Source organism: Schistocerca serialis, chromosome 4, assembly GCF_023864345.2.
Source record: "Schistocerca serialis cubense isolate TAMUIC-IGC-003099 chromosome 4, iqSchSeri2.2, whole genome shotgun sequence".
In the NCBI taxonomy this organism is placed as follows: Eukaryota; Metazoa; Arthropoda; class Insecta; order Orthoptera; family Acrididae; genus Schistocerca; species Schistocerca serialis.
In genome coordinates, this window is record NC_064641.1 from 372,828,411 (window position 1) to 373,116,768 (window position 288,358).

Here is a 288,358-nt window from a genome sequence, read left to right on the forward strand (position 1 = left end):
CCACAGGCACATAGACACAGGCAACAGAGCATGCACAATGTCGGCACTAGTACAGTGTATATCCACCTTTCGCAGCAATGCAGGCTGCTATTCTCCCATGGAGACGATCGTAGAGATGCTGGATGTAGTCCTGTGGAACGGCTTGCCATGCCATTTCCACCTGGCGCCTCAGTTGGACCAGCGTTCGTGCTGGATGTGCAGACCGCGTGAGACGACGCTTCATCCAGTCCCAAACATGCTCAATGGGGGACAGATCCGGAGATCTTGCTGGCCAGGGTAGTTGACTTACACCTTCTAGAGCACGTTGGGTGGCACGGGATACATGCGGACGTGCATTGTCCTGTTGGAACAGCAAGTTCCCTTGCCGGTCTAGGAATGGTAGAACGATGGGTTCGATGACGGTTTGGATGTACCGTGCACTATTCAGTGTCCCCTCGACGATCACCAGTGGTGTACGGCCAGTGTAGGAGATCGCTTCCCACACCATGATGCCGGGTGTTGGCCCTGTGTGCCTCGGTCGTATGCATTCCTGATTGTGGCGCTCACCTGCATGGCGCCAAACACGCATACGACCATCATTGGCACCAAGGCAGAAGCGAATCTCATCGCTGAAGACGACACGTCTCCATTCGTCCCTCCATTCACACCTGTCGCGACACCACTGGACGCGGGCTGCACGATGTTGGGGCGTGAGCGGAAGACGGCCTAACGGTGTGCGGGACCATAGCCCAGCTTCATGGAGATGGTTGCGAATGGTCCTCGCCGATACCCCAGGAGCAACAGTGTCCCTAATTTGCTGGGAAGTGGCGGTGCGGTCCCCTACGGCACTGCGTAGGATCCTACGGTCTTGGCGTGCATCCGTGCGTCGCTGCGGTCCGGTCCCAGGTCGACGGGCACGTGCACCTTCCGCCGACCACTGGCGACAACATCGATGTACTGTGGAGACCTCACGCCCCACGTGTTGAGCAGTTCGGCGGTACGTCCACCCGGCCTCCCGCATGCCCACTATACGCCATCGCTCCAAGTCCGTCAACTGCACATACGGTTCACGTCCACGCTGTAGCGGCATGCTACCAGTGTTGAAGACTGCGATGGAGCTCCGTATGCCATGGCAAACTGGCTGACACTGACGGCGGCGGTGCACAAATGCTGCGCAGCTAGCGCCATTCGACGGCCAACACCGCGGTTCCTGGTGTGTCCGCTGTGCCGTGCGTGTGATCATTGCTTGTACAGCCCTCTCGCAGTGTCCGGAGCAAGTATGGTGGGTCTGACACACCGGTGTCAATGTGTTCTTTTTTCCATTTCCAGGAGTGTATCATGTACACGTAAAATATTTTTGTTTCTAGACACTCATTTCAACATTGTTACACTAACAAATAAGAATTATTTCCAAGAACTGCTTTGGCAAAGAAATATACAGACACAAGTATTGAGATATTATTCTAAGAAATGGTACAAATGTTAAAAAAAAGGGATAACATCCAACAAGATAATTTTTTTATGCTTTGCTTTTATAAGGAGAAATTAAGTAAAATATGGTTGTTCTCTTAGTGTTATGAGAAGAAAATAAGTGCCATATAGTTTTAGTGTTTTTTATGCCTGACTTTTGTTCTTTATATACTGTCCATATCAGATCTAATGACTTATTTTTATCGATAGTCTATTTTTTACTGAAGTCCATAGTCAATGACTGTTAGTTTGTAGTTTATTAGCTGTCTGGTGTGCTTAACTTATTTAGTTTTTCACACATTTCTTTTGCACAATTCCTACATCAAATAATTTGATTTCACACATTCACACAATCCTATGAATGTTTAAGCATGAGGTTGTCGAAGGTTTTTGCACGAAGATGATGGACTTGAGCGATATGGATGTGGGCAAGTATTTGATGTACAGCTTTTTCCGTTGTTCCTTGTTGGCTTTGCAAGTGTGTGTTGCTGTTGTGGAGGTCCCGTAATGGAATGGAGCTGTGAGTACAGAATCTCGTGGTTTACAGGCTTTGTATGCGTGAAGTTATCATTATGTGTCGCTGAAAGCGGTCGTTTTTCGTTGTAATACTTCGCAGACGACTGGTTTACAATAGGATAGGGATTTGGGAAGGTATGTCGTCTATTCTTCACCTATATTCTTTCTTGGTCTCAATCTTGCGAATCTTCAACTTCAGTACTTCCTGCTTCTTCTCTGCTTCGTACTTTCTTCTTGGTTCTCCTCTTAGTAACAGTTTGATAAATTGCTTGGGCATGTCATTTATATTTTGTGGAAATTTTCTTCAGTTTCATGCAGCAGCGTGCTCTTTAATAGCAGTAGTGTGACTTTTACAAAAATTTTTTTGCAAGTTGTGGCTTGCCCAAGTGGTCTTCTCGTAGGGCCGTTTTTTGCTCACTCCACTGAGTTGGGGCATTCCAAGACCCTCTTGGCCTTCCGTGTTCCACCACTCTGTGGTTCCGTGTGCTGTCCCCACAGGGTTCCACTTAGCAGGCAGATTTACTGCCCACTTCGGCTACAAGGGCTCTTTGTTGGTCTCGCTGTCCTTCTCTCGACGCTTCTGCCTTGTAGGAATTGTGTCTTGCTAATTATGTCCTTTTCATTCTTGATACTTCTCGCATTGCCACTGTGGGTCGTTGCATCTGGTCTTTGCTGGAGTTTTTACAATGTTTCTTACAAAAAGTTTTTCTTATAATCATATGTCAAGTACCTACATTGTTTTACGCCTTCTTAAAAAGCTTTACAAATTTTGGCGCACTTTCCATGTTACAATTCTAAGATATTTTGAGTCTTAACTTCTACAAGAATCGTCAAATTCGTTTTTTATTTTTGTGTAGTGTCGTGGTGTATAGCATTTTAGTATTTCATGCTGTTAGACTTTCTGCACTTTATCCCTTCACCTTAATCTATGGTAATATTGGTGGTATTTTTGGTTTTGTTTTTATTGAAACTACTTTCTTTTTCCCACCTTCCTCTCTCTTCATTCTTCTTTCTCCTGACGATCTTATCTGCAACATAATCTTGATATATTGTGCGGATTATATACCAGTAATTAAATTAATCTTCAAACTTTTTGATATGGCTCACATGGTGAAGTCCTAAGGTTTTGCCTGTTTTTGGGTTCATTAGTTCCACTGCGTTATCATGAGCAATTCTGATAATTATGATAGGTCCTTTGTATGCAGTGTAAAACTTATGTATTTTGTGTCTCTGTTTGCTGGAGAGATTGTGTGTTTTTACAAATACTTTACGGCCTACTGAGAATGTTCTTTTAATTGCTGTTCTATCTCCACTTTCTTTCCTTTTAATGGTTTTCTTTCTGATGTTGGAGAGTGCTGTTGCTATGACTTATTTGTGCTGTCTACATGGTACAATAGGAAATCTAACATTTTCTCTGGTTATGTTTGGGCGTTCAATATTTTTTGGTACAGTAACTGGAGGTAGTAGTGTAGTGCTATGTGGCATTTCACTTATTGTCTCTTGAAAATCTTTAAGGTATATATCCCAGGTGTGGTGTCTTTTGCCTGCATATAATAGGCATAAAGTGCCTATGTCGTTCATAGATCGTTTGCTGGATTTGCGCTCGGTTTGTACTTAGATATGTAGATGGGTTTTATTTTGTGTTGTTTTAACGTGCTCTGCCATTGCACTGATTTGTATTGTGGGCCATTATCCGAAATTATTCGTTCCACTCTACCTACTTGTCTGAGAAAATCTTGTCTAAATGCTTTACTTATAGTAAGACTTGTTGCCCATTTTAATGGTGTCAAGGTAACATATTTAGAAGTAAGTTCCAAAACGACAAATATGAAAATATATCGATTTTTTGTGCGTGGGAGGGGCCCCATCAAACCTGTTGCAGCTATTTGTTTTAATTTTTTTGGGATTATTGGAAACATAGGTGGTTTGGATTGGAAAGTGACGTGTTTAGTCCTCATACATTTTTTGCATTTGACTAATACTGTTCTAATTCGTCTTTCCATATGAGGAAAATGGCTTGTTTGTTTTATTTTTAAAAGCATTACTTTGGTCCAAAGTGGCCATTACTTAAATGTGTATACCATATGTACTTATTAATTAGTTCATCTGGGATATAAATTAATCATTCATTCGTTGCAACATTTCGTCTAAAAAAAAAAAACATTGTTGTTTACGAGATAGTGCTGTCGAATGTCTGTAAAATCCTTACTTCTCCACTTGTGTTTGATTCCTAGTTTTTTCGGGATCCTTGTCCTGTTCTTTGCCCATGTGTTTCAATGCTGTAGTACTGTAGTTTTCAAAAGGTACTTGTTTCATATAGTACATTGTAAACTGCTCTTCTGCTGCTTCGAAACCTATGTTATTGGATGCATCCTGTGGAAATCGTGATAAAGCATCTGCTAATACATTCGCTGGTCCTGGTATGTGTGTAATAGTGAAGTCAAATTCTTGTAGTATTAACATCCATCTGGCTAACCTCCCATGAGTTAGTTTAGCGGATAACAGAAATTCTAATGTTTCGTGGTCAGTGTATACTTTTGTTTTTCTTCCGAATAGGAAGTATCGAAAACGTTGGAAGCCCCATACAATGGCCAGTGCGTCCAGCTCCGTGACTGAATAGTTTTTCTCGCTTTTTGTGAGTACACGACTGGGAAACGCAATTGTTCTATATGATCTTAGCCCTGCCTGTTCGTATTCTTGGAATAAAACAACTCCTAAACCTGTTTTCGCGCTATCAGTGGCCATACAAAAATTTTGTGTTAGATCAGGACGTTCTAAAATCGGTGCTGCTGTTAGTGCGTTTTCACTTTTAAAAATTCATTGGCTTGTTGATCCTATACCCATGGCGTGTTTTTTTCAGTCATTGCACATAGGTGTGGTGTTGCGAGAGAGTCGATCAAAATAAATTTTTTATAGAATCTGGTGAGACCTAGATATCCTCTGAGAGTTTTCCTATTATATGGAGTACAGAATTCTTTGATTGCTGTTAGTTTTTCTGGGTCGGGAATTACCCCTTTCTCTGAAATTATGTGTCCTAGAAATTTGACCACTCGCCTTCCTAATTTGGATTTTGTTGTATTTACTGTGACTGCATGCTCTTTCATGATCTGTAAAAACTGATTTAATGTGTCGTTGTGACGTTCCCAAGAGGGTTCTGCTACAATCACATCATCAACATAACAAGCAAGTTTTTGTAAAATTTCAGGACTGAGTATAGTATTAAATCCCCTAATAAACGCTGCTGATGATATGTTTAAACCAAATGGCAATCGTTTATTCTGGTAACATCTACCAAATACGATAAGTGCAGAAAATTTTCTACATTCTGGGGCCAATTCTATTTGCCAGAAATTACTCTGTAAATCAATTTATGAAAATATTGTAGCACCGTGGAGTTTTGTATCAATTCCTCAAATTTTTCTGCGCAATCTGTCTCAGTGATTATGATTGTGTTGATCTGTCTGGAATCAAGCACTAACCTGATGCTCCCATTTCGTTTTTGTACAATGTGGAGCGGGCTGTTATATGTGGAGGTAGCTGGTTCAACAATATCGTTATCTAACATTTTATATATCTCCTGGAATACTTTATTCCTGTAGCTTAATGGGATTGTATAGGGTGGCGCTCTAAATGGTTTGTGCTGTTTTACTTCAAACTTGTACTGAAAGTGTTTAATACTGCCAGTCTTAGGTAAATATACCTCTGCTTTATCTAGTAAAATACGCTCTAATTCTCTTTTACTGTGCTCCGAAATACCTTGAACTTCTTGCAATTTTTCGTCGATTTCTTTATGGACTTCTAACATGAGTTGAGGCGATTCCCCCTTTTGTGCATTCCATTCTAATTCTTCATCCTCTTTATCTCGCGTCATTCTTAATCGTTTGTTTATAACTGGTATTTCTTCTAATTTTAGCTTTTGCTCAAAGAGAAGTATGACATTCCCGAATGTTACGCTACCTTTCCCCATATCTATTATCGCTCGTCTCTCATTTAAAAAATCTGCACCTATAATCAAATCTACAGTTAGTTTAGGTATAATCACGAAGTTTGCTTCGATCATTTGACCTTGACACGAAAAAGTGAACCTTGTTTGTCTCGTAACTTCCGCTGCATTGTTTCTAATAGGACCTCTTACTTTACTCTTACGTGTTTTCAGAACTGGCAATTCCTCATTGGCATTACACTGCATGAATAAATTTTCTGAGATCGCAGTCAGTTCACTTCCGCTATCAATTACAATATTGACTGGGATATGCTTTACCATGGCCTTCACAGTTGGTTGAATTTGAAAGGGTTGGTTCTATTCCTCTTCTTCTTGCATCAACGAATCCTCCACTGAATCATACATGAGTCTTTTCAGGAATTTCCCTTGTGAATTCGAACTTTCTGTAGGATAAGCTTCGACTGCTACTTCTCTCTCTTTTATTTCCTCTTCTCTATTTCTTCCTTCATTTACGCTTTCTTTAACATCCTCTACTTTTTCCTCATCCTCGTCTATCTTATCCTTCTTCGTCGCTACTTACACATAATCGCATCTAAATGCTCTAATTATCGCTTCATAACTTCCTTCATTATATACGTTGGGTTGTGTGCGCACTAGTAACTTATTTTCAACTTCTGTCGACTGCGCATTATCCTCGTTCAATTCGCTTTCCCTGGTTTCCATCTCAAATAGCTCTGCAATACCCATTACTTCGTCCTTTCCTCCTACATTGGTTGTGTATGCCTATGGTCATTCATAGTACTTGTCAGTATTCTCCCAATTAATTTCGTCCCAACACGATATTGTTATTTTCCTGTCTTCATTTTCATCTGGTCCCTACAGATTTGTTTCTTCCTTCTTCTCTTCTCGTGATAAGGTATTTACTTCTCTGTTCAAGGTGCTGCAATTGTCCTGGGTCGGTGCGTCATTACCTTTGGCATGGGCGCTTAGCTGTCAATTCGAACGTTTTTCGGGGTTTGTTGGTCTTACCTCCACCTCTTCTATCTGTATTCTCTTTTCTTGCTCCGCTTGTTGATATTGGTTTCTTTGTTGATAATTTGTCGTTATTCCCTCTGTAATAGTTGTTGCGGTTCCTGGGTGAATTATAGTTATTGCCATATTCTCTTCTAAATCCATAACCGGTTCTTTGTTGAAATTTATTGTCGTTTCTTCGTGCGAAGTTATCACGTGGTTCGTAATTATTGTTTCTTCGTACTGTGTCTTGTGGATTCCACTGCTTTTTGCTTTCGTTTTCACGTGCGCTTCGTCTTTTTCTTGCGTCATCTTCCGAAAATGAGAACTCTAGTTCCTTTAGAATACCTTTAAATGCTTCGACGTCATTGCCTCCGCTCCCTACTAATGATTGCTGGTATTTCAATGGTAACATCATCGCGCATAATTTAATCAAGTCTCCATCACTGTATAGTACATCTAAGCATTGATTTTTCTTTGCCATTACTTCCAAATATTTCACGGGACTCTTCTCTCTTGAATTTTCAAAATATGGGTTCTGTAATAATTTGTACTTCACTCTGTTCTGTGCTTCGCTGGACCAGTATCGTGAGAGAAACTTCTCTCTGAAATCTTCGGTCGATCGGCATGTCGCTGCAACATTCTGCATGGTTTCTGCGGCTGTTCCTGACATGTGTGCACATATAAAGTCCTATTTTTATGCTAGCGTCCAGTGTTCTGGTAATCCTACACGGAATTGATCAATAAAAGTTCGTGGATGTAATGAGTTTCCTTCTCGAAAGTGTTGAAATTTTGTGACTGTGAGGAAATGATCGTTGTCGTACTTCGTCATAGTTCCATATGAAATTCGCGATTCTTCGCCACTTTTGTTTCTCATCATTTCTCCCGTCGTTCGTTCGGGTTGTGGTAGATCCATTGGATATTGTCCACTGTAACTTTCGCGTACCCTTGCATAGTATCGTTGGAGTGGTACGCAATAATTTCCTTCATCAGTTGTGAACGTGTAGCTGAATGCATTGCACTGTACTCTTCGAGACCTGGCTTTCCATTGTCATGTATTGGTTCGGTATCTTGTCTGGCTAACCTTGCCGCTTTATTGCACGATCCAAACTGTCTTGACACATACATTTGTGGTTCTGCATGTGTTTGTGGTGCCGTTTGTTCATCAAGAATTTCGAAACGTGTTTGTTGCGGTGCAGGCTGTCTGATTACACGTATGTTTTTTTCCGCCTGTGATTGGAATCGAAAATGCATGATATCTTCGTTAAATGCTTGTTTTTCCGGTGCTGTTACAGATACGGATGTTGCTGCAGACTCAGTGCTTGTTCGATCCTGTTCACTACGCTCTTCAATGGTTTGCTACAACTCAGTTCGCAATTTCTGAAATTGTCGCTTCGTTTGCGCTTCTATTTTGACTATGTGGTTATCATATCTTTTCAGCGCTGCTTTTGTAGTACGTTTGTGTAACACACTCTTTTCAACAATTTCACGCGCTGTACCTGCTGCTTCTCTAGTAATTATGTTTCTCTAGTTTCTTGACTTCTCCCTGGGTGTTGTTACGTAATTTTTTGATCTCGTCCTGAGTATCATTATGCAATAATTGTACGTCCGCTTGTACCTTGTCAGTGTCTGTTCTCAACTGATTGTGACCTGTTATTAAGTTTCCTATCACTTCTCGAGATTGTTTTGCCTCGTCTTCAATATGACTTAGGTGTAACTGAATTTTTTTATTTTGTCCTTTAATCTCACGCATTTGTCTCGTCGTGACTGTGAGGAAATGATCGTTGTTTCGTCGTTTCTGCATTCTGAATTTTAATTTGGTTCACAATTTCTTTATTTTGTCTTGTCATGGTTTCCGTCATGAATTGTAATAATTCTGCCAGATTGGTGGGTCCTATTGCGTTTTCTTTCGACGTCCTACGCTCTATGTTTTCGCCCAAGTGTTGGTTTCCAACCGATTGCATTGAACTGTGCGGTGACACGTTTCTGCTCGCATTCCTTGTACTCTGTGGTGAGGGAGCTCTGATTACTTGTACTATGGGCTCTACGTATTCAAGACGCAAGTTAGAATCCTTATCGGCTGTCTCTCTACTTTCCTGCTCCTCTGTCGTATGCTGACCTAGGTTTTCTGTGCCTTGGCATACATTGTCCTCGTAATGGTGCGTTATCTGTCCTATTTCTCGTGATACTGCATCGTCTTTTGTACTGTCCTCTATTCTCTGTCCATCTTCATGTTGGGTCCCTACGTCAATTCGGTCAAGGTCTCGATCTGCCATTGCTAATCTTTCCGAATCCCTTATTTTCTGTTTTAAAAGCAATTCACGAGCCCTACTTCGCGTCAACATGCGCTCATACGATCTCACGCGTTTCATAAACTTTTTGCACACGCGAGTTGTCAATCCATTCACTTACTTCTTGGGTCAGAACCAACTTGTCAACGACGTATCCGCCTCCTGTGCGCTTGCATTGGAGAGAAAACTTAATTATAACAATATTAAAATTCACAACTTAATTATGCTATTGTTTCTGCTAGAATGTCTCACGTTCTATTCAATACTTTCTTACTATTTATCGCTGCAGCTACTGTTTTCGACTCTTTATAACTTTTGTTACAAAAATTTTTCAACAAGATATTTTTCTGACCTAGTTAGGTATGTGGCCCACCTTCAATCATGGTATTTTACCATCCTGGCAAAGGTCGCCATTTCTAACATTCTGCGTGGTATCTGTTGTTCTATGTCTCCCTACCACTTTCGCACAACGACTCTCTGAGCGTGTTTTTTTAGGGAATTGACTAGTTTGAACCTGGGACGTGTTGCTGGTATGGAGACGCCAGGCTACACATGACATGTAGAGTTCAGAAGAGTTCAGTGAGACTAGCGATGATATAACAAAATACTTAATGATTTCAGCATCAGCTCCACTGCACTCCCTGTAAAAGAGTCTTAATACTAACTAAATTTAGTGGAAGGGGTTCAAGGCTTTCCTATTTTTAGTTAGCTGGTAAAATAACGTCGAAAAAGCAGTTAAGTTTACCATTGTAAATTTTACTCTACTCGCAAAACATTGTTTATAAATTGCACTATTGAGATGATAAAAACCAACTGTATTCAACAAAAATGTGAACGAATATTCCCTGAATGGTTTTCCAAGTTCTAAAATAGAGCGAAGGATGACCTATGCCATGTCACATCTATAATCTAGGTTTAAATTAAGTTTCTCAAAAGAATAAACTATCAAAATGGTCTACAGTGACCCTCAATTATCTTTAATTACTTATCTAACTTGTCGTAAATTACAGTGGCTGATGTGGCTTCTCAATAATTACATAACAGAAGAATCATTGCGTTTCAAATTTTAACTTACGTAGCATATGTGAATACCATGAGCTTTAATTGACGATCAACACTAGTATTACACAAAATGGGGATGTAACAGATGAGACTTCTGCAGTTCTACATGAAGCTTTATGCGCTGTTATGCGGAATTGCATGCATTCATTACCTTGTCGGTGTTCGCCAGGGGGCGGCGGCCGGCGCAGCTCCATACATCTCGCCGTCTCGCAAGAAGCTCTTCCTAACGTCTCCTTACTACAATTTACCGAAGTTAGTTTAAAAAAAAACTATCTGGCTGTATTTTCATCTGACCAATCAGGGTCTCAATGTTAACGTTAAGCTCCGCCTACAAAAATTCTGTCTATCCAATGAGAAACGTTATACTTTTCGTGGTTGGCAATGTTTTTAAAGTTTGCAACGTAACAGAGACGCGAAAAGATCTCACGCTAAAACTTGCTGCTGGTGTGGACCTTTTAGTGTTATAGTAAAATCTATACTGTTCTTCTGGAGGGCTCTATCTTTTAACATGTGCTGGGTGGGTGGTCCTGGCGGTTCCTTTCGAGGTGGGGCAATGTTTTTAACGTTTGCAACGTAACAGAGACGCGAAAAAGTCTAACGCTAAAAATTGCGTCTGGTGTGGCCCTTTTAGTGTTACTGTAAGATCTATACTGTTCTTCTGGAGGGTTCTAGCTTTTAACATGGGGTGGGGGGTTTTCCTGGTGGTTAGCTGGTGAGGTGGGTGTCCGTCCCTTATCGTAGTTCCTTCTAGCTTAACACGGTTCTGCTCTCGGCTTCTGTTCTCGTTTCTCCCCTTGCAACTGCGTCTGTCTCATGGTGGGAAGGCATGACATGCATTTAGGCATTCTTGTGTTAGTCTGTGGTATTCCATTTGCTCACTCGTTAGTCGTATTACTTTGGTTAATTTAATGTCACGATTTATTCGGAGTTATGACATACTACTGGATTTGCTTATCATGTCAGGGTTTTCATGGAACGTGTTGGATTTGCTTGACACCTCACAAGTTCATCATCTTTATCGTCTTCTTCTTCTTCTTCTTCTTCTTCTTCTTCTTCTTCTTCCACTGCTGTTCCTTCTACAACATGTTAACTTCCTCTGCCTCATCTTTTACTTTTTCAATGCGCTGAAAGTGTTATGTTCGTTCCTCTGAGTTCTCAAACTGACTGATTTCTCAAACTAAGATTACTAATTCATTTTAACGGCGCAGATTTTCTTTTGCAGAAACTTCTTCTGGTCGATGTTTCGTAGAGCTTTCATCATCTACGTTGAATTATTGATCTTCCTTGCAAAAGACTTCGAAACATTTATATCAGAACTGTGACGAATAAGAAGGCTACGCAGTACAACGGAAAACCAGCCGAAGTTGCAAATTTCACTTTTTTATTTATTTGATAACTAGTCTCAAGTGAACAGTTACAGCGCATACTTATAAAGCTTGAGACAAACTGAGTTCCCTTGTCGGAGTCTATCGTATGGGTAAAGTAGGTTCGGGCACGGCATACGAAATTGCCCGACTGGCGGGCCGCATAAAGGCTCGATCTGTCCCGAATTTCCCGGTACACTACGGCATTTTATTCAGCATATCGGTTTGTCGTTTTGCTGTCGGCTCGACTTTCTCCAGTTCGGCAGAATTGTGGTGTCAGCGCTGTTTACCGTTCGTTATTTGCTCGTGGTATGAAACAAGTTCACTGGTCCAGTGGCTGTTTGAACAAACAGAGGCAAGCTAGCGATTATCGTCAGAAGCCTTTAAAATGAATGAGAAACATGAGAATTCTCAATATCTATTGTGCTATATGCAGTCGCATAATCCACGGATATGCCGGATGTGTTGAGGAAAGACATTACAAAAGCATGCAGAAAGAATTTAAATATTCAATTGAGTATGAAAGAGCAAAAAATTGATATGATCGGCACAGGGGATTCATTATCCTGTGCGCCAAAGCCTTTGTGCTAAATTTTCAGGCATGGGGCACTTGATGATATTTATGGTTTTTTTTTTGTCATCAGTCTACTGACTGGTTTGATGCGGCCCGCCACGAATTCCTTTCCTGTGCTAACCTCTTCATCTCAGAGTAGCACTTGCAACCTACGTCCTCATTTATTTGCTTGACGTATTCCAATCTCTGTCGTCCTCTACAGTTTTTGCCCTCTACAGCTCCCTCTAGTACCATGGAAGTCATTTCCTCATGTCTTAGCAGATGTCCTATCATCCTGTGCCTTCTCCTTATCAGTGTTTTCCACATATTCCTTTCCTCTCCGATTCTGTGTAGAACCTCCTCGTTCCTTACCTTATCAGTCCACCTAATTTTCAACATTCGTCTATAGCACCACATCTCAAATGCTTCGATTCTCTTCTGTTCCGGTTTCCCCTTAGTCCATGTTTCGGTACCATACAATGCTGTACTCCAGACGTACATCCTCAGAAATTTCTTCCTCAAATTAAGGCCGAGATTTGATATTAGTAGACTTCTCTTGGCCAGAAATGCCTTTTTCGCCATAGCGAGTCTGCTTTTGATGTCCTCCTTGCTCCGTCCGTCATTGGTTATTTTACTGCCTAGGTAGCAGAATTCCATAACTTCTTTGACTTCGTGACCATCTATCCCGATGTTAAGTTTCTCGCTGTTCTCATTTCTACTACTTCTCATTACCTTCGTCTTTCTCCAATTTACTCTCAAACCATACTGTGTACTCATAAGACTGTTCATTCCATTCAGCAGATCATTTAATTCTTCTTCACTTTCACTCAGGATAGCAATGTCATCAGCGAATCGTATCGATTGATATCCTTTCACCTTGTATTTTAATTCCACTCCTGAACCTTTCTTTTATTTCCATCATTGCTTCCTCGATGTACAGATTGAAGAGTAGGGGCGAAAGGCTACAGCCTTGTCTTACACCCTTCTTAACACGAGCACTTCGTTCTTGATCGTCCACTCTCATTATTCCCTCTTGGTTGTTGTACATATTGTATATGACCCGTCTCTCCCTATAGCTTACCCCTACTATTTTCAGAATCTCGAACAGCTTGCACCATTTTATATTGTCGAACGCTTTTTCCAGGTAGACAAATCCTATGAAAGTGTCTTGATTTTTCTTTAGCCTTGCTTCCATTATTAGCCGTAACGTCAGAATTGCCTCTCTCGTCCCTTTACTTTTCCTAACGCCAAACTGATCGTCACCTAGCACATTCTCAATTTTCTTTTCCGTTCATCTGTATATTATTCTTGGAAGCAGCTTCGATGAATGAGCTGTTAAGCTGATTGTGCGATAATTCTCGCACTTGTCAGCTCTTGCCGTCTTCGGAATTGTGTGGATGATGCTTTTCCGAAAGTCAGATGGTGTATCGCCAGACTCATATATTCTACACACCAACGTGAATAGTCGTTTTGTTGCCACTTCCCCCAGTGATTTTAGAAATTGTGATGGAATGTTATGTACCCCTTCTGCCTTATTTGACCGTAAGTCCTCCAAAGCTCTTTTAAATTCCGATTCTAATACTAGATCACCTATCTCTTCTAAATCGACTCCTGTTTCTTCTTCTATCACATCAGACAAATCTTCACCCTCATAGAGGCTTTCAATGTATTCTTTCCACCTATCTGCTCTCTCCTCTGCATTTAACAGTATAATTCCCGTTGCACTCTTAATGTTACCACCGTTGCTTTTAATGTCACCAAGGGTTGTTTTGACTTTCCTGTATGCTGAGTCTGTCCTTCCGACAATCATATCTTTTTCGATGTCTTCACATATTTATCGTACGAATACAAAATTTTCTGAAGTCGCATGCATTATTCTACTGCCATTTTCAACAGTTTGGGATGGAACTGAACTACGTGTATGGAAACGTTATATTTTACTGCCAAATACGTTGGTTAGGTAAGGCGCAAGCCTGAAACGATTATTGGATTAAGAACCTACTGTTGTAGAAATTCTGAAGCAAAAAGGAGATGAGGAGAGCAAATTAGAACGTCTGGAATGGATTGGAGACCTCACATTTTAATTGGAATTCACTACACATTCCGCACAGTAAGACACTGAAAAGTAAAAAACACCTTATTTCTGTTTTGATGGGAATGCATTTCAGATGAAAATGACGTCGTGGAAGGGACTAATTCTGACAAAAATCGCTGTCCTCTATCTTAAGCTCACTAGCGTTAAAGAAAGTAAAAGGTCTGAAGAATTCATTGTGACCTTGAACGAATTACAAGGATAGTCTTCTAAACGTTTTGGGGACACTACCAGTTTCACACCTGTTTTCCAGCGCTTTTCGAAACCGTTTGCTATTTCAGCTGTAAGTGGCCCTTGGAACTTACCTGCGGAACTGATAGTTCTCCAGTATAATGCACATTTAAAAACAATTTATTTTTAATATGAAACTGTCTAGGAGGTCAACGTTGTTTCCCTTAGGAGGTGGACTCGCATTCGGGACGACGGCTGAAACCCGCGTCCGACCATTCTGATTTATGTTTCCGTGATTTCCGTTTATTGTCTCTTCAGGAAAATCCCGGGGTGGTTCCTTTGATAGGGCGTGGCCGACGTCCTTCCCCATCCTTCCCTAATCCGATGGGAGCGATGACCTCGCTGTTTGGTTCCCACCCCTGAATCAACCAACCAACCAACCAATCCTCAGGAGGAGTTTAAATGACTCCATAATGAGGCAGCAAACGTGGTAAAGCATTTGCACCAAAATATTTGTATGACACGCTTCACTGAATTATGAAACTAAATGAGTAACGAATAGGTGCCCAACTGAGTGGGAATCTGTGAAATTTTCTGCATCTGTACCAGGTATTAATTATATCATATCTTCAGTGTACCAAAAATATACTGAAATAATACCGAAAATGGGTAGAGTATGAGAGGGGATATGTTTATCCAAAATATTATTGTCCACAGAGGTTGTTCCCAGGGCACTGTTTGTATTAATCTCACGCCGCTGCTGAGTATTCACTTCGTTGTTGGCGGGGAGCCACGAAGCCGAGAGCCTATTTACAGTATATTCCCTCTATTGAACTTACATGCGACTTTTCAGAGACCACCATAGTGTAGCGGCAAACAGGTGCATCCATTTTCCATAGGAAAAAGTCATTGTTTTGACTGAAGAAACTGGTCTCCGTTTCCTGCTTATGAGGTCTGTGAACCCGGAAACAAACGGTAACTTAGCAAAGTGAGTACGCGGTGTGGCCGCGGTAAAGAACATATAGAGGAAATGGCAAATACTGCGACAGAACGTTTTAAGGAACAGAAACGCCACACGCGGCTGGAACAAAGTTTGAAATCGGCGGTAGAGGAACATCACGAGAAGTACGGCCATGACATCGATTTCAGTGACACACGTGTACTGGCTAAGGAAACCAATGTTTATAGAAGAAAAGCTCGAGAAGGGACTGAAATTTCTAACTGAAATTTCTAACAACCCATGTAACTTCAATAGAGAGGACGGCTATAGGCTTCCGGCAATGTGGCTTCCCGGCATCAAGACAGTGTATACGTGGCCGCGGAGTGCGACCAATACAAACAGCACCCTGGGAGCTACCTCTGCATACAGTATTATTTTGGATGAAAATTTCTCCTCACACTCTGTACCCGTTTCGACTGCCAATAGCAGCAGAATGAATTTCAACCAATAACTCTTCTCCAGTATAAGTAGGTGAAAAGTCCCTTTCTTATCAATGACGTTAGCTCTCCAATGGTAGTCACAACAGTTTTAGCCAATAATCTCCTCTTTGGCATTAGCGCGGGGAAACTTCTCCTATTGTCCAATGACGATGTCCCACCAACGGTAGCCCAAGCTTTTTTACCCAATAATCACACTTCCCCAATATAAGCGCAGGAAAATTGCCTTTTATAAGAGATGGCAACACACGTCCCTGATAGTGGCCAATCGACAGTAGACACCACAAGATACTGAAGAAGAGCCTAGTAGGGCGGTCGAAACGTCGATTGTTTGAAGAAATATGACGATTCTTAATAGCCCAAAACATTTTAAATTTAGTGACTGCCGACTCAGTTGACATCACCTTCTGCCGCTACTTCTACTTCGCGTCCCCCAAATTTTCTTTTACTCTTTCATTCTGTGCAGAACTGCGTCATTCTCTATTTTAGTATCCCACTTAATGTTCAGCGTTACTGAGTACCGTAAGATGTCAAATGCTTGAACTGTCTACAAAATAATCCCAATTTTTTGTGAACACGTCAGTAGCAAACACTTCATCTTAGGCTTCCATGAGAACATTTTGTCACAACACCAGCTTGATCGACGTAGCGGACTTCTCCCAAGAATTTTCTGTTACATTACATGAAGTCATTGCTGCACAAAACCGAAATGGAACTCTGAAGAAGGACAGTATAGTCTGGGTGTCCTGTCTATACTGCGGAGATGTTTGAGAGAGTGCGTTCAAATGACACATGCCTGTGAAATACATGATTTTTGGACTGAAATTTGTCACCTAACACAGTTACTGTACCACTTTGAAGTCTTGAAATATTGTAATACGGGCCTTTCTCTGAGACTCTGAGGCTGAATAAACGTATCCAAGACGAAATATACATTTCCACTTAGATTTTTTTCTATCTGATCTCTCTTTCCTACCCCAAGAAAGTAAAGACGGATGAACCGCTAGAAATAGTGTTTTATAAACCATAGCCTTCGTTGGTGAATTCCAGCTGCTTAGTATTCTTCCAACGAAAGTGTGTCTTGACTCTGTGTTCCCTGTATCTATTTTCAACATAGACATCTACATCTGCATTCCGCAAGACACCTTACATTGTGGGATGGACGGTATTTTGTGTACTACCATCATTTCCTCCGTTTCCTGTTCCAGTTGCAAATAGTTCGCGGGAAGAACTTTTTTTTTATTTTCATTTATTTATTTTTTTACTTTCCTGGTCTTTTCTCAATAAACACGTAAAGAAAGCTGAACAGAGTGAACGAAAACTTTCATAGATGGAAGTTTATGAAAAACAAGGAATGTCTAATAAACTTGGGCTCTAAAGGGCATACTTTAAGAGCTACTCGTATGAGCACTTGTTTATCTCCGCTGCTGTGTAACTTTTACTGAGCTCCTAAGAAATATATTTTTACAGTCCATGTTTATTTGCCACCTTTTTCTTGTTTCAGTCTACACTACCGCCTGTGAAAGTTCGCCGACTGAATCTGGTTCTTCTTTTATATTGGCTGACTCTTCCAGGAAAGTACCATATCGCAATTTTAGCAGTGAACCACAGCCTGCTAGAGAACACCACTTATGTTTATTCCAACTTAAATACTTCCACAGTCAAGAAGTAATTAGTTTCTTGGCCTTTTGAAATGCAACGATCTATACTTATTTCTGTGTTGGTTCATCCGACACTCTGTGACACTACAGCACGTATTTTCAGTATATGACCCAGAATGACTATCGAATTATTGAATTATGCTCCTTTCCACGAATGTAATTTGTTCAATAGTTCTTCATTAAATTTGGTTGGTTTTAATACAGAAATGATTTTTTTATCAGGGATTAACAATTTTTTGTAACTTTTATGTAATAGGCACACAGGCAGTATCAGAGATGATTTTTACAGAGTCAATGATAATGTGGTGGATAAAAGATACTCTTCCGTGTACGTACACAGAAGTGCGTGACAGGAGAGAACAGAGAGAGAGAGACGCTGTTAGCTTGGAGTGTGACAGGACGAAAGACAGCAGTTTCTTGGCGTTCCGGAAGGAAACTTCAAAGGGCAACAGTACATTGGTGATTTCTAAACAAGTGCTACGAGGATTAAAAGGAGAGTACTCCTTGTGCCACAGCATGTATAATGAAAATTTCCGTTAGAGGACGAGACATTATTTTTGCAGTTGTTACACCGAGCTACATCACGCCTGCTGAGTCTGAAAATGTAAGATCGAATCATTTCCAACTTTTAGTTTTGTAAATGACTTACCAGTGTTTTGAGGTTTTTGGACAATATCACGTTTTGTGAAATTTTGTCATAAATTCATGAGCATTTTTATCAAAGTTATTGTCGTCCAAAGAAGGTGATGTCCTATCCTATGTTCCGAGAGTCACATTGTGAATGAAAATGTCTATTCCTGTAAAAGATAATAAGTTAGCGAGACAGAGTAGATAATCATTTCCCTTCGACTGAGAATTCCCTTCCTGTTAGCTAATCAAAATCATTGCATAATTTTTTATCTCAAATAGTCATGAATAACTTTCGAAAGCTATTTCTAGGATAGATTTTAAAATCTTTGGATCTGGAAAATCTTAATGGCTTTTACCTTTTTCTGTACTCGTCCAATTACTTTTATGTTTCTTTTTTTTTCTTTTTTTTTTTTTTTGGTAAATTTGTGTACTGATGTCTTAGCTGCCTCATTTCAGCGTTGCCATGATATTCTGACGTTGTCTTAAAGTTACCCGCATTTGAATGTAATAATCTTCAGAGTGAATTATAATGGTTAGTAATGATTATAAATAAAAATTAGTAACAGTAAAGATTAGAATGAGGATAAGGTACGTAATTGTTACCGCTTCGCACAATGTAATACTTCGTTCAGTTTTGGTTTTGTCTATCATTTATTTAGTGAATTTTAAGCTTTTGAATATGTTATTCAGTTTGACAAACTATTTTTGTAATCACTCGAAAATGCATATTAACTGCCGCTTGAGTACTAACGCAAGCGAGTTACGCATTAACACGAAAAAGTAAATAATAACCATTTCTTTTCATGAGTAAATTGTCTGCTGTGGGACTGGTGACCTTGTTATTTTGTTACATAATTAAAATTTCATTAAATAGTACTTTTGATATTCATAATTAATTTGACTAGCCACTGAAAATTACTCTTTGTGAATACGTGTATCTGCTCTCTGTCGTTATTGTGGTAATGTATTCATTTGTCACTTTAAAGATTAGTAGTACACTTTTCAACATCGGTCTGTGTTTTTCGGTGTCAATGATTTTTCGACAAATTAAGATTACATAATCACGGCCGACAATGGCGTATACCGGACGACGTAGGAAGGTTACACGACGTCGGAAGGTTAAAAGTCCTTGTATGAAGCCTCGATCCTATGAAAATCTTCCTGCATTTAGCTATGACTTTCGTCCTAGCGACATTGATTTACATAACACTATCGTTACCAAAGAACCTTATAGCAGAAACATTATATTCCGCATTTAAAATGGTACTCACGCATCCTACCACTACACGAACCCCATATACATGCAAATACGTGATACTGAAGATTTTAAACCTTATATTGGAAAGAACATCTACGACGCATCCCTAGACACGGTTCCAAATAGATTTTACGTGAAAATACTGAAAAGGTAACCGTCTTACTAGCTCGACTGTTTCGCCAGCAGCGAGTAGCATTTAAGGTCACAGCTTCTCAGAAGAAACGTAAAAGAACAAATCAGAAACTAGTGTCCCTCCGCTGCAGAAAAGTAGAGTATGTTCACAGAACATTGAAATCTGAAAATAATGTTGTTCATGCACGAAAAGAGCGTCGCTTGAGGAATTAACACGAATTCAGCTAAAAAAACGGCTGTTTGAATCACTTTTTTTTTCTTTCCTTCAGTATCTTTGATGCACTAGGCTTGGATCAACTGATAGATACAGTTTCTGTGCGTCACGACAGGAAATCGACACTTGGGCCTCTTGTGCTTTTCTTATGAGCATTGTCTTGGATCTTCCCACATTTAAAAGGAGTACGCCATAATGAAATAATGCTCCTTGGCAGCCAACACATGTAATAAAGAAGGGATACAGTTAGCACAAGTACGATTTGTGACAGATAAATGAATCATTTTTTACTGACTGTACTAGTTTTCCATTTTCGCCATTACTGCTATCCTGAACACAGTAGTGTCATCGTAGGACTAGGACATGGCCTAACTATTTAGCACCTCAGTTATCCACAAACTGTATTGCAATTGCTACAACAACTGTTTAAGAACCATCATTGCCCACTTTAGGTGAACAAGAATGTATGAATAACAAATTTAGTATCAAGTAGCTTGTATAGTTTGACAAACATCAGTCCGTCTCTGACCTGACACCACTAGTATTTATTGTGGAAATTCAGTTAATCGCTATTAGTGTCATGTTTCGAGCGATCGATTTACTTTGATAGTAATTACGGAATGGTATCAGTGACTGCAAAGGGACAAGTTATCTTTTTCCATTTACGACCCATACCGGCATTCTTTGGGAATGTGTGTAATGTCAGCTTCTGTATGCGAGCTGAGGTCTGGAAACCCAGAAGTTAACCAGAGATTTTCCTGTTTATTTCTTTCGATTTGGTATTGCAGTTCCCAGGTTTCTGTTTCAGTTAACTATGCTGTGGCAAATTAGAGAAAATGGTTCAAATGGCTCTGAGCACTATGGGACTTAACATCTTAGGTCATCAGTCCCCTAGAACTTAGAACTACTTAAACCTAACTAACCTAAGGACATCACACAACACCCAGCCATCACGAGGCAGAGAAAATCCCTGACCCCGCCGGGAATCGAACCCGGGAACCCGGGCGTGGGAAGCGAGAACGCTACCGCACGACAACGAGACGCGGGCAAGGCAAATTAAAGACTTGACACGTACTGAAATATTTTTAGCAATAATTTTTTTCCAGTTTTTGCGTTTTAGAGTCATATGTTTTATATTTCATTCATCAATGAGTAATCCAAAATACTTATCCCTCATACTCATTCTCTGTGTCATAAGTACAAGCACTACAATATCTTGTTGCGATTACTCTAAAATACGCGCAATGGTTGAGAGGTATGTGTAATCCGTAAAAACGTAAAAACTGTGACTCATATATAAATCTTATATGCTGGTGGAAATTACTGCAACTGGGTACACATTCAACGGATAGGCTGGGAGCCCATTTCAACACTACTGAATTGTTTCTGTAATATACGGCCATAGACTTTCCCTATGACATTGATTGGTTATTACAGCGTCTCTAGGTATTTTTAAACACAGTACGATCACGAGAATTAAACGTTCTTGGTACTCACCTATAAGAAACTACTTATCCACCTTTTGACATATTTCGGTTAACGTCCGAAGCAGATATAGTTTTCCACCACTGCTGTTATCAATACATAAATCAGTAAAAACATGCCACGTACGTGTAATTGTAACTTTCAGTCTTAGTGAAAAATGTAAGCAAGCAATGTTAAACTGAAGTGGCTTGGCAATGGAGTTTGATGTTGGTGGCATGTTCAGTACTCCATGCTCACTCCATAGAGTGGAAATATCTCTGGAGAGAGCATTCAGATGCTCAGAACTGATTTTGTGACATTAACATACGTTGCACCGTGGTCACGTCATCTCGGATCGGCGCAAGTTTGTCCATACGGCGTCCTACAAATTTTAAATGACGCAATATCGCTAGTACAGACAGTTTCCCTTTGTAGAGGCTGTGCTAGTACAGACAGTTTTCCTTTGTAGATGCTGTGGATTTGATACAGGAGTTTCGTAGACTCTATAACTATTTGTCTTTGATGTCTGGTCAATTTGCATTTAATACCTGGAATAAAATGGGCTCTTAGCTTTGAAAAGCAAAATGGACCGACATCACGTCACAGCACCGTCACGACAGGATGTATTCAGACTGTCTGTCGGGTCCCACCACGTCGGTTTGCTTAGCTCAGTACCGAATGGCGAAAGTGAGACTGTGAGTCACCAAACGGGATACAAAAGTCAAAGTGCAGTATAGGGGTGAAGCAGCTAACAACGACAAAATTTATTAATGGCCAAAGCGAACTTTATAGCATGTCTTCTTCATCAGACCAAACAGTAGCTATGAAGTAGTGAATGAAACCTCTTTACCTTATACATTATGCTTTTTTCTTACGTAATTAATAACGTCGATTTATTTTTCTCCTACAGTAAAGATCACACTTTCATTTAAAATGTTATGTAATATAGACTGCTTCCTCAACTTATGTTCTTATTTATGTACATTATGGGCGTCGGCTCTTTTTCCGTTACCGGTATTGTAACATCTCAACAATTTGTCGCTTTCAGATACCTGACTCAATGGAAAAAGTATCCAAGTCGTCACTGAACATTGGCCGTTTGCCACGAAAACAAAACATCATATTAAAATAAAAATTACGAAGAAACCAAGGCTCGAAATTCACTACTGTAATATGACCGAGAGCGACAAAAATAGGTTAACTTACCTCGTTAGCAGACGACGATACTTTGAAAACTTTCGTTTCCAGAATTCTTGAGGTACCGGTACCGCGCCCTGACGTGACGTGACGCTCCGTTGACGAACTATGTAAATGCGACCATTTCGGATGCATTGTGTAATGTTTCGATGCGACATGACGTGAGGGCAAAAGTGAATTAGCCTTACACAGAATCGTCCCGAGATCACGTGACAGTTGCAGATTAACTTTGACACGTTCTATTACTTTCTAACGAATGTTCTGCAGCACTGGATGTTATTTCAGTCTGATCTGAGAACAAACGATGAAATAGGTGTTTAGCGATTCCAGAGTATCTGGCTAGGCAGCGACTTCAGAAGACAGCTTAAACTGCTGCAGCTGAAACGAGCAACAATTAAATTCATATTATTCCTTTTCACAAATATTCGGCTCTTTATTTCCCAATATGTGCCGCCTTTTGAGTGTGCGGCTAGGCAGGAACCTAAAAGGACAACATAAATTGCAGTGAGTGGATCGAGGAGCAATAATATTCATATTCTTTTTTGTCACAAAATCGAGAGCTGATGAAGCTGTTGTTGATATTTCTTGTGACGTCAAAATGAGCATTAACCGTTGACAATATACGCTGGACGCCATGCTCACTCCAGAGATATATTTACTGCATCGCTCACTCCATAGATATTCCCCTACCTTGTGGTCACAGCCACAGCTAAAATCATGTGCAAAGTATGAAAATATTAGTGATACAGACACAATGTTCTGACGGAGAAAATCATTACATGAAAATGAATAAAAGCATTTCTAACAAAATAGCTGCTTTTTAAATATGAACAGTAAAGTTGATTTTATTGTAATCTGTTCTGCCACGTACATATAACTGTAGCTTAATTAAACACAAGGGAAAAATAAAGTTATGTTTATTCATTCAAAAGTAAGCTTACATACTTCATCTTTTCTTAACATTATGTATAATGCCGTAAGAAAAAAATGGTTCAAATGGCTCTGAGCACTATGGGACTTAACATCTATGGTCATCAGTCCCATAGAACTTAGAACTACCTAAACCTAACTAACCTAAGGACATCACACAACACCCAGTCATCACGAGGCATAATGCCGTAAGAAAAGTAAAAACTTTACACTACTTTAAATATTTATATCAAGAAAGATATGAGACAGAATGGTAGCTTAATTTTAAATAAACATACATTAGTTTTTTCTCGTTTGTTATATTAAGTTTAAAACATGCCTGTGTGAGAGTACCAGATTGCAATAGTAAAACAAAATTCATTGTCAGTGTTAAAAATGCGATGCTGTCTTTTCTAACTTACTTGTGTAATATCTCCTTTCTCAGTCTCTGAATGCCGGCCATTGTGGCCGAGCGGTTCCAGGCGCTTTAGTCCGAAACCGCGCTGCTGTTACGGTGGCAGGTTCGAATCCTGCCCCGGGCATGGATGTGTGTGATGTCCTCATGTTAGTTAGGTTTGAGTAGTTCCAAGTCTAGGGGACTGATGACCTCAAATGTTAAGTCCCAAAGTGCTCAGATCCATTTGAACTACTTGAAATCTCTGAATACGTAACACTAATATCTCTATCAGTCATATTTCGTTCTATCTGTGCTTGCAACCAAGAAGTAGTGAAATACAATGAAATTAGTATCCGTTCAAAATAGATCGACATTGGGCCCAGCGGCTGATGTGAATGAACGTCAGGGTATGTCCCATTTACAGTCGCTTCCATCAGTAGTGATGTGACGTTAATATGAAGCTTTTGTTTACTATTTCCGTTAAACTTAAACCTTACTATTTCACGTATCTGCGCTATTTTGACACGTTCATTAATTAGTAACAGCAATAGTGTGGAAATTTTGTTCCTGCAGATGCTAATTTAAATTTGTCAAAGGAGGAAAATTTACCTACTCCACGGAAGTAGGTAATAGTATTGCCAATTATAGTTATAATAGCAACAGGCTCTTTTTGATTAATAACAGAGCGAAGTAGCGGAATGGCTAGCATACTGGACATTCGGGAGGACGACGGTGCAAACCCGTGTCCGGGCATTATTATTTAGGTTTCCCATGATTTCCTTAAGTCGCTTATGGCAAATGCCACGATGGTTCTTTCGAAAAGGTATAGCTGATTTCCTTCCATAACCTTCCGCAATCACAGCTTGTGCTACATCTCTAATGACCCCAGTTCTCTCCGACCAACCGTCTCTAACGATCTCGTTGTCCACGGGACGTTAAACACATTCTCTTCCTTTTTCATTAATATGGAAACATAGTCTAATGAAGGCGTAACATCGTAGAGCCAGTGTAGCTGTTCACTTATGTCGGAGTGCGTTGTCAGTCAACATGTTGAAAGTATACATACTGCAAACAATATTCCCCAGTAAACAAAATTAATATACAACAATCTGAGTCATTTCTTTCTGATAAGTCAATGTTCTGAAACATTTGTGCTTACTTCATGTTAGCAGTAAAGTTCCTGTCGCTAGGTGAATGATTATTTAAGACTGATATTTTAATTTCCATAATTATGAACGAAGATTTAACAGACTGTACCAGGATGGACAATCTTGTCCCTCAAATATTTCAAAATATGAAAATACCCCTGTCTCTTGCATGTTATAAAACCAATTTCGAACTTTTGAGGGAGAGTTTCACTATGGTGTACAAGGAAGTCGTGCTGCAGTGGTGTCGCATCATAATTTATCCAATGAAAGTCGCAGAAGTAAAATACAGTCCAATGCGAAAATGTAAAAAGCTGCAGTGTTTATCTAGTCTTTTCCTGCAATGGCTATCCTGTCTTTTCCTATATATTCAGTTCATAATACGAAAAAAGCTCGTGTAACTATTACACTATGTATTTTGCTGGAACCTCACTGAATTTCGTTTCATGTGCAACGGAAGCCAAGCAGTCTCGAGTACAGTTGAACAACGAAAATACAGGATGCACGGCACCTGCGACCGATATATATTTTTTTATTGTATGTAACTATTTGTAATTTAAATGCTTTCCTTTTAATAAGTAAGGACATTGCTTCACTGTATGTGTACATTTAGGTAGAGGTCTGTTGACGTTTTATTGTATTTATCTGTGTTTTAATGTGAAACTAATAAGCTCTGGGAAAAAGCCAAAGGAATTCTTATTTGCATCGACTAGCAACGATAATAGCAGTGCTTGTGCGTTGTAAAATCTTTGGGTAGGGAGTTGTTGCGCAGAGCGCGCTGAGAGAGCGGGAGACGGGTTCCAGCGCTTGTAGTGGGCGGAAGTGTGTTAACGCTCTCGCAGTAGAGATTACCATCTCGGTGGCATCATATAAGCGCGCCCGCCAGTTGACTAAACTCCATTCACCGAAACAAGAGACGTACTGTAAACAAGACAAGGCGCGTGATCAAAGCGCTGCCGTCGAGGGTAGGGGCGTCAGAGATTAAAAAATGAAAGTTGTGTTCCAGAATGAGATTTTCACTCTGCAGCGGAGTGTGCGCTGATATGAAACTTCCTGGCAGATTAAAACTGTGTGCCCGACCGAGACTCGAACTCGGGACCTTTGCCTTTCGCGGGCAAGTGCTCTACCAACTGAATTACCGAAGCACGACTCACGCCCGGTACTCACAGCTTTACTTCTGCCAGTACCTCGTCTCCTACCTTCCAAACTTTACAGAAGCTCTCCTGCGAACCTTGCAGAACTAGCACTCCTGAAAGAAAGGATATTGCGGAGACATGGCTTAGACACAGCCTGGGGGATGTTTCCAGAAAGTGCACACTCCGCTGGCGACCGTGGTTATTTCCTTTTCGTTCATTAGTGTAACTTTTGGATTCATGATCAGTGGTACCTCCTTCCTGTCCAGTGTTGTTCGTGAGTGAATGTTCGAAATCCATTTTTCCAAAGTGTAGCCCTGTTCGGTTTAATTACTTTTTTATTTTTAGTAGACTTTTCTAACAGAAAGATCGGTGTTACACATTCCCCCTACTTACCGGTATTACTTCTTCGGGAAAGATAGCCTTATCGAAGTAGAAAAATTCCATTAGGTATACACGCGATCCACGGTCATATTTTATATCGCAAGCAGGATAGGTCGATTAGTAAGGGGGAGGTTACACAGTCAAGTACGATAATGAGCATACGTGTTACGCTGTGCGTTACGCATACAGTACATCCACTCAGCGGATTATATGGCGCATTTATCTTGGACAACGCTGACCAGGCAAGTGGTTCAAATAAGGGCAACAGCGCACTAGTGCGGCCACGGCTACGGCCAGACTTCTGCTGGTCGGACGCGACCAGGTTAGCACGGGAAGGTACCGCGCAACGCGCACTGAGCCGACTGCGCACAGGCACCCGAGAGGCCAACACTTTGTCACGCGACCAGCCTCCGGCCAGCGCGCCGCTTCTGTGTGAGTTACACACGCAGCTGAATGGGGCAGCGCGCTCGTTGCACTGCCAGTATGCGGCCAGCCGTCAATGCTGAGAGAGATTTTTACATTTTATTATTTGTTTGCTGCTGCGTGTCTGCAGAAGGATCTTTCTGTCATCATGGACTTTGATACGGAGAAATTTATTATAAACATAAGTGGACTTGTCATCTGAAGACTATGGTGACAAAAATGTGAAAAAGAGAATGGGTGAGGAAGTGACTATGATGTTCTGGGGCAGAGAACATGCAACACCGCAGGAACAAAACACGCTGTGTAACTTCTATTACTTTTATTTATCTTTATTAACACAACATGTATCGTACATATAATTCAGACTTCAGTGAATATTATCCAAATGCCGCGACAGAGCGCCTTCATAACAATGTCTATGGCGAAATCGACGTCTACATTCAGGGGTCTGTGAAAGATCCTCCACTTATTTTCCATTATCCCGAACGTGCACTCTACTGAACGCCTTGCTCGAGAATGACGATAGTTGAATACTTTTTTTTGTGTCAAGTCGCAGACCTACGTACGGACACACAATTCGGTGTGACAGCGGAACTACGTCGTCAGCAACAAATACATAAGGCATTGTTGTCTGCTTATGTCTGAAATGTGTTTGTCTTCCGGAATGTCCACGTTATTAGACAATATTCCCTTATAGAACACTGATTGTTGAAATACCGTTGAGTCAACACATATACCATACCATCCCATATCTACAGCGACAAATTTACAGTTTGCATCACAAACAGCCATTAATACAATTGAAAAACATTGATGCACTGTTTGCTGGTTTCACCAGTCGCACATGCTTTCCATCAACGGCTCCGAGATTGTTTGGGAAACTGGCATTAGTTTCAAAATCTTTTCCTATTTAAAGCCAGTCGTTTTTGGTCGGTTCTGACAAGCATTCATCTTTTAAGATAATCCAGATTGGTGAATAAACTCATCTTACAATTTCTCTGATTGTTCTTACTCCAAGTCAGAAAGCATGATACAAATCAACGAACGAATTTCCAGTTGCCATATATCTGAAAGGGAGAAATTAGTAAATTATTTCCCACTTTTGAGAGATAGATTATTTTTAAGCCAACCTTTTTCTGAACAAAATGTCTTGAAATATTTTTCTAAGATAATCTAATAAACAGAATTGTTCTAATCATTTTCTTTAAATTAACATGAGTCCCATCAGTTCCTTCCACATATGGTATGCGAAAACTCATCTAACATATCGTTATTTGTCGCTTCCCTTTAGAAAGATTAGACATTATAACTAAGATAATATTTCAGTTTTACAGATATATCGTTACAGAGAAAATGGCGTAACATTAAAGATTCATTACAGCCGAGGAAAACAGAGATTAAAGTGGTTCTGCAGTTGCGAGAAAGACGCCATATCTGTATTTTAATCTCCTATAATTTCTCAATGTTACCAATCTACGGTCGCATACACATAGCCGCGTGTCACCGGAGAATGCTGAGACACACAGCAGAAAGTGAAGCTCCACGTGGACCATACCAGGCTAGGGTGCCCGGTAAGAGAAGGAAAGCAGAAGACGAAATTGAAAGACAACTAATCGATGTTCTGTAAAATCTGCAGAAGCCAGGCAACAACTGGACACACAAATGATGTCTTGTCTTTGGTCAGCGACTTGAAAAAAAAAAAAAACAAAAAAACAAGAAAGTCTAGTTCTTCTTCTTCACAAAATAATAATTCAAAATAGTCTCCACCAGAAACCACCGATTGCGGCAGTTAATTTTACTTACTACATAACGTAACATTAACAATTTCATTATTGGTACAAATGATCTTTAATAAAACTTAGCTTAATGTGATTAGCAATTTTTCTTCATTTCCTATGCATTTGTTGTACCTCTTGTGCTGTCTCCAATTTTTTAAAATATTTCATCAAAAGTTTTTATAGACATTCTAGTGAAATTGAAGAATTTCTCTTCGTGTTCACGAAGTTCACAAGAAAAGTAAAAAACATTCCGTTTCTAGAGTGGGATGTACCCAGTATCTTTTCTTCTTTCGTTTCGCGTGACGGTGCCAGAGGTATCGTTGCTATCTCCGTAATCTCCATCGTGCGATTGAGCTGTGGCCAACCAACTACCAGCCGTGCCGGTCAGTCGCAGTCCCGGTCGCAATAGCTGCGGTCACAGCCAGCCATTGGTCGTGGCCGTGGCCGCAATAGTGCGATATCGCCCTAACCTGCAGTGATGTGAACAGTTGCAGTAGAGACGTAAAAAAGGGAAGAGCAAAGAAACAATATGGCTTTGAATATCACTTAATTTTTAAACAGAAGGAAATAATACATGGCAAAACTCAGGCCATAGGCTTCTTAGGTGACCAGATTGAAAGTATAACATGCTCTCGATCTCAGCTTACGTAGTATTCAAATGAAAAACAAGAGTGGAGAAAATTTTAGACTTTAACAAGGATAATTTTTTGCCTGAGCTATTGAAAGGTGGCTACACTGAGCCACAGCGCCAGAGATGGCGCCAAAGAGTATTATTCAGCCGCCTCCACTGGCAGTTCTTGTCGAGAAGTCGTAGTGGAGTGTTCTTATTGAGAAGTAGCAGTAGGCAGTGCTTGTTGAGATGTAGCAGTGGTGAGTCGTTGTTGAGAGGTTCCCATGGAGAGTGCTTGTTCAGATGTTGTCATATTGTTTTGATGGGCTAGACACCAGATGTTGTTGGATTAGGGATGCTGTAATGTGCTTTTCGTCAATATATATGAAGGTAAGAAAAAGGAATTTTTTTACCTTCATATATATTGACGAAAAGCACATTACAGCATCCCTAATCCAACAACATCTGGTGTCTAGCCCATCAAAACAATATGACAACATCTGAACAAGCACTCTCCATGGGAACCTCTCAACAACGACTCACCACTGCTACATCTCAACAAGCTCTGCCTACTGCTACTTCTCAATAAGAACACTCTACTACGACTTCTCGACAAGAACTGCCAGTGGAGGCGGCTGAATAATACTCTTTGGCGCAATCTCTGGCGCTGTGGCTCAGTGTAGCCACCTTTCACTATGTGTAGCGTAAAAGCGCACTGTTGATTTCCCGTCTAGTTAAATATTTAAACCACTGACTGTACTACAGTCAGTCGTCCGCTAATCTCAGACTGCTTCCATATTGGACACCGAGGAATACATTTCAGCACTGCTATATTGATAATGAGGCGATCAGCAACAGAATCCCCATCCATCTATAAAATCCACGTTTCCTCTTCCTCTTATATGACGTGCTGTTCTGCATTTCGCCATCGTTCGGTAGGGTCGTGTCATAAAGCTTCGATCATTATTTCCAGTACGTTTGGCGCCGTAAGTGTCTTGTTATTTCACGCGACGAATCCCTTAACTTGGCTCCATATCAGTTGTACTGGACTCAGATTGCAGTGTTACAGCAACAACTGTAAGAATGCAGCATTCCTACACTATGCTCGACGACCCGAAAATTACTTTTCCATGTTTCTACGAGGCTTATCACTGTGGCTCGTGTTAGACCACATCTGTCCTACAAAACAGCGTACATATTCAAATAAAGTGTATTTGATTTTTGTATTTTCCTCCAAAAAATTAATTGTGTAATGTTTTCTAAATTTCAACAACCTTTAACGAGTTTTTATAAAATATCGATAATTTAGAGTGTATATTTCCTATGAAAAGTAGAATTTTGCATGCGATATGTAAATAGATATTGGAAGACATGAAGTTTTCTTGAAAAATGATGGTTAGGTATAAGTTAATTGATATACACTTCATGAATTCCACATTTAAATGATTTAGCAATACACACTGAACAAAAACAAAAAAAAACAGAAATTATAGACAACAAGTTTGCAATCACCGCCCGCCCGCATACAGGATTATACATTGGCAATTTTCAGATATTAATGAAACAACTTTTAATGCAATGAGGTGAACTAAGTGAAAAATTAAATCAAATTTTTAAAGTTTATTTATTTGAGTGTTACAGTTTTCTTGCTAGCCATTTCATACTGTCACTCTTCCTCATATCGTTTCCAACGTCAGTTGTGGGAACCATCAGTGTCTGTATTAATAACATTTAGTTGAAAAAAAAACAACTCAAAATGCAATTCTGGTTTTAAAGATGTATTGGCCAAATACACACTCGAAAGATGTACATAAATCATTTAGTGAAATCTTAACGTACATTCAAGAAAAAAAAAACAGGATTTAATAATTTCAGAAGTGACATTTCCTGCCTAAACCAATATTAAATATATACACACGCAATCTCGATTTCGGTTAGTGTGCCCATCTCAAGTGGCGGCTCACTATGTTGTGCATCCATGCATAATCGTCCGAGAGGACACCGTCCCCGTGTCAACAAAGTTTACATAATTCACATATAATGTTTTCATTACTAAAATACTGGAGGGTTATGGCAGTATGAAAGCAGGAAACAATCATATTTAACAAATTTTAATTCCCATTTGTTTAAATTTTTTACGAGACTTCTACATCTACATCTAGATCCATACTCCGCAAGCCACCTGACGGTGTGTGGCGGAGGGTACCTTGAGTACCTCTATCGGTTCTCCCTTCTCTTCCAGTCTCGTATTGTTCGTGGAAAGAAGGATTGTCGGTATACCTCTGTGTGGGCTCTAATCTCTCTGATTTTATCCTCATGGTCTCTTCGCGAGATATATGTAGGAGTGAGCAATATACTGCTTGACTCCTCGGTGAAGGTACGTTCTCGAAACTTCAACAAAATCCCGTACCGAGCTACTGAGCATCTCTCCTGCAGAGTCTGCCACTGGAGTTTATCTATCAACTCCGTAACGGTTTCGCGATTACTAAATGATCCTGTAACGAAGCCCGCTGCTCTCCGTTGGATCTTCTCTATCTCTTCTATCAACCCTATCTGGTATGGATCTCACACTCCTGAGCAGTATTCAAGCAGTGGGCGAACAAGCGTACTGTAACCTACTTCCTTTGTTTTCGGATTGCATTTCCCCAGGATTCTTCCAATGAATCTCAGTCTGGCTTCTGCTTTACCGACGATCAACTTTATATGATCATTCCATTTTAAATCACTCCTAATGCCTACTCCCAGATAATTTATGGAATTAACTGCTTCCAGTTGCTGACCTGATATATTGTAGCTAAATGGTATGGGATCTTTCTTTCTATGTATTCGCAGCACATTACACTTGTCAACATTGAGATTCAATTGCTATTCGCTGCACGATGCGTCAATTCGCTGCAGATCCTCCTGCATTTCAGTACAGTTTTCAATTGTTACAACCTCTCGATATACCACAGCATCATCCGCAAAAAGCCTCAGTGACTTTCCGATGTCTTCTACAAGGTCATTTATGTATATTGTGGATAGCAACGGTCCTACGACACTCCCCTGTGGCACACCTGAAATCACTCTTACTTCGGAAGACTTCTCTCCATTGATAATGACATGCTGCGTTCTGTTATCTAGGAACTCTTCAATCCAATCACATAATTGGACTGATAATCCATATCCTCGTACTTTCTTCATTAAACGACTGTGTGGAACTGTATCGAACGCTTTGCGGAAGTCACGAAACACGGCATCTACCTGGGAACCCGTGTCTATGGTCCTCTGAGTCTCGTGGACGAATAGCGCGAGCTGGGTGTCACACGACCGTCTTTTTCGAAACCCATGTTGATTCCTATAGAGTAGATGTCTAGTTTCCAGAAAAGTCATTATACTCGAACATAATACGTGTTCCAAAATTCTACAACTGATCGACGTTAGAGATATAGGTCTATAGTTCTGCACATCTGTTCGACGTCCCTTCTTGAAAACGGGGACGACCTGTGCCCTTTTCCAATCCTTTGGAACGCTACGCTCCTACGGTTACACCGCTGCAAGAAGGGGCGCAAGTTCCTTCGCGTACTCTGTGTAAAATCGAACTGGTATCCCATCAGGTGCAGCGGCCTTTCCCCTTCTCAGCGATTTTAATTGTTTGTCTATCCCTCTATAGTCTATTTCGATATCTACCATTTTGTCATCTGTGCGACAATTTAGGGAAGGAACTACAGTGCAGTCTTCCTCTGTGAAACAGCTTTGTAAAAAGACATATAGTATTTCGGCCTTTAGTCTGTCATCCTTTGTTTCAGTACCATTTTGGGCACACAGTGTCTGGACATTTTGTTTTGATCCACCTACCACTTTGACGTAAGACCCAAATTTCTTAGGATTTTCTGCCAAGTCAGTCCATAGAACTTTACTTTCGAATTCATTGAACGCCTCTCGCATGGCCCACCTCACATTACATTTCGCTTCGAGTAATTTTTGTTTGTCTGCAAGGCGTTGGCTATGTTTATGTTTGCTGTGAAGTTCCCTTTGCTTCCGCAGCAGTTTTCTAACTCGGTTGTTGTACCACGGTGGCTCTTTTTCATCTCTTACGATCTTGCTAGGCACATACTCATCTGACGCATATTGTACGACGGTTTTGAACTTTGACCACTGATCTTCAACTCTATCTGTACTTAAAACAAAACTTTTGTGTTGAGCCGTCAGGTACTCTAAAATCTGCTTTTTGTTACTTTTGCTAAACAGAAAAATCTTCCTACCTTTTTTAATATTTCTATTTACGGCTGAAATCATCGATGCAGTAACCACTTTATGATCGCTGATTCCCTGTTCTGCGTTAACTGTTTCAAATAGTTCGGGTCTGTTTGTCACTAGAAGTTCTAATATCTTATCGCCACGAGTCGGTTCTCTGTTTAACTGCTCAAGGTAGTTTTCAGATAAAGCACTTAAAAAAATTTCACTGGATTCTTTCTCCCTGCCACCCGTTATGAACGTTTGAGTCTACAGTCTATACCGGCAAATTAAAATCTCCACCAAGAACTACAACATGGTGGGGAAATCTACTCGAAATATTTTCCAAATTATCCTTCAGGTGCTCAGCCACAGCAGCTGCTGAGCCAGGGGGCCTTTAGAGACATCCAATTACCATGTCTGAACCTGCTTTAACCGTGACCTTCACCCAAATTATTTCACATTTCGGATCTCCGTCAATTTCCTTCGATACTATTGCACATCTTATCGCTATAAACACGCCTCCCCCTTCACTGTTCATCCTGTCTCTGTGGTATACATTCCTATCTCACTTTAGAATTTCTTTACTGTCTACATCTGGTTTCAGCAAACTTTCTGTCCCTAGTACTATGTGGGCATTGTGACCGTGTATTAATGAGAACAGTTCTGGGACCTTTCTATACACGCTACTGCAGTCTACTATTAGCAGTTTAATACTGTTATTCCCTGTTGCATTTTGCCTACTTCTACCTTGCCACGACTCAGGAGCCGTCTTGTCGGGTCTAGAGAGGGAATTCTCTAACCTAAAAATCCCACATGTGCACTCCACACGTACCCTTGTAGCCGTTTCCTGCGTGTAGTGCACGCCTGACCTATTCAGGGGGTCCCTAAACTTCTCCATCTGATAGCGGAGGTCGAGAAATTTGCACCCCAGGTCTCCGCAGAATCGTCTGAGCCTCTGGTTTAAGCCTTCCACTCGGCTCCAAACCAGAGGACCGCGATCGATTCTGGGAACGATACTACAAATAGTTAGCTCAGATTCCACCCCGTGAGCGAGGCTTTCCACCTTCACCAACTCCGCCAACCACCTGTATGCACTGAGGATGACCTCTGAACCCACGCGGCAGGAGTCATTGATGCCGTCATGAGCAACAATTTGCAGTCGCACCCAGTGCTCTCTATCGCCGCCGGCAGGGCCTCTTCCACATCTGGGATGAGACCCCCCCGGTAAGCAGACAGAGTGAACACTGGCCTTCTTCCCCGACCTTTCCGCTATTTCCCTAAGGCGCTCTATCACCCGCCTAACGTTGGAGCTCCCAATCACTAATAAACCCCTCCCCCCGTGTGCCTGCTCGGACCCTGCTGCAGGGGCGGCCACATGTCCACTCACAGGCAGAGCGGGCGATGCCACACGGCCTATCTCAACATTGACCCTCCGCCTCGTGCACCGCGAACGCCGCTGAACCCGCCACTCCTCTTGGGGAGAGCGTGACCCAACCGCGCCCGGTATCGGCGAAGATGTCTCGACATCAGGGACATTGGGTGAAGCTTGTAACACCTGGGATGTACCATGCGACGCACGAGACTCCCCACTGCCGCTACACTCCGAGGCAGCAGCCTGAAGACGGCTGACCGCGGCCATCAACACGTTCAGCTGTTCGCGAACAGTGGCCAGCTCCTCCTGCGTCCGTACACAGCAGTCACACATCCTATCCATCCTAAGAAATCAATTTACTGTAGAGAATTAATCAACTTTTAACTAGACTGCTAATTAACTAAAGACGGCTGATAGTTGACTAAACTGTGGTTAGTAGACCCTTCTTGTAGAAGACAATGAAAGTAGCACTTCCTGTCTCTGGACTGTATTAAAAAAAAAACACTAGCACTGCTGGCACTGTGGCTGACTAAAGGGGCTCTCTCTGACTGTATTAAAGACAAACACGAAATCTATGGAACACTGTTACTAGCACTCGTCAATTAAAGCTTCCTAAAAGCAAAAACACGCTGAAGAAGAAGTGAAAAGTGAGAATAATACAGTTAATACTTAAATTAACGTAGCTCGCAGCACAGCAGACGTGACACAGACGGCAGTTACGACGACACTGACACTACTGGCACTATGGCTGACTAAAGGGACTCTCTCTGACTGTATTCAAAACAAACACGAAATCTGTGGAGCACTATTACTAGCACTCGACAATTACAGCTTCCTAAAAGCAAAAACACACGGAAGAAGAAGTGACAAGTAAGAAAAATACAATTAATACGTAAATTAACGCAGCTCGCTGCACAGCAGACGTGACACACACGGATATTTGCTGATCAAGTGCCATTACTACTAAACATCTAAGTAACCATAGCAGGAGTTTAAAACTCAATGGCGCCTGAAGTAGTAGGAATTGCTTGATGAACAGCTTTTGTGTGGCTGCATCGAAGAGAGCGATCGATTGCTGATGATATTGCTTCCGATATTGGCCGAGATATAATTTTAGAGTTTGTGGGCCCTTTAGAGTGCCATCACTTAAAACAACTGAATGTTAGTAAGAATAGGTAAAGTATATCTACGGAGTAAGCATTTAGATGCGCAGAAGAGAGATTTTGTAACCAACATACTGGTATTTCAGATATCACGTAATTGTCGTGTGACGTGAGTTTCGTCCATATGTATTTATCAGATTTTGAGTCTCATAACGTAATTACTACAGACCGATCAGGTTCAAAAGTACTGTGTATGCTGTACATCTGTAAGGTGGTAGAATAAGTGAAGGTTAGATTCGCACCTTACATGAGAGCTTTATACTTCGCAACAGGAAGATGAATGTCACCTAACTTAATTTGTCGGTAATGAGCAAATTTGCCTAGCAGTATGTAATGCAAAAAGGGATTGCATTCACTCGACGGTAATTAACACACCGTTCCTATAATGCATTATTGAGCGGAATGTACAACAAGCAGCGAGAGGCATTTTAGTTTGAAATTCGGAGGCTCGACGCAGGGTACCACGGAACCAACTTAAAGGGGTGTCCCAGGTGGGAAGTCAACGACCGACCACGTTACTCAGACGAGGAGAGTGAGTGCAAGGGCCCATCTGAGGGAGTACAGGAAAGAAAGCTTTTAGAGAACTGTGTTTCGAAATTCCAAATGGATACGAAAGAAGACCTGTGACGCATTTTCGATCACATGTCCAGCGAATGGTACACACGAGAGAGTCAACGTACGCATTTAGGCATCTGGAACGGGCACAAAACGTCCGATTGGCGGAAACGCGCTTTAGGAGAGAAGAGCCAAAGTTTTGATACAGTTTAATGGTACGGACCTTACGATTGCTAGAGAGAGTTTCCACAAAATAAGAGCAACGCTCCTATTGGTCGAAAAAAGCCGTGATGTGAAGGACCAAAGAACCCCGGTGGGGAGACAATTCGGCTATGAGTAAGACAAGACGGAAATTTTCGTGGACTCTTCTCTGAACTGACGTCAAGTGCAGAACAGAGCACAAAACGCTCTGTATGACACAGAGGAGTTATTTGTGTGAACACTGCGCTCACAGCGGCTGACATCCAGCTAGAAACTAGCTGTAGCATCGTTTAGCTCCAACTGCGGAGAAACGAACCAGCCAATTAGTTAATGTTCTTGTGAGAACTGAGAGGGTATTATAATATGAACGCTGCTGCAACTATGCGCGTATATATGCCACATTCTAACACTAGGGATGAGTACACGTTCTCCTGCATAACGAGAAACATAGGGAAAGTTTCTGCTGGAAAATTCACAAAGGTGTAATTAGTTTTATGGGAATTTCAGAGGAAGAAAGCGGCCTTGCAGACGACAGGTCATCGCAGCTTAACGTAAATACACCGTGCAGAGGCATAAACTTGTTGGTTCACCAGCTTGCGTCCCCTGTAAACTCGAGCGACCTTGTGTAATCTTTTGCTCAATTTGTCACATAACTAACTATCCACTGTAGACTTGATTGACATCCTAAAAAAAGTACCGAACTTTGAACCAGAATCGGACGATTTTCGTAGTACCGACCAACATCATAACATATGTGCAGGAACAATTTTGTGGAGAAACTTGTAGTTAAACTTTAATACTGTCGTGTTTAGGAAAAGTTAACCTTCTGAGAGTTAACATTCAATATTGTTGTGTTTAGGATTGCTTCACTTTTTGATGTTGACGAGACGCGTAATCTTGACAATTTTTTTTTTTTTTTGTCACTAGAAAACAGTGTAAATTCGTGTATTTTTGTGCCAATATTGCGACATTAAACATGTTATTTCAACTTACACAGTTGTCTTCAATCCTAGAATAAGTAAACTAAAAATACTGCACCTTACACACCCGTTTAACATGTTAACAATTTTCATTCCATATTTTCGAGGAACTGGGTGAAAGGTTTGATGAAATAAACACAAAGGTATTTCACCCACCAGTCGAAATTCCGTTCGTGACAACTCAACGTTACATCCGAATCGCTAATAACTGCAGCCGGCCTTTGTGACCGAGCGGTTCTAGACGCTACAGTCTGAAACCGCGCGACCGCTGCGGTCGCAGGTTCGAATCCTGCCTCGGACATGGATGTGTGTGGTGTCCTTAGATTAGTTAGGTTTAAGTAGTTCCAAGTTCTAGGGGACTGATCATCTCAGAAGTTAAGTTTCATAGTGCTCAGAGCCATTTGAATCAATAACTGCCAACAAATAATATGTAAACAGTGGTTGGGCTCACAACGGATAGATCATGTCAGTACGCGTTTGCTGTGCAGTATATATTTTGTGTGTCGTCACCGTAGCACTGTAGGACACACGTGTGATAGTTACGAATTAGCTTTCAGCAAGTTACAAACCGGCGTAGCTAGGAAACGCTTTTAGGCAAAACAGTCAGTGCAGGTACATTTTGAAGAACTTGCAGGACCCAGAGTGATACAATAAAAATATTCGACGGATTATAAGCGAAAATTCATATTTAAATGAAAATTTCAAAATAAAGAAAGCTATCGTCGCATAAAACTTGTAAAGATGTCTCGAGTTACAGAATACGCAAGCAAGAGGAATCCTAAAGGCCTAAAGACTCCAGTGGTGAGAGAATGCGAGAGCAATGGATGTGTCGAAAAGAAAATGAAGATCATCTCAGAAAGCTGTCGTCGCATAAAACTTGTAAAGATGTCTCGAGTTACAGAATACGCAAGCAAGAGGAATCCTAAAGGTCCAAAGACTCCAGTGGTGAGAGAATGCGAGCTTCTTATGGGGCACATAGCGATGAACCTCAGTCAGAACATTTATCTATTCTGTATCCATTGTGTTACTCCACGTAACCCCTGTATTTTTCGTATTAATACGAAGTACTAAAGATTTCATGTTGAAATTTTCGTGAGAAATCTACGTTGCTGTCCTGAACAGTACTCACAGAAATTTTTTTGATACATACACGTCGAAAAAGTTCTTCATCACCTCGGTTCCGATATTCCGGAACCTGTAGAGAAAATGGGAAGAGATCGACATAAACATCATTTCCCCTCTTTTTATTGCTAATGAAAACCACACATTGCATGTTGTATCAGCATACAGCAAGACCTTCCGAGGTGGTGGTCCAGACTGCTGCACACACCGTTACCTCCAATACCCAGTATCACTTCCTCTTGCATTGATGCATGCCTGTATTCGTCGTGGCATACTATCCACAAGTTCATTAAGGCACTGTTGGTCCGGACTGTCCCACTCCTCAACGGCGATTCGACGACAATCCCTCAGAGTGGTTGGTGGGCCACGTCGTCCATAAACAGCCCTTTTCAATCCATCCCAGGGATGTTCGACAGGGTTCATGTCTGGAGAACGTTCTGGCCACTCTAGTCGAGCGATGTCGTTAGCCTGAAGGAAGTCATTCACAATATATGCACGATGGGGGCGCGAATTGTCGTCCATGAAAACTAATGCCTCCCAAATATTTTGCAAATATAGTTACATTATCGGTCGGAGGATAGCATTCACTTATCATACAGCCATTAGGGCACCTTGCATGACCACAAGCGACGTACGTCTGCCCTACATAATGCCACCACAAAACAGCAGGGACCCTCCATCTTACTGTACTCGCTGGCCAGTGTGTCTAAGGTGTTGTGCCTGACCGGGTTGCCTCCAGACATGTCTCCGACGACTGTATGTTGAAGGCATACGCGACACTCATTAGTGAGGAGAACGTGATCCCAAACCTGAAGTCTCCATTCGGTATGTTGTTGGGCCCATCTGTACCGCGCTGCGTAGTTTCGTGGTTGCGAAGATGGACCTCGCCGTGGACGTCAGGAGTGACGTTGCGCATCATACAGCCTATTGTGCACAGTTTGAGTGGTAACACGACGTCCTGTTGCTTCACGAAAAGCATTTTTCAACATGGTAGCGTTGCTGTCAGGGTTCATCAGAGCGGTAATCTGTAGGTAGCGGTCATCCACTGCAGTAGTAGCCCTAGACTGACCTGCGCGAGGCACGTATTGACAGTTCCGGCCTCTCTGTATCTCCTCCATGTCCGAACAACATCGCTTTGGTTCACTCCAAGACGCCTAGACACTTCCCTTGTTGAGGCCCTTCCTGGCACAAAGTAACAATGCGGACGCGACCGAACCGCGGTATTGACCGTCTAGGCATGGTTGAACTACAGACAACACGAGCAGTGTACCTCCTTCCTGGTGGTTTGGCTGGAACCGATCGGCTGCCGGACCTCCTCCGTCTAATAGGCGCTGCTCATGCATGGTTGTCTACATCTTTGGGAGGGTTTAATGACATACCTGAAGAGTCAATCGGACTGTGTCTGTGATACAATATCCATAGTCAACCGTCTATCTTCATGAGTTCTTGGAACCCGGTTGATGCAAAAGTTTTTTTTGATGTGTGCTTCGTTCATCATATAAATAATTCTGATGCAAACAAACGCAAAAGCGATGATTGGTCAGCAGCCGTAGTTCTCATACACTGGCGTTGTTCCGTCGTCGGAAGTAGGTCCTACTTATGTATCAGATATCTTATTACTGCATCGCTGTAAAAGAACCTTTAACATATTCTGATGTATAAACAGATATCAATAGTTTTCTTAATCATACTTCAGGTATTTTATTTCAAAAATAGTTTGCAGTCACAGTCTCTGTAAACACTACTTGTGTTCTGATTGTCTCTCTGTTCGCTGCTTCGTAGTGAAACACGCGCCCAAAAACAAGTTTTCCTTACTGTTTTTCACAAGGTTGCAAGAAAAGTCACCTCTGACTTTTTACGAGAAACGCTATGTAATAAATACATGGATAGGTATTTGAGTGATATGCGTTGCGTAACCAGTAACCAATGAAATAATAGCGAGCGCTGGTTTATTGTTCCTATTATTCTTATTCAGCACCGGCTTCCAACTGCTGATCCAAATATGAGAGTATCAGTGCTTTTATACTGGAATCCCTTCTCGGCTGCCAACTATCGCTTTGACTTTTGTTTACCGAATTTTTCCAGTGCCCTGAACACCTCTATAGCACCTAACTTAAAGTTCTTGCCCCATGAGGCATATGAAAAGAAAATAGAACCTCACAACTACGCTTAATAGCAGGCTTTAATTTTCTTTCAATCGAAGTAGCTTTTGGTGGCCAGTCTATGAAACCATTGTGGCCAAAAAATAAACATTTACAGATCGTCAAGTAAGTGTGGTCATTTTTGTTGTTACTGTTATATTCTGCCTGCAGAGACGGAGAATTCAGTTATTGATTCATTGAAAATGTTTCTGTAGAGGAAAGTACACCTTAGAAAAATCACTTTTTTAAGTCTGCCGATCGGTATTTATTTCAGGATTACGGTGTTTGGCGCTGTTACTAATCTTCAATTCACGAAACTAGTGTTTTTGAAGAAGTAAAATCGCAATCGACATGTTCGAAAAATGCATTTTTCTAGCCTTGAGGATAGTCGGTTACCTATTACTGACAAGTAGATCAGTTTCGTAAAATATGTTAAGAATTGATGCTGAACTGTTTCCGCAGTGAGCTAAATCTGTCTGATTATAGAACTGCTAAAATGAACAAAAAATGTCCTGTTCACCATGGCCGCAGGACTTCTACCATAAGTCCGATAAACCACAAGATAAAAACGTAGAGAAAATACTGTGAAACTTTATTGGCTCTTCATTTACTACACCTGATTGAAATTTTAATTCCTGTACATTGTACCTCAATCGTATTCCTATGCTCGATAAAAATAATAATTGGCAAAAGCTTGCACAGGGACACACCCCTTCCTTGTTCCGTATTTTCTCATATTAACTATTCCTGTGGCGTTTTCTCCCAGTTCAATGAAATTGCCATGTAGTGTCCTTTTGTGTAGTTCATCAAGAAGGCTGTGGAATAGCATCATTGACACTGATTTTGAATTCTTTTTCTATGGCGTTTGTTTATAAGCGGTTGTAAGGGAGTAAAGTTAACGAAAGCTGTGTGCTGATTTATTATTACTACTACAGCATGCCTCGATCTAGAAAAGGTAATTGCTGCAGTTCACAAATCTTGGCAGATAAAGAACGCTACGCATTCTAGGATTTGGTCCATGAGGTTTCACACTCTCGATATTGAAGGAAATTGATAATAGCAGAATTGCTACAGCTGACATTATTACTACTCAGTTTGAGAATCAGATTAAACAAAGAAGAAAAGGAAAAAGAGTGAAAAGAAGAATGCATGTGGCTTGCACTGGTTCACATACAGATGGTAAGGCCTTATAGAAACGCTGTCATATCTCTGACTCAGGTTTCCTGTAACTTACATTTTGGAAAACTTATGTACCTTTTCCTTACAAACCACAAACGTTAGAGTACTTAAATTTGGCATGCACCTATTCAATACTATAGTGAAACGTACTGTGGAAGTAATTTTCATTTAATACCGTAGTAAGGCATTTATGTAAAGCTGTAAAATGTAATAGTTATATTGTCTTGAGAACTTTGGAATTTATAACACTTTTTTTCCAAAGTATTGCAATTTCGTATACGTCCCTTCTTACCGTACGCTGTAGTGCAATTACTGAGAAATATGATTTATTGCCTATGTGTGGGGTTATATGCATTACAATTAAATTTGTAAGTGGGGTTGAAAGCAATACTTAAAAATATACAAATTGACTGTCGGCTTGGAACGAAATGTAAGTACTGTGTGTCCTTTGAAGCCTGTCATCTCAGTCGGCTTGTTACAGTGCTCTACGCCGCAAATGATGCTATTTTGTAGGACATTAACGATTGATAAAGACGTTACTGTATTAATACCCTCTGCTTGGGAAGCTAAATAGAATGACTAAAATTATCGTTTAGGCAGAACTCTGAAATTTAAGATGAGTGAACTGAAAAATTACAAATATTCATTTAATAGAGAGAATACATCTTCGCAAATTCTATACTGTACTGTATGAACTTGTAGCTTGATGAGTTTATGGAAAAGTTATGTTTCCTAATAACTCAGTTAACTACCTACTCAAGGGCTTAAAATTTACAGTTTTGTAATACTTTCGCAGTCGTTGCAACGTGCTCGACTAAGAGTACTTTTTGAATTACTAATTTCTTGCCGTTCCACTCAAGGATGAATACTGACAAGAACCACCAGAATTCTGCACAGGGGGTTGCTTGAAACAAGATTGTGAGATATTTTCCCGTTAAGGATAAAAGCATTAACAAATTTTCGTTTTACTGCGGGAAAGCTAACTGCTAAGAACTGTTTGTAGTAAGCTTGCTCTCACATTGTCAGCAACAGGTGTACTGAATGAAACCGTGGGGACTGAGAGCAGTCGGGCGGAAAGAAGTGCACAACGAAGTTTGTCGGCTGGACCAACTGAGGGAGGAAAGTTCGTCCCCAAGTTAGAGGCTAGGCGGATAAGATCAGAGAGCGGAGTAAGGATGCTTAACAAGTCCCACTGATTTGGAAACTCGTGAAAACCTCTAAGAGCGTTACTCCGAACCGTTTCCAGAAGGTGCGAGGAATATTCACTGGCAAGAAGGAAACCGAGCGTGATGTGTCTGATTTCAGACGAAATTCAACCGGTTAAATCCTACTCCAACACCACGATTCTTACTCTGATTCTACAGGGCCTCGCTCGTGAAAAAGTGATACATTGCACAGTCATCTATAGCGAATGTGGAAACAGAAGTAAACGAAAAAATAGATAAGGCAATACAATTCGTTTACAATGTAAAGAAAGTTCCTCATATGAAGTTTTTTATTCTCTTGACCGTACGCATGTACTCTGGATTACTAGTTGCGACAGGACTAATCTGCCATCTTCAGATCCATACAATACAGGTTATGAAATCATGTTGTGTGTTAAACCACACACTTGTTTTCGTACCATCGAGACGGATGTAGTGTCCCTTTTGCAATGTGCACCATTATCGAGGTGAAACATAAATAAAAATGACTGTATTTTACTCAAAATGAGCTGCAAACATCGATTTATCTGCGAAAGGTAATAACACTAACTGTAAAAATATACAATATAGATCGATAGATGCAGAAAAGACATTATTTTTATTGTATGAGATTATAATGTGTAAGTAATTAAAAGAAGTATTATTATCTTTGTAAGAGTATAAAACACAATGCAATGCTCATTCTTCTCTCTAGTCTGTTTTCTTCTGTTCGTTCTGGAGTTAGCTGAAATAAGGTACGCAAGCTATTGTGCTGCGCTAGCATTTGTTTCTGTCGTAACGTAATTGCAAATTTTTAATGGTGTAAACTGTGTCGTAGTAAGAATATATTAGTATAAAGTGATCTCCGTGTGTTATTTCAAGAACCTACGCCACATTTATCTTAAGAAAAAAAATATTTAATGAATGTTATTTAGCATGTTTCCAGCTGCTGCGGAGCGAGTAACAGTGATCTCTGACTGTTAACAATTAGACGCCATTACATTTAAAAATATTTTTTCACGGCACAATGTCTGATAGCCGGAGCGGAAGAAATTATGTAAACATATTCACTGAGATTAACTGAAGAAATCCAGTGAAATAATTTTATAAAAACTTGTCTATTTTCTGTGACAGTAATAATTTCAGATCAGTGAACTGGAGCTAAGTAATACTACGCTATTGTACTTACAGTAATTTGTAGAGAGCCGGGCGCTCGATAAAACCAGATATAATACGTAATTGGCAACCTACTAAATTCATTATTTTGCTTATTATATCTCTTTTGCATTTTTTTGAATCCTAAACGTAAAAACTAACTTCACTAAAAATCAGTAACAGGTCACGAAAAATCAAAGGACAAACAAATTTACTAGGAGAGTGTTTCCTCTAAATAAATAGTTACATTTTTTTAAAGAGATATAATAAATAGTGCCGTGTTACACAGGGTCCGAAGAGATAAAAAAATTTTTTTAGGGTGTGTATGTATGTAATTGTTAACATGTATTGTATGTATTCTAATCTCTATCAAATTCCATTTCATGTATAAACTTGAACGAGGAAAGCGGAGAAGAACTGTATAGACCCTGAGAGGACGAGATAGCAAAAAGAAAAGAAAAGAAAAATGAAATCAAGGTAAGGACCACTATGCATAAAAGCTTGCTACATAGGCCCGTATCATCAAAGTATAGTATCATAGATGGTACATGGTGTACAGTGGTGTAGATATTAATATTTTGTGATTTTGGAAACAATAAGCAGCATGACTTGTGAACTTAGTCCGCATTTGTAGTTTGGAACAATTATTGTAGTTAGCCCAGTGCAAGTTAACGTCATTATGGGAAAAGTTGGACGTATGTTAGATTTGCAACTAGATAATGTATCCAACGTTACAAATAATGTGCAATTATTGAGCGATATGGATAGTGACTCTGACTTACTAAATACTAGTAGTGATCGGGGGGGAGGGGGGGGGGGTGATATGCCAGGAAGTAGCCAACACACGAAAACAGTCAAACCGATAGGTGCTACTAGTAGGGCTAGTGATAATTTTCCAATGATTAGAACAACTACCACACCGGTATGCTCACCAATAACGGATCCATTTGCTGAATTTGTACGGAAATTAGAGGAAAGGAACGAACAGCTAGTCAATCAGATAAGGGAATAAAACGAAGTAAGAGAGAGATTGAGGGAAGAGAGGAATGAACAGCTAGTCAATTTGATAAAGGAACAAAACGAAGAAAGAGTAAAGGTCTTATTAGAAAGTATGGGTACAATGTTCGAAAAGATACATTCAGAAATGACAGAAATAAAAAAAGCCCATGCCGAACTGCCGAGCATTGTAAGCAACATAGCACAAGATGTGCAAACGCTTCAGACGGCACACACAGTCACCCGGGGCGAAGTAGAACAGCTTTCGAACCGAATGGACAATTTAGAAATGAGACAAAAAGAAACAATAGCAACGCATTTAAATGATCAAGCCCAGAAAGTAGAAAAAGAGTTCCATGACTGGCTCACTGAAAAAGAAAGCCAGATCACAGAATGTGTAGAAAGCAAAATACAGTCTGCTCTGCAAAAAGTAACTAACGGAGCAGCTGTATGTAAACAACCCACAGTAGACACGCTACCACTCGCAGGTGAAAAAAGCAAAGCGAGATACAAATTGCCAGTACCGCTATGGAGACTGCTCTTCTTATTACGTCCATGGCAGAAATTCAGCGCATCCTTCGACGGGAACGTGGCCGGTCGGCCCCTGGATTGGACGGAATTTTAAATGAACATCTTTGCCACTCTCCCCTCACACCACTCATCTTGCTCAGCAAGATTTTAAACTGCTGTCTCACATCTGGCCCTTTCCCCCGTCAGTGGAAACAAGCCAAGCTGATTGCGATCCCCAAGAGGCTCAAAGACCCCACAGTCCCCACCAACAACAGGCCCATCAGCCTCCCAAACACTATGGCGAAGGTCCTTGAATCTGTGATCCTTCACCGACTTCCCCAACCTCTTGCAGCAGCTGGGACGATCCGTCCTGAACAGTTTGGATTCACTTCGCACCTCTCTGCTGAACTTCAGGTCCTACAGATCACCGAACACATCAGCAAAGGCTTCAACACTGCCAAGTCGACAGCTGCCGTTTTTCTGGACTTGGAAAACGCCTACGATAAGATCTGGCAAGACAACCTCGTACACAAGATGCTGACACAGACCCCTATACCGGATATTTATGTCAAGATCGTGGATGACTTCCTCCGTGGTAGGACTCTCCTAGTGGCTCAACGGGGAATGCGTTCTGGCATTCGCCAGTTGTCGGCAGGCACTCCGCAAGGATCGGTGCTATCTCCCATCCAATTTTAATATCTATGTCAATGATATGCCGGTCATCCCCGAGTGCCACCTTGCACAATACGCTGACGACACAGCGTTATACACCACTGGCCGCATTACTGACGCCGTCGTCGCCCGCCTCCAGCGACAGGTGGACGCCACTATCACCTGGTGCCGGACAAACAAAATAGCTCTCAATGCCGCCAAAACTACGGCAGTTTACTTCACGAAACGGCGCCCAGTCCTCCGCCGCAATATCTCGATTGCAGGTGTGCAGGTGCCCTGGTCCCCGACAACCACCTATCTCGGGATCCAGATGGACCACAAGTTGCTCTTCCACTGTCATGCGGAGTATGTCACCAACAAGGGGCAAAAGCTAACCAGGGCTTTGTACCCGCTCTTTCGCAGTAGGGAACTTAACCTGCATACCAAGCTCCGCATTTACAAAACAGTTATCCTGCCTGCCCTCACGTATGGATCTGCTGCATGGGCCACGATTAGTGTCACCGGGATGCGGACATTGCAGCGCCTGCAGAACAAGGTGCTCAGGTGGAGCCTGCACGCCCCGCCACTCACGAGAATTGTCACTCTCCACGAGGAAGCGGATATCGTCACCCTAAAGACGACCATACGCAACAACGCGCGGCGGCTCTATGAGAAAGTGGATGCCTTGCGGGACACTGTCCATGGTTTACGCCACGTTGGGACCACACTTCCACGCCGCTGGCATCGACATCCGGTTCCCCTAACCATCCTAGAGGAAACGGATTCCGACCATGGCTAACGATAGGTCTGGCACGCCAACCACGGACGCATCCTTTGGCGGGACTAGCCCCCATTCTACGTCCAATACTTTCCAATCATACCTGCCCATGTTAGGCTAAATTTTTCTGCCTGACTCATGTAGTACTGTCACCGTCAGAGGGTGGTACGGGACTACAAGTCCCACCGCCACACCTCCAAAGTGAATTGCAGTGATGCAGTCACTACCCTGTGGAAATTTACTGCCTCACCAACACAGTTAGACCGCAATAGACCGGTGATGCTGTAATGTAACATATCACAAAAAAAAAGGCGGCAAGAATTGATACATAGGGAACGTGTAGGGTAATTAGAATAATGTGTACAGTTCATATCAACAACGAAGCGATTCGGAAAGAGAAACCATACAATTTACGGGAAGCATTCCTATCATAGTCCCGTGGGGGCAGCTTCTACTTCCACAAGCAATATACTGAGGAAAGCTTAATAAAACACAGACAATTCCAAGTATATAACACAGAAAAGAGGACAGTGCATCCGGTAATCTTCATAAAAGGATTCAGAAATGTATTACCGAGTGCCTGGAATGAACGCCAAAAAATTCAGTTCATAAGGGGAAAAACTACAAGTGGTAGAGAACTTCAAGTACCTGGGAAGCATGATTGAAAGTAAGGGAGGAAACGCAATGGAAATAAATGAAAGGTGCAGAAAAGCAGGGCAGTTCTACAAATGCATTAGGGGGCTTATTTGGAGCGAGGAGGTGCTACAGAAATCCAAGGGAGTTATATACCGAACCTACTTTGTCCCCATATTGGCATACGGAAGTGAGACACGGGTAATGCACAAAAGCGACAAAAGTAGAATACAGGCTAGTGAAATGAAGTTCCAGAGGAGCAGGTTGAGTGTAACAAGACGAGACAGATTGCGAAATGTGTATGTGAGGGAAAGACTAAAGGAGGAACCAGTACAGGACAGGATAGAAAAATCAAGACTGCAGTGGTATGGACACATGAAGAGAATGGATGAGGGAAGAATTCCAAAGAGGATGTTTGATCTGCAACTGGAGGGGAAGAGGCCCAGAGGAAGACCAAGAGATAGATGGGTGAAGGGAGTGAAGGAATGTGTGACGAGAAGAGGAGAGAACTGGACGAAGGTGGAAGAGGGGGAATGGTGGAAAGACAGAACACGATGGAGAGGCTTGTGTTCCCGACAGACCCAGCCAGTGGCTGGAAACTGTCCAAGATGATGATGATGAATCGCACACATACAAGGCGACGCCGCCTTATGGGCAAATGAAGTCATAGAAAATTGCCATAGCCTGGCACAATTTGAAAAATCGTTTCTAGACAGATACTGGTCTAAGGCTATTCAAGAATGTCTCAGGACTGAAGTATACAGCCCGCAAATGTACAATCACAAACAGGGTACACTGCGTAAATATTTTGAAAAATATATCAGCAAAACTAGATATTGCGATGACCCTATATCAGCCCGTTATCTGATCAGAATCTTAAAATTACGATTGACCGGTTATATACGAGACAAATTAATAAATTTACCCGAAAATGGGGCTAAGAAATGAAAGAGGAAGCCGCCTGGTAGAATTTTGCGCAGAGCATCACTTAATCATAGCTAACACTTGGTTTAAGAATCATGCAAGAAGGTTGTATACATGGAAGAACCCTGTAGATAATCTAAGGTTTCAGATAGATTATATAATGGTAAGACAGAGATTTAGGAACCAGGTTTTAAATTGTAAGACATTTCCAGGGGCAGATGTGGACTCTGATCACAATCTACTGGTTATGAACTGTAGATTAAAACTGAAGAAACTGCAAAAAGGTGGGAATTTAATGAGATGGGACCTGGATAAACCAAAGAACCAGAGGTTGTACAGAGTTTCAGGGAGAGCATAAGGGAACAATTGACAGGAATGGGGGAAAGAAATACAATAGAAGAAGAATGGGTAGCTTAGAGGAATGAATTAGTGAAGGCAGCAAAGGATCAAGTAGGTAAAAAGACAAGGGCTAGTAGAAATCCTTGGGTGACAGAAGAAATATTGAAATTAATTGATGAAAGGAGAAAATATAAAAATGCAGTAAATGAAGCAGGCAAAAAGGAATACAAACGTCTCAAAAATGAGATTGCCAGGAAGTGCAAAATGGCTAAGCAGGGCTGGATAAATGTAAGGATGTAGAGGTTTATCTCACTAGGGGTAAAATAGATACTGCCTATAGGAAAATATAAGACCTAGGATACCGTGAGAAAAATACCAGTTCGCAAGCAGAGCAGTCTCGTATACAAAATGTTTACACTCTCTTATGTGATGTAGCGAATAATAATTATGAGACTGAGTTTATTACAACAAATCGTGTCCCATAGCCGCGACATCTTCAACTTGTCATTTCCTTTTATGCCTTGGTGGTCTTATGCAAAGCCATTATTGTGGTTGTAACTGTCACGGATATTTGTACAGAGCTTTACGCGACAGTCTGTCGTCTGAAAGCCGTTTCATCTCTGCATTATTACTAACAACTACAGCCACTTTAGACTGTTAAGTGCAGTCAACCCTTCGATGACTTCTGCTGGTTTTATTCTGCACACTTCTCTCCATTGCCAAAGCAAATCCGAGGACGTGCTAAAAGGTAATACCTTCGAATTTATTACTCCGTTCTCGGTATCAGTTGAAGTATTACATGTCATGCATATTGCTCGGTCGACTTTCCCGCTTCTCTGACAAGTTGCAACCCTCAACCCTCTGCCTCTGGAGGGCTCAGAATTGTAGCATGTAACACGGTGGTGCGTAACGTGTCGGCACCACCATAAACTCTGCAAGGTGCTGCGAGATCCTCAGAAACCTGAAAGCACAAATTCCAACAGCTCGTCCACGCATGGAGCACCCTGTCGTTCAGTATGGCAGTGGCCGGACCACAAATGAGCGGTGCGACATCTGTAACATTCTGACGCCTTGGGTTCACGTGCATTGACCATGCTCCACATGGTCCCCACTTGGCATCGTCCGATTTTCATCTGTTTCCAAAACTTAACGAACAACTTGCAGGACTTCACTCTCACAGTGATGAAGCGATGCCAGCAAAGTCAAACATTCAGCAGTGTTGGTGCCAAGAAACTCATGCCGGCCGCTGTGGACGAGAGTCCGCCCGCGGTAGCTGAGTGGCCGCGCACAACTGTAATTTTGCCAGCATGGTAGCTCAGCGTGTTCGGTCAGAGAGCTACTCGTCCTCTGTAATAAAAAAAGTGAGTAACGGAATCAACGATCAACTTGAACGGATGTCTTGTGACGTCCACCCAGACCAAACGCAACGAAAAAAAAGTGGTCAGCGCAACTTAATGTCAATCCTAATGGCCCGGGTTCGATTCTCAGATGGTTCGGAGATTTTCTCCGCTCAGGGAGTGGGTGTTGTGTTGTCCTCCTCATCATTTTCTTTCAGAGTGGTCCGCATACAGTCCTCGACTTCTGGTACAAAGTTGTGACCGCGCATAGCACCCTCACCCGAAAGCCATCTTACTGGCAAACTTTTGCCGATTATCTGCGCAGCGTCTTCCTTGAACCCCCTGAAAGTTGGGGTGTGCCATGCCTACCCGTCACATGATGCAACGCCCTTATCCACGTTCTCATGCACAAAAATAAGGAAGAAGACAAAATGTGTTACATTTGTTGTATTTAATCCTTTTGTTAAACTAACCATCATTTATATTTGCTTAAATTGTACCTTAAAGAACTGTGGTCAATTGATAGTGACCCGGCCAAATATCTCATGAAATAAGCATCAAACGAAAAACCTACAAACAATGAAACTTGTCTAGCTTGAAGGGGGAAACCAGATGGCGCTATGGTTGGCCCGCCAGATGGCACTGCTATAGGTCAAACGGATATCAACTGCGTTTTTTTAAAATAGGAACCCACATTTTTTATTACATATTCGAGTAGTACGTAAGGAATTATGAATGTTTTAGTTGGACCACTTTTTCGCTTTGTGATAGATGGCGCTGTAATTGTCACAAAGGTAAGTACGTGGTATCACGCAACATTCCGCCAGTGCGCGCGGTATTTGCTTCGAGATACATTACCCGTGTTGAAATGGACCGATTACCAATTGCGGAAAAGGTCGATATCGTGTTGATGTATGGCTGTTGTGATCAAAATTCCCAACGGGTGTGTGCTATGTATGCTGCTCGGTATCCTGGATGACAACATACAAGTGTCCGGACCATTCGCCGGATGGTTACGTTATTTAAGGAAACAGGAAGTGTTCAGCCACATGCGAAACGTTAGCCACGATCTGCAACAAATAATGATGCCCAAGTAGGTGTTTTAGTTGCAGTCGCGGCTAATCCGCACATGAGTAGCAGAGAAATTGCGCGAGAATCGGGAATCTCAAAAACGTCGGTGTAGCGAATGCTACATCAACATCGATTTCACACGTACCATATTTATATGCACCAGGAATTGCATGCCGACGACTTTGAACGTCGTGTACGGTTCTGCCACTGGGTACAAGAGAAATTACGGGACGATGACAAATTTTTTGCACGCGTTCTATTTAGCGACGAAGCGTCATTCACCAACAGCGGTAACGTAAACCGGCGTAATTTGCAGTATTGGGCAACGGAAAATCCACGATGGCTGCGACAAGTGAAACATTAGCGACCTTGGCGGGTTAATGTGTGGTGCGGCATTATGGGAGGAAGGATGAATTGGCCCCCATGTTATCGATGGCAATCTAAATGGTGCAATGTATGCTGATTTCCTATGTAATGTTCTGCCGATGTTACTACTAGATGTTTCACTGCATGACAGAATGGCGATGTACTTCCAACATTATTGATGTCTGGCACACAGCTCGCGTGCGGTTGAAGCGGTATTGAACAGCATATCACCGGATCTGACGTCCCCGGGTTTCTTTCTGTGGGGAAAGTTGAAGGATATTTGCCAGCGTGATCCACCGACAACGCCTGACAACATGCTCAGCGCATTGTCAATGCATATGCGAACATTACGGAAGGCGAATTACTCGCTGTTGAGAGGAATGTCGTTACACATACTGCTAAATGGATTGAGGTTGACGGACATCATTTTGAGCATTTATTGCATTAATGTGATATTTACAGGTACCTACGTTGTAACAGCAAGCGTTCTCAGAAATGATAAGTTCACAAAGGTACATGTATCTCATTGGAACAACAGAAATAAAATGTTCAAACGTACCTACGCTCTGTATTTTAATTCAAAAAACCTACCTGTTACCAACTGTTCGTCTAAAATTGTGAGCCATGTGTTAGTGACTCTTACAGCGCAATCTACCACAAAGCGAAAAAACTGATCCAACTATAACATTCATGTTTCTTTACGTACTAGACGAATATGTAATAAAAAATGTGGGTTCCGGTTTAGAAAAACGCAGTTGATATCCGTTTGACCTATGGCAGCGCCATCTGGTTTCCCCCTTCAAGTTAGACAAGTTTCGTTCTTTGTAGTTTTTTCGTTATATATATATATATATATATATATATATATATATATATATATATATACTGTTATTTTTTCAATAAAGATTATTGCAAAAAAAAACAGAAAAAAAGAAAAGCTGTTCTAGGCGCTTCGGTGAGGATCCGCGCTGCTGCTACGGTTGCAGGTTCGAATTCTGCCCCAGGCTTGGATGTGTGTGATGTCGTTAGGTTAGTTAGGTTTAAGTAGTTCTAATTCTAGGACACTGATGACCTCAGATGTTAAGTCCCATAGTGCTTAGAGCCATTTGAACCATTTTTGAACAAACTCATCTCTCGTTGAGAAATAAATATGTGGACCTGAAGAATAAAGATGTAAAATGTTAAGAAAGTTTGTTTTATTTAAATAGCTTCAAGAGTGTCCAATAAGTAACTCAGAATTATTACTTTTCAGCATGCCGTCGTATTCCTTTTGCATTAAAATGTATTCTATGAGCCAAACAGTTCTTTTAGTCATGTTGTGTCATAAGTTTCTTTTCTCCGCTATTAGTTTTGTACTTCTTGATTGGATACCCGATGTACTCACCTAAATATTCAGCTCTCTTCTATACCCACAATTTCAGTTGCTTTTCTTCTCTTCCTATCTGTGTCAGATATTTTGCTGCTCAGTTAGCAAAACTCATTTACTGATTTTAACTTTTCATTTTCTAATGTAATTCAGACAGCAACGCCTCATTTAATACGACTACGCTCGATGACTTTTGTTTTGCCGACTGGTGTGGCCGTGCGGTTCTAGGCGCTTCAGTCTGGAACCGCGTGACCGCTACGGTCGCAGGTTCGAATTCTGCCTCGGGCATGGATGTGTGTGATGTCCATAGGTTAGTTAGGTTTAATTAGTTCTAAGTTATAGGCGATTGATGACCTCATAAGTTTTGTCGCATAGTACTCAGAGCCATTTTGAACTTTTGTTTTATTTTTGTTGATGTTCATCTTATAACGTTTCAAAACACTATCAATTTCATTGTCTCTAATGGAATTTCAATGTGAACGGCAAATCTTTCTCGTGTTCATTAAGTTTAATTCCCACAGCTGATTTTTCCCTGATTCCCGTTAGTGCTTGCCATATATACTCGTACAGATTGAATGACGTGGAGGGTAGGCTACAATCTTATTTTACTTCCTTTGTGTTACTGCATCCGTTTGACGCCTCCTACGTTTACAACAGCAAGGGGTGACTGAACGTCCTTCACATGTGGCTAATATGTTTGTCAGTTTTAACCTTTCGATTTCATTATACGACGGAATTACCCGGTTAAACAGTGTAAAGGATAACTCTGCCAATTTGAGGACTGAGATCTTCCCTAAACACCATTTGAAGCAAACAGTAACGGTCTCGTCTACACAAGCAACACCTCCTCAGGTGATAGACACGTCTCTGCCAGCGGTTTTACGCCGCTGCTAGTATTTCGCACGCAGCACACTGCTAGCAGTGTCGCCCACAGTAAATAAACCATCGGTTCAATCCCGCGAGCAGCTGGGTGCCCAACACGCCTGGTGCCGCGCTAGCGGAACAACAAACAAGTGAATGGAACGGGAACGCCTTGCTGTAAACAAGCAGCCGGCTTTGCCAGTTCCCTATCCCTGCCCTGTGATTCGCTGGGTCTGGCCTTCCGCGTACGCACGACTGTGTGGGCGATTCTCTGAAACTCCTGGAACCTATGTGGGCACTTCTCGTTTAACTTCTTCCCCATACTGATTGTGTGTTAATCGTTGTTTTCCCTTTTATTTTCCCGTCCAGGAAGAGGTCCCTGCTTTTATGATTGGCTACTATTTTTTTCAATTTTTGTGGTACTAAGCCATTGCTATGACCACAGCACAGTAATCGGATAACCATAGGAATAAAAGTCATGTGATCAATATGCTTAAGAACTGTGTAACTCTATTGTGCCTGATCGTTTTTTAACACTGTGTCGTGTTTTGTTAATCTGATATTTGGAACTGACGCTGCAGTTAACTGCGGGAACATGGGGTAACGCCTAAAGGAACAGTACGGTAACCAGTACCACATCCACTGGTCGTTGATGCGGTGCGTCGATTCTCGCACTCACCTCCCTGTGTCGCGAGCTTGCGGATTGCGCATTATGGTACACTAGAATGTCAAGTTAGATCGGCTAAGACTGTCGTCATTCTCTGATTCCCTGTGTTACATTCTGACGTCATCAGTGGTGTCTCATTATTGTGCAACGAGTGCGTACCAAATTGACATAACCAGTCTTTGTACTAAATTCGAAATGATGTGAGCACATACTGTGCAGAAACTGTAGAACTGTTTTACTTTCTGTGAAATTCCATTTATAATTTTTTTATGAATCGATGAATACAGACAAATAATAATGATGAAACCACAGTTACTAGATGAAGAGTGTTGATAGTTTCATGAACAGAACCACATATTTTATAGTGTAATATTAAAAAAATTACATATAGGTTTTGCTATGGATTAAGCCTGTCGTATTTCAAGATGGGCCGGCCGCGGTGGTCTAGCGGTTCTAGGCGCGCAGTCCGGAACCGCGCGACTGCTACGGTCGCAGGTTCGAATCCTGCCTCGGGCATGGATGTGTGTGATGTCCTTGGGTTAGTTAGGTTTAAGTAGTTCTAAGTTCTAGGGGACTGATGACCACAGATGTTAAGTCCCATAGTTCTCAGAGCCATTTTTTGAACCATTTCAAGATGAAAACGTCTTTTAATACGAGGTTCGCAGTGAATAGTATATTTCACAGTAGGAAGTACACACACAATGGAGTTATCTTCAATCGAATATATTAATTCTATATAATATTGATATGCGTATATGGTCATAGTAGCGTGTCCTCTTCTCTATATAGTACAGCAGAACTACAGCTTACAGAGTTTCCGTACACTACAAGTGCAGAAGATCAAATATTCACGTTCACTTCACAAATATAAATACACATATTTCTTTTTTATCGTAACAGTTAGTTAGAAATTCCCGTCAAATATTAGTCACTACATTATTCTTAAGAAAGAATTAAAAATAAAACACACACTTCCACTAACTAGGTTTTTGTACCGTTCCTTCATTCCAATCAACTGTCACGCATAGTGCTTCACTTAACATTTGACAGTAACTTCTCTTCAAATAAAGCACTCCCGTACAGACACCCATTAACGAAAAATGTCTTCAAGATCATTTTCAGTGAAACAGTACAACCTCTGTGTCATTTATATGTTATTGTCTTGTACAAAGGTTAGGAAAATAGAAGAGCCGCTTTCGCTTAGGAATGATAAGAACTAGGGAGATTAAGTTTTCTAGTTCTAAGTAACGGATATTCACTGAATCAAATATAATTTTAATGTTTCTGTACATTTTCCATCATGGTCGATTTACTTGAGACCCTACCATGGCGACCATATTCACATGCTAACGGGAAGAATTCAGTTTCATCTACATACAGTAAACTGCTGCCAGTCTTTCGAAACAACATATGAAACATAAGTTGTCTCTTACAACGCTGCATTCGATATACTGGTTGCTTCATTCAGTACCAGAGACATTCCATTGAGCAGTACACCGCTGCAGTCATTTTCATAAAACCGGTCAAGCTTTAACGAATTTCTTCCAAACGACAAATTCCTCACCCTGAGACAGATGATAACGGTACAAGAAAAATAATCTGTCTTGGTGTTAATCTATGAGTTCACAGAAAAACTGTGCTCGATAGGGCAATACATTGCAAATGAAGAAGACGGTACATAAAGATCTTATTCAAGGCTTTCTTAGGAATGGTGTCCAATGCTTTCATGGAATGTTAACAATCCCGTGTTGCTCAACGACCCAGTGTTACTTCTTCGATTGGACGTCACTTCGCGACTCGCGTGTCAGCAAACTAACCCGGAAACTCTACCTGGAAAGGGTACCGAAAATTTCAAATGCAGTCCGAGACACGTGTGATTCCTCAAGAATTTCCAGAACTGAGAGGTGAAGGCTATGTTAAAGGCAGACTTAAGTATTCCCAAGGCCGACCATTATTCAGCCCTACCACCTTTCCAATTACAGACACGCAGTGTCACACTTGAATATTAGGGCCGACTTTCAGGAATTATCGCCGTGTGACCATACTTGACAGTTTCTTTGTAGTCCTAATTGGATACCACAGATAGTTTCTCTTCCTCGAGAAGAGTAGCGATGTGCCGGGTCACACAGCTGATCGCTGGTGACATTCTTTTTTTTTTTTTTTGTAACTATAGATGATTAATATACTGACTGACTGAAGAAGAATGCTCAGATTTCAGTTTATTATAGATAAACAGTAAAAGACAGAAACACATAGCTCATGTCACTGCGTAGAGCAAGTTTCGAAACAGTTGCGCTGTTGTTCGTTTGTAGCGGAAAGGCGACTATACCACGAGAGAAATTACTTCGTGTGCTGAAATTTGTGTTAAGTCAAGCCACTGTTCAAATGCAACGTGCATGCTGCCGTCGGCTCAACAAGAAGCCGACTCTGCACAAGCAGAATTATGACTGACATACAAAATTCTTGGAGTCTGGCTGCACATGCAAAGGGAAGAGTACTCGTCGGTCACGCACTGCTGATGAAAATGTCGAGCGTGTGCGTTCACCCGGAGGTCTCGGAAGTCCACAAGACGGGTAGGTCAGGAACTTCAACTTCCTCAAACAACGGTGTGGCGTGTTCCGAAACGACGCCCTCACATGAAGCATTACAAGTAGCAGTTGCTGCAGAAATGGCGTCCATGACAGAAAGTATAAATTTTGCATTTCATTTCTCAAGGATATGGCAGAGGACTCTTATTCCGAACGACTCGTCTTTTCTGACGAATCGAAGTTTGATCCATCGGGTAAAGTAAACCACCATAATGTAAGAATTAGAGGTATCACGAAATCCTGGGTCGTCATTGAACATGAGACACTTAGAACCTTGACGTGTTTTGTGTAGTTTCTGTTCACAAAGCTTATGAAACTTTCTTTCTTGCGGAGGAAACTGCCAGGAATACCTGGCCATGCTGCAAAATTTGTTGTTTCCTCAGTGTCACACAGATTCCATTGTTTTCGTTTTTATGCATGGCGCTGCCCTACCTCACTTTGAGCTTGAGGTGCGGAGTTCTCTTAATAACACCATTCCACAACGTTGGACTGCAAGAAATGGACAACAAAGTGTTGTTCACTGCTTTTGGGCCCAAGGTCACCGTCCCTCACTTCTTGAAAATTTTCTGTGGGTGTAAGTAAAAGGCAGAGTATTTGTCCTACCTATGGCAGCTACTCTTCAAGAGCTGAGAAATCGAATTCTTGAAGCTGTCAATTCAATAAACAGGGTCCTGTTGGAATGTAATGGACTGACGCTTTAATGTTTCTCGAGCAAGTTACGGTACTCATGTTGCGTATAATAGCATAGTGTCTGTGCCACCGTAAAACTCTGTACCTTTCTCATCCAGTGAGGTACGCAATATGTTTCTACGTTTCAGTGTTTACTGTAATAAACAATTGAAAGCTGTCCTATCTTTTTGAATCACCCCGAACCGTACTTTCGTGATGGAAGAAGAATTTTTACCACAGAACAGTACCGTTAATCCATGCGAAAGCTGCAGATTATCTTACGCCAGACTTAAGGCGCTTCAACCTACACCACCAAAAATGCTAGGTACCCGCTCAGCACAAAAGGACTTATACCATCTGTGAAATCAGAAGCCCCCACACTTCTGGCTTAGTTCCATCGGGTTTCTGTGAGTATGGATGATATGGGGAAGGGGTTTGACATTACTATCGCTCTCGTCTTTCAAAATGTTTTCGAATGACCGCTCTCAAAAGGTCAACGAACGTGCACTCGTGACGTGGAAATAAATTTAGCAGCAATGCAGTGATTCAAAATGACCATAAGCTAATACACGTTTCGAAAGGATTAATCGGCTAGGACTTTCACACATATTTTTACTAATGCTACAGTATACTGCGCAATACTTTTTGACCTATTATTGTACATAGAGGATTGGTACTTCTACAACACTTCAGATTCCGCGATTTTCCGCAACGCCCTTATGAAATACACTGGTTTATATCTAGAGTTCCAGTCACCCTTAATCTTGTCGCCGTTAGATTTGATCTCCACTCGGTTTGCATTAAACTTCACAGATATTCCACTAGAAGTTGGAACAAGAAGTAACGTGAATTAGAACACTTGTGTTGTCCTGATTGCTGAAGACAGTGGGTAGAGAGAGTCGTTCGCCATCGGAGAGAGAGCAGGTACGATGGAAAAGGTGGGGCAGTAGTAGACTGCACTGTGGCGCCGCTGATGGTAGAGGTTCTCAGCCGTAGCGCCCGCACTGCGCGAGCAGAAGGGGCTGTCCCTCGTCCCGGTGTCAGACGGCCCACGCCACCTTGGAGGTGCCGACTGGCGCCACGGATCCAGGCCCTCCCGCGGCGGGGACCTCCAGCGCCACGACACTCACAGACACTGGCGGCGGCGGCGCCAGCGCCTCCAGGGGTCAGTCGGGGTCGTAGCGCCAGTCGACGCGCAGCAGCGCGCACTCGGCGGTCAGCGTGCCGGCCGCCAGGCACAGTAGCACCTGCCAGACACATGCGCCAGTCCACATTCGTAACGGCATCTCGAAAAGATGTCAGTTATATCTAGCTGTACGTGTACCACATGTACATAGTTATTTGTGAGACAGATACTCGTTGGACATTGTCAATGAGGAAATGTGAGTTTCACAATTTGAGTACCGTGTCCGTCTAATAAATGGGGGAGCAATTTTGACTAAAGTCACAGATGTCCTCCCAATCCAAAGGCTAGAGGAAGAGTAGGATTTAACATTCTTTATTGCTTTCCTATATTTTGCATTTTTCTGTTGTTCGAAAATAAATAACTTGATGGTATCTAGTTATATTTCTTCTACTCATTATAAGCATTCATCATTATCGATCTTCTAATGAAACTAGAGTAGAATATCACCACCACTCACCACCACTCACGCTTGCTAGTCGACTCCTGACCAAGTGAGCCAGTATGTCGCCTAGCGAGTGAATGAAGGCGTAATCTGGAGAGGAACCAAGCTGTATTAGATATTATTGGGAGAGTTAAATGAAATAAAACAAAAATAAACGCCTTCCATAAGTAAGAAGCGAAGTGATATGCGAGGAATAATACTAATTAACCCTCGTAAAATTTACGATTGCTGTTCTGAATGAAACAGAACTTTTGTACTTAATTTGATATGTGACGTACCACTGGAGATCTAATAATTATAGTTAACTATGTTATGAAAAGAGCAGAATGCTAATCAACATATAGAGGAGATTGTGAGACGCAGATAGGCACAAGAGAAAGACTGTCCATTAAGTAAGTTTTCGCCCAAAAAGGCCTTCATCCGATTAGATAACAAAACACACACACGCACACAAGGTCTGTTCACACAAGCATACCACATTGTTTTGGATACTGAGGTCAGATTTCGAGCAGCAGTGCATGATGAGTGAAGCATTCTGGGTTGAGTGGTGGAGGTAAGGGGTTGGGAGGGGGAGGGTAAGCGATGCACGGCTGGGGGACAGTAAAGTGCTGCCTGTGGTAGCATGTAGGGATAAGATGGAGAGAGGGCAGGGCAGCTAGGTGAACTCGGTTGGTTAGACAGACGACAGGGGTGGGTTTGGGGGAGGTTCAAATGGTTCAAATCGCTCTGAGCACTGTGGGCCTTAGTTCTCAGGTCATCAGTCCCCTAGAACTTGGAACTTCTTAAACCTAACTACTCTAAGGACATCACACATATACATGCCCGAGGCAGGATTCAAACCTGCGACCGTAGCGGTCGTGCGGTGCCAGACTGTAGCGCCTAGAACCACTCGGCCACTCCGGCCAGCTTTGGGGGAGGGTTGGCAGTGGCTAAAGAGAGAAGTAAAAAGAGTACAGAGATCTGTTAGCGGAATAGAGTGCGGTGCAGAGCTGGAATGGGGACAGGGAAAGGGATAGGTAGGTGTGGAACAATAACTAAAGGTTGAGATAGGAAGTTTACAGTAATTTTGGATATATTATAGGCTGGAAGCTTACCAGTTTGACAGTCTTTTTGTTGTGGTTATCTGCGACTCAGCATCTCTGCTACACGGTGAACCAGTTATTTTCATAATATTTTCATTATCACATCCTGGATTTTCCATCGTTTAATTGTAATTAACTAATGCAGGACTTATAAAGTATAACTTCCTTTGAATAAAATGTGGGATGGTAAACCTTACGATGGCTTAGCAGCATTTCAGAGGTGTAGAAATATGAAGCTGGATTCTAGTATAATATGTTCAAGGATGGAAGGTTTGAAATAACATGAGCATGACGAGTAATAGCAAAACAATATTTTTATCTAAACTACGGTAAATTTCATGGGGGGAAATGTCCAGAATTGCCTTCTCAGAGTAAAGAGTAAAAATTAAAATGGTAATCCTGTAAAGAACAACAGTCCGAACTGAACTTAATTAACTCCAAAGTGCCAGTGCGAGGTGTTTTGGACACTCCATACACAAAAACCTGCTGATATTATTGAGTAAAGTGGTGGTATTTCGCACCCATTCAAGTAATATTATACACTATTAGGTTTGCGCATTTTATTCGATCAGAGATCGAGATATACAATAAATGATCGGATAATTTATCATTTATTTGGTTGACACTGGGTAACACCACACACTAACATAATGTAGCATTGTACACTTGGGAACTGATCTGAGTTGGACACTGACACCAGGGAGCGCTGACCATTAAAGCGCCAATCGGTGGAAGGGAGGTTAGAAAAGAAGCCATGCTGTGTTCGACCAGGGGAGAGATGTTTTTACTGCTCCGAAGAGAACAGAGTGGCGACAGTTGGGTTTACAGCCCTGCTGGCAGTGTCCCAGTGGCAAGATTTGTGAGCGGATTCGAGACGCAGTCCTGCCACTAAAAGAATTAATTAAAACAGCCAGCTGTTGGCAGCCAGGGATGGAGACCGATAGCATCTTACAAGATGACATCCTTTTAGTACAGAGGATTACACGGGGGTCACGAACGGCGGGCGCGAGTGGACCTTTCGAGATCTCTCGGGAGGCCGTGAGCCAGGTTTCCCGCCAAATAAGTAGGGAAATGGTTCTGATATATATGGAATCCATAGTCGGAGGAAGAGTTGTAGGATGTTCAAGGACAGTCTTCTATGCGGAGCATGAACTGCAGTTGATCGGCTGTCAGTTTCATAGCTCGTGTAGTGGCGGCATGGCTTTTGTAACGACTGCTGGGATTCATTGGAGGGAGCGCACACGCAGACGCCACGAGCCTTGTTGGAAACCGGTGTATGGCTTGTAAAGGTGACCCTCCGGCGGGTGTCAGAAGAGGCCATACTGTGCGGGGGGCAACTTAGAAACCCTGCTGACAATAGCGTCAGTGAAGAGTCTCACTTTTACAGTTTGCAAAGTGTCGATTTCGCTACTGGGAGCGAGTTAAGTCGTTTCTCTGTAAGTAGAGTGAGATTTCTTTGCTTCTCTGTTTAGTCTGAAGCATACTGAGGTGCAGCTTTATGAATGAATACTTGTGTTGAGTTTCTGTTTCTGGCTTACGAGCAGACAGCAGTCTTCATTCGTGTTCCGTGTTGCACTGAAGTAGTTCCAGCTCTAGGAATTTGCGGACAGTATATTCCGTTCACTGTGTAGACAGAATTTATACGTACGCAACGTACGTCCATTGCGTGACGATAAAGGGCACCGAGCATCTCGATGCAGCATTACCACCTCTTCCAGTACTGTGACCGTTGATATACGCACCACGTTCAGCAGATAGGATAACCATCACAATAAATGTATGGAGTTACATTTGCCTATTCTCTGAGCTTTTTACTAACAGTGCCAATCAGGGTGCAGATTTTCCGTTTGTTGGAGCTAATCAGTGACAGACAACTTCGTGTGTCCGTCTAATAAATGGGGGAGCAGTTGTGAGTAAAGTCACAGATGTCCTCCCAATCCCTAGGCTAGAAGAAGAGTGTGATTTAACATTCTTTATTGCCTTTCTATGTTTTTGCATTTTTCTGTTGTTTGAAAATAAATAACTTGATGGTATCTAGTGGTATTTCTTCCACTCGTTCTGTCTGTGCGGCGCGGGATTAGCCGAGCGGTCTGTGGCGCTGCAGTCATGGACTGTGCGGCTGGTCCCGGCGGAGGTTCGAGTCCTCCCTCGGGCATGGGTGTGTGTGTTTGTCCTTAGGATAATTTAGGTTAAGTAGTGTGAAAGCTTAGGGACTGATGACCTTAGCAGTTAAGTCCCATAAGATTTCACACGCATTTGAACATTTGAACATTCTGTCTGTTCAACATTATCGACCTTTTAAGGAAACTAGAGTGAAATAGCACCACCACTATATACCTCTTCTTATTTATTCGGCTAGTTGTAGGTTGTCAGTGCAGGGATGTTGCTAATTCATTTATGGGCGTGACATTCCAATGGCGGACACACGTCTTATGTACACCAACACCACATCGTTTACAGTTACTTAAAATTTTCATAAAAAATTGTTTGAAAGTTCTGTTAGCTTTCTATCTAACAGCTATGCAAGTAACTAAAAGTGGAATACTGTACATTTTAGCTGTCATTGTTGTTCATTTGCCAAAAACCTACAGTGGGGAGCTCAGGTCAACCCGAACGATTCCTGATACAACAAAAAGCAATATAATACAAAACGTAATTTTTTTTAAATTTTTACATCCGTTTCATTTTTGTCGCATTTTGTGATGAATTAAGTTAACCTATAGTTGTATAGTACCGCTATTCTAAATCTAGATCTACAGGATTACTCTGCAGTACAAACTTAAGTCCATGGTAGAGGATTCATCGAACCACTTTCACAATATTTCTCGACCGTTCCATTTCCCAACAGTGCGGGGAAAACGAACACATTAATCTTTCTGAACTAGCTCTCATTTCTTATACCTTGTTACTATGATCATTTCTTTATATATTAAACATAATCGCATTTGAGGGAGACCGTTTGAGATTTAAATTTCGTGAAAAGATTTCGTCGCAACCAAACAAGCCCTTGTTCTAAAGATCGCTACCCTACTCTCATATCATCTCAGTAACACACACTCTCTCTCTCTCTCTCTCTCTCTATCTGTCTCTCTCTCTCTCCCGCTATTTTGCTATAATACAAAACGACTTGCCCCTTTCTGAAGTTTTCCACTGTTCTCCACTCAATCTCACAAAGACCACATACTGCACCGCTAAACTGTTGCAGCGAATGCACAAGCCTCTTTAGCAGTCCTGTTGCTTTTAAGTGCTCTGCAATTAAAACGCTGTCTTAGGTTTGACCCACACCCCACAACATTATCTATGCGAATCATCCAATTTCTGTTCTTTATAATTTTAATTCCTACATATATGGCTGAATTGACAGGCTTGAAATGTATCTGATTTATCAAGTAATCCAAGCGTAACCGATTTTTTTGAATACTCGTGAGGACGAGTTCACAATTTTCAACATTTAGAGACAACTCGCACTTACCACATGATACCGATATCTTGTCTAAAACATTTTTCAGTTGTTATTGATTTCCTTATGACTTTACTATGACAATATCAAGTCAAGAAGGCTGCTCATATTTTCTTCTAAATGTAAGTTACGAACAGCAGGAGGCCTACAATACTTCTTGGGGTACGTCATATATCACTTCTGTTTTACTCGATGGCTTTCCGTCAGATACAGATGACTGTGACCTTTCTGACAGGAAATCACGACTCAAGTCACACATCTGACATGGCACTTTATTGGCAATAAATTTCCATAGAAGCTACTGTGAAGGAACAGTATCAAATGCCTTTTGTAAATCTAAAAATATGGAATCAGTTCGCGATTACTATCCTTAACACTCATTACTTCATGAGAATAAAGAGCTAGCTATGTGTCAGAAGAGTAATATTTCCTGAATCCGTGCTGTCAGTTGAAACATTTCTTCAAGGTAATTCATAATATTTTTCCAAAAACATAATGCAGATCTACGTTAGTGATATGAGTCTGTAATTCATTGGATTGCTCTTAATAGCTTTCCTTAGTATCCATGTGACCTGTACAATTTTTCAATATTTAGGTATGGATCTCTCGTCGAGCTAGCGGTTGTATATACACTCATGAAAAAAAGTTCTGCATCACCTCGGTTCTGAGAGTTCCAAAACCTGATCATGAAAACCGCACATTGCATGCTGTACCATACAGAAAGACCTTTAGACGTTGTGGTCCAGACTGCTGCACACACCGGTACCTCTAATACCCAGCAGCACGTCCTCTTGCATTGATGCAAGCCTGTATTCGGCGTAGATCCCTCACAGTAGTTGGTGTGTCACGTCGTCCATAAACAGTCCTTTTCAATCTATCCTAGGCATGTTAGACAGGGTTCATGTATGGAGAACATGCTGGCCACTCTAGTCGAGCGATGTCGTTATTCTGAAGGAAGTAATTCACAAGTCGTGCACGATTTGGACACAAATTGTCGTCCATGAAGACAAATGCCTTCCAAATATGTTGCCGATATGGTTGCGTTATCGGTCGGAGGATGGCATTCACCTATGGTACAGCCATTACGGCGCCTTCCATGACCGCCAGCGGCGTACGCCGGCCCCACATAATGCCACCCTAAAACAGCATGGAACCTCCACCTTGCTGCACTCGCTGGACAGTGCTTATAAGAGGTTGAGCTTGACCGGGTTTCCTCCCAACACGTCTCCGACGATTGTCTGGTTGATGGCTTATGCGACATTCATCGGTGAAGAGAACGTGATGCCAATACTGAGCGGTCCATTCGGCATGTTGTTGGGCCCATCTGTACCGAGCTGTATGCTGTCGTGGTTGCAAAGATGGACCTCGCCATGGTCGTCGGGAGTGAAGTTGCGCATCATGAAGCCTATTCCACACTGTTTGAGTGGTAACCCGATGTCCTGTGGCTGCACGAAAAGCATTATTCAACACGTTGGCGTTGCTGTCAGGGTTCCTCCGAGCCATAATCCGTAGGTAGCGTTCATCCACTGCAGTAGTAGCCCTTGGACTGCCTGAGCGAGGCATGTAATCGTCAGTTCCTGTCTCTCTGTATCTCTTCCATGTCCGAACAACATCGCTTTGGTTCACTCGGAGACGCCTGGACACTTCCCTTGTTGTTAGCCCTTCCTGGCACAAAGTAACAATTCGGACGCGATCGAGCCGCGGTATTGACCATCTAGGCATAGTTGAACTACAGACAACACGAACCGTGTATCTCCTTCCTGGTGGAATGAGTATCACTGATCGGCTGGCGGACCTCTTCCGTCTAATAGGAACTGCTCATGCATGCTTATTTACATATTTGACCGGGCTCAGTGACATCTCTGAACAGTCAAAGGGACTGTGTCTGTGATACAATACCCACAGTCAACGTCTATCTTCAGTCGTTTTGGGAACCACGGTGATGCAAAACTTTTTTGAACGTGTTTATTTATTAAGTATTTAGATATTATAGAACTGTTAATAACGTCAGATAATAAAACGATATTATAAATTTGATAATACTAAATTACATAAACATCACTTAATTTGGAGTATCAGTTAAATCAATACGAACATAAGCCCTTTGGTCTGTCAAATGTCAAAATGCGTGTAGCACCAGAATCGTTGGTGAGCTAATAAATCAAGAGAAGCAAAATTCTTACTCAGCTTTTGTACCGCTGCGCATAGATATCCAATATTTACAAATACTGTGTGGTAAGCTCAGATAATAAGAAAATATTTTGATACGTTGTCTACACAAAACCTGGCTTTTGTCATGCTTTCTTGGGCAGGAGGCATATTTTGCGATGGTGTGGCTGGGTAATGGACCGTAGAGAGATTATGTAGGATAAACTGAGAGTTTATTATGGAAGTCAATGAAGATGATGTTTTGTTGGTGGTGGAGTGTAGTAGGAGAAGGGTAGTTGGAGGGAGAAATTTAGAGCCGTGACTATGAATGAATGGAGGAGTAACTGTCGAAACAGATTTTCGGACTTTGGGGAGGGCATCCGATCCGTGACGTGGGTAGAACATGAATTACGTATGAAACCCTACAAAAGTCGGCGATTAATGAATGCAGGTCCTGTCATAGCAACCGATGCTGTACTGTGAAGGACTGAAATGTGTTCCTCCTGCTGAATGTAAGAAGCTCGGGAAACTAGAAAAAGTAATCCTGCCTCCATATCAGAACAATAACGACTGTAGTTGTATTTAAACGGAAACCAGACTTCATGAATAAGGTTAATAGATAAGTAGTTATTTTTAAGAAGCGATGCGAAGGTTTCAAGAGTACTCCATGCTAGTTTTCTTTAGTAATCCTGTCGGGTGGAAATCCAATCAGCGGTTACAGTGACGTAAGACAATCTGATTGTCATCGTCAGCAGGTCAACGATAGGCTGGCTTCAGCCCGATGAGAAGATCATTTGATGATCCCAATGTGTTAACTATTCCGCACACGATTTTTAGGAATACGGTAAAATGGGAAGAAGATTACAATATGGTAAAGGTAGCGGATCAGACATTAATGATTCAAAAAGTCTAAGTCTGCAACTAACGGAGATTTCGCGAGACAGTATTGATAAAAGGCTACGTCAATAGCCCAAAAATATTTTATCGGGCGACTGTCAGCAGAATCAATATACTTGGAAAAGTGTATGATACACACTGTGCTGTTTTACAATACATTTATTCACTACCGGTAATGATTATGGACCATTTTCACAGGGTTAGTACAAAAATGAAAACACAGTGAAAATTATGAATATCAACAAAACTGCATTTTCATGAGAATTATTAGTAGGAAAAATTAAGTCATAACCTCTACCGGGGCTGCGATTAGGACTACTTCCTTTATAATAAATATTATGTGTATGCGAGGTAGTGGCTGTTAAGTAATATTAAGACACAGCGGTACGTTCCTAGAGTCACGCTCTCATGTCTTCACCCGTGTTTCGATCTGACACAGACGTACTTTGAAGCTGAAAGTAGCAGTCATAAAACAGGGTCTCTGGAAAAAAAAGGCTCGTCGACCTACTGGTCTGTTAAGATTCGTCTGTATCAGATCACCTCACGGTTACCAAAATTCAACATTTATGTTGGAAATCGGTAATATGTGTTGATAATGTTTCGTTGTGTGTTGTGTGGTGAATTAATAGAACCAGGATTACTAGCACTCAACAGAGGACCACCATAATTCCCAAGGACATACGAGTACATTGTGCCATAGAAGAAATAACTGTTGCAACCTGAAAATCTAATGAAACACACTTCTTTCCCCTGTGAATCGAAAGTTGCTGCAGGACAAGTAAACTGACGTCTTCCTCGGCATAATGAAGCACACGCCAGATTTTATCCAGGAAAAGCCATTCGCGTTATTCCGTCTGATTACCTCCCTAAGGACTTAACCGTTACATCTCGACTGGTCTGAGCAGTGCCAAGGCTAGTTGAAACGGACTTTAACATTGCGAGAAATAACAATTAACAGGCGCCAACACTAACGTCAACTAGTTGTCACCATAGCTGTGCCATACCTGGGAAGAAACTGAATGTACGAAAAGAGGTACACGCCACTTTAGAAGGTTACCAACAATGAGCAAAGATTTTGAACCATTCCAACAAATAACTACGTAATAAAATTAATAGAAAAAGGTTTTGTTCCTAAGCGGGAGATTTAATATTACAACAGCAACCGAGAGCTTTTTAAGAAAGCCCTGTGACTTACAGCAAAAAAAAAAAAAAACCACGATATTTTTTATATATGGTTATCGCCCTGAATGACTCTAGTATGATTCTGTCGGACGTGTCTCTGGTACTTTAGCCATAATGCAGTTCCCAGTAACTATTTACTAATTCCACGCTACGTTCGCTTTTGAAGTAGCTCACTGGCAACTTCAGAGGACATACGTTCTTCATAATGGCTGGAAATAGAAAATCATTGAAACTCAAAGAAATGGGTTTCGATCAGTCATGGGCCCTGTATTGCGCAGTGCCTGCATGACTAGCCTCATCTAGCCCAGAACGCTACATGAAATTTATATAAATTGTCAATACTGCTCTGAAGTTAGGATCAGTTGCCTAACAGATCCTATGACGATTTCAAGACTCTTCACTTGTTCTCAAGAGCTGTGCAACTTCGTTAAGTACTAACAAACGGAGACGCCTACCAGAAATCGCGTATTTTCCGTTATTCAACCGGCACACTGTGTGACTTTTAGTAACTCTCGATCGGTGCCTGATGTATAAAAAGCGAATTGAAGATTAATCGAAGAAAATCTTTAGAAATGGTGAGTGTTCTTTCTTCATGTTACAAAGAGAGATCGTTATTTAGTTTGGAATGTAGCTTTCAGATGTTCATAACCCGCATTCAGTCACTCATTGACTACGTCTTTTCCATGCGGATCATGGTGGCAAGTGTTCACTTGTGAAACTGCCACGTCCTCAGAATAAGGTGCTATGGTGCAGATTCCACGTGTCAACAATATTTCCGACAGCTACCTCCAAAAATCACGAAAATAATATTTTGAGACTGGGTGTTTCAAGCCTTATGGAATAAAATTATTCTATCACAATGATTTTATCTTGGAACTTTTCCATTTGGTTCGTGTTTGCATGGAGAAACAGTAATATCAGAAACTGAGTCAGCCTTAATGCAAAACACCTTATTATTCGTTTATTTACGATGGTGATATTTGTCGCAGAAACTAGTTTGGGATAATAAAGAAATAAACGAATAACAAGGTATTTTGCATCAAGGCGGTCTAAATTTCTGATATTACTGTTATTCTATTACGCTGGCCAAATGCAGGATTAATTGATACTTCTCCTTGATATGACGTAGAGGAGAAACAGTACATACGTGACAAACACTCTACTGAACATACAGCAGATCAACACGAAGAAGAGGATGTCTAAGTAAATTAAGGACTAATGAGGGGACCTAAATCTAGCGTAAGCTGACAGTCTTCCCAACCGGTTAAGGACTAGAAGGCAATATTCACAGAAGGCAGAGCTTCAACATAGTAGTACGCAATCCCTCTACACTCTCGATCCACATAGGTGAAACTACGTCAGGGTTAATGCCAGACTCATCTGCTTGGGCTTTCGATGTCTCTGAAATTGTCTTATATGTGACCGATAAATGCCAACAGATTTAATTCCACAAAAAAAGTCTAGGACACTGCTGGCTAGAAAAGATTCAAATACAAGTTAGTGTTTCATGCATGATGATGCGCTGCACAGGGCATTTTGCGTGAGAGCTACCACCCTACGCAGGCTGCGTCCCTTGCATGTTACTCCGGCCCGTTGCTGGGGCTGTAGTGAAAGGTGTATGAACTGCACAAGTTAGGAATGGGCGTTAAAGATGATCTGAGAAATAACGGCACCATCTTGTACTTACGAGTGGTGTGACGGTGGCGGATTCTCACAAACTGATACTTTCAAACTAACGATAGGGTACAGACTGATTAATTCAGATACCTTTGTATCGACTGATCAATCCGACCGTTGCTCGGCGTAAATGCCACAAGTGGCTACTGCAGTCTGTGCGTGACGAATAGGTTCTTCGTGAAATGCTCTTCTTTTTTGACGAAGCTATGTCCACCTGGGTATGTGAAGTCACAGAATCGGCGTTCTAACTGGGAAATCATTACAAGTTACATCAAGAGCCTGCTGAATGTCGCTCCTAACTCACCTAGTTCGATTTCGTCTGAAACCTACACGCCACTGCCACACTGTCCGAGCAACGACCCAGAAAGTCATGTAATGGTCGCCACCTGCTTGCGGTAGTACTATTTCGCGGAATGCTGGCGACAGCTTTTGTGTGTTACGTGCTATTCCCTGTACAATCATATGAAAATGTAGCGTAAATGAAGAGCCTAGTGCCAATTGTGATCATGTTATATCGGAATTTCAATTTCATGTTTGCAATGTCTCTCAGAATATCGTTTGGCCACCGGAAATTCAATTGAATTTTGTGATTTAACGTTATTTGCATTTACTGCGCGGTCTCACTGCTGTAAATCAAGCAATGGACATTTCGTGATGAGGTTTGAGTTGAGCGTAGAGGAGTCCGCCGCCTGCCCAACAGGAAGAGTGACCTGGAGTCGCTGGGTCCATGTAGCGCCGTATTGCAAAACATTTAAACGTTCGTTAGCAGAGACTTCAGATTTAGCTCGGGAGGGGCCTCGTAAATGTTTCATTCCTCTTGGCCACTGTACTGAGTGATGAAGGTGAAGCTGATCATTTCTGCTGCCCACAGGCCAGGTAGGGATTCACTTCATCTGCTACAAACTATCACACTGTGCAAGGGGCAAAGAAAAAATAGGCAGATATACAGTAATACCTGGTATCCTAATCAGATACGTCATGAATCACCTGGAAAAGATGCTTCAACTCATGGTTAAGGCAAATACATGAACTTCTTCGTCTAAGTTCCACCAACTACGGTAGTTTGCTTAGCGGTGAGTTCTTTACACCAACATGGGTGACTTTCAGTACAAAACCAGTGACGAAACGATCGAGTGAAACGTACCTCTGAACCCGCAACGTAAACTTCCTAGATAGAGATTTAAGATAATGGCTGCTGTATTTTTCCGTATATTTCTCCGAATAGCCGTTTTGTTCATTTATTCAACAGAGTTTCACGATAACGAACTTGCCTATTTTTCGTACGTGGAAGGCTAGAAACGCTTCCCACTAACTTTCTCATCGGTTGATAATGGCTACTTTCTCTGTTTCGAAAATGGATGCATTCAAAGAAAACTGTGAGCATATGAAACTTAAAACCATCAGGATAGTATAGTACTGCTTCTACACAAATGCATGAAAGCACAAAAATCAAGCACACACAAGCCTCAAAGATTTCCTAACGAGACATACCTCGCTGTTTAATATAATAAGAGAATTTACTGCAGAGAAAACTTGCAGCTATAATGGCTACATTTAATAAAGTGACTGTACAGGGATTCTTTAATGAATGCAGAGAAATAAGAATAAAATACAAATTTTAGTCCCATCAGATTTTTAAAGTAGATGAGACACGACGTTCAACTGTTCCTACAAAGATATCACCAGTACTGAGCACTACTGGCAAAATAAGGATAATAAACGTTACTTAAGCTAAGAGGGGAACAAATGTGAGCGTTGCTTGCTCTGCTAGTGCTACAACACAGTTCATATCTCCGTTTGTTGTGTATTTGGGGGTTAGAATGCAGCCAGCGTATCTCGATGGAGCACCACCCGTATCTGTTGGAATTGGCGTAAATCTGAATGGATGAATGCTGAGAGCTTTGTAAAATGACTGGAGTACTGCATTAAGCAAGTGAGATCATCGGAAAGAGATCCAATCCTTTTTTATGGACAGTCATACATTGCATCCCATTTTGGAAGATTTTACTCTCTGTAGAGATAATTTCATAACGCTTCTACGTTTCGCACGTCACACAAGCCACAGATCGCAGGAGTTGGATGTGTCATGTAATGGATCTCTGAAGACTGTCGGTAGCAAAGATTCTACTGACTATCTGGCTAATCATCCAGGCCTACTGACAATACAAGACATTGCAAGAATGTTCAACACAGCCCTTAGCTAAACTGCAGCTTTAAACAATGCGATGAAAGGAATTGAGCCATTTAATTCACAAACATTTAATGACGTATACTTCGCGTTATCATTAACAACGAACAAGGCCATTCAGAAATTCCGTTCGAAATAGTTGCTCTACCTGGGATATCAGCGAATTCAACTGTAGAATTTGATGCACTAGAGAGCCTTCATCTAACTCTACAAATGCCTGTAATTTACCTCCGTTACTCAAAGCTGAACTTCTAGTAGAGCCTTCCCCAGGCACTGCACTTATTTCTATCTGCATTATCCATGTCGAACTTGATGTATTATCAGTGCTGTCCCACCTCTGAAGCCAGATATCAACGGACGCCAAATCTCCAACGTTGGCGATCTTTTGCAGGAGCTCAAAGTATAGCGTGGACTTCAATGCGATGATAATTTCCACCACGAAACTTTATCTCGAAACCTGGCAGAAAATTCAGCGAGTTTCTGGTCGTAAGTGAAGTATGTTAGCGGCAAGACACAATCAATTCCTTCTCTGCGTGGTAGAAATCGGGATACTATCGAAGGCAGTGCTGCCAAAGCAAAGTTACTAACTCAGCCTTCCGAAATTCCTTCACTCAAGAAGACGAAGTAAATATTCCAGAATTCGAATCTCGAACAGCTGCCAACATGAGAAACGTAGAAGTAAATATCCTCGCAGTAGTGAAGCAACTTAAATCACTTAATAAAAGCAAGTCTTCTGGTACAGGGTGTATACCAATTAGGTTCCTTTCGGAGTATGCTGATGCATTAGCTCCATACTTAACAATAATATAGAACCGTTCGCCCGACGAAAGATCCGTACCCAAAGATTAGAAAGTTGCACAGGTCACACCAATATTCAAGAAAGGAAGTAGGAGTAATCCACTTAATTACAGGCCCATATCGTTAACGTCGATATGCAGCGGGATTTTGGAACATATATTCGAACATTATGAATTACCCAAAAAAAGCAGTCTATTGACACAGTCAACATGGATGTAGAATACATTGTTCTTGTGAAACACAACTATCTCTTTACTCGCACGAAGTGTTGAGTGCTATTGACAAAGGATTTCAAATTGATTCCGTATTTCTGGATTTCCGGAAGCCTTTCACACTGTACCATACAAGCGGTTTGTAATGAAATTGTGGGCTTATGGAATATCGTCTGAATTATGTGACTGGATTCGTGATAGTCTGACAGAGAGGTCACAGTTCGTAGTAACTGATGGAAAGTCATCGAGTAAAACGCAAGTGATTTCTGGCGTTCCCCAAGGTAGTGTTATAGGCTCTTCGCTGTTCCTTATCTGTATAAACCATTTGGAAGACTATCTGAGTAGCTGTCTCAGGTTGTCTGCACATGACGCTGTCGTTTATCGACTCGTAAAGTCATCAGAACATCAAAACAAATTGCAAAATGATTTAGAAAAGATATCTCAATGGATTGGCAATTGACTGTAAATAACGGAAAGTATGAGGTCATCCACATGGGTGCTAAAAGGAATCCTCTAAACTTCGATTACACGGTAAATCAGTCAAATCTAAAGGCCGTAAGTTCAACTACATACCTAGGAATTACAATCACGAACAATGTAAACTGGAAGGAACACGTAGAAAATGTTGTGGGGAATGCTATCCAATGACTGCGTTTTATTGGCAGGACACTTAGAAGAAAATGTAACACATTTGCTTAAGAGACTACCTACACTACGCTTGTCCGTCCTCTTTTAGAATACAGTTGCGCCGTGTGGGGTCCTTGCCAGATAAGATTGACGGAGTACGTCGAGAAAATTCAAAGATGGGCCACACGTTTTGTATTATCGCGAAACAGGGGAGAGAGTGTCACTGAAATGACACAGGATTTGAGGTGGGCATCATTAATAGAAAAGCGTTTTTCGTTGCGGCAGAATCTTCTCACGAAATTTCAAGCACCAACTTTCTCCTCCGAATGCGAAAACATTTTGTTGACGCTAACCGGAAATCAGAGCTCGCCCAGAAAGATATAGGTGTTCGTTATTTCCGCGCGCTATATGAGATTGCAATAATAGAGAATTGTGAAGATGGTTCGATGAACCTTCTGCCAGGCACTTAAATGTGAAATAGAGGTAACTCCATATTTGCCTGTGCTCTACTTCCGATGCCTGAAGCTGCGCCTAAAGGAAGTCTAAAAAAACTACACATAATCAGCAAATCCGTGAAAATAACTCAGGAACAAAATAGACAGAAAGATTAAGAAATAAGAAAGAATAACTACGAGAGTTAAGAATTGAAAGAGAATGCGAATACAAAGGCAAAAAGTGAAAAAGTTTTCAAACGTATATTTGCATTCTACGGAGGGTTTGGAATGAAACAAAGTTAGGATCCTACAAGAAACTACTACGACTCATCGTCACATTCATCAATCAAACTTGAGTACGCCAACAGTGATTCCGATTGAGTCGAAGAAAGAGACTACACACATAGCAGTGAGGTTGGAAAGACCGAAACGTGTATCAACGTTCTCGATGCCAAGAGTGGGCTCATGCTCGGTGTACAGGATTAAATTATAGAGAAGCAAAGGAGAAATGATATATTTGTGACATTTGCGATAAATAATAATCATCAATAAATTGTCTTTCCTTTCTAAATCAAATATTCATTTCGTCATCTTACTCTTATTCCAGAGTCATCTTATCATCCCTAAAGGATAAAATGGCGATTGATTGTATCACTAACAGCAATAGGTCCCTCTGAAATGTTTTTAGTTTTTGGAAATGTTTGAAAGCTTAACTCTAAAGGGGATACATGAAGCAATATTTTTTTATCGTAAATAAACTATGTGACTTCAAAATAAAGGCCAACATACCCGACATTCTCCTACTTTAGACACATGCTGTTGTAATGTGTGAATGTTGTTGGAGGGAAGAGAATACGCCAATGGCGAGCGGGAGTGGGAGCGGTGGAGATATGTTAATGGGCCCATCGATCCCACTGTCACTCATCAAATGTCTGAATGTGTTAGGTACTGTAGTATGAGACGAAGAAAATGTGTCATGCATCACATGTGTTTTACTACAGTAAACTGGTCAGTCAGTTATACATCATTCCTGCTCGCACACTGGTAATAAGACGTACCAGATACCTTGCTTTCATTTTCATCCCAGGAAAGGCATCTGTCCACACTTTTCTGTAAAGGTAATTATTATCCCACTCTGGGCGAATCCTGCCTCGTCTGAAACTAAAGTACAGGTTATTAACAGTGGGTCCACGACACTATGCAGCAGTATAACAGGAGAATCCACTTTGGAATGCACAAGACCTTACCACCTCTCCTCGGGACACCGCCTTGACGAAGCACTGTCCATGCGGGTGGAGAGCTTGCTTATCCACGTGAAGCTGAGGGTAATGACGAAGGTAGATTACCTACTGCCGGAAGGGCCTCGGCTGATGGATCAGACTAAGGTGTCCTACAACGTCCCATCTTCGCTATCCACTCCTAGGCCTTACCTAATTCCCTTACGTAACACATGATGTGACCCGTGCTGAGGGGTGTGGGGAACATGGGAAGATGTGTTGCAAATGGAGCCTCAGGGATACTGAGCGATCTTCCTTACACCGCACTGGGTACTTGTGGCGTGGACCACGTAGATCCCCAACTTTCATGGGACTGAGATGGACACAACCAAAGAAAATAAATTAAAATAAACTGAGGGGCAAACTGAGACCTCAGACATCCGAACATCTGGGTCAGGAAGGCATTCCCACTAATGAATCACGGTCTAGATCTGAGTCATAAGTGGGAACTGTAACCAAGGAGTTGGACGAGTTCAACATTATAACCTTGTCTAGAGCCAATAGGAGGAAACTACTCAGGGAACAGAGACAAAAGGAAGGGAAACAATGGGTTCCTAAAGACAAGTGGAGGGAATTAAAAAGACTTGAACATAAGACCCCCAGGAAAAAACTGTCACATGTTGAAGGGGATATGGAGACCCCCACACTGTCGAAGGCAGGCAACAAGAGGATAAGGGAGGAATGGGACCCTTACCAGGTTGGATTAATAGAAGAGATAGACATGATCCAGCGAAAAGCAGCGCGATTCGTCATGGGGACATTTAGTCAGCGCGAGAGCGTTACGGAGATGCTGAACAAGCTCCAGTGGCGGACACTTCAAGAAAGGCGTTACGCAATACGGAGAGGTTTATTATCGAAATTACGAGAGAGCACATTCCGGGAAGAGATGGGCAACATATTACTACCGCCCACATATATCTCGCGTAATGATCACAACGAAAAGATCCGAGAAATTAGAGCAAATACGGAGACTTACAAGCAGTCGTTCTTCCCACGCACAATTCGTGAATGGAACAGGGAAGGGGGGATCAGATAGTGGTACAATAAGTACCCTCCGCCACACACTGTAAGGTGGCTCGCGGAGTATAGATGTAGATGTAGAATCTAAGACTCCCTCCTACCTGGTTCAAAATGGTTCAAATGGCTCTGAGCACTATGGGACTCAACTGCTGAGGTCATTAGTCCCCTAGAACTTAGAACTAGTTAAACCTAACTAACCTAAGGACATCACAAACATCTATGCTCGAGGCAGGATTCGAACCTGTGACCATAGCGGTCTTGCGGTTCCAGACTGTAGCGCCTTTAACTGCACGGCCACTTCGGCCGGCCTCCTACCCAGATAAGCGATCCCAGAAAAAACAGAAGAGAGAAATAGGCAAACAGACCTATAGTACTGCAGTCTCCATTTTTAAGATGGCAGTTATCCAGGAAGGCAATCCACTGGTAGCCATCACCTTGCAGGAGGAGAAGCTTGTACAGATGGCCTTCTTTGAATATACTGGGGGTGGGGGGTGGACACTGGTCCAGGACCCAACTTCAGGAGGGTCTATCCAAATCGTGGTGTTCTCATTTGTGTCTATGAGGGGGTGCACACAGTGTAATGGCTTACGGACAAGGTGTCCATGATATCCCTGCGGGAAGATGTGAAGCTGCTGGTCAAGAGGGCTTCTTAGGACAGCAAAAGTATCAATAGAGATACCAGAGATCCTTAAGGATTTCTCACCTAAGACTCTGATCGAGAAAATGGGGATCCAGAACCCAAAAGTCTCGACAGAAGACTGGAGAGTGATCATCCGGAAGGGTGTACAGGAAGTGCGAACCCTGGTGGTGGAGGTCAGAGAGAAGTCCCTGAGGGTCATGCGAGAGCAAGACCTGATATTGTGTCTCCATATCCCCTTCAGCATGAGACAGTGTTTAGGGTTTTCGCAGGTCACCTTCAGGGTTATGAAAGACCTCAAAGGCAATGACGGCAGCAAGACGGAGACTGGAGGTGCTGCATATTAATCTGCAGCACAGTAATGGGTCCCTCTGCTGCCTTGAGCCGCTGCCCGGGGAGGCTGGAAGTGGATATGGCCCTGATACAAGAACACATATAAAGGGGGTTATTGGGCCTCGGTGGCACTTGTGGTAAGCTGATTTACTTTAGGAATCTAAGAAACTCCAGATCATGTATCTATGTAAGAAATGGAACTTCTTTCATGCGGGCAATTTTTGGATTTCTTCTCTAGGGATCTAGTGACTATTACAATGCAGCAAACTGATGAAGATATCATGAGGGACATTGTTTTGGCCCCAGCATACCTTCCTTACAAAGACAGCTCTGCTCCTCCCTTGGAGGTGAGGAGACTGTTAGGAGCTTACCATCGGCAAGGTGACCAACTGTTGGTGGGATTTGACGCCAAAGCTCACAACCTAGTGTGGACAACAAGGACGCCAATAGTAGAGGTAAGTACCTTCTTGCACTTCCTTCAGCTAACAACCTGGAGGTCCTCAATAAGGGCAATGAACCTACATTCAGGGAAAACAGTAGGGAAGAAGTAATGGACATAGCTTTTGATTCCATAATGAAAGGCAGCTATGTCAAACATTGGCATGTGGGGTTAGAACCATCCTCATCAGTCACATGTACATTAAATTCAAGGTTGAAATTGGATTCAGACAGACCAAGACCTATAGGAATCCTAGGAAAACAGACTGGGAGACATATAGGAGGGACCTTAAGCTTAACAGGAATTAAAACCTTGATAAGAAATACAGTAGTGTTTGAGGAAGTAGCAGAGGCTGTTATCACTGCCACAGTGACCTCATATCAGAACAACTGCACAAGCACCAAGACATACGCAAATAGGAATTTGCCTTGGTGGAGTAATAACTTGGAAACGCAAATAAAACAGGTACGAAGACTGTTTAACCGTGCAAGATGTAAAGGGGAATGGGAAAAATATCATGAGGCCCTTGTCAACTACAACCTGTCAATTAGATCAGGAAATGAAGCATCGTGGAAGGCATTCTGTGAGGAAGTGGAAAGCACAGCTACTCAAGCTAGAATTCACAGAATCCTCACTAGAGTACCAACCAATCCAGGAGGTACATTAAAGGAAGGAGGATGGGGAATATACAAAGACAGCACATGAGATGCTGGAACTGCTCCTCAAAACCCACTTTCCTCAATATGCTCTGTTGCACAATGACCAGAATGTGATCCCTGAGATAAAATGTTTCTCAAGCACTCGAAGAGAGGACTGGGAATTGGCCAAGAAGTGTGGGGACTTCAATGAACTCCAGTGGGCGGTGTGAACATTCCAACCGTTGAAGTCACCTGGCCTATATGTAATCTTTCCAGCTCTCTTGCAACAGGAAAGACAGAGTCTCATAAATGTCCCATGCTGGTTATTCAGGCTTAGCCTAGCAGTAGGAATCATAACCAATGCTTGGAGGGAAGTGAAGGCTGTCTTCATTCCAAAACTAGGGAGAATTGATCATACCAAGGCCAAGGATCTAGGACCAAGCAGTCTGTCCTCCTTCATTCTCAAAACATAGGAAAAACTGGTTAATGTAAACGTTGGGGAGAGGAGGCTAGTTAAGGCCCCTCTAATTTCAAACCAACAGCCATATCAACCAGGTAAATCATGTGCGGCATCTCTCCATCAGCTCGTTGGGAGTTGGAATAGCCCTCTGCATCTTCCTGGATATCGAAGTGCCCTTCAGTAACACGACCTTCGATTCAATGATAAGGGCAGCAGAGGTGCATGACCTAGGGACCACTGTATGTAGGTGGACCAGGGCCATGCTTAGCGAAGGAAGATAGAGGATACCACGATGAATGGAATGATGGTAATTAGCACCACTAGAGTCGGCCAAGAAGGAGTAATTCTGTCCCCTTTACTGTGGAATCTAGTGGTGAACAAACTCATTGAGGAACTAGATTTCAGACAATGCTTTTGCCAAGGATATGCAGATGACCTTGTCATGGTAATACTTGGCAGATTTGCTGACACAGTTAGAAATATGGCACAAGGAGAATTGGACATTGTGCAAAACTCGTGCATTATACAGGATCTAAGGCTTAATCCTAAGAAGACTGTTGTGGTGCCATTCACAAAGACGCATATCCAACACTCAAGATGGAATCTGAAGCTCTTCAATGAAACTCTGCCTGTGAAGGGGATAGTGAAATATCTGGGGGTAACTTTAAATGAGAAACTAAAATGGACCTCTCACATTACGATCATCTGCTCCAAGGCGAAAAGTACTCTAGTGAGTACCAGAAGTGCTAGTGGTAAAAACTGTGGCTTAAGCCCCAGATATATGCACTGGATATACACCACAGTGGTTAGACATAGGGATTCCTACAGGGCCATAGTGTGGAGGAAGAAGGTAGAACAGTGGGTTGCAGCTAAGGAGCTTGCTAAGGTGGAGAGAGTGGCCAGCTTAGCCATAATAGGCGGAATTAATAGCACACCAACCGCTGGGATGGAAGCCATGCTGGACATGCCTCGACTACACCTTTGGGTCAAAATGGAGGCAGCAGCTGGGGCATACAGACTAAAAACTGGTAAAAACTGGCTCTCATCGGGATATCCATAATCACATACTAAGATAGTGAGTGAGGGAAATATACGAAAGGCTGGGGAAATCCGAGCCGACTCTGTAGTAACTCCCAACTGCTTCAACAAGCCTTACAATATAATAATTGGAAGCAAGGAGCAGTGGGAAAAACAGTTAGACACAGTAAAGGGGACATTGTTTGGTTCACTGAAGGGTCGAAATCAGACCAAGGCGTTGGGGCAGAGATGTATGGGGTTCAGCCTAGACCGAAGGGCGTCTTTTCTCTAGGAAAACTGGCCTCGGTATTCCAAGCTGAAATTACTGCAGTCAGGGTCTGTGTGGAGGAGAATATGCGTAGGTGCTACAACGACTGTAAAATCTACATCTATTCAGATAGTCAGGCGGCCGTGAAACACTGGCAGCTCCTGCAAGGAGATCTAAGATTGTTGCAGAATGCCACAGGGCTCTGGTAGAGCAATAGGGTAAACCTAGTGTGGGTCCCTGGCCACTCAGGGATCTGTGGCAATGAACAAGACGACAGATTGGCCAGGATGGATGCAACGACTCCATTTATCTGGCCGGATCCTGTCCTGACGATCACCAAGGCTGTGATCAAACTAGAACTACGGAACTGGCCTAGGAAACCGCATGTAGAATTCTGGACCAAGGTCCAGAAACAAAAACACTGTAAGATAATGATACCCAAGCCACGATTTAGAAGAAGCTGTGTTCAATCCTGGGACTGAACAGGAAAGAGATCAAACTCATGACTGGACTGATGACCAGCCACGGGAATTTCAAAAAAACACCTAAACACAATGGGTGTAATAGAAGAAAGCCGTTAATGTAGGATATGTGATGAGGGTGAAGAAACTGCATCACACCTAATCTTCAAATGTGTGGCACTGGAGAGCAAAAGACACAGAATCTTCGCGAAAACTAGACGTGTGGAAGTTGTGTCTAACAAAAATTTGGTAATGGGACTACTTGCACTATTTAAGGGCATTGGTTGACTTTACTAGATATACAGTGAACTATACCGCACAACGAACTCGGTCTCAGTGCGGGCAATGGCCCATTAGACGTAAGCTGTTTTAGCTTCCCTGTCAAAACGAAATCAAATTGGATCTGACCACTAATGAGTAATATCATCATTCTTATGAAAGACATTATTACTATTATCAGTAAGTCATCGCATTCATCAGTAACATCATTACCCACATCAATGACATAACTTGACAAGAACCATTCCTCTTCTGCCCCACATCCAGCCAATCGAAATCCAAGACAGCAGGTTTTCCCCCCTGCTGCTAGCGGTAAATTTTATAAAATTCAAGATAGCGGAACTAACCAGTTTTTTGTAGCCCCTAGCCTGTATTGCAATCACAGCCTAGTATTTTAGCTGTCATTAAAATCAAACAACCAGTCACAATGTAGCCCACAGCCACCTTCTCGACCATGCTCAAAACTATTATAATTTTTCCACCACGTTCAAAAATGCCCGAGTGAGCTGAATTATTTGTCCAAAAATTTATTTTGCAGTATTTCCACATCTAAAAATACTTCAGCAAAACAGACATACATACACAACCTCACAAAATTATTTAATCCCATTTGACTTACATAAATTTATATGAAAAATTGTGGTCTACTATGTTTTCATACCTGACTCAAAATTTTTTTATGGACTGTCTACCCCAGTGGTCGGTCAAATGCGGCCTGCTGGCCGCATGCGGCTCAAATGATGCATTCGTGCGGCCCGTGGTTCTCGCAGTGGTTTATCGTAACAAGGGAGATGGAAGAACATTTACGCTCGGGGCACGTTTACGTAGAGTAGTTTTTCGGGAAACATCTTGCAACAGCGCTACCGATGACGAAACATTAGCACTGCCATCTACTGAGGGCTCTCACAGACTCCACGGCATTAATTCAGTTAAGGTACTGGATCGAAGAACGTAAACCGTCTGGTCATATTAAGGTGACACCTGTCAACGGCGTTAACAACCACATTTTGCAGAATGGACTACTGTGAGACGTGCAGGAACGTAACAGCAGGAATTTCGAGCGATGCCTGTTCTACTGCCATGCCCACCTGCGCTATGAGTATGGTGGGCAGGGGAGTACGGAAACCTATTCCTGGCGCTCTTTGAACTATGGACGTACACTGCAAGCTGTGCAACACATTGAATCGTCCTGCTGCTAGATGTCATCGTATCGAGAAAAACCAAACTGCATCTCGTGGTGGACATGGTTCTCAAGGATAGATGCGTAGTTGTATTGGTCCACTGTACATTCCAAAACGACGCTATCACCAAGTGAGTGACGCGGAAATATTCAACAGACTGTGACGCTCTCTCCTACGGGCTGGACCCTTCAGACGACTGTGTTGCAGTGTGTTCGCTTTCAGACGTTTCACACCGTACAATCCAAAGGCCATCTGTCTGATGGAGGATAAAACGTGATTCATCTGGAAAGGCTGGCTGTTGTGGCCGAGCGGTTCTAGGCGTTTCAGTCCGGAACCACGCTGCTGCTACGGTCGCAGGTTCGAATCCTACCTCGGGCATGGATGAGTGTGATGTCCTTAGGGTAGTTAGGTTTCAGTAGTTCTAAGTCTAGGGGACTGATGACCTCAGATGTTAAGTCCCATAGTGTTCAGAGCCATCTGGAAAGGTCGCCTCCAGCTACTCAGTGGACGAGATGCTGCGGTATTAGCATGCTAATTCCCAGCTTCTTTGCCGATGAGAAGCAGCCAGAATGCGTGTATCATCCAGGCATCTGCAGCGTTGGACAATTACAGCAACGTTCTTCAAACATGGTGATGGGGTATGTTAATGGTTTATGCTGTTCTGTTGGTGCATGTTTGCGCACTATTTTACGTTGCCATCGTAAATGATACCACAGTAAAGGAAACTCTAGGGCAACAGCAGTTCGAAATGCTATCTAAAAAAAATTAAGACACTGGAGAATAAAGGGTAGAAAATGCTGAAAATTCTATTGGAACCCAATGTATCACAAGCAGAAAGAATTTTACGAGAACGTGATCTGAAAAGGATAAGAAATTGCTAAAATCAAGAACTAGGGAAAATATTGGTAGACGCACTTATGATGTGATCATTAGCGATCTGCCGGAGGGAAGGTTTCTACATGGCAACTCTCCGTGGCCTCATGTCTCCTGTCAGCCTTTTGTCCACGTTATGTCCACTTTCTTTTATGTCGTCTATTATTTTGCATCTCCCCCATCCGCTCAATCTCTATCAAAAACTAATCATTCCGAGGCGTCTCTTAGCAATTACTCCAGACTCAACAAAAGTCCTATCCAGTTCGTCTCCTTTTCTTTTGCAACCTGCAGCATTCTGATGAATAGGATGGAAATTGCTTTGTGTTTACTGTTTGAAGCAATACAACCAATTACAAGGAAATTAAGAACTGGTCCAGGACTTTAGATGTAAAGAAACCTCACGGTGATTTTGCCACGGGATAATTTTTTATGTGTATAAATTCCAGTCACGCACTGATGTTGAATAGGACTTTAATTAAGATTCGGCTATAATAAGCTAACATGTGGAAATACGCCAAAGAAATTACTGACATTAAAATTGTTGCGTTTTACTAATTTACTTGGTGTAAGAGCGTAATTTTGTTTACTGCAACAAAATATATTTTGAAAAGATTTGTAGTGTGCTTTGTTTACTCATTATTGGGTCTTATGATCCATGTAAACTTGAACTTCCGAAAAGACATCCTTGTAAATGTGGTCCAGTCCCCCTTACGCATGTAGCAACGAACAGATAGATTCAAAATCTTCATCTTACGTTAAGAGCTTCTTAAGAACGTAATTTCCCTGCTCAGTGACGAAAAACAATTCTTACATAGAGAATGATATTTTAAGACGTGCTTAATTGCAATACACGTTGGTGAATTTGGTCGTGAACTAATAAAAGCTTTCCAGCTACCTCAGGGGCAGAGGGTGAGTAGCGAGGTCATTGCTAGGTTCCATGATGCGAGTAAAGAAAATGTTTTCATTTGTCTTCCAGTGCTGAGAACTCACAGACATATGTGTCTCGTACCGATCAGCTACTGTGGTGTTCAATGCAAACAGGGGTAACACGGATTTGTATTTGCGCATTATACAGACAGTCATCATCAGCAGTGGCACATATTCGTAGTAACCAATATAATGTTAAATTAAAGCTACTGTAATATAACACAATGAGCAGAAGAAATATTTATCAAATATCTGTGCCGGTGTTTCATGTTACATAATACACTGACGGAAAAAATTGCAACACCAGAAAACAATTAACGCAGAGTAATGACATTTTGGGAATACATTTGTCTAAGTAACATACGAGGGCTATCCACAAAGTACATTACGTTTTGGAATTAAAAATAAATAAAGTATTGGAAATTTTTTTATTATATACCTTTTTTTATTATATACCTTCAACCACGTAATGACTGTCTTTTGGGACAGAAAAGGTGTGATGTTTGTGGATTTCCTGGAAAGAGGCACTACAATAAACTCTCAAAGGTATTGCCAAACTCTGCACAACCTCAGAAGAGCAATACAAAACAAGCGCAGGGGAAAGTTGGGCTCAAAGATCTTGGTGATTCACAACAACGCCCGGGCCCACACGGCAAATGCCACTCGTGAAGTTCTCATATCTTTTAAGTGGGAGTTGTTTCCTCATCCGCCGCACAGTCCCGACCAGCACCGAGCGGCTTCCACTTTTTCCCAGCAATGAAGAAGTTGTTGGCTATGCAGCACTTTGATGACGACGCACAGCTTCAAGAAGAGGTAACCACGAGGTTGAAGGCGCAGGCGGCCGAATTCTACGACGAAGGAATTTCCAAGCTCGTCCATCGCTACGATAAGTGCCTTAATTTAAATGGCAACTATGTAGAAAAGTTGTATTTAAGTGTGGCTTTCATCTGTATATAATAAAAGAAAATCCAATACTTTATTTATTTTTAATTCCAAAACGTAATGTACTTTGTGGATAGCCCTCGTATTATCGAAGTGATTAACATTGAAGATCACCGGTTAATGTAAGCGTGGGTTTAGCCATTGCAAATGTGAAATTCTGGTATATTAATAACAAGTGTAACCGCCAGGCGGTCAGATGCAAACATGCAGACGTGCATACATTATGCTGTATAGTTGCCACATGTCAGTTTGTGCGATATAGTTCCATGCCTGTTCACTTGGTTGGTCAATATAGGGGCAGTTAATACTGGTTGCAGATGACGCTGAAGTTGTCATCCGACGATGTCCAATGTGTGCTCCATTGGACTCAGATCTGTTGATCGTGCGGGCCAAGGCAATAAATCGGTAGTGTGGAGCATGTTAGGTTACAACAGCGGTATGTGGGCGAGCGTTAACCTGTCGGACCGCTTGTGATAACCACGAGAGTGCTCCTTCTCTCATACTACATAGCACCCCAGACCAAAAGTCCAGGTGTAAGTCCAGTATGTCTAACACATAGAGAGGATAGTTGCAGGCACACAACTGGTCTCCCTCTAACCAATGCAAGGCCATCAGTGGGACTATGGCTGAACCAGATTTCATCAGAAAACACTGCAGACTTACAGCCTGCTCTCCAATGAGCTCTCACTTAACACCACTGCTGTCGCAAATGACGGCGGTTTAGGGTCAGTGGGTTGCACGCTACAGGGCGTCTGGCTGGAAGCTGTCTTTGAAGCAACTGATTTGTAACTGTTAGGCCTGTCATTGGGGTACCAACTGCTGCTCAAATTGCTGCTGCAGATGCAATACAATGCACCAGAGCCGTAAGCAGAACACGATGGTACTCCTTCTCGGAATATCTGACTGTCTGGAAAATAGAAAATGAGCCCCTCCCTTCATCAAAGGCCTCCACAATTGGTGTATCATGTTCCTCAGCACTGTTAATGTGGGTATCATATGTCATATCTGGAAGTATCCCGAGAGGAAGTAGTCAAAGCAAGTGTGGTCTGACGAATTCGCTGGCCAATGTAATGGAGGTGTGCGGCCAGCATCACGGTCCAGAGTCGTAATTTCTAACTCCTTCATTGATTTTGATCGTTGTCGGTATTTACTTCTATACCTTGGTTTCTGTTGAACTACGCGTGAACATGATTTGTCGCCCTATTCATGTCCTTCCTGTGTTTTATGTTGTCACTACTGTACTAGGAAAGTGTTTCGACCATGAAATGCTACGTGATTTTCCATCGCCTAGGTGTACTCTGTTTCTCCCGAAAGTTGTACGTAAACGGTGAGGCAATGTCATGGAGAACAACCTTTGTTGCAGACAAAATATTCACTCATGCTTCCTGGCCACATTATGCATCTATTTGACTGGTTAGGCCCCATTAATGTGAGAGAGCATAGGCACTCCGTTGTACGTGAGTGCCTTGTGTGTTGTCTATAAGTCGGCCTCTGTGACCGAGCGGTTCTCGGCGCTTCAGTCCGGAACCACGCTACTGCTACGGTCGCACGTTCGGATCCTGGGCATGAATGTGTCTGGTGTCTTTAGGTTACTTAGGTTTAAGTAGTTCTAAGTCTGGGGGACCGATGACCTCAGATGTTAAGTCCCACAGTGCTCAGAGCCATTTGAACCGTTTGTAGTCTATAATCTACTCATCTGCAGTGTATGAAAGGGGAAGGCTTAATTAAAGATACTGATTTACATTTAAAATATCTGTCTCCACTTAGTCCGCAGCGCGTCGTCGTACGGTAGCGTTCTCGCTTCCCGCGCCCGGGTTCCCGGGTTCGATTCCCGGCGGGGTCAGGCATTTTCTCTGCCTCGTGATGACTGGGTGTTGTGTGATGTCCTTAGGTTGGTTAGGTTTAAGTAGTTCTAAGTTCTAGGGGATTGATGACCATAGATGTTAAGTCCCATAGTGCTCAGAGCCATTTGAACCATTTTTTGTCTCCACTTATAGACACACATTCTTAAGATCTTCTTGTTGAAAATGGTTCTATGAATTTACTAGTGTAGGTAGCGTGCAGCACTCCTGATTAGCAGGCCCACAAGTCGCAAAACTGGCGTTCAGCGGAAATACTTCCACCAGGCCGTTGAGCCACTCGGAAATATTACACTCAATGGGCTGTGAATTAACAATATTGCTTCGTAAAACCCTTTAATTAGATTTCCGAAGTATTACGTTTGATGATAGTGATTTGTGTTGCGTTTCACGGTCGAACATGTAATTTGTAATGTAGATACAAACGCTGATAAACAAGAATTTTTGAAGCCAAGATTGCTTGTTGAAATACTTTTATTCCCTGATGATCGGTTTTCACAGGGTCTAGCTGTCATCTACGGTTCATCTGTAAATAATATTCCTGTGCATGTATCACACAACCGTCATGAGAGCAGGTCTATTTATTAAAAAGAGGCGCCATCTTAGCTTATCAAGTACATAAAGCAGAGCTTCTGTTTTACGCACTGATGAGCCGGAACATTACGCCCACCTATCGCCGGTATGTCCACCCTCGGCACGGATAACCGAGGCGACGCGTAGTGGAATGGAAGCAATGATGCCTTTGTAGGGCGCCGCAGGGAGCTGGCACGACATCTGCACACATTTTTTTTTTTTTGGTCATCAGTCTTCTGACTGGTTTGATGTGGCCCGCCACGAATTCCTCTCCTGTGCTAACCTTTTCATCTCAAAGTAGCACTTACTGCCTACGTCCTCAGTTATTTCCTGGATGTATTTCGATCTCTGTTTTCCTCTACAGCTTTTTCCATCTACCAAAAAAAAAAAAAAAAAAAAATTGTTCAAATGGCTCTGAGCACTTTGGGACTTAACATCTGAGGTCATCATTCCCCTTGAACTTAGAACTACTTAAACCAAACTTACCTAAGAACATCACATACATCCATCCCCGAGGCAGGATTCAAACCTGAAACCGTAGCAGCAGCACGGTTCCGGACTAATGCGCCTAGAACCGCACGGCCACCGGGGCCGGCGCCGAGTCTCCGGGCCATCACAATCTGCCCTTGGTGAAACACTGACATATCGCGCACCTTCCCCATTATACACACGGACAGCATGCTCACTGATCCTACATGCACCTTGTGTGTGTCTGACCAACAGTCATTCCTAGCCTAGTGATGCTGGTATCGTCTGGACGTGCTTATATCGACAGTAGGTCGGTAGTCTTAATGTTTTGGCTGATGAGTGTAGATGGAGTGTGCTCTTCTCATTATGGTTGCCCGAATCATTCACAGTAATGTTATTTCCAGAACATCCGAAGATGACAACAAGATTCTGTCAAAACATGTCATTGAGGAAATAAAAATATTTCAACACGCAATCATGGGTGCAAAAATTCTTATTTGTCTAGTAATATCACATCGCACCCAGCAATATGTGCAACTTACAGTGTAGATGAAAACAGTCTGTATAAAAATGACATAGAGCTGGATCCTTTATATCATTCCTTCTGATTACATTTCTTGTTTATTACAGTTAGGCAGAAGAATTTTTATAGGAACTGGCAGGTACTGGTGGTGTGACACCAGTCCAGATACGAAACACTCCCGTTAGACAATGCTTCTGCTTTATTTAGTTACTAGCCTTGTGCCATCAGCTTCAACCAAATACATGTCCGACACACACATAGACCCCTCTCCTTCTCCCTCTCTTTTCCCACCACTTCATCCCTCTATCTGCCCTTCCAGCCACCTCTCTATCTGTCTATTTTCTCCTCCCCACTTTGTCTCCTCATCTTCTTCTCCCCCTCTCTTTGCCCGTTTCCTCCACCGTCTCTCTCTCTGATCATAAATTCCTCTCCCATCTCTCTGATATCATCCTGCCTCCTCTTGTTCCCTCTTTGCCTCCCATTCTTCCTTTCATCCTTTCCACCACTACACTTTTCACTTGTATCTCTGTCTCCTCCCCTCTATCAATTTCCTCATTTCCCTTATTATGTCCATTTGCTCATCTATCCACCTCAACCTGTCTCCAGCTATGTTAAATGGAATATATGGCCCCTGCAATACATTTCAGTAAAGCAGGCTGATACTGCTCCCACAATGCACCTGCCATACTGAGCAGACTACGCATCAGGCGACTGAAGGCCATTTATTTGCCCCTGACAAACAGACTGCCCTGCAAAGGAGGTTGATTTGAGAGGCCGATACTGGTCCTACACAACATGCTCTCATCCATGACGGCCTATACACCAGCAACCATAAAAACACGTTTTTTCTCATATCTCTAGTCCTATTTAAACTAGGCCTGCTGTTGCTGTGGCAAATTTGGTTGAAATCTGTCCAAGCGTTTGGGAGGAGAGCCAAGACGGATACTACTCTCACGACATGCTTTCAAGCTGGACAGGGGCTTAAAGACCATTTATTTGTCCCCGATATACATCATTGTACAGGTGCTGGATATCAGTTTGTGACATGGAGTTCCATGCATGTTGCACTTGGTTTTTCGATGTTGTTGTTGTTGTGGTCTTCTGTCCTGAGACTGGTTTGATGCAGCTCTCCACGCTACTCTATCCTGTGCAAGCATCTTCATCTCCCTGTACCTACTGCAGCCAACATCCTTCTGAATCTGCTTAATGTATTCATCTCTTGGTCTCCCTCTACGATTTTTACCCTCCACGCTGCCCTCCAATACTAAATTGGTGATCCCTCGATGTCTCGGAACTTGTCCTACCAACCGATCCCTTCTTCTAGTCAAGTTGTGCCACAAGCTCCTCTTCTCCCCAATTATATTCAATACCTCCCCATTAGTTATGTGATCTACCCATCTAATCTTCAGCATTCTTCTGTAGCACCACATTTCGAAAACTTCAATTCTCTTCTTGTCTAAACTATTTATCGTCCACGTTTCACTTCCATACATGGCTACACTCCATACAAAGACTTTCAGAAACGACTTCCTGACATTTATATCTATACTCGATGTTAACAAAGTTCTCTTCTTCAGAAACGCTTTCCTTGCCATTGCCAGTCTACATTTTATATCCTCTCTACTTCGACCATCATCAGTTACTTTGCTCCCCAAATAGCAAAACTCCTTTACTACTTTAAGTGTCTCATTTCCTAATCTAATTCCCTCAACATCACCCGACTTAATTCGACTACATTCCATTATCTTCGTTTTGCTTCTGTTGATGTTCATCTTATATCCTCCTTTCAAGACATTGTCCATTCCGTTCATCTGCTCTCCCAAGTCCTTTGCTGTCTCTGACAGAATTACAATGTCATCGGCGAACCTCAAAGTTTTTATTTCTTCTCCATGGATTTTAATACGTACTCCGAACTTTTCTTTTGTTTCCTTTATTGCTTGCTCAATATACAGATTGAATAACATCGGGGAGAGGCTACAACCCTGTCTCACGCCCTTCCCAACCACTGCTTCCCTTTCATGTCCCTCAACTACTATAACTGCCATCTGGTTTCTGTACAAATTGTAAATAGCCTTTCGCTCCCTGTATTTTACACCTGCCACCTTCAGAATTTTAAAGAGAGTATTCCAATCAACATAGTCAAAAGCTTTCTCTAAGCCTACAAATGCTAGAAACGTAGGTTTGCCTTTCCTTAATCTTTCTTCTAACAAAAGTCGTAGGGTCAGTATTGCCTCACGTGTTCCTACATTTCTACGGAATCCAAACTGATCTTCCCCGATGTCGGCTTCTATCAGTTTTTCCATTCATCTGTAAAGAATTCGCATTATTATTTTGCAGCTGTGACATATTAAACTGATAGTTCGGTGATTTTCACATCTGTCAACACCTGCTTTCTTTGGGATTGGAATTATTATATTCTTCTTGAAGTCTGAGGGTATTTCGCCTGTCTCATACATCTTGCTCACCAGATGGTAGTTTTTGTCAGGACTGGCTCTCTCAAGGCTGTCACTAGTTCTAAGGAATGTTGTCTGCTCAGGGGCCTTGTTTCGAGTCAGGTCTTGTTGTTCGATACATGGACGGTTAATGCTGTTCGTGGAGGATGATGTTTTTGTACGATAAACTCACAAATGTTCTCGAATGGAGACAGATCTGGTGAACGAGCAGGCAAAGGATGCCTGTCGACACCCTGTAGAGTACAGCGGTTTGTGGGCGAGAGTTTGGGAAACACCCCTAGGAATGCTGTTCATGACTGGCAGCACAACAGATCGAATCACCAGGCTGACCTTCAAATTTACAGCCAGGGTAAGAACTAGAGTGCTCCTGTTGTCATAAGAAATCGCATACCAGTCCATAACTCCAGGTGTAGGTCCAATGTGTCTAGCATGCAGACAAGTAGGGTGCAGGCACTCAATTGGTCTCCTTCTAACCAACACACGGCCAACACTGGTACCGAGGAAGATCCAGCTTTCAACGTAAAAACACGGCAGACCTCAGTCCTGCCCTCCAATGACTCCACCAAGTTGCAAAACGACGATAGTTTGGGGCCAGTGTGTTGCATGATACAGGGTGTCTGGCTTGGGGTTGTCCTTGATGTAACCGATTTGTATCAGCTCGTTTTAACACTGCCGTGCTAACTGCTGCTCAGATTATTGATGCAGATACAATACGATGCTCTGGAGCCATATGCTGAACACGATGGTCTTCCGCCTCGGTAGTGCCACGTGGCCATTGGAGCCCGTTCCTCTTACAACCGTACATCGCTGTAGCCACCGCTGCCAGAAATCATGAGTTGTGGCTACACACATAGGCCTGTTACACGACCACGTTCGAACCTAGTGATGTGTTGATAATTGTCTCTTTGCCACTTTAAAGCTGGCCGCTGTGGCCGAGCGGTTGTAAGAGCTTCAGTCCGGAGCTTCGCGCCCGCTACGGTCGCAGGTTCGAATCCTATCTCGGGCATGGAAGTTTAGTTAGGTTTAAGTAGTTCTAAGTTCTGGGGGACTGATGACCTCAGATGCTAAGTCCCATAGTGCTCAGAGCCATTTTGATTTGTCGCTTTAAAGGCTTTGTTAACTAACTTGGAGTGACCACGTCTAAACCTCAAAGGTAACTAACGCTCACGACAGTTAAAGGGTGAATTTAGAGGAAAAATTATTTTCATCCTCATAGTGGCGCAAATAGCAGCACTCTTAAACGCCTGGCGTGAGCCTGATCTGACATCATCTTTCAGATGTAGAAATACGCCTACCAGCTTTCATTTACATCACAGAAATTCCTTCTTGGAGTTGCGAGTTTTTCCGTCATTGTTTATATTTCACATCGATTATGCCTTGTTATCCTTTCTTGTTCAACTCGAAAGATCATTATGTTACACGCCCTGGTTCGTACATCAAATTGGTCGGCCAGAATCTGAATGCGTTTTACTTGATGTGGACCTAGAGAGACAGAAATTAGATCCCTTTTGCTTGCTAGGTGTCCAGGGATTGTACGGGTTGGTCCATTGATCGTGACCAGGCCAAATATCTCACGAAATAAGCGTCAAACGAAAAAACTACAGGGAACGAATCTTATCTAGCTTGAAGGGGGAAATCACATGGCGCTATGGTTGGCCCGTTAAATGGCGCTGCCATAGGTCAAACTGATATCAACTGCGTTTTTTTAAATAGGAACCCCCATTTTTATTACATATTGGTGTAGTACGTAAGTAAATACGAATGTTTTAGTTGCACCACTTATTTGGCTTGGTGATAGATGGCGCTGTAATAGTCACAAACATCTGGCTCACAGTTTTAGACGAACAGTTGGGAACAGGTAGGTTTTTTAAATTAAAATACAGAACATAGGTATGTTTGAACATTTTATTTCGGTTGTTCCAATGTGATACATATACCTTTGTGAACTTATCATTTCTGAGAACGGATACTGTTACAGCGTGATTACCTATGAATACGACATTAATGCAATAAATGCTCAAAACGATTCCCGTCAACCTGAATGCATTTGGCAATACGTGTGACGACATTCCTCTCACGAGCGAGTAGTTCATATTCCGTAATGATCGCACATTCATTGACAATGCACGGACGCATGTTGTCAGGTGTTGCCTGTGGATCACGATAGCAAATATCCTTCAACTTTTCCCACAGAAAGAAATCCGGGGACGTCACATCCGGTGAACGTGCGGGCCACGGTATGGTGCTTCGACGACCAATCCACCAGTCTTGAAATGTGCTATTCAATACTGCTTCAACCGCACGCGAGCCATGTGCCGGACATCCATCATGTTGGAAGTACATCGCCATTCTGTCATGCAGTGAAACATCTTGTAGTAATATCGGTAGACCATTACGTAGGAAGTCAGCATACATTGCACCATTTAGATTGCCATCGATAAAATGGGGGTCAATTATCCTTCCTCCCATAATGCCGCACCACACATTAACCCGCCAAGGTCGCTAATGTTTCACTTGTCGCAGCCATCGTGGATTTTCCGTTGCCCAATTGTGCATATTATGCCGGTTTACGTTACCGCTGTTAGTGCATGACGCTTCGTCGCTAAACAGAACGCGTGCAAAAAATCTGTCATCTTGTGCCCAGTGGCAGAACTGTACACGACGTTCAAAGTCGTCGCCACTCGATTCCTGGTGCAGAGAATTATGGTACGGGTGCAATCGATGTTGATGTAGCTTTCTCAACGCCGACGTTTTTGAGATTCCCGATTCTCGCGCAGTTTGTCTGCTACTGATGTGCGGATTAGCCGCGACCGCAGCTAAAACAGCTACTTGGGCATCATCAATAGTGTTGCAGGTTGTGGTTGACGTTTCACATGTGGCTGAACACTTCCTGTTTCCTTAAATAACGTAACCATCCGGCGAACGGTCCGGAGACTTGGATGATGTCGTCCAGGATACCGAGCAGCATACATAGCACACGCCCGTTGGGCAATTTCATCACAATAGCCATACATCAACACGATATCGACCTTCTCCGTAGTTGGTAAACGGTGCATTTTAACACGGGTAATGTATCATGAAGCAAATAGCGTCCGCACTGGCGGAATGTTACGTGATACCACGTACTGATACGTTTGTGACTATTACAGCGCCATCTATTACAAAGCGAAAAAAGTGGTCCAGCTAAACATTCATATTTCTGTACGTACTACACGAATATGTAATGAAAATGTGGGACCTAATTGAAAAAAAAAAAAAACGCAGTTGATACAGGTTTGACCTATGGCAGTGCCATCTGGCGGGCCAACCATAGCGGCATCTGGTTTCCCCCTTCAAGCTAGACGAGTTTTATTCTTCGTAGTTTTTTCGTTTGATGCATATTTCGTGAGACATTTGGCCCGGTCACTATCAATGGACCACCCTGTATTTGCTGCTAGTCGAACTGCTAATGTACCTGGTCGGATAACATTTCTAATTGTTTCAATTAATAGTATAACTACTGGTGACCTGTCAGGACGGCTTTCGTGGTGGCTGAGAATGTGCGTTACTCACGGCTGCCAGCACCGTGAGGTCGGCGCCTTCGGCGGCGCTGTTGGCCGCGACGGCGGTGCGGGCAGCCTGCACAAGCAGCGCGGCGTGCAGCGCGCACGCGCAGCCCCAGAGCGCGGCGGCCGGCGTGCTGGGACCCAGGCAGCGGCGGCAGCGCGACGTGCCGCGGGGGCGGTAGCCGCCGAAGCCGCGGCTCGAGTGGATGCTGGCCGCTGCCGACACGTGGGAGCAGCGTCAGGCATCAGAAAAGAACGCAGCGCGTCTCCGGAACATAGAGGAAGAATAGGCAGAAACTGCGGAAGCTCAGTTACACTTGATCAAGTCTCGTCTGCAAAGGTAACCTGCTGGCAGCAGGAGATGTCAGCTGCAGTCCACATGAGTCCGCGAAATTTGTTGAAAGCCCATTTACAAAACAGAAAGATTGTAATTATCCAAAGAGAATTAGGGAAGACAGCAGTTGAGATGCAAGGCACGTCTACACAGAGCATTTTTCTCGGGAACCATTCGTGCCAGAGAGCTACCTTCAATGCGCTGGCATCTACTGAGGTCTCTCACCAATTTCGCGGCACCAACTGAGTGAATACGGAACAAATATTTGTGTTTTTGTGGAATCTGAGTAAGTTTTGTTACTTATGGAACATCCGCTATTGGATTACAATAGCTAAATGTATAATGTTTGTTTACAGGAGTTTATTCTATTGTAAGAATCACATTTGTATAATTCGAAATCCTGAAACGTAGTAATGTAGTTTGGAGTCTGTTTTAAACATGGCGATCGGGGACGTTTACACAGTTCTGTTCGGGTACGTTTACTGACTCTTTAGCATTGCCATCTGCCTTACATCGTTCGGAAGCAAACTTCAAGACAAGAGTAGTACAAAACGCAATCTAAAAAATGAAAACATAAGACTAATGAACACAGAAACTGTTAAATATGCTATATGAACAGCAAGAATTAATTCTATGAGAGCAAGGACTCATATGCGTAAGAAATTGCTAAAAGTCAGAACAAGAAAACTATGGATTCACCTACATCTGATGTCATAATTAGTGGTTTTTTACATGGTATATCTGGATACTCTCCTGGTATCCTCTTTAGGTACACGTAATTTCCTCTTCCGTGTATGTCATCTATCATCCTGTATCTCCTCCTTCCTCTCAACCTCCTCTCACAAACTTGTCCTTCTAATGCACTTATTAGCAAGCACTCCCTTCTCAACGAACGTTCCACCCAGTTCTTGTTCACTTCTGTTATAACCTGCAGCAGTCTGATGAGGAGGATGAAAACTGCCTCTGCATTTTCTGCTTGAAACGGTACATCCTGTCAAAAAGTAATCAACAACGAGTCCAGATTTTTTATATGTAGAGCGGAGGCTCACGATGTATTTGTCATAGGAACCATATTATTTTTTGTGTACAAAAGTTCCAACTCAGACAGTGATGATTAAATGGTCTATAATTAACACTATAACTTCTGTTTATGCCATATTATGATAATAGGTGAAGTTCAGCAAAAAATTTGTTTACTATTAGTAAAATTTTTGTATTCTACCATGTCGATTGGTGTAAATAGGTCTGTAGTTTTCTAACGACAAAAAATATTTTCAGGTAAATGTAAGTCGTAATTCTGTAAACTTGTCCGTACTGGGGCACATTTATACTCTCGAATTCAGCTTATGCAAAATTATTTTGAACTCTGAAATGTCACTAAGTTAGAATTATATGTAGAACAAGATATATTTTAATAATAACGTCAAAAATTTAAAGAATTTTAAACCCAATAAAAGTAACCAAACAAATTTAAAAAATTCCAAAACCAAATACATGTGTATGTGCCTCGGTCTCCCAGTCATCTATTAGACACACACCTACGACAAGAGATAAACGGAAAGATGTTTGAAACTTCAGTGATAGAATGATGCAAGGATCGGGTAGGAGAGGGTTGCGGAAGAATACCAGGCGTGACCTAATCAAGGGAGTCATTGAAGCATTTGCAGAAAGCGAATTGGGGAACCCAAGGAAAACTGAAATCAGGATAACCATGAAGGGATCTGAACCACTGTTCAGTGCCAAACTGAAGTAGGAGAAGTACTGCTGTCAGTGGGAACGAGATACTACAGGGCGAACCCCACAACGTGGCCGTCGGCTGCGAGCATAGACAAACAGGAACTTAGACCGCCCGAGGAGAGAGGAGCGATGAGAGGTTGCAAGTCCCGCCTCTGCCTGTGGCAGGGCAGGCAACTCAGTGCTTCTGTGAAGGCACAGCTGGCATTACGTCGCAGGGATCGCCGATCATCTCTGTGTTCTGAAACTCGTGCTCGAACTCTGTGATGGACCAGCAACTCTTCAGTCGTTTCAGAACAAGAAAATGAAAGAAAAGAACCAGCAAAGCACAACACAAAGCCAAAGCAAAGAGGAGTACAAGAAGCATTTTTTAACAGGCACCACACATTTACTTGCCTGCGTTGTCACTGTGGCAGAAAAAGGGATGGAGGTGTCGTGTGCTGATTTCCACAGATATCTTACGCAACCATGGCCCAAAACATCCCCCGCCTTAAACTGCTAGGTCGGAGTGTCAGCATTAAAATGGCTGCCCTCTCTCGCCTAAATATCCAACTTTTTTACGTGATTTGTAAAATGAAATCTTGAAATGTATAAACGTGATGTGTGTGTGTGTGTGTGTCTGTGTGTGTGTGAGAGAGAGAGAGAGAAAGAGAGAGAGAGAGAGAGAGAGAGAGAGAGAGAGGGAGAGAGACGGACTCTAAATTGCCCCTAGTAGAGATTATACGAACCACAGATTAAATGAGGAATGTTCGCGATCAGCTTGCTCGGGGAGAGTTAATGTTCAGCAAATTTTGCAGGAAATAATTATGAAGTTTGTATGACTTTCTAAATATTAGAAACCAACAACACATAGCGCAGAATCTACCACTATAAGAGGCACACATGTAACATATTCTATTGAACATACAAAAATTGTAATTGCGTTTATAGTCTTTAACTTGGCAAATTATCTTATAATGTCTGGGCTAACAGAGCTGAATACCTTTAGCGGAAGAAAGACCTAAGGCTAACTGAGAGTGAAATACACTCATGAAATACGTGAGTGCAGTCACGAATACTGATGAAATAGGGAGTAAGACTGGAAAGTGTACTGTGCACTGACGATAACTTAGTGTGCCCCTGCAACAAATACGTAAAACATTTTCTGTTGTGTAGCAGTGGTAAGGAGTTTCGGAAACAGAAGTAACAACGTAGCAGTTTAGTGCGAATTGCGAAGGCTGGTTTTCAAAATTGAAGTGACAAGACGAGCACGATGCATTTGTTGGAGAACTGCTAAATATTTTGAACAGTCATGAAGATGATATCACACAGAAACCTAATCTTAAGCTTCCATTCAGTCACCAAGGAAATTATATATATTTTCAAGCTTTTATTGTCGAATTTCATTCTTAAGGCTTATTTAAATTAGCAAGTTGTTTAACAATATTAATAATTTTGTCGTTTGTAAGCGCAGTTATTTTAAAATGTAAAAGGTTAAAATGAGTTCAGAGCAAAAAATGCCGTCCCCCTTAAGATGCTGCCTATAGGCCCGTGCCAAGTGGACCTATAAGTAAATCCGCCACTGATTCTGCGGGTTGTAAAGTGGACTTGGTAGAAGCTAAAGATAAGCCACACACACAAGATGCGAGTTGGCCAATCTAGCACAAAGAGCCAGTGCTGTGCCGTGGCAGACGTGTACACACGTGTTTGCTTTCTGGACTTAACGTCACACAGATGCTTTGTCATTAGTTTTCGCTTCTCCTTCTCCGACGGAACTGAAAGTTTTATTTGTGCATTGCATGGTCTTCGAATTCTTTTGATGAGCATAGCCTGTCATATTGTCATTTTATAATTTTGAATTACCAAGCATCTGCTGTCTTGGATTTTTTTCTGTTTCTATTTGTTGATGCATTGCAACTACAGTTTTTATCCTTCTGAGGTGAGGTCATAAACAGCAATTTTTACAGGTGCAAGCTTCGCTAAATTAAAAACTGACATAGTCGAGACTGTAGGGTGTACGTAGCCCCCAATCATCGCCACAGACCTCCTTCATTCTTTAGCTTCCTTTTCCGCATTACATCTGCTCTTTTTATGCATAAATAGCAATTTTTACAGCTGAAAGCTGCCCTAAGTTTAAAACTGACATAGTCGAGACTGTAGGCTGTATGTAGCCCCTATCATCACCACAGACCTCATTTACTCTTTCGCTTCCTTTTCTATATTACATCTGTTCTTTTCATGATTTTTTTTTGTAATTATTGTAGGTCTTTTTAAGGGAATAACTTAGGTGTTAGTGTTCTTAATGGAACCTCTCAGATTTGATTTTTATTATTATTTATTTAAAATGAATATTTTTGAGTGCGTAAACACAAATCATCAGATTTTGGAAAAGGCATAATTGTTAACACGACTCTAAGATAAATTCCTTCCCAAACAGAGTCAACCAAAGAGAGAGTCTCCATAAAAGCAAAGTAACGTTTCAAGAAACCAAATAATGTAAGACACACACATGTAGGACCGTGCAAAATAGTTGTTTGCAAGGTTGGAAAATAACTGTGGACTGCATCTTCAATACTGTAACAGCGACTACGACAATATAAGATAACCAAACAGACTCTTTTCAGTCATCAGTCTTCTGACTGGTTTCTTTTGCCTACTATAGCTCCTTCCAGTACCAAGGAAGGCATTACGTAATGTAACAGTTGTCCTGTTAACCTGCCACTTCTCCTTGTCAATATTTTCCACATATTCCTTTCCTCTCCGATTCTGTGCAGAGCCTCCTCGTTCCTTACCTTATCAGTACACCCAATTTTCTGCATTCGTCTGTAGCAGCAGATCTCAAATGCTTCGATTCTTTTCTGTTACGGTTTCCCCATCCGTATTTCAATACCATACTACCCTGTGCTCCAAACGTACATTCTCAGAAATTTCTTCCTCGAATTAAGGCCTATATTTGACACTAGTAGATTTCTCTTGGCTAGGAATGCCCTTTTTGAAAGTGCTAGTCTTCTTTTGATGTCCTCCTTGCTCCGTCCGTCATTGGTTATTTTGCAGCCTAGGTAATAGACTCCCTTAACTTCAAATCCCTTAACTTCATCTACTTCAGGACCATCAGTTATGATGTTAAGTTTCACGTTGTTTTCATTTCTGCTACTTCTAATTACCTTCGTCTTCATTCGATTTAATCTAAATTCATATTCTGTACTCATTAGATTGTCAATTCCATTCTGCAGATTATGTAATTCTTCTGCACTTTCACTCGGGATAGCAATGTCATCAGCGATTCATATCACTAATATCCTTTCACCTTGAATTTTAATTCCACTCCTAAACCTTTATTTTATTTCCATCATTGCTTCTTCGATGTACAGATTGAACAATAGGGGCGAAAGACTATATCCCTGTCTTATACTATTTTTAATCCGCACACTTCATTCTTGGTCGTCCACTTTTATTGTACCCTATTGGTTCTTGTACTTATTGTATATTACCCGTCTTTCTCTATAGCATACCCCTATTGAACGTTGTGTACCATTTTTAACTGTCGAATACTTTTTCTAAGTCGACAAGTTGTATGAGAGAGACGTGATGTTTTTTACTTTTATTTCCATTATCAAACGCCCCTTCAGAATTGCCTCTCTATTGCCTTTGACCTTTCTAAATCCAAACTGATCGTCATCTAACACTTCGTCAATTTTCTTTTCCATTCTACTGAATATTATACTTGGCTGCAACATGGATGCGAGAGGTGTTAAGCTGATTGTGCTATAGTTCTCGCGCTTGTCAGCTCTTATAGCCTTCGGAAATGTGTGGATCATATTTTTCCGGAAACCACATGGTATGTCTCATACATTCTACATATCGATTTGAACAGTCGTTTTGCTGCCACTTCCCACAATGAATTTAGAATTTCTGATGGAGTGTTGTGTATCCCTTCTGCCTTACTTGATCTTAAGTCCTCCGAAGTTCTCTTAAATTCTGATTCTAATACTGGCTCCCCTATCTCTTCTAAATGGACCCATGTTTCTTCTTCTTTCACATCAGACAATTAGTTCCCATCATAGAAGCCTTGAACGTACTCTTTCCTCCTATCCGTTCCCTCCTCTGCATTTAGCAGTGGAATTCCCATTACGCTCTTAATGTAACGACTCTTGTTTTTAGTTCACCGAAGATGCTTTTGACTTTCCTATATGCTGAGTCAGCCCTTCCGACAAACATTTCTTTTTCGATTTCTTCACGTTAAGCATGCAGCCATTTCGTCTCAGCTTCACTGCACTTCCTCTTCATTTCATTCCTCACCGAGTTGCATTTCTATGTTCCTGAATTTCAATGAGTATTTTTGTAAGTCCTTCTTCCATCGATCAGCTGAAGTATTTCTTCTGTTACCTATGGTTTCTTCACAATTACCTTCTTTGTACCCGTGCTTTTCTTTCCCACTTCCGTGAGTGCCCTTTTTAGAGATGTCCTTTCCTCTTCAACTGTACTGCCTACTGAGCTATTCCTCACTGATGTATCTACAGCCTTAGAGAATTTCGAGCTTATCTCGCCATTCCTTAGTACATCCGTATTCCACTTTTTTGCATATTGATTTTTCCTGAATAATCTCTTGAACTTCAGCCGACTCTTCATTGCTACTACATTGTGATCTGAGTCTGCTGAGTAGCCTTACAATCCTGTATGTGGCTTCCGAATCTCTGCCTGACCATGATGTAACTTAACTGAAATCTTCCCGTCACTCGGCCTTTTCCAAGTATCCCTCCTGCTCTCGTGATTCTTGAACAGAGTATTCGCTATTACTAGTTGAAATTTATTACATACCTGAATTAACCTTTCATTCCTTGTCCTTAATCCAAATTCTTCTGTAATCTTTTCTTCTACGTAAATATTGTCACCGCTGAAAGAAATCCACATATAATGTCCACATGAGCCAGAAAACAACGATGGTAGGTACCACGTTCGAATGACATGACGGCAAAAATTATTCGTTCATGTCCGCAGTTCAGGTTCAGAAATGTCACTACTTCCGAAAAAAATTTATATCTAGTTTTTGTCTGAGCTTAGTTAATAAACGGATTAGATGCTGGGTTGAAATTCTTATCCAACACAGAACTTTAATTCACGTCATTTCAAGTTGTTACTTGTGAAAGAAATCATGTTTAACATCTATCGTTGTCAGTTAATAGGCACAATAGTTGCTGCGTAGGAGCAGTTCTGATTTACTAACTAATTTACTAACTGATTTACTAACTAGTGCTACTTAAAAATCACGTTATCAATTCTCTTTATGTCTAGTAAACAATGAATGTCATCCCTGTGTTCGAGTCTCAGTCATGTGACTGTATGTACGAAACCTGTTGTTGGTCTACACTGCCTACAGGAGCTGTGTCTGAATGCATATCCAGAAATGTTTATCATATCTTTTATAGTTCAAACATACGCATAACTTGATGCTTATAATTTTGAAGCCACTTTCTGTTGGCTAACAAGGGCGGTGGCTGATTTGCGAAGTGCATATATTAGGTTGATGTGTAAGTTCGAAGCGATTTTCTGTAATTTGTATAAACACAACAGATTCACATAACAGACGCTTTAGTCATCAGTATATTCTCCATCACTATTTACCAATGAGTGCCAGTGCTGAAGTAAAGATTCGATTCCGCGACCAAGGAAATCGCGTGGTTTTGAGGCAACAAACTTGTCGAATTGTATTCGGTGAGCGTTTTCATCTGGTAAGGAAGTTCGTCGAAGGTTGTTCGGTAGAGAGTGGGAAAGGTAAATATGTGACGGCCAAGATCGGATGAATTTGGTGGGTGTGGAATGGCTTCCGAACTGAACTCCTGTACAGCGCTTTTTGTTAGTTGAGCGGAATGCGTGCAGGCGTTATAGTGGATGAGCGTCACTTCACACGGTATTCCTGATCGTTGTCTTGGACTGCGTCTGCACGATGTCTCAGTTGTTGACCATAAATGTCAACAGCGATGGTTGCACCTCAGGGAAGCAATTCATAGAACACCACATTTCCGCTGTTCCACCTAATTTACAACAATGTCCTTTGTGGATGCGTGCAAGTCCTTGTATAGGGAGTTGCTGCTTTGTTTGGACTCAACCATTCCTCTCTTTTCCTTCTATTATGATAAAGCACAATTTATCCTCATCAGTAACTATACAGGACAGAAATATTCGATGTTTTTTAAAAGCCAATTGACGTGAGCAAGCAGAGATATAAACATGGCCAACCGTTGATTTTTGTTGTTTTGGCTTAGATCATGCATTACCTATACACCAGTTTTCTGAATTTGAAAATGACAAACGATAAGTGAAATTGTCACAGGTCATCGCATTTTCCAGTTCTCCAATACAATGACGAGGATCATTGTGGATTAATCCGTTCAAACAATCTTCATCAAACCCCGAATGTCTTCCTTAGCGTGGAGAGCCAGTAATATAAAATGGTCATTCTAAAAACCAGGAAGCCATGCTCTTGCAATCCTCTGCCCAGTGACGGTATCCTCATGCACGATGCGAATGTGTCGGACTGCCTCCGCTGCTTTCACCCCTCTAGTGAACTCAAGCAAAAGTATATGTCACAAAAATCCCATTTCACCACTTGGAACTAAATTTTGTAACATATGACAATATGTAACCTCAAATAGAAATAGTGAAGTACAAGTAAAAGTGACAATAATAAATACACCCACAGCAACTAGAATAGCAATACGCAGAACAAGAACGCAACGAACGCACGCACCAACGAAGTACAATCACGTGCGATTATGAATACACTGAAGTTACTAATAGTATTTTGTTGATGGTGAAGTATCTGTGGAGCACCTGACGCTGTTAATTGCGATTTCCTAACTGCTTAGTTCATTAACCAGTTTATGCAAACGAAGGCTAATATGTGGTTGGAAAGCATTTTAGACATCAAGAATACTTCGATTTGTAATCTAACTACGAGAGTCCACGTGTTTTTGAATAACCTCTTATAGTATTAGACATGGATTACGGAATACGCAATATCCTTCGACGTGCACACATTAGAGGTGAGTAGACGGATACTTATTCGCTGATATCTTCCTGCGATAACTGATACTATCGCCTCAAATTCTACCTAGAGAATAGTTCTCCCTCGAGACCATCCCTAGCTATCTCTCTGTGTCTTGGACGACTCAGATTATGGTTAGTTGCAGTCCTCAACGTCATATTAAGGATTCAAGTTGTTTCCTTACTATAGTTGTCCTGTTGTCTGAGCACTATTCACTACTGCGTGGGAGTACGTCGTCCAGAATGCTACATTCAATGTAAACAGCTGTATACTTCACCATGCACACACGTAAGGTAAGTGCTTACTGTTTTTGAGATAGCGCCACCGTCGAAATGACAGACAATTTTTTGACATGACATATAACGAAATTAGATCCAAGTGCCTTAGACGTGTTGCTGATTTAAGACGTTTCAAGCTATCGAATATTCGCATGCAATCATTGATCCATATCAAAGCAATCAGTTTACCCTGATAAAGTTTGATATGGTTAAGCTGGGTAATACAATTCTGATCCTAGTTGTGGAACACCTGTCTCTTCTAAATCGACTCCTGCTTCTTCTTCCGTCACACCGGATAAATCTTCCCCCTCACAGAGACCTTCAGTGTACTATTTTAACCTATTCGCTCTCTTTTCTGCATTTACCAGTGGAATTCCCGTTGCACTCTCAATATTACCACTCCCGCTTTTAATTTCACTTTCCCATATGCTGGGTCAATCCTTCCGAAAATCATTTCTTTTTCAGTTTCTTTGCATTTTTCCTGCAGCCATTTTGTATCAGTTTCCCTGAATTTCCTATTTATTTTATTCCTCAGAGACCTGTATTTCTGCATTCCTAAATTTCCCTGAACGTTTTCGTACTTTCTTCTTCCTTCAAGCAGGTGAAGTACTTCATCTGTTGCCTATGGTTACTTCGCAATTCTCATCTTTGTACCTTCTTTCCTCCTTCTGTGATTGTCCTTTTTAGAGATGTACATTCCTCTTCAAATGTACTGCCTACTGAGCTATTCCTATACCCTTAGAGAACTTCAAGCGTATCTCTTCAGTATTTAGTACTTCTGTATCCCACGTCCTTGCGTATTGATTCTTCCTTACTAACCCATTAATCTTCAGCCTACACTTCATTACCACTAAACTGTGATGTGGGTCTATATCTCCTCCTGGGTACGCCTTACAATACATTATCTGATTTTGGAATCTCTGTCTGCTATTGATGTAATCTAACTGAAATCTGCCCGTATTACCCGGCCTTCACCGTGATTCTTTAACAGATTATTCGCTATTACTAGCTGAAGAGTATTACAGGACTCAATTAGCTATTCTTTTCTTTCATTTCTTGTCCAAAGCCTATACTTTCCTGCAACCGCTTATCCTACTCCTTTCCATAAACTGCGTTTCTTTCACCCACGACTAATAGATTTTCATCTCCCTTTACGTACTGTGTTACCCTTTGAATACCCTCATGTACTTTCTCTACCTCCACATCTTCAGCCTGCGACATTGGTATTTATACCTGAACTATCGTTGTCCATGTTGGCTTGCTTTCGATTCTGATAGGAACAACGCTATCACTGAACTGATCATGGTAACACACTCTCGGCCGTATCTTCCTATCCATATTGAATCTCATTCCTGTTATACCATTTCTTGCTGTTGTTGATATTACCGTTTACTTATCTGAACAGAAATACTTGTATTCGTTCATTTCACCTCAATGACGCCTTCTGTATCTAGATTGAACCTATGCATTTCCCTTTTCACACTTTCTCCTTCGCTACAATGTTAAAGCTCCCTACATTCCACGCCCCGACTTGTAGAACATTATCCTTTAATTGGTTATTCGATCTTTTTCTCATGGCCACCTCTCCTTGGCAGTCCCCAGCGGAGATTCGCATGGGGGACATACCCGGAACCTTTTGCAAATGGAGAGATCATCATGACACTTTCTCATGCCAGATGTCCTGTGGATACACGTTGTGTGTCTTTAATGCAGTGGTTTCCATTGCCTTTTGCATCCTCATGCCGTTGATCGTTTCTGATTCTTCCGTCTTCAGGGGCAGTTCCTTACCCCAAGGACAATAGGGTGGCCTGAACCTCTGTTCGCTCCTCCGCCCTTCTTTGACAAGGGCGTTGGCTGAATAATGGTGATTTCTTATGCCGGAAGTTTTATGCAGCCACTGCTGATTATTAATCAAAAGTTATGCGGTGGTGGGTTTCGAACCCGGGTCTGAGGACGTTTGATAACTAATCAAAGTTGTTACCCCTAGGCCCATTCTTTATAATGTAACTATGTCAATTCGAAGCCTTTTTTTGTGTTGAAATATTACCGTTTAAGCTACAGTGATTCATCTCACAACTTGCACCAAAGCTTCAGTCTACCTGTCACTTTGCGAACAATGTACGACTTGACACAAGGTATGCACAAGTTGCCAAGGCCTGTGTGAGTAGCTCAGTTCGTAGAGCATTGCCAGTAAAAGTAAAAACTGAAAAATCCTGCTTGGTTTCCTAAATCGGCAGACATTGTATTTGCCAAGTAGAGCGGCCACTCGTGGCTTATGCGTTAGGGTATTTCATATGTGAATGTACTATTGAAGAGAGAGAGTGTAGAATGGGTTATTCTTGTGTTACAGATAAAGAGATGTTCACGTGTAGATTTGTTTGAGGTTTGTTGCACATCTACATTCGAAACGAATATCTCCTGCACCTTTTATTAATTACATATATTACATATACATAGAAGAAAGCTTTACTCGTAAATCTCCCAGAAAGTAAACAGTAGAAATTGACTCCCTCTCGAGATCTTGTTCGAGCTTATATTCATGCGTACAATTACGTTCTCCTAAATTACATGAGAATGATGTATTGAGGGGGGGCGGGTGGGGGAGGGAGGGGAGATACAGCACAAATTCTAGTCTGAAATATCGCATTTCGCTGTGGTACCAGTACATCCAGAATCAAAATAACCCATTATTTCCTCCATTTTATTTAGTATTTTGTCTGCTCCCTATCTTAATATAACTAGACATCAGTTTCAACAAGGTGAAAAGCACTTCCCGTATTTATTCAGTGCCACGAAAGGGATGAATTCCACTAATGTTATGTAGAATGAGTACATTTAATGCTGCGTGAGTTCTTTTAATGAGAGTGTCATCTCACATTTTCATGTTAGCCACAGTAAAAGACGTAGCTTATCCAAACAATCGGTGGCTGTATTTAAACAAATAAACAAACAAGGCTCTATTGTTCAAATAAACGTAAGAGAATGAAGGCTGGTAATGTTGAAGGCAACCGCCGATAGTTCGACAGGAGCACACCCTGCCATTTTCTGGGTAGAACTGCAGCAAGTAAGCGCTATATAACAGATTTAAAACGGTTTTCAGAGAAACTGCGGATAGATAAAACATACACACTCACACACACACACACACACACACACACACACACACACAGAGTAAACAACAGCGCCATCACAAACCGAAGGTGGCAAACAACAGTGAAATTAATAATTAACAAGTGAAGTAGCATTAACTCTGTCTGTTTTTGACAGGTGCCAAAACAATAGTCAGTAATGGTGGATTTACTAGGAACTTGTAGGCATGTGTGACGCTTATGCTTATGATAGCATCAGTTCTGTGTGTGTGTGTGTGTGTGTGTGTGTGTGTGTGTGTGTGTGTGTGTGTGTGTGTGCGTGCGCGCGCTTTATTTTTCCGTAGTTTCTCTTCAAACCGAGGTTTTCAATTCCTTTGCACAGAGGATATTTGCTACAGTTTTGCATTTACAATGGCAGGGTATAGTCCTGTCAAAATACTGGCTGTTGTCGGCGACGTCATCTATTGCTGTGTCTCACCTGCAGCGGCGACGGTGGCCGCCCCTGCGGGGATACCGAGACCAAGGTTGAGAGCGCCCTGCTCCTCGATGAACGTCACCGTGCCCATCACCATCGCGGAGATGCCGCACACGATCTGTAACTCGTTCCGGATGCTCTCATGTCATTCCAGCATTACAAGAATTATAGTCAAAGGACTTGTGGAAAGGAGTTTCTAAAATGGAAAAAGATTCAAGGACGTAGATATTATTTAGATTCTAGTCCAAAAGAATGATTTATCTTTATGATATAGTACTGTAACACATTTCTGAATATAACTATATTATAACCTAATAATTGGCTCCACAGAGTCTCTGTGGAAATGCTCTTCAATTGAGTTGAAGGCCTTGTTCAGTATAATGCTCTTACATTCACTCTTCAATCCTCCATATCAACAATGAGGTTCTTAACTCGCTCTGTCAGGTAGCTGTACATATGTATGCGTACCTAGTTACGCATGGGTTCTTTACAAGAAAGGAACTTGCTAACAATGATGGCCACTATTGAATATTTGTTTTATAAAATAATTGTCAGAGTATCATGCTTTCTTGTGCAGCCATGGATGGATGTGAAACGTGGACGATAAATAGTTTAGACAAGAATAAAATAGAAGCTTTCGAAATATGGTGCTACAGAAGAATACTGAAGATTAGATGGGTAGATCACGTGACTTATGAGGAAGTACTGAATTGAAGTGGGGAGAAGAGGAATTTGTGGCACAACTTGTCTAGAAGAAGAGATCGGTTGGAAGAACATGCTCTGAGGCATCACAGTATTGGACGGCAACGTGGTGGGTAAATATCGTAGAGAGAGGCCAAGGGATGAATACACTAAACAGATTATAAAGTATGTAGGGTGCAGTAGTTACTTAGAAATGAAGAAGCTTGCACAGGATAGAGTAGTATGGATAGTTGCATCAGACCAGCCTCTGGACTGGAGATCACAACAACAACATGCTTTCTTCTTTGACAGAGGTCTCTGCAGAATGTTACTGAACTCTAAGTCAGCTTTAATTCTTACAATAAACTACAATATTCTAAATCCCTAAACACCACTAGTCGACATTCCCAAAACTGATTCCAAAAGTCACGAGTAAAGGAAATGACGCAGAAAAAGCTAAGATTGGCATCTACAGTCATATATGGCTATGATCGTGCATAACGCAAATGTACTCCAACAACAGGTTTCCTTTGGTATGCAACACATGGGAGTATGGTTTGAGGTCTGAGTGAATAATGCGCGAAATGACATTTAGATACATTTATCAATAACACCACACACACTAAGACAAGAATTTAATCTTCTAATGTAAAGAGTATTTGCTCATTTTCCAAGTCAAGCTTGACTAAACAATTGTACAGCTCTTTAAGATATTTGACATAAAAGCTTTCTGAATATCGTACCGCATCATAACGTAAAAAAAACTGTATGCTAAAATATAATTTAGCAAAACTAAGACCATGATAAATATTAGTTTCTTAAGACAGAGCTTTAGGAAAACTTAAATATAAAATTTTTACTTAAGCAGCCACTTGTTTATACTGTATTTAAATATGGCCAGATATTTGGTTAATGCTTTACTTCAATCCAAATACAGGAGTATTTAAGACACAACTGTAATATTAAATAGTAGCTTCAATTTAAATTAAAAGGAATAGCAGGCTAACGATTCACAGTTTAAGCATACACAATACACCATTATTTAGTAAATGACGTTACGTTCAACTAATAGTTGAACTAATGGCACTAAAATACCTATATACACCAATAATATTTGACATTTACAGTATTTATTTCATTTAGAACTAAATTCCAGCAATCAGACGGTTTATTCCGTCTATGGAACGTACATCTGGTCAAAAATTACAGAAGGAAGAGAGGAAGGTTGGGTTTAACGTTCCGTCGATATCGAGGTCGTTAGACGAAGCACAGGCTCGGTTTGTATCAAGGATGGGGCAAGAAATAGGCATGCCAGTCAAAGGAACCATCCTGACGCTCGCCTGAAGCGATTTAGGAAAGGCACGGAAAATATAAATCTGGATGGTCGGATGTGGGCTCAAAACGTCGTCCTTCCGATTGCAAATCCAATGTGCTAACCATCGCACCACCTCGCACAGTCAAATATTACAGTGGCTCATAATTTTACTTACTGGACTACATCATGAGCCACACGATTCACTGTGCAACTGGCACAGCTAAATAATGGTGTATACAACAAGAGCTCAAGTTAACTGAAAATAAATCAGAGTTGGCATTTAACAATAACCGTTATAAATCTGCCGTTCCAATTCATTTTATTGATTTATTACGTTTGTCCTGATAGGGTCACAACGCTTAGCAACAAGCAAGAACAGAAGACAATCGTTATTATATTACAAAAGGAGAAGTTCACTTAGTTCCCATGATTTACCACAACCTAGAGTATATATTACTCAACTCACACCCGGCAGTTAAGTTTTGACAATTCGAAAGATAGCCAGCCCATCGTATCACAGAAGCACTGTAATAGTAATTGCCCGTAAACTCACTGAACCTTATCTCACTTGTACGTATACTTCATACACTAGTCTTGCCAACTTGCAGGTATTTTCCTTGGCATTTACAACAAGCGCAAAATACAAGTGCCAAACTCTACTAATAAAAGCAACTACACAAGGATTATACGGAGGCGCCGCCAATGAGCTCAGTATCGGAGTCGTTTAAAATAACGTTCGAATTAGTCACACATGTCAGACACCATTACCGCAGTTAACAAGAGGGCGCATAACACTGAAGTACAACTTAGCCGACCGACACTTTAAATTCAGAAGAAACACACCGTTAATTTTACCGATCCTGATACTGCTATAGACTGTATACGGACGTAACTTCCCTCCAGGCTGTGACTGAATCCACTACCGTGGGGTCGTCGTTTCCACGTCCACCAACAGGAACCGGGAACACCAACTACATAGTTCTGCGGCGAAGTCACCAGACCGTATACCGGGCCGAGTACAACACAGTTCCTTCACCGGCTCGCCAACACACAGCACACGTTAGAAGTGCCTGCCGAACTGTCTCGTCCTTGGTTCACCACCGACTGCCTCGCTCCAGGCTCACACCTCCCAAGTTCGGCCTAGAGGGGGCTCCACCGTTTCAGCCAAAAAACACACAACGCCAAGGATGTGCCAGCAGTCGAACAGATTGTGTTATCCATTTCAGTTTTCAATCTTCCTGTATTTTCCAACACTGAACACAATCTAAGTCATTGATTGAATTGAACATTTTTATGATTTCTCTGAGAATCACTGAATTTCATGTACTGATTTGTGCTAATTTTTAGTAATAATCGATTTACCTTGAACAATCTATTCTTGTAGTCAAATATTTTATAAGTTAGCTTTCTCAATATGAGGCCTGGTACAATTTGTACAACCTATTCTCATATCACCTAGAGAAATGGTTTTCAATCTGGAGATGACCCTAACGGAATATCATTTACGTTTATCAGAAGCATCGGAGGACTCGGTAGGGATGCCTGCGATGCTCTATGTACACAGGTAAGCCTGAACAGTATAACTATCTGATTAACGGCGTGTTTGTTCACCTTTGCAAATTCGGTATATCAGAGCTTCTACAAAGTTCTTAGTCGTTTTCGGAAGATATATGGCACCACATGTAAAAGAATAGGTTGCGCAATTACCAAATGTTAAGAACTAGTGGTTTGTGGTCGCGTAGCTGCATCCCAATGGTGTTTCAGATGTATTCCATCGTATTCTGCTAAGGCGAATCACGTCGATGTTTGCAACACATCAACGTAAGTTCACTCTTATACACCGGAAACTACTGTGGAACGATTATGACCTCGTGACAAGGAGAATAATTCGGCTGGAAGGTAGCTTTGTCACAAGGGATGGCCAAAGCATGAAGGGATGTAAGTGGTCCGTAATAGTATTCACAGTAGTTTACAACAGTCTTGGTACCTTCGGATTAGGGCCACAGGTCCTTGGAAGCGCAGATGAATGTTCTCCATAGTATAAGAGTGCTTCCATCAGCCTGAGTCTGCGGTGCGGTGCATGTTTCGAGTCGCTATTCGCTGTCGAAGATATGTTGCTATCTGCAGTGGTAATTAGCGATGTCATCTAGTTAACATGTGAACTTGTAGATGTAGACTACTGCGGAGTCAATATTCAACAAAATCGCTGAATGGTGTGCTCCGAAAATTTTGTACCAACACGAGCAACGTAGTGTGTCGACATATCCCTCGCAGACAACCGCCTGTCCTTTACAGCTAGGGCAAGCCTCTGAGCTCCACGTTCTGTGATGAGACTTTGACATGGAATACCTTATTGCCTACTCGTGTTCTCACAGTTGTCTAATCACTTTCCATACATGCACGGGAACAATCGACCTACTTCGCCTTTTCTGAGATGCTCGTTATCAGGCGCTGAGAAATAAAAGTACGCCTTTAGTCAAAATCGATTATGTCAGTCGATTTCTCCATACGCAGTCTGTATCGTTGATAGAATGATTCCCCATTTGTCCCTCTTCCATCTCTAAAGGGTGACTTAGCTGCCGTACTGATGGGTTTTATGCATTCTGCAACGCCTTAAAAAGCAAGGTGCAAGGTATTCCTGTTCTCTAGCTATGTGGAATCTATTAGTCCTACAGAAAAAATGGACAGGACCTTTTTCTAGAAAATTTAGTGTAGTTATATTTTAAACTGGGACAAGTTTTCTCTGGAGCCCACAGTTTTCGAGTTATTCAAGAAATACGTGTCTGAAAATCAGTTTTGTACAATTTTCTTGGATAATTCTAGTACTATGGATTCTAGCGAAAACTCGTGGTTCAAATGGCTCTGAGCACAATGGGACTTAACATCTCAGGTCATCAGTCCCCTAGAACTTAGAACTGCTTAAACCTAACTAACCTAAGGACATCCGTGCCCGAGGCAGGATTCGAACTTGCGACCGTAGCGGTCGCGCGGTTCCAGACTGAAGCGCCTAGAACCGCTCGGCCACCAGCGGCCGGCTGAAAACTCATCTCAGTACGAAATCAAACTACATTACTTTTCCCACAAAAAGGTCGTGTTCAGTTTTTCTGTATTTAATAGTTTGCATGTAGAGATCGAGAGAGTATGAAAGTCTTGTGCCTGATATTTGAAGGCGTTGTGGGTTGCATAAAACCCAGCAAAAAAAAATGGCTCTGAGCACTATGGGACTTAACATCTGAGGTCATCAATCCCCTAGACTTAGAACTACTTAAACCTAACCAACCTAAGGACATCACACTCATCCATGCCCGAGGGAGGATTCGAACCTGCGACCGTAGCAGCAGCGCGGTTCTGGACTGAAGCGCCTAGAACCGCTCCGCCACACCGGCCGGCTAAAACCCAGCAGTAAGGGCAGCTGACCCATGCTACATTCTTTACTTAGCGGGACATGTGCCCGCATCTCCACCAGGTGGCCCACAACCTAGCGGTGGACAATGGTCGATAAGTTCTGACGTCGATGGAACTATCAATGAAGTGATACTCGACTAAGATATGCTTGTTGATTTTATATCAAAAAAGCGAACTTAGATTAAGTGTCAGGATATGCAGATGCTTTAGATGCAGGCTATGGTGATATTTTCTCACTTTAGGACCACCATAAAACTGAATTCGATCCCACGGATCTCAGTCCTTACCTATCTTCTTCAATCACATGTGCCACTTTGTTTGCAAACATTGCGTATTAATGAAACAAATTATTGTTACACCAGATAGATTATTGACGTATCAGCATGTACAATGCCTCAGAAACTGTCCACTGTACCTGGAGGACACGAAGCCGTAGTACCAGAGCGAAAGGATAAGGGTCATCCAAAAGCGGCGGCTCGTCGGGTGTAGTGCAGCCACTGCCCGCCAGGGGCGCCGCACTCGATTCTTTCCGCCTCTCCAGCCCCGTCTGTAAAAAACCACAGGCACTGCAATACAATAGCTGCAGCGTCCCGCTGCCGGCGACAGCTAGGCATCCTCATAAGCGTTTTGTTATGTTTCAGAATAACGTGGTGCTGGGGGGGGGGGGGGCTGGAGGGGACCAGAGGGGAAGGGACATTAAGGAAAATGAGACGCTGGTGCTGACAGCTTCGTTATCAAGTGTAACGAAATAGTAAGCAACCAGTTGCATAAAAGAACTTATTTCTTTACCGGTACCTCGCACTTTGTCCCCTTCTTCAGAACGTTATGCCTATCCCAGTATTTGTATTAACAGTAAAATGAAATAGCAAAATGCCGTGGTGCTAAAAAAATACAGTAGCGATAAGTAACACAATGCGATAGTTATAACCTTGTGAAGAAGGGCACCAGGTTCCCGAAACCTGCGAAGAACTTGCATTTGTTTTGGGCAACTGGTAGCTTATTATTTGGTAATATACAACCACAGTTGCTGAGGATGGATAAAATACGTTTTTCACTTGTTCCAGCTGACATTGCACCGAGTTTATTTACCAGAATATTAGATAGACAGAATACTAGATGTAAAATCGATTTCAACCTTTATATTTTCGCTAGTTGTTTCAAAGATATTCATCTGCCACAAAATTGACGTTTATCTTTGGATTATTTTGAGAAAAGTCTCTCTACACCTCGTTAATCAGTACATCCATACGATGAGGTTAAGAAGCTGGAGACTAACTTTCGGAGAGAATAGTGCAGATCAATGTGTCTGATGTTGCTAGTTTCCAGGTTTCTAAAAACTGTTTGGGGCCAACTAAGCGCCAAACCAATCTAGGTCAATTCCTTTCTCCATCTCAACAACCGCCTTCCTTGTCCTGACATCCATCTGAACGTGATGTCATACAAAGGTGCTCGACACCTAAGAACGAAAGTAATTTTCGTATGCTGTGTCCCTGCCAACTGACACAGCTCTATGAAACTTAGACCATACCTCGAAAGAACCTCTTTGTTATACTACAGAAGGAAATTGAAAGAAGTGCACAGTGGGACGAACAGAAACGACAACTTTATTCCAAGACGATAATTACACTCAAGTCATCGTGCTTGTGATAGTGCCCTGGACGTTACAAAACCCGAGACATGGCTCTTAATAGTGTGCGCGATGACCACAGTCTGCAACATACTCCAGTGCTTGCCACATGGTTGATACTGAGTTCTCGTATTAGGGGGTTCCAATCCTCCACCAGGGCGGATGACAGTTGCTGGATGGTCGTTGGTGCACGTGGACGTCCTGCAATATGCATCCGTAAAGCATCCCACACATCCTCGATGGCATGTAAGTCTCGGGACTGGACAAGTCATACCATTCATGGGGCGTTCTCTCGTTCTACGTGCATTGTTCCATTATGTGGCGCATTGCCATCTCTGAAATGCCGCAAGTGTGGAAAGAGTACAGTGTGTGTGTGTTGTGTGTGTGTGTGTGTGTGTGCGGTGTGTGTGAATTCCTAAGGGACCAAACTGCTGAGGTTATCGGTCGCTAGACTTACACACTACTTAAACTAACTTAAACTAACTTATGCTAAGAACAACACACACAACCATGCCCGAGGGAGGACTCAAACCTCCGGCGGGAGGGACCACGCATTCCGTGACACGGCGCCTCAAACTGTGCGGTCGCTCCTCGCGGAAAAGAGTACAGTGTCATAATAACGTTTATTGACGATTGTTTCATGTTCAAACTCTCTGGAGATGGGTAGGCCCATATAACATAGCATCTGGATCGCCAAAACGATCATGTTCTGGATTAAGGTCAATAAAGTTTTGTCAGGTCAAAATAGTTCTTGTTATGTTGTGAATCACGTGAACCGTACTTTAGAAATTCCCATTACAAAATTAGAGAAAGAGAAAGCAATGATCATTTGACAGAAAAGAGAAATACGGCAGGGAGACGGATTTATTTTTATTTATTTATTTATTTCATTTTGCAGGAAACGATATTACAGAAATTCCAATGCTCCAATTGAGAAGTTTCAGACTTTGCGTAGAAAAGCAGAGGGAGCTTCCGATTTCTTCTTAACGATTACGGGAAGAAATCGCTTAAAATGATGAATGCTAAACTGCCCCAGCTTAGATCTCAAGATTCACTAAGATGACAATCCGGTTCGGCCGATTGTTAATAATATGTCATCACCATGTAATAAACTAAAGAGGTTTCTTAAGAATAAATTTAAATCAGTTTACACTATCAATACTTATTCTGGGGTCAGAAATAGTTCTGAGTTTGCAAGTGCAATCAAGGGTATACATATAGCAGATAATGCGATATTAGCATCCTTGGATGTAAAAAACCTCTACAGTAATGACACGATAAAAGAAACTCTCGAAATTATTAGACGTAATCTGCTAGCCCACAGCAAGATCACTACTGCTGAGTGTACAGAACTAATTGAATTTTTAGATTTTGTTTTAGCTTACAATATTTTTACTCTCAGTGACAAAAAAATATTATCAAAAAGATGGGTTTTGGATCGGTAATAGTCTAGCTGCTACTTTAGCAAAAATTTTTGTGAACGATTTAGAATGCAAATTTTTTGCCAAGTTTACACAGTTAGAACAAAGAACTATGTATTATAAACGTTATGGTGAGGACATTTTATTATTGATAGATTGAGCTCAAAGCGTTTGCCCAATTAATTGTCAGCATGCATCAAAAATAACTTTCCTTTGGAGGTTTCAAAGGAGAGCTGCATTTGCTACCTCGACCTTCCTATTAACTAAGCTGACAATACACGTACGTTTTCGATGTTCAGAAAATCTACTTGTACAAATAGTATCATCAGTGCAAGGTCATGCCATCTTCCACGATATAAAAAAGCCCTCTTCGCCTCAATATTCATCGGGTTCTTCGTCTACCTTTGGCAGAAAGCTAAATGCGTGAAGAACTCAGCATTTCAAAGCACATTGCAATAACTAACGGCTTTTCTGTAAATGACGTCATGCATCCTTACAGGAGGCTAAAGAAACGTATAATAAACAGCAGGCAGACGTATACTACCCAGAAAAATGGAACCAATAAGGAACGAACGAAAATCATTTCGATGAAATTTCACAGTAACGTGTCCCTGCAAGTAGGAAAATGTTTCAGGAAATGTTAGGTTCTCAAGCTAAAAACACCTTACAACTCTAAGTAAAATATAAACTGAAAACAGGGTGCGGCAATTGTAACGACCTTTGAGGATAGAGAATTGATTACAATAACTGTGAATAATACTCGTACTTGTCACCTATGTGGGATTCTGGTGAAGCAGCAACAGTGGTCGCTGATTATGTGCTACAATTTATTTTCATTCAATGGCCTTCTTTCGCTATTTGTTTTTGTAATTTTTATGTTATTCTCTATATTCTGTCAGCTGATTATTACTTATGTCTTTATATTTCCATCTCTTTATTCGCCGCTAGAGGTTATCAGAATTTATGTCACATAACTTTACCCTTTTTAACAATAAAACTTTTGTTGTGTCTTAATTTGTTGCATTTTATTAACGTAATGACTTCTACACCTGGATAACCTACCACAGGCTTTACAGATTGTTTTCTTCTTTTTATTTTGCATCATGTATTATTCAAGAATATGTGTACATCTACAGTAGCGACATCTGGCGAGCTCGTGACACAAACATTTTGTGATTACTGTAGCTCTGCTATCAAGATGACTCTGGTACATACCATATTTTGTGTATGTGTGACGATGCTGGGGCTGAATTCGTGATCTGCATTTGACGATGCCACCATGGCACAAGTGTATTAAGACATCCTTTTTATACGTATAACAGGTGTGCCTCGTCCTATTTAAAGCGCATAATTTTCACATGCGTGTCAGTAATACTTTTCTTCGTCACCTACTTTATTGTTTTGAGGTGTAGACATCCACTAGTTGTACTTGTGTTTTGCTCCATATCTGAAGAAGGTTATTGCTGACCGATACCGGTAGTCCAAGGATGCACAACATTTGTTATAATTGATGTGAATATATTCTAATTCATGTACCGTGTTAAGAGTAGCCAGCGTTAGATAACTGCACAGGATAAAGCCAGAATATCTCTCCGCGTGTTACGCGTCACTCCCCTGGACAATTTGCTGAACTTCATGTGTTCTGCATTAGGTGCTTCAGAAAGTAGAGTCTGAGTGTAACATAATAAAAATCTGTAGACATATTTTAGAAACAGGTTGGTAGTATACTGCCTACCAGAAAGGTTAAGTATGCACAAGACATCGTTGGATGTCAATATAACTTCGTACGTCATCGTCGGGTGTGTGAATGATCAGAGTTGTAAATCTCGCCGGCCGTGGTGGTCTAGCGGTTCTAGGCGCTCAGTCCGGAACCGCGCGACCGCTACACGCGACCGCTACGCAGGTTCGAATCCTGCATCGGGCATGGATGTGTGTGCTGTCCTTAGGTTAGTTAGGTTTAAGTAGTTCTAACTTCTAGGGGACTGATGACCACAGATGTTAAATCCCTTAGTGCTCAGAGCCATTTGTAATTCTCTGTGACCAGTGGAACGGCCAGTAGACTGCATAAGAGTTCTTCATGTTGAGTTTTGTTACCAGGCGTGTAGGATGTATAAGGGGTCCAAACATCGTCGGACGTTGCGTAATCACTAAGAAGGATGAAGGGATGCCGTCTATTCGTGTGAAACAGCATTATCAGCACCTAGTAGAGTTTCAAAGATGCCTCACTGTGGATCATCATTTGGGAGGCTAGTCAAAAAGTGCAATATCCAGATCTATGGGGAATTCTTACGTGACAGTGGCCTTACGTTGGACTACAAGGGAACATGAGGGAAGGCATATTAGTCGTTAAAGTTCCCGTCGACCACAAGGGACGAACATTGTGTTATGCAGCAAGCATATCGTTACCCATTCATATCTGCACCTGCTATTGTACAAGAAGTACTGGACTCCCTAGAACAATCTGTGCACAATTGGTGCGCGGCTAGCACGAGCCGCACTAGCCATTTTCCATCGAACGCATACGCCTCCTTCAACACCCCTAAACAGACCCCTGTCTTCAGACTGCTGTCGTGAGCGAGAGACTTGTACTGTAGGTGAAGGGCGTCGCTCAGTGTTCAGAAATGAATCGCGGTTCGGCATTACAGTCGGCGAGTATGGTGGCGACTTGTGGAGACACCTCTTTCTTCAAATGATCTGGAGAGCAGTGTTACTCCTGGCTAATATGTCTAACAAAATATGCTGCCATAATAACAGGCATCAATAACTGTAAGGCTGCAACAGTATTTTTGAATAGAACTTACAACATAATTAAGGTAAAGCAGTTATGCAGTCAGCATTTAGTTACCATAGAGATAACAAGTGCGAACGTTACATTGGTGGTTGCGTCCATGTATGCCCAATAAAGTCATAAAATAACTCTTACACAGACAAAATCAGAGACAAAAAATTTGTGACAAGTGAGATTAATTCAATATCCACCATCTGGAACTCAAACAGAACAGATGACTGCGGATGTAAGTAGTGGGGCAACCTTCGCGTCACCCCAGTCTCCATTGTTGCCAAATTTATTCAAGATGGCGTCAATGACGTCATCCAAGATGGCGGCATGTAGACTTGGCAACAGTGCATGTCATCATCCAATATGGCGGCTTTTGGTGGGAAAATATGACACTTGTGCTACGTCCACTATCCTAACCTCAAGAAAATATGGCGGGAATGTTGAATTTTGGCAGGAAAATACACCAGTTGGGTTACATCCACTAAGAGAAGAAAAAAATGGTGGGAAGTTTGAATTCCAGAACATTAATGCATGCAAAAACCCTACTTGTCTTTATTATTATTGATTATCATTTATTAACATTCATTATCATTTATTATTATTTATTATCATTTATTATTATTTATTATCATTTCTTATTATTTATTATTATTGACCTGCCTCCAATAGAAAATTCCCCCCAAATTCAAATTCCAACATGATAATGGCTGCAAAACCTTACTTTTGTTTATTATTATTCATTATTATTCATTATCATTTATTAACATTCATTGTCATTCATTGTCATTTATTATCATACATTATCATTTATTACACAGCTCTACAAAATAATTTTTTTTTTCGTTGCCAGGGAAGTTTGAACGAAAATGGGATATTGTTATGATACTCTTTCCGACTATATTTGTACTTTTTCCAAATTGGCTCTGGTTTTTGAGATATAGGTTATTTGTGGAAATGAGAGTTTCATGTGGATAATATCGACTGCAGGGTCCATATATGGTGTAATGTATTTGCTACCTGTTTTTTAATTAGTGATATTGTACTATCTTTATTAAACAATTGTGCTCAGGGAGTGCATCTGTGTGGTTGAGGATTACATCATGCAAACATCACACTGTCAGCATGTGTTCAGTCCTGATGTGCGGTGCGTGTGTTGAAGATATTGAGGGTTGTGCAGATTTGAATTCGGCGGTACTCGACATTCATTTGTTGGCCGAGGTAATCCCCGCAACAGCTGATAGGTAGCGTTCAGTGTAAACAAGAAAAATGGCGATGGTCGAAAGTCACACACATGTGCAGTGCAGCTTCAAGGAGATAGAACCTTTTCATCGTGACGTAGCAAATAAGAGGTGAGTATTCATTTCACACAAAACAATTAATGATGTTTGTTGGATGTGATTGACATGCAAATACAAGAAAGTTCTGCATAATATGTAGTATTTGTGCAATTTTGTTTTAGGAAAACATGAGTTCTTCACGCCGTCTTTGCGTGAACCATCTAGATGAGTTCTGCTACTTTTGTGGTGAATACGTTCTTCAAAAGAACAGGAAGAATATCACTCCTTTTGTGAAGGAAGCGTATCTGGCATATTTCGGAATTAAACTTGGAGATCAAGACAAGGCGTGGGCACCCAATAAAGTTTGTAAATGCTGTGTGGAGTGTTTACGGCAGTGGACAAAACGAAAAAGGAAAAGCTTAAACTTCGGAGTGTCTATGGTATGGCGAGAGCAAAAGAACCATACAGATGATTGCTATTTTTGCATTGTTAATGTGAAAGGTTTTAATATGTTCAAAAAACGAAAGTGGGAATATCCCGATTTGGAGTCAGCTAGAAGACTGGTGGTGCACAGCAACGATGTTCCTGTACCAACCTTCACAACATTACCCACGCTAACATCATCAGATGACGATGTGCACGGCGAGGAATGTACAAGTAGTGGTTCGGAATACGAAGGACGTGAGACACAACCCCAGCAGTTCGACCAGAAGGAGCTCAGTGACTTGATACGAGAACTCAATCTTTCAAAGCAAGCATCAGAATTCTTAGCATCCAGGCTTAAGGAAAAGAACTGTCTTCATCCAAGTGTTAAAATAATAGCTTACCGGACGAGAGAAGAAAACCTTCTTCGATACTTCAACCAAGAAGAGGTTATAGTGTATTGCAGCAATATACCTGGACTTTTACTTGAATTGGGGCTGCCAGAATATAGACCAGAGGACTGGCGTCTCTTCATAGACAGTTCCACTAGAAGTTTAAAATGTGTTCTCCTACACAATGGCAATCGTTACGCATCCATACCAATTGCCCACTCAACAAAACTTTGTGAAGCATATGCTAACATCAAGATGGTTCTGCAGAAAATTCAGTATATGCAGCACCAGTGGTTGATTTGTGTTGATTTGAAAATGGTGAACTTCTTGCTTGGACAACAAAGTGGATACACAAAGCACCCATGTTTTATCTGCATGTGGGATAGTAGGGCAAAGCACGAACATTGGAAGCAGAAAACATGGCCTCCCAGGGAACATATGGCTGTTGGTGAAGCAAACATCATTAATGAACCTCTGGTTAGTAGGGACAAGATTGTTCTTCCACCATTACATATTAAGTTAGGACTAATGAAGCAATTCACCAAAGCTTTAGACAGAAATGGTAATTGCTTCACATACATCTGCAATACGTTCCCTGGACTCAGTAGTGAAAAACTTAAGGCAGGAATATTTGATGGTCCTCAAATTCGCAGGCTGATCAACGATACCAATTTTACAAGTGTCATGACTGTCACTGAAGCATCGGCCTGGAACAGTTTTGTCGCTGTTGTAAAATGTTTTTTGGGCAATCATAAAGCTCCCAATTACGAGGAACTGGTCAAAAACATGCTCACTAACTTTCAAAACTTAGGAGCTAACATGAGCATAAAATTGCACTTCCTTCACAGCCACTTGGATCGATTTCCTCGTAATCTAGGTGATTTCAGTGAGGAACAAGGAGAGCGGTTCCATCAAGATATGAAAGGAATAGAGGAAAGATATAAAGGAAGATGGGACAGGCATATGATGGCAGATTATTGCTGGAATCTGCAACTTGACTGTTCTGAAGAGACCTATAAAAGGAAAGCGTGCAGGAAGCGGTTCGTCATGGACGGAAAATGATATACTTATAGAGAAACTTTTCAATTATGTTTTATACGTGAACAAATGCCTGTCAGGTTTTCATTGAAGCTATTTATAAAGATTATTTTCTTTTTTCATTGTAGTTTGTAGCGCTCGAGTTCAGTATTAGCAATTTTTTCTAATTTTTTTAATAAATCATGCATTATCTCAAAAACTAGAGCCAAACTGCATAAATGGTTGCTATATTCGTCCTCAGCACCACTAACCCATCCTGAAGCCACTCAAATATCCTTGGCAAGAAAATGAGTGTTGACCAGTATTATCGTTCATTATCATTTATAATTATTTATTATTGTAGGCCTACCTCCACTAGAAAATTGGGTCTAATTGAAATTCCAACACGATAATGTCTCGAAAACTGTACTTCTATTTATTATTATCATTTATTATTTATTCAAGATGTCCGATTTTCTTGACGAGAAAGCCATTTTCCTTACATCAATAACAAAAATCTATCACAAATTCAAGTCCCAACATCATAATTTATCACATGTACGAACTTTCTCTGTCACGTATCCTTTTTCACTGGTAGCCAATCATAATCACATCCTTTGATTTTGCAGGGGGGAAGGGACTGAAGACTTTATTTCAAGCCGTATAGTCATCACTTATTCTCCAACACAGTCAGCACACACATCTTTGATATCGAAGTGCAGTCGCCACGACGTTCGCGCTCCAACTGAATTAGTTGAAATCCTCGCCACCCCCTGGCCAGCGCGCAGAGACACTGCCAACGCCTGTCACGTGAGGTGGCCGGCCACTCGCGCTGGACTGGCGGTACGCTGGGGGCGAGCCCAGCGATCGCTCCCACGTCGTAAACATGTTTTCGCTGGACACGCTAGAATTTGCCGAGTTTGACGTCACAGCGGTCCCTTGACCGCTCACCATATGTATTCGTCACCTCCGCGCGTTTCCCGGCAAAATTGCTTGCCTCGGAGCTGAATCACACAACGGTCGGCCGTTCCCTGCCACACTTTTGGCGCCAAAGTTGGTTTCCTGGGCACGTTCAAACCTGTCGATGCCGACTGCTCACCGTCCACCACGTGTTCCTGTGCGAGCGAGAACGCATCTGTGCATTGGGTACAATATAATGATTGACTGACAATGCTTGCCTGAGTTGGGGGACAAAGTTTGGTTGATGCACCGTAACGTCCGGGGTTGCTAGCGCCGAAAATGGTGATCCCGTACTTGTGTGCAAAAATGACCAATCAATTCAATACTTCTAGTTTCCTTGTATTGTGGCTGTCCTTTATTTAAAATCATTCAATGTTGTGCTGTCGACTGTAGGAATATGATTTAAAAGGTGCAAGGTATAGTTTCCTGTGAGAGGCCGTGCATCAGTTCCTGTTAATGTCTATTTAGAATCAGACACTGACTTCGAAGTCGTTTCAGAAAGACGAAATGCTCGGCAGTGTGCAAAAGCTTGTTACAAAACACTGTTTGAACAAGAGCCAGAGGCAGCTTCTCGTTCGCTTAGAGTATGGGTGATCAAACTTTAAAGGGGTCTCTGCAGCATGTGTATATTTATATAGGGATCTGCAGTTTGAGGTGTCGGACTTGGCGAGCTGTTAGGAATTCTTGGATGGTCGCACTCTGAGTTATTCAGGGAGAGTATTGTGATTTCCGTTTGTCCGCAGTGGAAGTGGATTGCATTGGTGCCTTCATGACTTTTTCACTGTTTGGTGGTAGAGGATAAAGATGATTGGGTGTTGAGGAGCTGTTGTACTTGTACCTAGTTTGAGGTGTACAACATTGCGCTCATTTCCAGTGAACAAGGTCCTGTTGTAGTAACTGAGATCGTTCTGTTTATAGACAGGTTGCTAGAAGGTAATAGATATGTCTTTCTCCAACTTAAATTGCAGATATCAGATGAGTGAAGATAAATGCATACTCATCTATGCTTAGAAAGAGAGAATGCTTTTTTATTATTAAGTGAGTTGTGGCAGGAGTGAATATGGTTTCATATATGCGGGTGTTTAAGAATTGTGAGCAGAAATTCTCTGCGAAGGGTGAATGACGTCGGGTTCGCTTGCTGGGGGAGACACTGTTTACATGTCCTGTTGGAGATGCAAGGGGGAGATAGAGATCTGCGCTATTCAGGAATCCATTTGTGCACCGTATGTCGTTAGACAATAGCTGGAGAGCAGGTATAGGGAGAGCCCACTTCAGCATGATGTCCTGGGGGCTGAGTGGATGGCTGTTTAGATGGACACCTATGCGGCTTTGACGAGCCACTGGTGGCGCTCGGTTGCTCGCTTTGTAAGGCGCTATGGGATTAGTTAGAGCATTTAGTACCTGTTTCGGTGGTTATTGGATTAAGAACTGTAATATTCAAGGTCATGTCCTCAGCGGGACTGCTGTGTAATTGAGTAAGAGTGTTTACGTATTTGAAGATATGTTTCGTGAATGGTGATGTTAAGTTGAAGGCGCAATTTAGCTACCACTGTAAAAAAAATAGCTGTCTGCTGCCGAAAGAAAGAAATCAGCAGACAGGAGTCCCTCAAATGCAAAGACATACAGGCCAATATGCCTAACAAACACCCTAGCAAAGTTCCAGGAAAAGCTACTGTGTAAGCGGTTGCAAACCCGCAGAGCTATGAGGGGTGTGATCCAATACCAATTCTGTTTCAGCACTGGAAAATAAATAGGAGATGTCATAAACCAAGCATTTTTGTTTTGAGTCATCAGTCCTCAGACTGATTTGATGCGGTCCGCCACAATTTCCTCTCCTGTACCAACTAATTCATCGCAGTGTAGCACTTGCAATCTACGACCTCAATTATTTGCTAGTTGTATTCCAATCTCTTTATTCTTCTACAGCTTATTCTCCCTACAACTTCCTCTAGTACCATCGAAGTCATTCCCTGCTGCCTTAACAGATGTAATATCATCCTGTCCTTTTTCGTTGCTAGCGTTTTTCCTATATGACTTCATATTTGATTCAGCATTCAACCTCCTCATTCCTTGCCTTATCAGTCCACCTAATTTTCAACATTCTTCTGTAGCACCACATCTCAAATTATTTGACTCTCTTTTGTTACAGTTTTCTCACAATCCATATTTCACTACCATACAAAGCTGTGGTTCAGACGGCTCTGAGCACTATGAGACTTAACATCTCAGGTCATCAGTCCCCTAGAACTTCGAATTACTTAAACCTAACTAACCTAAGGACATCACACACATCCACGCCCGAGGCAGGTCGCCTAGAACCGCTTGGCCACTCTGGCTGTCTTACAACGTTGTGCTCCAGGCATAATTCTCAGAAATTTCTTCTTCGCATTAAGGACTGTGTTTTACGCTAATAGATTATTCTTGGCCAGGAATGCCCTTTTTTCCAGTGCTAGTTTCCTTTTGATGTCCTTGTTCTGTCCGTCATTGGTTATTTTGCTGCATCTGTAGTAGAATACCTTAACTTAATCTACTTCGTGACAACCAAAACTGATGTTATGTTTTCCGCTGTTCTCATTTCTACTACTCCTCATTACCTTCGTTTATTTTTCGATTTACTCTCAATCCATTCTGTGTACTCATTAGACTGTTCATTCCATTCAGCAGATCATTTCTTTCTGCTTCACTTTCACTCAGGATAGCAAGTTCATCAGTGAACCCTTCATTGATATTTTTTCACTTTGAATATTAGTTTCACTGCTGAACCTTTCTTTTATTTCCATCACTCCTTCTTCGATGTACAGATTGAAGAGTAGAGCCTTAAGACTGGGCGAAAAACTACATCCGTGTTTTCCACCTTTTTTTTCAATTTGAGCAATTGGTTCTTTGGCGTCCACTCTTATTAATCCCCCTTTGCCCTCGTATTGTATATTACCCGCCTCTCCCGATAGCTTACCCCTTTTTTACCAAAATTCCGAATATCTTACAGCACTGAACATTTCGAACGCTTCTGCCAGGTCGACAAATCCTATGAAAGTGTCTTGATTTTTTTTTGGTCTTGCTTGCATTATCAACCGGAACGTTAGAATTGCCTCTCTGGTGCTTTCAACTATCCTAAATCCAAAGTGATAGTCATATAACACAGACTCAATTTTCTTTTCCATTGTTCTGTGTATTACTCTTGTCACCAATTTGGATGCATGAGCTTCTAAGCCAATTGTGCAACAATTTTCTCATTTGTCAGCCCTTGCAATCTTCGGAATTGTGTGGATGATGATTTTACGAAAATCATATCGTATGTTGGCAAACTCATACATTCTTCACACCAACGTGAATAATCGTTACTTTGCCACTTCCCCCAGTGATTTTAGAAATTTGTATGGAATGTTATCCATCCCATCCGCCTTATTTGATCTTAAGCCCTCCAAAGGATCAACTATCTCTCCTAAATGGACTCCTGTTTCTTCTTCTATCATATCAGACAAGTATTCCCCCTCACGGAGACCTTCATTGTACTGTTTCCACTCTTTCCTTTCCTCTGCATTTAACAGTGGATTTCTGACTAACCTCTCTATGTTACCAACCTGCTTTTAATTTCATAGAAAGTTGTTTTGTCTTTTCTATATGCTGAGCCAGTCTTTCCGACGCTCACTCTTTTTTAGATTTCTTCACACTATTCATGCTGCCATTTAGTCTTAGCTTCACTCAACTCCCTAATTATTCTGTTTCTCAGCGACTTCTATTACTGTACTCCTGAATTTCCCTCAACATTATTGTACTCCCTTCTTTCACCGATCAACTGAAGTATTTCCTCTCCTATCCATGGTTAATTTGCAGTTACCTTCTATGTACCTGCGTTTCTTCTTTTAACTTTTGTGATTGCCCTTTTTTAGAGATTCCTTGTACTGCTTACAGAGCTATTCCTTATTGCTATATCTATTGCTTAGACAAAGTCAAGGGCATCGCATCATTTCGTAGTACTTCCGTATCCCATTTCTTTGCGTATTGAGGCTTCCTGACTCATATTTTAAATTTCAGCCTAGTCTACATCACTACTAAATTTCGATCTGAGTCTATGTCCGGGGTTCGCGTTACAACCGAGTATCTGATTTTAAAATCTCTGTCTGACCAAGATGTAATCCAACAGAAATCTTCCCGTATCACTCGGCCTTTTCCAAGTATACCTTCTCCTCTGATGATTCTTGAACAGAATATTCGGAATTACTATCTGAAATTTATTACAGACCTCAATTAACCTTTCTCCTCTCTCATTCCTTGTCCCATATAAAAATTCTCCTGCAATCGTTTCTTCTACTCCCTCCAATACAACTGCATTCCAGTCCATCATGCCTTTAGTATTGTATTACCTCTTCCGTATCCTCATATACTTTCCCTATGTTCATTTTCAGCTTACGACGTCGGCATGTATACCTGACCTATCGTTGTCGTTATTGGTTTGCTGTTGATTCTGATAAGAACAACCCCAGCACTGAAATATTCACAGAAACGGACTCTCTGCCCTACGTTCCTATTCATAACGAATCCTACTCCCTTGATACCATTTTCTGCTGCTGTTGATATTACCCTATTCTCATCTCACCAGAAATTCTTGTCTTTTTTCCATTTCAGTTCACTGATCCCTACTATAATCAGATTGAATCTTTGTATTTACCCTTTGAAATTTTCTAGCTTCCCTACCACTTTCAAGCTTCTGACATTCCACTCGCCGATTAAGAGAAGTCTATCCTGTCATTGGTGACTCAATCTTTGTCATGGTCATCTCTTCTTTGGCAGTCATCTCCGGAGATCCGAATGGGGGACTATTCCGGAATCTGTTGCCATTGAAGAGCCCATCATGACACGTTTTCAATTAGAGACTACATTTCGTCTCTGTAGTGTAGTGGTTTCCAGCGCCTTCTGCATCCTCCTGCCGTTGATCGTTGCTGATTATTCTCTCTTTTGGGTCAGTTTCCCACCCCAAGGGCAAGAGAGTGTCTTGAACCTCTGTCCGCTCCTCCGCTCTCTTTGACAAGGCTGTTGAACAGAGGAGGGTGACTTCTTATTCCGGAAGTCTTTTGTCAACAATACTGCTTATTAATCAAAATACAAGCGGTGGTGGATTTTGGCTTTCTTGCCAAGGTAAAGGCATTTCCGAAACGGCTAAGTTTGTTCATTTCTTGTGTGATGCTGATGTTAAAGTATTCCGTGCACGGCTACATGGTGCTACCCAAAACCGGTGCCGGGGCAAATACGGCGCACCACGGGCCATACATATATGTAGTGAACGATGGGTGCGGAGATGTGCGCAAGCGAAAGACGTGCAAGTGTTGCAGCAACTGACCGCCCAGATGAATTGAGGGACTACCAACAGCGTCTTCTCGAAAACCGGTCACTGAACTTTACCATATATGGGCACCCGCAGCAGGCGCCTTGTTCATGCACCTGTGCTGAATCCGGTTCATCGGCGATGAAGGCTACAACCGGCATGCCTTTACCGTACTGTGGGGCAACAGGCAGCCTTTGTGGCATATGCTCCATCGGACAGATTCCCGTGAGCACGTAGGGCGTCAAATGTCTGAAAGTAAACACCCTGCAATAATCGTCGGACGGTGGCGAGCCAGAGGAGGGCGTGTTATAAGAGGGAGAATTGGTGAATGTTTTCGTGGCATTGCCTCTGGGCGATACCGTAATTATGGATGGCATAATGGTTCAACACAAGTATCCTCAGGGACATGTCCGCCGCTAAGTACACTTCCTTTTCACTTGTTACGATGATATGGACCAGCACGACCATATAACTTGTCACACAGCCCGCAGTGTACATACGAGGCTCGAAGACCACCAGAATGAGTTTACCATACACTCCTAGTCATTAAACTCCCTGGATATAAAAGCAGCGAGGATAATTCAGAAACTGATCGTAGGTTTTGAGGAAAATGGTTCTGTTCAAAGACTCTGAACTACTTACACCCAACTAACCTAAGGACACACCACACATCCATGCCCGAGGCAGGATTCGAACCTGCAACCGTGGCAGCAGCAGCGCGGTTCCGGACTGAAGCGCCTAGAACCGCTCGTCCACAACGGGCGGCAATGGTTCTGTGATGAACCCTTTACATACTGGCAGACTACGCTCGGCTAGCAACGAAGACAACACTAAAAGAGTTAGCGCCAATGTCGAAGAAGAACCAGAAACATCGGCGAGAAGACTTTGTAGGGAATTAGGAATATTCTGAATTTTAAAACATGATTTAAAAATGTTTCCACAAATAATGTAGTTAGTGCTGTAACTGGAACCCGTGGACCACGAAATGTGCCGAAAATTTACATTTGCATCCAACAATTAGCCAGAGAAATCAATTAATTTAATCATAAACTTGTCATGTCAGACGAAGCTCATTTTCATTTGAATGCCTTCATCAATAAACAAACCCTTCGTTTCTGGGGTACAGGAAATCCAGGGATAATTCGTCAGCGCCAAATGTACCCCATTAGGTGCTCAGTTTGGTGTGGGGTTGAGGGGTGGCGCCTTATATCGCTCGTGTCTACAGCCTGTATATCGGGACGATGACTCATGCGTGCTACAGATGATCTGAAGCTGTTTCAGTCGAGTACGTAGTTCTAATTTTCATCCACCACAGTAGCGGACAGAGACACTGATGAAACATGTTAAAAGAATGTTGGTGTGAATTGTTCTGTTTTTTTATTGAAGGCTTTTTTGTTTATTTATGTTTGTACAGTTTTGTAAATGACTTTAGTAGTATGAATAATGCTTGAATGTGGTCTAAAGTAAATATGTAGATCATTGTTATACTGACAAACGCCATACGAACAAGCGTGAGAAATTTTTAAGACAGTGTGAATGCAGATGTCGGGGAATTTTGTATCATAATTATTATAAAAGGAAAGCTAATTCGAGTGCAAATGAAAATAATAAAGTAAATTGTAAACAAAATATTAGGAAGTTAAATATTTATTTAGCGAAAAGGTACAGTTCGAAAATGTGTTATTTGTTGATTGTTTGCTCATGAAAAACGCCGACTAACGCGGGAGAATAATGTTTTTCTATTGGCCTTAAAAAAAACTGACCAGTTAGGACGGTGTATTTTTCGCGCATGAGACAGAGAATGCTTACGGCAGTCTGAGTTATTGGAGCCCAGCCTTGCAATGGTGCGGTCGTGTGTAAAGTGAGCTTTGAAGGAAGTTATACTTTGCCGATCTTAGCTGTGCTACATGCCTCAAAAGTGTTTTTTTTTAAGAATGTACGGATTTTTTAAGTAATTTGGTGTGGCATACTGAGGAGATCAGTGACCGAAAAACTGAGTTCATTAGACGCCAATAAACTTAATAGTGTGGCGAGAATTTTCATTTCAGAACAATCAGTGTTTAGTACCTGTTCAGGTTTCGGAAATGCGATACCATAAAATTGCTAATGTGAATGAAAGGATTTTTGCACGACTGTGTTAGTATTAGCGTAGGCTTGGCAGTGAACGTTTAATTCTTAACTTCAGAATATACTGGAGTTTTTCCAGTATTTTCACCTTTCATTCAAAATTAGGACCTCTTCCAGATTCTTAGAGCATTTACGGTTTTGCAGCGTGATGCGAGTTGCAGATTCTTAGAACAGTTACGTTGTATGCAGCCTGGTGCGAGTTGCAGTACGATAGGTTTCTGCTCGGCTTTCCTACCGGTGATCTGCTGCAACGAGTTCACAGGTAGGTCATCGTAAAAAGGACATAAAGGAACCGCGCCACCGCAGGGTGACCCAGCAGGAAGTTATCGGGAGTTACCGATTCGATACTGACAACGGTGGCAATTTGTTGTCAGCATGATGAGGTAACCACCATACAGACAGAGACACAGTGAACCTTCTCAGGCACAGTTCAGTGAGTGGATAATTTCAAGAAATTCTCATGGTAATTGGCTGCCAAGTTCCACTGACTATAGGGCCTCCGATTAATTCCTGAAAAACGCGAAGTAACAGGGCGTTTATAAAGATGAAATTACAAAAACAACATTAATATGTGTCTTGAGAACGCAAAAGAAGAAGAAACTGTCAAAACAAAACGCGACAAGCTATAAGTGCAGGACATCATACAGTAAGCCCTGCAAAACCATATAATGTAAAATTACGTCTTCAATAAACAAAAACCCACTGATGATAGCACAATATGCTGAAACATGTTTGGGTAACAAAAAAAAAAAGTGTGTTTGCAAAAGGGCGGATCCCGTATCCTATGCTTTAACTGCAAACGTGGAAAATATGACAAGAGCTGAAGATCTGAAAAATAAATATTACTTCATTATAATATTAATCATGGTCAATGTAAAACATATTTTAAGGATCTTTTCCGGGAAACTAGTAAGAATTTTTACATAGATGTGAGGTTAGGATGCAGCACGAGGAGTTACTGCGCTTAGACATAAAAGTTCTTCTTTGGGTGTGAAGAGCTGTGTTGTTGTTGTGGTTTTCAATCCGCATGCTCACCATGTTCTCCATGCTACCCTACGCTGTGCAAGCTTCTTCATCTCGGAGTACCTACTGCACCCTACATCCTTCTGAATCTGCTAAGTGTATTCATCTCTTGGTCTCCCTCTACGATTTATACCCACTACGCTGCCCTCCAATACTAAATTGGTGATGCCTTGATACCTCAGAACATGTCCTACCAACCGATCCCTTCCTCGAGTCAAGTTATGCCATAAATTGCCGGCCGCGGTGGATGAGCGGTTGTAGGCGCTTCAGTCCGGAACCACGCGGCTGCTACGATCGCAGGTTCGAATCCTGCCTCTGGCATGGATGTGTGTGATGTCCTTAGGTTAGTTAGGTTTAAGTTGTTCTAAGTCTATGGGACTGATGACCTCGGATGTTAAGTCCCATAGTGCTTAGAGCCATTTGAACCATTTTGCCATAAATTCCTCTTCTCCCCAATTGTATTAAGTGCCTCCTCGTTAGTTACATGATCTATCCATCTAATCTTCAGCATTCTTCTGTGACACCACATTTCGAAAGCTTCTATTCTCTTCTTGTCCAAATTATTTATCGTCCATGTTTCACTTCCATACATCGCTGTACTCCTGTAAGGTGTCAGGCAAATCCAACACCTTCCATGAAAACCCTGACATGATAAGCAAATCCAGTAGTATGTCACATAGCTCCAAATAAATCGTGACATTAAATTAACCAAAGTAATATGCGTAATGAGTGAGCAAATGGAATACCACAGACTAACACAAGAATGCCTAAATGCATGTCATACCTACCCACCGTGAGACGGACGCAGTTCCGAGGGGAGAAACGAGAACAGAAGCCGAGAGCAGAACCGTGTTAAGCTGGAAGGCCCTACGAAAAGGGACGGACACCCACGTCGCCAGATAACTGCTAGGACCACCCCCCAGCCCATGTTAAAAGCTAGAGCCCACCAGAAGAACAGTATAGATCTTACGATAACACTAAAAGGACCACACCAGCTGCAAGTTTTAAAGTGAGACTTTTTCGCGTCTCTGTTATGTTGCAAATTTTAAAAACATTGCCCCACCACGAAAACTATAACGTTTCTCATTGGATAGACAGAATTTTTGTAGGTGGAGCTTAAGGTTAACATTGAGACCCCGACTGGTCAGATGAAAACACAGCCAGATAGGTTTTTTAAACCAACTTCGGTAAATTGCAGTAAGGGGAAGTTAGGGGAGAGTTGCTTCCGAGACGGCGAGGTGAGCGGAGCTGTGCTGCCTGCCGCCCCCTGACGAACACTGACAAGGTAATGAACACACGCGATGCCGCATAACAGCGCATAAAGCTTCTCTCAGAACTGCAGAAGTCTCATCTGTTACCCCCCCCCCCCCCCCCCCCACTTTTTGCGTAAAACTAGTGTCGATCGTCAATTAAAGCTCTTGGTGTTCACATTTGCTACGTAAGTTAAAATCTGAAACGCGATGATTTTTCTGTGATATAGCTATTGAGAAGCCACATCAGCCACTGTAACTTAGGACAAGTTAGATAAGTAATTAAAGATAATTGAGGGTCACTGAAGACCATTTTGATAGTTTTCTCTTTTGTGAAACTTAATTTAATCCTAGATTATAGATGTGATATGGCATAGGTCATCCTTCGATCCATTCTAGAAACTGGAAACCCATTCAGGGAATATTCTTTCACATTTTTTGAACACAGTTGGTTTTTACCATCCTGTATTAAATCATCTCCTTTTATCAATAGTGCAATTTATAAACAATGTTTTGTGAGTAGAATAAAATTTCCAATCGTAAAGTTAACTACTTTTTCGACGTTATTTTACCAGCTAGTTAAAAATAGGAAAGCCTTGAACCCCTTCCACTACATTTAGTTAGTATTAAGATTCTTTTACAGGGAGTGCAGTGGAGCTGACGCTGAAATCATTAAGTATTTGGTTATATCATCGCTAGTCTCACTGAACTCTTCTGAACTCTACATGTCATGTGTGGTCTGGCGTCTCCTTACTAGCAACAGGTCCCAGGCTCAAACTAGTCAATTCCCTAAAAAACACGCTCAGAGCGTCGTTGCGCTAAAGTGGTAGGGAGACACGATATAGAACAAACAGACACCATGCAGAATGTTAGATAATGGCGACCCTGCCAGGATTTTAAAATACCATGATTGAAGGTCGACCACATGCCTAACTAGGTCAGAAAAATATCCTGTTAAAAAATTTTCTTAGTAAAAAATTATTTTTTTTTGAAAGGCATAAATAGTTGAAAACAGGAGCTGCAGCGATAGACAGTGAGACATTCTAGCAGAGACAATAGCATAATTGAGTTATGAATTTTAAAAATTGTTAGAATTAAGTTTTCTCCTCAATGCAAGCGTACAGGTGGCGGATACATCGTTGACAAGTTGGTTCTGACCCAACAAGTAAGTGAATGGATTGTCAGTCTTGGATATAATAAGTAAACGTCGTGTGAAAAAAAAGTTTATTAAACGCGTGAGATCGTATGAGCACGTGAATTGCTTTTAAAACAGAAAATAAGTGATTCGGAAAGATTAGCAATGGCAGATCGAGACCTTGACCGATTTGAGGTACAGACCCAGCATGAAAATGGACAGAGAATAGAGGACAGTACAACAGACGATGCAGTATCGCGAGAAATAGGACATATAACGCACCATAACGAGGATAATGTACGTCAAGGCATAGAAAACATAAGTCAGCATACGACAGAGGAGCAGGAAAGTAGAGAGACAGTCGATGAGGATTCTAACTTGCGTCTTGAATACGTAGAACCCATAGTACAAGTAATCAGAGCTCCCTCACCACAGAGTACAAGGAATGCGAGCAGAAACGTGTCACAGCACAGTTCAATGCAATCCGTTGCGAATCAACACTTGGGCGAAAACACAGAGCGTAGAACGTCGGAAGAAAACGCAATAGGACCCACCAATATGGCAGAATTATTACAACAAATGACGGAAACGATGACAAAGCAAAATAAAGACGTAGCAAACCAAATTAAAATTCAGAATGCAGAAACCACGAGACAAATGCGTGCGATTAAAGAACTAAACAAAAAAATTCAGTTACACTTAAGTCATATTGAAGACGAGGCAAAAGAATCTCGAGAAGTGATAGGAAACTTAATAACAGGTCACAATCAGTTGAGAACAGACATTGACAAGGTACAAGCGGACGTACAAACATAGCGTAATGACATTCAGGAAGAGATCAAAACATAACGTAACAACACCCAGGGAGAAGTCAAGAAACTAGAGAAACAGATAAACGAAATTACTAGACAAGCAGCAGGTACAGCGCATGAAGTTGTTGAAAACAGTGTTTTACACAAACGTATCACAAAAGCAGCGCTGAAAAGATATGATAACCGCAAAGTCAAAATAGAAGCGCAAACGAAGCGACAATTTCAGAAATTGCGAACAGAGTTGTTGCAAACCATTGAAGAGCGTAGTGAACAGGACCGAACAAGCACAGAGTCTGCAACCTCATCCGTATCTGTAACAGCACCGGAAAAACAAGCAATTAACGAAGATAATACGCATTTGCGATTCCAATCACAGGCGAAAAGTAACATACGTGAAATCAGACAGCCTGCACAGCAACAAACACGTTTCGAAATTCTTGATGAACAAACGGCACCACAACCACATGCAGAACCACAAATGTATGTTTCAAGACAGTTTGGATCGTGCAATGAAGCAGCAAGGTTAGCCAGACAACATACCGAATCAATACCTGACAATGGAAAGCCAGGTCGCGAAGAGTACAGTGCAATGCATTCAGCTACACGTTCACAACCGATGGAAGACAATTTTTGCGTATCACTCCAACGATACTTGCAAGGGTAGGCGAAAGTTACAGTGGACAATATCCAATGGATCTACCACAGCCGGAAAGAACGACGGGAGAAATGATCAAAAACAAAAGTGGCGAAGAATCGCGAATTTCATATGGAACTATGACGAAGTACGACAACGATCATCTCATCACAGTCACAAAATTTCAACACTTTCGAGAAGGAAACTCATTACATCCACGAACTTTTATTGATCAATTCCGAGTAGGATTACCCGAACACTGGACGCTAGCACACAAAGTAGACTTTATATATGCACACATGTCAGGAACAGTCGCAACGACATGTTGATCGTACGAAGATTTCAGAGAGAACTTTCTCTCACGATATTGGTCCAGCGATGCACGGAACAGAGTGAAGTACGAATTATTACAGAACCCATATTTTGAAAATTCAGGAGAGAAGAGTTCCGTGAAATTTTTCGAATTAGTGGCAAAGAAAAATCAATGCTTAGATGTACCATACAGTGACGTAGAGTTGATTAAATTATGCGCGATGAAGCTACCATTGAAATACCAGCAATCAATAGTAGAGAGCGGAGGCAATGACGTCAAAGCATTTAAAGGTATTCTAAGGGAACTAGAGTTCATATTTTCGGAAGATGACGTAAGAAAAAGACGAAGCGCACTTGAAAACGAAAGAAAAAGCAGTGGGATCCACAAGACACAGTACGAAGAAACAATAATTACGAACCATGTGATAACTTCGCACCAAGAAACGACAATAGATTTCAACAAAGAAGCGGTTATGAATTTAGAAGAGAATATGGCAATAACTATAATTCACCCAGGAACGGCAACAACTACACTCCTGGAAATTGAAATAAGAACACCGTGAATTCATTGTCCCAGGAAGGGGAAACTTTATTGACACATTCCTGTGGTCAGATACATCACATGATCACACTGACAGAACCACAGGCACATAGACACAGGCAACAGAGCATGCACAATGTCGGCACTAGTACAGTGTATATCCACCTTTCGCAGCAATGCAGGCTGCTATTCTCCCATGGAGACGATCGTAGAGATGCTGGATGTAGTCCTGTGGAACGGCTTGCCATGCCATTTCCACCTGGCGCCTCAGTTGGACCAGCGTTCGTGCTGGACGTGCAGACCGCGTGAGACGACGCTTCATCCAGTCCCAAACATGCTCAATGGGGGACAGATCCGGAGATCTTGCTGGCCAGGGTAGTTGACTTACACCTTCTAGAGCACGTTGGGTGGCACGGGATACATGCGGACGTGCATTGTCCTGTTGGAACAGCAAGTTCCCTTGCCGGTCTAGGAATGGTAGAACGATGGGTTCGATGACGGTTTGGATGTACCGTGCACTATTCAGTGTCCCCTCGACGATCACCAGTGGTGTACGGCCAGTGTAGGAGATCGCTCCCCACACCATGATGCCGGGTGTTGGCCCTGTGTGCCTCGGTCGTATGCAGTCCTGATTGTGGTGCTCACCTGCACGGCGCCAAACACGCATACGACCATCATTGGCACCAAGGCAGAAGCGACTCTCATCGCTGAAGACGACACGTCTCCATTCATCCCTCCATTCACGCCTGTCGCGACACCACTGGAGGCGGGCTGCACGATGTTGGGGCGTGAGCGGAAGACGGCCTAACGGTGTGCGGGACCGTATTCCAGCTTCATGGAGACGGTTGCGAATGGTCCTCGCCGATACCCCAGGAGCAACAGTGTCCCTAATTTGCTGGGAAGTGGCGGTGCGGTCCCCTACGGCACTGCGTAGGATCCTACGGTCTTGGCGTGCATCCGTGCGTCGCTGCGGTCCCGTCCCAGGTCGACGGGCACGTGCACCTTCCGCCGACCACTGGCGACAACATCGATGTACTGTGGAGACCTCACGCCCCACGTGTTGAGCAATTCGGCGGTACGTCCACCCGGCCTCCCGCATGCCCACTATACGCCCTCGCTCAAAGTCCGTCAACTGCACATACGGTTCACGTCCACGCTGTCGCGGCATGCTACCAGTGTTAAAGACTGCGATGGAGCTCCGTATGCCACGGCAAACTGGCTGACACTGACGGCGGCGGTGCACAAATGCTGCGCAGCTAGCGCCATTCGACGGCCAACACCACGGTTCCTGGTGTGTTCGCTGTGCCGTGCGTGTGATCATTGCTTGTACAGCCCTCTCGCAGTGTCCGGAGCAAGTATGGTGGGTCTGACACACCGGTGTCAATGTGTTCTTTTTTCCATTTCCAGGAGTGTATTACAGAGGTAATAACGACAACCGGAAAGGGTACTGGAGAACCAATAGACCGACAAATTATCAACAAAGAAACCACTATCGACAAGCTGAACAAGAAAAGAGATTACAGATAGGAGAGGTGGAGGTAAGACCAGCACCCCCGATAAACGTTCGAATTGACAGCTAAGCGCCCATGCCAAAGAGAATGACGCACCGACCCAGGACAATTGCAGCACCTTGAGCAGAGAAGTATAAACCTTATCACGAGAAGAGAAGAAGGAATAAACAAATCCGCAGGGACCAGATGAAAACGAAGACAAGAAAATAACAATATCGTGTTGGGACGAAATTAATTTGGAGATTACTGACGAGGAAGATGAATTACCAGAGGTATGCAAAACGAATTTAGGAGGAAAGGACGAAGTAATGAGTATTGCAGAGCTATTTGAGATGGAAACCAGGGAAAGCGAATTCAATGAGGATAATGCGCAGTCGACAGAAGTTGAAAATAGGTTACGAGTGTTCACACAACCCAACGTATATAATGAAGGAAGTTATGAAGCAATAATTACAGCATTTAGATGCGATTATGTGGAAGTAGCGACGAAGAAGGAGAAGATAGACGAGGATGTTGAAGAAAGCGTAAATGAAGGAAGAAATAGAGAAGAGGAAATAAAAGAGAGAGAAGTAGCAGTTGAAGCTTATCCTACAGAAAGTTCGAATGCACAACGGAAATTCCTAAAAAGACTCATGTATGATTCAGTGGATGATTCGTTGATGCAAGAAGAAGAAGAATAGAACCAACCCTTTCAAATTCAACCAACTGTGAAGGCCATGGTAAAGCATATCCCAGTCAATATTGTAATTGATAGCGGAAGTGAACTGACTGCGATCTCAGAAAATTTATTCATGCAGTGTAATGCCAATGAGGAATTGCCAGTTCTGAAAACACGTAAGAGTAAAGTAAGAGGTCCTATTAGAAACAATGCAGCGGAAGTTACGAGACAAACAAGGTTAACTATTTCGTGTCAAGGTCAAATGATCGAAGCCAACTTCGTGATTATACCTAAACTAACTGTAGATTTGATTATAGGTGCAGATTTTTTAAATGAGAGACGAGCGATAATAGATATGGGGAAAGGTAGCGTAACATTCGGGAATGTCATACTTCTCTTTGAGCAAAAGCTAAAATTAGAAGAAATACCAGTTATAAACAAACAATTAAGAATGACGCGAGATAAAGAGGATGAAGAATTAGAATGGAATGCACAAAAGGGGGAATCGCCTCAACTCATGTTAGAAGTCCATAAAGAAATCGACGAGAAATTGCAAGAAGTTCAAGGTATTTCAGAACACAGTAAAAGAGAATTAGAGGGTATTTTACTAGATAAAGCAGAGGTATTTTTACCTAAGGCTGGCAGTATTAAACACTTTCAGTACAAGTTTCAAGTAAAACAGCACAAACCATTTAGAGTGCCACACTATACAATCCCATTAAGCTACAGGAATAAGGTATTCCAGGAGATATCTAAAATGTTAGATGACGATATTATTGAACCAGCTACCTCCAAATATAACAGCCCGCTCCATATTGTACAAAAACGAGATGGGAGCATCAGGTTAGTGCTTGGTTCCAGACAGATCAACACAATCATAATCACTGAGGCAGATCGCCCACAAAAATTAGAGGAATTGATACAAAACTTCCACGGTTCTAAGATATTTTAATCAATTGATCTACGGAGTAGTTTTTGGCAAATAGAATTGGCCCCAGAATGTAGAAAATTTACAGCATTTATCGTATTCGGTAGATGTTACCAGTTTAAACGATTGCCATTTGATTTAAACATATCAGCAGTGTTTATTAGGGGATTTAATACTATACTCAGTCCTGAAATTTTACAAAAAATTACTTGTTATGTTGATGATGTGATTATAGCAGAACCCTCTTGGGAACATCACAACGACACATTAAATCAGTTTTTAAAGATCATGAAAGAGCATGGGGTCACAGTAAATACAACAAAATCCAAATTAGGAAGGCGAGAGGTCAAATTTCTAGGGCACATAATTTCAGAGAAAGGGGTAATTCCCGACCCAGAAAAACTAATGGCAATCAAAGAATTCTGTACTCCATATAATAAGAAAACTCTCAGAGGATTTCTAGGTCTCACCGGATTCTATAAAAAATTTATTTGGATCGACTCTCTCGCAACACCACACCTATGTGCATTGACTGGAATAAACACGCCATGGGTATGGGATCAACAAGCCAATGAAGAATTTTTAAAAGTGAAAAACGCACTAACAACAGCACCGATTTTAGCACATCCTGATCTAACACAAAATTTTTGTATGGCCAGTGATAGCGCGAAAACCGGTTTAGGAGTTGTTTCATTCCAAGAATACGAACAGGCAAGGCTAGGATCATATTGAACAAAAGCATTTTCCAGTTGGGTACTCAAAAAAGCAAGAAAAACTATTCAGTCACGGAGCTGGAAGCATTGGCCATTGTATGGGGCTTCCAACGTTTTCGATACTTCCTATTCGGAAGAAAAACAAAAGTATACACTGACCACAAAGCATTAGAATTTCTGTTACCCGCCAAACTAACACGTGGGAGGTTAGCCACATGGAAGTTAATACTACAAGAATTTGACTTCACTATTACACACATACCAGGTCCAGCGAATGTATTAGCACATGCTTTATCACGATGTCCACAGGGTGCATCCAATAACATAGGTTTAAAAGCAGCAGAAGACCAGTTTACAATGTATTATATGAAACAAGTACCTTTCGAAAACTACATTACCCCAGCATTGAAAAACATAAGCAAAGAACAGGACAAGGATCCCGAAATACTAGGAATCAAACACAAGTGTAGAAGTAAGGATTTTCCAGACATTCGACAGCACTATCTCGTAAACAACAATGTTTTATTTTTTAGACGAAATGTTGCAACGAATGAATGGTTAATTTATATCCCAGATGAACTAATTAATAAGTACATATGGTATACACATTAAAGTAATGGCCACATTGGACCAAAGTAATGCTTTTTAAAAATAAAACAAACAAGCCACTTTATTGATATGGAAAGACGAATTAGAGCAGTATCAGTCAAATGCAAAGAAAGTGTGAGGGCTAAACACGTCGCTTTCCAAACCAACCGACCTATGTTTCCAATAATCCCTAAAAAATTAAAACAAATAGCTGCAACAGATTTGATGGGGTCCCTCCCACGCAAAAGAAATGGATATCTTCTCATATATGTCGTTTTGGAACTTACTTCTAAATATGTTACCTTGACACCATTAAAATGGGCAACAGGTCTTACTATAAGTAAAGCATTTAGACAAGATTTTCTCAGACATGTAGGTAGAGTGGAACGAATAATTTCGGATAATGGCCCACAATACAAATCAGTGCAATGGCAGAACACGTTACAACAACACAAAATAAAACCCATCTACATATCCAAGTATAAACCTAGCGTAAATCCAGCAGAACGATCTATGAACGACATAGGCACTTTATGCCGATTATATGCAGGCAAAAGACACCACACTTGGGATATATACCTTAAAGATTTTCTAGAAGTAATAAATGAAATGCCACATAGCGCTACACTACTACCTCCAGTTACTGTACTTAAAAATATTGCACCGCCAAACATAACCAGAGAAAATGTTAGATTTCCTATTGTACCACGTAGACAGCACAAACAAGTCATATCAACAGCACTCTCCAACATCAGAAAGGCAGCCATTAAGAGAAAAAAAAGAGGAGATAGAACAGCAATAAAAAGAACATTCTCAGTAGGCCAGAAAGTATTTGTAAAAACACACTATCTCTCCAGCAGACAGAAACACAAAATACATACGTTTTACGCTGCATACAAAGGTCCTGTCATAATTAGCCGAATTGCTCATGATAATGCTGTGGAACAAATGAACCTAAAAACAGGCAAAACCTTAGGACTTCACCATGTGAGCCATATCAAAAAGTTTGAAGATTAATTTTATTACTGGTATATAATCAGCACAATACTTCAAGATTATGTTGCAGATAAGATCGTCAGGAGAAAGAAGAATGAAGAGAGAGGAAAGTGGGAAAAAGAAAGTCGTTTCAATAAAAACAAAAACAAAAATAACACCAATAGCACCATAGATTAAGGTGAAGGGATAAAGCATAGATAGTCTAACAGCATGAAATACTAAAATGGTATACACCACGACACTATACAAAAATAAAAAACGAATTTGAGGATTCTTGTAGACGTTATGACTCAAAATATCTTAGAATTGTAACATGGAAAGGGCGCCAAAGTTTGTAAAGCTTTTAAGAAGGCGTTAAACAATGTAGGTTCTAGACATATGTTAGATGATTATAAGTAAACCTTTTTGTAAGAACCATTGTAAAAACTCCAGCAAGGACGAGATGCAACGACCCACAAGTTGCAACGCAGGAAGTATCAAGGAAGGAAAGGATGTAATTAGCAAGACACAATTCCTACAGGGCAGAAGCATCGAGAGAAGGGAAGGACAGCAAGACCAATAGAAGGCCCTTGTAGCTGAAGTGGGCAGTAAATAAATCTGCTGCCAAGCTGAACCACAGGGTGGTGGAACCCAGCCGGGACAGAACACGGAACCACACAGTGGCAGAACCCTGCAGTGACACGACAGGACAGAGAATGCCAGAAGGGTCTCCGAACGCCCCGACTCAGAGGAGCGAGCAAAAAACGGCCCGACGAGAAGACCGCTTGGGCAAGAGACCACTGGCAAAAAAATATGTGTAGAAGTCACACTACTGCTATTAAACAGCACGCTGATGCACGAAACTGAAGAAAACTTCCACAAAGATAAATGACATGCCCAAACAATTTATCAAACTATTACTAAGAGGATAACTTCAAAGAGACTAGTTATCAATAAATATTTCCATATAGGAAGAGAAGAACCAAGAAGCAAGTAAGAAGCAGAGAAAAAGCAGGAAGAACAGAAGTTGAAGATTCGCAAGATTGAGACCAAGAAAGAAGATGGGTGAAGAATGGACGACATACCTTCCCAAATCCCTATCCTACTGTAAACTAGTCGTCTGCAAAGTATTACAACGGAAAACGATCGCTTTCAGCGACACATAATGAAGACTTTCATGCATACAAAGCCAGTAAACCACGAGATTCTGCACTCACAGCTCCATTCCATTATGGGACCTCCACAACAGCAACACACTTGCAAAGCCAACAAGGAATGACGAACGAAGTGGTACATCAAATACTTGCCCACATCCATCTCTCTCAAGTCCATCACCTTCGTGCGAAAAACATTCGCCAACCTCATGCTTAAACATTCATAGGATTGTGTGAATGTGTGAAATCAAATTATGTGATGTAGGAATTGTGCAAAAGAAATGTATGGAAAACTAAATAAGTTAAGTACACCAGACAGCTAATAAACTACAAAATAACAGTCTTTGACTATGGACTTAAGTAAAAAATAGACTATCGATAAAAATAAGTCATTAGTTCTGAAATAGACAGTATATAAAGAACAAAAGTAAGGTATAATAAACACTAAAACTATATGCCACTTATTTTCTCCCCATGAAAATAAAATAATAACTATATTTTACTTATTTTCTCCTTATAAAAACAAAGAATAAAAAATTATTTTGTTGAATGATTTCCCTTTTTGTTAAACATTTGTACCATTTGTAAGGATAATATCTCAATACTTGTGTATGTATATTTCTTTGTCATAGCAATTCTTGGAAATAATTCTTATTTGTTAGTGTAACAATCTTGAAATGAGTGTCTAGAAACAAAAACATTTTACTTGTACATGATATTTAGAAAATATGTTAGGAATGGATTTGACTTAATTACTACATTTATAAAAACAAAATTTCTAAGAAACTCGATGTGAAAGACTCCTCACTTTCAATAACAAACTTCTTAAAAAACAAACTTCAAAATTAAATAAGGTAAGAAAATAATTTAAAAAATGATAATTATAATAGAATTAAAATGTTCTTCCCTTGTCAATTTAAACATATTTCTGATAATAATGTGGAAGAATATAAAAATATAAAATAGTAGTACAAACTAGCATAGAACAGAATAACGTGGCTGAACAGTAGGCAACAAAATTTAGATAACGAAATAAGTTTTCACTAGCTTCGACAATGATTCAATCAATGCCTAACTTCAGCGCAAAAATTAAGTTCGAAGGGTGGTGATATGTAAGGTGTCAGGAAAATCCAATACCTTCCATTAAAACCCTGACATGATAAGCAAATCCAGTAGTATGTCACATAGCTCCGAATAAATCATGACATTAAATTAACCAAAGTAACATGAGTAACGAGTGAGCAAATGGAATACCACAGACCAACATAAGAATGCCTAATGCATTTCATACCTTTCCACCGTGAGACAGACGCAGTTCCAAGGGGAGAAACGAGAACAGAAGCCAAGAGCAGAACCGTGTTAAGCTGGAAGGCCCTACTATAAGGGACGGACACCCACATCGCCAGATAACCGCTACGGCCAAACCCCAGCCCATGTTAAAAGCTAGGACCCTCCAGAAGAAGAGTATAGATCTTACAATAACACAAAAAGGACTACCCCAGCCGCAAGTTTTAGCGTGAGACTATTTCGCGTCTCTGTTACATCAGGACCACCCCGCAGCCCATGTTAAAAGACAGAGCCCTCCAGAAGAACACTATAGATCTTACGATAACACTAAAAGGGCCACACCAGCTGCAAGCTTTAGCGTGAGACTTTTTCGTGTCTCTGTTACGTTGCAAACTTTAAAAACATTGCCCCACCACGAAAAGTATAACATTTCTCATTGGATAAACAGGATTTTTGTAGGCGGAGCTTAAGGTTAACATTGAGACCCTGATCGGTCAGATGAAAACACAGCCAGATAGTTTTTTTAAACCAACTTCGGTAAATTGCAGTAAGGGGAAGTTAGGGGAGAGTTGCTTCCGAGACAGCGAGTTGAGCGGAGCTGTGCTGCCCGCCGCCCCCTGACGAACACCGACAAGGTAATGAACACACACGGTGCCGCATAACAACGCTTAAAGCTTCACTCAGAACTGCAGAAGTCTCATCTGTTACACCCCCTTTTTGCGTAAAACTAGTGTCAATCGTCAATTAAAGCTCACGGTGTTCACATTTGCCACATGAAGTAAAAATCTGAAATGCGATGATTTTTCTGTGTTGTAGTTATTGAGAAGCCACATCAGCCACTGTAATTTAGGACAAGTTAGATCTGTAATTAAACATAATTAAGGGTCACTGTAGACCACTTTGATAATTTTCTCTTTTGTGAAACTTAATTTAAACCCAGATTATAGATGTGATATGGCATAGGTCATCCTTCGATCCATTGTAGAAATTGGAAACCCATACAGGGAATATTCGTTCACATTTTTGTTGAATGCAGTTGGTTTTTACCATCCTGTATTAAAACATTTCCTTTTATCAATAGTGCAATTTATAAACAATGTTTTGTGAGTAGAATAAAATTTCCAATCGTAAACATAATTGCTTTTTCGACGTTGTTTGACCATCTAACTAAAAATAGGTAAGCCTTGAACCCCTTCCACTAAAATTTAGTTAGTATTAAGATTCTTTTACAGGGAGTGGAGTGGAGCTGACGCTGAAATCATTAAGTATTTGGTTATATCATCGCTAGTCCCACTGAACTCTTCTGAACTCTACATGTCATGTGTGGTCTGGCGTCTCCTTACTAGCAACAGGTCCCAGGCTCAAACTAGTCAATTCCCTAAAAAACACACTCAGAGCGTCGTTGCGTGAAAGTGGTAGGGAGACACGACATAGAACAACAGACACCACGCAGAATGTTAGACTGTGTCAAACTCATCATGCAATATGTTATCTACCATTTCAATATCATCTACATCCTCTTTCATTTCTATTATATTGCCATTGTGTAGACTCTCTATGTACTCCTTCCACCTTTCTATTTTCTCGTCTTTGCTTAGAACTGGTTTTCCATCTGTGCTCTTGATATTCATACAAACGCTTCTCTTTTCTCCAAACGCTTGTTTAATTTTCCTGTAGGCTGTATCTATCTTATCCCTAGTGATATATGCCTCTATATCCTTACATTTGTCCTCTAGCCATCCCTCGTTAGCCAGTTTGCACTTCCTTTCGATCTCGTTTTTGACACGTTTGTATTCCATATCGCCTGTTTCATTTGCTACATTTTTATATTTTCTCCTTTCATCTCTCTTCTGTTACCCAAGGATTTCAACCAGCCCTCGTCATTTTACCTACTTGATACTGGCGTGGGCTTCGTGTCTATCTTGGATACTATAATGCGTTCACTATCCTGTTGGTGGTAGCTTACCCGTGTTCCTATTTTTTTATTCATTATTGAACCTACTCCTGCATTACCCGTATTCGATTTTCTAATTATAACCCTGTATCCGCCTGACCAAAATTATTGTTCCTCGTGTCACCGAACTTCATAAATTCCCACTATATCCAACTTTAACCTATGCATTTACCTTTTTAAATTTTATGACCTACATGCCCGATTAAGAGATCTGACTTTCCACGCTCCAATCCGTAGAACGACAATTTTGTTTCCCTGATAACGACGTCCTCTTGAGTAGTCCCCGCCCCGAAATCCGAATGGGGGACTATTTTACCTCCGGAATACTTTACCCAAGAGGTCGCCATATCATTTAGCCATACAGTAAAGCTGCAAGTCCTCGGGAAGAATTACGGCTGTAATTTCCCCTTGCTTTCATCCGTTCGCAGTACCAGCACTGCAAGGCCGTTTTGGTTAATGTTACAAGGCCAGATCTATCAATCATCCAGACTGTTGCCCCTGCAACTACTCAAAAGGCTGCTGCCCCTCTTCAGGAACTACCTGTGTCTGGCCTTTCATCAGATACCTTGCGTTGTGGTTGCACCTACAGTAAGGCTACCTGTGTCGCTGAGGCACGCAAGTCCCCACCAACGGCAAGATCCTAGGTTCATGGGGCGGGGCGCACGCGGGGGGGTGGGGGGGGGGGGGGGGAAGCTGTAATATGAATAATGCACTAAGGCTTGTGTCCATATATACAGCACTGGCGAAGTTTGGTCCACCGAAATTTTTGGAGATGCTAAGGAGACTGTTTGAAAGATTATTAAATGGAGATGATGTTCCAACTGAATGGAATACGTGCTACACAACAACGGTGCATAAGCAAGTGTCTCGAAATGACCCAACTAACTATAGCAGACTAGTAGTGGTCCCTTCCGTTATAAGATTGTATTCGGAGGTACTGACAGATCTGATAAATGTCAGATAAACAAGTCACCAGCAGCGAGAAGAGCGAGCAGAACTCCGCACAGGAAGGTCAGAAATGGATAGCAACTCCGTTATGAAACTAATAAGTAAAAAATACAAAAAAGGTTTGACTGGAGACCCATGTTGCATTGATTGACACAGAGAAAACACGTGATACTAGCAACAGTAATTAAAAAAACTGTTTACACTATGAATAAAAACTATACCTACCACAAAATTTATGTCTGCAACTGTTATGATAATTTCAGTTTTGGTCTGTCACATTCTACAATGCACTCTATCGCTCCCCTGTCTATAGGTATGTCCTGCCGGTTCCTTGCGCAGTATCGTAAGATTCTGATTTTCGAGTCCACTTCAAACTTCTAACAATGGCACACAGGAGGTACTAACTGCTGATCACATAGTCATATCAGTAGTGTTCTAATCAAAATGATATGTCGGTTCTAAATGTAGAAGGTAACTCGTACCTGTATGAAATACGAACTGTAACGCGATTAGGAGGTAGCTCGCTTTTGCTACTTACAAAGTCAACAGCAAATTGACAATATTGGCGAAAACCACGAGAACGCTGAATCACACCCCAACACGCCGTATTGCTGCCAGGGAATCGAGGATGATGTAACGAAAAATGGGAGAAAATACCAAGATTGTTAAAGACATGAACATGCAAGATGACTACAGGAGGACAGCATACTGGTTGGCAGCGATCCCAATCATTTGGATCAGACATGTTCACCGAGCAGCAGCTGGACACGCACCGGTGTTCCAGAACAAATAAGCAGCTGGAAAACAATTGCTGTATGCCATTGATGACGTTCTGCAGGAAAATGGCGCGGTGCAACATCAGCTGGCCATTGCTATTGCCTACCAATAAATTACTGGCATAGCATGAAAAATGGTCGCCCATAGAACAATCATTTCTGTGGAACCACGCGTTGGACAGTTTTGTATGTCCCACAGTATTTACGGTCATTTCTATAAGTACAAAAATAAGACGCTGTTTATAGGTAAGGCATCCAACAGTATCCTAAAATTTTGATGCTGGTAGTAATTTGCTCCAGTCATCGGCTTTGACTTTGTATTCACTATTTATTAAACGCTGTGGGTCCGAAATCATTCAACTTATATGTTCCTTCTAGCGATAGAAAAAATCGCTGTTCGATGTACGGTTTCTAAGAGAAATGCTGTGCAGTACTACGAGAAGAGAAAAACGGAATTCGTAGATGATGTCATGGACTCGGTGATTACTAATGAAAGTGTCCTCGATCTCAGATCCCAGATTCCAGTTACTTGAATAAAAATTATCAGCAATGACGACTAAAGGCATGCGTTATCAGCCACCCTCATGGTGCCAACAGCCCTAACAAAGAGTGAGAAGAGGCGGAAAGAAATTATGGCAAGTTCTGGTTCTTGGGCGCGGGAAGGGGGGGGGGGGCATCTGGAAGTGCCCCTAAGACACGGAAGAATCATCAAAGATCAACAGGTTGAAGATTCTAAATACAATGGAAACCTCTGCATTGAATGTACATAATATGAATCTCAGGAAATGTGACTGGATATAGAAACTGTGTCACTTGATTTTATCATTAGCAAAAAATTTCGATCATCTTGAGTTCAAGGTTGAAACACTGAAAAACTAACGGCATTGTAATATTCTACCAGTCGAAGCGTTGTGTAGCGGAAAGCAAAAGGTCACAATGAGGCCATAAGTCTAAAATGGATAAATAAGGCCTCAGTCAGGATGTAGTAGGAGTCAAAGAAATAGAATGGGAAGAGTATAAAGATTTAGAGCCAACCGTATTAAAAAGCTTATCAGATGAAATCTTTTTCTCCTGCAGTTTAAAATTTGTATCGACGAAGAAATGCTAAGGAAAGGATTCAAATTCAGAGTGAAATTCCCTGGTATCACTGTTACCATCAGTGGACTTGAAGAGGAATTGCAGATTCTGTTGAATTGACAGAACGGTTTACTGACTACTATATAAAACTTGACAGGCAACAAAAGAAAGATGAAAGTAGTCAGAAGCAGCTCTTATGAGATTAGCAGTAGGATTAACATAAGACTTGAAGACGACGAAGGAGACAATGTGTACCAATTTTCTACCATTGAAGCAAAGTAAAGCATAACGGGCGAAGCGTGGAAAATGTAAGATTAGTACAAACAGAGTGAGCGTTCCTCTCAAAAGCATCAGATATAGGTCTTATTGAGGAAGAAATTTCTGGTATGGCAATGAATCACGGGATTTGGGACCATTGGAAGGAAGAGAATATAAGCGTTTGAGACATGGTACTACAAAACGATAATGAAATGGAGTAGTTATAAATGAGAAGTTGTCTGCAGAATGGACGAGGAAAGGAATATGTGGAAACAACAGAACTAAATAAGTCAAACGATGATAGGATAAGAATTAAGAACTTTCATTGTATGAGAGGGGTTCGTAGAAGTCAAGAAGCGTGACGAAAACAGATTGGAAAACATCCAACAAGTAAGAGCGCAATTAAGATACTGAGGACGTTACATGTAGCTACTGTTCTCAGATGAAGAGTTTAGCGCTGAAGAGACAGTCGTTTCGGCCCGCATGAAGCCACTCAGAAGAATGAGGGCAAAACATAATCACATCCTGTCGTTCTACAGATATCACTACTTACATCAAGATAAGGATCATCGCATTGCGAGCAGCTATATGCACAGCTTCCACGTACCCTGTCACCTGGGCTGTACATGTCTTCTGCCTTCTGCAGAGCCTCGCTCTGGAATGAGCTCTTCCCGCTGAGTGTTTTGGTAATCTGAAAGAAGAGAAAAACGGAAGAAATGAGGATGCAACTCTGGTTTATCATACGACGTTTTTCAACAGCAATGCAGCTACAATCGTCTCGTCAGTCGTGGAAGCACCGTCAAACAGCTCGTTTTTTCTGCAACCAGTCTATAAACAAAATATTCACAGTTTACATATTATTCAGCGGAAACATAAACACCAACTAATTCAGAAGAGAAACAGAAACGGTTGATAAATTCAATAAATGATTTCCAATATGCCGACATATATTTTAGTGCCAATAATTTAGCTATCACAAAGCACAGGTGACATAAATTGTCATCTGCTCTAAGGAAATGTTTTATATAATGCAGCATCCCCATTCAGTAACACCTTTGAGTGTTCTTACTTTTCCAGTGGGGTAAAAAGTAATTTACTCTCCTTCAGTGCAGAATGATTCCCTTTCCTCCTTCCTCTCTTATTTACCTACTACATGAGTTTTTCCATTTGTTTGCAGAAATACACGTGATATTTGACAGAACACAAAATAAAAAGAAACAACCATTTAATTTTCTCCTATTCACGCTGTTATTACTTTTAATTATAGCTATTTTCTCTTATTTAGTTTTGCCAGGCGAAAAATCGTACACTACCAGAATAACACTGATATCGCAATCAACAGAGCTAATAAGAAGAAAATCAAGATACCCACGTTAATACGGATGTGAGGCACATTTACAGACTGTACGTCTGTTTCGGTTTGCGTACTTGCTGTGCAAAAAGCAGAGAAGGAAGAAAAAGTCTGTTTTAGCGTTCGACTGAGAAGGCATATGGAGAGCATCTAGCAGCGGTGACGTTGGCTCCATTGGTATCCTGGATGAGAGTTACTAAGACTTAGATGAGGTGTTAAACTCAGTGTAAACAATAACTAAATCAAGTTGGGACTTAATAATAAACGCAAATAGAAAAGTAGTGAAGAGTAATGCAAATTGGAATTGTGGAGACATGCTTGGTACAAAAACAAAAGAATTTCCTGATGTAGGAAATAACCACTTATGCTCTAGTGGTAGCGTCTTTGATTGTAATCAAGAGTTTCCGGTTCAGGATTCTGAACCTTCCAATGCTTAGATTTTGATTAATAATCAGCACTGGCGGCCGAAGGCTTCTGGCATGAGAAGTTACCCTCCTTCTGGCAACAGCCTTGTCAGAGAGGGGAGGGGGGGGGGGCGGAGAGGAGCGAACAGAGTTTAAGGGCACAATCTTTCCCTTGGGGTAGGGAACTGCTCACAATGGGCGAAGAATAAGCCATGGTCAACGGCATGTGGATGCAGAAGGCAATGGAAAACACTGCACTAAAGATGAATTACGAGTATCCACAGGCCATATGGTCGGTAATTGAAAAATTGTCATCATGATCTCTCCAATGGCAAAATATTCCGGAATAGCCGCCCATTCGGATCTCTGTGAGGGGACTGCCGAGGGGGAGGTGACCATGAGAAAAAGATTGAATTATCAACCAAAGAATAACGTTTTACGAGTCGGGACGTGAAATGACAGAAGCTCGAATGTGGTAGGAAAACTACAAAATCAGAAAAGGTAAATGCAAAGGCTCAATCAAGGTACAGTAGGTGTCACTGAAATGAAATGGAAAGAAGATTTCTGGTCAGATGAGTATATGGTAACATCAAAACAGCAGAAAATGGTATAGCGGTCGTAGGATTCATTGTGGATATAAAACTAGGGCAAAGAGTGTGTTACAGTGAACAGTTCAGTGAAAGGATTTTTCATATCGGAATCGACAGCAAACCAACACCGACAACCATAGTAGAGGTATGCATGCTGAGGTCGCAAACTGAAGATGAAGAGATAAACTATATGAGAATATTGAGAGGGAAATACAGTATGTGAAGGAAGGTAAAAATGTAATAGCCCTTGGGGGTCTGGATTGCTGTTATAGGTGAAGGAGAAGAAGAAAAGGTTACTGCAGAATATGGACTTAGGACATGGAATGAGAGAGGAGAACGACCAACTGAGTTCTGTATCAAATTTCAGCTGTGTTCAAGAAACACAAGGGGAGGATGTAAATTAGGAAAGGGGCATATGATACGGAAAGATTTCAGTTTCATTAGATCATGGTTAGGCAGAGCTTCCGAAATCAGATATTGGAATGTAAACGTACCAAGGAGCAGATAATAACACAGATCACAATGTAGTAGTGATGAACAGTATGCTGTAGTTTAAGAGATTAATCAGAAAGAATCAATACGCAAAGATGTGGGATACGGAAGTACTAAAGAATGACGAAATACACCTGAAGTTCCCTAAATTTATAGATACAGCAGTGAGGAATAGAACAGTAGGCAGTATTGTTGAACAGGCAAGGACATCTGTATAAAGGGCAATCACAGAAGTTGGAAAGAAAAACGTAGGTACAAAGATAGTAACTGCGAAGAAATCGTGGGTATCAGAAGATATACGTCAGTTGATCGATGAAAGAAGGAAGTACAAAATTGTTCAGGGGACTTCAGAAATACAGAAATACAAGTTGCTTAGGGATGAAATACATAGGAAGTTTAGGGAAGCTAAGACGAAATGGCTGCATGAAAAATGTAAAGGAATCGAAAAAGAAATTGCTGATGTAAGGACTGGGTCAGATTAGAGGAAACTCAAAAGAAACATCTGTGAAATTAAAAGCAAGGGTGGTAACATTATGAGTGCAATGGGAATTAAATGCGGACGAGGGAGCGGATACATGGAAAGAGTGGATTCAAGACCTCTGTGAGGAAAAAGATTTATCTGATATGACAGAGGAAACAGGAGTCGATTTAGAACAGATTTGTATCCAGTATTAGAATCAGAATTTAAAAGAGCTTTGGAGGAGTTAAGATAGAAGGAATAGATAACATTCCACCAGAATTGCTAAAATCATTTCATTGGTGTGTAGAATACATGAGTCTGGCGACATACCATCTGACGTTCGGAGAAAATATCACCTACACAGTTCCGCAGACTGGAAGAGCTGTCACCTGCGAGAATTATCACACAATCAGCTTAACAGCTCATGCAGCCAAGTAGCTGACGGAAGTGGAGTACAGAAGATTGGAAAAGAAAACTAAGGATGAGTTAGATGACGATCAGTTTGGCATTAGCAAAGGTAAAGGCACCAGAGAGGCATTTCTGACGTTGCAGTTGGTAATGGAAGCAAAACTAAAGAAAAATCAGGAGAGATTCATAGGATTTGTCGAAGTGGAAGAAGCGTTCGACACTGTAGAATGGTGCAAGATGTTCAGAATTCTGAGGAAAATAAGGGTAAGCTACTGGGAGAGACGGGTAATATACACTCCTGGAAATTGAAATAAGAACACCGTGAATTCATTGTCCCAGGAAGGGGAAACTTTATTGACACATTCCTGGGGTCAGATACATCACATGATCACACTGACAGACCCACAGGCACATAGACACAGGCAACAGAGCATGCACAATGTCGGCACTAGTACAGTGTATATCCACCTTTCGCAGCAATGCAGGCTGCTATTCTCCCATGGAGACGATCGTAGAGATGCTGGATGTAGTCCTGTGGAACGGCTTGCCATGCCATTTCCACCTGGCGCCTCAGTTGGACCAGCGTTCGTGCTGGACGTGCAGACCGCGTGAGACGACGCTTCATCCAGTCCCAAACATGCTCAATGGGGGACAGATCCGGAGATCTTGCTGGCCAGGGTAGTTGACGTACACCTCCTAGAGCACGTTGGGTGGCACGGGATACATGCGGACGTGCATTGTCCTGCTGGAACAGCAAGTTCCCTTGCCGGTCTAGGAATGGTAGAACGATGGGTTCGATGACGGTTTGGATGTACCATGCACTATTCAGTGTCCCCTCGACGATCACCAGTGTTGTACGGCCAGTGTAGGAGATCGCTCCCCACACCATGATGCCAGGTGTTGGCCCTGTGTGCCTCTGTCGTATGCAGTCCTGATTGTGGCGCTCACCTGCACGGCGCCAAACACGCATACGACCATCATTGGCACCAAGGCCGAAGCGACTCTCATTGCTGAAGACGACACGTCTCCATTCGTCCCTCCATTCACGCCTGTCGCGACATCACTGGAGGCGGGCTGCACGATGTTGGGGCGTGAGCGGAAGACGGCCTAACGGCGTGCGGGACCGTAGCCCAGATTCATGGAGACGGTTGCGAATGGTCCTCGCCGATACCCCAGGAGCAACAGTGTCCCTAATTTGCTGGGAAGTGGCGGTGCGGTCCCCTACGGCACTGCGTAGGATCCTACGGTCTTGGCGTGCATCCGTGCATTGCTGCGGTCCGGTCCCAGGTCGACGGGCACGTGCACCTTCCGCCGACCACTGGCGACAACATCGATGTACTGTGGAGACCTCATACCCCACGTGTTGAGCAATTCGGCGGTACGTCCACCCGGCCTCCCGCATGCCCACTATACGCCTTCGCTCAAAGTCCGTCAACTGCACATACGGTTCACGTCCACGCTGTCGCGGCATGCTACCCGTGTTAAAGACTGCGATGGAGCTCCGTATGCCACGGCAAACTGGCTGACACTGACGGCGGCGGTGCACAAATGCTGCGCAGCTAGCGCCATTCGACGGCCAACACCGCGGTTCCTGGTGTGTCCGCTGTGCCGTGCGCGTGATCATTGCTTGTACAGCCCTCTCGCAGTGTCCGGAGCAAGTATGGTGGGTCTGACACACCGGTGTCAATGTGTTCTTTTTTCCATTTCCAGGAGTGTACAATATGTACAAGAGTAAAGAGGGAATAATAAGAGTGACCATCAAGAACGAAGTGCATTGATTAAAAATTCTGTAAGTCAAGGATGTAGCCTTTCGCACCTACTGTTTAATCTGTACATCGAAGGAGCAAAGATGGGATTAAAAGGAAGGTTCAGGAGCGGGATTAAAATTCAAGTTGAAAGGATTTCAGTGATACTATTCAGTGAAGAAATTAGTCTCCTGAATGAAAGTGAAGAAAAATTATATGATGTGCTGAATGGAATGAACAGTCTAATTAGTACAGAATACTGATTGAGAGTAAATAGAAACCGAGCGAGGTGGCGCAGTGGTTAGCACAATGGACTCGCATTCGGGAGGATGACGGTTCAATCCCGCGTCCGGCCTTCCTGATTTAGGTTTTCCGTGATTTCCCTAAATCGCTCCAGGCAAATGCCGGGATGGTTCCTTTGAAAGGGCACGGCCGACTTCCTTCCCCTCCTTGCCTAATCCGATGAGACCGATGACCTCGCAGTTTGGTCTCTTCCCCCCAAACAATGCAATGCAATGCAGTAAATATAAGAAAGGCGAAAGTAATGAGAATTAGCAGAAATGAGAGTAGCGAGATGCTTAACATCAGGATTGATGGTCAAGAAGTTGATGAAGTTAAGGAATTCTGTTACCTAGGCAGCAAATTAACCAATGACGGACGGAGCCAGGAGGACATCCGCAGACTAGCACTGCCAAATAAGATATTTGTGGCAGGAGAAGTCTACTTGTATTATACATGGGTCATAATTTGAGGAAGAAATTTCTGAGAATGTACGTTTGGAGCACAGTGTTATATGGTAATGAAACATGGACCTTGGTGCTACAGATGAATGTTAAAATTAGGTTGACTGGTAAGGTGAGGAAAGAGGAGGTTCTGCGCAGACTTGAAGAGCAAAGGAATATTTGGAAAACACTGACAAGGAGAAGGGACTCTTCGTACAATGCGAGCTTATAGCGCAGATAAACCTGACCTACCACAAAATCAACAGATGCCACAAGCACGAATAAATCCTACAATCTCACAATCGACGATGAGGTACTTTAAGCCCCTATGATTCTCGGTGTTTCATGTACAGGATGATTATAATTTAATTTCAAGTTTCAAGATGTTGTAAAAAAAAGCTGCACAGATGACGTCAAGTATGAGTATTATGGAAGAAGTAGGAAAAGTTATGGAAACAAATAGTTTAACGAATAGCTTCGTAGCTGTAAGCGGCAGAAAATGCAAAATCACAGAAGCGGGGTACAGGGTTGTTCCTTAGTTTGCCTCAGGCAAATTAAAAACTGATGTCATTCTTACATTTTGTGCGATTTTTAGTTTCAGGACAATGAAAGACCGATTTTTCCCACCCAGTGTGGTGCGATCTTGCCGTGATGGATGGGCTTACCTAACTAACAGTGCTCCTATTTTTCAATGCAAAACTTGTGCCGTCATGCACATCTTCACAGTACAGTTGGTTTAATGTGCGACTCAGAGTATAGTCACCATACTGCGGTTCATCTGTAATTTGTAGCTCAACACATTTACATTATGACGCTTACTGCTCCGTCTAGTCGGAAATTTTTCGTAATTCCTTTTCGTAACGTTTCCCACTTCTTCGATAATATTCCGTTCAGATTTGCTGCCATTGTGACCAGCGGTTTTTTTTTAACTCGAAATTTATTTGTACTCTATGTTGTCCGACGAAACTGCAAGGAAGTTTGCGCGGGAAGTGATTCTGCAGGAAGTCTCAAATATACTTTTTTTTCTGAAGTCTCTTATTTCAAAGCCGTGACATTCCGATGACGAGAGCAAATCATTTATAAAACCACTTCCTGGCAAAGAACGGGAAATCCGTATCAGCTACCGCACACTAATCAATAACCGGGGAACAAAAAATTAGTTCTACATTTTCGACAGAGTCAAGGCCAAGCAGCTGACTTACCGCCATGTCTCACGTTTCCTAATATAGACTTGTTAAAAACTTCCGACGAGATCTTGTCCCATATTTTCAGTATCAATCTTCACAGAAATCTTAGAAAATGATACGATTATATTCACTGTCTGTGTTGCAGTCACTTGAGAATTTTGTTGTTGAAGTTAGTACGAAGCGACATTATAAAATATGATTTGTGGTATTGACAAATGTACACCTGAATCTGAACGGTGTAACCCATTTAAACACTTCCTTTAACAGAAACGTAAGCGGAAAACTAATATGGACATAAAAATCTTTTTCCTTAAAGTCTTTTGTGAGTAACTACTTTACACATTTCGAGATATGTGTGTAACAGTTTGCCAGGATTAGTTTTCATTTTCAGGATCGCTCTATTTTTGAAACAGATTAATGCAAACATCTGTTGACACAGTATTACACTTACGGTATGAGGATGTAGGCCCAAGTTTAACCACAGTGGAACAGCAAAGGCGAAACACAGTTGGGGGTTGTATCCATACTAGAGTAAATAAACACCAAAAAAACACGCACGCACATTGCTGAAAAAATCCAAGACATAATAGAAAGAAAAAAAAACGTTATCAATATAGGCGGAACACATTCATGAGGGATCATTAAAATATAAGCTCCATAGCGCTCACGTAATACTGCGGCATTAGAAGACCTCGGCAAAAGCTACAAAAGCAATTAACTGATGGAATGTCTAACCGTGTAAAGAGATTTATGATTGTAATGAGAAAGCAGAAAAAAGTCTTTCAAACAGATCCTCTGTGGAGACCTTCGGTTATGTTGCCGGAAATAAATGAGGGTGTATGGAGGGTGTTGCACGTTGGACCAGCTTTCAGAAGTTCGCCTCCAGCCAGCCCTGTAACACAAGGTTGATATATTTTTCTATTTCATTCTGAAATGATAGCATTTACTTTATGTATGCTGTAGCCTTTTACTGAAATTATAGAAACTAGTCCTGGAAAGTAGGGTCCTCCAGATGTCCCACAATGCTCCACGGTGAAACACGGTCATGTAGCTAGGAACACATATTCCACTCAAACTTTAGTGTTGCAATCAAGAAAATTTAGTTGACACCGTATTTAATATACTATATGTTATATTATTACTGTATTACACACCGGTAATCAGTAAGCGAAATCAAATTAAGAAGAAATACGAGGGCAGTTCAATAAGTAATGCAACACATTTTTTTTCTCGGCCAATTTTGGTTGAAAAAATCGGAAATTTCTTGTGGAATATTTTCAAACATTCCCGCTTCGTCTCGTATAGATTCATTGACTTCCGACAGGTGGCAGCGCTGTACGGAGCTGTTAAAATGGCGTCTGTAACGGATGTGCGTTGCAAACAACGGGCAGTGATCGAGTTTCTTTTGGCGGAAAACCAGGGCATCTCAGATATTCATAGGCGCTTGCAGAATGTCTACGGTGATCTGGCAGTGGACAAAAGCACGGTGAGTCGTTGGGCAAAGCGTGTGTCATAATCACCGCAAGGTCAAGCAAGACTATCTGATCTCCCGCATGCGGGCCGGCCGTGCACAGCTGTGACTCCTGCCATGGCGGAGCGTGCGAACACACTCGTTCGAGATGATCGACGGATCACCTTCATACAACTCAGTGCTCAACTTGACATCTCTGTTGGTAGTGCTGTCACAATTGTTCACCAGTTGGGATATTCAAAGGTTTGTTCCCGCTGGGTCCCTCGTTGTCTAACCGAACACCATAAAGAGCAAAGAAGAACCATCTGTGCAGAATTGCTTGCTCGTCATGTGGCTGAGGGTGACAATTTCTTGTCAAAGATTGTTACAGGCGATGAAACATGGGTTCATTACTTCGAACCTGAAACAAAACGGCAATCAATGGAGTGGCGCCACACCCACTCCCCTACCAAGAAAAAGTTTAAAGCCATACCGTCAGCCGGTAAAGTCATGGTTACAGTCTTCTGGGACGCTGAAGGGGTTATTCTGTTCGATGTCCTTCCCCATGGTCAAACGATCAACTCTGAAGTGTATTGTGCTACTCTTCAGAAATTGAAGAAACGACTTCAGCGTGTTCGTAGGCACAAAAATCTGAACGAACTTCTCCTTCTTCATGACAACGCAAGACCTCACACAAGTCTTCGCACCCGAGAGGAGCTCACAAAACTTCAGTGGACTGTTCTTCCTCATGCACCCTACAGCCCCGATCTCGCACCGTCGGATTTCCATATGTTTGGCCCAATGAAGGACGCAATCCGTGGGAGGCACTACGCGGATGATGAAGAAGTTATTGATGCAGTACGACGTTGGCTCCGACATCGACCAGTGGAATGGTACCGTGCAGGCATACAGGCCCTCAATTCAAGGTGGCGTAAGGCCGTAGCATTGAATGGAGATTACGTTGAAAAATAGTGTAGTGTAGCTAAAAGATTGGGGAATAACCTGGTGTATTTCAATGCTGAATAAAACAACCCCGGAATCAGAAAAAAAATGTGTTGCATTACTTATTGAACTGCCCTAGTATTATGAAATACCAGATACAATTGAAAAATATTTTGAAAGAGAAGCTATCGGTAAATTACATGTATTTTCATTCTCAAGGCTGGGAAAATTGTTAAGACAGTCAAGAAACTCGATTCATTTGCAAATATCGCGTGTTTGTTGTTAAAGGGACTTTCCGTTACAGGTACAACATGGTGCACGATGACAAAGTATGCCTTAATTGTCTGCACGTTATATTACTACTCAATTTTAAAAATGTACATTAAACTCTGTATCTAAAAATTAAACAATTTCCTCAAAATGGCGTTAATTTATTACACAGCACTTAAATATGTAGAGCTCGTAACATTCATAAATATGCACAAATTACAAATTTATATCTCACTACACAAACAGTAGAAAATGCGGAGACTTCTTATGATGGTGTTTGTTGCTCGTTCTTTTATCTGTTTCTAAAGTCGGGGAATGGATTCAAACACCAACCACGAAACATCGAGTGTTCCTCGATACACATTCTCCAGGTACAGCATATTCCCCTACTACGAGGGCTGTTCAATAAAGAATGTTCATAATTTTTTTTATGGTCGTAATTTCTCGGCTGAACTTTAGTCATAGGATACTCTATTAGCGTAATGTGCAACAAACACGCCATAGTAGTTTCGTTGTTGGGACTCCTGGTTCCAGCCGGTGAGAGGCAAGCAAGGTCAGACGTATTCAGTACCGCCTACCGCTGAAGTGGAGGTAACACGCGAGGAACAATATGTGGGTTTGAAATTATGTTTTCGTCTCTCCAAATCTTCAGCTGTAGCCTATACATTGTTACAGGAGGCCAATGGAAAGTCTGTTCTTTTCTACAGCACAGCTCGAAGGAGGTTTAAAATGTTTAAAGAGGGGGAACAATCAATTTCAAACGAAGGTGTTCCAGTTACTGCTGTTACGGAAGAAAACATCAACAGTCCTGCTGTCATTGTGAGAGAGGATCAACGAATATCCTTAAGATCACTTTCTGAAATGCTGAACATTTCATTGGGTGCCCCCACACTTTGATGACAGGGAACTTACACATGACACGTGTTGATTCTCGACCAAAAGGACATTAGCAGATTAGCATGCACTTAAAGTTGATGTTACAGGAAGATCTGGAGCTTCTTTGAAATGTAATCACTAGCGATGAAACTTGGCTACATCATTTTGATCCTGAGAGCAAACAGCAAAGCTCAGTGTGGAAATCTCTTTCATCACCAACCCCCAAAAAAGCAGAAGTAGTTGCTTCTGCTGGGAAAGTTATGGTCATCTCATTCTTTGATATTCATGGAATCAGAATGTTGTACCTGCACACAAATCAGTAACCCGAAATACTACAGTGGTGTCCTGAAAACATTGGAAGTCCATATCAGGCGCAAAAGACCACATTTCCGTGAAGCAGGCTGGATGGAGCATCACTATAATGCGCGGCCACATATTGCCAATGTTATTGCTGATTATCTTGCAAAAATCAACATGGAGTCCATCCCTCGCCATCCCTATAGTCCGTGGGAGACATTATCAATCATCAGAAGCAGTGGTGAAGGCTGCGAACATGTATTTGAAGAGTGGCAGAAACGCTGGGACAAGTGAATCGCATTTATGGGTGACCACATTGAGAAGGACCACGAAAATTATTATCATTGTTTATTGAACAGCCCTCGAATAATGTAATTTTCTAGAAATCAACTTGGCGTCTTCTAGACTTCTTCAGACTTGCAAATTGTGAAATCTGACCGTTTTATTTGCACACTGTTAAAGAATATAGACTTCAAAGAATGGGTTTTTCTGTGTTGTTGAAGACCGCCTTTAGTGGAACGTTTGCAAAACCTTAGATATTGTTGTAGCTACTGATTTACATTTATTCGGCAACCTGATGGCAGCTGGAGTGAAGAAGTGAGAGTCTTTCTGCTTGTTCTGCAATTCATTTTATCTCTCGACTGATTGTAACAACCTTAGATACGGTAATTTAGGATAGAAATGTGAGGTCTTAAGCCGCCAGAAGAGCCGAGCGCGTTCGTTCGCTTCTTCCAAGGTTCGGGGACGCGAGCCTGTCGTGGATCGAATCCGCCACGCGGATTAATGGCGAGGGCTGGGGAGCCAAATGCCTGGGTCTCATTTTCAGGCGGTTCCCCACATCCAGGTAGGTGAATACCGGACTGGTATGCATGTCCCGCTTCACATGCTTGCTAAACAAACATCTGCATTGTGCAAAATATTGAAGCACTACTTTTTCGGAACCCCGTAATTGTTTCCTGTCGCAATCCATGTTTCAAATTTGTATCAGAGTCGCCTACAACGTTCCCTTTAATGGTGGAAAATCGGTGTGCCCTGTGACCTCTGCGACGTCACCCTCGAATTCATCGACGCTTCGAACAAAAAGGTATCAACTCATTCGAGAAAAAGGTCGCAGGGCAGTAGTTCATTTGGGATGTAAGGTTGGTCACGTTGGCATCACAATTCACCACAATTCTGCTCAACGTCATGTCGGAGGTGTCATACAATGGGGAGGTCGCCAAACATCCTGTTACTCTCATTTCATCCCTTTTTTTTTTTGACGCTTATGCGATCGAGTCAGAACCAAATCAACCAGCGTTGAAATCAGTCCGGCTTCCGTAACAACATCGTGGTGCTGTAACCTCGTTAAACGGTATCTAATCCATTAGGAGTGCACTGCAGTCACAATTTTTGCTCTGGTATACAGAATGCAACCACTATGGACCATTAAAAACTGAACATGTTATTAAGCAGCAAAGGATTTTTATTATATTTCAGCCCTGCTGTTACCCGTTCTCTGGACTATAAATGACATAAAAAATTTTATGATGTTATAGTGCAACACTGAGTTTAGTGCCGCACTTTAATGATTCTAGGTACACGCCAGCTAAATCCACCACATTTGAAAGGTCATACAAGCTTTTTCCAATGGAAGCACCTTTGTTGTTCCGAAAAACGATGCAAAGTTCATTTGGACATCCATGGATGTCCGAAGTAACAGGCACAGTGGCGACTACAGCCCTTATGAAATACGTGAAATGTATTCGTAGTTGCGAATGCTGACAACACTCAACTGTATAATGGGATGACGAAAATGAAAATTTGTGCCGGATACCGACTCAAACACGGATCTCCCGCTTATTGAGATAAGCGAGATATCTGGGTTTGAGTCCCGGCCCGGCACGGGTTTCCATACTCGTCATTCCATTATAGAGCTCATTGTTGTCCATATTCACATTTGCGAATACATTTCATGTGAGTTATTTGTTCTTTTGATATTTCTATAGAAACTTTTCCAGCTTTCGAAGTTATTGGACAAACCTGTGTCATTTCGTTCCATACCAAAACCATCTTCGACTTACTAAACTAGTTACAGAATATCCGATCGCTTCGCGTAGTAATAACTTCCATCTCCATTCGTGTTGAAAGCACTAAAATATCATTTGTAGAGTTAAAGGAAGCTTTCGAAAATTTTTACCACAGTGTACACTCTTCATATTCTGAATGTAAAACAAAAGAACACCGTCCGAACAGACCTTGAAGGCCCAACATTACCGACCGGCCGCCGTGTCATCGAGAGTCCTTAGGCGTCACCAGATGCGGATACTTAAGGGCATGTTGTTACCGCACCGCTCTCCTGGTCGTTGTAAGTTTTTGTGACCGGTGCCGCTACTTCTCTATCAAGTAACAGATCAGTAGGCCTCACAAGGGCTGAGTGCACCCAACAGGACCCTGCCGACCCGCAAGGTAACCCATCAAAGTTGTAGCAAAGCAGACAGAGCTTAACGTCGGTGATCTGACGGGAACCAGTGGTACCACTGCGGCAAGGCCGTTGGCATATTCTGCATGTAGCAGGGGCCAAATACAGGAAGTGAACGGTTATTTACAACTTGTAGATAAAGGATATGGTAGTTGTAATTCAAAGCCTGAAAGGGAAGAGAGTAAGACAATTATGTAGCCCATCCCCCATGTTCAAACTTCAGACTGATTATGCAAAAAACCAAAATGATTTTAGGATAAGGAAATGAATCTCAGTGAAATTAAATAAAATCTTTAAGGTTAGTGAACAACATTCTAAATGTATCGGAGACAGGAAATACCTTAGAAGCTCAGTTGAACAAAGTGCATAGTGTTTAGATTGGACGTTATGAAATGAACACCAATAAAACAATGGCAATGGAATGTAGTAGAATGAAATCAGCTCACACTGAGGGAATTAGGAAATTACAACCCAAAAGCAGTATATGAGTTCGGCATCTGGGCAGAGAAATAACTAGTGATTCTCAAAGTGGAGAGGATATAAAATGCAGATTAGCTATATAAAGAAAATTTTTTATGGAAAAGAGATTTAAATTAAAGCACTAACAGCTCTCGATCTCTAAAATTAAGTCTTTTGCCCTAGGTTTCGGCACCAACTAAAAATGCCTTCATCAGAAGAAAAACATTGAAACTGGCATGTCATGTATGAAATAAATATCAAGTGATAACGCTTTTGTCTGGTGGTATCGCAGATCAACATGTGTGTGCAGCCCACAGTGGCTTGCCTTCTATGTTTTCTACTTTAAAATTCTGTGACTAAAGCTGTATCGCTTGATATTCATTTGATACGTGGCATGCCAGTTTGAATGTATTACTTGTGATGAAGGCACTCTTAGCAGTTGCCGAAACCTAGGTCAAAAGACTTCATTTTTGCTACCGAGGGCTGTTGTTGCTTTACTTTGAAAACTGTCGCTGACAACACAGCCTTGTTCAAAACATTAAGAATTTGGTAACATCTGTTAACACTGGGGAAAAAAATATGCTACACTCTCGTAATATATGTACACTGAGATGTTTTAGAGTTAGCGATTTATTTGTCACGGTCACTAGCAATCAGATGGCAGGTCTTTGTCTGTGCACCCTGTTTTGACTCAGCAGGCAGTAACTGCGCTGAGCTTGGGAGGTGAATAGTGGTCGCAACATTTATTCTAAGGTACAAGCATGCTACGCCGATGAGTACATTCTCCTGTTAAACAGCTTCAGACATTTGAATGGGGTCACAGTGTGAGTTTCCAGGATGCTGCATGAAGGTATCGATGGACTGCTGCACATGCTGGGCACAATGTGTCGGTGGTGCTCTTTCAACAGTGGTCTGTGGAACATTCCCCTACGTCCAGAGCAGGTTTTGGAAGTCTGCGTAATTTAGGCGCACGTCAAGATCGACGTATTGTGCGAGCAGCGGTGGCCGACTGAACGTGTGGGTACATGTTGCACGTTTGCACGTGCTGCGTCATGAGGGACCTTTGGCAAGCACCTGCGCGCCGAAGGATCAAGATCGTTTGTGCCTCTAGCTGAGCTACCGCTGACACTACGACACCGCCAGGCCATGGCTACTTCGATGATGGGAGTATATATGCGAGTGATGGACGTACAGGTGTAAGGCGTTGACCAAGCGAGCTGCCTGTTCCAAAGTGCATTCACCCCACTCATACACGTCCCATCCAAGGCATCATGGTCTGGTGCGCAATCAGCTGAAACTCGGGGTGACAATCAACGTTTCTGCAGGATAAAGCCACCAGTGGTCTACGCATCGCATAGGCTGTTACGCCCACGCTACTGTCATACCTTCGACAGGAAAGGCATTTGCTTTTTTTGCTCGATAATTCACATAATGCTGCTGTGAAGCAAAGTGCTTTTTGATCACCAGAACTTTCGCAGACTGAATACGTGTGGGTTCTACTGAAACGAGAACCTATTCATTCTCCAGGATCTGCAGGAACCTTTGCCGAATAGTAGCAAAAGGCGCAAGAAGCTTGGGACTATCTATCGCAGCATGACTTTCTGCACATACACGATCATTTGCACGCGAGAATATATCACTGCATTGTCACCAGTGGTGGAAGCACTGTGTGTTGATGTTACTGTCCGGTTACCATTTGCTGTGACATGTGCGTTTCACTTTATCTGAACCTTTTATCGTATACTCCCATAATGATAGAACACGTGTCACCTTATAACCTGTCGCCTTACTTGTCAATAAAATGATCTTGAGGATGTTGCATCTTTTTGCAACAATGTAAATTTAAGCATTCTAAATGTTTTCTTACAGGTGTATTTCAAAATGTAGCTTTGTAAGCAAGTGAAACTTGGACGATAAGCAGTTAAGCCAAGAACGCAATAAAAGGATGTCACATTTGGTGCTACAGAGGAATGATGAAGACTCAGTCGGTCTGTCGAGTAATTAATGACGAGGTACTTCATCGAACTGGGGAAAAAGAAAATTATAGCCCAAACATTAAAAGTAGGGATCGGTTGACACGTCCTTATGCATGAAGGAATCGTCAATTTGGTAATAGAGGCAAATGTGGCGGATAATAATTCTAGAGGGATATCAAAGGGTGAATTCTGTAAGCAGGCTACAATTCATGCAGTTTTCAGTAGTTACTCGGAGATGAAGAGGATTGTACAGGACAGGCTATCTTGGAGCGCCAGATCGGTCTTTGGACTAAAGCCCGCAACGGCAACAAAAGCAATATCTACAGTTTATTTATCTAAATGACGCTGCGTAGATTAAAAACACTTAGCACCTGGTATTTGATTGTAGATTACTTTAAGTCAGTGAACCCATAGAAAAGCCGCATTGGGAGACAGTACTCAAATGTAACTATCCAGTGGAGCCATTTTCCTACAGCAACCAGTAAGGACTGCAAAAACACTATTGAAGCCTAACGAAAGTTCACACTAAAAACGCCATGCGAAGACATTGGAGGATTGTGTGTTTAAAGGTGATATATAGAACATAAAATCGTAGGGAATATCCATCTGCGCAATGGACTAGTTTTCTGACCTCTCGATCGGCATAATAAAATGAATTATACTAGTATTTTCTTAGACAGGAAGGTGATGGGGAGATTAACCTTTGAGTTAGGTATAGTGATTAGCCACAACGTTATGAACATCGACCTACCATCGACATAAACAAGTCCAGACGATATTAGCGTCACCTGGCGCGGAACGACTGAAGCCAGACACACGCACGCTGAATGTAGTGTCAGTGAGCGCGCTATCCTTGTGCAGAATGGCCAAGGCGCGCGATCTATCTGCGTTTGATCGAGGACAGATTGTGATCGGAGGCTTCGCACGAGCATTTCCGAAACTGCAAGATATGTTGGATGTTCGAGGAATGCTGTGATGAGTGTCTTCAACACGTAGCAAAACCACATCTAGACGTCATGGTGTTTGGCGGCTATCCTCCATTACAGATGTCGAACGTCGTAGGCTGAACAGACTGATAAAACAGGACAGGTGTCGGAAGATGGCAGAGCTACCATCAGACTCTAATCCCGGGCAGAGTACAAGAGTGTCTGAACACACAGTGCACCGAATACTCCTTGCGATGGACCTCCGCAGCCGACTTCTGGAGCTATGACTGAAATGGCCAGGTGACCATCGACACTGATACAGTTCCGAGCGGTTTAAGGCGATGCAGTCATGGACTGTGCCGCTGGTCCCGGCGGAGGTTCGAGTCCTCCATCGGGCGTGGGAGTGTGTGCTTGTCCTTAGGATAATTTAGGTTTAGTAGTGCGTGAGCTTAGGGACTGATGACCTTAACAGTTACGTCTCATAAGATTTCACACATACATTGATACAGTTGCAGAGCTTTGCATGGTGTGGTGAATCCCGATACCTTCTTTATCATGGCGATGAGAGGCCGCGAATCCTAGGTGAACAGGACCTTGTCACCCGTACTTGGGGAGGGAGACAAGCTGGCTCAATTATGCTCTGGGGAACATTCACGTGGGCATCCCTTGATCCAGTGGGACACGAGCAAGGGATCATGAGTATCGTACACTGACTGCTGACCAGATACTCCCCTACGTGACCATCATGTTTCCCGGCCGCAATGGTATTTTTCAACAAGAAAATGCGCCATGGCACAAGGCCAGGAATGTCATAGAGTGGTGAGTTCCAATTGATGTGACATCCTCCCCACTCGCCAGCTTTGAACCCGATCCAACATATGATGAAAGTTGGTCAGAACTTTTCGGCCACGCCCCGACATTTACAGCGACGAGGTGACTTGTGTGCGGAGATGTGGTGCCAACTTCCTCCAGCTACCTACCAAGGCCTCATTGCTTCCATGTTACGACGCGTCGCCGCTGCTGTCCTTGTCAGTTATGGACATACCGGCTATTAGATAGGTGGCCATAATGTTCTGGCTGATGTGTGTACTAATTTGCTTAGATTGTGCATTGTATTCTTAGAGGGTTTGCAGCTGACGCGGCTATATTTGTGGAATAATGCTAAAACTTTCAACTAACTCTTGAGGAATACGAGAGGTTTATAATTCCAAGCAATGTAATTCAGTTTAAATGCACTATTAATTAAAGCCCTCATTCCACCACAAGAACTTGCCTCTGAGGTCATTATATGTGACGCTTACATAGGCTTCATTGTACATACAGTAAACAGCAAGCTTCGCCGTACTTGCGGCAACAGTTCACTTACGAAAGTGATTACTGATTAAATATGCCTATGACCTACCTATGAAAAAATGTCCGGTATTAGTGCGCACGTATTACATTAGACAATTAAGGTTTCTCTTTCGAAAGATGGGATATATAGTCACGGTAGCTCGCTGACGCTTGAAAACAGACCCCATGCGTATCACTGGAACTTAATTAGAAAAGTAACATGGATTATTTAGGGAGTGTCCACGAGTAATCAAAGATGTTTACATATTCCTGCCTCTGAGATCGTAAAGATAAAAGCAGCATTACAAAAAGCTCAGTAGGTAAAAGCTTTTGTCCTGCTAGCAAGCGCTGACGTTGGACATGTCGGTTATTACCCATTATTTTGAATTGCACTATCTGCTCACCTCGATCTCCGCAACTTCACACGCCTGATACGGTCTCAATGTGACGATGTTGGAGTGAGGTTCCATAAAAATGGGGTTGAAATCATTCTCCTTCTGAGACATTCATGATGCATCGAGGTCAGTTGTCACATTCTTGTCCATACCATGGCCTCATTGTCAACGAGAACATAAATGCATTAATGGATAGTCCTTTTAAAATGTAGACTTTCACGGCCGGAAATGTCAAAATGTTATGTCCATTATAATTATCCGGCCTGTTATGCCATGGTCAGTTGATGAATTCTGTGTCAATCCCCAACGTTTCGTCCCCGTCTGCGGAGGACATCTTCAAGGGGGTGTGTAGCTCGATGGAAGAGCCAGTGGGTGTGATGGACCTTCCATCGAGCTACAGACCCTCTTGAAGGTGTCCTCCGCAGACGGGGAAAAAAATGTTAGAAATTGGCAAAGAATTCATCAACCGAGCATGGCATAATGGCCCGGGCAATTATAATGGACAGGATAGTCCTTCGTTATACCAAATTTTACCAATCTCCTTGCATCCTTTAAAAATTCACATGCGCTAACGATTTGCTTCACTTATCTTCGTCTACAACACTAGGGTCTTTATGGCGCAAATGTGTAACCAGAGAACCAGAAACAGCTTTATCCAAAATTTTTGAGAAAGTAATGTATTCAAGAGTAGCTTCACATATCTGTAAAAATGAAGTACTAACAAAATGTCAGTTTGGTTTCCAGAAAGGTTTTTCAACAGAAAATGCCATATATGCTTTCACCAATCAAATTTTGAATGATCTGAATAACCGAACACCACCCATTGGGATTTTTTGTGAACTCTCAAAGGCTTTTGATTGTGTAAATCATGAAATTCTGCTAGACAAGCTCAAGTATTGTGGCATGAGTGGGACCGTGCACAAATGGTTTAATTCGTACCTAACTGGAAGAGTGCAGAAAGTTGAAATAAGTAGTTCTCGTAACATGCAAAGATCAGCACATTCCTCAAACTGGGGAACTATCAAGAATGGGGTTCCACAAGGGTCAGTCTTGGGTCCTTTGTTGTTCTTATTATATATTAATGACTTGCCATTCTATATTCATGAAGAGGCAAAGTTAGTTCTCTTTGCTGATGATACAAGTATAGTAATCACACCTGAGAAACAAGAATTAACTGATGAAATTGTCAATACTGTCTTTCAGGAAATTACTAAGTGGTTCCTTGTAAACGGACTCTCACTGAATTTTGATAAGACACAGTACATACAGTTCCGTACAGTGAATGGTATGACGCCATTAATAAATATAGACCTTAATCAGAAGCATATAGCTAAGGTAGAATATTCCAAATTTTTAGGTATGTCCATTGATGAGAGATTAAATTGGAAGAAACACATTGATGATCTGCTGAAACTTTTGAGTTCAGCTACTTATGCAATAAGGGTCATTGCAAATTTTGGTGATAAACATCTTAGTAAATTAGCTTACTACGCCTATTTTCACTCATTGCTTTCAAATGGCATCATATTTTGGGGTAATTCATCACTGAGGAATAAAGTATTTATTGCACAAAAGCGTGTAATCAGAATAATAGCTGGAGTCCACCCAAGATCATGCTGCAGACATTTATTTAAGGATCTAGGGATATTCGCAGTAGCTTCTCAGTATATATACTCTCTTATGAAATTTTTTATTAACAACCAAACCCAATTCAAAAGTAATAGCAGTGTGCATAACTACATTACTAGGAGAAAGGACGATCTTCACTATTCAAGATTAAATCTAACTTTGGCACAGAAAGGGGTGAATTATACTGGCACTAAAGTCTTTGGTCACTTACCAAATAGTATCAAAAGTCTGACAGATAACCAACAAGTATTTAAGAAGAAATTAAAAGAATTTCTGAATGACAACTCCTTCTACTCCATAGAGGAATTTTTAGATATAAATTAAGAAAAAAAATAAGAAAAACAAAACAAAAATATTAAAAAAAATAAAAAAATTAAAATAAAAATAAAAAATAAAGAAAAACAAAAAAACACAAAAAATGAAGTTGTTATATTAACTTAAGTATGTTGTTAAATTAACCGAATTATGTCATGTACTGGAAAATTCGACTTGTTCCACATCATTACGAAATATCGTATTCATGATCCAAGGAACTAGTATTAATCTCATCTAATCTAATCTCTAATCTAATCTAATCAACCAAGCTGACCATTAATCACCATGAACTCGCACGCTTACAAACGTGATTTTAAGTATCATACTTTTCTTTGAGAATGAATTGCAATTGCACAGTGGTCTAAGAAACGAAATTAGCTGTTGTCGATGTTAACGTCTGTCTGTCTCTGTTACAGTCAATGTACTTTTTACAATGATATCAAGAGAAAGCCCTTTCTGTACTCATAATTCAATCTTTGAATTAACATGGTAACATTAGTTAACTAATTTTGCTCCTACAAACAATTCTACTCGTAAAGTTAATCATTGTGGAACCATTGTACTGAACATTACCACCATAGTACGTATATGGCGTAAGAAACTAGTGATTACAAAATTAATCATTACAGGGACTTAACTCGCTTCTAAAATGCTGTAAAATTTGCGACTGATCTGATGCTGTCCTCCATCATTCCGGTCTTGTGCTAATCATTTCACCAGCGTATAACTCCTAGAGCCAGGATTTTCTATAATATACACTGACGGAAAAAAATTGCAACTGCAGAAATAATTAATGTGGAGTAACGACCATGTGTAACATACGTAAGTGATTAACATTGGAAGATCAAAGGTTAATGTAACTGCGGCATACGCCATTTAAAAAGTGAAATGGTGGTACATTAACACCCAGGATAATCGCCAGGATATTGAATGCAAGAATGGAAACATGCATGCATTGTGTTTACATGTGCCGGATATCATTTTGTGCGATGGAGTTCCATGCCTGATCCTTGGTTGGTCAATAGAGGGCCGGTTAATACTGGTTGTGGATGACGTTGGGTTTGTCATCCGTTGATGTCCCATATGTGCTCACATCTGGTGCAGGCCAAGGCATGTCGATACTCTGTGTAACATGACTGGTTAAAATATCAGAACGCGGGTGAGCGGTATCCTCTTGGGAAACACCACATGGAATACTGTTCTTGAATGGTAGCACGACAGATCGATTCATCAGACAGATGTATAATTTTGCAGTAAGGGTGGGTGCTTTAACCACGAAAGTGCTCCTGCTGCCACACGAAGTGGAACACCACATCATAACACCTGGCGTAGATCCAGCGCGTCTGGCACGCATACAGGTTGGTTGCAGGTCCTCATCTGGCCTCGGTCTAACCAACACACGGCCATCACTGACACCGAGGCAGAACCAACTTTCATCAGAAAACACAGCGGACCTCCACCCTGCCCTCCGATGAGCTCTCACTTGACACCATAGAAGCCGCAGATGGTGGTAGTTTGGGGTCAGTGGAATGTACGCACAGGGCGTGTGGTTCGGAGCTCTCATTAAAGAAACCTATTTGTAACTGTTCGTTGATCGACTGTGGTGTCAACTGCTGTTCAAATTGCTGATGCAGATGCAGTACGATGGGCCAGAGCCATACGACGAACGCGATGGTCTTAAAATGGTTCAAATGGCTCTGAGCACTATGGGACTTAACTGCTGAGGTCATCAGTCCCCTAGAACTTAGAACTAATTAAACCTAACTAACCTAAGGACATCACACACATCCATGCCCGAGCCAGGATTCGAACCGGCGACCGTAGCGGTCGCGCGGTTTCGGACTGAAGCGCCTAGAACCGCTCGGCCACTCCGGCCGGCCGCGATGGTCTTACCTCTCATTAATGCCACGTGGCCGTCCGAAGCCTGGTCGTCTTGCGACTGTAAGTTCCCGTGACCAAAGGTGTCAGCTTTCATGTACAGTGTCTGCATTACTGCCAAGTCTTTCTGCAATATCGCACATGGAACATCCAGATTCTCGTAATCCTGATAAACTATGTAGTTCAAAGTCAGTGAGATGCTGATAATGGCGTCTTTGTCACCTCGAAAGCATTCTTCCCTGCCCTCGACTCACCACGTCCTCTCTCTCAAAGGTAACTAACGCACACGACTGTTACAGCGTTTATTTAAAGCCAACCTGATTTGTATTCTCATAGTGGCGTGAATTATTAAGACACCATCATCCATAAGTAAGAACTCGCCTACCTACTTACGTTTGTGTCGCACAACTCCTTGTTACTGTTGCGATTTTTTCTGTGTCGGTGTTTTTGGAATATTCTAATCTCTTTTTCATCTGCACTGTTCCTTCCGAGGCAAAATTAGCTATTTGTGAGGGTCTTAGTAGGTATCTCTGGCCCTGATGGAAAATCTCCAGTAGTCCCTGACAGCAGAGAACTGATAATCTCTACCACGAGTACTTGTAGCGCTTTAAAAATCTTAAAATACTTTCACTTCAGTCAGTGGAGGCCAGTAAAGTATTATTTCTCTAATCTTTAGCAAACCTGTTATTAGAAATTAAATTAAATTAAAAATTATTTTTATAAATAAGTCCTTTTGCCGTAATAGTATTCATCGATGGTAGTCGGAAACCGTTACAAGCGTGGGCCACGATGCGGATTAGAACACGGCACGGTGTTTAGGTGGACATTCATTTTGCGCGTGTGGTCAACTGCGGTGCTCTCTTCTTTCACTTAAGGTATTCCTAAAAATATCATGAAATTTAAATTTTACTGCAAGTAACCTAGCAAAAGTTTAAGTGTCGTTATGTCTGAACATCAAGATGAAAGAGAAGGCTATTCAAATTTCGCTGCGTTTGATATCAAAGTCACAGACGAAAAAACAAGTTCAGATGGCAGTTCCAATGTCAAAACTTTGTTAACGGTGTTAGATCCCCAGAGTAGCCATAAACAGTGAAGGTGTTACAATTGATGAGCTTCTGTTAGGCTACGAGCAAAGCTAAATCACCAGCTGTTTATTTTAACTTTGGGAAACACAGCCAGGCTCTCTCATTAAGCGTAGCTGTTTGCTCTGTATCCTTTCACCCATCATGAATACATACGAAGTCACGAAGCGTAGTCGCTGTTATCCTAATTACGGACATTATACGACACTTTCGTTCGATTAGTGCAGGAAAACAGTCAACCAAGACTGTCAGAAGTATTCAAACTGCCTCCCCAAGACCCCCCGACCCCACACCCTGTAAATACCATAGAATTCACGTAATATACGTTATAATCATGGCGTTTCTATAAATGTATGCAAAAAGAACTGATGGTAGATTCACTCAAAAAACAGTAATAGTAAAAAAGGGATTGATGAATAAGAATGGGTATAGTTCCATTATGAATAGACGTGTTTCCGGTGAAGGAGATATAGTTGTTGTTGTGGTCTTCAGTCCACAGACTGGTTTGATGCAGCTCTCCATACTACTCTATCCTGTGCAAGCTTCTTCATCTCCCAGTACCTACTGCAACCTACATCCTTCTGAATCTCTTTAGTGTACTCATCTCTTGGTCTCGCTCTACGATTTTTACCCTCCACGCTACCCTCCAATACTAAAGTGGTGATCCCTTGATGCCTCAGAATATGTCCTACCAACCGATCCCTTCTTCTAGTCAAGTTGTGCCACAAATTTCTCTTCCCCCCTCTCTACCCATCCAATCTTTAGCATTCTTCTATAGCACCACATTTCTAAAGCTTCTATTCTCTTCTTGTCTAAACTATTTATCGTCCACGTTTCACTTCCATACAAATACTTTCAGAAACGACCTTCTGACACTCAAATCTATACTCGATGTTAACAAATTTCTCTTCTTCAGATACGCTTTCCTTGCCATTGCCAGTCTTCATTTTATATCCTCTCTACTACGACCATCATCAGTTATTTTGCTCCCCAAATAGCAAAACTCATTTACTAGTTTAAGCGTCTCATTGCCTAATCTAATTCCCTCAGCATCACCCGATTTAATTCGACTACATTCCATTATCCTCGTTTTGCTACTGTTGATGTTCATCTTATATGCTCTTTTCAAGACCCTGTCCATTCTGTTCAGCTGCTCTTCCTGGTCCTGTGCTGTCTCTGACAGAATTACAATGTTATCGGCAAACCTGAAACTTTTTATTTCTTTTCCATGGATTTTAATTCCTACTCCGAATTTTTCTTTTGTTTCCTTTACTATTTGCTCAATACACATATTGAATAACATCGGGGATATGCTACAACCCTGTATCACTCCTTTCCCAACCACTGCTTACCTATCATGTCCCTCGACTCTTATAACTGCCATCTGCTTTCTGTACAAATTGTAAATAGCCTTTCGCTCCCTGCATTTTATCCCTGCCACCTTCAAAATTTGGAAGAGAGTATTCCAGTCAACATTGTCGAAAGCTTTCTTTAAGTCTACAAATGGTAGAAATGTAGGTTTGCCTTTCCTTAAATCTATTTTCTAAGATAAGTCGTAGGGTCAGTATGCCTCCCGTGTTCCAACATTTCTGTGGAATCCAAACTGATCTTCCCAGAGGTCGGCTTCTACCAGTTTTTCCAATCGTCTGTAAGGAATTCGTATTAGTATTTCGCAGCCGAAACTTATTAAACTTCGTTAATTTTCACATCTGTCAACACCTGCTTTCTTTGGGATTAGAATTATTATATTCTTCTAGAAGTCTGAGGGTATTTCACCTGTCTCATACATCTTGGTCACCAGATGGTAGAGTTTCGTCAGGGCTGGCTATCAGTAGTTCTAATGGAACGTTGTCTACTCCCGGGGCCTTGTTTCGACTTAGGTCTTTCAGTGCTGTGTCAAACTCTTCACGCAGTATCATATCTAAGTAGATATTATATAAACGTTATTACGTTTATAAGGAGATATTATATAAACGTAATGTCCGAAAGACCCGGCACCACGTGGAATCCACAGCTGTGATACATATTATGTAAACTGGCTGTGGTGGAGTGGGTGGGGTGGGGGCGGGGGAAGGAAAGGAAAGGTAGAGAATAAATGATCTCAGTAGGATCGGGACTTTATGTGGAATCACGAACTAAAATGTCTACCACACTGGGACTCGATTCTGGGATGTCGTGTTTATTAGCAGTTGCGACAACCACTTCGCCATCCGGACATAATCAGTTAAATGAATGCGTGATGTCTGTTCTTTCAGACTCGACTGGAAGAGAATTCACAGTCTTCTGCGGAGGCACATTTAAGTTCAACGTCCTGGGGAAATTTGAAATTAGATAGCATGGATGACGTGGAAAGAGACAGGTGAGAGTGTGAGTGGGCTGGGAAGCGTACCGAGACAGTCCGCGCATTTGCAGTAACATTGTGTCTGGGTGGAACAGTGATGAACGCAACTGCCGTTAAGCAAATCCCGGGTTCGAGTCTCGGTCCGACGTGCATTTACACTAGTCGCCACTGAATCGGCATATACCGCCGATGCAGCCGATATAATTTATTCCTTCCTCTTCCTTTCCTGTCTCCTCCCTCCAACTTCAACTTACGTAGTAATTAAGGAGATATGCCATTAAACGACCGACCGCCTCCAGGTTGACACTTCGCCATGCTAGGCACTTTTGATCCAGTCTGCCCTTTCAAAAGGTGGTTAGCCCGTCTCATGGTACGTCAAGCTCTAGTCTATCCCCAGTAATCTCGCTGGTATATTTCCTAATCAGTGATGAGATGAACATGACATACTCCAGATCTTGCAAGGTGATGCGAATTTCACGCTGTGTCATTCGTTGCTGTAACAGGTACTAAATCAGTTGTTTACAGAACCGATGCAAACACTGAAGTTGCCTCTGACGAGGCTAAAATGTTTCAAATGGCTCTGAGCACTATGGGAGTTAACATCTGAGATCATCAGACCCTTGAACATAGGACTACTTAAACATAACTAGCCTAAGGACATCACACATATCGATGCCCGAGGCAGGATTCGAACCTGCAACCGTAGCGGTCGAGCGGGTCCAGACTGAAGCGCCTAGAACCGCTCGGCCACAACGGACGGTCCTTAATAGCTGCAAAACTCTTTTTGGTAAGAATTTCACTAATGACTTGGATGCTAGTGATTTGTTAATATGCTATCTATGTTTCTTTCACAAGCAGGAGTATGTATCATCTTTATGCCTGGCAAAAAGTTTCCTGTGCATTTGTCCCATTTGAACCATTTGCAACTATTAACATTTTCACTGAAGTGCACAGTGTAGTACTGAAATTGTTTGTGATGCGGTTATACATAACTAAAACGCAGGAACCAGTGTGTGTTGCGTTTTCTTGGCTCTGTAAGGACACATAATTCTGATTATCAGTATCCAATAATACAGTACCAACAGCCGTTATTTTGGTTTTATTTATTAGCCACCCAGGTTCGACATTACATTACATCATCTTCAGCCATGCGTATATCAGGTAACCCTCGTGCTACAAACCAATGCAGCACTGGTTTGTAACACGAGGGTTACTTAATAAACGCAGGCCTGAAGATGACATAATGTAGTGTCGAAAATGGTTGCCTAACAAATAAAACTAAAATAACGGCTGTTAGTATTGTGTTATTGGAAACAGACCAGCCGAAATCCCGTACTCCAGACACAGGATGGTGTTACATTTAATTTCGATTGTAGTGAGTTCCATTGCGTCACATATCTCTTTACTCTTTGTGAGCATGTGTAATGAAAAAACAGAGCAAAAGATTTTTTGCAGTTCGCGCATTAAATGTCTACTAATTTGGAGTAATATTATGACTGAAAATGACAAAATCTTTAAAAGGATAAAACGTTCAAATATCTTCGGGCAGTGCCCAGTGAAAGGAATGAGATGGACCAAGAAACAATGGAAAGATTCCAGGAACGAAACAGCTCAAGGTTTACACTCGGAAAGTTGCATAAGTACCGGCTTCCATTGAGATCCACCAAGATTATAATCTACAGGATAGTAATACAACCTGTCGTCCTATACGGAGCTGAGACCTGGACTATGACAGAAATAATTTGAGAATGCCGTTCTGAGGGAGATTGTGGGCCATTGAAGGATGAAGACAGCTGGTGAAAAAGGAAGTAGCGCGGCCGGCCGTAATGGCCGAGCGGTTGTAGGCGCTACAGTCTTGAACCACGCGACCGCTACGGTCGCAGGTTCGAATCCTGCCTTGGGCATGGATGTGTGTGATGTCCTTAGGTTAGTTAGGTTTAAGTAGTTCTGAGTTCTAGGGGACTGCTGACCTCAGAAGTTACGTCTCATAGTGCTCAGAGCCATTTGAACCATTTTTTTGAAGAACCGCGAACTGCAGAATTTGTACGAATTGCTGGACATAATGACCTTGATTGGAGAGAGGAGACTGAGGTGGCACGTGCACGTAGAGAAGTCCACATAACCAGGCAAGTGGTGGAAGAAGACGCCAGAGGCAACAAGACCGAGGCGACGACCATGGATGCGGTCGACTGACGGGATCAGACAGGAACCGTGTAAGATGGGACTACCTGCGAATAGCCGGAGAAGACGACGTCCACCGAGGAACATGGAGGAGGCTCATTGGCGAGGCCGAAAACCGATTACGGCTTGTGTGGGCATCCTAGTAAGTAAGTAATCTGCAATGAAACGCTTTCGGTTTACGTAACGATTTTCAGACACATTTATTGTACCAAGGTAAGTCTTTTCCATCGGTTAAGACCGTTCTCGGAACATACTTGTCTAAGGAATAAAAAACGATGCCTTTCAATCTTTATCCATTAGCTCTCTGCGTCTTCGTGCTCAGCACTGAATGTTTGATCTTGTCTACTCAAATACTAAGCATTTCGTAACTTTTCACTTTTGCTAATCAAATCTATTTACCTATCATGTTTATATTCCTTGTAGTAACCATAGTCGTAGATGCTATTACTGCTTTATGATCGCTGATACTCTCCTCTAAGTTAAATGATAAGAAAATTTGTCTGTTAGTAGCTTGGACGTGTAAGGCGTTAGGTTCACGATTTGGTTTTCTAACAATCTGTTCGAAGTAATTCTGGGACGAGACATCATGTCATACTAATCCCTGTCTTTGGCACCAATTTTGAGAACATCACTCTCCCATTCTATGATACAATGGAAGCTTCAACGGCCGGATGCCATAGCTGCTGACGAGTCTTCTGGGATGTATGGACGTGGTCGAAGAAACTTTTTTGGTTTCTGGCGATTCGTCCAGAGCTGCGTTGGATATCTTCGGAGCAGCTCCCGGCGACATTGAGTCCTACCAACTCACATATCGGATGATGGACAACGAGATAAATACTGCGCGAAGTGGACGTGGTCGAGTTTACACGCAGTGATAATCTTTGTCAGAGATAAATTAACCTATCGATTGTAGACCCGTCAGGGATAAAAACTAATCTATAGATTGTGCAGAATCACTGTCCATACATCATTGAGTTTCATGGCTGTTTCTTTGTGTTAAAATTATCACTATGCATGTAAATTTCGATGAATTTTCTATATGGTCGTGAATAATACTTTGTCGTAGTAGATACAATTTTGGTTTAGGAAAATTTCATGATTTCCTGACAGGACATCATATTCTGCTGCAGCTGATTCTTCTGTTTTTCCTGGCCTGCAGAAACTTCTGTGTTCTTGCACTCTTGTATTCACGCTTCTCGCGGTAGTCCCAAGGTAGGCCTTTCGACAATTGCTCAGAGAGTACGGCATTTGTCCTTCACAGATCGGATTGCTCTGATTTCGTGTTTCCATATAATCTTGTCGACCTGATAAATGACTTCTTTGATAAAAGGGAGAGAAACTGTGTTCTTCCACCCACGTGTAGTATTTGTAGTATTTGGTCGCAGAACCCTTTTTACTTCTCTGCCTGAATAGCCATCCCCCTCAGAAACCTTTATATGTTTTAATTCGGCGTCCAGGTGTTCCGGTGTGCAAACTCTTTTGGCTTTGTCAACATGACTTTTAATGGCACCTCTCTTCTTTTTTGGATGATGGTTGGAATTCTTATGCAAATATTTATCCGTATAATTGATAGTTAATTTTTACCTCCAACATGGACGATCTCCGTTGACCACTTGTAAACTCGACCACTCCCATTTTACAGAATATTTATGTTATTCTCTGAGGTCCTACATGTCAGTCTGGAACTCTCAGCATCGCCAGGAGAACCTCCGAATACGTCTACAGCAAGTCTGGAGGAAACATCAAGAACGGAAAACTTCCTTCGACAATGGACATTCAGCCCACAAGACGCGTCAGTAACTTTCCCATTCTATACCTGAAAAGTTGATGTCTCCCCCTATTACTGCTGTACAATCAGGAAACGTATTCACGAAATTCTACACGTTCTCACTTGAAGTGCTCTACCCATACACCTCCTGACGCAGGCGGTCCATCGGTCGAAGGTCGCGGTATGAATCCATAATGCTCTGATCAGATATTATCAAATTCTTTCTTTTTTTCTGTCATCGGTCTCTTTGTAAGTGGTTCCGTGCTGTCCGCCTCGAATTGCTCTCCTGTTCCAAGCTCTTCATCTCACAGTAGCACTTGCAACCTACTTCCTCAACTGTTGACTGGAGGTACTCCAGTCTCTGTTTTTCTCTACAGTGTTGCCCTCTACAGCTCCACCTCGTACCATGGAAATCATTCTCTGATGTCGTAACAGATGTCCTATAATCCTGTCTCTTCTCCTTGTCAGTGTTTTCCACATATTCCATTCCTCTCCGATTCTGCGCGGAACCTCCTCACTATTTACTTTATCACTCCACCTAATTTTCAACATTCGTCTGTATCACCACATCTCAAATGCTTTTATTCTCTTCTGTTCCAGTTTTCCCACAGTCCGTGCTTCACTGCCATACAGTGCCGCGATCCAAATGTATATTCTCAGAAATTTCTTCCTCAAATTAAGTTCTATGTTTTATACTAGTAGACTTCTCTTGGCCAAGAACGCTCTTTTTGCCACAGCTAGTCTGCTTTTGATATCCTCCTTCTTCCGTCCGTCAGTTATTTTGCTACCTAGGTAGTAGAATTCCTTAATTTCATCTACTTCGTAACAGTCAGTCCTGATGTTACGTTTCTCGCTGTTCTCATTTCAGCTAGGTCTCACTACTTTCGTCTTTCTTAGATTTACTCTCAGTCCATATTCTGTGCTCATTAGACTGTTCATTCCATTCAGCATTTTCGCTGAGAAAACCATTTCACCAGCCAATCGTATCATTGCTACGATATCACCTTGAATTTTACTCCCTCTCCTGAACCTTTCTTTTTATTTCTATCATTGCTTCTTCGATGTACAGATTGAAGAGTACGGACGGAAGGCTACGTAACTGTCTTACAGACGTTCTAATCTGAGCATTTCGTTCTTGGTCGTCACTCTTATTATACCCTCTCTGCTCTTGTACGTATTGTATATTACCCGTCTCTCCCAATAGCTTATCGCTATTTTCCTCAGAATTTCGAACATCTTACACCGTTTAACATGATCGAACGCTTTTTCCAGATAGACAAATCCAGGAATCAGTCTTGATTTTTCTTTAGTCTTGCTTCATTATAAACCACAACGTCAGAAATGCCTCTCTGGTGCCTTTATCTGTCCTAGAGCAAAACTGATCGTCACCTAACACATCCTGAATTTTCTTTTTCATTCATCTGTATATTACTCTTGTCAGCACATTGGATGCAAGAGCTGATTGTGCGATAATTCTCGCACTTGTCAGGTCTTGCCGTCTTCGTAATTGTGTGGTATGTCCCGAGACTCATGCATTCTTCACACCAACGTGAACAGTCGTTTTCTTGCCTCTTACCCCAATGGTTTTAGAAATTCTGGTGCAATGCCAGTCTATTAAATGGCTAAGTAGAAGCAAGCTTCTAACGCGGAGATTATGCTGTTGTCAGCAGGATGTGAAGACTCTTCTAGGCATCATAGCCTCGATGTGAAGCCATTTTGAAATTTTCACTAATCCAGCAAATATCTTAGTTCGAGAAAATCCACTGTGAAGTGTGAAGTTACAATATTATTCGATAATTACCGTCATTATTACTATCATTTTCTTCATACCGCTGCTAGAGCGCACGTGGTTGACGATCATTTAATGCCTTTTAGTCATTATAGATGTAGTTGCCCAGGAACAGGTTCTTTCCGTCAACGGAATCCTTTCTATGTCAATATCAAACATCAGCAATTACTCGTAGATTACATTAAAACTAAAGTAATTCATGAAGACATTACTTGATAACAATAGCGCGCTGCCTTTCTCCATTTACTTGCGCCTAGAAATGGCTGTCGAATACTGCCAAAAAGCCAAGGGATCTTACTGCCTTCCGATATATGTCGCTGTCAGTTCTTCCATATGATTTGGTCGACGTGACCTGTTTCAAGTTTTGTATGACAAGGAATGTTTTAGAAAATCAATTGTTTTCCCTAGCAATGAACAGAAAGATTTTCATTCGAAGCTATCCAAGTTCAAAATTTTTGCAGTATTAGTTCAAATTTAATATTCGCTTCTGTAACGTGGGAAAGTATTTCACAGTTGCAAAACCCGCATACGGCCCAGATCTTACACTTAGTCGCTGATCATTAATTCTAGCTCAGAGTGACTCCAGTTTAAGTAACCTAATGTAGCGAAGACTGTTTGCCAGTGCTCTTCCTCACCGGAAAATACCCAATTCACTCATTCGGTTCCATATGTACACTGTAATAGTAATTTATGTGTGTATGCAATGCATACGAATTGTAGAATTTAGAATTTAGACAAATTTAGAATTAAGAATTTAGACAAAATTGCCCATATTTGAAGCTACCTAGAGAAAAAGTAAGTTGCTAGAGCCGGTGTTAGCAAATGTCTGTAGACAGTTCCTAATTGCTACTGTGGAAATGTAGCATGGAGGCGCTATAGTGAACAAGAGGTTCATTTCCTTCATACTTATCACCCTGGCATGTGAGTCTTAAGTGAAGAACAATAGTGAAATTCATATTACTGACAGTCGATTCGAATTTCTCCAGAGACGTTTCTATTGTGAAACAGCTTGGCAGTCAGAAAGCCGAGATCTATTACCATTAACACAACTTCCACTCTCTCTTCCACTTTCTGTATACAATATGCCTGACCTAAACGGGCCCTTTATCATTACAGGTCCTGGGCAGTCCAACATCATACTGACAATAGTAATGTGCTTATACTGACATCCTCACTGTACGTTTTACCTGATTTTGTAATCATTTACATAAAAACAACATGACCTTCTAGTGGGAGACATTTCGTCCACCTTTACCTTCTGTGAAATTTGTCAGTATGCTTTTTGCCTTCCAACCAGCGAAATGCGGCAGAGTACGGCTGGTAAGTGATTCACAAACCACAATTTAGTGCCGTTAAGACTATTTCTTTAAAAATTGTCGCAACTGAAGGAATTTCTTTTAATTCGTCTTATGCAGCAACGTTGACAGATATCTGAAATAGGAAAAGCTCTTTATCCAGGTACGAAGGTTGTAAAAAAAAACTTCCCACAGTTTGATCTTTTCGTCTGATTGTAGTGCGTAAGTTATTTGTCCAAGTGGTATCGCAAGTAGTGTTCCTGTAGCTGTGGATATCATTGGTTGAAAACGAGTTTAGTGCCAATGGGTACGGTAGTGCTAAATATTCAAAATTATTATCAACCTACGTCTGAATTCATCCACAAACTGAGGTGTATTTATAATAGTGCAGCTAGACTGTGTATCCTTCTCTTCCTTGAGTGGGAACCGCAAGACCGCTACGGTCGCAGGTTCGAATCCTGCCTCGGGCATGGATGTTTGTGATGTCTTTAGGTTAGTTAGGTTTAACTAGTTCTATGTTCTAGGGGACTAATGACCTCAGAAGTTGAGTCCCATAGTGCTCAGAGCCATTTGAACCATTTGAACCTTGAGTGGGCATTGGAAGGCATTTACACACACGTATACAGCGTGAAATATGTGTTATAGATACAGTCTTAGACAAAATAATTTACCGCTGAGTCATTCACGAAAAGGTGGACAATACAGTCGAGCTCCCGTCAGAATTCCATGTCATGCAATATGCTCGATCTGGCAACATTGTAGACTGCGGCACATCCCGGAGGAAGTCTTGACTACAGTCTGAGTACATGACTCTTGACTACTACCGTAGCCTTCAGGTAAAACGCGAGTCCAGCTAATACGACGTCTGGCAACCAAAAGCACATGTCGACAGAATTTTTATCGCCCCTTTCCTTTCGGTGTTGAAGCTATGAGTGTAATTCAAGCGAATCTACAATATATTTCGCCTTCTATCACATTGGTAATAACAGTTTCGTTTACAATATTTTAGCGAGAGATTTCTTGGCCGACCATCTGCCTCTGAACACCGCACACGGTCTAAGTTCTCTGGGACCCGTATGCTGCCTTCTGGCGGGGATTGAGACACTGCACTGCCTTGCCTTCCGCTGATAACGTCTGCTCCACTCTTCACTCTCGAAGGTGTAAAATACTTTAATGTTGTTGAGAGGTGACTCATAAAATATGTCTACTATTTGTGTTTCACACTCGATAGCAACGGAGGCACAAAACCGTTTTTATTTTGATGAGCGCTATAATTAAAGCGTCACATCCTGTTCTTTTTCCTTTCACCGGAGATTCTTCAAATAATTTATTTTTGTCATGGATTCACATTTGTTACCAAAGGCACAGAGATTAAATGCAGTGTAATGTATTTGGTTTCTTTCTTTGATTCCCTGTGGTAAATGGATGCGAAACATTGTGTCAATACATTTCAGAAACTGCTCTGTAGCTACTCAGGCAAATTGCTTATTTTGAGGTCCATAAATTAATTAATGGATAAGTGAACGCTGTTCAAAAGTGGTATTTAAAATATTCAGTTGGATTTAAGGCGAAAAAATTGCCCATATTTGAAGCTACCTAGAGAAAAAGGAAGTTGCAAGAGCCGATGTTAGCAAATGTCTGCAGAGAGTTCCTAATTGCTACTGTGGAAATGTAGCATAGAGGCGCTATAATAAACAAGAGGTTCATTTCCTTCATACTTATCACCTTGGCATGTGAGTCTTAAGTGAAGAACAATATTGAAATTCATATTACTGACGGTCGATTCGAATTTCTCCAGAGACGTTTCTATTGTGAAACAGCTTGGCAGTCAGAAAGCCGAGATCTATTACCATTAACACAACTTAGTGAGTTGAGGTACCAAGAGGACTTATTGTGTAAAGGTTTTCATTAGATTTCGTTACAGAATTTTTTCTGTAAATTCGCAGCTCCATACAATAATTCAGAAAAAAAGCTCGCATACACTGGCCCATACCACGGTTAGAACTGACGACTCATTGAGGCGTTGCGACACGAGACACAGGTGGTACCACGGGGCTACGGACACACTGCTGCCAGCACGCCACCTTGATCATGGTATTGGTCGCTCAGCCTCATAACGCATCGTGAAAGATAGTAAAAGTTGTCATTTATGTGAAGCATAGCATTTCTTGAGCCTAAAAACTGAATTTTGAGTCTCAGTGTCTTAGTTTACATGCGTATTATATAGCATGAGTCATTCAAATGGAAAGGGAGTATCAAGTGAATTTAGCGAGTCAGTTCAGTATCATACGTGGAAGAGATTGCACAGTCACAGTGTTGCTAAATGTTTGTGACAATGTTGCCAATTCTCAGCTGTGCCAGGAACAGCTCTGTAGCGGTATGCGAGGAGAATCCCGTGCTCATGTCATAGAAGGATACGGAGAGGAGGCGCGAGGTTTGGTTAATATGCTGCGTTTTCTCCTACCAGTTGTGTCAAACATTAAGGTGTCTAATCTTCCATCACGATTACAGTTTCCCACAAAGTATATACGAATAAGACACTTACCTTGTTACTTTGTGACAAAAGATTATTTCAGTACAATAAAAAGTTTTTGGAAATCAACTTTGCCAACCTGTCACGAAAAGTAAGATAACAAACACTTTGCACGTCGAAATCGATTGCACCTATGTGCAATCTTGTGATCATACAAGTAGAATTTCACGAATTGCACGAGAATGTAGAAAAATGTTGGTGCGACTGGAAGCTTTAAGAAACACAGTTAACTAAATATTCTGTGCCACGTTATAATTAATTCATTTGATAATTCAGAATAGAAGAAACTAAAAATTATGCCGTTTAACACAGAAATTAAAGTGCAGATGCGGGCACTGTGCAGATCTGCGCTTTTTCATCTTCAGATCTATACAAGTAATGTATACTAACTAGCGTATTCATTGCTTTCGTAATGTTTCCCTCTTGTTAGGCTTCTAATGATGAACTGGATCCACAACCATGAGTCTGATTGTTTCTTTGTATCCTTCTATCTACTATCGTTGTGTGTTATTGTTAAGTGTTCAAAAAGCAAATTATTATGCCTGCTCCCACGAGGTATTAGAACGAGGTCGCAAGAAGCCTAACGAATTATAATCAAAATACAGTGAGACGCCAATTTGTCAGTCGTCATGGTGTTATGTCGAAAGAAATAGTTGGGTGGTATTGCCTGCAGCACCGGCATCGCCTTGTCGTCCTCTCTTACTGAGATTTTCATATTACCCTGAACACAAGACGCCGAGATAAATGTGCATATTCTCCGTGACGAAACATCCCACATACCATTCATCCTGATCCATTCGTAACGTGCATCGGCAGCAATCAGTGATAGGAAAGCTGTTGAGAGATAAGGACTAACAATAACAGTGGTAGTAATAACAAATCAGTAATCAAGGATGTTTTCTAAATTACAGACAATTGTTAACGATTAGCAAAATAACCAGGAATGGATGAGTGTTTAACTGGCGCACAGCATAGGTGTTCTTACCCCTTTGTTACAGAATTCTGTTCTGGTTGTTTGCGGAGAGAAAAAAAAGAACCGTGTATCCATACACATCGCTAGTACAACGAGATATTACCTACCAACTATCCTTGCTTTACATCACGAGACGAACGTCTTGTCACCGAGCTGATATTTAAAATACATTTGTGTTTTCACTCTCTGTCTCTCTCTCTCTCTTTATTTTTCTTTTTAGTTTTTGAGGAAACCATTGAGAAGCGCGAGTAATAAGCAATTAAGCATAAAATCTATTTAAAGTTATTAGCATTCGGATACATAATGCAAAAATACACCTTTTAAGTGTATTGTTGCGTAATTCCAATTACTGACAGTCTATCCGTGAGCTCGCTCGCATTCATTGGGGTGAAACCTATTACAGAATCAAGCAAAACACAAATATTTCTTGCACCATGTGCAACACACAAACGAAATCTCGCAGCACTGACGTGTTGTCTGATATATTGCTTGGAAAACATATCTGATTCATGTTGCTAAATACAGCTCTGTCAGATATCAATGTGGATACGTACCAAATGTCTAATAGTATATCTTGAAATACACAGAAAGGCACATAGCCATGACCAAGATTGTGACTGGGGTCGACAGCATCGTCGCCTACCGATTTGACAGCTGGTTACTTGCGTTTACTGGTATCAAAGCTACAGCATGAAAACACAAAAATGGTAATAACCCAAAGACCATTAACCTTTTAACCCATAGTAATGTAAAGCAGTCATCAGTCGGAAGATTGGCTTGAACACCACAGTGCTTTAATAGGCATTGTCTTGTTGGAGGTGGTATGCCGTTGCTTTCCTCCAACTTACGTGTTGACTTACCCACCGAGGAGGGATTAGAGGACCTGCGAGACAGCCGCGTTATGTGAGTTGCATGCGAATCAGGCGAAATGCAATTCAGGTCGTTCGGATACTTTTGAGAATGACTGTACCTATGCTTTTCTTTCAGTCTTTAGTGACTCCCCATTTTAAGGATGTCCATTCCTCTTCAATTGTACTTTTTCGTATTGCTGTATCTATAGCATTAGGGAACTTCAAAGAGTATGTCGACATTCCTTAGTTTTTCCGTATCCCACTTCTTTGCGTATTGATCTTCCTGACCAGTGTCTTAAACATCAGCCTAATCTTCATCACTACTACATTGTGATCTGAGTCTGTATCTGCTCCTGGATACGCTTTACAATCTAGTATCTGATTTCTGAATCTCTGTCTGACCAAGACGAAATCTAACTGAAATCTTCACGTTATCACTCATTGCTTTCCAAGCATACCTCTTCCTTAGCGGTTACTGATTAGTGTATTCGCTATTACGAGTCGAAATTTATTATAGACTCATTTAGTCTTTCTCCTCTCTCATTCCTTGTCTCAAGCCGCTATTCTCCTGTAACCATCTCTTCTGCTCCTTCCTCTACAACTGTATTTCAATCCATCATGTCTATTAGATTTTCGTCTCCCTTTAAGTACTGTATTAGCCTTTCAATATCTTCATATATTTTCTCTATCTCTTCATCATCAGATTGCGACTTCCGCATGTATACCTGAACTATTGTTGTCGGTGTTGGTTTGCTGTTGATTCTGATAAGAACAACCCAATCACTGAACTGTTAACAGTAACACACTTTTGCCCCTACCTTCCTGTTCATAACCAATGCTACTCCAACTATACCATATTTTGCTAGTGTTGATATTACCCTATACTCATCTGACCAGAAATCTTTGTCTTCTTTCCAATTCACTTCACTGATACCTACCATATACAGACTGAGCTGTTGCTTTTTCCTTGTCAGATATTTTAGCTTCCCTAACTCTTTCACGCTTCTGACATTCTACGCCGCGACTCGTGGAACGTTATCCTTTCGTTGGTTATTCAGTCTTTTTGTCATGGTCACCTCCCCTTGGCAGTTCACTCCCGGAGATCCTTTTGCCAGAGAGATCATCATGACACTGTTTCAATTACAGGGCACGTGTCCTGTGGAAACACGTTATATGTCTTCAGTACTGTAGTTCCCATTGCCTTCTGCGTCCCCATACCGTTGATCATTGCTAATTCTTCCACCTCTAAAGGCAGTTTCCCACGCCAAGGACCAGAGAATGCCTTGAACCTCCGGCCGCTCCTCTGCCCTATCGAATTCTTTACTGCAATGACTCCCACCTTTGGTGTCTAATGTCAGGTTAGGGTTTCATTGCTATTTACTTCCCGTTTCTACCAATCTTCTGTTCCTAATACTATCTGTGCATTATTGCCTTCATTAAGCGATTCTAATTCTGGGATCTGTTGCAGTTTACTATTATCATTTTAATATTTTCAGTTTCTGATCTGGGAGGACCGGCGTCCTCTGAGGATAATATGGGTGATGTTCATTCGATTTTTCAGGCAATTCACCTCTGATGCAAAGATGTGCGGGGAGGAGGCGGGCATCGTGAAAATCCATTCATATCAGCATACTCACGGCACGGCTGAGGTGCAGTTTAGAGACAATAACGTTAGAACAGAAGCTACAGAAGTTAGATGATAACAGTTAATAAATATTCTTACTACTATTATCGAAAATTAATAACTGCTGAATGTTTCATGAGATCTTAGTAAACAAGGTATTTCACGATAGCTTGAGATTGGAGCTATCTTCCTCGAAAGGCACATATTTCACGTATTGAGTTATTACGTTTCTATATTTTTTTATTATATCGATGTTTTAGACCTACGGAGTCCTCATAGTTATACTACAGCAGGTGAAAGCAATACGGCAGTTCTTAAATCCCGCCATAGGCTGCAATCTTATGTTTATCTAATTTATTAACTGTCTGAGATTTATTTAATAAAGTTTAGGTTGGCCAATACTAAAAATATTTGTATTTTGATAACTGCAAATTATCCGTCTAATTTAACACCATCACTATATTGAGCGTCAAAAGAGGCAGCAGTTGAAAAAGCCAATTTATTATTCCCATATGATTTAATGTGTATTATTTATTGTTTGTTATAGGCGTGCATGCCCTAGACCCATTTTTAGTTATTTATGTCCAAGCTCTTATATGTAGAGTATTGTGTTTGTTCTCTTTTGAATTGCAAACATGGCCTCTTATTTAAACAATTGCCCAATTAGTATCCTTGTTATTATTCAAATAGTGGTCTATTTCCCACAATTAAATTAAACTGTGCATTTATGGTGGCAGAACGTATGATTTTACTGACGAGACTGGAGGGGTGCTGAAGCATTCTGAGTCGCTGTTGAGAGAAAGGAAGGCTTCGAGGAGTAAGCAGGGAGAGATTCTTTTGTCCAGCTGGGAGAAAATTCAGAAGTGAAGTTTGGTGCAGGAATTTCTACAGGTACACACCTAGACCTCATAGCGGGGTATAAGTTGGCTTCTATACGGCTAATTGTCGCGAAACATTTGGCTTCTAGACGGCAGTTTGCACACGAATACTGTAACATTCGTGCGTACTTATAAAACTGACTAGTCAAGTATGACTTCAAATATGAGAGCTGACTGGATCTTTAAACTTTTATGAGCATTGTATGATGTGCAAGATTTAACTTAAATTTATTTCGCGTGATCTTTTCGAATTCGGGCTGGATAGACAACTAATATCGTCTCGTGAATTCGCGTTTGTTAATGCGTTGATTGCCATGAGTATTTATGAGTGAGCATTTAACGGATGGATCTCTGTTTTTCGAGTACCAGTCTTGTGTAGGTAGCACATGGGGATTCTGCAATTACGGGTAAACACAAGCTTCATCTCATCTGAAAAATATTATTATTTTCTTTCATATTTTAATAATATATTTAGGACCACCAATTACAACGTTTTCCATGTTTGACTAAAGGAATACATAATTTCATTCAGTTTAAACATTCTGGTCTCGTCCACATCAATTACTCATTTGATTCAAACCATTTTTACAATTATTATTGTTATTAATTTTTATTACAGCTAGTTTGACTTAATAATTCACGTTACATGTCTGTGCTTAGGTAATTAGTCTGCAGATTCATTGGTATAACTATTATGGCAAGGAGTTTAGATTCTGGGCATGGTCGCCGACGTGTGCGGTGGACTCTATGACTATATCAAGCCACAAGTGTACGTGGAGCAGTAAAATCTAGGAGGAACAGTTGTGGGAGCTGCTCAGTCAGTGACGGTCACTTAGTGTAGAACACATCTGGGCAAATTGGGGAGAACATACTGCAAGCATATGATTCATATTCTCATATACAGCAGCTCTCGTAGGCTTGGTGCGGGCGGGGGAATCGAGAAACTGGCTGTACGTTAGTTCAGAAAAATAGCCGCTGTGGCTTTAGCTCCCTCCGCAGTAAAGTCACCCTTTTCGCTGTTGTTGTAGCTACAAAGCAAAATATCACCAAACATGTAATCGAACAGTCTGTAATATCCCCCAATTTATGCGTAATTAGTTACATACACTTACATTTAGAGTCATCTGCCATTCCTTGAACCAGATATCGACGTTTTTCAGGTTATCTAGCTTTTCATTACAATCTCGTGATTCTGTCATATCCTTGTACTTAATAGCAAAGCCAAGTTTGTACACTAGATAATTTATTACAAATAATATCACAGTCAGCTACTTTGTGGCATGCTTGAATTTCATTTTCCACTTGGCGATATTTCGTCAGTAAACAGTTCTGTCTAGTAGGAAATCCTGAATCCAATTCTGAAGTTGGTGCAGTCTTCAAAGGGCGGTAGATATATGCCAAAGACAACTGGTAATAAGGAATTCGCAGTCAGAAGATTAATTTACGCGTATTTTGAACACCTGTGTACAGGCAATAATGTCTGTCCTTTTCGAAATGCATGTAAACAGTCCGTTAGTTCGTATCTCGTCCGCTTGTGGGGAAGTGCATCTCGCAGTTGATGTGAGTCATGGTACAAGGCATCATCATGGATCACGTTACGTAATGTCATGTAGTTATTATCGGTGAACGGAACGTGCTTATCATACATTGTAGGCTGTCACGGCCAGTATTCTAATATTCTTGATGACTATTTGGCCTACAAAGGCACGTTTGTGTGCTCGAGATCCTCAATTCTGAGGATGTCTTTCACTGGAGACGAAATGTTGTGCACAGGTATATGCCTAAGACAACAGGCTAATGGCCACAAATCCCAGGTAACAAGCGACTGTACGTGCCGAAATTGGCAGGAGTGCTGTACGTAGGATAGGTGTTTATTCATACTAAAAAGGTTTTCGATCATCAAAGGTCACGTTGGTCACTCTCATCGTGTAGTAATGATCAATGTTTTTAGTGTCAGTAACGTCAGCTATCTTGTTGGATGTTTTATAGACCTATTTTCAAGAAAACCCGTGCTCATCGATTCCTGCCTATTATAATTATGAACAAGTGCCAAACTTTTGCGCCATTAAACTGCTGCTAGCCACATTCTTCAGAATTAAAACTAATTCTGTTTCCGACAGCAGACCAGCCTGGCTTAGTGTGGCTGAGTAACGACCAACAGCTGCCGCCAGCGACCGCAGGACGCGTATTTATAGAGCACCGGCGGGGTCTGCTGTACAGATGCTACACGTAATACGCAGTCTGAGGTCTCCGGAACAAGTTTTCCAGGAATTGTTTCAGCCATACAGCAGGAATACAAACTGTTAGAAGATCAGTTTTGCTTTCTGATAGGTAGAGGCACTAAATAACATCCTGACATGGCGCTTGTTGATTTAGGACAGAATTAATAATACCCTAGACACCTTCAAATTGGTTTGTCAAACTAGAAAAAGCGAACTGCAACACGGACCGATGAATATAAACTGACGAAAATAAAATTCGCAACACCAAGAAGGAGCTGCGCGAAATAACCGTAAGTTGGTAGGCATGTTTCTATATCTGAAAGACGATATTTCGCTCCAGACGCGTAAGAATGACGCTATTAGCACCACTTTGAGGAAACAAATCAGGTTTGTTTAAACACAGACTGAAACGGTCGTGAGCACTAGGCAAGAATGCCCTTCAGGCGAAAAAGAAGCCATTATCCACACCTCACAGATTTTGAACTAGATTTTAGAAGGAACGTAGCCGCAGCGATGGTTGCGAGAATGTACCGTCGCAAGGAGACCGGCCACGGGGCACTACAGAAAGGGAAGACCATCCTGTTCGGCGTATGGCTCTGGTGCGTCATATTCCATCTTCAGCAGTAACCTGAGTAGTAGTTGGCACCGTAGTGACACAAAGAACTGTTACAAATCGTTTACTTGGAGAATAGCTTCGAGCCAGACGCCCTGTAGCATGCGTTCCGCTGACCCACAACCACCGCCATTTGCGACGTCAGTGGTGACAACCGAGAGCATATTGGAGGGCAGGGTGGAGGCCTGTTGTGTTTTCTGTAGAAAGCTGGTTCTGCTTCGGTGCCAGCGATGGTCGTTTCTTGGTTAGAAGGACCCCGGTTGAGGGCCACAAACCGTACTAAACACACTGGACCTGAACCCAAAGTTAGGGTCGAAGGTGCGATTTCGCATGACACTGCGGGAGCCCTCTCGTGGTCCCCCCAAAATAGTATGTCAGTCTCGTGATTCGACCTGTTGAGCTACCATTTATGATCTGCAATCTAGAAAGTGTCTTCTAGCAGGATAACGCTGGCCCTAATGCCGCTGTTGTAATCCATCATGCTGTATAAAGTGTCGACCAGTCGCCCTTGCTTGCTCTATCATCAGATCTGTCTCCATTCTAGCACATGTGGGACGACAACTCCAACGTCATTCATAAATTGCATTGCCCGTCGCTGTATTGACCAATAAAGTGCAACACGCAGTGGTTCTAATTCTGTGAAAGAAAGAGTAAGTTATTTGGAGAGACGAGTAGCAAACAATAAGCACCAAGAACGAAGATGTAACAACGGAAGACCAGGAACGAAGTGCAGGAATTTATAGGATGTAAGACAGGGATGCAGTATTTCGGCCGTACTGTTCAATCTATATATCGAAGAAGCAATTACAAAAAAAAAAGAAAAAAAATTGAATAGTGGGATTAAAATTCAGAGCGAAGGCTAGCAACGGTAGGAACCACCGTTGCCTCTGTTGTGCTCAGAGAGAGCAAGAATTTCCTGTACCAGTAGAATGGCATGAACATAAGTCACTACAGGATATGGACGGACAGTAAACCGAAGAAAGACAAAAAATTATTAATAGCAACAGAAATGAGATTACCGATAGAATTAACATCAGAATTGCTGACCATGAAGTAAAGGAAGTGAAAAAATTCGACCACTTTGGAAGCAAATCAACCCATGAAGGACGAAGCTAGGAAGACATTAAGAGTGGAGCAACACCGGGTAAAGAGGGCATCGCAGACCAAGAGAAGTGTGTTGGCGTCAAACATCGGTCTTAATTTGAGGAATAAATTTCTGAGAATGCAGGTTTGAAGCACAACATCTTGGTAATGAATCGTGAATAGTGGGGAAATCGGTAAAGATAATAGAAGCGTTCCACAAAGTTGTTTGAAATTAGGTGGACTGGAGGGATAAAGAATGAGAAGGTTTTCCACAGAACTGGAGAAGAACGGAGCATTTGAAAAACGCTGACAAGAAGAAGGGGCCGGATGGCTTATTTCATGGAATAACTTCCATGGCCTACAGAGTGTTGTATATGGTAACACTGTAGAGAAGAAAGAGATTGCTATATACAAGAAATAATTTAAGGTAGAATGTGCAAGCGCTTTTCTGAGATGGAGCTTTTGGCACAAGGGAGGTATTCGTGGCGGACTGCATCGTAACATTCTGAGGACAGATGACTAAAAAGCGAAATAAACGAGAAGAGTCAAGAGGTATCAGTAAGCACGGATAGCGGTGATAGATATGGACAGATTAAATCGTGTTTAACACAGGATTGCCGTCTTCCTCCGCAACCACTCGGCATATCCAGTGAAGGAGCTATGACGTTAAAACAAAAATTTCTGGAGACTGATTTATATTCTTGGTGGAAGTATGTCAGTTATTAGATTCACTGATGACATCGAGGGACTCTGTGGATGTGAAAAACACCTGACAAGCGGATTGAATAGTCGACTGAGGACATAGTACTCATTGAGATTAAACCGAAGAAAGACTAAGTGACGTTCAGTAGTAGAAATGACATTAGTGGTAAATCTAACATCAGAATTTGGATTCTCGTACGAAATGAAGAAATTTTGCTACGGTGGAAGCAAAAGATCGCGTGATGGGCGAAGCACTGATGATGTAAGAAGAAAACTAGCAAAGCAAAGAGGGTATTTCTTGCTATTAACCAACATAACCCTTAATGTCAGGAAGAAATTTCTGAGAATGTGTATTTTGAGGATACCAGTGGCACGAACGACTGACAGTGGAAATCAAGAGAATGAGACTCGAAGCACTGAAGAACAGCTGTTACAGAAGAATGTTGAAAACTAAGTGGGCAGAGAAAATGTAAGGATTTCCACCAAAAGAGGAGAGGAAACGTACGAGGGCGTACTGCAAAGTAATGCGTCTGAATTTTTTATGTGAAAACTCTTGAAATTTTTTAATAAAACAAACGTTATTAACATTCTACGTCTTCATTCTTCATCTTTACATATTTTCGGCTCTTTTTCGCAAGCGGGCTGCAAGTTATGATGTCTAATATGGCTGTGTGTAACGTAACCATGTCGGTGCGTGATGAACAGTGCGCTGAAATGAGTTTCTTATCCCAAAAGTTCGTGCACACATGACGCACCCTCTCCTTCGGAGTGACAACGCCAGACCATAGAGGAACGCTGAAACACCCAAGACAATCTGAAGCCTTGCGTTCACTATCATCGATTATCCTCTATATAGTTCCGATTATTCCCCATTTGCCTTTCTTTTCTTTCCAAAGCTTACGAGCGTCTTCCAGGATTCAACTTTGATATTGATGAAACGGTTGAAGCAGAGGTGAGGTTGTGGCTGTGTGAGTAAAGCAGAACTGGTCTCTTGTTGGCAGAAACGTGTTCGTCTGCAGGCTGACTACGTTGAGAAGTAAATACGTAGACATGGCGAATTAAGATGTAATATGTTAATAAAGTTTGTTTTACTTAAAAATCTTGAAGAATTTTCACATAAAAAATTCTCTGGCATTGTTTTTATCAGAACACCCTCATATACATGGAAAAATAATGACTTGTAGGAGGACCAGGAGGACAGGAAACGTGTTGAAAAAAAATGGTTCAAATGGCTCTGAGCACTATGGGACTTAACTTCTGAGGTCATCAGTCGCCTAGAACTTAGAACTACTGAAACCTAACTAACCTAAGGACATGACACACATCCATGCCCAAGGCAGGATTCGAGCCTGCGACCGTAGCGGTCGCGCGATTCTAGACTTTAGCGCCTAGAACCGCTCGGCCACCTCGGCCGGCGAAATGTGTTGAAACATCAGGGAAAAGCTTGCATAGCATTACATACTGTAAGTCAAGAAAGAAACTGGAATATATTCAGCACATAATTCAGGATTTTTGATGTAAAAGCTACTGTAAGACAAAGATTTAGGCACAGGAGAGGAAGACGAGGCGGTTCATATCAGATAAGACAGAAAATTGATGACGGCGGTGCATTACATGACCGTCTTGTCGAGCAACCATTATTTTCTGCTGTACGGTTCTTTTTACTAGACCACGTTTTCAAGCACACGAAATGAACGGAGTTTCACAACTGCTAAATCTGGATATAATCTAAATGTGTGATATGGAAAGGAGTACTCCATTACAAAACTGCTGTGAATCTGAAGAATAATATTATAATTCTCTGTGAGGATGACCCCTTACTCGGCACTATTCGGTTTTTGACACTTTTAGCCAATTTCAAGGAGTGGCAAACGTCCTTAGCCAATTAGTAATTAAGAAACGGCACAGCAAAGATAGTATATGTGTCCTAGGTGATGGTACAAGTAATGATCTCACAAAGGATGACATTCGGTCGAGAATAAATCACCGTGAGGCGTCATTACACGATCAAAACGCCAAAAAAATAATGCAAAGGGAGCAAGATCGCCTCCTGCAAGACCGACGTTTGATCTGCCGTAAGACAGCTCAGGAGCTGCGCATTTGTAACACTGTTTTTCCTGCAGAAACTGAGCGGAAAAAGGCAGGGGAAAGACTGTTCAATTTGAACATGTGTCGTGTGTGTCGCCTGGATGTTGTAGTATGGGTAAGTGCGCCGTATCGCGCGCGAGCGTAAACACGGTATCCGAGCGGTCTTTTACATACTGGTGTGTATGCGACATACATTGAACGTGGGATGATAATCGTTGCAAGGGTCATGGTTCCTAGCGTATCAGAAATTGCACATTAATTTGGATTTTCGACGTCCCTAGTGTATAGGGTATCATAGACGAAATATCCTCACAGGCGTAAGTCACTGAATCGGACGACCACTAGCATGTGGGAACTGACGTCATGTCAGCTACGCACTGCTCTGCTCTGTTCAGGTAGCCACTTATTGGAATGTGCGCTGTTAGGAACTCATTTCTGTCTCTAATGTATGGAGAGCAATGAACTACTTCAACAGCAGACGATAAACACTCTATCTTCTCCTATCTTTTTCTTTATTGTAATTTTAATCACCTCATACAGGCGGGCTGTCAGCAGCATAGTAGGCTGCTCTTGAGCCTTAAGTGGTACCATAATAAGACGTATAGGTGACACAGACAATTCAATAAAAACGGCGGGCAAAAAATGTAGATACAAAAAACAATAAACATGAAGCCGTTCACGCTGGACGAGAAAAACACTAACACTTGTTGACACGGCGCACATAACACGGATGACTGCGACAGCACACGTGAACAGTGGAGGCGTGACGGTGAAAAAACACTAAACACAAAACGAAGGCACACACACGAGACACTGATGGCGATGATCTCCGGCGCGCGAAAGTCCACTGAGCGTGTGCGAGTCCGGGGACCTGCCAGGAGATGTGGAGGGTGGGGGGGGTAGAGGGAGAGGGAGACGGGAGAGCAGAGATGCCATGGGCAGAGGAGATAGGGGGAAGGGAGGAAGGGGGAGGGGAAGCCAGGGGGAAAAGGGGTGGAGGAAGGGGGATGGGGGGAAAAGCAAAGAGAGGGGAGGGGAGGGAGGGAGGGTGTCTAAAGGGAAGGACACAGGAAGTGGGGGGGGGGGGTAGGATCAAAGTTGATAGGAGGGGTAGATGGAGGGGAGGAGGACATCATCAGGTAGGGGGAGACCTTCTCCTTAACTATAGATTACTAAACTCTTGTAAAGCGTACACCTGCATTAGAGTATGAAACAGAATACATTGTGCATAATTTGCCATGTGACTTACTACTCGATATTTAATAATTGTATTTCTAATGCATTATCTATACAGGGTGGTCCACTGATAGTGAGCGGGCCAAATATCTCACGACATAAGCATCAAACGAAAAAAACTACAGAGAACGAAACTTGTCTAGCTTTAAGGGGGAAACCAGATGGCGCTATTGTAGGCCCGCTAGATGGCACTGCTATAGGTCAAACGGATATCAACTGCGTTTTTTTAAATAGGAACCACCATTTTTATTACATATTCGTGTATTATGTAAAGAAATATGAATGTTTTAGTTGGACCACTTTTTTCGCTTTCTGATAGTCGAAAACGTACAAGTACGTGGTATCACGTAACATTCCGCCAGTGCCGACAGTATTTGCTCCGTAATAAGTTACCCGTATTAAAATGGACCGTTTACCAATTGCAGAAAAGGTCGATATCGAGTTGATGTGTGGCTATTGTGATCAAAATGCCCAACGAGCGTGTGCTATGTATGCTGCTCGGTATCCTGGGCGACATCATCCAAGTATCGGTGAGCCGGATAGTTACGTTATTTAAGGAAGCAGGAAGTGTTCAGTGACATGTGAAACGTCAGCCACGACCTGCAACAAATGATGATGACCAAGTAGGTGTTTTAGCTGCTGTCGTGGCTAATCCGCACATCACTAGCAGACAAATTGCATACATAAATGACTTAGTTGACAACATCGGTAGCTCCGTGAGGCTATTTGCAGATGACACGGTTGTCTACAAGAAAGTAGCAACATCAGAAGACTCGTACGTACTCCAGGAGGACCTGCAGAGGATTAATGCATGGTGCGACAGCTGGCAGCTTTCCCTAAACGTAGATAAATGTAATATAATGCGCATACATAGGGGCAGAAATCCATTCCAGTACGATTATGCCATAGGTGGTAAATCATTGGAAGCGGTAACGACCGTAAAATACTTAGGAGTTACTATCCGGAGCGATCTGAAGTGGAATGATCACATAAAACAAATAGTGGGAAAAGCAGGCGCCAGGTTGAGATTCATAGGAAGAATTCTAAGAAAATGTGACTCATCGACGAAAGAAGTAGCTTACAAAACGCTTGTTCGTCCGATTCTTGAGTATTGCTCATCAGTATGGGACCCTTACCAGGTTGGATTAATAGAAGAGATAGACATGATCCAGCGAAAAGCAGCGCGATTCGTCATGGGGACATTTAGTCAGCGCGAGAGCGTTACGGAGATGCTGAACAAGCTCCAGTGGCGGACACTTCAAGAAAGGCGTTACGCAATACGGAGAGGTTTATTATCGAAATTACGAGAGAGCACATTCCGGGAAGAGATGGGCAACATATTACTACCGCCCACATATATCTCGCGTAATGATCACAACGAAAAGATCCGAGAAATTAGAGCAAATACGGAGACTTACAAGCAGTCGTTCTTTCCACGCACAATTCGTGAATGGAACAGGGAAGGGGGGATCAGATAGTGGTACAATAAGTACCCTCCGCCACACACCGTAAGGTGGCTCGCGGAGTATAGATGTAGATGTAGATGTAGATGTAGAATCGACAATCTCAAAAACGTCGGTGTTCAGAATGCCAAACCAACATCGATTGCACCCGTACCATATTTCTATGCACCAGGAATTGCATGGCGACGACACTGGACGTTGTGTATAGTTCTGCAACTGAGCACAAGAGAAATTACGGGACGATGACAGATTTTTGCACGCGTTTTCTTTAGCAACGAAGCGTCATTCACCAACAGCGATAACGTAAACCTGCATAATATGCACTATTGCGCAACGGTAAATCCACGATGGCTGCGACAAGGGCAACATCAGCGACCTTGGCGGGTTAATATATGGTGCGGCATTATGGGAGGAAGGAGAATTGGCCCCCATCTTTAATCGATGACAATCTAAATGTGCAATTTATGCTGATTTCCTACGTAATGGTCTACCGATGTTACTACAAGATGTTTCACTGCATGACAAAATGGCGATGTACTTCCAACGTGATGGATGTCCGGAACATAGCTCGCGTGCGGTTGAAGCGGTATTGAATAGCTTATTTCATGACAGGTGGATTGGTCGTCGAAGCACCATACTATGGCCCGCACGTTCACCGGATGTGACGTCCCCGGATTTCTTTCTGTGAGGTAAGTTGAAGGATATTTGCTATCGTGATCCACCGACAACGCCTGACAACATGTGTCAGAGCATTGTCAGTGCATGTGCGAACATTACGGAATACGAACTACTCGCTGTTGAGAGGAATGTCGTTATACGTATTGCCAAATGCATTGAGGTTGACGGACATCATTTTGAGCATTTATTGCATTAATGTGGTATTTGCAGGTAATCACGCTGTAACAGCATGCGTTCTCAGAAATGATAAGTTGACAAAGGTACATGTATGACAATGGAACAACCGAATAAAATGTTCAAACGTACCTAAGTTCTGTATTTTAATTTAATAAACCTACCTGTTACCAACTGTTCGTCTAATATTGTGATCCAAATGTTTGTGACTATTACAGCGCCATCTATCACAAAGCCGGCTGTGGTGGCCGAGCGGTTCTAGGCGCCACAGGCTGGAACTGTGCGACCGCTACGGTCGCAGGTTCGAATCCTGCCTCGGGCATGGATGTGTGTGATGTCCTTACGTGAGTTAGGTTTAAGTAGTTGTAAGTTGTAGGGGACTGATGACCTCAGACGCTAAGCCCCATAGTGCTCAGAGCCATTTGCACCAATTTTTTCTATCACAAACAGAAAAAAGTGGTCCAACTAAAACATTCATATTTCTTTACGTACTACACGAATATGTAACAAAAATGGTCGTTCCTATTTAAAAAACGCTGTTGATATCCGTTTGACCTATGGCACCGCCCTCTAGCGGGCCAACCATCTGGTTTCCCCCTTCAAGCTAGACGAGTTTCGTTCTTTGTAGTTTTTTCTTTTGGCGCTTATTTCGTGAGATATCTGGCGCGGTCACGATCAATGAACCACACTGTATATTACAGCGCGGAGTGACCGCGCAGTTTGAGGCGCCATGCGTGGTTCCTCCCGCCCGAGTTACGAGTCCTACCCTGGGCATGGGTGTGTGTGTGTGTGTGTGTGTGTGTGTGTGTGTGTGTGTGTGTGTGTGTTGATCTTAGCATAAGTTAGGTTAAGTAGTGTGTAAGACTACGGACCGATGACCTCAGCAGTTCGGTCCCTTAGGAATTCCTGCACACACAGACACTAATATATTACGACTTTCCTTGAATAAAACACGTAGTAATAAACATTACGATGGTTTAGTAGCAATAAAACATTATTCTCTCTTTAATGTTCTAGTGTTATTTTTGGCCGTTCCGCATGTGTGTGTGTGTGTGTGTGTGTGTGTGTGTGTGTGTGTGTGTGTGTGTACGGAAATGTTGTAATGGTGGCCTTGTCCAGAGGAAAGAAGGAATTGCCGATGAATGCGCATGTGAGGTTCACCAAAACCGCAAAGGATAATCCAAGTTTTATAACATTATCTTTCTTGGCGATAAATTATGATGTCCGGAGTACAATACATCCACAAAATGTCAGACTAACGAATGTACGAATTCCAAACTGGTTATACAGTTATGAAATGGAATATGAAATCCGTGCTGTTCCAGAAATATCTCTGACTGTCCTTGTCAGAGAAGCCTTGCTGTGAGTGCTGTTTGGATGGTGTTAAAGGAGGAAGTGAGGCAAAAAGAGGTAGGGCGAAGTCTCCGCAAACACAGTCTACTTGGGAAGAAGGCAGAAAATGGAATGGGTATGTGAGCAATCAGGCTGTGCACTGCACGTAAGACCACTGAGCAGTGAGGGCACAGTACCAAGCTACAGGCACGAGTGCAGGTTGTCTGGCTGTTTCCTTTTCTCTCCGCTGTTGATGGGTTACAATGTCATAGTGGGTGCTGCGCCTGCCACGTTACGATAAGGATGGAGGCGGAAGTGAGGGGATTATGTTGGAGGAGCTGCTCAGCTGCGTTTGCGAGTGGATAAAGAGCTGCCACTCCAGCGATCTCTGAAGTTGAAATTACGGTCTCTTGGCAGTGCTTCGCCGTCCGTTCTGCTGTGGTAGAGGCTATTTACTATTTTCCTTTTTACCGCTATTATAATGGTATAGCAGTTTGACGGGTTTAACTGTAGTTCCTCACGATGTTTTTAAGGCAGACATTAACCATTATCAGTATTTGGGTGGCGTCACTGGTCAGACATTGTCGCTGATCAGTGTACGATCGACGTCGTTTTGGATTGTCATGGTGGCTCGTTACGCCATTGCCCTTTTATTTGTTTCCCTTCCGTCAGGTTTGTGTCATTCATTTGGTCGCGTCAATGCTGAATCCTTGTGTGACCTTGCGCCCTTCTTAAACTGTGCATGACAGTGCACTAGTAGTCCGCCTCCAGTAGCTGAATGGACAGCTGGCATGGTAGCTCAGCGTATTTGGTCAGAGAGATGTATGGCCTCTGTAAAAAAAAAAAAAAAAAAAAAAAAAAAAAAGTGAAAAGGTCAACAACGGATGTCATGGGACGTCCGCTACTGCGAAATAATGACGAACAAAATGAAAAAAAGATAATGGTCAGCGTGACGGATTGTCAAGTCTCTGGGCCCGGGTTCTGTTACCGCATAGGTCGGGGAACTTTCTCCGCCCAGGGCCTGGGTGTTGTGCTGTCCTCATCATCAACCTATCATCCTCATCGACTGCAGATCACCGAAGTGGCGTCAAATTGAAAGACCGGGCCACGTGGGATTAGCCGAGCGGTCTGGTGCTCTGGAGTCATGGACTGTGCAGCTGGTACCAGCGGAAGTTCGAGTCCTTCCTCGGGCATGGGTGTGTGTGTTTGTTCTTAGGATAATTTAGATTAGGTAGTTTGTGAGCTTAGGGACTGATGACCTTAGCGATTAAGTCCCATAAGATTTCATACACATTTGAACATTTTTTTAAAGACCGGCACCCGGCGAAGGGTCTGCCCGACGGGGGGGTCCTAGCCATACGATTAAATTGAGAAAGTGCACTGGTCTGTAGTGAAATTGAGTGGCTTGTGTTGAATGCTACGGTTTATTCTCATTCGACCTCCGGTCCAAATTAGTAGTAACTTAGGCTTGTTTTCAGTTTGCCTATGTCTGTAACCGTCATTCCTTTTAAGTCCTGCAAAGGACTATGATATTGTGTTAGGTTAATTTATGAAACTTCTCAGTAACGTACAAAGCTTCTCACCTTCTCATTGCTTTTAAATATTTCTCTGGTAGGACCAATGTTTTGTAGCAGATGGTTCAATGTATCTGAAAGCTATTGATTTAAGATTGCCACGATTTAATCTTGTAGGGTTAAGCCACATGTGCAAAGGTTGTGTGAAGTTCAATATCTGTCAAGCTAACTGATCTTTGTTTGTCATGTAAGCATTTAGGTAATTTCGTCTCGAAGATTTATTTTTAAAGAAAGGCTAATATTCGTGATTGTTTAGGAGTTAGGGTTGTATTGTATTGTACTGTATGTTAATCGGGGGCCTAGAGAAGACGGAGAGGCTCCGTCCCCGCCACAGCCGCAGTGGTCCACAACACCATGACGACTATCGCAGTCCACTTCACCCCTTTGCCGCCCCACACCGAACCACTCTTTCAGGGTTATTGTGCGGTTTGGCCCCCGGTGGAACCCCACCAGAGAACGTCTCACACCAGACGAGCGTAACCCCTGTGTTTGGGTGGTAGATTAATGATGGTGTACGCGTACGTGGAGAACTTGTTTGCGCAGCAATCGCTGACATATTGTTGCTGAGTCGTAATGGGGGGAAGCAGCCCGAATTCGCCGAGGCAGATGGAAAACCTCCTAAAAACCGTCCACAGACTGGCCGGCTCACCGGACCACGACACAAGTCCGCCGGGCGGATTCGTGCCGGGGACCAGGCGCTCCTTCCCAATCCGGAAAGTCGTACGTTAGACCGCACGGCTAACCCGGCGGGCAAGGAGTTACGATTACGGAAACTTTAAATACTCGTCGTAACTCTCTTTGTTTTAAAGTGAGACGGCAACATCCAATTTTTTTATCAGATATGATGAACAATGCCCTGATCAAAATTCCAGTGTCAAAATGCCATAAAAAGGGAACCAGTGTTCAGAATGACGTCAAATTTGAACATTGTATTATTGACTCAGGGGAAAACGTTTTGGAACAAAAAAAGAAAAAAAGTAACGAAAAAGTTACCAACGTAACGCGCCGTAAGCGTCAGAATATGCACACCAATGGAGGTGCGGCACACGACTCTTCCTCATTTGCGTCCGAGGCGCCCAACATGGCTTTCTGCATGAAGGACCACGCGCTGCTGGTAAAACTTTTTTACAAAAACGGTAACTGTGAATCAGTAGCGCAGCAGAAGGTCTGGACACTCAAGAATATAAAAAAAGGCAATGGCCCGATGCCTGCTGAAGGTCTGGAGAAAATGATCACAAAATTCGTAAAGACAGGTTCTTTTGCAGTGAAATGTGGCAGAGGGGGGGACAGCAATTGATCCGACGTCTTTCGAAGATGTTGGCACAGCAGGGGGGCGGGAGGGGGGGGGGTGGTGGGGTCTGAGCGGTAGTATGCAAACTTGCAGTGCTCGAGGAATTGCCTGTACATTCGACATCCCTGCGAGCACGGTGCATAAAACCCAACAAAAGATTCTCCATTGCTATCAGTACCAAATCATGCATATTCAAGATTTGCTTTCAGTTGACGTGCCAGCAAGACAAACATTCGGTCTGGAATTTCTTACCCGCATGGACGAGGACAAGGAGTGGTCATGGAATATTCTGCGGACAGATGCAGCCCATTCTCGTCTCCAAAGAAACGTCAGTTCGCAGTACTGCAGAATATGTACAACGGAAAATCCACACGCATAATTGGTACGACTTCATTCTGCGAAAATGACTGCGTGGTGCGGGCTAACGGCATCGTTTATCGTATGGTCGCATTTTTTTTTTAAGAGACGAGTCAGGTGGGTTATGCTCATGTACCGCCACTAGTAAACGCTTTGAGATTCATTTAGCACCGACGTTATTCCAGCGCATCAACAGCGCGGACGTGTGGGTAGAATTATCTTTATGCAAGGTGGCTCTCCTTCCTACGTGGCACAGTTAGTGAAGCGGCTCCTATAGAGGCGTTTCAGAGAAGCTAGAAGCATCAGCCGTCGTCTCCCAACAGCCTGATTTTAATCCGTGTGACTTGTCGCTTTGGCGGTATCTGAAAATTGTGAATTGAAGGTACTCCGATCTGTTGTGGAATATGCTGTTCCTCGATTTCAGCTTTTGGCAGTAAACGGTGGACAGCATATTGAAGACGTCTTGCGTCAGCCTCACGACAATTAGAAACCGATGTCGTTTTGTTTACTACGCTTTTCTGGGATCCAGGACAATTAAAAACCGACATCATTTTAAAATTTTGAACAAAGCTACAGTTCAGCAATGGTGAATAGGAATGAATGATTTGAGCAAATCATCCAACCAGTTACAGATAAAGAGTTCTATTAACAACCCCTGATATTGTATTCTTCAGAAGTACACGAACACATAGAATCACATATTGGCGACAGCAAATCTCAGAGCGTAGAAGCTCATGTCGTACGTTTCCAAAGCGTAAAAATTACGATTTACATCTAAGTGAAAGATACCCTACCTTTCAATTCGATCTACATTTGGATCTGAAGGCCTTTACGCTTAGCCCACCTCCAATGAATTTTACTTAGTTTTACTGATAGTCAAATACACCATGTTACTTGACATAAGCTTCTTTGCATTAAGATTTTTCTTCGCCAGGGGCACAGGACTATTACAGTTTTACGTGACCATGTACTTCTGACGAAGAAAATTTTACGGTTGTTGAAACCACGTTCAAGCGTTGTTAATTGACCTTTATACGAGAAACTGGTTAGCTAATTTTCTGAAATCAATCAGCGATGTAATTTTTATTTTTATGTGTTTTGTGGCGCCGGAGAATTTAAAAACTGATGTAATTTGGCTATTTATGCGGTATTTGGCCTCAGGACTGTTCAAAACCGATTTTTCCCATCGGATGTGGTTGGACATGACAGTGGTGGATGAATTTAACTACCAATGCTACAACTGTTGAATACCGAATTTGTGCAATCATAGACATTGTACAGTACACATGGTTTAATGTGCTACTCAAACCATGGCCGTTTATCTGACGTTTGTAGCCGACCCCATTTATGTTAAGATGTTTACAGCGCCATCTATTGGTGTTTTTTTCTTCTTGTTCCATTGCGGCAATATATGCAGTTTAGATTTGACGTCATTCTGAGCAGTGGGTCCTTTTTCTACAGCATTTTGAAACTGAAGCTTTACTGATGGACGCCCTGTGTAAGGGCGAGTGTTGCTTCTCATGTATCTGAAGAATTTCAGCCAAATATTTTTTAATGTAGGTTGAAAGATTTATTTTCTTCATGCCAATAGAGACAAAATATGTCTGGAGATTAAACTGTGATTCGATGAGCTGTGGTGAACTCACTCTTTGTGAAGTATAATGTTCAGACTCTGTGTTTATATTAAATGATGAGTTGATATTGGTCCCTCGGAATTATCAGCACGCTCTACTTCCCAATGACTGCGCTCCCTACCAGCGCAGAGACGTTGCTCATCGGGCTTATTGAAAAACAAATAATAATGAAAATAATAATAGTGGCAAATATAAAGTGTACAAGACCAATGTTATCTGTCATAGCGAATTCTGGGGAAAGAAAGTTTAAGGAGACTGTAGCAACTAAGAATGGTAGGAAAAGAGGGAGATGTGGTGGGAAAGAAGGCCGCCCAAGGGTAACGAGTGCATTCAGGCACAATAGTAATCCTTACTGTTGCTTTAGTAGATATTAAATTAATTACTATCTTTTAAAGCTGGAGATGGTTCAAATGGTTGAAATGGCTCTGAGCACTATGGGACTTAACTTCTGAGGTCATCAGTCCCCTAGAACTTAGAACTGCTTAGAACTAACTAAGGACGTCACACACATACATGTCCGAGGCAGGATTCGAACCTGCGACCGCAGCGGTCAGGCGGCTCCAGGCAGTAGCGCCTAGAACCGCTCGGCCACTCTGGTCGGCCTGGAGAGGGTATTCAGTTCTCTAATGTAATGAGAAAGTTCACTCCAGAATAAGGTTCCTGTTACTGAGGACCTCAAGAAAGTGGCTGAACAAAGGAGTGGGACCGTAAAGAGATTGTTCTAATGGGAAAGGTTGTTTCTGCTGTGTTATTCCGACAAGAACGTTAAGATCTAAGAGGTGTATGAGATACAGTAGAGAACACAGTGGGTATGGAAATCTCGTCGCTTGTCTGCACGCAGCCAGAATGTCTGTGTATATGATGGTGAAATATGATCAAAGAGTAGATCAACACGTATATAACGTACAGAGGCAGTTATAACCAGTTGCAGACGCTGTGAGCTTTCCTGAGAAAGGCCTTGCAGGATAACATCGCTGTAATTAATAACGAGAAATATGTTCGTTCAACTTTCCTTTTTCAAGTGAACGGGGCATAACGTTTTATATACTTTTTCTACATTTTGCAAGGCCTGACACCATCTCGTCCACCTCTGTAATGGGTTGAAAAGACATTTCGAACGAATCAAAAGCACTGTTGACAGAGGTTGTGATTATCTACGTAGCTGTATACAGGGTAACGTTTTGTATACCAAAGTGTACGATTTCACTCTCCTTGGCACTTCGCGACTACATTTGTATAAACAAAAGCAAGAAGGAAGAGTCGTCTGTTGCGAGATGCAGTTAATTCTCACTGACTATTTTTTATACGTCTAACAGTGAGTAGGATGTGGCTTATATGCTCTCATATAGAAAACTCACAGACTTTCTTTCCGACATGTGAAACAGGAAGAGTTAACCAATCGTCTACAATAGTTATTGATTTTTACCCAGAAACGCACTCCAATATTAATTACATAAATAATGTAAATAACTCAACAGGCATTGGATGTCATTTCTGTAGGCGAGAAATCGTGCGCCTTACACGGCACATTTCAAAAGACCTCTAAACAACTGGAGACTGGTCGTGAAGCACATCTTGAAACAAAGACTGATAGCGCTTCCTTTTGAAAACTCCTGTTCGATGTAAGAATATGTAAGATCAATTTACAGTAGTGACTTGTGATTTATTATAACGGAACTATTTAGGATATTAAAACTGCTGCAATGACTTGAGCTGTAACGCCGTGCAGACATTTTGAGTAGTGCGCTCCACACCACCTAACCGTTATTAATAATTCGAAATTCGCGTCTTGTACTAGCACACTAGATGTAGTCAATATTTTTCCTTTGAATGTAGTGGTATGTTACATGATTGCGTGCCATTGTCAAAGTGAGCTTTGTAAATGTAAATAAAAAAAATGAAATTACTGTCGTTGAGTGAAACTGTATTTCAGAATTTCATTTTGAGTAGCTCATCACTTAACACCGCGATAAGAAGAAATGAGAGAGAGAAAGAGAGAGAGAGAGGGTTAAAGACTTGTTGGATATCTACCTTGACTAGATAGCATTTTAATATTTCACACATGTAATAGTCAATTTCGAAACAATTTATCTGGACGCTACTTTCGTTTTGGGTTTCACTGCTCTAGAAACCGTTTACGTTTATAGTCTCACTTGCTTAGTTTCAATGAGTAGTCAAACACACAATTAGCTGATACATAAGAGCAAGTGAAACGATGGGAATTGCAACACCTCTGATTAATCTGTACCTGCTTAAATGAACGAGGTGAATTCTGTGGGGATGATATGCTGAGTTTCTTCACCGACCAAAGCTGCACATTGCGTTAATGTATAGGCGGTAGACAAATCGGACGTTTCCTTTTTAATCTGGAATGTGGAATGACACTCGCAGTAGGGACTGACATATTCCTGTTAACTAAACAGCAATAGGGTACGCATCTCACTGCTAGTACCGAACGGTGGTCAAGAAACATTGTCGTTCAAGCCATCCCATTAGTCAAATAACGATCCTGAATTCTTTTTTACCACTTGAATTAAATGTGGTTAAGGTCAGCTTCAAAATCAATATATACAGTCGTAAAACAACGGCTGTGGGTACATGTCACCGAAAATTCTGTTAGATGATCTACATCTGCATCTTCAAAGTGCAACTCATCTTACGCTGTCTACGGGAGGCTACCTGTCGTACGCAATTATCATCCCCCCACCCATTCTGGTTTTGTTACCAAACACTGTTTAGGAGAAGAGACTGTTAGCAAGATCCCCTAAGAATTCTAGTTTCTCTCAGTTTCCCACTACGTTCTTTTGATACCACATATGAGGAGACAATTATATTTTACCTGACTCCCCGTGGAATGATCGTTCTCTAAAGTTTCATACTTACCCAGAGCGTGAAGCCCAATGCCACAAGTGTGTGTATTGTTAGTGTCGGACAACCACCCTTGTTTCGGAAGATCGCTTTGTCATACACGTATTAGTAATCATAATGTAAAAATAACTGTGGAAACAGCTCTGAGAGTAATAGATCTATTTTTGAGCTATGAGTAACTCAGGCGCGATGGTGTGATAGAATTTCATTTTCATGACTTGGATCACGCATTGGTCTCCTGAAGAACCGCTACGAATATTCCGACAAATACTTCCATCCATGACTTCATGATTAAAGTCTTTGATTACTCGTAAAGGAAAGTGTATTTCTATAAGTCTTCTAATATCCTAAAAGTACAGGCGATACTGAAACTGTCGAGGAGATTTTATTTTGAAACTGCGAGTTATATTTGTGCGAAGTACACATGTAGCTTTTTTTTTAATTTTATTTATTTATTTTCCTTGTAAGACCATGACTTTCCATTTAAGTTGGTGGTAGTAGGTGATGTCATCAGTAATGGGTGATTACGGCTTACTTTGCGCACATCATGTTCCAAGCGAATTTCACTTGCCAACACTGAAACATGAATTAAATTTTAGCGAGCTACAGCTGGATGCTGTCGTTCTACCATATATCTTGAAGAGTGTACCTAAACGTTCCCTTACTTTACACACAGCTTCACAAAGTACGTATTCAGCACAGTAATACCAGCTGTGTAATACAAAGTAACAGAAAAGCTAAGATGATTTCATATTTTAAAATTTTTTGTGTGGCTGTGGTGACAGTGTACAGTATTAAGTCAAGATATACGCCGAGTAAAAATTTCTTGTACTTCTCTCAGGAAGTGCCTGTGTTAGCCCATTTGTAGTCACAAATTCGGAAAGCGAGTTGTTTGTATTTGTGTTTGTGATGTAGAAATATGATATGGATGTGAGTGGTGCCTTATAAAATAGAATTTACATAATGTATTATGAAGAAAAAGTTGCAGTCTTAAGGTATATGAACTATTATATTCCACAGATATCTGCTGAGCCATTACATAGGATTCGTTAAATCTAATACAAATGCGAAAAGTAATCGTCGGCATAGATTAAAACAATTAACGAAAGTAGTCAACCAAGTATCGCGTGCTTCATTTTTGCATGCTTTTGATGACAGTTCTTGAATATTTTTCGCTAGATGAATTTCAATGACGCTACACGTTTTGGAAGAATACGCGTTCTCATAATAGCGCCTTCTCACTTGTGAAAAATAAATTTGAACAATTGACATATTTCCATTCATTAATTCACATCCGCTTTTATTGTGAAGAAAACCTGTTATTTTCTCCCAGAAAGAGAAATAACTGTCGAAAATAGCAGTTCTTTGTTTGAAAACAGCTAACTGAAAATCGCTCGAAATTGACGAAATGCGTGAAGGAGCATAAAATAATAGTGAAGATGACGCTACACATACTGATCATGTTCATTGTTCAAATACAACACCGCTGTTGGTATAATGCTATTGTAAGTTGTCAGCCTTTATAAATTAAGAAGAGCTATTTTTACTTACCAGTATTTGACATACGCATTCACTACAATAAGATTTATGCTGAGAAGCGTAGTATATACCTATTGAGATGATTATTCTGAAACAATGCATTCTTAAAAGACTAATTCCGGATACAAAAATCTACTTCGTGCCAATAAAATATTGCTCACAACCTATAGAACCTCCTAACCTTCACCACGAGGCATATTGTGGGTTACGGTCTCTGATCAGAAAACCAGACATGTATTTAGGACAGAAATACGGCTAGTACTTGAATTTATATGAAAATACTTGTCCAATAGTACACTAACCTGTCGGTAATAGCGTAGCAGTCAAGAAGATAAATGAAAATGGATCTAATGCGCAAAATACCTTGCAAACACGACACAAAAACGGCGTAACTTTAAGCATTATGCTGCAGTCCAGAATCGCAGCATAACGTCCTATGAATAAGAAGCTAGAAACAGAGAATGCTGTAAAACGGATCTTTGAAACGATTTCCTCTCGAGTGACACTGGTTGTATCACTGAAATTGTGACACTGTGCACCTACCTGTTGCTAGTCAGCACATTTGAAGTCAGTCTCAGGGGTAACACCAGGAGCGAGTTTCAACACGACAGCAGCTTGGAAGAGTTGGAGACATGGCTCCCCGGCGGAAGAGAACCCAAGGGAGCGCAGCTGCGGAGGAGCGCTGACCGCTGCGGCGATGAGGCGGCGCCGGCGGGGCAGCGACGCGTGCAGAAGGCGGCGGCGCCTGGAACACTGGCGCTCTCTGGTCCGCGGCGTCGGACGCGAGCCGCTGCCGGCTCAAATGTGACGACGCCGTCACGGCGGGGTGGGGGCGGGGGAGGGGAAGAGGTCGCGCATGCGCCCCGCTCGTGCGTTCTTCTCTCCACGTCGCTGTCTGCACGTCACTGGACAGCTCACGCAGCGATGAACCTTGCACGCAGTTAGTACTACCCACGTAACAAAACAAAACGCAACTTTTCTTTTTAACTTTTGCGAATGCGTCGAGACGTATAACTGGATCTCGTGTCCGGTATGACGTACAACCACTTGATGCTTAACACAGCAGGGTACGACGCTGGGAATGACGTTCGTCGCAAAAAAAAATACGGAAGGTAGTAGAGTTTTACCCACATTTTCTTTATAAATTGACATGAAAATTACGCGGAAATAAGTTTCTTGTTGTCTTCAGTTCTGAGACTGGTTTGATGCAGCTCTCCATGCTACCCTATCCTGTGCAAGCTTCTTCATTTCCCATATACTTACTGCAACCTACATCCTTCTGAATCGGCTTCACCACGCTGCCCTCCAATGCTAAATTTGTGATCCCTTGATGCCTCACAACATGTCCTAACAACCGGTCCCTTCTTCTTGTCAAGTTGTGTCACAAACTCTTCTTCTCCCCAATTCTATTCAATACCTCCTCATTAGTTATGTGATCTACCCACCTAATCTTCAGCATTCTTCTGTAGCACCACATTTCGAAAGCTTCTATCCTCTTCTTGTCCAAACTATGTATTGTCCATGTTTCACTTCCATACATGGCTACACTCCATACAAATACTTTCAGAAACGACTTCATGACACTTAAATCTATACTCGATGTGAACAAATTTCTCTTCATCAGAAACGCTTTCCTTGCCATTGCCAGTCTACATTTTATATCCTCTCTACTTCGACCATCATCAATATCTTGCTCCCCAAATAGCAAAACTCTTTTACTACTTTAAGTGTCTCATTTCCTAATCTAATTCCCTCAGCATCACCCGACTTAGTTCGACTACATTCCATTATCCTCGTTTTGCTTTTGTTGATGTTTATCTTATATCCTCCTTTCAAGACACTGTCCATTCCGTTCAACTGCTCTTCCAAGTCCTTTGCTATCTCTGACAAAATTACAATGTCATCGGCGAACCTCAACATTTTTATTTCTTCTCCATGGGCTTTAATACCCACTCCGAATTTTTCTTTTGTTTCCTTTACTGCTTTCTCTATATACAGATTGAATAACATCGGGGACAGGCTACAACCCTGTCTCACTTCCTTCCCAACCGCTGCTTCCCTTTCATTCCCCTCGACTTATAACTGCCATCTGCTTTCGGTACAAACTGTAAATAGCCTTTCGCTCCCTGTATTGTACCCCTGCCAACTGTAGAATTTGAAAGACATAAACTGACATGAAAACGTACAAAACCAAACTTCACAGTCTGTAACTCTTACTGGTATTATACCTTTTATTTTCAGAATCAATGTTCGCTCTGCATGCGAGTGTGGGCCGATTTAAATCTTTCTGGCAGGTTAAAACCGTGTGTGCCCAACGGGACTCGAACTTCGGACCATTGCCTTTCACGAACAGCAGCTTTACCGATTGAGCTACCCAAGCACAAACGAGAACCCACCGCCATAGCTTTAAAGCTCTTAGGTTCGACACCAGGCTTTAATCTGATAGGATTTTCTTTCATTATATTTGTTTTAGAGATGAATCCAATTTATTTTGGCTTCTGAATGAATGAAATTACGAATCTGACCACAACACAACGCCGGGGACTTCATTTAATCCTAGGAGACCAGTCTTTCTGCAATGTAGTTTACAAGTGTGAAACACATTATTTCCTCCAATTAATATCCTCAAATGGTTATTATCAAAGCAGTAACAGACTAAGGACTGTTGTACATGATGTCGTACACATTAGTGAAAGAAACGTATACACTTCCGAGTCAGCTGTATGTAATTTCCCAGATGCCTTGCAAAATCGCTAAATGCAATCGTAAATAATCAGATAATTCTTGAAGACAACAAAGCACATCAGCTGTTTATTTAATCAAGATGAATGGCAACTGCTTTTCTTTCTCCCGGTTTCTTTCAAAAAGTCAGATACTGTAAATAGGTTAAGTTCTTTTTTTTCTTCAAATATGCCGAAGATTGGTGAGGAAGAAAACAGTAAACTAAAGTAATGTCACTTACATTTATTTGTAGGAATGTTTTTTCAAATATATTATCATGTTACGAATTCTTCTCAAAAGTCCACGTTTGTGTTCCTTCACTCGTGTTAGTACAGGTGTCTTAGTTGCTGTTAAATCATCAGATTTATCTATGTTTGTTGAACTTCTCTCTGACTGATACATACTTTCTTTATTTTCTGTTTACCTGTCTGCCGACTTAGCAATTATCAGTCCAGAGAGACTAGGACACTGTCTACTGACATTCCCTTTTATGAAAACGGTACAGGAAATAACACGCAGAATTACCCAACTAAGCCGACCGCAGTGGCCGAGCGGTTCTAGGCGCTACAGTCTGGAAACGCGCGACCGCTACGGTGGCAGGTTCGGATCCTGCCTCGGGCATTGATGTGTGTGATGTCCTTAGGTTAGTTAGGTTTAAGTAGTTCTGACTGATGACCTCAGAAGTTAAGTCCCATAGTGCTCAGAGCCATTTGAACCATTTTTTACCCAACTAATATCTGTAAAGAGCACCTGTTGGAAGACTCGGGGGCATAGTCTAAATTTTGATATTCCTGGGGGACAGAAGCTTCTTGTAAATAATCTCTTTGGATTCACTAAATGCACAGTCTTAGAAGACTTTTTTTTGTTCAGGATACTGAGCCGCGCACGGCTAGTGATCATGCCATTTATTGTTTGTCATCTCCTATTACGGTACTGCCTCCTCGTTTTCTTATTCCATTTACTGGCGTCACAAACCTTCTGCCTTACTTGTCCGTGAGTGGCAGCGGTAGCGCTTATCGATAAGTGCACTGTCGTACCATCTCTGGAACGACCGGTAGTATTTCAGCATCGTCGTGTGTCTGGAAGTCAATTGCAGACGGACCAGCAGTACAGTCGGGGAGGGAGCAGCGTTGGGCACCGAGCGCCAGTGAGGTGCGGACAGCCAATAGTTGCCGACCACTGACGACACACATGTACAGTCCGACTGAAAAAAAAATTGTTCAAATGGCTCTGAGCACTATGGGACTTAACTTCTGAGGTCATCAGTCCCCTAGAACTTAGAACTACTTAAACCGAACTAACCTAAGGACATCACACACATCCATGCCCGAGGCAGGATTCGAACCTGCGACCGTACCGGTCACGCGGTTCGAGACTGTAGCGCCTAGAACCGCTGGGCCACAACGGCCGGCCACGTGTCCGACTGAAGAATACTGGACCGGCAACGACCCTCATCTCATCGGCTGACGTGTATTTGATCTTTTGACCATTTCCGGGTGTTGGGCAGTTGCTCGATTTGGGCAGAGCAGCGAGGAAGTCTCCGTGGCGTGTTGTCAGGCCGGAGCCACTGGCGGCGTAACGCGCGGTTGGAGTTGTGAGGCGCTTCTTGCTAGGGTTACGAAGTTCGTCGCCCACCAGTCCTGGACACTATAGCTAAGTGCTCACTTAACCTACTATCAAGCCTCAACTGCTATCGCATCCCTTCGTTTCATCATGGTTGTCCCTTTCTGGGAGATTCCCGCTAGCAACAATGTATGTGCATTGAATTCGGCTAGACTTGCAGCCGTTTTCCTGTGTGGCGTTTAGCTTAATTTAATTCATTCCTTCATTAATGAAGTGTACCAGCGGTATCTCCTGCCTTGTGGTCGTTGACATTCCGGTTACCTGCCCTGTGCGTTGACGTAATTTCCGGCAGTGTATTTTCCTCATCATGTTGATGCTGTCCAGTACGGCGTGTTGTTCGACACTTGAGGTGTGTTGGTAGTTTTGGGCGTTTATTCTGACTTGGCTGGATTGGGAACCAGTATCCAAAACGTTGTGCTATTGACATCTTGTTATCGTTTTGCAGGTCTGGTGAGCAGAACTGATCTTGTTGGTTGGTTCGTCGGCTTGCTTACGGTTGGGTTTCCTTCCGATTAAGAGGTTTTTGGTCTGGTCGCCTGCCTCATCTAAACGTGCATTAATGTTACTTCCCAGGCTGATCCTTGGAACCTTCTGAGCGCTGGTCCTTGTGTTTTACATTGTGATTTCCTTTTAGTCTTAAGTACTCTGTGTGGCCTTCAGCCGAGTTTTCCAGCTTAGATTACAAATTGGAAATTTATTTGTCTGGGCTTTAAGCTATGAGGTTGTTTGGGTTTCGTATGTGGCCTTCAGCCGAGTTTTATGCGAAGCATTTAGGATATAGCCGTTAGCCTATTTTAGTTGAAATTTAGAACTATTCCCTTTAGGCCTTTAGCCGTAAATTTTTTTTCTGCGCGGTTAAAATAAAAATTCGACATCCTTCTCTTGCCCTTAAGTCATAAGATTGTTATTGTTTAGTATGAGGCCTTCATCCGAGTTTTACACGAAATATTTTAAGATAAGGCCTTCAGCCTTTTCAAATTGAAAGCACTTCTTCCTAGGCCTTAAGCTGCAAATTGTGTTGTTGATATGCGGCCCTCAGCCGAGTTTTCAAACTATTTAGATTAAACATTGAAAATCTTTGTCTCGGCCTTAAGCTGTAACACTCCTCTTGATTAATATGTGACCTCCGAGTTCTATGAGAAAAATTTAAGCTAAGACTTTCAGCCTATTTATATTGAAGATAAAATAATTTTCTAAAGAAGTGAAAACTCCAGAAATACTCCTGTACCTCAATTCCTTGCTCAGGCATTGTGCTTTGGTTTTTTGATGTGGCCTTCAGCCGATCTAGAAAGAAGGTCTTTCGTTAAATCCTTGAGAGTTTTTTAATCTTGCTTGTGTGATTGTGTGTTTTAAGAAATAAAGTTTATATGTTGAATGCAACTGACAGTAACTTATTTTGTCCCCTTTCCACAAATATAACCGCATCTGCCCTGTCCAGCTAGCCCAGGTATCTCAGGTAATTCGAATTACTTGTATAATTGTTGTTTGTAAGTGGCGATTAGGTCGCATACTTTAAACGTACGACACTGGCGTACTCAGTTTTATGAAAGGGGTCACAATTTTCTTTGTAGATTAAAAGATTACATAATAAATGCTGTATCTAACTAACGGCTGAACTGGCGTACTGCTTACGTCTCAAGACAGATTCACAGTATGTTGACTAGCTCAACATATGGTCATCCTCATTCTTTCCGTTTCACGTCCGTGTGGTTGAATGACTTGGCCACGACCGATCTCATCCTTTTCCACCTTTTTACGCCAAAATACCGTACACCTTACCAACGCGTCCTTGGTAACAGGCGAGGGGTACGAAAACAGTGACGGAGGATATCTAATTGAGCAATATCAATGCCGACTAAGCAGTATATGCAAACAAGTTAACTACATTGGTTTTCACTCGGGACTATCTCATGGTACCTCGTCGCCATAACTGTGGGGACCTGGACCACATTCTCAAGCACTGCGCCAGGGGGTCGGCTTGCACCAACTGTGGTGAGGAAAATCACACACGAAAAGACTGCAAGGCGGGGGTATGCATTCCATGAAAAAAGCGAGGCAAAAGATCATGTGGTGCCACTGGTCGAAATTGCACTGCATACAGGATGCTTGAACAGTGTCTCATTTCAAGAACAGATTATGACTGAAAACATAAATGGTAACAGAATGCCAAAGAGGAAATCCCTGAGCAAAAGGAGTAGGGACGCTATGAGGGCAAGCAAAATCAAAGAATTTTTGAGGCACCCAAGAAATTGAAATGGTGACTTCGGGATACAGACGGAGCTTCCCATGCTGGTTGCGGCTTCCTCCTCCCAAAGTCGGGGATATAAGCCGACAAAAGACCTACAGCGGCAAGGGCGTCCTGTGGGAGTGGCCCGACCAGTGGCCACGCTGAAAGACGAATCGCCCAGAATGAAACAGTATCCAGTTTAAGAAAACAATAACAAACACCAGGGTTCTCCCAGCTATACAAGAATCCACTCCAGTCAGAAGGCCACCTGCAGACCCTGTCAGAGTATATCCGATAATAGAACAGGCTATGCAATTGGCAAGGCTGCAGTAACCGACTATCCTGATCACTGCGTTCCGACATGTGATCCGGCCAGGGCATACATATGGTAGCAAAGCCACCTTCTCGGTGATGGAGCTCAAGTCAATGAATCTCCCCAACGACTTCGGAGGCCTGCGGGATCTGCTCAAGAAAGTGTTAGAAGACAAGGTGAAAAAATTTATCTTGATGATATCTACAAACAATCAGTCTTGGCAAGCGAATGCATTGCTTTCGATTGGTGTAAGAACTGGCTAGATAATCACATACACACATACTACCCATAATGACAACAATAACTATTGTTCAACTAAACACACACAATAGCAGACTCGTGATGCAGGAGGTGCCCCAGGTGGTGGAGGGGAAGAGACTAGATGTGCCTTGCCTGCAGGAGCTGTACTCCCAAGCTGAGCAGATAGCTTTCGCAGCCGCAACAGGGCAACTAGTCAGCAGCGGGGACAACCCGAGAGCGGCAGTAATAATAACAAATCATTGTGGCTAACAGTTCTCTCGCAGTTCACTAACAGTCGCTGAAACGTTGTGGAAATGCAATTTCCGGCGGGAGTATTAACTTTCGTTAATATGTACTAACAGTACGGAGATGATATTGAGCAAAATCCGGACCACCTCACTAGAGTAATCACGGCGTTGGGAGGACTCAAAGAGATTGTAATTGCTGATATAAATGTAAAATCCCCCTTAACGGTATACTGGCACAAGAGACCCAAATGGAGGAAAGGCAGAAGAAACAATTATGGCCTAGCAATTTGTGGTGAACAACAAGCCTGGTAACAATCCCATCTATACAGAGGGAGGGGGTCAATGCACAAACATTTATGTGACACTTGCAGCACCAAACGCCGTCAGTATTGTACAAAACTGGAAGGTAGAAGACAATGCCACCACAAGTGATCACAGTCTTATTACATTCACGATAGGCTACAGAAAGGGCTATTTGACCTTGGGATGGGAGGTCCAGTTGAACTATAATAAAGCAGACTGCGAACGCCTGGCAAGGGAGTGCGACATTCCTGAATTACCAGAGGGTGACCAACACCAAGATATAGATGTGGACAAATATGCCGAACAGCTGGTGAGTACGATTACCAGAGCGGTGAAAGCAGCCATATCAACCATGAGGAGGGCCATGGCGGCCTCTCCGTCACCATGGTTAGCCAAACTAGAGCATATGCGTTAGTCTGTCAGAAGACGAAGGAGACACTGCCAGCGCAGTGTCGTCTGGTGGGAAAGGCAACGATGGTTGCTACAGTATAGGCAAGCAAAGGGGACATTCCAAAATGAACATCGGGCGGTTAGGGAACAAAGTTGAAAAAGGTATGTGATAAACCAATTAACTATAGACCCATGAAGACTGCTCTACAAAACTGGTAGGAGAGAAAATCCGCCCTCCAATGGTGATATCTACAGTCAGGCAAGGGGACAGGATGACGGAATCCTGGCAGGAAACTGCTGAGGTCCTCCTTCGGTCCCTACAGCCTGACGACAGTGCGGAAGAGGAAACTGAGGGTCAGCGACATATGAGAACTGACGATATTGTTAGATACACCAATGACAGGGCAGTATACCCCTTCTCTGAAGAGGAGGTGACCGCCCAAATAAAGCCGGCCGGTGTGGCCGTGCCGTACTAGATGCTTCAGTCTGAAACCGCGTGACCGCTACGATCGCAGGTTCGAATCCTGCCTCGGGCATGGATGTATGTGATGTCCTTAGGTTAGTTAGGTTTAAGTAGTTCTAAGTTCTAGGGGACTGATGACCACAGATGTTAAGTCCCATAGTGCTCAGAGCCATTTGAACCATCTCCCCAAATAAAATATTTAAAGAGAGGGAAAGCCCCTGGGCTAGACGGAATTGTCGCGGAGGTAGTGCATTTCTTAGCCCCCTAGTTTTTAACACCACTTACCCAACTAGATAATGAGTGCCTCAGGCAGCAAAAATTTTCTAAAATCTGGAAAATCGCAAACGTGGTAATTACAAAGAAAGGACGCGAAAAAGACCAGATAGAAACTGAATCATATAGATCGATTTGTTTATTAGACCTTTTAGGAAACCAACTTGAGAAACTGTCGGCTGACAGACTGGGTGCTGTGCAGGATGAGTGACAGGCAGTTCGGCTTTAGGCCTGGGCGGTCGGCGGTTGACGCAATCGCCCTGGCGGGCGATGTCTGTGATTCAGCACCGTACAAGTATACAGTTGGCATGATGGTGGACATCAGTGGCGCCTTTCACCACCTGTGGTGGCCTTCGCTCTTCTACCGTTTACGGGAGAAGGAGCGTCCAGGGCCGCTATACGATTGTCTGAGGAGTTATTGCGAGGATCGGGAGGTCTGGCTATCATACCCTAGAGGGAGAATTACAAACACGATAACAAAAGGATGCCTCCAGGTTTCTGTGCCAGGCCCCTTGTTCTACGCCATCCACATAGAACCCGTTATTGGACAGCTTACAACAGAGCGAAGAGGTGCTAGAGGTTAAAGGTTACGTGGATGACTTCCACCTATTGGTTGGCGGCCGTAACCGCGAAGATATCGAGCCAAAGATCGAAAGGGCTATCGAAAAACTACAACTACGGTGCCGAAACACAAAAATGAATATTTCACCAAACGAGTAGACCTATCTCTTATTAAAACGGCAACTATCAAGGAATCCAACAGTGAGAACCGAGGGCTCCCCAATTCTTTGGCGACGTGAGGCGAGTTATCTGGAAGTCATCATTGATGACAGATGGAAGTTGGCAAAGCACATCGAAACCGTAGCCCAAACCGCCCTAGAATTACTCAATAACCTCATCTGCATTAGTCATAAAATATTTCCTCTTCTCCTCAATTAATAACAGGACATTAACATCGGAAGTCTGGGCGCACAGGCTAGCGAGGGCATTGTCCGCCATGACAGTGAGAAGGGTGCAGGGAAACATGATATTAAGGTCAGTGGGGGCCTACAGGACATCTCCAGGTGGGGCCCTGTTGGTAATAATGGATCTCTGTCCACTTGGCATTAAAAGGGTACGATCAGGAGAAGAGCATACGAGCAGTGGCAAGAGGCATGGGAAATTCGGGAGGGTATTGTCCGCCATGACAGTGAGAAGGGTGCAGGGAAACATGATATTAAGGTCAGTGGGGGACTACAGGACATCTCCAGGTGGGGCCCTGTTGGTAACAATGGATCTCTGTCCTCTTGGCATTAAAAGGGTATGATCAGGAAAAGAGATTACGAGCAGTGGCAGGAGGCATGGGAAGCTCACGAGGGTATTGTCCGCTATGACGGTGAGAAGGGTGCAGGGAACATGATATTAAGATCAGTGGGGGCCCACAGGACATCTCCAGGTGGGGCCCTGTTGGTAACAATGGATCTCTGTCCTCTTGGCATTAAAAGGGTACGATCAGGAGAAGAGACTACGAGCAGTGGCAGGAGGCATGGGAAGCTCCCGAGGGTATTGTCCGCCATGACAGTGGGAAGGGTGCCGGGAAACATGTTATTAAGGTCAGTGGGGGCCTACAGGACATCTCCAGGTGGGGCCCTGTTGGTAATAATGGATCTCTGTCCACTTGGCATTAAAAGGGTACGATCAGGAGAAGAGCATACGAGCAGTGGCAGGAGGCATGGGAAGCTCGCGAGGGTATTGTCCGCCATGACAGTGAGAAGGGTGCAGGGAAACATGATATTAAGGTCAGTGGGGGACTACAGGACATCTCCAGGTGGGGCCCTGATGGTAACAATGGATCTCTGTCCTCTTGGCATTAAAAGGGTACGATCAGGAGAAGAGCATACGAGCAGTGGCAGGAGGCATGGGAAGCTCGCGAGGGTATTGTCCGCCATGACAGTGAGAAGGGTGCAGGGAAACATGATATTAAGGTCAGTGGGGGCCTACAGGACATCTCCAGGTGGGGCCCTGTTGGTAATAATGGATCTCTGTCAACTTGGCATTAAAAGGGTACAATCAGGAGAAGATCATACGAGCAATGGCAGGAGGCATGGGAAGCTCGCGAGGGTATTGTCCGCCATGACAGTGAGAAGGGTGCAGGGAAACATGATATTAAGGTCAGTGGGGGACTACAGGACATCTCCAGTTGGGGCCCTGTTGGTAACAATGGATCTCTGTCCTCTTGGCATTAAAAGGGTACGATCAGGAGAAGAGCATACGAGCAGTGGCAGGAGGCATGGGAAGCTCGCGAGGGTATTGTCCTCCATGACAGTGTGAAGGGTGCAGGGAAACATGATATTAAGGTCAGTGGGGGCCTACAGGACATCTCCAGGTGGGGCCCTTTTGGTAATAATGGATCTCTGTCCACTTGGCATTAAAAGGGTACGATCAGGAGAAGAGCATACGAGCAGTGGCAGGAGGCATGGGAAGCTCGCGAGGGTATTGTCCGCCATGACAGTGAGAAGGGTGCAGGGAAACATGATATTAAGGTCAGTGGGGGCCTACAGGACATCTCCAGGTGGGGCCCTGTTGGTAATAATGGATCTCTGTCCTCTTGGCATTAAAAGGGTACGATCAGGAGAAGAGCATACGAGCAGTGGCAGGAGGCATGGGAAGCTCGCGATGGTATTGTCCGCCATGACAGTGAGAAGGGTGCAGAAAACATGATATTAAGGTCAGTGGGGGACTACAGGACATCTCCAGGTGGGGCCCTGTTGGTAACAATGGATCTCTGTCCTCTTGGCATTAAAAGGGTACGATCAGGAGAAGAGAATACGAGTAGTGGCAGGAGGCATGGGAAGCTCGCGAGGGTATTGTTCGCATGAAAGTGAGAAGGGTGCCGGGAAACATGATATTAAGATCAGTGGGGGCCCACAGGACATCTCCAGGTGGGGCCCTGTTGGTCATAATGGATCTCTGTCCTCTTGGCATTAAAAGGGTACGATCAGGAGAAGAGACTACGAGCAGTGGCAGGAGGCATGGGAAGCTCGCGAGGGTATTGTCCGCCATGACAGTGAGAAGGGTGCAGGGAAACATGATATTAAGGTCAGTGGGGGACTACAGGACATCTCCAGGTGGGGCCCTGTTGGCAATAATGGATCTCTGTCCACTTGGCATTAAAAGGGTACGATCAGGAGAAGAGCATACGAGCAGTGGCAGGAGGCATGGGAAGCTCACGAGGGTATTGTCCGCCATGACAGTGAGAAGGGTGCAGGGAAACATGATATTAAGGTCAGTGGGGGCCTACAGGACATCTCCAGGTGGGGCCCTGTTGGTAATAATGGATCTCTGTCCACTTGGCATTAAAAGGGTACAATCAGGAGAAGAGCATACGAGCAGTGGCAGGAGGCATGGGAAGCTCACGAGGGTATTGTCCGCCATGACAGTGAGAAGGGTGCAGGGAAACATGATATTAAGGTCAGTGGGGGACTACAGGACATCTCCAGGTGGGGCCCTGTTGGTAACAATGGATCTCTGTCCTCTTGGCATTAAAAGGGTACGATCAGGAGAAGAGCATACGAGCAGTGGCAGGAGGCATGGGAAGCTCGCGAGGGTATTGTCCGCCATGACAGTGAGAAGGGTACAGGGAAACATGATATTAAGATCAGTGGGGGCCCACAGGACATCTCCAGGTGGGGCCCTGTTGGTCATAATGGATCTCTGTCCTCTTGGCATTAAAAGGGTACGATCAGGAGAAGAGCATACGAGCAGTGGCAGGAGGCATGGGAAGCTCGCGAGAGTGTTGTCCGCCATGACAGTGAGAAGGGTGCAGGGAAACATGATATTAAGGTCAGTGGGGGACTACAGGACATCTCCAGGTGGGGCCCTGTTGGTAATAATGGATCTCTGTCCACTTGGCATTAAAAGGGTACGATCATGAGAAGAGCATACGAGCAGTGGCAGGAGGCATGGAAAGCTCACGAGGGTATTGTCCGCCATGACAGTGAGAAGGGTGCAGGGAAACATGATATTAAGGTCAGTGGGGGCCTACAGGACATCTCCAGGTGGGGCCCTGTTGGTAATAATGGATCTCTGTCCACTTGGCATTAAAAGGGTACGATCAGGAGAAGAGCATACGAGCAGTGGCAGGAGGCATGGGAAGCTCGCGATGGTATTGTCCGCCATGACAGTGAGATGGGTGCAGGGAAACATGATAATAAGGGCAGTGGGGGACTACAGGACATCTCCAGGTGGGGCCCTGTTGGTAACAATGGATCTCAGCCCTCTTGGCATTAAAAGGGTACGATCAGGAGAAGAGCATACGAGCAGTGGCAGGAGGCATGGGAAGCTCGCAAGGGTATTGTCCGCCATGACAGTGAGAAGGGTGCAGGGAAACATGATATTAAGATCAGTGGGGGCCCACAGGACATCTCCAGGTGGGGCCCTGTTGGTCATAATGGATCTCTGCCCTCTTGGCATTAAAAGGGTACGATCAGGAGAAGAGACTACAAGCAGTGGCAGGAAGCATGGGAAGCTCGCGAGGGTATTGTCCGCCATGACAGTGAGAAGGGTGCAGGGAAACATGATATTAAGGTCAGTGGGGGCCTACCGGACATCTCCAGGTGGGCCCTGTTGGTAATAATGGATCTCTGTCCACTTGGCATTAAAAGGGTACGATCAGGAGAAGAGCATACGAGCAGTGGCAGGAGGCATGGGAAGCTCGCGAGGGTATTGTCCGCCATGACAGTGAGAAGGGTGCAGGGAAACATGACATTAAGGTCAGTGGGGGACTACAGGACATCTCCAGGTGGGGCCCTGTTGGTAACAATGGATCTCTGTCCTCTTGGCATTAAAAGGGTACGATCAGGAGAAGAGATTACGAGCAGTGGCATTAGGCATGGGAAGCTCACGAGGGTATTGTCCGCTATGACGGTGAGAAGCGTGCTGGGAACATGATATTAAGATCAGTGGGGGCCCACAGGACATCTCCAGGTGGGGCCCTGTTGGTCATAATGGATCTCTGTTCTCTTGGCATTAAAAGGGTACAAAGGGTACGATCAGGAGAAGAGCTTACGAGCAGTGGCAGGAGGCATGGGAAGCTCGCGAGGGTATTGTCCACCATGACAGTGAGAAGGATGCATGGAAACATGGTATGAAGTTCAGTGGGGGCGTACAGGACATCTCGAGGTGGGGCCCTGTTGGTAACAATGGATCTCTGTCCTCTTGGCATTAAAAGGGTACGATCAGGAGAAGAGATTACGAGCAGTGGCAGGAGGCATGGGAAGCTCACGAGGGTATTGTCCGCTATGACGGTGAGAAGGGTGCAGGGAACATGATATTAAGATCAGTGGGGGCCCACAGGACATCTCCAGGTGGGGCCCTGTTGGTCATAATGGATCTCTGTCCTCTTGGCATTAAAAGGGTACGATCAGGAGAAGAGACTACGAGCTGTGGCAGGAGGCTTGGGAAGCTCACGAGGGTATTGTCCGCTATGACGGTGAGAAGGGTGCAGGGAACATGATATTAAGATCAGTGGGGGCCCACTGGACATCTCCAGGTGGGGCCCTGTTGGTCATAATGGATCTCTGTCCTCTTGGCATTAAAAGGGTACGATCAGGAGAAGAGACTACGAGCAGTGGCAGGAGGCATGGGTAGCTCACGAGGGTATTGTCCGCTATGACGGTGAGAAGGGTGCAGGGAACATGATATTAAGATCAGTGGGGGCCCACAGGACATCTCCAGGTGGGGCCCTGTTGGTCATAATGGATCTCTGTCCTCTTGGCATTAAAAGGGTACAAAGGGTACGATCAGGAGAAGAGCTTACGAGCAGTGGCTGGAGGCATGGGAAGCTCGCGAGGATATTGTCCGCCATGACAGTGAGAAGGGTGCATGGAAAGATGGTATGAAGTTCAGTGGGGGCCTACAGGACATCTCCAGGTGGGGCCCTGTTGGTAACAATGAATCTCTGTCCTCTTGGCATTAAAAGGGTACGATCAGGAGAAGAGATTACAAGCAGTGGCAGGAGGCATGGAAGGCTCACGAGGGTATTGTCCGGTATGACGGTGAGAAGGGTGCAGGGAACATGATATTAAGATCAGTGGGGGCCCACAGGGCATCTCCAGGTGGGGCCCTGTTGGTCATAATGGATCTCTGTCCTCTTGGCATTAAAAGGGTACAAAGGGTACGATCAGGAGAAAGGCTTACGAGCAGTGGCAGGAGGCAAGGGAAGCTCGCAAGGGTATTGCCCGCATTACAGTAAGAAGGGTGCAGGGAAACATGATATTAAGGTCAGTGGGGGCCTACAGGACATCTCCAGGTGGGGCCATGTTGGTAATAATGGATCTCTGTCCTCTTGTCATAAAAAGGGTACAAAGGGTACGATCACGAGAAGAGCTTACGAGCAGTGGTAGGAGGCATGGGGAAGTCGCGAGGATTTTGTCCGCCAGGACAGTGAGAAGGGTGCAGGGAAACATGATATTAAGGTCAGTGGGGGCCCACAGGACATCTCCAGGTTGGGCCCTGTTGGTAATAATGGATCTCTGTCCCCTTTGAATTAAAAGGGTACCATAAGGAGTAGAGGTTACGAGAAGTGGCAGGAGGCATGGGGAGCTCGCGAAGGTTTTGTCCACCGAAGGGTGAAGGGAATCTTGATATTAAGGACCATGCGGGCCTACAGGACATCTCCAGGTGGGGCCCTGTTGGTAATAATGGTTCCCTGTCCTCTTGGCATTAAAAGGGTACGATCAGGAGAACAGCTTACGAGCAGTGGCAGGAGGCATGGGAAGCTCGCGAGGGTATTGTCCGCCATGACAGTGAGAAGGCTATAAGGAACATGATATTAAGGTCAGTGGGGGCCTACAGGACATCTCCAGGTTGGGCCCTGTTGGTAATAATGGATCTCTGTCATCTTGCAATTAAACGGGTACCATAAGGAGGTTACGAGAAGTGCCAGGAGGCATGGGGAGCTCGCGAAGGTTTTGTCCGCCATGACATTGAGAAGGGTGAAGGGAAACATGATATTAAGGTCCATGGGGGCCTACAGGACATCTCCAGGCGGGGCCCTGTTGGTAATAATGGATCTCTGTCCTCTTGGCATTAAAAGGGTACGATCGGGAGAAGACCTTACGAGCAGTGGCAGGAGGCATGGGAAGGTCGCGAGGATTTTGTCCGCCAGGACAGTGAGAAGGGTGGAGGGAAACACGATATTAAGGTCAGTGGGGGCCTACAGGATATCTCCAGGTTGGGCCCTGTTGGTAATAATGGATCTCTGTCCTCTTGGAATTAAAAGGGTACCATAAGGAGAAGAGGTTACGAGAAGTGCAGGAGGCATGGGGAGCTCGCGAAGGTTTTGTCCGCCATGACTGTGAGTAGGGTGAAGGGAAACATGGTATTAAGGTCCATGGGGGCCTACAGGACATCTCCAGGTGGGGCCCTGTTGGTAATAATGGATCTCTGTCCTCTTGGCATTAAAAGGGTACGATCAGGAGAAGAGCTTACGAACAGTGGCTGGAGGCATGGGAAGCTCGCGAGGATTTTGTCCGCCAGGACAGTGAGAAGGGTGCAGGGAAACATGATATTAAGGTCAGTGGGGGCCTACAGGATATCTCCAGGTTGGGCCCTGTTGGTAATAATGGATCTCTGTCCTATTGGAATTAAAAGGGTACCATAGGGAGGTTACGAGAAGTGGCAGGAGGCTTGGGGAGCTCGCAAACGTTTTGTCCGCCATGGCTGTGAGAAGGGTGAAGGGAAACATGATATTAAGGTCCATGTCGACCTACAGGACATCTCCAGGTGGGGCCCTGTTGGTAATAATGGATCTCTGTCCTCTTGGCATTAAAAGGGTACGATCAGGAGAAGAGCTTACGAGCAGTGGTAGGAGGCATGGGAAGCACGCGAGGATTTTGTCCGCCAGGACAGTGAGAAGGGTGCAGGGAAACATGATATTAAGTTCAGTGGGGGCCTACAGAACATCTCCAGGTTGGGCCCTGTTGGTAATAATGGATCTCTGTCCTCTTGGAATTAAAAGGGTACCATAAGGAGAAGAGGTTACGAAAAGTGGCAGGAGGCATGGGCAGCTCGCGAAGGTTTTGTCCGCCATGTCTGTGAGAAGGGTGAAGGGAAACATGATATTAAGGTGCATGGGGTCCTACAGGACATCTCCAGGTGGGGCCCTGTTGGTAATAATGGATTTCTGTCCACTTAGCAATAAAGGGTAGGATCAGGAGAAGAGCTTACGAGCTGTGGCAGGAGGCATGGGAAGCTCGCGAGGATTTTGTCCGCCAGGACAGTGAGAAGGGTGCAGGGAAACATGATATTAAGGTCAGTGGGGGCCTACAGGACATCTCCAGGTTGGGCCCTGTTGGTAATAAAGGATCTCTGTCCTCTTGGAATTAAAAGGGTACCATAAGGAGAAGAGGTTACTAGAAGTGGCAGGAGGCATGGGGAGCTCGCGAAGGTTTTGTCCGCCATGACTGTGAGAAGTGTGAAGGGAGACATGATATTAAGGTCAGTGGGGGCCTACAGGACATCTCCAGGTTGGGCCCTGTTGGTAATAATGGATATCTGTCCTCTTGGAATTAAAAGGGTACCATAAGGAGAAGAGGTTACGAGAAGTGGCAGGAGGCATAGGAAGCTCGCAAAGGTGTTGTCCACCATGACAGTGAGTAGGGTGCAGGGAAACATGATATTAAGGTCAGTGGGGGCCTACAGGACATCTCCAGGTGGGGCCCTGTTGGTAATAATGGATCTCTGTCCTCTTGGCATTAAAAGGTTACGATCAGGAGAAGAGGTTACGAGCAGTTGCAGGAGGCATGGAAGCTCGGGAGGGTATTGTTTGCCATGACAGTGAGAATCGTGCTGGAAAACATGGTATTAAGGTCAGTGGGAGCTTACAGGACTTCTCCAGTTGGGGCCCTGTTGGTAATAATGGATCTCTGTCCTCTTGGCATTAAAAGGGTACGATCAGGAGAAGAGGTTACGAGCAGTGGCAGGAGGCATGGGAAGCTCGCAAGGATTTTGTCCGCCAGGACAGTGAGAAGGGTGCAGGGAAACATGATATTAAGGTCAGTGGGGGCCTACAGGACATCTCCAGGTTGGGCCCTGTTGGTAATAAAGGATCTCTGTCCTCTTGGAATTAAAAGGGTACCATAAGGAGAAGAGGTTACTAGAAGTGGCTGGAGGCATGGTGAGGTCGCGAAGGTGTTGTCTGCCATGACAGTGAGTAGGGTGCAGGGAAACAAGATATTAAAGTCATTGGGGGCCTACAGGCATCTCCAGGTGGGGCCCTGTTGGTAATAATGGATCTCTGTCCTCTTGGCATTAAAAGGGTACGATCAGGAGAAGAGGTTACGAGCAGTGGCAGGAGGCATGGAAGCTCGCGAGGGTATTGTTTGCCATGACAGTGAGAAGCGTGCAGGAAAACATGGTATTAAGGTCAGCGGGAGCCTACAGGACTTCTCCAGGTGGGGCCCTGTTGGTAATAATGGATCTCTGTCCGCTTGGCATTAAACGGGTACGATCAGGAGAACAGGTTACGAGCAGTGGCAGGAGGCATTGGAAGCTCACGAGGGTATTGTCCGCCATGACAGTGAGAAGGGTGCAGGGAAACATGATATTAAGGTCAGTGAGGGCCTACAGGACATCTCCAGGAAGGGCCCTGTTGGTAATAGTAGATCTCTGTCCTCTTGGAATTAAAAGGGTACCATAAGGAGACGAGGTTACGAGAAGTGGCAGGAGGCATGGGAAGTTCGCGAAGGTGTGGTCCCCCATGACAGTGAGTAGGGTGCAGGGAAACATGATATTATGCTCATTGGGGGCCTACAGGACATCTCCAGGTGATACCCTGTTGGTAATAATGGATCTCTGTCCTCTTGGCATTAAAAGGGTACGATCAGGAGAAGAGCTTACGAGCAGTGGCAGGAGTCATGGGAAGCTCGCGAGGGTATTGTCCGCCATGACAGTGAGTAGGGTGCAGGGAAACATGATATTAAGGTCATTGGGGGCCTACAGGAGATCTCCAGCTGGGGCCCTGTTGGTAATAATGGTTCTCTGTCCTCTTGGCATTAAAAGGGTACGATCAGGAGAAGAGCTTGCGAGCAGTGGCAGGAGGCATGGGAAGCTCGCGAGGGTATTGTCCGCCATGACAGTGAGTAGGGTGCAGGGAAACATGATATTAAGGTCAGTGGGGGCCTACAGGACATCTCCAGGTGTAGCCCTGTTGGTAATAATGGATCTCTGTCCTCTTGGCATTAAAAGGGTACCATAAGGAGACGAGGTTACGAGAAGTGGCAGGAGGCATGGGAAGCTCGCGAAGGTGTGGTCCCCCATGACAGTGAGTAGGGTGCAGGGAAACATGATATGAAGGTCACTGGGGGCCTACAGGACATCTGCAGGTGAGACCCTGTTGGTAATAATGGATCTCTGTCCTCTTGGCATTAAAAGGTTACGATCAGGAGAAGAGCTTACGAGCAGTGGCAGGAGGCATGGGAAGCTCGCGAGGGTATTGTCCGCCATGACAGTGAGTAGGGTGCAGGGAAATATGATATTAAGGTCAGTGGGGGCCAACAGGACATCTCCAGGTGGGGCCCTGTTGGTAATAATGGATCTCTGTCCTCTTGGCATTAAAAGGGTACCATAAGGAGACGAGGTTACGAGAAGTGGCAGGAGGCATGGGAAGCTCGCGAAGGTGTGGTCCCCCATGACAGTGAGTACGGTGCAGGGAAACATGATATGAAGGTCATTGGGGGCCTACAGGACATCTCCAGGTGAGACCCTTTTGGTAATAATGGATCTCTGTCCTCTTGGCATTAAAAGGGTACGATCAGGAGAAGAGCTTACGAGCAGTGGCAGGAGGCATGGGGAGCTCGTGAGGGTATTGTCCACCATGACAGTGAGTAGGGTGCAGGGAAACATGATATTAAGGTCAGTGGGGGCCTACAGGACATCTCCAGGTGGGGCCCTGTTGGTAATAATTGATCTCTGTCCTCTTCGCATTAAAAGGGTACGATCAGTAGAAGAGCTTACGAGCAGTGGTAGGAGGCATGGGAAGCCGATAACACTGGCCGAAGACGTGAAAGAACGGTTAAGTCTAAGATACTTTGAGCCAACGCGGGGGCTGTTCCATTTTCTCACTGGCCCTGTCCGACATATGTTTCGGTTGGGAGGAGAGCTACGCCTTCGTGTGACTGTGGTATATCGGAGGGTACTCCCGCCCATGTGGTTTACGAGTGCCCCCTTCACAGTGATATAACGACTCCAACTACCGAACAACCACATGTACACACTACTGGGACGAGAGGATACATTTCGGACACTAAAAAACCTGACTAAGGAGGTATCACGAAAAATTCTTTTGGAATATCTGAGGGACAATCCTGAGTAGCAACAAATAACAAAATGTGTCCCAGTACCTCAATCCCATATCGCCTGTGAGACTACCACTACAGTAGGCATCCGCCACGTGTAGGACTAGGGGGGAGTGGAGTATAACGATACCGAACCAAGACAAGCACCGGAAATGACGTAGGTTAGTTTTTTAGTAAGCAGAAATTAGAATTAGGAAACCTATGACAGGAACCTGCAGCAAAAATTCAAGTTATCCGTGGCCTTACTAGTGTCAGGGGCACGCTCATCGGGATTAGCTCGGTGGGCAAGACGTTGCAGAAGGTTGGTGTACTTCACTGACACACCTGAGACGCTGCGGGCAGTGTAGAGGTTTAGCTATTAAGTACACCGCTAGAATAATTAGAGTAATATTAACAGTACATAATTTGCTCATTGTAACACTACTATAGCGCACTTTTAATCCTTGTAAAATAGCTGCTAATAATATTGTAACAATTAAAGGACCCACTAATTATATAAGATGGTGGGTTTTGTATGTATAATATAAAGATCAAGAATAAAGATTTTTTTTATTTAAAAAAGAACCACTTAACCGTGTCACTAGTAGAAACACTTAGCATATTTTGCGTAACAGACGAAAGTGTTCCGAATAAGCAACAATTATTCGTACTGCATATTTTCGCACCGGAACTCGGGCTGTAAAGGGATATTACATTATTCACAAAAAGATAAAACTCATTTATTGTTCTTGTCGAGAGCATATGTAGAGACAGGATCTAGGTGTACATGTTGTTAGCAGAAATAAGCAATTTATTTATAAATCTCTAACTAAACTTAAATGAGAATATTTGCCAGCAAAAGTCGCGTGTTGTAATACTTCTATTTTTATTTTATTTCCTCGATGACCGTTTTCCACAGAGTCTAGCTGTCATCTTCAGATCTGCAATATACCACGAGGAAAACACTGTGCAATTGGTGAAACTGTACAACTACTCGTAGTATACAAGTGTAAAAACAACTCAATACCCAGATATAACAGGCTTTTCTACATACCTCCTAGAAATAGTATTAGTGTGCATAAAGCGCACAAAAACAACAACGGCACACTCCACATATAGAACAAAGACGCCACATTAACTTTTCAGACACATAAAACAGACTAAGTAAAAAGGTCATAGCATTAGCAGTGCGCCCTGCAGTGGCGGCAAGTTCGTCGATGAAGCCGTTATAGATACGTCACGTCAAAACAGATCGAGCTGGCACGCAGTAGATGTGTCGATAGGTGGTCTACAAGTGACGTAAAGGAATAGTCACGACACTAATTACACATTGTTTGATGGTTTTTCGTGATGTGTCGTAGCTATAATGGCTCCACACTGTCGTATTCACCTTCACTCCGGGGCACACTGATGTTGTTATGCACATTTTACTTACTCTGATAAGGTCATGTGGCGCCTCTTAAAGTGGAGCGTTCTCTCGTTATATTCATTCGATTTATGCGCAGTAATATTATTTCCAGAATGTCAATAAGAAGCATTGTGAAATCTAGTTATTATGTTGTCTTTCCACTTGCATGCTGGTTGGAGGGTTGTCCGGATTGTCATTGCAATTTTTTTCCGCTGGTACATTGTAGATCAGAAAATGGCAGCTACACTGTCGGAAACAGTAATTGAGGAAATAAAATAAAAATATTGCATTATGCGATCTTCACTGCCAAATATTCCTACTTATCAAAAATCTGATCGCTCGCAGCAAGATGTGCAACTTACGTATACGTATATATTCAGCATTTTTAACGCCTAAAAAAATTCAGTAATTTCCAAAAGTCATAAAGACATGCTGAGCACAGATTCTCTCTTGCACTGGTTGTGACTGTTTTCCGAATGACATCATCTTAAGAGGTATTCCAGCGACACCTGAAACATTTGCTGCGTTAGTTCATGTAGACTGCTTGCTCAGGAAAGTGAAAGGTAATTGTACCACCTCCCCTTTCTCTCCCTATTCCTATCCTGTGCGAAATGTTTCATCTAGAAAAGCACTTTGGGTTCAAATTTCTGTCTTCCTCTAACAATTTTCCACTCTACGGCTGCCTCTGGTAACATAGATTTCTCCTTGATGTCTTATCAAATATCCTATCATCATATTCCTTCTTCCTGCGTGTGTTTCAAATACATTCCTTTCCTCACCGATTCTGCCAAGAACGTCTTCATTCCTTACAACACCACCAAATTTTCAACTTTCTTCTGTAGGACCACATCTCAAATGATTCGATTCTCTTCTGTTCCGGTTTTCTCACAGTCCATATTTCACTGTTATACAAAACTGTACTCAAAACATACACTCTGAGAAATTTCTTACTCAAATTAAAGTCTATGTTTGATACTAGTAGACTTCTCTTGGGCAGGAATGCCCTAGTGCTAGACTGCTCTTTATATTATCCTTCCCCATCCTTCATGGGTTACTTTGCTGCTTAGGAAGCAGAATTCGTTAACTCCTTGTATTTCGTTATTATTTTTCTTCCACTTCTTACTACTTTCGATTTTCTTCAAATTATTTTCAATCCATACTCTGTACTCATTAGACCGTACTTTCAATTCAACTTATCATGTAATTCTTCTACACTTTCACTGAGGGTAGTATAGTCATCAGCGAGTGTTATTTTTGTTATCCTTTAACCTCTTTTATTTCTGTCATTCTTTCTTCGATGTATAGATTGAACAGTAGAGGTGACAGACTACAAGCTTGTCTTACACCCCTTTTTAATCCGAGCACTTTGTTCATGGTCTGTCACTCTTATTGTTCCCTCTTGGCTCTTACGAATATATTACCCATCTTTCCTTCCAGTTTACCCCTATTTTTCTCACAATTTGTAACGTCTTGCACCTTTTTACACCGCGGAACGCTTTTTGCATATCGACCAGTCCTATGAACTCGTCTTGTTTTTTCTTCCGTCTAGCTTCCATTGCTAACCGCATCGTCAGAACTGCCTCTCTTGTTCCCTCACCTTTCCTAAAGTCAAACTGATCGTTATCAAAGATATTCTCGGTTCCCTTTCATATAGATTGATGAAATGTCTCATCTGTCCATCATGGGATGACGATGTACATATAGTGTCTGTGATGCCAAATTTTACGTTAGTGGGTCTGCACAAACACCTAATGGAAGGAAAACGAAACGTGCTAAGTGTTTCTGTTTCGTGTACGTTCGTTCACACCATATTTCACGTGCGACTGCAGTTGAGTGATTGTGTGGCTTGTGGGAAATTAATGCACCATGGACGCAGACGATGGAAAAATACGGTACAGCGAGGAATGGTGGTTTGGTTTTTTAACTGTTGAAGAAGAATTCCCTACACTGAAAAATAGCTTAGAGCGCGACAAGGAAGCGCCTAGCTTGAGGGAGAGGGCGAACTCAAATTTTTCCCCATTCCTTACAAACGTGTGTTACTTCCGACATGACAAAGAGATAATTGCATGGCAGATGCGGCCAAACGCTGAGGTGAAAACGAGAGAACCATAGTGGAGTTTAAATTCTAAAGGAATCGTCTCCCCAACACACGAGAGATAGAGAGAGCCAGTTCGGCACATGAGAGAGAAATGCAGGATGGAGAGGGTACAGAAAGACGCGTACCTCAAATGGCCCAAGATTGGAGTGTTTCAAATCCTACAAACATCTCCTTTCCTTTACTTGTGAGCGAGCGCCATATGAGGGGAAACGGAGAGTGACAAGTGTGACAGAGGCAGGGGGTTGTAAACCTTGAGATTATAGGACATTTTCAAATCTAACGGACTGTTGCTCTCTCCCTTTGGTTGTGAACATTACAGACACGAAAGAGTTATGGTGGGTGGGGGGAGATGGGGGGGGGGGGAGGAGGCGGCAGACGACAGTGCAAGGGATAGATTCAGACGAGGATAGAACAGGCCTTGAGAAAGGCGGGGAGTAATACGATTGGTCACTTTCAAATATGACGCGTTTTTGCGTTCCCCACTCCTAAGGACCACCGAATGAGTTAGAAGCAAGTACTGGGCACAGACAGATGAAGGCGATGCGGCCGCTGCAGCGCCAGACTGATGTCGTTAAATCCATCGAATTGAGTGTGCGACATATTCTGCTGTTGTGGGGACGACCGAATTTACGCCATTTTCTTGTTTTTCCTCATGACATGAGAGTATTGCCAATGCCTTTACAGACTTATTGTCTTAAGCAGATAATACCTAGTGGCGTGTTTTTGCAGATCATCCACTGTTTGTGATGTTATCCTGGGAGTGTCCACGTATTTCCGATTTGCTAATGATGAAGTACGAAATGTGGATCAGCTGTGATGGGAAAGCAAACCTGCAATCTGTTCCATGTCAACCTCTGTGACAACTGCGTGCTAGAATCAGTTTATATGGTACGACATTTGATGATTACTATCTGGACCGCGACTTAATCGCTCATCCCAATCTCTAAAGTGACAGAGGAGTAAGCTGGGCTCGGGCTCCATGCTGGAGTTCAGTATTATATTTAGCTTGCCCATGTAGAAGCTATTTTTAACACGTTACTTTCTAGAGAGATGTACTTTTAGATAACCTTTCCTTCCAGGCCGGATTTTAAAGACGGAACAGTAAGCATTCAACTCTTACGAAAATACAGGTATTCCCATAATGTATCGTGAGAAATCAAATGACTGGACAAATATAAATCTTTATCCACACATTCCTCAACGCTCCCGTGGTATGATCTGCAGTGTGAGGCTTCGTACTGTCTTCCTCGAATATGCCAAGGTTTCCTGTTTTTGCCACATATTTCGGAGCATTCATCTTACATTGATCAGTTATCAAATGGCGTGCTGTCATACCCAATACCTCCCAACGTTAAGTCTCAGGAATTGGGAAGGTACGGATGCTGAAGTCGCTGCTTCGAGTGACAATATACCATGCCGTCTAGGAACAAGCTCGCGTCAATCTGATTTCCACACAAATCGCTGAACATCAGAGAATACTACTCAGTACCCCAGTTGGTTCTGGCTGTTTCTTTTTTTTTTTTGGTCATCAGTCTACTGACTGGTTTGATGCGGCCCGCCTCGAATTCCTTTCCTGTGCTAACCTCTTCATCTCAGAGTAGCACTTGCAACCTACGTCCTCAATTATTTGCTTGACGTATTCCAATCTATGTCTTCCTCTACAGTTTTTGCCCTCTACAGCTCCCCCTAGTACCATGAAAGTCATTCCCTCATGTCTTAGCAGATGTCCTATCATCCTGTCTCTTCTCCTTATCAGTGTTTTCCACATATTCCTTTCCTCACCGATTCTGCGTAGAGCCTCCTCATTCCTTACCGTATCAGTCCACCTAATTTTCAACGTTCGTCTATAGCACCACATCTCAAATGCTTCGATTCTCTTCTGTTCCGGCTTTCTGGCTGTAGACCATTCAAATTACTGCCTACCCAGGCAGTCGTCCGTAGTACTGTCTGGTGTTATTTTCGCACTGACATAGGTTTCATAGCACCTAGCCCGACCTACGGTTTTGAAATGGTTATTTAAAAGTTTTCTAAGACTTTTTTATGAATTTTATTTGTTTTTTATATGTGTTGTGGCGCGGGAAATTTTTTCCCGCCACTTGCTATTTTCAGTGCGACACCTGAGGAAGGGGTTATGAGGACCCGAAACCGGTCATGATAACAAAAGAAATTTACAACTGAAGCGGTATTTTCAACCTCCACTATGCATTTGCTATGATGTCAGTGTTAAAGAACTCATTGCAACTCAACCAGCTTCAATTAATCTGTTCTCCATCGTTTGTGATGACCTCTGTCCGGATTTCAGTTGTTGCCATTTTCGCATTCGTCAGAGGCACTCCAAAAGTTCTGCAATTGTCTCGTGGTGCAGTCATTTTTGAAGGATCTGTGCCTATTCTTCTTGCCATGCTAATGTTCTAAGTCCATTTCGCCTCCGTTCGTTTTACTGCAACACGTCCAAATATCTGTGCTTGTCTAATGTGTTTAATATAATGTAATGCTTATGAGATAGTTAATAGAGGTAAATATATTTACTTTATAGACTGTCAGAAGGTCATCTTACGACAATAAATTGACTGTATTGACTGCGGTCCGTTAAATGGCCTCTTACTGTCTAGTGTGGGAATAATTGTTCCCTGAGTGCTGATCACTTTTTAAACATACATAAATAATGAATCTGCTCTCGATGTACACTCCTGGAAATTGAAATAAGAACACCGTGAATTCATTGTCCCAGGAAGGGGAAACTTTATTGACACATTCCTGGGGTCAGATACATCACATGATCACACTGACAGAACCACAGGCACATAGACACAGGCAACAGAGCATGCACAATGTCGGCACTAGTACAGTGTATATCCACCTTTCGCAGCAATGCAGGCTGCTATTCTCCCATGGAGAAGATCGTAGAGATGCTGGATGTAGTCCTGTGGAACGGCTTGCCATGCCATTTCCACCTGGCGCCTCAGTTGGACCAGCGTTCGTGCTGGACGTGCAGACCGCGTGAGACGACGCTTCATCCAGTCCCAAACATGCTCAATGGGGGACAGATCCGGAGATCTTGCTGGCCAGGGTAGTTGACTTACACCTTCTAGAGCACGTTGGGTGGCACGGGATACATGCGGACGTGCAATATCCTGTTGGAACAGCAAGTTACGTTGCCGGTCTAGGAATGGTAGAACGATGGGTTCGATGACGGTTTGGATGTACCGTGCACTATTCAGTGTCCCCTCGACGATCACCAGTGGTGTACGGCCAGTGTAGGAGATCGCTCCCCACACCATGATGCCGGGTGTTGGCCCTGTGTGCCTCGGTCGTATGCAGTCCTGATTGTGGCGCTCACCTGCACGGCGCCAAACACGCATACGACCATCATTGGCACCAAGGCAGAAGCGACTTTTATCGCTGAATACGACACGTCTCCATTCGTCCCTCCATTCACGCCTGTTGCGACACCACTGGAGGCGGGCTGCACGATGTTGGGCCGTGAGCGGAAGACGGCCTAATGGTGTGCGGGACCGTAGCCCAGCTTCATGGTGACGGTTGCGAATGGTCGTCGCCAATACCCCAGGAGCAACAGTGTCCCTAATTTGCTGGGAAGTGGCGGTGCGGTCCCCTACGGCACTGCGTAGGATCCTACGGCCTTGGCGTGCATCCGTGCGTCGCTGCGGTCCGGTCCTAGGTCGACGGGCACGTGCACCTTCCGCCGACCACTGGCGACAACATCGATGTACTGTGGAGACCTCACGCCCCACGTGTTGAGCAATTCGGCGGTACGTCCACCCGGCCTCCCGCATGCCCACTATACGCCCTCGCTCAAAGTCCGTCAACTGCACATATGGTTCACGTCCACGCTGTCGCGGCATGCTACCAGTGTTAAAGACTGCGATGGAGCTCCGTATGCCACGGCAAACTGGCTGACACTGACGGCGGCGGTGCACAAATGCTGCGCAGCTAGCGCCATTCGACGGCCAACACCGCGGTTCCTGGTGTGTCCGCTGTGCCGTGCGTGTGATCATTGCTTGTACAGCCCTCTCGCAGTGTCCGGAGCAAGTATGGTGGGTCTGACACACCGGTGTCAATGTGTTCTTTTTTCCATTTCCAGGAGTGTATTAGTCAGATACATTAATGATTGTAGATGCATCCAACCCAAATAATGCATCCCAACTATGGTTGGTTAAGTTTAACAACTAAAGTTTGTTGTTGCTAAATCACATAGTTAATCACAGACGCCATAAGCTACTACGTAATTACGTCCACTGAACTTCGTTCCAACCCCCGAGTTAGAGTTAGCGGACAAACTATTTAAAAACAACGTAAATAAAATAACTAGAAAACAAAAGTGGTTTTCACTGGTAAAATTTAATGTAAGTTAACCTGTAATTCAAATTGAGAGAAGTGTAATCTACACACGACGTGTTAATCCTATGTTCCGACCATTAAAGAAAAATAATCTAACTCCCCACTGGCGAAATGAGTTAAAAACCAAACGAGGTGCGGGTAATTCAGAATGCAAATCGGCTTCACATAAATAATACAAGTTCTGTTGAGTAAATAAAACAGAGTCCCCACTGCACTGACGCGAAATATTTCAATCTGTGGCGACCGACGACGCGAAAAACTTCAGTCGCCGCCGAGACAAGATAGTTCTAACCTTTTATTTTTGACTTGAAAAATGCAAACGAACGACAGGGACGCTGCTCTTTTATGGCATCCGCTCTCCCTTTCACGTACAAACTATGCGTCTACGTCACTCATAACCTCATGCTTGCACTAGATTCGTTTACAACATTTTACGTAAATATGTAATTAAAATCTGAATTCGGCATCAGACACACGTTGAAAACCTACATATAACTAATGTATTAGTCTATGTTCTACATGCGGCACGCCCAAAATTTAATATTTAACAATTTCAAATATAGCACCAGTAGTGAAAATGCAATTTTATCAAATAAAGATGTGGGTGGAGACCGTGGGCTTTATACGTAATAAAAGTTTTATGGTGTACAACAATCACACTCAAACTGTCTTTAGGTTAATTTATTCAGAAAGTACCGTTATAGGTTTCGAAATCGTAGGGTTCGTCACCAGAGATTTCATGCTTTTGTACATTAATGTACTGGTGAGTTGGTCTAGCGTAAACAATAATTCACGTTTGCAAACAACTGGTTGTACTACGGATATGCGTTAGAATGTAACTTACGTGAAATGTCAAACTGGAGCGTTAGTTTCTAGTTTTCTTCCAACGAATTATATACGCAAAGATGTTTGTAGTTTGATCGTCACATACATAGGTTTGCCAAAAAATCAAAAATTTAGTACTAATATAGTTTCGGTCACTGTACCGCTAATTATTACAATACAAACAAATTTACTTCTACTTCCTTGAAGGAAAGTTTTTGTTCTTTCTAATTTTACAATCAAAATTGATAGAGTTGTTATCGTTTCTGAATTTCAGGCAACTCTATGTGAATTACTAAAAAACTTAATAAAGTATTATAATAAAAATTATAAATTTTACAAAATAAATGTCATGTGGTGTGTAATCGTGTCTGCCAACACTAACTAGCTTGCCACTTGTGAGTTGTGTAGATGTCTTGGATTAAATAATATTCTGATTTCCGTCCCGTCCCGTCTTAGAGATCACAGCGCAGCATATTTGTCCGTGGCACTCTGGATCCTATGATGTAGGGCCTCCATGAAGTCAGCGATCACAAAACGAAATTGGTGATGTGTAAACTGATCATTAATCATAGGCCGAACACTAAGTTCCTGCGGACACTGACCTAGCTACCATCATATAAGTGACGTAAAATCTGGTAAAAGAAAATCCGTGATACAGGTAATTGTTACTTTATCAAATGATGCAGTGTAAGTGTTGTTAGGGTCGGCACCAGTGCTAGATGCACGTCAAAGAAAACCTATCTTTAAGGTGTTTAATCTAATCTCTCTTCTTTCCGAGGTGAACTATTTGCTGTCATTCTGCATTTCCTACCCTGCCTGGCTCTTTGGTTATGTCAACAGACAACGCTGTGAGGTTCTAAATCTCACCCTCGTCTAGTATCCCATTGGTGGATGTAAATGTGGTACACTCACAGTCGGCTCGTGTCGTCCGTTGATGGTCCAGTGTGAAGTCTGCAATATCACTCAATGCAAACGGCAAATGTTCGCTTCTAATAGTGGCGAGCTAAAGCTTATCGAAAACTTTCCATGTTCCATTAGTGAGCAGTTGCTCATAGAATTCTGAACACCGAGTAGCTGATGAGGTTCTTACTGTGCGTCCTTCCTCTGCCAAGACCTAGCTCCAAATCAATTCAAGATTCCGACCTCCCACCTAGCCCCAGAGCAGTCAATTGTCGATTCGCCCCTGTCCAGTCTCTGGGCATCTTTCAGACGTAGCTCTCTGCCAATATATAATCATCTGCGGTAAAATTTAAGCTCCGACTAGCTTTCCAACGGGTTGGTCTCGATCAGACAGTTTTCGACTAAGGCAGAAAGTACGTAAGGCAGAAACCACCACTCAAGTGATAACCTGATACCAATCTTTCTCTCCCACGATACTTTAACCAAATACCGAACATATTATGCTAAGTGGTTACTTACGAAAGGCAGAACACCACACATATAAATATATACATAAATTAACAATCATTCAATGGAGATACTCTCTTCGTGCGACGTTTTGCAGACATCAGCGTGAGGCTGCGAGCAATAAGGGTGATGGACAAGCGATGTTACGTGTGCAGCGTGCGACAAGTTGGAAATATAGGCTGGACGTCAAACATACTCGAGTAGCAGAAGCGGTTAAGGCGACTGCTCATGTGAAAAGCGGAAATCCGTCTTCAAGTCCCACTCCGGCACATAATTTCATTTGTCACCATTGAATTTATTTCAATCCTCGATTGTAGCTGATGTCGGGATTTCAATTCCGCGTTTTTTTTTTTTTTTTTTTTTTTTTTTTTTTTACAATGTGGACCAGAACCAATGAAGTCTACGATGAATTATGCAACTCGCGATGGACCTGGCTAAATTTACCACATCACAATCTTAGTTTCATTTGACTCAAGTTACTGAATCTAACCGATTCCATGTTAATCGCAATGATTACTCACAAACAAAGTTAAAACCAGGAATGTTATATCACACAGAATCACGAAATAGTAATCAAGATCAATTCTTTTGTGAACCACATCTCTCGTTAGTGCAACCGTCAGCTTTGCTGACTGAGGGTGAGGGGGATGGATGTGGTAATGTACCAGGGATAATTGTAAACAGAATATTAGTTCAAAGTCTTCACTAACGTATTCTTATAGTAAATGACACATAAAACATTTTTAGAAACACATTTACGAATTTCGTCATCAAAGATCATTACAACATCATGAAAATACAACAGAATAAAAACAAAAATGTGGAAGGTTAAGTGCTGTTAACTATATTCTGCTTTTTACCTTTCAAAACCAATAAAATAATAATTGTATTAAAATAGGGCACCACAGCTGAGGTAATGAAGAAAAGGAAATTCAGTCTGCTAAAGTTAACATACGGCTCAGAAGAAGACCAGTGAGTGTTATCACTCAGAATAAATCAAACTGATGAACATAACACAAAACATCCACCCTGTCTAACAGCAATATGGTAAAGTTAAATGCTAATCTCTGGTGATATTCGAATGGACAATCTTTAACATGAAGTGTCTACCAATGTAGGTTCCCTGTATGACCGTCCTAGAACAACGATTTAGTAGCTGTTAGTGTCATATGCCAATGCGCTCGCACTCACTTCCTTCCTTAGGCCCTTCCCCAAGTCAAAAGGCAGACCTGGATTGCAACAAACGCATCAGAAAGAAAGACATCAAATAGAAGGTTACTGGTCGGTCACAACAGGGATCAATATGACCACGTACCACATCAAACCAACGAACAAGGACACTGCCCATACTGCATCCAACACACAACCGTTTCGGCTAGCTCGACTGCTCTTCTGAGGTCGGGACAACCCGTTTGGTGCCCTGGGGATGGAAGGTCAACACGTACTCGTACGTATAGCAAAGAGTCAGTCACAAACATATGATCGATCCTGAACACTCGCATGGGTGAATTAATCCACATAGTTTCTGCCATTCTATTTGCCAGTCTTATTTGATTCTAACTCTACCACGTTCCGATGGACAATTTCCCCGACACGTAATGTCTCGACGCACAGTGAGAAGAACTTTTGACATTGCCTCCTTTGTTTTCTCGACTGTTTGTGGACTCGTAGTTACCTCTCATTAACTGCTTAATGAAAAGGACAAACACTCAACTGTAAGTGACACACTCACAAAATATAGAGTGATGGATACGAATTGACCATTGTAGCACAAATCTCCCTCATTACATAAAATTATTTTTTACATATAAAATATTACCACGAACGCGGAAAGAACCCTTACAACTGCACTACGCACAACAGACTGTCGTTATTTTGTGAGGGCAGAATATTGCTTCAGATTCAGCCTCACTCGCTTCTAATTGCTCTCCATTCCCGTTTCAGTCAACAGCTGTTCAGGTCTATCCATACCAAGGCTCACCTACGCTCAGCCCTAAAATTTTCTTTTGCGTCTATTGTCAGCGGCTGACAGTGGATCTTCTAACCATGCGACAGTGGCTTCATCATTCTTTGAACAACTCGCCAGATGTGAACGGACTGAAGGCGCAGTAACCATGGTTGCCGCTTTTCATCCATCCACCTACCACACAGCAGCGTGCCGCGGGGTTGCAGCCCTTCCAAGGCGGCTGCAACATGGCTGCAGCACATCGCACTTAAAGTAGCTGTAGGTCTCTGATGGCGACACAGCCGACGGATACAACGCCGCTATCATCGGCACTAGCTCACCTCCACGGATCACGTGATACTACCAGATTTCCTGTTATTCTTCTGCGAGACAGCTTTATGGGTTGTTGCCAAGCCGACTGCCATTCGGCTGACAGCGCGAGTTCGTTCACAGCTAACGGCTCTCTGGTCCAGGAGTCAACCGCGCAAGCGGTCCCAAAATCAGGGTTCGGAGAGCATTGTATAGCAGACGGAACCTGCCGCCTCGTATGCATTATCTAAGTCGTCGAGTCTTTGTGAGTGCTTCAACTACAGACGACGCCCAGTTGCGGACGCTTCCTGGCTGCTTCAGTGCTACTCTTTTAGGGCAGACAGTGTACTTCACTCCCTGCCTACGTTAGCATAACTGTTGCTCGTACGTTCAAGGGACTGTTACTGTGCTTGGTGTCAAGCCATGTTAGATTAGAACAATCTTTTAGCTGTAGTACTTTTGAAACTGTTTTCTGCTGTACTTGCTTGGGGTACTGTGTAGTAAAGTTCTGTTGTCCTTTGGTTACATGGGCACATCTAGTCATTACATTTGGCACCTCCCAAAATGGAATTCAAGAGTGGCGATCAGGTAACAGCTTGTTTCCTGTACCGCATGGAATTCAACAGAGGGGAAAATGGTAATCATTCAGCACGGACTGTTTTGGTTGTAGGACTAATTTCCTGTATCATTGTGCTGAACCGGGTAGCCTTGCTCTGTGTTCCTCCATGCCATATTTCAAGTAGTTTTACTCCCTATTCGGATGTAGACTTGTTGTTATTGGATGTTTCCTTAGTTGCACTTTCATGTTCCGTCCTCACCTTACGTGTCATTGTGGCTAGTTGATTTCACTATCTGATGTTTCCACGTTACACGTGGTTATGGAAAATTTCATGCTTTCCAATTCTTTCTTAACGGTATGTTCTGCAACAAACACTGATTTACATGCGTTATTTACTCTTTGCTCCTAGGTCAAAGTCCTTAGCTCTTCATTTGCGTGCTCCCAGTTTTCTATTTATGGTGTTCCATGATCGTATGCCATATTACTCCTTATTTTGTTTTGTGTCTGTAGAGCAATGGTACACATTATTTTCTTTATTAGAGTGTCTTCCTGAGATAGATTCTAGCGCTGCTCACTGCGCTATATTCGAAATCTGTTGCTTTGCTGTAAATGATGGTAACTCTGTCATATAAGTGATGATTTCAGGTTTTGTTTACATATCTTTGTATTCTAATGGGCAGTGTGGATGGGGATAACCTTTTGTTTACATTCGATATTCTTTTCATGAAACTCTTTGCACGTAAATAATGCTACATGAACAATTTGTCACTGGTAGCTGCTGACAGTTCGGCGTCAGTTGACTAAGAGTGTGTGTCTGTTTCGACAGATTCTGGGACGGTTTTCAATCGTGCCATCGTAATTCTCCAATAGTATGTGGTACAGTAGTCTCCAGAAAGACTCATTCAGGATATCAATATTCATTTCTCATGGCTGAACCAGAGTCAGAACTGTCTCTTCAGCTTGTGATATTATGAGTCGACTGACGCAACAGTTCCTCTACACATTCACTCGTCTGGTTAAATGTGCGAACGCAGCACCACTTCGAGTGCAGGATGCGTCATCACAGTTTTGCCCTCAAGTCCAACTCTTACATTGTACCTCCAAGGTTCTCTCTCTTTGAATAGCTCATCTGTCCCGAAACTTCCTTGGCCCCAGCATGGACAATGCAGCCCTTATCTCCTCCAGATTTCGAAGACATCCTGGATTCTAGGTCAGTCTTTCTCATGCAGCTAACACACTTCCTCCCATCCGCTGCGTTTTCCATTAATTGTTTTCTGGCTGTCCTGCAGCTCAACCTACTGAACTGCATCCCTGGCTGCAGCACCTCCTCAAGTCCTAACGCCAGTCACTTCCATAGCCCCATTGCCTCCATAGGCTCTGGCACTTCAGGAAGTCTGGCATCTCTATACGCCCTGATACCTGCTCAACCCCCGGCCTCCATAGACCCTGGCACTTCATCGTGATGTGGCATCTCCTCAGTCAAGCTGCCTCCTCGGGTCCCGCACCTACTCAGGACAACTCGAGTAGTAGAAGTTCCAGTCCAAAGCTGTCCCCACCAGGCCATGCTGCGTCAAGCTGCCCTTGGCTGTAGGTCACCGCTGACCTTGCATGTTTTTTTTTCTTCCTTGCTCAGGTGCTACGCAATAAAGTTTTTGGCTACGTGGCCACGTCTAATCATTGTTGCTTACACCTCCCACAAAAGGACTCGACACATGGGTCTGCCAGAATCATCGTTTTCGTGTGCAGGTGTACTGTTATCGAATTATCATTACAAGTATTAACAATCGTATCGCTACTGGCTTTGACCGATACCGAGATATCATCATTTTCGGCCACAGCTACCTCTTAAATAGTGCTCGCGCTCGAGATCTCTTCAGCAGGGTCTATATTCGTTTCATCAGTTGTCAAATTTCGATCACTGACAACAGACAAAAGTAGGCTGTCGTCTTCGTTGTCTGCTTCGGGAACTACTTTGCTCTGTAACTTACTCATTTTCACACGCAAGTTCTCCTGTGGTCTGTCTAACTAGCAATTAAATTCTTCACATTATCATTAACTAAATGTGGAATCACCTATGGTCTACCAGAGGATATTTTAATCTCTGTGACGCCACTGGAGTTGAACGTTGATTGTTCAACTGGGTATTTACTGTGTGACGCATAGCTATAGATTCTTTACTTGTTTCCTCTGAAAGTGTTCAAACATCAGTATAGTTTGTTGGTAATTCCATGGCTGAGAACTATTTCTGTTCATGCTCACTTCCGTCAACCTTTCCTCCCACCTATCTAATCACTTTAATCTCCGTATTGTGCGCCTCTTGTCTGTCTGACTTCACCTTGCTCTTTTTGTGATATGCGTTCCTTTTTGCACACCTCTCTTTAGATTCGCTCGTTATCAGCAATAAAGGTCCTTTGATCCCATTGTTCTCACTTTTTTGTCTCGACCTACTTTAGACTCGCTCTCCCATTTTATTTCCAGACTAATATAAAATTGAGTTTGTAGGACTTCGTTTCCTTGGTTTAATTTTCTCTATATAAATAAGTATGTTGTTGTTGTTGTTGTCTTCAGTCCTGAGACTGGTTTGAAGCAGCTCTCCATGCTACTCTATCCTGTGCAAGCTTCTTCATCTCCCAGTACTTACTGCAACCTACATCCTTCTGAATCTGCTTAGTGTATTCATCTCTTGGTCTCCCTCTACGATTTTTACCCTCCACACTGCCCTCCAATGCTAAATTTGTGATCCCTTGATGCCTCAGAACATGTCCTACCAACTGATCTATTCTTCTAGTCAAGTTGTGCCACAAACTCCTCTTCTCCCCAATTCTATTCAATACCTCCCCATTAGTTATGTGATCCACCCATCTAATCTTCATCATTCTTCTGTATCACCACATTTCGAAAGCTTCTATTCTCTTCTTGTGTAAATTATTTGTCGTCCATGTTTCACTTCCATACATGGCTACACTCCATACAAATACTTTGAGAAACGACTTCCTGACACTTAAATCTATACTCGATGTTAACAAATTTCTCTTCTTCCGAAACGCTTTCCTTGCCATTGTCAGCCTACATTTTCTATCCTCTTTACTTCGACCATCATCAGTTATTTTGCTCCACAAATAGCAAAACTCCTTTACTACTTTAAGTGTCTGGTTTCCTAATCTAATTCCCTCAGCATCACCCGACTTAATTCGACTACATTCCATTATCCTCGTTTTGCTTTTTTTGATGTTTATCTTATATCCTCCTTTCAAGACACTGTCCATGCCGTTCAACTGCTCTTCCAAGTCCTTTGCTGCCTCTGACAGAATTACAATGTCATCGGCGAACCTCAACGTTTTTATTTCTTCTCCATGGACTTTAATACCTTCTCCAAATTTTTCTTTTGTTTCCTTTACTGCTTGCTCAATATACAGATTGAATAACATTGGAGACAGGCTACAACCCTGTCTCACTCCCTTCCCAACCGCTACTTCCCTTTCATGCCCTTCCACTCTTATAACTGAAATCTGGTTTCTGTACAAATTGTAAATAGCCTTTCGCTCCCTGTATTTTACCCCTGCCACCTTTAGAATTTGAAAGAGAGTATTCTAGTCAATATTGTCAAAGTAAATAAGTAAGTGGCTTCAAAGACTCAGGTTAATAGTTCTTTCCGTAGTTTCATTTCATATTTTTATCTTGCATTTAGGATTACAAATGGTGCATGCAGTATCTGGGTGTAGTCCTCTGGCCAAGGCTTGGTTCACTCGCCTGTATTGTACAAGACGTACAGGGCTGGTGCCCACAGGAATGCTCCTGGGTGTCGAACAGGCAGCTTCAGAAAGTGTGAGTGAGCCCAAAAATGGTTCAAATAGCTCTGAGCACTATGGGACTTAACTTCTGAGGTCATCAGTCCCCTAGAACTTAGAACTACTTAAACCTAGCTAACCTGAGGACATCACACACATCCATGCCCGAGGCAGGATTCGAACCTGCGCCCGTAGAGGTTGCGCAGTTCCAGACTGTAGAGCCTAGAACCGCTTGGCCACCCTGGCCGGCGAGTGCGCCCATTCAGTGTATGCAAGTAGCAGGAGATGCCGCTTTGTTTTGTGTCTGTACAAGACAATCGGTGCCTCTTTCCCTTTAGAAGCCATACACAGAAAATACGGAGGGCATCAAGCCATTAGCTTCTATTTTTCGGAGATCGTACGAATGGATGACAGAAAACGCTATTTTCAAGTGTAGCCGAAGATGAAGGAACGCAGGTGGCCGACCCTACAAGCCTGATAGCATCTTCTGTGGGCTCTTGAGACTGGCAACTTGTCACACATCTATATCTACATCTACATACATATTTCGCTAACCACCAAGCCGTGGGTGGCGGAGGGCACACTTCGCGCCAAAGTCATATTTCCCCCCGTCTATTCCACTAGCGGATCGCTCGAGAGAAAAGCGACTGTTTGAAAGCGTCAGTACGAGCTCTAACTTCCCTTAGTTTTGAATGGTGATCTCTGCGCGATTTTAAAGTTGGTGGTAATAATATATGCTCTATATATAATACATGCTCTATATATAATATATGCTCTATATATAATATATGCATATATAATATATGCTCTAACTTCCCTTAGTTTTGAATGGTGATCTCTGCGCGATTTTAAAGTTGGTAGTAATAATATATGCTCTAAATCCTCGGTGAATATCGGATTTCGGAATTTAGTGAGCAGCTCCTTCCGCTTAGTGCGCCGTCTATCTGCAAATGTGTCCCACTTCAGACTTTCTATGACATTTGTAACGCTCTCCCGATGGTTAATTGTACGACTCACGAATCTTGCCGCTATTCTTTGGACCTTCTCAATCTCTTGAATCAGACCCAACTAGTAAGGGTCCCATACAGAAGAACAATACTCTAAGACTGGACAAACTAACGTGTTGTAAGCTATTTCCTTTGTTGAAGGACTGCATCACTTCAGAATTCTATCAATAAACCGCAATCTACAGTTCGCCTTGCCCGTTACTTGGGTAACCTTATCATTCCATATGAGAACATTTCGAATAGTCACATCCAAATACATGACGGATATTACCGCTTCCAAAGACTAGGCGTTTATTTTGTACTCGTACATTAACGGGGATTTTCGCCTTGTTATACCACTATACCTTAATAATATTGAGAGATAACTGCCAGTCATAACACCACGCATTTATTCTCTGCAAATAATCATTGGTTTGTTCACAACTTTCGTGTGATACTACTTTTCTGTAGACTACAGCAACATCGGCAAACAGTCTAATACCGCTGTCAGTACCATCAACCAGATCGTTTATGTAAATTGCAAAAAGCAGCGGACTTATTACACTGCCCTGGGGCACACCTGAAGTTACGCTTGTTTCTGTTGAAGTCACACCGTTCAGGACGGCATACTGCTCCCCGTCTTTTAGAAAACTATCTATCCAACCGCATGTCATCGGAAAGTCCATAGGCGCACACTTTTTGGAGCAAGCGACGGTGCGGAACTGAGTCGAAAGCCTTTCGAATGTCGAGAAATATGCCTTCAATCTGGGAACCGATATCTAGAGCCTGTTGCATATAATGCACAAAGAGGGCCAGCTGTGCCTCGCATGACCGCTGTTTCCTAAAACCGTGCTGGTCTCTGTAGATGAGCTTCTCAGAGTCTAGAAAGGTCATTATGACTGAACACATGTTCCATGATTCTACAACAAATCGATGTCAGTGAAATTGGCCGGTAATTATGTGCATCCGATTTTGTACCCTTTGTATAGATTGCTATGACCTGGGCCTTCTTCCAAATCCGTGGAACATCACAAACATAAAATTCCCTGTCCATCAGCCTCACTGCTCGCAGCCTCACGCTGATTTCTGCAAGAGGTTGGACGAAGAGCGCATCTCCAATAAATGATCAACAATTGCCGTCAAGGTGCAAACACTTCTATGTCTGCTATCTTTTCTTTCGAAAATAACCACTCAGAGTGTTTCGTAGTTGACTAAATTCTTTTGGAAGCCTGTTGTCAGCTTGTCGCTGGAGGCATGGTTTCTATCTTAGGCGCCTTCCGCCTTAATCCAGGGCGTACCTGATTGTCATATATCTATTGATCCTACTGGTTGAACTTAAGCTCTCTGCAATTTAATTCGACTAGGAGATGTGTTTCGTGCTGACGAGCGATTGGACAGAGGGGTGAGGCTATGACGCACTGCTCTAGGGCAAGGGGGACAGTTGGAGTCGGCAAGTAACTCGATTTGGGGTTAGTACTTGGCAGAGGAAGGACTCAGTCTTTAGACTCCGTCAGCTACAGTCTTCGTATTTCGGTAACGAACTGCTCATGTTGTGGAACTATGTTTTCGCTTATCTGTAACTCGCCACTTATACAGCCGAAATATGCTGTCTGAAACTGAGTGATCCCGCGGACTTCACACCGGGCCACTAATGGACAAGGGAAGCCGATTGCGGTACCATCACATTTGCAATCGCTGCTGGGGAATAAGGCGAGGGCGAGAGCTGCAGTCTCACTGCACTTTCTGTTGCTGTAAACAACGAGTCAGCCACGGTAAGAACTGTGCGTTGGAAGCATAGAATTCACATCGGAAGGAAGGGAGGTGTGATGCAAGTCAGAATGGTGATAAATTAATATATAAAGGGTGGTAAAAAACCTGCATTGTTTAGTATATGTCCAGCATTCGTAAACAAGTGCTATTGCGTACTGTACCTGTATCATGTAACAAGCATCTTTGAGCAATAAGTACATCAACATGGAGTTTTGGATAAGGTGCTGTGCGTTTTTAAATATTTTAGTGACGACAAACTTTTATAATGTTATGAGTTTTGTCTTCACATTGGTACATGAGGTTCAGCATAAAATGAACAGGCTGTACTACAGAAAAAATGTTTAAACCCTGAAGATCGCAGGTAGACAGCTGAAACCGATTATCTTGAATAAAAAATATTTTGAGCGATCTTGGCTTTTGAATGATTTTCAGCAATTAAAATAGATCGCTCTTCAGTACTCTGATGATGAGAAAATTCTATCAAAACTTTTCGTTCGAGGGCCGTACAGTTCAGAATCGGTATCTCAATCAAGAAAATCGCCGTCCTAATTGAGGCAATCACCCCATTGACGCACCGGTTTGAAGATACTCGTTGGGAGAAACACCTTGTCCTGCAGCGCGAAGAAATCCTTAACTACCTGCAGCACATCTTCGTCCGACATGGCTATTTGACCCTTCAAGGTGTGTTTTTAAGTTACCGAAGACGTTATAATCGCATGGGGAGAGATCAGGATTATAGGGCGGATGTTCGAGTATATCAAACTTGGTTTGGCGTAACTTCTGCGTTACGAAATTTGCGACATGGGGACAGGCATTTTCATAAAGCAGCACTACTAGTCGCACCACTCCACAATGGCTGCATTCGTCCGACATGCTGCCACATAGTCTTATGTATTTTTCGTTCTCGGGTGGATATCTACCGGTGTTTGTCCCTCGGAAACCAAAAGGAGACTAATAGTACGTACGTTGGTATTGTTTGGACGCATTTAGTAACGACGACGGGATCACTGTACGTCGGGATCACTGTAAGTTATATATCCGCCCTCAAACGGAAACTTTTTCATCGCCCCCCCCCCCATTATCACCGTAAATATGGGTGAAATGGGGAACCAAGCTGGAGCAAAAGGTGCAAATCTTCTACGTTGCTTTTCTTATTCCGTCAGAGCTAAGTGCTCACTCATTTTGTGGATAAAATTTGCGAGAACATTTGTGATTGTGTTAGAACACTAGTAACCGTGCTGATTTACTTCATTAATACCACCCCAATCTTTCCTCCATTAGTCATGAGCTATTGTCAGTTTCTATCTGTATCGCTTGGTTGTTAAGTTCATATGTTTCAAAAGTATGTGACGCTTGTGAAGCCACAAACAACCCTTACACTGTATCATTTGATAAATAAACGATTATATGGATTTCATTTTCCATTTAATCGATCTGATATCACTATAATAATTGTAGTATTGTAGCTATTGTGACTATCATCCATTACTTTACGGTCATGGCCATGATTAGTAATTAATTTACATTTCACCAATTGAATATCCTGTCTTTAGGCATCGATGTTTTGTGGCAGCTAAGTTCATCGACGACCCTGCATCACAGAATCTGGCGTGTCAGGCACTAAGACTAACGAATGTGTTATGTCAGGTATAATTACAGGTTCAAATATTAATTGTGTCACTGGCTAAGTAATTGTGATACAAACGTGTAGTTTAGTCATTACACAATGACGACTGCCTTAGTTTGATACGTCGATTTGACTGATAGGGTAAATACTATAAAATTTAAAAAATATTGTTGCATTTCAGTTAAAATAAATCTTTTCGGTGCTATAACTTTGGTCCTTAAATACATAGTGTGGCCCTAAGTAGAGATTTGCAGAATTGTACTCACCTCCTATTTAACACAACGTATTGTCCTTCTCTGTACCTATAATAGTTCGCGCTGCAAGTGAGCGCTAATGGCAGAACTGACGTCATGCGCGCCTCTTTTCTATTTTGACGGTAGCCCACGGCCCAGCTGCTGCCGCACAGACCATCCACTCTTCCTTTGTGGGTCGCCGACACGGCCACAACTGCCCGTCACAGGCACGCCCGCACAGTCTGCGCTACTGCGCACACAGATCAAACGCCGTTTCCGACGAAATTCAGTCACCCATACTCGGAAGTGATATATCGTGTTCCAATTCATGTAGGGGAGACCTGGATATGCTTACACATGGGTACTGTGTGGAGCCCACATACGTGGAGCACTTTTATCGGGAGACATTGTTACTAGAGCGCTAACGACAATGGAATATTAGTAGTGGCATCTACTGATGGCCCTTATAAACTTCATGGCACAAGTTGAGCGACATCTTAGCTCACAGACCACATTTGTCTTACTGAGCACGGTACCTACTTAAATATCGAAGTTTCTATGAAGCATACCTGTTATAACTGAGTATAGATATACATTTGTTCGTTTAAAGGAAATTATTCTACTTCAGAAGACACATTCGTATAATCTGAAATCCTGAAAGTGGCTTCTGTATTTTAGAAACAATGTGATGAACATTTAAACAGTTCTATTGGGGTATGCACTATTTTTCATTGCCACCCCGATACTCCAATCAAGGAAACTGTAAGACCATTGCATTTGGAACGCAGTCCAAAAAAAATGAAGGGTCAGATCAATAAAAGATTGAAATTGCTGAAGAAGCTATTTGAACCTAATAAATCTGAACCTGAAAGAAATAATTTTTTATCAGAGCAATTACTGATATGGGCAAAAAATTGCTGAAATCCAGAGCAAGATAACATATGGACTGGCCTACTTCTCATGTCATATTGAGTGTCTGCCCATGAGCAGGTTTTCACATTGTAACTCTCTGTGCTCTCTTGTCTTCTCCCATTCTCTTCAGATCCCCGTTACTACTGCATCCCTTTATATTGTCAATCAGCTATCGCTTCCTGCCTCTTGAGATCCTTTCACAAACTAGACATTACCAAGAGTCTGTCACCAAGCACTCGCACCTCAATGAATATTCCGTACAGTTCTCCCTTCTCTAATAGCCAGAAGCAATCTCACGAAGAGGATGAAAATGGCCTTTTTGTCTACTGCTTAATAAGTTACAACCAATCAACGAGATATCAAGAATGGCTCAAGTTCTGCAGAAAACACAATAATAGTATGCATAAACTGCAACTTGTACAATGACAGTGAAGAAGCCTTTAGTTAATATTCGAACTTCTATAGAGATATTATGCTAACAAGTAAAAGATCGCCAAAAAATTCTGTATGGCCAGTGAAATTTTTGTATTTTGTATTTTAATTGTTGTAAGTAAGCCTGATATTTGGTTTACTGCCAATAAAACATTTTGCTTAGAGTTTTAGTCATGTGTTCTGTGTACTCATTATGTTCTATGATATGCGCAAACATTCACCTAACAGATGCATATACCTACCCTACACTCGGAGCATCTTTACACACTCGATTTGAGCCTATGTTTATTGTGTGTTTTTACTCATTTATTCACTTCCTAACTACCTTAAACCTACGCTATTTTGTTGTTAACAGGCTTTTAATTCAATATTGGCCCCTTGTTGCACTAGGAGGATAACATTTTCCATTGTTTTATTTTACGAATCACATATGTGTTGTATATGGCACAGTGGATTTTTTCACCGTAAAATATTTATTGATTTGCTTATAATCATCAGTAATTTCTAATCAGTTTTGGCACAAGTCGATATTGTTGACTGACAATAAGTGAAATAGCTCTAATAGTAACAATAAACAATAAATAATGATAATAATAATAATAATAATAATAATAGCAACAGTAGTAATAAAGAAATAATATCCTGATTGAAGGTAAAATTAAAAAAAATTAGCCGGCCGGAGTGGCCGACCGGTTCTAGGCACTACAGTCTGGAACCCGCGACCGCTACGGTCGCAGGTTCGAATCCTGCCTCGGGTATGGATGTGTGTGATGTCCTTAGGTTAGTTAAGTTTAAGTAGTTCTAAGTTCTAGGGGACTGACGACCTCAGAAGTTAAGTCCCATAGTGCTCAGAGCCATTTGAACCAATAAAAGTTTTCCTTGTTGTCAGAGATAGGTCACGAGCTGGTGAAGCCAATCGACTTTGGTGAAAACCTACCAGTACTTAATGAAATGTCAAGCGATGGTGAGGGTGATGAGACCTTCGAGTTCACCAAGTGACACAGTAATCCTCCTTGGCGCCATACAGATGTTTTTGAACCCTTGCCACCTGATCCAGCTTTCTAAGAAGCAGTTTGGGATGGAAAAGACGATCAACCTATCCGGTACTTCATAAAATAAAAATAGCAGGAGAGATTTTTGAACTGGTCTACACATGTACAAACCAGATGTCATTTATGAGTACTAGCAAGTCACTAAATACAACAGCTGAAAAAATAATGTAATTTTTGAAATATCTATTACGATGTCTTGTCTTAGCTATCCTAAAGTGCACACAACATCCTCTGTATTTCAGTGTAACTACTTTTACATAAACCGATATGTAATTAAATGATTTCTGTTTACTGGTTTCCTTACCGTTACAGGTCTGCATAATATAAAAACAGTATATTACCTAACGCCATTTTTCAAGTTCGTTTATCTCAAATGCCAATGCGTCGTACACGACATATCGTTTATTGGAAAATTTAGCCAATAAGTTTGGAAAACAATGACATTTTCTTAAACTTGTTGGGCAACTGATTAAATGTAACAGTAATATTAGATGGGCAAACAACTTTCGCTGCGTGCGGATCTAAAGAGATTTAGGGTGTGACCCGTGTTTTGTTCAGTGAACTTACGGAGAAAGGAAACCTGACGCATCAATCTTCTGGTTTTCCTTAGTCTACAACGTTCCAAGCTTCAACAGTAAAAAAAAAAAGTGCCGACAAAAATTCACATTGAGCTAGTATCCCAATTATAAACTTTTATTTGAGGTACGATCAGTCTTCTACCGTCTACAGGAAGTTTTATTAACTTTGTATTCAGCCTGACGCAAGGGCGCTTCGCGGACTGCCAATACCTCCGGCTATACGGCAGGTACTGCAACACACGCCTGTGATGCGGCCACACCGGCTCACATACGCCTTCATGAATATTCAAACGCGCGGCAGCTGGCGTCAAGTGCCCGTCTGCTTGACAGCAGGAAACAACAGCCCACTATCGACATATCAGACAGATCATCTATTGAGAGCCCGCCTATTGCAGCAGACCATTTCGCTAGGATGAATGGCAGTGGCACCTAAACGGTTCTTAAATGAGCTCCATGCTTCACATTCGAGCACTCTCGAGTGTTTTGGCGGTCCTAAAAGAACACTTGCCGTAGCAGAAAGGCATTTAGTGTTTGGTCTTCAGCATTAGTTCTTTTCTTTTATTTCAAGAAACCCATGACACAGTGTCGGATTTATTTGCTATTTTACTAACATTTACTATGAATTCCAGTTAAACTCGATGTGTGAAATGACGCTTAATTTGAAGCAATATTTCCAGCACAAATGAGAGTTTAGTCAGTCACATTTTATACTAATTGTGTGAATTTGCATTATATTCCCATAGATCAGTCCAGACGTTCTGTATAGATGAGAGAGAAGGTCTGTGTCATATTTATCAAAGTATTTTTCTATCTCGTTTTAAAGTGATGTGACAAGTCTATACATTTCGGAGTAGACGCTGATGCATCACGGTCAACACCTACTCAGTGGTGATACGTTTGGTGATACTGCCTCATGCAGAGGACAACTGTTTTGTAGAAAATCTTAGTTATACCAGCATTGGCAACGAATTAACAGATACCATCCTCCTAAAAGTTGTTTCCAAATTTTAGCAGATATCTGTAGTGTTATATTTCCCTCGGTTCATTCACTTCATACTCAATCTTCACATGGTCTTGCTTGCTTGCAGTACTTACACCCAGCCTACAAATTCTGTAAATTATTTCTCTTTGGTTTCACAGTTGTTCACATGTGCTGTCTGGTTCATACCGTGTTGCATAATCGTCCAAACTGCTCAGTTATTTATCCTCATTGCTAAGGCATATAGTTATATTCGAACACGGTAGTGGTAAAGAGAGGAATTCTTTTTTAACAGACGTTCAAATACACTACCGGCCATTACAATTGCTACACCAACAAGAAATGCAGATGATAAACGGGTTTTAATTAGACAAATACATTATACTAGAACTGACATGTGATTACATTTTCAAGCAATTTGGTTGCATAGATCCTGAGAAATCAGTACCCAGAACAACCACCTCTAGCCGTAATAACGGCCTTGATACGCTGGGCATTGAGTCAAACAGAGCTTGAATGGCGTGTACAGGTACAGCTGCCCATGCAGCTTCAACAAGATACCACAGTTCATCAAGAGTAGTGACTGGCGTATTGTGAAGAGCCCGTTGCTCGGCCACCATTGACCACACGTTTTCAGTTGGTGAGAGATCTGGAGAATGTGATGGCCAGGGCAGAATTCGAACATTTTCTGTATCCAGAAAGGCCCGTACAGGACCTGCAACATGCGGGCGCGCATTATCCTGCTGAAATGTAGGGTTTCGCAGGGATCGAATGAAGGGTAGAGTCATGCGTCGTAACACATCGGAAATGTAACGTCCACTGTTCAAAGTTCTGTCAATGAGAACAAAAGGTGACCGAGACGTGTAACCAATGGCACCCCATATCATCACACTGGGTGATACGCCAGTACGTCGATGACGAATACACACTTCCAATGCGCGTTCACCGCGATGTCGCCAGACACGGATGCGACCATCATGATGCTGTAAACAGAACCAGGATTCATCCAAAAAAATGACGTTTTGCCATTCGTGCACCCAGATTCGTCGTCGAGTACACCATCACAGGCGCTCCTGTCTGTGATGCAGCGTCAAGGGTAACCGGAGCCATGGTCTCCGAACTGATAGTCCATGCTGCTGCAAACGTCGTCGAACTGTTCGTGCAGATGGTTGTTGTCTTGCAAACGTCCCCATCTGTCGACTCAGGGATCGAGACGTTGCTGCAGGATCCGTTACAGCCATGCGGATAAGATGCCTGCCATCTCGACTGCTAGTGATGCGAGGCCGTTGGGATCCAGCACGGCGTTCCGTATTACCCTCCTGAACCCACCGATTCCATATCCTGCTAACAGTCATTAGATCTCGACCAACGCGAGCAGCAATGTCGCGATACTATAAACCGCAATCACGATAGGCTACAATCCGATCTTTATCAAAGTCGGAAACGTGATGGTACGCATTTCTCCTCCTTACTCGAGGCATCACAACAACGTTTCACCAGGCAACGCCGATTAACTGCTGTTTGTGTATGAGAAATCGGTTGGAAAGTTTCCTCATGTCAGCACGTTGTAGGTGTTGCCACCGGCGTCAGTCTTGTGTGAATGCTCTGAAAAGCTAATCATTTTCACATCACAGCATCGTTTTCCTGTTGGTTAAATTTCCCGTCTGTAGCATGTCATCTTCGTGTTGTAGAAATTGTAATGGCCAGTAGTGTATTTCACTTGGGCGACACTGGTGTGAACGTAATGTTTTTGACTTTCCACGATCATAGTGAGGCAGTTTTCTACTTCTGTAAGAGAAGAGACTCTCCGTTTCACACGAGAAGCCTGACAGTTTTGTATCTCTGCAGGGCTAATGAACGGCATTAGATGGAAGTGGGAACGTTCATAAAGAACAAATTAAGGGCGCTACGCAAATGTTGCTTTTATGATCATTCTCACTACAGAAGGTGGATTGCCTGTGAGAGAGCAGGAAATGCAATTTTCGTTGAATCTGAAGGCATACAGCAACACAATAAGTTTACAAACTTATTTGGTGTACATCATGAAAGATGTGTCCGACAATTTAATTTTGAAGCAGTACGTAATGGTAGAAACAACATAGCAAAGTAGCCGCTAATATGAAGGAACGTTAGGAGTTAGTGTCCGGCGTCACGATGTCGTCAAAAGTGGGAGAGAGAGCGCTTTGCACGCAGTTCTTTTACGAATCCTGAGTGGCACACTTCACAGATATTTTAGGGGATTGCACAGAGATGCGATCTGTCTTTAGGACAACCCGTTAATGTGACCTCCTCTACACGTTCATCTCACTCAGAGATTCCCACGGTAACAGTGCACCGAATCTCACGAACAGTTATAAGTCTTTCGAATAGTTCTTCTTCCACACTTTTGCGTGTTTCATTTTCGTGGATATTTCGCACTGCGTGTAAATCTTTCTACCGTTTGCACAGTTTTCGTTCAAAATCTACAAAATGAAACTGGTTTTCTAGGCGGCATAACGTTTAAGCGTTTTCTCCACCTTCATTAATAAAAAAACATTGCAGCCTTTTATCACAGAAAACTATTTCTCTCCATGTTTTCTTTGGGCTGGGAAGGTACCGTATCTCTGCTCCGTACTTTAATTAGAACCACAATCATCGTTCTAACTGCAATTCGCAGAATCGTCAGAGTTTGTGCCTCTTTCTTCTCACGTTTCCGTAATTTCTAACGAATTGTCGGCACCATCCACGAACTTCACTAATAAATAATAATATGTAAGTCTTCAATAGAAGTAGGTAATGTCGATTGCAGTTGCACGTTTATCTTTGCGAGGTTGAAAACGTGAATTGGATACCATAATACTGTGAACCTGCACAAAGACAGATGCTATTACCAAGCCTATATGAAGAAAACACAAAGAAAATTAATTCAGTTCTACTTCCGATGTTACCACTTAGCGATACCTCAAAGGGAGCTGGCAAATACAGCATCGTAGATATTAAGTGAGCTGTAAATTTGAGCGAATAATAACTATGAACAACTATGTCACTGAAACAATAAATGGAAACTGCAGTTCGCTTCAAATATTAAGATCGGGTTGTGCCCTGTTATCTGTTCACCGAAGTGCCGTCAATCAAGGCTCCGTGCCTTCCATGTTGCATATGGGCTGCCCGTTACAGCTACGGTAGGGGTACACGGTCCTCCAGTTACTTGACGAGCTACCAATTTCGCAATTTCAAACATTTATTTCAATGTTTGAAATGTCTCCTATCAGCTAAAATTTTAACATTGCTTTCCTTCGGGTTTATTCTTATCGTATAAAAATTTTCAAGACAGGTTTCGACATGTCGGATTAAATTGTTCAGATGTTAGACTTCACCTGTCGTGAGTCTTTCGCTCAGCGAAAAGTCAGAAGTGATCGAAAAAAAGCGCAGGTTACTGCTGTATATAAGAAAGGTAAACGAACGGACTCTCATAATTAGAGAGCAATATCCTTAACATCGCTTTTCTTCCAAATTCTTGACGACATTCTGATTTCGAAAATGACAAATTCGCTTGAGACAGAAATGCTTCTGCCCATAAATTAGCAAGGATATAGAAAAGATCGCTAATGAACAACTCAGCTTGCCCTTTTTCACGTGATATAAAACTGCGAATGGAGGGTCACATAGAGTCTCAATATTCCTAGATTTCCGGAGAGCGTTTGACACAGTGCCGCACTGCAGACTGTAGACGAATGTCCGAGCATGCGGTTATGTTCTCAAACATGTGCGCGGGGGGGCGACTGTTAATGTAACAGATACCTGTACGGTGACCTCGATGACGAGTGTACATTTCAGACAAGGGTATCGTCAGGAGTGCCCCTGGGAAGTTTGACATGACCCCTCCGTGGTGTACGGAAAGGTGTCGTCGTTGAGTGGCTGTAGAAGTATACAGGATAACTCAGACAAAATTGCTAGTTTGTATGGTATCTTGCTCTAAATGTCGAAAAAGTGCGGATGAGTAGGCGAAACAATGCTGTAACGTTCGAATACAGAATTATTAGGGTGCCGAGTGACACATACACGTCCTTTAAATATCTAGTCGTAACACTGAAAAGCGATATGAAATGGAATGAGCACTTTAGGTAAGTACTATGGAAACTGAATGCTCGCTCCGCTTTATTGGAAGAATAATGGGAACGGCCTGGAATCACCACCAGGTGAGATCGAAGAAAGACGTCGAATCAATCCAGGGACGCGCTGCTAGATTTGTTACCGACGGGTTCGATCTCCATGCACGTATTACGAAGCTGGGAATCTCCGTATGGAAGACGGCGCTGTTTTCGAGAGGCGCATTTGCTGAAATTTAGAGAACCGTCTTTTGAGGCCGACTCTGCATAACAACTGAGGTGCTGTCAACGTAGATTTCGCTCAAGGACCATGCATATAAAGCTGAGGGAGATTAGGGCTCGTAAGGAGACTTTTTGACAGTGGCTTTTCCCTCGCTTTCTTCACGAGTGAACGGGAAAGTAGTGGTGGTACGTGGTACTCTCCGCCATGGTCCGAGCGGCGGCTTGTGCCGTATGTAAGTAGATGTAGATTCATTATTGCTGGCGCCTGCATTATATCATAACTTGGACGGTACAACTGTATTTTAGACGTTAACGCTACATATTTTGTAGCGTCATATTTTCGCACAAATGATATTGAAAATCCATATGCAGAGATCACAAATCATAGGTAACTACTTTCATTATTAAAAATCTGATATTAAAACAGATACTACTATTGATGGTTTCAAGCATGTCTTACGCTCATGATCTAAAATTTCAGAGTTCAATATAGCGACTGGTCCAATAAGGAGAGAGGACACTAGATCGTTTGTGCGTATAATATGGAATGCTGTAGCAGTTCCGGTTGCAAATTATACTTCTAGTTTTTTCTCACAGTCAGTTTTAATTCACATAACGACACATAATTAGCAAAAGTGGCTTGTTGGGACTGTATTAAGAAAGCTAACGTTACTATAATAATCAAACTCTTGTCTTGCTTTTTCTCTTGCTTTTCATAACAGCAAATATTAAATTATTTCCATTTACCAAGTGCTTTTTTTATGCTATAGCATACATGAAAAATTACTGTAATGCTGTTATTTTGCATTTTTTGGAAAATCATGGTCTGCACACGGCTGTATTGTCACATTATTAAACAACCATTTTCGTTCATAAACGGAACATCCTGAGGTATCTGCGTCGAATAAAGAGAGAAACAATTAGGCGCGGTGAGCTATTACAAAAACATTCGTCAAATACTGATCACCGTACACAATCTATTGTCTACTTACACTGATACATCATAATCAGATGCAAGACAAATCACGCCTATTACCAAGCATCATATTATCAACCAACGTCTTAAAACCAACCCTAATCCTGGAACTCGTACAGCACATACAAGGTAATGTGGCGAATCACATGGCAAGACTGAAGTGGCATTATACCTTCAATTATAAAGATTTCTGCTATGACGATAGAATGGTAGCCAAAGGTACATTACAGAACCAATGAATACTCTTACGTGTTATAACTTAAATACCAACTTCACACAAACAAAAAAATGTAAAAGACAAAGTGCAACAATGAATACATTATTATACCAAGAAGATGGCTAAACATGCTATCATGTCCCACAACACAAACAATTCTAAAGAAATTATAAACTTATTATATTTGTTTGTTATGTACAATACCAAATACCTAATTTCGTGAGAATTGAAAATCTTGTTTATTCATGGGTGTCGTAGTAGTTTACCAACATTCAGAAACACTTTAAGTTGCCTGAAGATTAAAATCAGCAAAACACATAATATAAAATTTTCAATCCATAAAAATAATGAAGAGTGTACATACAGTAATTCTGCTGTAAATGTCTCAGTCATAAAAACCATTATTTATGTTATTAAATTATTCAGCACAACAAATGCATTAAGTTTTAACTGAAATAAAAATATATATTTGACTGTCAGTTTGATTCCTTTGTATGTGTTACTGACAAAATAATTATGTATCACAACTCCATCTCGAGATGTCATGTATTCTTCTTGTATCAGAATAATCGACAATTCTAGATGTCAACAGATCGTCAGGAAAGTCTCAAGAGTTAAATGACTTCTATTGTTATTGTAAAAGTTAAAATATTACTGCACGGAAACTACATCCACACAAGATGAGTTGCATTATTATTGGAAAAGTTCGTTGATGGTTACTATTAGCCAGAAAATCACGTAAGAATTACATCTATATATACAAAGTAAGGAAGGGGCAGACTGCTTCTTATGGTAAAAATGACACGTTAACGTGCAGGCAGGCACAATTAAAAGAAACTTTCACATTAGCTTTCGGCCTTCGCCAGAAGTAAAGAGAAACACGCACTCTTCATTCACACAAGAAAGCGCACCTCACGCACACATGACCCCCAACTCCGGCAGCTCGGACCAGAATGTCCCATTGCTTGCCACCTATATCTACATTAGACTCCGCAAATCACCAAATGGTATGTGGCGAAGGGTACTTCTTGTGCGACTAACCGTTCACCCCTTCCCGAGTCCACTCGGTATTCGCGAATGGGAAGCCCATGTATTAGCCCCACTGTCTCGAATTTTCTCGTCGTAGTCATTTCGGGAGATGTATGTGGGAGAAAGCTATATGTTGTCCGACGGTTCCTGGAAAGTGTAACGTCTGCCTTTGGTGTTTGTTGAGCATCTCTGCAACGTTCTAGCATTGGCTGAACTATACCGTGACGAAACGCCCACCTCTTCTTTGGCTCTTCTCTATCTGGCCTATCGGTCCTACCAGCTAAGGATTCAGTATTGATGAACAGTACTGAAGAATCGGTAGAACAAAACCCGTTATAAGCCTCTTCCTTCGAGGAGGAGCTACATTTCCTTAAGACTTTTCATGAGAATCTCAGTCTGGCATCTGCTGTCCTTACTATTTATTTTATATGGTTATTCCACGTAAGTTCACTCTGGATAGCTACTCCTTGATAGTATACAATAGATGCTGTTCCCAGCAGTTTGTCATTAATATCATAGTAGTAAAGTAGAGGACTCCCTTTTCTATCTATGCGCAATAATTACAACCTCTAGTAATCCACCACTAATGTATTTAATAACTATTTTATTTAAAAAGTTACGTATTATCACAGAAAGATAAATACTGTAAAACTATCTACTGCTGTACCATCATTTCTAAAACGTCGATCAACATAACACATAGTCTCCACGCTGGCGCTTTGTGTATGAGTACACACTTTATTGTATATCTTATCATAGACAGGGAAGGACTGTAACACTATCAACTCCTGTGTCATTACAACACCCTCAGACATCAAGCATTATCATAGAAAGTGTGCACGTTGAAATCAGTATTAGAATTACGATATTGCACTGTCTGTGTTGTTAAGAAGTACCACGGAATATTCCTTCGGATAAACATGCATGTCCCAAGAAAACATCATGAGATGCATGAAATGTATTCATATTTGCAAATAAGACAGAATGACGACGGTGAAAATTAGTACCGTAACGGGACTCGAAACGAGATTCCCCGCTTTCAGCAAGCTGTCGCCTTAACCGCTTTTGCTGTGTGTGCACAATCCAGGTCTAGACACAAACTTCCATAAGTCGTCGTTCATACCTCACAACCTCCACTCGTACTCACATTATGTAGTTTCGATACAGGGGGAGGACATTTTATTTGAACGTCGCCGATATTGCTGGGCCTATGTAGATAAGAATGCCTGTAGGAACCAGCACTATGGTAACTACAGCCGACGTGAAACATATGAAACGTGTTCGAAGTTACGAATAAGGACAACTATCGACTCATAATGGAGTGACGACAAGGAGAATTTGTGCCGGACTGGGTCTCGAACGCGGATTTCGCGCTTTATTTCTTCAGCGTAGAGGCACTGCAATATCGCATTTGTCTGCCAATGCCAGGCAGCGATTGTCAGTCAAATGCTCTACCCTCGTACAGGAATTACGTAATATGTACGAGTACAGGTTGTGGCGCATGAAGTTTGTGCCTGGTCGTGGGTAGTGAACGGGAAACCAAATCGATTAATGCGACAACTCACGCAAAGCGGGAAATCCGGTAACGAGTCCCGTTTAAGGGACTTTATAAATGAATGATGACCATTAAAATTTCTGCTTGTCATACATTCATGTCCATACTTCTTAACAATACAGACACTGCAACATCATAACTGTGGGGATGGTCATTTTGATGCTTTTTATTCATTACTAAAAGTCTAACTTTTTACCATATTTTCTTAGGATGATTTTCTCCGTGAAATATTAAAGTTTTTTCGATACTTTACACACTACCGCGATCCAGAGGTTCAAAGTTATCGTACTTATGCAACAAACAGCAAAAAACGTTTATTCTGTCTGTGAAGACAAGTGTCCCATTTATTGGCTGCTGTAAAAAGGCAGATATCTCTTCTCTGACTAAGTGTAACGACAGATGGATAATAACTATCACTATACAAGAGGGCACGCTATCAGTGATGGACGTGTAAAATTCTTTCCCTCTGAATAAAAAATTAAAGAAGAAGATGAGGATTTTACATTCAGAATGTATGAAATCAGTACATAAGGAATACAACCTTGAATACGAATAACATACGGGGAGTTGTAGGGATACCAGCTACCTGAATCAGTTCGACCTACAAATGACCGACAACGTGATCGGGTAATCATGTACATAAGGAATACAACCTTGAATACGAATAACATACGGGGAGTTGTAGGGATACCAGCTACCTGAATCAGTTCGACCTACAAATGACCGACAACGTGATCGGGTAATCATGTACATAAGGAATACAACCTTGAATACGAATAACATACGGGGAGTTGTAGGGATACCAGCTACTTGAATCAGTTCGACCTACAAATGACCGACAACGTGATCGGGTAATCATCGCGTTATTCTGAATGTCATCATAAATGATCTTGAAGTCCTTTTCTTTGACATACTTCTTGATAAATATTGCAGATACTTTTGAGCGCAGCCCAGGTGCGGCTACAATATAACTGGCTCTTTTATTTTAATCCTGATTTCTGGTAGGACGTGTGGAGAAAAAAATTTTACTTTTTTATATTTAACTAGCTGACCCGGCGAACTTCGTACCGCCTAACAGTCAATGAATGTCGTGTTACCTTTTAGCTGAACTAATTTAGGCTTTGATGAACGTAATACAATGAAAGAAAATAATATTAATATAGATAGTGTGGTGTCACCGCCAGACACCACACTTGCTAGGTGGTAGCTTAAATCGGCCACGGTCCATTTAGTACCTGTCAGACCCACGTGTCGCCACTGTGTGATCGCAGGCCGAGCGCCACCACAAGGCAGGTCTCGAGTTACGGAATAGCACTCGCCCCAGTTGTACGACGACTTTGCTAGCGACTACACTGACGAAGCCTTTCTCTCATTTGCCAAGAGACAGTTAGAATAGCCTTCAGCTAATTCCATGGCTATGACCTAGCAAGGCGCCATTAGCCTTACATAGTTTGATAGTTATCGTATGAAATGTCTCAACAAGAAAAACGATGTATACAATAAGGATAAATAAAAGTTAAGTATTCGAGGAGCTGCATACTTTTCTTATTAGCTTTCACTACTTATCCTGTTCCAGAATTCACGCCCGTCTGCATTAGATAGTGTGCATTTTGGCCTCCTCTATCTACAAGGTGTTGGCACATTTGCCAACACATCATTGGCGACGAGGGAAACGTGTTCTTTCTAATTGCTTACATTTACTTGTGTCATGGCTTCGCCAGATGTACTGTCCGAATTTTATCGCTTGCAGACTCAACAGACGCAGGCGTTATTGGATGCCCTTGGACAGCTCGTCCAGGGTCAACGTGCCATTCAAACCGATGCGGCAGCCGCCGCTTCACCGCTACTGCAGCCACAACTCGCAGTTGCACCGCCTTTTAGGCCCTATGACCCAGACATGGAATCCTGGATGGAATGGTCACGCCAGTTTGGATTCCATCTCGCCGCCTACAGAATTCAAGGTAACGAGCGGCAGCCTCACTTATTGTCTTGTGTCGGCGTGCAAACGTACTGTGTGATAGTGAAATTGTTTCCCCGACGCGACGTAGCAACTCTGTCCTACGAAGAAATTTTGTCGGCATTAGATGCCTATTTCAAAGCAACAGTAAATGTCGTTGCAAAAAGGTATACGTTCTTTCGTACAAAACGTACGGCCAGTCAAACTAATTGGGAGTGGGTTGCAACATTGCAAGGCCTTACTAGGGATTGTGCGTTTGAATGTGACTGTGGCCTTCCTTATTCAGATACTATGGTGCGTGCTGCAATTGCACAGAACGTTTCTGATGTTCGCATATGGGAACAGATATTGAAACTCGTCAATCCCTCCCTTCAACAAGTGATCGACATATTGGATAGGCAAGACACACTTGACTGTGCCCAGGAATCTTTTGAAACTTCGCCAGCCGTGTGTAACATTAACCGGCCCGCCGGGCGCGCTGCGCGGCCCGGTAAACTGCCCTCGCGCACGTCCGCACAGCTGCCGCCACGCTCTAAACCAGGTGTGCCGCGCCAGCATACAAATGCAGTGAAATCATGCCCGCGGTGTGCTACTAGACATTCGCATGAAAATTGCCCATCACGCCAAGCTATTTGCTTTTTCTGTCGTAAGAAAGGACATGTTTAAAGTGTTTGCCAGAAAAAGCTCAGATCAGACAATCACAACCATTCCAGGCCTTTTGCTTCGCGCCGGAATCGAACCACGAATACTCAGGCTCGTGAACATTCGCACATGGACATTCATGTAGTTAATTCCACTTCGTCCAGTGCCACTTTCTCTAACAGTGACTGTGTTCGTCCCACAAAAAGTGTGCGTCGACGTCGCCGGAAATCACGTCAATTAGCGAGTAATGCTGTACCTGTATCAGTTCAAATTGCACGAAACAGTCGCTCTTGTCGTCAGCAGAAAAATAAACTTTTTGTAGATTTGGACTTTAATGGCATGGTCATACCATTCCAGCTCGATACCGGAGCTGCAGTTTCATTGCTCAATCACGACACGTACAAACAACTGGGCAAACCTCCGTTGCGTGCCGCAAATGTTCAGTTAAAAAGTTATTCCGGACTGCAGATCCCTGTGTTAGGACGGTGCACTCTTCTTGCAACATACAATGGACAAACAAAACTTGTGTCATTTTACGTTCTTCGTTCTTCTACTGCAGTGAACTTGTTCGGCTTAGATTTATTTCAGTTGTTTAACATGTCTATAGTAAATCAGGTCCTATCAGTGAATCAGACTGTGCCTTCAGACAGTGTTTCTCGTCTATGTGAAGAATTTGCAGACATTTTTGCACCGGGCTTTAGTTGCGCTAAGAACTATGATGCATATTTGGAACTGAAAGTCAACGCGCGACCGAAATTTTTCAAAGCGCGCAATGTTCCCCACGCATTGCGTGATGAGGTCGCAAGAACATTACACGATTTAGCATCACAAGGTGTGAGTGAATGTGCGCAATGCCTCTTCTCTTTCAGCTCCGCTTCATCGCTTACACCGTACAGGTGTTCCGTTTCTCTGGACGACGGAATGCGAACGCGCCTTTCGCCAGTTGAAATCGGCGTTGCTTTCAAATACTTGCCTTACGCCATTCGATCCCCGGAAACCCCTTTTGTTGATGGTAGATGCATCAGATTTCGGGATCGGTGCTGTGCTTGCGCATAAAATTGGCTCGCATGATCGCCCTATTGCCTTTGCATCACAATTGCTCTCGTCTGCGCAAAGAAATTACTCGCAGATAGAGAAAGAAGCTTTGGCTCTCGTGTTTGGTGTTACTAAGTTCCATGATATCTTGTATGGTCGTCCTTTACCATCATCACAGACCGCAAGCCTTTGACATCGCTTTTTTCATCCGAACAAGCCTGTACCTCCGCGTACAGCGCAGAAATTCATTCGCTGGTCTATTTTCCTCTCGCAGTACCGCTACGATATCTTGTATTGGTCCACTGCTAAGCACGGAAACGCCGATGCGTTGTCCCGTTTGCTTGTTGCTGAGGATAAAGCATTCGATTCTTCCGAACTTGCTTGCATGTTCATTGATTCGGAAACCGATGATGTGGTCGAATCGTTTCCGATTGATTTTCGTCGTGTAGCTACAGCCACAGCTGCTGACCCTGTCCTTGCTACCGTTTTGCGTTTTGTTGCTACGCAATGGCCTTTGTCAAAGTCTCGGATCGAGGATCCGTTGGTTGGCAGGTTTTTTGCTCATAGGGAGAGACTTTTTGTACGACGTGGTGTTTTGTTGTTGCGTTCTGATAATGATCAGTCCAGAGTCGTGGTCCCACGTTCGTTACGGTCCTCTGTCTTACGGCTTCTTCACCAGGGGTATCGTGCGAACGAAACAACTTGCTCGTCAGCACTGTACTTGGTTCGGAATCGATGCTGCGATTACGAATATTTGTTCTTCTTGCATGGCGTGTGCCGAACAACAATACGCACCGCCGCGGAAAGTCTTTGCATGGCCAAAAGCCACTTCCCCTTGGCAACGCTTGCACATCGATTTTGCTGGTCCATTCTGGAATGCTCAATGGTTGGTTCTGGTAGATGCCTTCAGTAATTTTCCTTTTGTTGTCCAGATGTCTTCCACGACGTCCTCCGCCACCATCCAAGCGTTGTCTGCTATCTTTTGCATTGAAGGTCTTCCGCAGACTATTGTTTCCGACAATGGCCCACAATTCATGTCCACAGAATTTCAGTCATTCTGTCAGGCCAATGATATTCAACATCTGACATCCGCGCCGTTTTCGCCTCAGTCAAACGGTGCCGCTGAACGATTGGTCCGGACTTTCAAGTCGCAGATGTTGAAGTTGAAAGAGTCGCATTCTCGGGAGGACGCGTTGTTGCTCTTTTTGTCTTCGTATCGCTCTCAGCCCCGAGATGGTCGCTCGCCGGCTGAGTTGCTCCACGGTCGTCCTCATCGACCCTTGATGTCTTTGCTGCATCCGCCGCATTAGGTTCCTGTGCAGCGGCAGACTTCTGCTTTTGCTCCAGGCGACGTTGTATTCTATCGCAACTATCGAGGTTCACGGCGCTGGCTCGCAGGGCGCATTCTTCGCTGCCTCGGCCGCGCGATGTATTTGATTTTGGGGGCCTCTGGTGAGGTGCGTCAGCATCTCAATCAGCTGCGCCTCAGTCGTCGCACGGGTTCTGCCGCTCCCCGTCTGCTTTCAGCGACGGTGCCGTCCGGTCAGCGCCCTGGGGACCCATCTACTGGCTCGCCTCATCCCCAGGTGTTACCGACGATGCCTTCCACTTTGCTCCATGGCGACGCGCCGCCGCAGCCGCCACCGCCGCCGCCTGTTCTCCCGCCGGCGCCGGCCGCATTCGACGCTTCGCTGCAGCCGCCACACGCCTCCCTGGGTCACGCGCCGCCGATCGCTTCCCGTGACCCGCCGTCCTCCGCCATGGAACTCTTAACCGCTCCGGACCACCTGAGGTCATCGCGCGTCGGATACTCCGACGCAATGGAGGTCGACCCTTCAGCCTCTCTTGTCTCTTTACGGGCACATACACCGCATGTTGACGTGCACCCTGGACTAGGTTTTCAGGCGTTTCCTAGCCCCCCTGGGACCGAATGGCCGGGTACGGGTGGCACAGCCTCGCCTGTTGTTAGGCTCCATGCCTCATCGCATACGTCAACACGGGGTCCTCCCCACAGCGGGCGGAAGCCTTATCACACGACCGTTCGCCGATTTGCGGGGGAGGAATGTGGTGTCACCGCCAGACACCACACTTGCTAGGTGGTAGCTTAAATCGGCCGCGGTCCATTTAGTACCTGTCGGACCCGCGTGTCGCCACTGTGTGATCGGAGACCGAGCGCCACCACAAGGCAGGTATCGAGTTACGGAATAGCACTCGCCCCAGTTGTACGACGACTTTGCTAGCGACTACACTGACGAAGCCTTTCTCTCATTTGCCGAGAGACAGTTAGAATAGCCTTCAGCTAAGTCCATGGCTATGACCTAGCAAGGCGCCATTAGCCTTACATAGTTTGATAGTTATCGTATGAAATGTCTCAACAAGAAGAACGATGTATACAACAAGAATAAATAAAAGCTAAGTATTCGAGGAGCTGCATACTTTTCTTATTAGCTTTCACTACTTATCCTGTTCCAGAATTCACGCCCGTCTGCGTTAGATAGCGTGCATTTTGGCCTCCTCTATCTACAAGGTGTTGGCACATTTGCCAACACATCAGATAGAAATATAAAAGTATTTTATTTTGATGAATGATGATGAATACATACAGAATGAGAATAAAAATTAAAAAAATAATAATAATTAAGTATTTCAAACACATGTTAGAAAAAAATCATTGAAAACTATGTTGTGCAGTTTGGATACACTCTGATTAATTCATTAATTGGATTTTCATTCAAGCACCTTGTGGTAAACGACATTCTTTGTTTTTTGGTCAGGCGCAAGAACAAATAATGCGGATGGTTTGCCGACACGTGAGCATGCCACGTACAATTGACCATGAGAAAAACACGCATTTTCTAGATTGAGGCCACAAATAGTCAAGGATTGGCCCTGTGATTTGTTGATCGTCATGGCGAAGGCAAGACGAATCGGGAATTGAATTCGTTTAAACTCAAAGGCCATATCTGTTGAGATCATCGGAATCCTTGGAATAAGAACTTCCTCATCTTTAAATTTTCCTTTAAGTTTCGACGCGTGAATCACATTGCTCATCAGTTTTCTTATCACCAAACGCGTTCCATTGCACAGTTTTGGTTGGTTTAAATTTCTAACCATGATGACTACCGAGCCAACCTTCAGTTGTAAATTGTGCGGTGGTAAACCAGGTACATCCAAGGAGTTCAAAAATTCAGTTAGATAATTAGTGGCTTCTTCTTCGTTTTTTACACAGTCGATAGATTTCAATGAATACAGAGTGCCTACGATTTGATTTTGAATTATAAAATTGAGGTCATCTACATCTTTATTTTTAGCCGCCAACATTGCTCGCTCACTTAACCATTTCGTATTTTTGTGGTTAGCAATGATATCCGGAAATACTTTGTTGATAAGCTCGTCTTTTGATGAGACGAAATTGCAAAAATTTGGAGGAAATGAAATCAATCCGCTCGATTCGTCAACAGGAACACGGCCATTACCGATAGTCAGCAATTGCTTCGAGAAATCATCGGCAGATAGATCGTTCAACAATGCAACTCTCATATTTACAGACAGTTGAAGTTTGTTTACATATCGCCACAGATTTGATGCTTTGAGGCAAGCGTTTATTTCGTCGGCAGCAGTAGATCTTGGAATTACTGGTAGTGTTTGTCGGAAATCGCCAGATAATAAAATCATTGAACCACCAAAACATCTCGAGTCACTGCGCAGATCTTTTAATGTTCGGTCTAGTGCTTCCAATGCGCGTTTGTGCACCATTGTGCATTCGTCCCATATGATGATTTTTGATGCTACTAAAACTTCGGCCATGTTACATGTTGGTTGTTCAGTAGTTTGAAGGTTTAATGGCAATTTTAACGCTGAGTGAGCCGTACGGCATCCGTCTAACAATGTGGTCGCTATTCCAGAAGAAGCAATTGCTACCGCAATTTCGGATCTCGCACGTGCAGTGGCCAAAATCAATATGAGGAATGTCTTCCCAGTTCCACCGGGGGCATCCAAAAAAAATAAGCCACCATTTCCATCATCAATTGCATTAATCAGTGTATCATAGACTTCCTTCTGCTTAGGATTCAACAGTGGTACATTCTTTTTAACTGATTGGATTAGTTCATGTGGATCATATTCACGTTCACGTTCCAATTCTCTATTAAATGCGTCATTCATTCCGCGATCTGGCGCTGGCATTCCTAACCTAACCAACAAACTGCCGCACATGAGGTAACACATATCTTAGATCAAGAGCAAAGCCTGGTTATGCATCTCCTCATTCGCCTCAAGATCGGGATTTCTTGAGCTGACAGCTCCGAAACTAAAGAACTTTTAGGGAAAATAACGCATTTTTCAAGTATTCGTCAATTTTTCATTATTTTTAAGATGTATTCTGCTATTCGGGGCGGAGACAAATCCAACAAATCAAAAACCATGAAAAATTTTATTCGTCAATTTCTCATTATTTTTAAGTTGTATTCTGCTATTCGGGGCGGAGACAAATCCAACAAATCAAAAACCATGAAAATTGGTACAGCTGATCTCGAGTTATAAGTGTTGTAACAAACCCGACTTTGTTTTATATATATAGATTCAGCTCTACCATCTGCGGAAACAGAAACGGCAAAATCCTGAAAGTCGAGAGGACACGCATGAAAAAGAAATATCAAAAAAGATTGACAATGGTGGATAATGCCTATTGAAGTGGTTTCTAGCGTATTGGAGATCATTACAGATAGTATATGGAAAAAAGGCTCTCTTTTGTTGTAACATTCTGAGGTCAATCAAAACAGATTATCAAGAAAAACTATAGGGAATCTTTGAAACATGAAACAACAAGTAGGGAGGAAAAGGAAATTAGGGAGGATATGAAAAAACTAGAACTAACCGAGGTTGATTTGCCAAACCAAACAGAGCGTTAAAGGAACTGATAAAAATAAAAATATCATTTAAACCAAAAATAGACAAACGACAAACAGTAAATCTTACACATGAGGAACGACAAAAGAGATCAGGAAGAATGAAAACTGAATGGGTAATTCTGAAAGATAACCTGCTGAATAAATATGAGAAAATGATTGACTGAAATGGTGCAATGAGGGTGTAAAAGCAGAGGAAATAGAAGTGGGTCGTTCGGATACTTCTGATAATCGACACAGGTGGAGTGTGTGTGCGCCATTCTACTTACATAATCGATCTATTTGACCGGATATTGAGTTTACGTATGTTTTGTTGAATTTTGGCGCCATCTTATAATGCCACAGTCTTACTGACTGGAAAGAGACTAGCGTGATGTCTAGACCACCCAACTGATCCATTACAATAACAGTGCAATTTTTAGTACTGTGCAGCTAATGGCAGGCCTTAAGAGGGAGGAGAGGTGGCAAGCCGGTTACTTGATATGTACGTCATATGTAATACAGTTTGATACCAGTTTTTCATCATTACAGCACTACTGTCTGACTGAGTCGGTCTTAAATTTTCCACTGACACAGTTTGCCTACATCCCTAATCCTGGATTTTTTTGTACTATGATTCTGTCGTAGAAAGGGGGTGGAGGACTGGTATTTTAATTTACGTTTAACTCAACTGAGCTATTTCCACCGTCTTGTATTTGTTTAAATTTACTTTATCTACTTTATTGATTGATAGATTGATTGTTTTCGTTCAATGATGACGTCAAGCATGACCCTCAGGAAAACATGACGATAGTGTGATCGCCTTGTTCATTTCAAGGTCGAATTGGATAACGTCGTTAGTTCCCAACTACTGCTGCTGTGTACTTTTTAAGGGAACAAGCCCACCACTTACCTTTATTTGTAAAGCGAAACCATTAAAAAGCTGCGTTACCTCGCTTTTTTTGCCACTCCTAATCTACGACAGATCAACACCAGCTTGTGTTGGACAATTTTGTATACAGTTTCAAGTTTATTTTTATAACATTCCATTGTCGAGACGAAGAGAAATTCAGTTTTCCATAATTTAAACCTTAATGCATATGAACAGGTTATTATAACGTATACACTTGTACAAGCGATTAACCCTGCTGTTCTGTTCGGGTCTATATGACCCGAAACGAATATGAACGTTATTTTACATTATGTAAATACCAATATATATTTATGAAACTTTGTGACTTTGTCTGAAAATGGATGAGCAGCATGTGTTTTAAAAGGTTTTAAAAAAGTTTAAGAAGTTTGGGCTTCAACTGTAATAGTTGCATATGTAATGTTCGGGTCATAATGACCCGACACAAATATGTTTAGTGTAACTCGTATTTATTTCTAAAATCTGGAAATGGCGAAAATTATTTTTGTTGTGTTGTGTGGGAATAGTGACTGCATCATTCCAACTTACTCTCAACAATCACCTAAAGCTCCATGCGTTCACAACAATGGGCTTGTTTGTTGCTTTCCCCAGGAAATAATAATTGGCAGTTCTCAATAAATTGGAATGCTTTGTTTCTGCCCAGTTTGACTTGTGACACCATGGCGATGAGACCATTGAATGATCGTGAGTTGGAAGAAATAGTAAATGCCTCACCAGATGAAGGATCACTTTCTGAGTTTGAAGATCACATCAGCAATGCATCTGAAAGCGAGTGTTCCGATGACAGTTACGACAGTCCACAGCCCATACAAAATAGTGTAGAGACTTTTCTTTCTAAAAATGGGAATATAGAATGGCAGTTGCATCCACCAGCACAACATGGTCGCCTACCAGCTTCGAACATCATCAAGAGTACCCCAGGAGTTACCAGGTATGCAGTCAGCAGAATATCTGATGTAAAATGTTCATTTGAAGCAGTATTTCACACAGCGCTTCAAAATGAAATAATAGAGATGACAAATATTGAAGGGCAGCGAGTTTATGGTGAACAGTGGACAGATATTGATGGTTCTGTTTTCCATGCATACTTAGGACTCTTACTCCTAGCGGGTGTATATCGATCTCATGGGGAGTCTACAAAAAGTTTGTGGGATAAAGATACTGGGCGAAACATATTTCGAGCAACCATGTCTCATGAAACATTCTGTAAGATATCACGTGTCCTGCGATTTGACAAGAAATCTACTAGAGAGGAAAGACGACGTACTGACAAACTTGCCGCAATTCGTAGTATTTGGGAGAAGTGGGTAGAGGTCCTTCCTAAACTGTATAATCCAGGAGAAAATGTTACTGTTGACGAGCAGTTAGTAGCATTTAGAGGTCGCTGTCCATTCAAGCAGTATATCCCAAGTAAACCGGCAAAATATGGGATCAAAATATGGACCATGTGTGACAGCAAAACTTCATACGTACTGAAAGCCCAAATTTATACAGGAAAGGTGAGTGGAGCGGCACCAGAAAGAAATCAGGGAATGAGGGTGGTATCTGATCTCACTTCTGAGTTACGTGGTCAGAATATCACGTGTGACAACTTTTTTACGTCGTACAATTTGGGGCAGCTGCTTCTGAAAAGGAAATTGACTATGTTGGGAACTATACGGAAAAATAAGCCGGAGCTTCCACACAAAATGACCAACAAGGAGGTACACAGCTCTTCATTTTACTTCACAAATGACACTACTGTGGTTAATTATATTCCTAAGAGACACAAGAATGTTGTACTTATGAGCACTCTCCACCATGATGCGGAAATCAGTGACAGGGCTGATAAGAAGCCAAAAATGATTTTGGACTATAATTCAACCAAAGGTGCTGTAGACACGCTTGATCAGTTATTAGGTACATATACATGCAAACGAAAAAGTAATAGGTGGCCAATGATAGTTTTCTACAATATTCTTGATGTTTCTGCTTATAATGCATACGTTTTGTGGATTTCGGTTGACCCTAATTGGAATGCAAGCAAATTGACTAGAAGGAGAATATTCTTGGAGGAACTTGGAAAGTCACTGATAAAAGAACATATTGCATCAAGAACGCATTTCCCAAGAACAGAAGATTCTTTGAGAATGGTCACAAGCATCCAAAACCCGAATGATGTGGGTGGTGTGTCAGAATCGGTAACAACAAGAAAATCTACAAAACGTGCACGCTGTAAGTTCTGTCCATCAAGTAATGACAATAAAACAAACATGGTGTGTGGAAAATGTAGTAAACATATTTGCAAGAAACATGTAACCTACTTGTGTCCACAGTGCAAGCAGTAAGAAAAGAACTGTAGTATTTTATAAGATGATTGTATTGAAAATTCTGTTGTTTCAAATTTATGTGAATACTTGTGCCTAAACTACAATCAGTAAGAAGAGAGGATTCTAAAGTTGTAGTGCTTTCTATGTTGGAATGTAATAAAAAAACTGTAGTGTGTTCTGTACTGTAGTGTGCTCTAAGATGAATATCTGTAATGACAACTGTCTGTTGTTAGAAAATGTCAATACTTACGTCTAAACTGTCAACAATAAGAATAGAAGTATGGAAAAACTGTAGTGCTTTCTAAGTTGAATGCCTGTAATGGAAACTGTCTGTTGTTTCAAATTTATGTGCATATTTAAATGAAAAATATCCCTCAATAAAGTTGTATGCATTGTTATTATTATTATTATTACCATTATTATTATTATTATTATTATTATTATTATTACTAACAAGGTACTGGAATAGAACAACAATGTCGATAGCTAAAACTGTACCAAAATTTATGTTTCTAAAGCATTTTGATATGTCGGGTCATATTGACCCGAACAGTATATATGTCAAGTAAAAGTGAACAGAACAGCAGGGTTAATGTGTCGTTTCCAAGCATATAAATTAATTATCTTTAACGGCTAAATAATTTTATACTAAAATATAGGTTCCACACTTTAAAGCGTGATGCATATTGAAGAAACGTTTGTCTTGTGCAACTACTTAACTACACAGACACATTTGGGAGTTATTTTTTAATAATAAAATTTTGTAAATAGTAGTTCGAAAGGATCCAAGCACTAATGAAGATATAAAAAAAATAAAGAAATAGGGAAAAATAGTACTTTTATAATCTAGTCCAAGAAAAGGCGTAATGTTTACTGACTAAGGTCCTAAATCTAAGAAAACACATAGTAAATCACCTGATAATCGATGTAAATGCCATATCTAATTACTATCGTATTATTGTGATACCAGAATGAAATATTCTCCCAATATAGCAGAAGAACCGCGAGTATGTCTTTCGCGGAGTTAGGGGTGCAAAATAACTTATCTACCTTCCCGACTTTTCTGGCATCTTCAAAAACATATAAATCAAATATCTTGACATACACGAATTCTTTTACTTGTTAGTATTAGTACTCATGTCACGTAATGTAATGTACCGTTTCAAGTAACGTAACATGATACACGTGTTTATCCCAGAAACAAACCACCCCCAGAAATTTTCTCCTCTCAAGATTTTTTTTTACATTAGATGTATGCTCTTCAGCCAAATAATATTACAGATTAATTAGTACGGCTAACCAGTCATTTAGATTCTGGTCACTGGGTCATGAACTTAGACCTATAAATTGGAAGTTGTATTCGTGTCAACACCTAGGAGCTAAGATAGCTCACTGAGCTGGGGAAGTAGGTTAAACTCGTAAGAAAGCGAGAATATATCTGGATGTTTTAAAAGTCTTTGAAGGTGCTAGACAAGTCGGAAAGCTAGTTCCCTACTTTTCCATCCCTAACTCTGTCCAGGACTTAGTCCCGTATTTTTGTGCTATGACAGGAGCATTTTTCACTCCGGTTTCTAGTGTTTACTCTACCATAATTCTGACATAAGACGTAGCTTGAATCGGGATACGACTGACCCGGTATAGGTTTTGGTATTGTCTTACGGACCATGTTGTTTATATCGTGGCAAGGGGTACAGGACGACCATTAATTACACGTATTTGTGTGCCTCTTCACGAAATTGGAACCGATTCTCACAAGTTTCAACATGGAAGTGGAAACGGTAAAAATGCTAAAAAAAATCCTACTGTTTGCACATAAAATCCGAATGAAAGTAGATTCTTGAATGTAAGTTTTCACTTTTGCAGTAATAATCTATTTTTATTTACTAGAATCACTTTAAAGCGTTTCTGGGCATTCAGTTCGCTTAAGAATGAATTTTACATGCTAGATTTACCTAGAATGTAAACCATCGTATTTTGGTAACGCATAAAGATTATTGGAAAAAAAATTTTGTTTGGACTTCATCTATTTGGCCGCCTTAGCGCGATGTTTGAAGCGATGCGTACAATTTTAAGGTATAGATGTGGCGTGCTTCAAAAAACCACCAGAAAAACGTATGTTTTACACGTACTTGCTGTGGTTATGGTTATCCGAACGGTGAGCATACAGGTGATGCCATTCGCTGAGAATTAATTTCAGCCCAGTTAACATCTTTTGAAAAGGGAATTAATCGACCCGCTCACTTTATCTGGGTGCTCGCTTCGATTAGTCGTTCAAATATTGCTTCACGTACACTAACATTGCTACAGTAAGAAAGATGTAGCATTGGCTGTACATATGGCCGATGGTCCGGGCTAAATCAGATACTCATCACCCCATGTTCCTAGCTCACATAAGAACCATTCAGCAGCACCTCCCAGAAATGCGATTCTGCGTCCAGGCTTCTCAAACATATACGTCACAGCGCTTCCTCATTTCAACGATATCCAATAACTCAGGACGTCTGTCTTCGTTGTATTCAGTTGTTCCCCGTCTCTACTGTTTTACGATACTTTTTTAATGTCCGTTAAATACTTACAGTTTAAAATAGTAATATGTAACGTTGAAGAGTTACGCAGTCTTCTAAAATATAGATTTAAATCCTTCAAATGCAATGAATTACAGTCGTGTGAGTTGCTATGTAAGAAATTGTGTATCGCTACTAGAAACTAATAGTGACTGTTTGAATGATGCAAATAATGACGATGTTCTGGATTTAATGAACATTGTTTTGTTACAAGTCGCGCTGTATAACCACAGCGTAATACGTAAAATACGAAGAGACAGGGTTGTTGAATATAATAATTACAGATTACGTTTCCTTTTCCTTGAATTGAAAGGAAATTGAAAGGAAATTTTTTTGTCAGAGTACATAAAATGAAGCACATTAAGTACGGAGCGTTATGAAAGACGAACAGATTTAATTCCAATAACAACTACGTAACATATTTTGCCTTTGTTGTCATACGATTGGTGGCATACGAATAGGCGTTGAGCTGAGTGAACGCAGCCCCCGACAATTCATCACGATGCAGCTCCACTAATAGTGGTGCTACTGATGTCGCTTATGAGGCGATCAGTACCGTAACACACTTGTTCATCTCACACCTCACATACCTGGAACACAATCGCCACGAGGGAGAAATACCCAACAGCCGTGTTTGTTGGAGTAGCTGGCAAACATACTCTTATCGCTTAGTGTTCAGCTCGAAAAAGAAATTATTACCGCAAGGACTGACTCAACATACGGAAAAATCAAAACAATCCCCGCTGAACATAAAAGCAAGGGTGGTAACATTGAAATGGTAATTTCATTATTCAATGCAGAGTAGAGGGCGGATAGGTGGAATGAGTACACTGAAGGCCTCTGTGAGTGGGAAGACTTGTCTGATAAAAGAAGAAACAGGAGTTGATATAGAAGAGACAGGGGATCCAGTATCAGTATCTGAAAGAGCTTTGGAAGACTTCCAAACAAATAAGAAAGCTGGGATTCATAGCACTCCAACAGAATTTCTTAAATCATTGCGGGAAATGGCATCAAAACGACTATTCATGCTGGTGTGTCAATTGTACGACTTTGGCGATATACCATCGAATTTTCGGAATAGCATCATCCAAACAATTCCGAACACTGCAAAAGCCGATAAGTGCGAGAATTACGACACAATCAGCTTATCAGCTCATGCACCTAAGTTACTGACAAGAATAGTATACAGAAAAAAGGAAAAGAAAATTAGGGATGTGTCAGCTGAAGATCAGTTCGGTCTTGGGCAAGGTGGAGGCACCAGAGGGGCAGTTCTGAATGTGGGGTTGATAATCGAAGCAAAACCAAAGGAAAAACAACCATACGTTCATAAAAGTTGTCGATCTCGAAAAAGCGTCCAGTAAGGTAACATTGTTGAAGACGTTCAAACTTCTAAGAAACATGGAGGTAAGCTACACGGTAAGGCGGGCAATATACGGTATGTACAAGAGACAAGAGGGAAAAATGAGAGTGAAGGTCCAAGAACGAAGAGCTCCAATGAAAAAGCGTGGAAGGCAGGAAGGTTGTCTTCTGCCCTCACTGTTCAATCTATACATCGAAGAAACAGTGACGGAAAGAAAACAAAGGTTGAGAGTTGAATTGAAATTGAAAGTGAAAGGATATCAATGATAAAATATGCTGATCACATTGCTATCCTCAGTGAAAGTAAGGAATAATTCAAGGACGTGTAGGATAGAATGGTCTAGAGCACACAGAATATGGATTGAGAGCAAATCGAAGCAAGACGAAAGTAATGAGAAGTAGCAGAAATCAGGACAGGAAGGAATTTAACATCAGGATTGGTGATCACGAAGTAGAAGACATAAAGAAATCCTGCTACTTAGGCAGCAAAACACGCCCAAGACGGACGGAGCATAGACGACATAAGTAGCAGACTTGCGCTGCAAAATATGGACTTCCTGGCCAAGAGAAATCTACTAGTACCAAATATAAAACTTACTTTGAGGAAAAAATTCCTGAGACTGCACGTCCGGAATACAGCATAGTATGGTAAAACGTGGACTGTGGGAAAACTGGAAGAGAAGAGAATCGAAGCATTCGAGATGTGGTGCTACAGAAGAACTTTGAAAATTTGGTGGACTGATAATGTGATGAAAGACGGGGTCATCTAAGACTTCAGGGAATAACTTCAATGGTACTAGAAGGAGCTGTAGAGGATAAGAATTGTAGAGGAAGACCGAGATTGGAATACATCGAGCAAATAATTGAGGACATAGGTTGCATGAGATATTCAGATATGAAGTGAACAAATGAACAGAAATCGAAAAAGAAGTTACCATCACAAAGACTAATTCAGCATACAAATGGGTCAAAACAGCCTTCGGTGAAATTACACGCAGGGGCTTCAACATAAAGAAAGCAATATGAATTCCTCTGTTAAAACAAAGGAAGGGAACGGATAAATGGAAAGGACACACTGAAAGTTTCTTCGAGGGGGAGCAACTGATTTTGTCCCTGAATAGGAAGTAACAGCCCATATGGAAAACGTAGGGGATGAAGTAAAAGAGCCAGGGTTTAACAGTACGGTACTTTAGAAGAGCTGTAATCAAATAAAGCGGAAAGCGTAGGTACCGTGCTCTTGAAAATTCTAAAATAATTGTGGGAGGATGCACCTAATGAGTACGGAAGATGGTTTCTAGAATCAGCAGTCTGGAGACGTACTATCAGAGTTTCGGAAAAATAATATCGACGTAACCCCTAAGGTAGCTATGCAGGTAAGTGTGACCATCATTGTATAATCAACTTAACAGCTCATATATCCAAGTTCCTCACAAGAATAATGTACAGAAGAACTGAAACGAAAACAGAGTAAGTTATTTGATGATCAGTTTCTCTTTAGCTAAGTTCTCCAATTATGATTTAGCACTTATAGCTGAAAGTGAGGTTTAAGTAAAATCAAGACGGATTCAAGGTTTAGAGAAAGCGCTAGACAATATAAAATGCTGTAAGGTAGTCGGAATTCTGAGGAAAACAAGGATTATCAGTAAGGAACGACGAGTAAAAACGTAAAAGAATGATGTGTTCGGAATAGAAATGGTAGAAGACACTGCTGAAACCATTTGCCCCAGCTGTACAAATCATACATCGAAGAAGAAGTTACGAAAGTAAATTTTCAGGAATGGGAGTAAACTTCAAGAAGAAAGGACGTCAAACCAAACACCTTTCAGCCGTCTAACTTCCAAACCGTTATTTCATTTGGCTATCAGTGTCGGTGATTTACTGCGCCATCCTCAGGCCCCTGACCGACGTGTAGGAAGACCGATCTCGGTTCTGGTAAAAATAGTTTATGTGATCGCTGTATGTGATCTACAGATACCAGTATCTGAATGCTAGCCCCTATTTTGGCCGGAACCGATGTCGGTCAGGGACCTAAAGATGGCGTAGTAAACCGCCGAAAGTGATAGCGAAATAAAATAACGGTTTGGATTTTAGACGGCTGAAAGGTGTTTGATTTCACATCTTGTAGCGACGTTCCGAGTTCCGCAACCATCTCTGAAAAGAGGGGCATACAGAAAGTCGAGCACATACAGAGATTCAAGTCAGTGGTAACATTCGTTAATGATTTTTCTATCCTTAACGACAGTGAGCATGAGTTACAAGAAACTAACGAATATCATAATGAACACAGAATCTGAATTGAGAGTAAAGCAACGAAAGGAAAAGTAATGATGAGTAGCAGTAAAGAGATTAGCGACAAGTTTAACACCGAAAATGTTGACTACGGAGTTGTGAATCAGGAAGTAAAATAATACATGACGGAAGAAGCAAGGAGGACATTCAACGCGAACTAGCACTTCAAAGAGTCAATTCGTGGCCAAAAATGTCTACTACACACCTTGACGAAAGTTTGGATTATCATAGAGTTTACTACAATGGCTTCTTATAGTAAATCCGTTGAGATTTGCACAATACCTTACTAAAAAAACAAACATAATTCCTTCTTAAAACAAGAACGATTCCGGTTGTTTACAAAAAATCGTTACAAAACAAAGCAGTCCCTCTCCTAGGCGTACATCTTGAAAACAAAAACAGTGAAAACCGGTATCTCATAATGATGATTATCGGTCTTTCGTAGCGAGTATGTTGCCCCCGCAGACGGGTGAGTTCTTCCATTCTGCGAGTCACGCTCTGCGTAAAATCATCAAGTTTATCTGGGGGGTTCCCACTCCTCAGTGGTAGCTTCAATGAGGTCCTGAATACTGTCACATGAGTTCGGACGATTTGCAATGGCCATCTTGAACAGGTCCCATGCAATAGATGTAATTTGAGGAAATAATATTTCTGAGAATGTACGTTTGGAACACAGCATTTTATGGAAGTGATAACAAGAAAAGAAGGCACTATGTAACAGGAAAATGGTGACAAAGAACGTTGCCAGACAGCTGCGAAGGATTTACATCACTCTAGCCAAACCTTGGAGACCACGTCTGAGACGTGGTTTTGCAGAACAATGTTGACAGTTAGCTTGACTGATAAGAAATGTGGAGACTCTCATCAGGACACGTGGGAAACATTAGTAAGAAGGAGGTAAAGGATGGCAGGACTTTCTTAAATCATTAAGGATACCAGATGGTACTTGAGCGAGTTGTAGAAGGTAAAAAATGTGTGGGAAGACTCAATATATCCAACAGATAATTGAATGTCACTCTGTGACTAACAGGTTGACACAGGAGAAAAAATCGTAACGGATGGCTTCAACCCAGGCATGAAACTGATAACAAGAAAAGGATGTTGCGTGCCTTCGAGAGCTAACAATAACGGAAACAGTCATCGGCTGTTGTCAGCAAAGTGGCGAAAAACAAATTTAATATTTGATCTACGAGTAGTATGTGGTGTATCTCCAGAGGTACTGCAATTAAGGACAAATTCCCCTAAATAGGCTGCAGCCATTTTTACCTTCATTGGTGTCGACGATTTGTTTAGTTTTAATATTCCTTCCAGTATGATCTACTCGAGTAGAATAACGTCAACAACTGCTGTGATTACTTTTCAAAATGGTGTCTACTTTTCCACTAACATGATGTAAAACTTTCTTGGCAGTTAACTGAGCACCGTGCTTTGACAGGGTTCTCCTCGTGTCAGGTGTTAGTGAGCTGGTGGTAAGTAGCTTAGTTCAATATTCCAGTAACGTTATTCACTCACCTTGTTAAAATAATCCATTATTTATCTCATATATACCGATTTGTGCGTGCTACCTCATGTAGCGTACGGCATCATACTACAGTATCTACAGTATTTTGTGATGATGTACTGGTATCACTTTATTATTATACATGCTTCAATTAATTTCAGTGACTTTATAAAACACTAGTCTTGAATCTAACATTCAAGGAATGGAGCATGAAGTTTGCTACTATTGTAGCAATTACTTTAGTAAATTCGGTAGCGCTCTGGCAGTTCAAGCTACTCCCATAAATGTGGTGCACCAGATTAAAACATCCGGCATTTTACGTGGGGAAATCAGTATTTGAATTACTCTGAGCAATGGCTCAAATTGCAAAAAATGGTTCAAATGGCTCTGAGCACTATGGGACTTAACATCTGTGGTCATCAGTCCCCTAGAACTTAGAACTACTTAAACCTAACTAACCTAAGGACATCACACACATCCATGCCCGAGGCAGGATTCGAACCTGCGACCGTAGCAGCCGCGCGGTTCCGGACTGAGCGCCTAGAACTGCTAGACCACCGCGGCCGGCTCAAATTGCAGATCTGACAACTCAGAAAAGTGTGTGTAATACTCTCATTAGACGGCACTGTTACTGAAGGTTCTTTTAAGCTGATAGAGTTTCTCTCTCACACAGCGGCCGACGATCAGTATGCAGAGCACAGCACAGAAACAGAATTATTCCACGTAATACATTTAGGCACGGATTCGTCTACGAAATTCGTGTGGCTGATGGGTAAGGCGTTCACTGGCCTGTGATTTTGGTACTGCAGTCACATCTGTGGCAAGATTCGCGAAGAGATGAATGATGTCAGGTAGACGTGACACTGTTCCCGACATAGCAGAGATGGATTAAAAACGCTAGTGGAAACATCTCTCAATCAATCTACAGCCTGGAACAAACAGGCATATAATTAACATAAGGAGGCACCTATGTGTGAACAGCGCTCCTAGTGGCAGTAACAAGCAACACTGGGCGCTATACTTTATAATGTCGGGACACTTAACATGTTAGTAAATTTGAGACAGGGGAAACTCTGTGTTCGAAATCTATCGTAAAAGTATTTATTCTGAATCGTAAATCATGCCCAGTGTATGTTCAAAGGGTATAAGGTATTGTCAAACGTCACAAAATATTTTCTATTTAAACTATTTCTTTATATATTCAGAATGTTCGAACATAGATTGAGTTTATTCATTGTGTTTGATCATCTAATCGTTTCCTCTGAATTTGAAGAGGAATGTTTTTACTTTACTATGATAAAACTGTTGTTAAATCATTACTTCACCTCTAGGTTTCAGTATGTCGTTTGTGCAAATCTAAATCATTGACTGACGGAGGGAAACTGGTCAGACAAATGTACACTAACTTCATATTGTTTAAAGGAAAGCAGTGAGCCTATCCTGAAATTGGCCTACGTGATGCAGAAATACAGTCTCGGGTACATTTAGCTGTCGAATTAATCTAAGCCTAGATAACAAAAGACAATTTATTATTAAACTTGACAATTGCTCTATACCATACATGTGTTTTATTTCATTTCTCTTCATTCCTACTAGCTTTACAACAAATATCAAATTTTCATTAGAGGCTTGTGTTTTAGCACAGTGCAAAACGTACAATAATATCACTCAGCTTTATTTCACATATTACCACACTCTTTTAAAACCCTGCGCTTGTAAAAACAATGGGTTAGCTTGTTAAACAGTAACAATTTCTTTTATATAATGGCAGCAGCAGGTTGACTTCAGATTTTTGGTGGCCTGTAGTATTTGTCATCATGCAGCAGGTTACATAAAAGTAAAAATATTCAGCCTAAGTTAATTGATGTTAAGGGATCTAGTAAATGCTCTTTTCCGAGAAACAGATATCGTGAATAAGAAGGACGTAAAACATGACTGTCCTGACTTCCATTAGAACTGCTGGAAGCCACACAAAAATAAGTTAAACCGGAATAAGAAAATTCTTGTCTACATATCAGGAATTATCAACAGCAAGAATCATTAAGCCTTCGAACCATGTTTTTAAATGTTAGTTCAGAGCCTACCGTAACTATAAATACCAAAGACCTGTTAAATATATTTCCGATAACTATGTAAGATGGCACTTTCGAGCATGAAATGGCATTTGAATCACAAGTACAATAACCAAATGTATTAATAGTGTAAGATACATGAGTAATTGCAAAAACACGCTCATTTACAGTACAGTAAAGTCACCAAAATAATGAGGCACATCACAAATATCATACTTAAGATGGCACAATACACGACAAACACACTTCATAGTAGTAATCGATCACCGAAACTCCTCGCTCCTGTCGCCAGTAACAGCAAATCCTGTTGTGTAACAAAAACAAACAAGTGGTTTCGTTCTAACAGACAGATACAATCATCCAGCCTGACGTTGTAAAACGTGGCGACGAATTTTCAGTTCGATTCAAATATGGTGGCGCCTGGCCTGTCTATGTTGCTTAAATAGGTTGTTGCACTGCAACAAACACCTCTGTTTTAGGCTCAGTAAGAGAGGACTGCAAGGTTAGGAAGTTCTCGTACAGTTTTCTTTTCATCTCAGTTCTATGATTTTAATTCTTATATGAAGTAATTCTCTTACTAGCATTTATATAACAAATAGGATGTAGACTATAAAGGACGCTTGCCGATTGTTTCAGGTCCGTTAGAAGTCTCAGTTCGACTAATTGACTGTAGGATGATAGTGGAAATACAAATACAACTTATATAACGTTTAGATTACTTTTTATTTCATTAACAATCAAAATTATATTTTCAGATAACTAGCTCCCTCCGTCACAATCGACCGTCCTCAAATGTAAAATAAAGAATTGAAACTGCTAAATAATTTTATAAGTCACATACAAAATACAGCCAGGTTTACGGAACGATAATATTCTCTCTCTCTGGTGCTGCACAGGACGACCACACGCTCTCACTAACTTAAAAGGCGCTGATTGTCTTTTAGAATTTACATTGTAGAAAGAAAATAAAGAAGAAACTCTATGGTTCGCTAAAGAGCACTAAAGTAATTTTGAATTATTCACTCTGTTGTCAAAATGGTCCTTGTTTTTTGGCAATATCTTCATAACAGAGAAAAATTCTGTCATATGCAGTCACATAATGTACAATACAGATCATAGAATAATGTATCAGAGCTCAGAAGAAACTCGTAGACATTTTTCACAGTGTACTCAGTCTGTTCAGCACAGTGTACAGTGCAGCACATAACGAATGAAGAGCTTTCTGTTACAGGTGCTGCTCATTTTGAAGGCAGTACGTTCAGCGCCACATCATTGACAGTTTCACATTCGGAGCAACCCCAGGATTTTGGCAAATTACTTTCGTGACTACGAAACTTCTAAGTTCATGTGAATATCTGACTGAGTTTCAGAAACTATGGCAGGCCGAAGTGGCCGTGCGGTTAAAGGCGCTGCAGTCTGGAACCGGAAGACCGCTACGGTCGCAGGTTCGAATCCTGCCTCGGGCATGGATGTTTGTGATGTCCTTAAGTTAGTTAGGTTTAACTAGTTCTAAGTTCTAGGGGACTAATGACCTCAGCAGTTGAGTCCCATAGTGCTCAGAGCCATTTGAACCATGAACTATGCTCTTCACTTGGAGATGTCCACTGGCATCATATCTGACGACAAGTGAACTGTATATTATTGTAGTGCAAACTCCGGCTGCTCTCCCGCACGATGAAACTATTTACGTTGGGATTCCTTAGCGCAATGTATTCTTCGAAAAGTGGGAAGACATTTTAACGTGTGTTTTGTTCATGACTCCGTTCACTTTATCCGGAAGTATGACTGAAAATAAGTTTAATATTGTCAATACTATTCAACAGATACACAACGATCTTGTATACGCACGGGGATCTACGCACCACCACCTGTAAGTCATCCCATTTACTGCTATTTCGACTGTTAAACATGCCCTCATACTGTTAAACGTAACATCGTTTGCAGAGAGCACCAAACCAGGGACCGGCCGTTGTGGCCGAGCGGCTTTAGGCGCTTCAGTCCGGAACTGTGCTGCTGATACGGTCGCAGGTTCGAATCCTGCCACGGGAATGGATGTGTGTGATGTCCTTAGGTTAGTTAGATTTAAGTAGTTCTATGTCTAGGGGACTGATGACCTCAGATGTTACGTCCCATAGTGCTCAGAGCCATTTGAACCACTTGAACCAAACCAGGAAACTGTAATTTTCTGCATTTTACCGTAAGAATGTGTTTGAAAACGCCAATCCAGAGAGTAATTACGTTGGCTGCAGCCGCTGCACCTGCCGTGGATAATACAAGTGTTGTTCACATAAGATTTTCAAAATATTTTTTTGGCTTGCGCTCAAAGGTCATGCGCGAATTTCACAATCCTCGTGTAACTCATTCCTCTCCAGATCGAGTGTTCTGACCTACCTAGCACGTCAAGAACGAGTATCTGGAATTGCAACATGAAGGTCTCCGATGTCCCGCAGGCGTCTGTGAACAGATAGACAGATATTGCGATATAGTTGCCATCGCTGCGGAAACCGATTAGCATAAGATCGTTATGCTCTTCATACATCGCACACAGTGAACTCGTACACGATATGCACATTGGCCAACTCTTCATCAATAAAACTATGCGTACTGCTGTCTGTTATTGTTAATTTATAACTAACAGAGCGAGGAAAATAAACCAGAAAAAAGGTGGATTATGAAGGCGAAGAGTAGAGCAGGCATTTTTGTTATCAACAGCAATTACCGTAACTGCATGAGCACTGAGGAAAACATTACACAGTGCACGAGTTTGAAGATACCCGTTTGGTAGAACACCGTGTCCTGTTGTCTTACGGAATCAGTAACTTCCTGTTGCACATTCACGTCCGACACAATCGTCGACCCCTCAATGCGCTTCCTACGTCACCGAAGGTGTGATAATCACTTAGGGAGAGGACTATAGGACCCTTACTGAGTGTCAGTCACTTGTGATCACGTAAGTTGCCGGTTGTGACATTTGAAACATGGGATCGTACCGTTATCTTGAAGCAGCAGCACGCCTGGTCCATAGCGGCGGTTTCCGACAGATGTGCTGCCCCATACACGTAGTTCATTCGCCGATGAATGTCTAGTAGTGCCTGTCCTTCGGCAGTCACGAAAAGTATAACAGCCCGCTGATCCTGTTTGGATGCATCTAATACAGGGTGACAATAACTGAACTATATGAAAAAAACTTAAATTATTTACAAACTGCGGTGTGCACACACTTCGTTTAACTTGTAAACGTCACTACACATATTCGGATTTATGTTATGACATGTTCGATATGCCTGCCACCATTGGCGATGGTGTGGCGTAGACGAATAGCGAATTTCTGTGTGACTCGCTGAAGTTAAAATGGCACTGAATACTATGGGACTTTACATCTGAGGTCATCAGTCCCCTAGAACTTAGAACTACTTAAACCTAACTAACCTAAGGACATCACACACACATCCATGCCAAAGGCAGGATTCGAACCTGCGACCGTAGCAGTCCCGCGGTTCCAGACTGAAGCGCCTATAAGCGCTTGGCCACACCGGCCGGCGACTCGCTGAAGTATCAGAACATCAATGTAGTCGATGACCTTCTGAATGGCTGTTTTCAGCTGTACACCTGGTCTCAAATATAGCTCCACAAAAAGCAGT

The 288,358-nt window shown here is 42.3% G+C and overlaps 1 protein-coding gene across 2 annotated transcripts; it reads right to left on the reverse strand.

The window, feature by feature from the left end:
• Positions 1–55,651: 55,651 nt before the first annotated feature.
• LOC126474198 (uncharacterized) lies at positions 55,652–210,442 on the reverse strand. Of its 2 annotated transcripts, XM_050101662.1 has the most exons (6): positions 210,246–210,442; positions 149,579–149,662; positions 113,507–113,638; positions 107,694–107,808; positions 94,764–94,972; positions 59,281–59,497 (listed from the first exon to the last, which is right to left on the reverse strand). In XM_050101662.1, exons 2-6 carry the CDS (start codon positions 149,597–149,599, stop codon positions 59,417–59,419), a joined length of 558 nt encoding a protein of 185 aa, XP_049957619.1. In that variant the 5' UTR covers positions 149,600–149,662; positions 210,246–210,442; the 3' UTR covers positions 59,281–59,416. The 2 variants fall into 2 exon arrangements, with proteins under 2 accessions (XP_049957618.1, XP_049957619.1); XM_050101661.1 differs by lacking the exon at positions 94,764–94,972 and having other exon boundaries at positions 55,652–59,497.
• Positions 210,443–288,358: the final 77,916 nt, after the last annotated feature.

Excerpts from the sequence above, each read along its gene's own strand:
- LOC126474198 (XM_050101661.1), bottom strand. The coding sequence starts at position 149,599 with ATGTACAGCCCAGGTGACAGG. Across the intron at positions 107,809-113,506 it reads TACGGCTTCGTGTCCTCCAG|ATCGTGTGCGGCATCTCCGC; the intron begins GTACAGTGGACA and ends AACGAGTTACAG. Across the intron at positions 59,498-107,693 it reads GGCCACCGTCGCCGCTGCAG|GTGCTACTGTGCCTGGCGGC; the intron begins GTGAGACACAGC and ends TGTGTCTGGCAG.